Below are 257,387 nucleotides of genomic sequence, written 5' to 3'. Positions count from 1 at the left end.
TTTAAAAAAATTAAAACAGTTTATTTTTCATTATTTTCCAAAAAGGTACAATTGATATTAACACTATGTCTTCACTATGTTTAACACTATTGGAGTTTACATTCCGAATGTTTATCAAAAATTAATTTTCAGATGGAATGAATAGGTCTTTGTACGATTAGTATTTCTTTTATTCTGGTGTTTCCACTTGAGAGTGGAAAACATTTTTATGAGAGAAAATTCTAGGAAGTTTCGAGGTAATGTGTATGTTCTGTTTCTGAATGTATACATAGAGAGGTGCATGAGTGGGGCCATGGTTGATGAGAGACATCAGGTCCAGCGTCCAGGGTGTTGTATCCCTTTAGTCTTTTAGTTAGTTCCTCTACGGAAACGAAGCAGAGTGGTTGTAGCGTATGAAATAAAAGAATAAAACGGAATTCGCACGTTTGATCACTTAACAATTATGCCATTTCCAATAAACAAAGTATTTAATATATACACTTAATACATTCTGAAGGGGGTATTCTCATGTAATCACTTCAAACAAGCGATTTTTTAAAAATATTTTGACAGTAAAACCTATTGAAAACATGCTGTGAAAAATTCAGACCGAAATTCATAGTATTTGATAAGTTACAGCTCATAGGCGCCGACGTGTCGTAAGCGACGGTCTACCAGGCTTTAAACTTTAAACGCATTTTTCTCGAATCATCATTTTCTGAAACTGTCATGGTTCTTAAAAAAAAGTATTCAACCGATTGCTTTAAAATTTACATATGTTCTTCTATTCATTTATAGTTATCGTCCCTACCAGAATGGTTTATTTTCGAAAATATTTTCATCTTTTTTTAAACGATTTTTAACGAAAAAAAAACACGTTTTTCGTGATTTTTTTTTGAAGTTCGACATTTCTTTTTGTCAATGAAATTGATTATATTTGGTAGGGACGATAGCCACAGATCTACTGAAAAATAATCCATTCGATTTTTTTATCTCAGACAACATGAACAGCCGCTATCACCATGACTAGTGAACTACTTTTTTTCGTTGGGGACTATTTTGATAAAAAAAAAAATATATTAAAAATGTAAAAAGCGGAAAAAAAATTTTTGTTTGTACATTTCAAAATACAAATCAAAATATTTTAAAAAATTAAAATGATTGAATTTTGTTGTCGCATAAAAAAAATTTTCCTAAAAAGTGGTAAAATGTATGCGTTCACATGAGAGTACCCCCTTAAGTCCTTCTGACTCTGATCACTCAAAATCAAAACGTCTAAGTCTTAATCGTCAAACCACGCGTCTATCGTGTATCGTTGCTCAAATCCACCTCTAACCCTGTAGTCTGAACCCTGACTGCTCTCCCCTCCCTGGAGTGGGCTCTAGCGGCGTCACGTGGTCCTAGCATCCCTGAACCTCGCTGGCTGGGAAGTATTTTCGCCTGTCAGATCTGTGGGTCTCTCATAAACCCACAAAATGTGACTTTCTAAGGTACTTTTATCGTACATACTTGCATCCCTGTACCTATCCATGTCTATTTGCGGGGTTCCCCCACAAATAGCATTTACGCTACGATTACAATATAATCTTAGCTATACTTGGGAGAACTTTATTCCACGACTTTTAATCCTACTCTAAAATAAAACGATTAAGCTCTAAGAATCTATTTCCCCCAAAACGATTAGTTATATAAAAATTCCCGATACTAGAATCCTGTAGTGAAGTGGTAAACTAGGATAAGTGCATTTTTTTTGAAAATGAGTTTGTTGTTTAAATTGAAGCATAACATTGTTCCGGAGGTCCTCACAAAAGGATTTAGCTGAAGATTAATTTTTGGTGCCAGTATTGAACAAAAATGAGGGGGATAAGTGAAATTATGACAGCGCAAATGAAGATAAGTTGACATATCCTCGGAGGTTGAGTTGCTGGGAAAGGATAAGTTGACTTATCTTAGTATTTTTACACGACTTGCTTCATTGTTAGAAATCAACTTAAAGCGATCCTTGGCGTAGTTCGTTGCGTGCTTGCCTCTGAAAACAAGCCGCTCGAAACAGACTTGGTTCAAATCCAGCACTTGACAATTTATTCAAACAAATCAACAATAATTCGTTGAGGATTCCGGGACAGTAGTTAGAAATCACATACTGAGTTTCCCGGCTTATGAGTTGCACTATTCTCGCAGCAGAACCTCCAAGAAATTTCTACCTTCTCACTTGACCCGGACCCAGATGTTTAAACTGTATGAGGAAGCATGTCAAGCCGTTTCGAGATGGTCATATGAACAAGAGATCAAGGCACTGGGCTTATCATTCAAGGAACCGAAAACTGACACGTGCAGAACCTGCGATCAATTGCAGATTCAACTGAAATTAGCTACGAAACTGGTGGGGAGTGGATCCAGTGCCAGATGTGTGAGAAAGCTCATAGCGTCCGTGCAAAAGTTGATGCTGATGGACTTGTGCTATTCCACTATTATCACTGTGACCCACAAATAGAAACACTGTAAATTGTTATTCATCATCATTTCTATAATTTATCATTGCTATTAATACTATATTATTATCATTTTCATTTGCTATTGCCTATCTATCAACAAAAGCCACCGATCGGGATAAGATTCGCAGAAAAACCCTCGCGCTTCGCGCTCGGGTTTTTTAAACTGCGAACCTTATCCCTCTCGTTGCTACGCAACGAAACTCTCGGGAAATATCCGATAATTTTGAAGGTCTTGGGGTATTACTACTGATAATTTTTGTTTTATCTGGGAGGGGAGAGCAACCTCCCTGCGGAGCTCCATCCCGGACCCCATCAGCGGTTCTGCGCCCCCAGGACCACCGGTCTGCAGTTGGTCAGCTACAGAACCCCTCTGCGTTAGTACATAAGAAAAGGGGGAGGGGGTTTGGCTGGTCCGAAGAGAGAAGGGCAACGGGGATGATGGAGGATTCTCAATGAATAAATTTTGAACACAGATTTATTCTTAAAATAAACTGATATTGTAACCGAGAAACACTAGTTATTCAAAAACCAAGTCGACAGAGAATTTTGGAACTCGGAGAGACTACCTTATTAGGTGACAAATTAGCACTGACTTTAAATTAAAGGAGTCCTTAGTTTTATGTGTCTGAGGATCTACGGAAAAAAAGGAGAGGAAGGTGCTGAGACATGTGTCGTAGGGTATAAAATGTTTGGGAATTCTCCAGCGGATTAGGCTTCATTGGAGGCAATTTCATTTAACGTACGTCCGCTAAGGATTATTCCACTGGAGAATTTTCAGGAGGATTAGGAAAATACAGGAAATGTGAATTGAAATATTGAGGTATACAACAATAATATCCGTGATCGGGGGGATATTTTTGAGGGGTTATTTTTTCCGGGGATATTTTTTCCGCCACCCGCGATAACCGCCCAATTGGAAAATTCATATCTCCCCAACTAATTCAAATAAAGAAATAAAATTAACGCCATTGGATTTCTCATTAAATTACGAGTGAATCACAGTCGTTTCTTTACTCAATCTGTATTAGAAGCGGAAGAATTATTTTTTTAAACACAGTTATAGATGTGAACCCTCAATTGGAAAATTCACTTCGTCCCCTCTGAGAGAAATATCCAAAGGCTCACGACGGTTTCCTGCGAGAGTCTCAAACTTCACGTATGTCACTAGAGGCTCGGTCAAGTGTCACGAGGCGCACTAGGGGGTAGCTAAAGCATCACAAGGGACACTATATGGAAAAAATTTCAATGCCGACGCCGGAAATTTAATGTTTCAACATTAATTTTTCCCGAACTTCTGTGAAAAATCACCAGAAAACCCCAGAAATTTCAAGTTAACAATATCAAATTTATTCATACTCGAGGGATTGTCATATTTTCCAATACATGTACTAGTATTTTTATAGGAAATTCCTATGTATGTGGTGATGTATGTGATGTTCAATTCTCTTCCAAGTTACCCTGGTGACGTTTAACCAACCCTCGACTGCCTCTTGTAATGTTTGAGCTGTCTACAACTGCCCCTGGTGACCCTCTTACGGTTTCCCTCGCCCCTAAATAACCCTCTTAACACTTGTAATGCTCAACCCACCCCTTAGTAACTCTCAGGAGGCTTGACCGATATCCTGATACCCCGTGTGAAAATTGACTTCCCACTACGTCACCCTCCTGAAGCTTTAAACATCTCCCTTGTGGAGGGAGAACTGAATTTTCCAGTCAAGGGTTCACCTCTGTTACTGCATCAAAAAAAAACATTCCTCCGGTCCTAATTCGGATTTTGAAATAAAACTACCGTGATTCGTTAGACATTTGCTGACCAATCGAGTGGAGTTGGTTTCACTCCTTAATCTCTATTAGAGGGAGAGAAATGAATTTGCGAATCGGGGGATTCCCGCGTGACCTCACTTGACGCCCCGTAACTGGGTGGCGTCGGGCTGCATTTTTAAAAAGTAAGAGGGAACTTGCATGATTTAAAAAAATTTTTTGTTTTACGTAGTTAATGGTCCTAATAATAGATTTTTTATGAAAAAACTGTGGTGCGAGCCACAATAAAGTAATTTCGAATATTCCAAAGCCGGAATTCGAGACAAACATCACTTGTCCTGGTCCCTCACGGAACGTTAGGACAATTTTCGAACCTTCGATAAACGAAGGTTTATAAACTGGCACACTACCCGGCGAACAGTTAGTGTAATATTTTTCCTCGATGTAAACACATCTAGATAATAAATAATTCTAAATACGACATCGAGTTATAATACAGTTCAAGCACCCGAATCTCCCACAAAAAACATTTAAAAAATTGTTTAACAATTAATTATCGATTTTTCAAAAAATTTAATTTTCAAATGCTCCAAAAGCTCTCATGACGTCATCAGGCGGCTCCTATACTTCCTCATGTGGCGCCATCTACCGGATCATAGACTCCTACCATCGGTATATCAAATTGAACGTATAATTACATTTTTAGTATCTTTAGCAATGAGTTATTTAATCCTCGAAACGTACCTGCTGGCTTTGACACCTCTGTTTTCCGCACTCTGACAGAAATTTGATCTTTAAAAAACTGGGAGTATTTCAACATCCACTTTTGGTAGATTCTGAGAAGACGCTTTTTCAATATTCCCTTCCATTGTCGGTCTCATTTTTCACAGCACCAAAGAAATTCACTTCACGTAAAAACTGCTATTTATTTATATTTAACAAGATAACCTCTGCTGTATGTTGACGCCGGCTGCATTTAGAAAAACATCAGTGCTGTCATCTAGCGACTGCAATAAGAACCCGGAGTCACCGCCTGATGACGTCACGAGCGTTAAAACATGGTTCAAAATTATGCAATTTTCGATTGATTGTTAAAAAAAAACTGCAATGAGTTAGAATGCATTTTTCATTGGAGAGTATTCCATGGGCGTTAAACTATTTATTAATACATTTATTTCTCAAATCTGGGCCGCATGCAAGTTCCCCATTGTGATGAAGAAATAAAATCCTAGTCATTTGCCAAGAATTTGACGCTTAATCGAGCGGCATCGGTTTCATTTCTTCGTTTTTATTAGAGGGGGAGAAATGAATTTTCCAATCGTGGGGGGTTATTGCAGAGTGTCACGTGACGCCGCATAACTAGTGGGCATTCAGTTACTTTTTTGAAAATTCATTCCTCCCCTCCCCCACTTAACATTACCTAATTTCATGAAATTTGATAACATTGGGATGAACAGAAAGAAGGATATGAGGATACTTCCTTCAAAATTAAGGAGATTAGGAAGGCATTATTCCTAACCCAACTACCGGGTTTGGTTCTACAATTTTTTTTTATTAATTGCAAATGATTGTTAATCCCTACTTATTACATAAAGTCCTCATTTTCAGAGTTTCTTTGAAACTGCGAATCAAGAAATCATTCAATTTTTCTGTCAAAAAGTTTCAAAAAATGGTCGAACCAAACGCGGTAGTTGGGTTTGGAATGACGACTTCCCAATCCCCTTAATTTTAAATGAAGCATCCTCGTATCCTCCTTTCTGCTCATCTTAATGTTACCTAATTTCAAGGGAAAAAAAACATGACAAGCAGACACCCCAGCATTGCGTATGGTGCCCTGCCTCTCCTGGGATGAGGTACTACGATGTCGCTGGTGTCACTCAACCCCCAGAATTGAGCCTCTACTTCAGTCAATCCTCTTTGGATGGACATGTGCACTTCCACTATTATCAGTGTGACCCATAAATAGAAATATTGTAAATTGTTATCCATCATCTCCATAATTTATCATTATCATTAAAACTGCATTATTATTACTTTCATTAGCCATTGTTGATATTACCTGAAAAAAAATTCGTCCCCATTGACGAGTTGCTCCTGTCCCTCCAGTTCCTGTCTCCTCCTACCATTCGTGAATACCCGTTACAAATCATAATTAAAAAAAAAAAATATATACATATGTAATATATAATATACATGGGTAAATAAATTCCTTGGTCCATTCTGCCCCTTTCTCCCCTATTAAGTACAATACTATTAGTAATTATGTAGGTATTTGATGCTTGCCATTATTCGATGATATGAAGTGGTAAAAACAATATTGAAAACAACTACTGGTAGTAATAGCAAATGATAATTACTAACTAATAGCATCCAATAATTGTTCATAATTTATTGAAAAATTAATTATTTGAAAATAAATTGTATTTTCGCAGAAGGGCAATTATTACGAATGACAACAATTATATTTGAGAATTTTATGAACTGACGTAATTATGCAATGCAACAATGGCGTAATTATTATTATTACAACGATTGCATTTATCAGAGGTTTATCAGGGGTCTTTTTGCTGGGGATAACAATTAATGGGAGTGAGTGCCATCATATTAATATATGTCTGACTTACTAGTGTTGCGTTCCAAGCGGGTTCGCTGGCTTCCAGGTGACAGGTCCGATGCCCGTGGAGTGCTAAACCACTCTGCTTCACAAGTGCGGGAATTTTAAATTAAATAATCAAACACAGACACAAATTTAGTCAGATTAGATTGTCAAGCTTTTATTAATAGGTTGTAGCCTTAACTTAATCTTTTGGCGTCTGAAATCGAACTGCCTTACAATTATTCTTAAATTTTAGCTTAGGAGTCAGGACGAAGGGCCTGTTCTACAAATAGGAGTAGGGGACCAATCGTGGCCTTGAGCTCAGTTAGGGGGTTGGCTCTACACCCCCACGATCCTCTGGGCTTACTCAGCTTTGTCTCCGGGGATACATGATCTTAACAAAAGGCTCTCACATGTGGCTTTTGAAGAAAGAGAGAAAATACTTGAGTTTCTCTCGGAGAAATTAGACTGTCTCCGGGAAAAGGTTTTACGACTTGTACGGTTTGATGTGGGACTCGAATTACATTTCGAAACTATTACAAAAAATTATACAAAGAATGTTTTATTTTAGAGGCTTGAGTTACGTCAATAAATTTTAAGATTTATTACTTGTTTCCGCTCACAAGTTTCTGAAACTAACCATTTCAAGAGGCTGTTCTTTTATCTTCAAAAGTATTTAAAATAGTACAAAGGTTTCCTCAAAAGTTTACATTATCGGTTTTCTCAAAAGTTTAAATTATTGAGTACAATATTTGAACGCAAAAGCAAGGCCTAGTAATAAAATGGAAGTCATAGGGACCCTATATGATAAGTAGCGATCTACGCGACACTAGAGAAGAATACCGACGTTCGCATATGCGCCCTGTTTTATCGGTAAATGCGTCCTCGCATTTAGTTCATACGCCACCGCTACGAAACACCATATGCGTTGCTACAGTCGATCTTCTCCATAATCTCCGGACATATTTGCTTCGTGGACAAATAGTACAACTCGGCGTGTCACGTAAATAAAGACGTGTCAACATCATCTTGATATAAAAAAATAAATTTGCAAGTAACCTCAGTGAATAACAATCAGCAAGGTAATACATGCCTATATAATAGTGTCATTAGATTGATTGCGTGAGTAACCTCGAAAGGTAAATAATTACATTTTCACTCTGCAGATGATTACTGACGTCCAACTTGCAATATTTTCCAATATTCTTGGAGTGGCTCTCTTCTTCCTGGTCTTCCTGTTCCACTACATCAATGCGAATTCCGGGAAATAAGCGGAGAGTGCGGAGGAAATTCCACAATTCCACGATGGAAAAAAATCATGAGTTGAGGGGATTCGTTGTATGGACAAGATATGAAGACGTTGAATGTTTGTCATGGGTTGGACTTTAGGCGAGAATTATCAATTAATATGATTCTTAAGCTGTTGTAATAAATTCTCATTTCTATGAACCATCATTCTTATCATTTTATTTATTGAAATATTTCAAACATTCTGTCGGTGAAAGGTTAAGAGTCAATCGGTTGTTATTAAAAATATTAAATATTCAAGTGGATATTAATATGGATATTGTCTTAATATAATCATGTGGCTAATTAATTATTTGCTTCCGAACAGGTGTTTGTTTTCCGAAAGGGTTTAATTGATGCATAATTTTAATTGATCTATAATTCCAATATCTACAGTGAGAAACAAACAGACGACTAACACTATTCGAGAGAAGTGTTGTCACCGATGATTGACGTGTTGTTATTTTTTCCTTCATTTCTGCGAATTCGATTGGTAGTATGCTCGCAATGGATACGCACCAATTCCATTTTAGAAATGAACAGGTCGATTTTCGTCATGTGAGTTAACTATCCGGCGTGACTATTGGCACCAAAGAGGATAGACCAAAGTAGAGGCTCAGTTCTGGGGGTTTGACTGACGCCAGTTTTTCCACGTTACCGACATGCTTTCACCCCCGAGGAGACGGGGCGCCACGAGTCCTACTGGGGTATCTGCATATCGGCCAAACGGGGGGGCTCAGTTCGTACTTGTTCAACTGTACAAATGATCAACTGTACACAGAATTTTCAGACGGCGAGAGCATCATTTAAAAATTCTAAAATTCTAAAAAGCTAGGCTGTACATGTGGCGCTGGGTGCACATGTACAGCCTAGCTTTTTCTCTCGACAGTTGAATCCCTTCACAGTAGTGCTCTCACCGTCTGAAAATTTTGTGTACAGTTGATCATTTGTACAGTTGAACAAGTACGAACGCAGCCCCCCGGCTTGGCCGATATGCAGATACCCCAGTAGGACTCGTGGCGCCCCGTCTCCTCGGGGGTGAAATCGTGTCGGTAACGTGGAGAAACTGGCGTCAGTCAAACCCCCAGAACTGAGCCTCTACTTTGGTCTATCCTCTTTGCTCCATGCTACGTGACTCGAACAAAAGGGCCTCATATATGGCTTTTGAAAGAACATAGAAAATACTGGAGTTTCTCTCTGAGAAAAGTAAACTTTCTCTAGAAAACGTTTATGATACAAACGGTTTAATGCGAAGATCAAATCCCACTTGAAACTTGATACGAAAAAACTTTACAAAGAAATTTTGTTTTAGATAACATTCAAACATTCCACAATTTATTATCTTTAAATTGTGAGAATATTTCTACTGGGTCAACGAAGCTAGTATTTAAATACATTAGGAGAAATGAAAGATAGAAAAATTAAATCGAGATAGAATGATCTGGTGATAAATACGTTGTGATGTCCTGACATCTCGAGCGATCAGGGAGGCGCGTGTGTTGCTTAAGGGGTTATTCTCATGTGAACGCCTATATTTTACCACTTTTTCGGCATTTTTTTTTTATGCGACAACAAACTTCAATCATGTTGATTTTTCAATATATTTTTATTTGTATTTTGAAATATACGAAAAAAATTTTTTTTTTCGTTTTTTACATTTTTAACATATATTTTTTTAAAGTCAAAGTAGTCCCCAACAAAAAAAGGTAGTTCACTGGTCAAGGTGATAACGGCTGTTCATGTTGTCTGACATAAAAAAATCGAATAGATTATTATTCAGAAGATCTGTGGCTATCGTCCCTACCAAATATAATCAATTTCATTAAAAACAAAAAAAAATATCGAACTTCAAAAAAAAAATCACGAAAATCTCCTTCTTTTTCGTTACAAATCGTTTAAAAAAAATATGAAGATATTGTCGAAAATAAACAATTGTGGTAGGGACGATAACTATAAATGAGTAGAAGAACATATGTAAATTTTAAAGTAATCGGTTGAATACTTTTTCTTGTAGGACCTTGACCGTTTCAGAAAATGATGATTCGAGAAAAACGCGTTTAAAGGTGAAAGCCTGGTAGACAATCGCTTACGACACGTCGGCGACTATGAGCTGTAACTTATCAAATACTATGAATTTCGGTCTGAATTTTTCACAGCATGTTTTCAATAGGTTTTACTGTCAAAATATTAAAAAAAAAAAACGATTTTTTGAAGTGCTCACATGAGAATACCCCCTTAAATCACCGCGAGATTCAAATTGTGTAATTAAATTGGATTTATTGGAAAAGAGTTTTCCACCACACAATGGACAAAGGGAACAAAAGCCTTTCTCGAGTGGGAAGAAAATAATTCAATCTAGAATGTCAAGTTGAAATTCACGTCAAATAAACACATTTATTATAGGAAAATTTAGAGGGTCGAGTTTATTTTAAAGTCACGGTCTCAGGTCGTAAAATATTACTTTCTGTTTATCTTAAACGTTTTCCACTGCATGTGTACAGCACGTGTGGAGACACATTGTTCATTGTATTCGCCAGGCTGACTTAGGGTTCTAACATAGAGGATACATGACACGTCGCATGTTCCTTCCCCCCCCCCCTTTTTTGTTCCCTTTTTCTCTTGTGGGTTACACTTGTCCCTTTCGGAGGGCCTAGTTTTGCGTGCGCAACTTTAGTGAGTGGGGGTTGATGGGCCCAACCCCACGAAATTAAGTTAAGTCAGTGCAGTTCATCTTCTACAAGCCCTCTGCTTGCAGCTTTTCTCTTCGAGTAGATAAATTAAGTTTATAACAAGTATAAAGTGTAATTAAGTGCTGAACTTAACCAAATACAAATAAAGAGTGTTAATGTGCTCTCGTAAGCACTTGTGTGTAATTAATTTATTACTTATATAACCTTCAACCCGTCATCTACTATGTTCAATGGAGTCCTCATTAGAGGTTTAGCGGCTAACGAACCCACATTCGAAGATTACCCCCAGGTACTTAGCCGACACGGGTCACTAATAGCGAAAACGACATTATATACTCGATTGTACATCGTTGTTACATGATTGTACTAGCAAAAGTTTTGTTTATACATTCACCCATTAATTAATATTAATTAATTAAATTTTGCCATGATGCTGGCCGGAACGGAATCCAAAATTGCTTGATTAGAGTTCATAACCAGTGAAATCGATAGAAAATCGTTTGTACATCACGAATTGTTTTCCCTTTCGTTTGTACATTCATTTTTGAATTAATTAAATGGAGATAAAAAATTTAGATCGACCCACCCAAAGAGGATAGACCAAAGTAGAGGCTCAGTTCTGGGGGTTTGACTGACGCCAGTTTTTCCACGTTACCGACATGCTTTCACCCCCGAGGAGACGGGGCGCCACGAGTCCTACTGGGGTATCTGCATATCGGCCAAACGGGGGGGCTCAGTTCGTACTTGTTCAACTGTACAAATGATCAACTGTACACAGAATTTTCAGACGGCGAGAGCATCATTTAAAAATTCTAAAATTCTAAAAAGCTAGGCTGTACATGTGGCGCTGGGTGCACATGTACAGCCTAGCTTTTTCTCTCGACAGTTGAATCCCTTCACAGTAGTGCTCTCACCGTCTGAAAATTTTGTGTACAGTTGATCATTTGTACAGTTGAACAAGTACGAACGCAGCCCCCCGGCTTGGCCGATATGCAGATACCCCAGTAGGACTCGTGGCGCCCCGTCTCCTCGGGGGTGAAATCGTGTCGGTAACGTGGAGAAACTGGCGTCAGTCAAACCCCCAGAACTGAGCCTCTACTTTGGTCTATCCTCTTTGGACCCACCGATCAGCCGCTTGCGTCGATTCCTCTGTTATCGACAATAATGTGTAGTGACGTGACAAAAAGACGCGGGGGGCTCCGTTTCTACTTTCTCAACTGTACAAATGATGAACTGTAGAGAGAATTTTCAAACGGTGAGAGCACCGGTGTGCAGGGATTCAACTGTCGAGACAAAAATGTGGCTGTACATGTGGACCCAGCGCCACATGTACAGCTTACCTTTTTGCCTCGACAGTTGAATCCCTGCACAGTGGTGCTCTCACCGTTTGAAAATTCTCTGCACAGTTGATCATTGGTACAGTTGAGAAAGTACAAACGGAGCCCCCCCGCTCTCGCCGTTTGAAAATTTTCTGTACAGTTGATCATCTGTACAGTTGAGAAAGTACAAACGGAGCCCCCCCTCCTCTTTGGGTATATATGAGCTGTTTCTTTCTTCCGCGAGGGAAACAACTTCCTGTTTTAGCAACAGTTACATTAAAAGAATACAAGTTTGACGCTAGCGTTTAAAAAGGCGCTGCATTTAAAGTTTGAAGTTGATCAATTTCTACAAAATTACAGAAAACCTCGAAATTTTAGGGAATTAGGAAAATTATCACTATGCTCATTTCAGCTAAGAATTAAAAATTATCGGAAAGCCGGAAAAGGAGGAAAACCTGAAAAATCGAAAATATACTCGTTTTATTAGAGAATTTTACTAGTAACGTGAATCGGCGGTCGGAAAATTGCTAAAAATTATGGGAAAGCCGGAAAAGTAGGAAAACCCGAAAGATCGAAAATATACTCAATTTAGTAGAGAATTTCACTACGGACGTGAATCGACGATCGGAAATTCGGATGGTCGGGAAAAATTGTATGCTACGAGTATAGCTTCAAAAAAATCTACATTTTTATTTTTGATTACAGATTTGTCTTGAAAATGGATGCGGTTTTATATGAAGAATTTGATTTAACGATGTCCAATGATCGCAATCTTAGCACAAAAAAATACAAAACTACTAGTGGTGCAGTATTCACAAGAGATATAAAAATATTTAAATCAAAATTGTTCATTTCACACTTTAGTTGCCATAGACCCATTGTTTCAGTTATAGAATTTGATGAAAATGCAGATAATGATGATGTAAGAGTTGTTGAAATTATGGATGAGAATTGATAAATTTTGTATTTATTATTCACTAATATTTACTCATTTAAATAAAACCACTTCCTTCGAATATAGTTTCTATATTATTATACTTCATGTTCATTCAAAAAGTGCCCACATTGCTTTGATAAACTTGATTTTTTACGTACAATTTCTCATGTCGCGAGCGCACCTAAAAAGGCTCACCCAAAAACGTGCCCAACGCGCCATAAGTTCAAGTTTTCACTTCTGCCTGCACTCCCGGAGTGCAAGTTTTTTTTCATATGTTACTAAGTGGATTTCGAGTTTTGCTTAAAAAATCTATTGTCAGTCAGGAAATTTCATCGAAATGACCATCAAACGTGGCAACGTCGAGAGGAGGTTGGAGCGATCCGCGGCGTGGTGGACGGGGTGGTACGGTGGCGGGACATTCAAATATTCGGGGCTTCCATCAGAATTCACTGGATAGGACAATATAAATTTCATTCGCTATTGCCAATTTGTTTTATCATTTTTATTATTCAGAAACGTTAAATAATCCGTAACACTAACACAACAAGGATAGACTCAGTAAATGTGCGCATCATAAAAACAAAACAACAATTATATTACTATTTATGGCCCTTCTTCAAATAATCTGCAATCCCCTGATAAATTTCGTGGAGGTTGAAATTACGAGGCTTATATTTAATCTTCATATCCAGCAATGTGACAATTCCTATTATTCCAGCTTCATTAAAGGCGCTTTGCAATTCAGCAAAACTTATATTAGCTTCACCCATTTTTTTTTTCAAAGTTTTTGGTATTATAGTTTCGGGAAATACTGAAAGCGTCTCAATAATGTTCCTCACATGATTATTGCGCTGATACTTTGTAACAGCATCAGTCATTGGAATAAGCTCTGAGACAATATCTTCTAGTGAAAAAACATTACAAACAAAACGTCTCAATAGATATACATCATATGAAGCGTTATGAATACTTTTTGTATCCACATGTTTCACATGAGCACGAGCTAGATTTTCGAGTTTTAAATTACCCTCCTTCCTCTTCTGAATGTTCATTTTATGTTTGTATGCTTTCAAAGAGCAAGCCAAGCCAGCAACAACTGAGTGAAATTCATTTAGAAGTGAGGCTTTCTCAATGGATCTCAAGAGTCGAGGTCCATCAAAACTGAGATTATGTGCCACTAATATGCATTTCTTGTTGAATTTCTGGAGATAGGAGAGGAGTTCAGTCAACGCACAACGAATACTCACAGCTTCTACGAGAATTCCATTCATATAAAGGTCTCCTGAGACATTAGCTAAATGATTTTTCTCTGTAGCTTTACGATCAATCGGCTTGGAGGGCTTTATATAGATTTCAAATGATGTTGATCCAGTACCTGCTGCGATCTGCAGAATATCACAGTTTGCACTGAATCCTGAAGTTTCTAGATCAAAAAACACGACTTGGAATTCGTCATTTGCAAGGTCTGCAACTGTCTCATTATTTGGCATTGGTTGCTCATTGATGACTGGAGTAGAAATCAGTCCCATTTGAGATTGATACGTAAGTCCTTCAGATCCTTCATTACGATGTCGTAGTGCAGCCCTGTTCTTCTTCAATTCAAGACGATTTCCTTTGAATTCCACTGTGCTAGCCCTATCAGCAATTTGGGATGCTCTCCCTTCCACTCGTTGAACATGCTGACGCAGATTTTCGTCAATGGTTAAGTCCATCTTTTCGAAAACTTGAAGCAAATAGCTCTCTCCCTCATTTTTCTCTGCAACAGCCGCTCCTACTCGAAAATCCATTGATCTAGTCAAAGAATAGGTCAGATTCTTCGGGGCTTTACGAGTTATCGAAGCATTTAAACTCTCGTTCGCCTGGCTTGATACAGCATGAGCATACTTCCCAGCATTTTTGGCGAGTCCCTCAAAAATCTCATCAATTGCTGCAAACAGAACCGGACTGTGAATTCCCTCGCCAATTGTAGGGTGCGAATATTCTTCAGGGTTGTTCTTATATCCACACCAATCTGAGCATTGACTGTGATTATTAAACGCATGTAACGGAATAGCCCTCAGCGCACTTGCAAGGCCTTTCTCATCTCCTGCATTTTGAGCCATTGCATACGAGAAACCCCTTTCTAAATAATCGATAACGTGTTTATTAATTTCCCCATCAGGATCTCTAGCTTTTGGAATGGAGTACAGAAGATTTCTGACACCCTCGCGTAAATGATTCCTATCTGATAATTTTACAACATAATGAGATTTAGCCAATGCACCTCTCACCCCGGCTATTGCTGTAGAATCCTCATCACTACAAAAAATACCCAACTGTACGTCGTTATTCTTCAGGATTTTGCTTTCCGTTGCCAATTTTAAAGCTAGATGTGCCTCAATTGCCTTTGCACTTCCTGAGAAATGTTGATGGCATTCATGGTCGTCCTTGGGATGTCCCTGTTGACACTTCCTACAGACCCTATTGGCCGTAGCATAATCGACAATGAGACCACTCTGTGTGCCGATTAAGGCAGCATAACTATTGAGACTGTCAGAGTCCTTCCCGTTTCCCCTCTTCGACCATGCACAGTCAAAGGAGAGCATCAATCGAACTGTAAAATTTCTCATTGCTGACGCCACAGGCAGTAATGACCCTTTCGACCTAGCAGAGAGTTTTTTGGGTTGTCTTGAAGATATATTGTCAACTCTAGGGGAAGATTCATCCGATCGAAATTCAGTAAAAGCTTGTGATGCACCTACGTCCTCCCCTACTGAATGATAAATTATATGAAGGACTTTAACAACTAAAAAAACAATCATCGCAATTTACCTTTCTTTTTTTCATTACCTGTGGCCTCTTGACTTGTATTAGTCTCTTTACCTAGCTCTTTATCTGATAGCAATCTTCTGTCTGGAATTATGAAATTTTCTCGATGTCCTAGAGGCCTATAAAATTCATATACATACAAACAATTCTCATCAACATTTTCAATCCACAAAGACTCCCCCAATAAATTTTATTGACTTTTCATTTTGCATCTAACTTTATTCTTTATTGATTGTGTTTTCATAATTGATCTTATATTGTAACTGTTGGAATTTACGTTTCAAATATTTAACAAAAATTAATTTTTTGAATGGAATGAATGGGTCTTTGTATAAGTAATATTTCCTTTATTCTAGTGTTTCCACTTGAGAGTGGAAAACATTTTTATGTTTAATAGTAGAGAAATATTTTATTGGTTTATTGTTGTCAGAGCCTTTTAGTTGGGGACTTTTTATTACTGCACTTTACCAAAGGGATTTCCCCAAAAATCATGTGGTGACCAGACCTGGTCAAAGTGGAATCTCTTAATGGAGATTCAGGGGGTGCAGAGTTTATTGCTCTCTACAAGTAGAGGTGAATCGGGGCCTGACGAACAATTTAGTTTTTAGTCTCTTCTTAGAGTTCATAGAGTGTATAGTGTCCTTCTGACAATTAGAGTCCAAATAGGTCTTACACCTTTTTTTGTATTTGCCACTTCGTTTTTGGAAAAGAAGCAGAACGGTTGTGCCTTTGCAGCGTTATAATAAAAGATACCAAATAGAACGTATAATTTTGCTTTTTCATTTCATTATTTACCCTTATACCATTTCCAATAGTAACCAAAATAATAGAAAATAAACTGTCAATGATTTGAAATAGAATACCTCAATAAAAAAATTGATTAATCAACTCAATAGAGTATGTAAGTAAGTAAGTATAATCAGAGATGAGATTAAAAATAGATTATTAAAATCAAATCCAAAAAAATTGAGACATCTAGGTACATTTATACATTGGGCAGATTTCAACGAAATCAGAGAGTAAGCCAGTTAATTCATAAGGCCAATAAGCCATAGAATACAATTATAGAAGTCTATCAATAAAAAAGTCAAGGATAGAAAAGGAAATTAGTCCACGAAAATGAAAAATCAATAAATTTCAATTACGGAGAAGAGAAACGATATTATGACACGAAATCGTAGAGCAGAGGCTTACACCATCTTCTCTATGTCTTCCACATTTTTAATCGTGAGTTCCCGTTCAATTTTCACTGCTTTGTCACAGCTCTCCTTAGCAATCATTTCCACCACAGGTCCAACTCTGTTTTCATAGTCTTTGTAGGTATTATAATGCATCGTAGGTATACCTGCACTTGCTAATAGTTTATTCAATCCTTGATTTTCAATTCCCGCGTGGATACACCCTATGGAAATCATTATGATGGTTATCCCATTGATATTTTCATATTGACGATGAAACGTAATAATCTACAGTAGAAATATTGAAGATGTACCTGTGGCAATTCGATAATTAATCTCGAACGTATCTTGTTTTCCACCTTCTGAATGTTTCACGAGTCTACTCGTATGTATCGTTTTGACATAGAGACAATGTTTACATCTCACTGACAGTATTGAGCCCAGTCCACGGATTGTTTCTTTGACAATGTCATTCAACGATAAAATCGTTTCACATGAGGTACACTGAAGTTCTTCACCCAAAATACTGAGATTCACAATTCGATTATCAGCATTAAAGATTGTAGATTTGTCCGGAGTATCATCGATCTCAATCTCGGGCTGGGAAACTCTCCTCCCCTTATTCGCTTCACCCAGATTTTGTGCCATAATTCTATTCTTGTATGTAGTTTCTTTAATTATTTTTCCTTTATATCACAATCTTGATAAACTATCACGTTTCTCCATTATGTATCACATTGATTTTTTTTAAATTAAAAACTCAACAAATATAACCTCTGCAACAAAACAATACCACTCCCGCCGCTGTGATACAGGCTATCTTGACTGACAAGCGTACCATCTCCATCGGCCGAACATACGGTGTTGTCAAATGTATTCAGAAAATTTTAATAGACGAATAAATTCATGTAAATAATTTAGAATGTCTAAAAACGTTTTGCATTAATTCATTCATCACCAATAACTGAAAGGAAACTAATCAGACTGATTTCTATGCATACATTCACTCTTTTATATTTGATGTATGTTTTTTCGCAAGTTGTCGCGAGCTGTCGGAACCTTTGATCTTTACCCCCACTCTATGTTCCCCCACCTATACTGCGGAAGTCCCTTAAATGCTAGACTTGAAAAAAATAAAAAGTGGGGGAGAAGGGGCTGGACAACATCGTGACGCAGTCACCTGTTGCCAGCCACCTCCATCCACGTTCTAGAATTTGGGACGCACGCGTGATCTGCAGAAAATGACGTTCTTGGCTTTAATACAAAGGATACAAAGGAGGAGCGGTTGGGATTAGTCATGGACCTTTCTCAAGAAATTTACGTGTGAACTTATGGGTTTATGGCGACGCCAGTAAATCAACAGGCGTTCAATATTTGTATTAACTCCCTTTCTACGTTCGGTATTTACAACCGTTTATTTCCAACTGTTTATCCTATTTCTCTCATGAATAAGCACTCTGTAATCGAAATTCTAAAAGAGACGTCATTGTCCTCCAGAGCACACGTGTCCACCTACGCAGTATCAATAAGAATAAAATAATTAAATTATCAATGGAATTAAGTGGAACATATTGGAATTTAAATTGACCCCCGGGTGCGCAACTCCACCTAGTTACGAACGGCCAACGATATAACATACGCGACAGGTACCAATAGTCACGTCGTTAATTGTGGTACTGACATTCACTAGAGGGTTTAAAAAGATTAGGATAGAGTTTTGTTTCCAGTGTATGGTTTTATACCTTTTACAGACAAAAAATTTTTCCTTAGATAATATACTTTGTACTCACTAATACAAAGAACCTCATTTCTATGATTCACGTATACGAAATCTACTTTATAAAATCTTTAAAAGAAAACCACTAAAAAAAAACGAGTAACAGTTCTGCCTTGGTTTCCTGGTTCTCCTCTAATTCGTTGCCTGGGCCGTCTCTGCTTCTTCGGTTTTAGCTGTCTTGCGAAATGCCTTCAGGTAGTTGCATAGAGCTAGGTTCGGGCTGCCTCTCAGCACCCCCATGAGCCGCTGGTCCAGGGGTAGGTATCGTGAACGTTGGATCCTCCATTTGGACCGTTCTCTTGCTATTACAGTTTTGAATTGCTGTTTGTGCTTGCAGACACAGTAAGACGTGCTCTAATGTTTCTGCGAGGGTTTAAAAATACATATTTAACCTATCATTAACCTGAACTTCAACAAAATAATAAAATTTGTAACAGCCACTCATGTTTTTAGAACCTAAAAGCTATAATCATAGCAAGTTGTAACTTGTTCTTCCAATTCTTTACCAAATTGTTGAGTATGGAGTACTGACAATAGTGTAAAAATGGAAAAATTGGGATATTCCCCAAATTTTGTACTAAACATTATATCTATTGTCAGAGCTTTGTATGGTGCCCATTGAGACGAGTATTTTGAAAACAAAATTAAAATTCCTCGAGTGGTTCATGAGATCTACAAGGGATTACGTTCACGCAGAAAGTGTAAGATCTCAGTATCCGCCTGGCCCATTAGGCCCATCCAAAATAGTAGGCTTTTTGGTTGTGAGAGCTAGAAGGGTATAAAATTTGAATTCGATATGTCTATTTTTCACAACTTTTGTTTACAACGTTTATGATGATAAAACCCAAAAAACGCGATAGCTTGAAATTTTACCCTCAAAAATGGATTTTTAAATTAGATATTAATATAGATAGGACCCATTGAGACTAGTATTTTGAAGAAAAAAAATTGAAATATTTGCAGTATGTGAAATGAAATTTACAAAAGTTGCTAGATCTCTAGAACTACTGGACCAATCGAGCTAAGACGGCGCATCTTAGTAACGGTTAATGATAACTGTCATGAATTGAAAATTCAAATTTTTAGCTACAAATCTTACTATATTTATGTAGACCTTTCTCAAAATTAATTTGCAAAATAGCGAATTATCGAGCACATATACAGAGATATACAGGGTGTCCCAGAATTGCACGTCCAAACTTTAAACTTAAGTTGGCGGTGAAATTCTGGATCGAAAAGTCCTGAGCGACTTTTTGATCAGATGCACCCTCTTCAAGTTATTGAGGGTTGAAGTTGGACGAATCAGGGGCGTGGAATACCCAGTCGCACGTCGGTGAGAAAAACATGCGAGTGTAGTGGTGTCCCCACCATACCGTACTACTCCCCTGCAGCGGCAGAAAGAGATGATTGATGGCGGAGGGCAAGAGGAAGGGGAGGGGAAATAAAAAAAATGAACACCCGCCCGCTACATAATAGTAGATTATGACATGAGGACGATAGGTGGAGGATTGTGAGAAGTGTGAAGTTTGCAGCACGAGGCGTGACAAGTCGCAGTCGAGGCGAGCCGGAGGCTTCGCCCCCCCCCAGGGAAAAACAGAAATAGACTTAATTAAAAAAAAATTATTCTTTAGAAAAATACATAAACAATATCAACTAAAGAAAACGAATCTTAACGTTTTGCTTAGGTTCTATTGTCCATGGTTGTGTTCATCGAAAGAAGAAATCATACGATTGCAAAATTTATTCACCAAAAAACATTTTATAATTTGTATCAATTTAATTTTATAAAATTTTATAATATTAAAGCACTTATTAATCTTTTGGTATTTCGATTAACATGAAAAGTGAAAAACAGAAATAGGCTTAATTTAAAAAAAATTATTCTTTGGAAAAATACATAAACAAGATAAATTAAAGAAAACGAACCTTAATCGAAATACTAAAAGATTAATAATGCTTTAATATTATAAAATTTTATAAAATTAAATTGATACAAATTATAAAATGTTTTTTGGTGAATAAATTTTGCAATCGTATGATTTCTTCTTTCGATGAACACAACCATGGACAATAGAACCTAAGCAAAACGTTAAGATTCGTTTTCTTTAGTTGATATTGTTTATGTATTTTTCTAAAGAATAATTTTTTTTTAATTAAGTCTATTTCTGTTTTTCCCTGGGGGGGGGGGGCGAAGCCTCCGGCTCGCCTCGACTGCGACTTGTCACGCCTCGTGCTGCAAACTTCACACTTCTCACAATCCTCCACCTATCGTCCTCATGTCATAATCTACTATTATGTAGCGGGCGGGTGTTCATTTTTTTTATTTCCCCTCCCCTTCCTCTTGCCATCCGCCATCAGTCATCTCTTTCTGCCGCTGCAGGGGAGTAGTACGGTATGGTGGGGACACCACTACACTCGCATGTTTTTCTCACCGACGTGCGACTGGGTATTCCACGCCCCTGATTCGTCCAACTTCAGCCCTCAATACCTTGAAGAGGGTGCATCTGATCAAAAAGTCGCTCAGGACTTTTCGATCCAGAATTTCACCCCCAACTTAAGTTTAAAGTTTGGACGTGCAATTCTGGGACACCCTGTATAATATGAAGAACATTGTTTTTTCGCATTTAATAGAACTCGAGATAAGTCGCAATGAAAATTGAAGAATCAGTTAAATAGAGGGCTTCTACGTCGTCGCGAAAACGTTTCTATCCTTAACTAAAAATCTTTTCATCATAAACTTGGATTGATTGAAATCGATTTTATTATAAAAACATTTACTAAAAGCTAGAACTTTTTTCAGTGTACGTTGGCCAACTTCTTTGGAAATCGTCGAAATTCGTAAATGTTGCTGGATAACACGGGAAAATGCATGAACTTAGTAAAAATAAAGAGCATTGAAAAACATAAAACTATTTTTTAACTGTTTTGACAATTTTTTGTGATTTTTTATTTTTTTAATCTTTTTCATCTTTTTACGATTCTATTCTATTCTATTCGATTCTATTTTTAGGTTTTTATTATCTTTGCGGTTATCGAATTTACCGCTCGTATTCTAGAATTGTAACGATTCGGAGTAATCTGAAATGTGCAGAGGGTTTAATATTTTCAAAATGGCTTTGAATTTTTTTCTATGTCCTTAAGAGTTAAACGAAAATAATTCAGAATCGTTAGAAATCTAAGGAGTTGGTACTACTAAAACAAGTTTTTTTAAATGAATTGCATTTACAATTTTATTAGGTGTGTGAATAAGTCTTTCCCGTTTTTTGTAAGAGATGCCGCCACCAATACTGTGCAAGTATTCAATGGTTACATATGTCATAATCAAAGCTTATTCATCTGTCAACAATTCCACACTAACACATTAGTTGAAATTTTTTCGCATCATAAATTTTTGATATCGTGAAAATGTCGAAATTTGAGCCGAGTCGACGTCCTTTGCGGGAAGTTTCACTTTATTGGTTCAATTTGAAGAAATCTGCTGCCGAGGCGCATCGATTGCTTCAGGAAGCTTATGGAGAAGGTTGTGTCGATGATTCAAGTGTTCGCGGATGGTTTCGACGCTTCGAAAGTGGTGATTTCGACGTGGAAGACAAGAAGCGTTCCGGGCGGCCGCAAATCTTTGAAGATCAAGAATTGGCGACTTTGCTTGATGAAGATTCGTGTCAAACGCAAGAAGACGATGGCCAATACTTTCAATAATTCATTTGTAACCATTTTTTCAAAATAAAGGCTCAAAATTTGAAAAAAAACGGGAACGACTTATTCACACTCCTAATACCAATCAAGAATTTTGGGTCAGTGAGGTTTCGTAAATTACGGGAAAAAAACCGTAAATAACGAAGTTGTATTTTACGTCTCAAAACGCGTAATTCACTTTTCTTCACATTAAAATTGCCGGAATAGTAATTCACAATTTGCGGATTCAAAATGGTATCTTCCCGTTTAAAAATCGAAAATTACATTTCATGAATTATAATTCTGTAGCGAAGTGGTAACCTAGGATAAGTGCATTTTTTTTGAAAATGGGTTTTTTGTTTAAATTGAAGCATAACATTGTTCCGGAGGTCCTCACAAAAGGATTTAGCTGAAAATTAATTTTTGGTGCCAGTATCGAACAAAAATGAGGAGGATAAGTGAAATTATGACAGCGCAAATGAAGATAAGTTGATATATCCTTCGAGTTTGAGTTGCTGGGAAAGGATAAGTTGACTTATCTTACTATTTTTACACGACTTGCTTCATTGTTTGAAATCAACTTAAAGCGATTCTTGGCGTAGTTCGTTGCGTGCTTGCCTCTGAAAACAAGCCGCTCGAAACAGACCTGGTTCAAATCCAGCACTTGACAATTTACTCAAACAAATCAACAATAATTCGTTAGGAATTCCGGGACAGTAGTTCAATCGGTTTATCTCCCACTCAATGAGATCTACTAATCTGGTTGATGGTAATAAAATATTATCATCAATCACGAATTATAACCCGCCATAAAAAACGGGCAATGTTTGCAAAATAAATAGAGTCAGCGCCAAAAAGGAGGAGAGGGAATATCCGCTCTATCGAGGTTTTTCTGTTCTCTACTAGGAATATTACGTGGGGATAAAACAATCGACACTCAATAATTTACGTGAAAAATTGCAAATCCCCTATAACTATGACAAAATTCTACTACCCCTGTCCGTTGCGTACAAGACCACCCACACCCGAGGACCAATAACATTATGTGTTACGAATGATTTCATTCCTATATAATATCCCTCCTCACGGCGGGAGGTCAGTTGTATGTACATATATTGCCCGAGTGCAAACGTCGTTGCGGTGAAAATGCATAAGAAAATGAAGACAAAGGAACCTAAAGTCAAAACTTTGAGAGGTAAGTTATTTTAATTTACTTCAATGATTCCATTTTTTATTTGCAGATTATTCACTCAATTATAAAATTGATTATTTCTGAATGTTATGATTTTAAATATTTGATTTGTTGTAAAAATGAAAAATCAATCCTGAGAGTAAAGGAATTTATTTGAAATTGAGAAATTTTGTTTGCCAATGGAGGGCTTAATACCTTGATAGTTGGTTAAATTTATGCGTCGATTCCAAAGAAATTCAGATTACTTGTAATTTTTTAATCGCAACTGACAGATGATATCGGTGACAGTGACAGCGAGACCGAGTTCCGTAAGGAGAAATATTGTAACAAATTATCAGCACCGCCTAGCAAAACACGTGCAAAAGAACGTAGAGGTATTCCTCATTCAGTTGGTAATGGCCATGAAAAATGATTTTTTTTCAGAGACAATCTACGTCAATAAATTTTGTTCTCTTTTAGCTAAAATTAAGCGACAAGGGACTGCCACGGAAGAATCAAAAGATGACTGTATAACAAAGAGTGTGAGAAAGCAGATTTGTAACTCCACAAATGCCAAAGACTTGCCGAAAAATGTCGATGACGAAACAAATAAACCCGTTATTTATTTTTTTCTTTGTTAAATAAACAAATAATATCTCTCTGAAATATTCAGGCTCTGTCAAGGGTGAAACAGTCCCAATTTGTAAAACTTGTTTTCAAAACATTTTTGATATTTCAAACACATTCATTGCTACGGTTGTAGCAAAGAAACCGCAAATTTCAAATGGGATTCCTCCAGAAGATAAAAGAGGGCATCATCCATCAACCCGGAAATTATCTATTTCAAAGCGTGGCACCAAAGAGGATAGACCAAAGTAGAGGCTCAGATCTGGGGGTTTGAGTGACGGGGGGGGCTCCGTTCGTACTTTTGCAAATGTACAAATGATGAACAGTAGAGAAAATTTTCAAACGTTGAGAGCCCCGGTGTGCAGGGATCCAACTGTCGAGACAAAAATGTGGCTGTACATGTGGACAAAAAGGTAAGCTGTACATGTGGCGCTGGGTCCACATGTACTGTTGTGTTGCGCCTTTTGGCTAGTCGATTTTTATTCCGAAAGGGGGCAGGTAAGTTGCCCGTGGAGTGCTAAACCACTCTGCTCGCAGGAAGCGGGAAAAGGAAAAATAATCGGAGAAACTAGACTCGATTAATATTTTAAACTTTACTTGATATTTGTAGTTATAATTTTGTCGTGTGCTCTTTCGAGGATCGGAGACAAGTGAACGAGCTGTCTTACAATAATTTTTCTCTAATGCTAATATCCAAAATTCGCTTAAGACTAGGTTACACCCCTAAACTAAAGCGGAGAGCCAATCAGATAATAATGCGTGGGTGGAGGGGGTCGCACGCCCTCAACTGTTCCTCTTCAGGCCCAACCCCTACGACCCCTACCCAGTCTACGTCATCGGAGACGCTGGGCCTAGGTGAGAGAAGTGGAAGAGAAGTAATTAGGAAGGGGAAGAAGTGAATCTTAAGGAGAATGAGAGGGGTCGAAAGGTTCGAGCACTTAGCGAAAATAAATAAGGGGAAGGGGGTTTTCCCAAGGGATTTAGACTTGTTTTATGGAAACAGTTTTGGAGGGTCTTGGGTTGACCGCCTACGTGTTTAAACAATTAAAGAAATGAACGCGAGGCACCTTTACATTTAGGGCACAAATATTATAAAAGTAAAACTGTTGTTTTATGATAGGGTTTGGGATTTCAAAATGTCTGGAAGAGATGGAGGTAAACGAAATGGGTTTATGATGGAATTGGAATATTTCGGAGTGTCTGGGAAAATTTAAGATAAACGAATCGATTTATTATGGGAGTAAAATATTGTTGAGGGATTTTTTCGGGAATGTGCGCTTGGTCATTGTGAGTATTTGCCAGGGTTTCTCCCGCTTAATAGTTATGTTAATGCTACAGGTTTTTATAATATTATTATTTATAATATTACTAAGTTTGTTAATTTGTACTAGTTTCTAACGGCAGTTCTCAATCTCACTGTGGGACCAGAGCGCCACTAGGGAGTTACTAGGAAGTTACTAGAGAGACGAGGGTTGTACACAACACCTCCCCCCTTATTTAAAAAGTGTTTCCAATGGAAACATCTTTTATCAATCCTTTATTAATATTAATCTATAGATATATACAGCTAGAGAAGAAATTTTAAATCTAAATTTTTGTTTGTGGAAAGTTTGATATTGATTTATGGCCTGATCCTTTACGTCCCACGTTAGTTACATTCTTATTTTACTTACATACTATGAGTTACATTAAACGGTTTCAATCTTGAGTGAGCCCTATGTGATAATGTCACTACAAAGAAATTTGTTTTTATCGCTAATCTTAATCATCTAATCTAATACAGGCAGGTTTAAGCTTGTTGGTGTGAACTATTTTAGTTTTTCTATTGTCTAAGGCAATTTCGGCATTGCAATCAGCATGCAATCTGATAATTTTATAGGGGCCCATCCAATGAGGATCGAATTTCTCGTTTCGGGGTTCTTTCATTACATACACGAGGTCATCTATTTGGAAGTCGCGCGGATTGGCTCTCTTATCATAATATTCTTTACTTTTCTCTTTTGCGGTTTTCAAATTTTCAACGGCAGTAGCTTGAGTGGTAATAATTTTTTGGAGCAAATTGTCAAGATGGTCCACGAAAGTGCGTTCCACCCGTTGCTGTGCGAATTCAGAAGGAATCACTGCTTTGACACCGAAAACGAGTTCATGGGGGGTGAATTTAGTGCTTGCATGGACCGAAGTATTGTAGGAGAACATTCCAAATCTGATCCAATCGTCCCAGTCGTTTTTAGTGCAATATTGCTTGAGATACTCTACAAAAACCCGATGAGCTCGTTCGATAGAACCTTGAGATTGTGGACGATACGCAGTGGAGGATATTTTTTGGATTTTGAAGATTTTACAAAACGTTTTCATTATGTTGCTCATAAAATTCGATCCTTGATCGGTTTGAATAGTTCGCGGACACCCGAATTGGCAGATAAAATGCTCGGCAAAGGCAACGGCTACAACAGGTGCCCCTGTACTAGGTAAGGGAATGGCAACAGAATACTTTGTCAAATTATCTTGTATCGTCAATAAGTATTTGTTGCCTTTTGGGGTCTCTGGGAGCGGTCCTACTATGTCCATTTGAACTTTTTCGAAAGCGGTCTTGGGGGTATCGGTTATTTTCATGGGTTGATGTGTTTTGGTGGAGCGGATTTTAAATCTTTGGCAGGTAGGGCAGCTGCGAATAAAATCAGCAATGTGTTCTCGCATTTTAGGCCAATAAAAATCTTCGCGCAAACGGTTATATAATTTGTGGACGCCTTGATGGCCTCCAACAACAGATTCGTGATATTCCTCAATTATCGCGTTTCGTTCGGTATTTGGAGGGGTTTTGACTTCACTGGTGCAAATGATTATAGTATATCTTGGGTCAGAGAAGACCTCTTTTAGAAGGTTTTCTACAGTTGACCAATCGATAGGGGTTAAATCAGTGTTAGTTTTAGGGATGCAAACAGTTTTAATTTTCAGGTTTTCCATGAGGTGTTTTAGTGATTCTAAAGCAGATTTCAAGTGGGGGATGCTAGTTTCATCATCGGAAGTACATTTCACGATAAGATGGAAAGTATATTGAGGGTCATTGGGGAAGGTCACAGCGTTTCCGAGATTGAATTGACACGTCTTGAGTTGTTCAATTGAAAATTTTCTTCGTGTCAAGAGCCCAAGGCCAACGTCTGATTTAATATTACAATCAAGGGGAATGAAATGTGCAAGATGCTCTTTACGGAGGTACAAATGGTCTTTAGTGTATTGGATGGCGGGAACAGGAGGCAGAACGTCTACCGTTAATATTTTCATTGATTTTGCTTGGCTATTTCCATTTTTACAGTTGTCATCGTCAGAATCTATCATTGTAGAGGTCATACCTATGGGGGGTCGCACACATTTTTTTGTTTCGTCATTCTCTATTAATCTTTTTCTTTCACCAGGGTACCGGCTGCAGGCACTTTCCTGGTCCGCGGGTGCCTTGGTTCTCGGCATACTCCCACTAACGACTAGGGTAGACACTACACCGGTGACGCCTTTTACCAAGTTGAACAACCCTTGGGACCATGACCGCCACCCCGTGGCTGTTTCAAGCTTATCACGGGGGTCACTCGGTATGTGTCCGCGAAGGGTGTGTGTGTTTCCTTTCTCTATGGATTTGTACGATCCCCCTTCCTCGTATCCGGGAGACAGGTCTCCTTCGGAACCCGAGGGTGCTACACTTCCCTGGCGTTTTTTAGTCTCATGGGTACTACACGCTTGGGGATGTGGTTCCTTCGGTCCTGAGTTCAGACTCGTGGGACTCAAAGGCGTCTCGTCTGTAATTTCTATTGATCTAATTGTCGTATTCGAGTCATTCTCGTTAGATTTAAGTTCTCTGTCTATGACCTCATTAACTCTATCATGTACTGCTTTCCCGCGCGCCAGGAAAACAGTACCGATCATCATTTCGTTTGAATAGTCATTAAATCGGGCTTTTTTATCCTTGTCTATTTGTGAATTTAGAACTGGTGTTTTGTCAACGTAGACGGGCACCCTTTTTAAATTCCTTAGACATAAGATTTTTTTTAGATTAGATTCGTTTATTAATTGAGTGGTGGAAATCATAGCAGGGGGTAGGTCAGGATCTACGGGGTTCCGAGAAAGAGCATCTGCGTTAGAATTTATTTTTCCTGGTTTGTACACAATAGAGTAATCATACTCGTTTAATCTAATTCGCCACCTCATCAATTTAGAAGTGGGGTCCTTAGCATTGTGTAACCAAACGAGGGGGCGGTGATCTGTGATAAGAGTGAAGCGATTGCCATAGAGATAAGGACGGAAGTGTTCTACTGCGAATAGAATGGCTAATAACTCCTTCTCAGTAGTAGAATAATTAAATTCTGTATCACTGAGGGTTCTAGACGCGTACGCGATTGGAAGATCTTTTCCAATAATGCCCTGGCTGAGTACAGCCCCAATGGCGTAATTGGAGGCATCTGTAGTAACAAGGAAAGGTTGTGAAAAGTTGGGGTACTGTAGGAGGGGTTGTGAACATATGATATCTCTGAGGGTTTCGAAAGAGGATTGAGCTGGTGTAGTCCAGAAGAATGGGGTGGTCAGTTTGGTCAAGTGGGTTAGTGGTTTTGCAATTTTTGCGAAATCAGGGATGAATCTACGATAGTAACCAATCAACCCGAGAAACTGTTTTATTTGTTTTTTGGTCTTGGGTACTGGGAATTCTCTCACGGCTTTAGTTTTTATAGGATCGGGTTTAACACCGTCCTTTGTGATTACGTGCCCGAGATATGCCACTTCATGGTCAAGAAAATGACATTTGTCCGGTTGAAGAGTCAGACCTGCGCTCTGTAACCGTCCCAACAACGTTCTCAGCTTTTTCGAGTGTTCTTCGAGAGAGCTGGCGTATATGACTATATCATCCATATACACGAACAGTTCAATCCCTTGTAACCCCGAAAGGACTTGGTCCATGAGCCTTTGAAACGTCGCGGGGGCGTTTTTCAGACCGAAGGGCATTTTCCGGAACTCATAATGACCATGAGGTGTGGAAAAAGCTGTTTTTGCCTGGGCTTCTGGAGCCATGGGGACCTGGTGAAATCCCGAAGCCAGGTCGAGTGTCGAGAAATACTTTGCCCCCCCCAATTGGTCTAAAATGTCAGTGATGTTAGGAAGCGGATATGAGTCGCTAACCGTTTTCTCATTGAGCCCGCGATAATCTATAACCATTCGCCATCGCGCTTGCCCGGAGGAATCGGCCTTTTTTGGCACAATCCAAACAGGGGAGTTGTAAGGGGAATTGGAGGGTTTAATTATGTTTTTTTCCAAAAGGTCGTTTACTTGTTTTTGGATTTCTTGTTTATGGACCTGAGGGAATCGATACTGTTTTGTGTTTATAGGTATTTCGTCTGTCGTGATTATTTTATGTTGAGCCGCGTTTGTGGACCCCAATTTATCTCCCGGCAAGGTAAACTGATAAGGGAACAATTGAATATCGGCCAGAATGCTTGTTTTTTCCGCATCGTTTAAATTATGTAATTTGAGACTCTCCGTTAACTTGACGAATCTAGCAGCGTTAGCTTTAGGTTTTTCTGATTCAGGATTCGCGGTTCGGGCTGAGCGAGGAGCCGGTGGAATTACCTGAAAATCTTCTAGCTCAATGGGAGGAAGAGTGACGCTTACAGGGGTAATATTACTGTTTATCATAAACAATTTAGCAGTACCGTCTTTAACTGAAACTAAAGATTCTCCTAAAAATATTCCGGGGCCAGCGTCAATACTTGCGATATATCCCATTTCTTTCTCTTTGTTTTTAATTGGTATCGTGATAAGGGTTTTTGAACGGGGAGGCAAGCGGAATGTTGCGTGTGGACAAAAGGCAACGGAGTTATTTCCTAATTGTAAATGTCCGGGGATTTCATCGCCGAATTTTAGGTTAGCTTTATGTTTATTGAGAAATGAAATTCCGAGAATACCGGCTTGATCAATAGGGAAATCATCAGAAACGACTTGAAATTGGGTATGCAAATTGTTAATTATCAAAGTGATTTCGCCGAGTGTATTAATCATCCCTGAACCAATCCCGGTAAGACCGTAAACAATGGAACAATTGATATTTAATAAAGTCCCTAAAGCGCTCCTTTTTATTAAATTTAACTGAGAGCCTGTATCAATTAGAAGATAAGCGCGACCGTCACTGAAATACACACTTTCGAGGCTAACAACGGGTAATTCGGAGGGATCTCTTATTCGGGATGTGTAGCAGAAACGGTGGTATTGGCGTGGGCAATAAGGGGTTTTACCTGGCTCGTGCCTGGGCGCAGGCCCCCTTTGGAGTTTAAAGGAGCGGTCTGCTCTGGTCTACTATAGGGGTTATAGTGAGGATTGAAACGCGGTCTTCCCCCCAATTTAGACCTACATACGCTTTCATCGTGACCCAACTTCTGGCACCACTCGCACTTGGCCTTCGCTCGCTGGGGACATCTAATCGCGATATGGCCTTGTTGTTGGCAATTGTAACAAACGCGATAATCGTTGAATCCTTGGGAGTCGCGGGTGTTTGGAAATGCCGGTGTGCTGTGAGGTTTGGGGAATGCCTGAGGACGACGAGGATTAGAGAATGTGTGCGTATTTTGTGAATAGGGGCCCTGATACGAGTTTTCGTCATTATGAATAGTAAATGTCCGTGCTTCGCGAATAGATGATTTGATAGGTGCACCTCGGTCACTTCCCATTTCGCGTTCAAGATGGGCAGCGCTGTCAATAGCGTCATCGAGGGATTCTGGGTTTCGATCCGTAATTACTGTCCCATGAAAAACGTTGCGCAATCCGCGTATGAACCCTCTAATTGCAGCCCTATTTAACATTGAATCTACCCCAACAACTTGATGTTCATCAAATTTTTCCTTAGCGGCCTCTTTTCCCCGATTCAATATTTCGCTAACACGCGCTCCAAAGAATTCAGCGTCTTCATTATCTCCCTGACGTACATTTTTTAATTCATCTTGGACACGATCAACATTGAAATTACGCGCAAATGCACCCTTCAACGTTTTAATTAAGCCTTCGAGATTAGTCGGTTTACCCCGATTGGTAATGAGTTGCTCCGCGTGACCCTCGATTTTGTTTTTTATAAGGGATAATAGATTTCCCCGATCAGCAGGACGGACACTATTATTCGCGAGTTCACATTGCCGAACAAATTTTGTGAGAGTACACGATTTTCCATCGAATTTGGGGACTAAATCGGCGGCAAGTTTCAACGACAAATATGAAGGGGCGTCAGTAACTGCGGTCAAAGTTCGTTCTTGTACTATCAGGGGAATCATAGAATCCGCGGCAGAATGCAAAGAAGAATTATCGTTAATTGAGTGTTCGCGAAAAGGAGTAATTTGAGTTGAAGAATTTGCAACTACGTTCGAGTTTATTTCTTGCGTTTGAGTTCCAAACGATATTCCTGTTAATGCAGGAGAAGGATCGCGAACAAGGGGGGCATTACTACCACTCGTGCTATTTGATTTTGTGCTACTTGGCCTACCTCTCCTACCACGTCTAGTTATAGGCGGCATTCTTATTTCTTAAATTACTATTATTAAAATTAATAAATAAAAAGAAAGAGGAAAAAAAAATATTTTAACTTAAAGGTATTTACGAATTTTGGATATGTGTTTCGCTATGATGTACTCGTGGCTTCGGTCAGCTTTCTGGTCCTGGAGTTCCCTTGGAATTGGCCGCTGCTTGTCTCGGTTGTCTCTGCGTTGGAGTCCTTCTCTCTCTCCAAGCCTTTCGGGAGTTTCCCAACAGCTCTTCTTGTCTCGTTCAGTTTCTTTTTCTGGTCCTCGTATTCTATTTCTTGTTCACTTTGACCCCTGGCGCTGGTGATTTGATGGCATTTGCTTTACACGGACATCAAAATCACCCTTCCCTGGTATTTACCCAACGCATCCGCGGGAAAACCGTGTTCAAACAACCGGGATGAGAGAAGAGCGCGTTTAACAAAATTATGATTTATAAAGATAATGTCTTTAATGTTTGCTAACACTAGAATCAGGGGTCACACATACGATGCAATCACTTTCACTTCGATTGTCCCATTAATAAGAAATGATTAATTTTATTGATTCACTGCACTGTTCTGTTCTTGCTTATTCTTAAATGTTTTTTGAATGTCACCAGTCCGAAACTACACTTCCCGATCAAAGCTAACTCTGCGAGCCGGCGAAAAAATTGTTGATGTAATTAATTTGTTTTGAATAATCCCACCGCTGTCACCACTGTTGTGTTGCGCCTTTTGGCTAGTCGATTTTTATTCCGAAAGGGGGCAGGTAAGTTGCCCGTGGAGTGCTAAACCACTCTGCTCGCAGGAAGCGGGAAAAGGAAAAATAATCGGAGAAACTAGACTCGATTAATATTTTAAACTTTACTTGATATTTGTAGTTATAATTTTGTCGTGTGCTCTTTCGAGGATCGGAGACAAGTGAACGAGCTGTCTTACAATAATTTTTCTCTAATGCTAATATCCAAAATTCGCTTAAGACTAGGTTACACCCCTAAACTAAAGCGGAGAGCCAATCAGGTAATAATGCGTGGGTGGAGGGGGTCGCACGCCCTCAACTGTTCCTCTTCAGGCCCAACCCCTACGACCCCTACCCAGTCTACGTCATCGGAGACGCTGGGCCTAGGTGAGAGAAGTGGAAGAGAAGTAATTAGGAAGGGGAAGAAGTGAATCTTAAGGAGAATGAGAGGGGTCGAAAGGTTCGAGCACTTAGCGAAAATAAATAAGGGGAAGGGGGTTTTCCCAAGGGATTTAGACTTGTTTTATGGAAACAGTTTTGGAGGGTCTTGGGTTGACCGCCTACGTGTTTAAACAATTAAAGAAATGAACGCGAGGCACCTTTACATTTAGGGCACAAATATTATAAAAGTAAAACTGTTGTTTTATGATAGGGTTTGGGATTTCAAAATGTCTGGAAGAGATGGAGGTAAACGAAATGGGTTTATGATGGAATTGGAATATTTCGGAGTGTCTGGGAAAATTTAAGATAAACGAATCGATTTATTATGGGAGTAAAATATTGTTGAGGGATTTTTTCGGGAATGTGCGCTTGGTCATTGTGAGTATTTGCCAGGGTTTCTCCCGCTTAATAGTTATGTTAATGCTACAGGTTTTTATAATATTATTATTTATAATATTACTAAGTTTGTTAATTTGTACTAGTTTCTAACGGCAGTTCTCAATCTCACTGTGGGACCAGAGCGCCACTAGGGAGTTACTAGGAAGTTACTAGAGAGACGAGGGTTGTACACAACAGTACAGCCACATTTTTGTCTCGACAGTTGGATCCCTGCACACCGGGGCTCTCAACGTTTGAACATTTTCTCTACTGTTCATCATTTGTACATTTGCAAAAGTACGAACGGAGCCCCCCCGAGTGACGCCAGTTTCTCCACGTTACCGACACGATTTCACCCCCGAAGAGGCGGGGCGCCACGAGTCCTACTGAGGTATCTGCATATCGGCCAAACCGATAATGCCTCAGTACCGCATGTGCCGTTTTTTCGCATGTTAGGGCCTTACTGTCATTCAGGGGACCCTAAAGCACGAGAAACAACCTGCCCCAGAGGCGTAATGGGGAACTTGCATGATTTTTTTTAATTTTTTTTTTACATAGTTAATGGTCCTAATAATAGATTTTTCATGAAAAAACATTTAAAAAATCTATTAACAATTAATTATCGATTGTTCAAAAAGTGAAATTTTCAAATGCTCCAAAAGTTGTCATGACGTCATCAGGCGGGTCCTATACTTCCGCATGTGGCGCCATCTACCGGATCATAGATTCCTACCGTCGGTATATCAAATTTACCTAACCCTAACTGATTAAACCTATTTAAACTGATTTAACCTTAACTGATTAAAACACTCACAAATACTCCAAAATGTCAAATGACAGTCCAAAAGTTAAAAAACAACCATACAAATATTGTTTTGTACCATCGTGTGCGAACTCAACTGTGTCAACACCGAATAAAGTGTTTATAACAGTTCCTGCGTGCAAAAATATTCGAAAATTGTGGTGTGAAGCCGCAGGTTATTCTCGCCCATTACTGGGCAGAAGTGATATTTAACAATATAACCTCTACTGTTTGTTGACACCGGCTGACGTTGAGAAAAATATCAGTGCTGTCATCTAGCGGCTGCAATAAGAACCCGGAGTCCCCGCCTGATGACGTCACGAGCGTTAAAAAGTGGTTCAAAATTATGCAATTTTCGATTGATTGTTAAAAAAAAACTGCAATGAGTTAGAATGCATTTTTCATTGGAGAGTATTCCATAGGCGTTAAACTATTTATTATACAGTTATTTCTCAAATCTGGGCCGCATGCAAGTTCCCCATTCAAGAATTTAGCGCCAGTTTTGAGTGTGGGAACGTTGACCGCCAAAGCTCTGATGAGCACTCCATCGAGATTAAATTTAATAATTGAGGATTATTTATGTGGCATAGAATAAATGAAATAACGTAGACACTGATGATTTAGGGAGCACTGAACACACTTTATTTTATTAAATTCAAGATTGCAAATGATCTAAAAATAAACTCAATAAAATACTTGTGAACTAATCAAATTGGAGAGAGAAACAGCAAGCAGAAGGCTTGACCAGGAACTGACTTATCCTAAACTTAAGCTTCCAAGGGTTGGGTCTAACAACCCCCACTAATCTAAAAGTTGCGCACGCAAACTAGACCCTGAGAAAAGGGAAAAGAAAAAACAGAGATGTGAAAAGGAGAAAAGGGGAGTATTTTGCGTCGCTGGTTTTTGTCCTGGAGGGACTCCAGGGCATCAACCAGGCGAACACAATGAACAAAGGGCACCACACGTGTTGCGCACATGAGGCTGTAAAACTGCTGATACAAACAGAACTTGAGATCGTGTCGAGTGAGGAACGTAACTTGTCAAATAAATCCGACCCCCAAATTTGACACCTAGAAAAAATGTTTACTCCACAAGAATTTGGAAATCCATAAAATATTCTAACAAATCGCAGACCCAAACACTCAAGTTTAAAATCCCATCAACAGCTTATTCTCACTAAGAATTTGTTCTTTTCCCTTGTGCATTGTACTTTTCTCCCTCAATTCTCCACTCTGAATTACGTCTTATAATTTTAATTATTTAGACCTGATTGAAATTTCGCGGATTTAATCGGACGATCTATAGCGCCATCTCTAGAGTTAATGTCGGGATATCACAATCACATACTGAGTTTCCCGGGTTATAAGTCGCACGATTCTCGCAGCAGGACCTATAAGAAATTTCTACCTTCTCACTTGCCCCGGACTCAGATGTTTAAACAGTATGAATAAGTATATCCTGATCAAGCCGTTTCGAGATAGTCATATGAACAAGAGATCAAGGCGCTTGGCTTATCATTCAAGGAACCGAAAACTAACACGTGCAGAACCTGCGATCAATGGGGAACTTGCATGATTTTTTTTTATTTTTTTTTTACATAGTTAATGGTCCTAATAATAGATTTTTCATGAAAAAACATTTAAAAAATCGTTTAACAATTAATTATCGATTGTTCAAAAAGTGAAATTTTCAAATGCTCCAAAAGTTGTCATGACGTCATCAGGCGGGTCCTATACTTCCGCATGTGGCGTCATCTACCGGATCATAGATTCCTACCGTCGGTATATCAAATTTACCTAACCCTACCTGATTAAACCTATTTAAACTGATTTAACCTTAACTGATTAAAACACTCACAAATACTCCAAAAATGTCAAATGACAGTCAAAAAGTTGAAAAACAACCATACAAATATTGTTTTGTACCATCGTATGCGAACTCAACTGTGTCAACACCGAATAAAGTGTTTATAACAGTTCCTGCGTGCAAAAATATTCGAAAATTGTGGTGTGAAGCCGCAGGTTATTTTCGCCCATTACTGGGCAGAAGTGACATTTAACAATGTAACCTCTACTGTTTGTTGACACCGGCTGACGTTTAGAAAAATATTAGTGCTGTCATCTAGCGGCTGCAATAAGAAACCGGCGTCACCGCCTGATGACGTCACGAGCGTTAAAAAGTGGTTCAAAATTATGCAATTTTCGATTGATTGTTAAAAAAAAACTGCAATGAGTTAGAATGCATTTTTCATTGGAGAGTATTCCATAGGCGTTAAACTATTTATTAATACATTTATTTCTCAAATCTGGGCCGCATGCAAGTTCCCCATTGCAGATTCAACTAAAATTAGCTACTACCGAGTTAGAAAATACTTATGCCAAGGAACAACTGGAATCTCATTTAAATATGGCCAATGCACCATACAACATGAAAGCCACTGACAAGCAAATCGCCAAAAGCAGTGACGGTAGAATAATTGTCACGACGTTTAACCTGGAGCAGTGTCTTCCAACCCCGAACTTACCGACTGGACAAATATCCTATTCCAGACAATTGTGGACATTAAATTTAACATGCCACCGTTACACTGATGGTAAAAGCTTTAATTACATGTGGCATGAAGGAATTGCTTCGAGAGGTGCGAATCAGATTGCATCGGCAGTTTTCGATTTCCTAGTAACACTCCCTGACACTGTAGAACATGTAATATGCTACTCAGATTCTTGTGCTGGCCAAAACAAGAATTCAATTGTGGCTACAATGTTTTTGTGTGCTCTTCAAAAAAAACGCACACTCAAAATTGTCGATCACAAGTTTTTATATCCAGGGCACACTCGAAACGAGTGTGATTCTGATCACTCTGCCATTGAACGGGCGAAGCGGAGGACGCAGTACATTGATATACCAAGAGATTACTATAACATGGTGCGAAACATGGGAAGACGCTATCAAGTTATTGTAATGAATTTGGAGAAGCAATTCAATTTCAGTGAGCTTCTAGCTACGGGTACAGTTCGAAAGCTAAATTGCAACGTCAAGGGAGAAAAATTATTATGGAGGAATATTCAGTGGCTCAGATATAATGCATCTACACTTGGCTTAATCCAATATAAGCATGGCCTCAGTGAAAATGACAACTTTCACTTCATGGATATGAGAAGAAAAATTTTTTTACCCGAATTGAAGTTTCGCTGTCTTCGTACTTCACCAAATCCGATTCATAAGGACAAAAACGCGGATTTGATGAAACTCCTACCGCTGATCGATGAGGACAGCCGAGGTTTTTACAGGGATCTTATTGTTGACACCGACGATAACCCCCTAACGGATCGAGACATTATCTCATCAAGTGAAGACAATGATTAAAAAGGGGTAGATATGATCAGTGTAATACAATTGAAATTGCAGTCTAATAAATACATAAATCAAATTTCTAGTACACAATCCGACGAAATTTAGTAATTGATTATTGCCCTGACAACAACTAGAGGATAAGTCAACATATCTCTTTCCATATTTATTGCCGAGGAAGATAAGTTGAGTTAACTTTTGTTGGCAATCATGACAGTGAGGATAAGTGCGTGAATTAGGCGTCATATCTAGTACAAAGTCTTGGTGCCATCGTTATTAACAAATAATGGAGCAGTAAATGAATATCCATCATTGGATGCATGAAAATTCTCCTTATAATGCTGCAAATCGTTTTTCAGCTCTCCTGAAAAATTCGGATTTCTGCACTTATCCGAGTTTACCACTTCACTACAGAATTATCGTTTCTAAACTCTTCAAAAACGTAATTTATGTACTTAAAAATCCCGTAAATTACCTTTTTAATTGCATGTTGTATGATTAGTTTTTTGTGTAAGTAATCACCTCGGAAATGACAAATGAAGATTTCATGCGATCTCAACGTTTTATGATTTCTAAAAACCTGTGAGGTCTTTGCAGAGAGGTGTTATGTCCTACCTGAGTTACCAGGAGGATCAAAGGGGATAGACTGGAGTAGATGCTCAGTTGTGGGGGTTTGAGTGACGCCATGCACGCCACTTGATCGACGTAGTTGGACCCTACGGGCAACGGGGCGCCACGAGCACTACTGAGGTGTCTGCATGTCGGCCACGCCGGTAACGCCTCCGTAGCAGTCCCGCTGCCACAGGGACAAGTCAAGGGTGGAGATGTAGTTTTTTGCGCCTTTGAAATGTTTTTGAAGTGAAACTTCTTTGCGCTCGTTGGGCTGTTATTCCAATATCGTATGTAACGAAAAAGCGACAGAAAAAGGGAGGGGATGGCGCGCGTGGTGGGGCAGTTGGACGGAAAAAGACATGGGAGAGAAACGAAAACGCCATAGATTCGGAGTAAAAAATGACTCATTTTGTTAATATGATGAACGATACTAATAAACCCTTTTTATTAATATCGGAATACTTCACTGGGAATTACTAATCCAGTGGCATCAAATGCTTTTTACACATTTGAAAATCATGAAATCTCCGGTCTAACTTATCCTTCAGTAAAATTCACGACTTTTAAGCGGTACGTAAATGAGAATTTCGTAATTTATTTAACTATATACTCTAATATGAATATTGGAGATCAATTTCCTTTATTTTTCAATGAAATCGTAAATTTTCTGATTTTTTGTTCTAAATGGGCTTCGGTGTCACTGTTCCCCGCAATCAAAAATGCATTGACAGCAAGTTCCTTGTTTTCTGTTCATTTTCAGGGAAATATGGAACAGAAATCGGCTATTCTATTTGGTTTCTCCACGAGATTTCAAATTTTCAATGACAAAATGTTCTGAAATCTTCCTGTGTGGCTCAATAAAAATTTCCGAAAATTATCAGTAGTGTTGTATACGTCAAAATTCCAGCATTAGAACCATATTTTTCCTCTTCTTAAATCCTTATAATTAAAACCTTAAGCCGTTAAAAGCAAAATCCTAATCCAAAACCACTCCAACTTTCTCCCCAATAAACAACCCTCATTTGGAAGATTTTCCTGTGAAGAGTCCCACTCAAGACCCTTCCTGATCCTCAGGTCCACATGTCCACTCTCTACCCCTACTCCAATCCTCTAATAGTTATCACATGGTCATCCCTCAAACTCTCCCAAGTATATTTTGTAGACCTCACTTTTCGATCACCTTTGGAAACGACTGCTTGTCTCAACAAATTGTACTCCCAGACAAGCAAATAAAGTTCTTTTATTTTTGTGGATTATCAAAAACGAGTACGTTTACTCTGGTATCCAACAGTAGTAATACCCCAAGACATTCAAAATTATCGGATGTTTCCCGAGAGTTTCGATGCGTAGCAACGAGAGGGATGTTATGCAGGTTAATAATCCCGAGGTCGAAGGGCGAGGGTTTTTCTGCGAAACTTATCCCGATCCCTTGTCTTTCGCGCTCGGCATTTTTAACCTGCAAAACTTATGCCGATCGGTGCTACGCAGGCAAACTGGAGGGAAATATCCGATTAATTTTGAAGGTCGAGGGGTATTTGGCTGGATTATTTTTTTCATTCCAATTTCAAACAATTAAATGTGTGGCATTTCACGTCATATAGTATGGTTTTTCACTCGTAGTTGTGGCTTCTCCAGCGTATATTTTCTGTCTGCACAAACTGTAAAGAATTGTTTCCAAATTGTGGCTTTTGTCTTCACTGTATTATTAGAAACATTATTCTTAATTTTTTGATCGATAATCTCCAAGGATTCTCCTCCAACTCTGCTCCCCAGCTAGCCAGCGCTGTCGTTGGGTGATTATGAGGGAGAATTAAAAAAAAGTATCGTTGTCAAAGGGTCCATCCTTAGGCCCCTCATAAGCCTTTTACTACTATTGCTTTATGACCTTTTGCTCTGAAAACCTTCCAGTAGATGACGTAGGGTCAATTTTTCGAATCTCCACGTTCTGGTCGCCGGCGGTCGATACACCAGAGCGTTAGTTGCAGGCGGGCTGCTTGAGTAAACGGATGGACGCAGGGGTATTGGCGATTTTCCCAATGATTCCTCATCCATTGTTCTTCCCTCGTCATACTGTTTTTCTTTTTCTATTCATCTAACTCATTTAGCAGTCCTTCTTCATAACTTTTGTAAGAATTTTGCTAAATGAAAAACGGACCCCGATTTTTTCCCCACCATCCCCCAACCTACTGCCATCTACTGGTCCATCGAAATTCACGGTAGTGTCGTCTACCGTGGATCTCTCAAAAAAGGGCCTACCACCCCTTCTGAGTCATCGAGCCTGGCTCGTAAGAGAGGTCTAATGGGGTCCCATAAAAAAACGACCCTCGAAATTAATCCGCTTACTACTGTCGATGTACTGTCGATCTTTCTATTTTGCCACTGTCGACAGTGCCAGGACAGTGGGTCAGCAATTTTTGTCGATAGTGACAAGGCAGCAAGTCGGATTTTGGCTAGCTGGGTCATGTCGAGGTAAAGTCTTTTAACTTGATTTATTGTAATGACAGTTTTGGGGTTTGAGACGCGTACAAATTGTTTATCGTATATTTTCATTGCTTAGCAACAAACAGGGAAATATCCGAAAAATATCCGAAGTAAAACCCGCTTACTTGTACCACGTGACGGGAAATGCCACCATTTGATTGGTTGAAATTGGGATAAAAAAAATAATCACAAAAAATTCAGACAAAATTTTTTAACAATCTATGGTTAAGAAGTTTGACTTGTGTCGTGCATAAATTCTATACACATATTTTGTTTTCATGATTTTTCAGCCACCATATGCCTTTTTAGGTTTAGAAAAGTGAATTGAAAAGATCTATTCTTTCCGGTAAGGAGAGAAATATTTTCACCTGCCCAATTAGTTAAGCATGTACGAAGAGCTAGATAAAATATTTAAATTGATATGGTGGCGCGTTAGGCACAATACTCTCCCCCCCAGTATCAACTCCAACACGGAATACGTAGGAGTAGAAATCTTCATTAACAATAAGTCCATTCATTTATATTCTATTTACAACCCTCCTGATACAACACTAGACGCCGAACTATTAAAATCCCTACTCAAACCAGGCTGTTCAACTATAGCAGCGGGAGACTTCAATGCTAAAGATAATGCTTGGACTTCCGTTGTTCCTAGTACTTCCGGCAAAATCCTTTTAAATCTGTCTTCATCCTCAAACTTATTTCTTTTTGCTCCAAATGAGCCAACTCACTATCCTGCTAATTCAAAATCCCCATCTCCTATGGATTTTCTCCTAACAAACAACCACCAATTAATTTCAAATTTTCAAGTTCTCCACGAATCTCCATCAGACCACATGCCCCTATTTTTCTCAATTTATGGAAAAACCGCTGTCGTGAATCCTATGAAAAGATACAATTTCAAGAAAACTAACTGAAGAAACTTCAGAGAACATCTAGACAACACATTAACTAGTGCAAACCCTTCCTGCGTATCGACAGAACTTACTGATCAAAACATCAATGTATTTACCAAAAAAATCATCGAGGCATACAAATCAAACACCCCAACCTTGTCTACCCTCGTAAAACCCACTCCGTTACCAGAATACTTAAAGAAATTAATTAAACAGAAAAACAAGCTCAGAAATTACTGGCACAAAATAAAGACAACTCCTTGCTGAAATCCTGGTTCAACCAATTAGCTAAGGAAGTCCACATTAAAATTCTAGAATGGAAGCAAAATGAATGGGACAACTAACTTAAAAACATATCTCCTAAAGATCACTATATCTGGAGAATTGCAAAAAACTTTAATAATACCCCGAAACAAAAAATACCTAACTTCATTATAAATAACAAAATAATCAGTGACAATGCCGAAAAGGCCGGTACACTTTGCTCCCATTATGCAAACATTTACCAAATCGCCACGCAAAGAAGAAATCTTTCCTTTGAGCAACAAATAAATGCTACCATAAATAAAAATCTCTATGCTAACAAAATTGATACCCCTATCGGATCCCTGTCTAAGCCCAAGGAAGTATACAATATAATAAGGAAATTAAAAATCAAATCAGCCTCTGGCATCGACGAAATACCTAACATACTTATCAAAAATATCTCTAAAAAAGCTGTAGTTTTCCTCACTAAAATCATAAATTCCTGCATTCTCCTACAATATTTCCCTGAAAATTGGAAAAAAGCTGTGGTCATTCCCATATTTAAACCGGGTAAAACGGGCATCCAACCAATGAATTATCGACCTGTCAGCATCCTTCCTCCAAATCTTGGAAAAATCCTGGAAAAAATAATCCTATTAAGGCTAAGCAAATCTATTCACCAACTAAAAATCATACCAAAAGAGCAGTTTGGTTTTAGAGCTTTCCACTCCATCACTCATCAACTCGCAAGACTTACCAAGTTTATCAAAAAGGTAAGTGAATCTAAGGAATCCTCGGTGGCCCTATTTCTAGACAGCGAAAAAGCTTTCGATTCGGTCCGGCCATGTGGACTGGTCCATAACCTTATTACCCTAAAGGTACCAAAATTCCTCGGTAAGGCGATACACTCCTTCTTACAAGATAGATACATCCAGGTAAGGGTGGACTCAACCTTGTCCTTACCCATGAAAATCGTCGCTGGAGTTCCACAGGGCTCAATATTATCTCCCACTCTTTTCAACATTTATATTACATCTGTATTTGAAGTCTGCCCCAAAAACGTAAACATCGCAGGCTTTGCGGATGATCTAACTATATACACCTCCAGTATCTCGTTGAATAAGACAGTGCCTAAGTGCATAAGTGAATGTAATAAATGGAAAATTAATGTTAATGAAACTAAGACTGAAGCAATTATATTCTCACGTGGTAAACCTCAAAAAACCACGATAAAAATTAGGGGAAAAGAAATTATTCCAAAGAATCACGTTAAATACTTAGGTTTATGGATAGATTCCAAACTCTTATGGAATCAACATATCAACAAACTAAACGCCAACGCAAAAGACTGCTATCCAGAATATACTGGCTATTCAAATTTAACTCTGTCAGTCTCAAATTAAAATTAACTTTATGCAAAGCGCTCATCAGACCGGTGATTACCTATGGCTGCCCAATCTGGCATAATGCAGCACACACGCACTTAACACTACAAACTTAACTACAAACTACCCAAAACAAATTCCTAAGAATTATAGAACACTTCCATGACAGAACTCGTATTTACACTATTCATGAAACTCTAAACATAAATTCCATATATGATTACATAGCTTCATTAACCAAAAACTTTCAATTCAGTCTCATAAACCATCCAAACCCTGATCTTCATAATATAGACATCAACAAAAAATCATGGTGGTCAAGATAAGACAATATGCTTCCTCCCCTTCCCCTCCCTCGCACTCACCACCCGTCAAACACTCATCACTTATAGGGTTTTTCTACAACTATTTTTCCCCATCAAATATCTTCTCTTAAGCAAACAAACACATTATGTTAACACTTAATTAACTCAACCACTTATGTTAATTTAGGTATAAAGCCTTACGGTTGGTAGCCTAGTCTTGCCAATAGTTAAGTAAGATATAATATGTAGATACTGTACATATGTTGTAAAGATACTTAATAAACGTCTTATAAAAAAAAAAATTTTTTTTAATTAAAAAAAAAATGGTTGCGCGCAGCCAATGTACTCAATTCGTACGCTCTGGACTCGAGTTCGATCCCAGCCTCCATCTTTTTTTTTCTTTTTTATTCATATTTTATCAATTTTTTTTAATAAATGGTTAATCATTAATCGAAATACCTCATGAGAATCAGATCAAACGCTAATTCGATTCATGATTCACCATTTCTTTAAAAAAAAATTACGTCACCTCACGTGAATGACGGATAGTGAGTGAGAGACGGAGAATGGGAAAGATATTTCTCTCTCGCTCCTTTGCAATTTTAAGACAGTCCTTTCAGGGGGGGTGGGGCCGGGGGGGGGTGAATAAAAACCTAGTATTATTAAGATTAGAAGGATTTATTAGAATACAAGAATAATCTGATGAGATCAAAAATTTAAACAATAATCCTCGATTATTAAATTAACTAGATAATTTATGTAATTGCCTGATCAGACATTTAATGTTTGAAATTTTATTCCCCATAAAAAATTCTTGTTTGAGATAGAGACGAGTATGCGGTGCCGATTTGGGATCAGTGGGAAAAATTAAAAGTTGTGTCTTGTGTCAAGACAAAAGACACAAGAAACAAAGACTGTTGGGGGATGCACTGTTTAATTTATTATAAATAATTTGAGGCGTAACCTCGCGTCTTTGAGAGAATTTTACAGTTAAAGCTTGTTAATTTCAATTCACGCACTGCTGGTGATGTACTAAGACCTTTATAGAGTTTACATACGCGATTGAAAATTGAGGCTTTCTTTGAGATAGTTAATTGAGAGATAACTACAAACACTTGAACGTCTGTTATTCGTCAACGCTGTAGATGAACTAGGGTTCAGAAACATCCGTTGAGTAGACGAATTTAAACGTGTGGTAGTTTTTGATCCATCTATAGGATTTTGAGAGAAACTGTATAAATCTCAATAACTAAACATGATAGCTAGTTATCATCGCGATAGTCTCCAATTGGTGATGTACAATTTGATAATTATGGAGAACACTGTATTGTGATAAGTTGAGTCCGAATTCAATTCGCGAATATTCTATCGAGAACTACTTATTGCGTATTCACTGTTGATTGTTGAGTTATTCTAGACTGTTCGAGATTGAGAGAGACTGATTGAGAAACGATTGAGAACGAATTGAGAATGAATTATATCTGTTTTTGGATCTCTTTATATACCCAAGGGTTGTGTTGATGGGATTAGCAACCCAAGGATTTGGAAGGTTCGAGACGAATTCCTCAGTTTGAATGTTCTCGAATTCTTCGCTGGAGAATTGGCTAAATTTTCTCTCTCTTTTAAACAATTCTTTTTGACAAAATGTTGTAAACCTATTTGTTTACAAGATATTTGTCAAAAAGCATTTTTAACTAGGAAAATTCCGAAAACCACAGGCATCCCCCTTGGCATTCCGGAAATAATTGTTTAAATGTTAATTATCTCATGATGCACCAGGCTTACAGTATTTTGTCAAGAGACCTTTCTTGTTGTAAATTAAATTTACAATAAAAAAGATCTTCCTGTAAATTAAATTTACAACAATAAAAAAGATCTTCTTGTTGGTTAGCCGTCGTTCACTCCGGGTGATAAAATCCTTGTGACGAAGGAAACTAAATGAATGAGAAAGCGAATCTTTTCTAACTCGTAAAACGAGGCTGATCACGAATGAACCTTTATCGAACGTCGTCCACATGGACTCAATCGTTAGAAATAGGAGAGAAACCTGTCGATTGCACCCTCGAAGTCGTCATCAACTGAACGAATCACGAAAAATTTAGTGATATTCGTTGGAAGTGAACGAGACATTCTATATCAATCTTATATCAATTTTACAATGGGTGTATAAAGAGAATAATTTTCACGTTTCGAAATACTGAGAATCTTTTTTTATGGTTCTATTTTCAAATTATAACACTTTTAAATCATCATCATGTTTGTTAGGAGTGCCCCTTCAAGAAATTATTTTTATTAGATAAAATCAAGTCCTAATTTGGCCCACAACCTGAGTATCACTCGTCCATCCCCCTAGAGGGAATACGCGAGTGGTTTATCCTCAAGAGCGTCCAAAATATTCTGCGCAGCAATAATGGACATTTCTTCCCTCGCCTTGACAGTGGCAGATCCAAGATGCGGCACAATCTCAAAATTCGGTAGTCTCAGAAGTTCGTGGTGTTTTGGCAGTGGCTCAGGATCAATAACGTCCACCCCCGCCGCGAATATCGTCCCCTCCTTGAGTGCCTTCAGAAGAGAGCTCGTGTTAACAACAGCTCCAAACCCGACATTCACGAGAACAGCGGTTTTCTTCATTCTCTTGAAAGCCTCGTCGTCGAACAATCCCCGCGTGTAGATTGTCAACGGTAGATCAATGACGATGAAGTCACTATACATAAGAAGGTAGCCAAGGGAAACGAAGTTAGCTTCCAGTTCATCAGCATCTGGGTTCCGGCTGAACTCGCTGTACAAGAATCGTTCAACTGCAAAACCGTCTAGACGTTTCGACACCTCCTGGCCAATATTTTCTGGACCAACTATTCCAACCGTTGAACCACGAAGTTCGTGGCCAAGCAGCCACTGGGGACCACTTTCGGTCTTTCCCCTGGAAGAATTGACTTTTGCAAATTTAAGTAACGATTTTATCTCTCGTCATTCAAGCGAGAAAAATAAAAAGATGTTGATCTGATTCTTTCTATTAAATGTTATCATGCAGAAATGAACAAACAATAATAAATCAAAGGATTATAAAAATTTTATGACAAATGAGAATTTACTGGAATTTTGAAAAATAAAATGAATTATTTGAATTACTCTTCGAGAAGAGTGCGACCCTCGTGTGCCCGTCGGGCAGCATTCAGCAAGAGCATCACCGCAATCTCAGCAACTGCAGCGCTGAAACCCACGGGCGTATAACCAACTTGAATTCCCCTGAATTTGATGTCGCGGACATCGAGGTGATCGTACCCAGTTGACATTGTCGACACGACCTTCAGTTCACGACCTTCGCGACAAGATTTTTCATTATCATTGGAACGCTTGTGAAGTGCGAGATAATCGCAAGAGTACGTTTATCTTCACGGAGTTATATATTGCGTAAAAATTACGTATATTCTGTGATTCCCAAGTGACGTTTTATTGTCGAAAATTTGGCCAACCTGCCACGTAATTCTTTCAGAACATTCCGTAATTTTTAGGGAACCTTTTCTCTCGACGAATTGAAAAATGAAAAAAAAATCATACTAGCGTTATTAAGAAATTTGTAATCGACTTTGACGTGTTCGGTGACAAGTACACCATCGTGTCCAGGAATAGCCGCAAGTACTTCGTCTTGTGTTGGTGTGACATATGGTAAAATGGTAAGATCACATCTGGAAATACGTAATTATAAAAAAAGTGTAGGGAATGAAGAAAACCGCAGATTTTTTCCAGGAAAATGCTTAGGTCCAGGAAAAATAATCAGTAGTAATACCCCAAGACCTTCAAAATCATCGGATATTTCCCGAGAGTTTTGTTGCGTAGCAACGAGAGGGATAAGGTTCGCAGGTTTCGCAGGTTCGCAGGTTTTTCTGCGAATCTTATCCCGATCGGTGCTACGCAGGGAAACTGGAGGGAAATATCCGATTAATTTTGAAGATCGAGGGGTATTTGGCTGGATTATTTTTTTCATTCCAATTTCAAACAATTAAATGTGTGGCATTTCACGTCATATAGTATGGTTTTCCACTCGTAGTTGTGGCTTCTCCAGCGTATATTCTCTGTCTGCACAAAATGCCGAGAATTGTTTCCAAATTGTGGCTTTTGTCTTCACTGTATTATTAGGAACATTATTTTTAATTTTCTGATCAATAATCTCCAAGGATTCTCCTCCAAATCTGCTTATGTCCAGGTAAAGTCTTTGAACTTGATTTTTTGTAATGACAGTTTTGGGGTTTGAAACGTGTACAAATTGTTCATCGGATATTTTCATTGCTTAGCAACAAACAGGGAAATATCCGAAAAATATCCGAAGTAAAACTCTCTTACTTGTACCACGTGACGGGAAATGCCACCATTTGATTGGTTGAAATTGGGATTAAAAAAATAATCACATATAATACCACAAGTGGTTCAAAATTACCGAATATTTCCCGATAGATTCGTTGCAAACGAATCATCATTCATTCATTTGTATGCAGGGAACCTAGAGGGAAATATTCTATAATTTTGAAGCTCGAGTGGTATTCAGGGGATTATTTTTCCTATCCAAATTTCGGCCAAGAGAATTGTGCCATGACATGAAAAGAGGTTTATTTGGTTAAGTGTCGTTTGTTTACCAAAATATTCAAAAAATTATCGCATATAATACCACAAGAGCTCCGAAATTATCGGATATTTCCCGATAGGTTCGTTGCAAACAAATGAACGTGTCAAGTTTTCCAGTCTAAAAATCACGAGCGCGAAGCGCGAGTGATTTTTCTGGAAAACTTGACAAGCTTATTTATTTGTAGGGAACCTTGAGGGAAATATCAGATAATTTCGAAGTTCGAGTGGTATTCGGGGGATTATTTTTTGCATCCAAATCTTGGCCGATAGAATTGCACCATGAGACATAATTTTCAACGAATTGCCATTTAATCTGTCAGATACAATTGAGGGTTACTTCAACATTTGTTTTTTTTTATATATATCAACATGCAAAATTTCCAGTGTAATTTTCACATATAATACCACAAGTGGTTCAAAATTATCGAATATTTCCCGATAGATTCGTTGCAAACAAATGAAGGAGTCAAGTTTTTCAGGCTAAAAAATCACGAGTGCGAAGCACGAGTGATTTTTCCTGAAAAACTTGACGACTTCATTTGTATGCAGGGAACCTAGAGGGAAATATTCTATAATTTTGAAGCTCGAGTGGTATTCAGGGGATTATTTTTCCTATCCAAATTTCGGCCAAGAGAATTGTGCCATGACATGAAAAGAGGTTTATTTGGTTAGGTGTCGTTTGTTTATCAAAATATTCAAAAAATTATCGCTGATATTCGAGGTAGGCTATATAAAATATCAACAAATGGTGCAATTCTATTGGCTGAAATTTGGGTGGGAAAAATAATCACATATAATACCACAAGTGGTTCAAAATTATCGAATATTTCCCGATAGATTCGTTGCAAACAAATGAAGGAGTCAAGTTTTTCAGGCTAAAAAATCACGAGTGCGAAGCACGAGTGATTTTTCCTGAAAAACTTGACGACTTCATTTGTATGCAGGGAACCTAGAGGGAAATATTCTATAATTTTGAAGCTCGAGTGGTATTCAGGGGATTATTTTTCCTATCCAAATTTCGGCCAAGAGAATTGTGCCATGACATGAAAAGAGGTTTATTTGGTTAAGTGTCGTTTGTTTACCAAAATATTCAAAAAATTATCGCTGATATTCGAGGTAGGCTATACAAAATATCAACAAATGGTGCAATTCTATTGGCTGAAATTTGGGTGGGAAAAATAATCAAGAATATCCGCTGAAATACCGTGTTGACTATACAAAATAACGTCGAATGGTGCAATCCTATTGGCCAAGATTTGGATGGGGAAAATAATCGCTGATATTCGAGGTAGGCTATACAAAATATCAACAAATGGTGCAATTCTATTGGCTGAAATTTGGGTGGGAAAAATAATCAAGAAAATTCGTGTTAGCGCACTTTTCCGGGGTTCGTTTTGTCATGGAATTGCTCAGACACAAGAGCTCAATTCCTCTTCCGCGAAGCAATGAAACCACTTCCTCGAAATAATAACAAAGTCAATTGAAAATGCCGACATTACAGATCAAAGGGAAAACCTCGAGCCGGTGTTAACGAACATCTAATAATAATCAAGGAAATAGAGTCTTACTTCTCGCCCAGCAAGTCCAATCCCACTTGCGGTATATCGCAGCTGGTAACGAGAACCTTCGGCCTCGGCATGATTGATTCGAGCAGTGATTCGTCCATTGACAGACCACTCATTGTAAGCGATAAACTCCCCGATATAAACTCTGCTATCGCAAAAACAAACTAATGGTAAGGCTTCCGCTGGAGCCTTTTATACCGAATGTTAGAAATATGAGCGGGATCTTCGGCGCAGGCGCATTCATCGTAAAAAATCTGTGTATAAAGTTTATGCACGACCGAAATGAAACTTCTTGGCTATAGATTGTTCAAAAATTTTGTCTGAATTTTTTGTGATACTTTTCGGAAATTTTTATTGAGCCACGCAGGAAGATTTCAGAACATTTTGTCACTGAAAATTAGAAATCTCATGGAGAAATCAAACAGAATCGTCAATTTCTGTTTCATGGTTCCCTGAAACTGGACAGAAAACAAGGAAATTCCTGTTAATGCCTTTTTGAATTCGGGGAACAGTGACACCGAAGCCCATTGAGGACAAAAAATCCGGAAATTTACGATTTCATTGAAAAATCAAGAAAATTGATCTCCAATATCCATATTAAAGTATATATTTAAATAAATTACGAAATTCTCATTTTCGTACCGCTTAAAATTCGGGAATTTTACTGACGGATAAGTTAGACCGGAGATTTCATGATTTTTAAATGTGTTAAAAGCATTTGATGCCACTGGATTGGTAATTCCCAGTGAACTATCCCGATATTAATAAAAAGGTCTTATTAGTATTGTTCATCATATTAACAAAATGAGTTCTTCAAAATCGGCTTTTCTGAATAATTATCAATTTCCTCTAAATATTGCGCAGGAATATTCAGTTCTCGCTCTCTTTCGTCACAATTAATTATATAAATGCATATAACCCCTTGATTATTTGAAACTAATGCTTCTCCCCCATAAATCTTAGCTCCCAAATTTGATCTGGGTAAATACCCTTGTTTCACGTCTGTATTCAATAGTTTAATTCCGACCTTTTGCTTGCAACGAGCAGGAATTGTTATTCTAGTTTGCATCAGTGGAATGGCGATTCCCTTACTATTTATGCGCAACTTATCATCGGAGAAACACAACGTTGCTTTCTCATCTCGTAAAAATTGTGCACCTAATATACCATCATATTTGATTGTGAAATCTGCACGAACCATTTGAAAATTGCAGGGAATGGCATCAAACGTAACTCGAGCCTCTCCAATTGTCTCATCACACCCCGGGGCTGATTCCTCTCAATTCAAAACCCTTATCTGGATTTATATGGATACCCAATTTTAATACATCTTCCTTTAACAAATGGATGTCCGCTCCGGAGTCAACAAGTAGCCAACTTTTCATATTTTATAAATTATCACTCGTGATAGTGACACAGGGGAGTGTCATTTGCTTTGCCTGATTAACGTTAATCGATATTTTTGGAAGTTTATCATCTGAGCTCAACCGAGTATTCTGAGCGTTAACATTTCGGAAACTACCACGACGGCAATTACGAGTCGAATGCCCGGTTATTTTGCAATTTACACAATATCCCGGCTGGAATTTACTGTGGCATTGACTCAATATGTGGCCCATTTTTCCACATGCATAACATATTCTTCCGTTTCTCAATGAATTATCTGAGTCTTGCGAATGACTCCGTACAGCGTTGACTCTAGCAGGGATCTGTTCCTGAGATCGATTTTGCGAATGATATGGCCCGTAGCTTCTAAAACGACGGAAATTACGATCATGAGAATTACGCGGATTGTTTGTCGTAGCTTGCGGATTGTTAAAAATTTTAACCTGCTCATGTTTAAAAAGATCATTCCGTTGCTCAATCTCTTTTTATTTTTCGATTGCGATTTTAACGGTGGCTTCAAAATTTATGGGTTTTTCATTTGCAACGTGCGAACTCAATTCACCTCTCAATCCTCTAATGAAGCTGTCCCGAGCTCTTTCATGTGTGGTAGCGAGAACACCGGTTGCGATGTCAACAGGATATTTCTCCTGAATCAATTCCGTAATTCCTTGGATTAAAACGTTAATTCGCGCAACATAATCGATTATCTTCTCGTTGTTCTTTTGATAAACTGCTGCAAGTAGGCCTTGCCACTGAGATAAAGTTTGACGCGGTGCAAAAGCTTGTTTTAAATTAGCAAAAATATTTTCAAGAGTCAGAGTAGCTTGATTTGCAACATATTGGCTAGCTTTATCGGAAATCTTTGATTTTACGAATTGTGTAAAGTACATGGGATAGGATGGAGGTGCAAGCGCGATTGCCTGTTTGCACAAATCAATAAAGTTATTCACTGAAATATTTTCTCCATTAAAATGCGGAACCAAGTTAGATATGTCTTTGATTGATATTGAGGGCTGTAACGGTTGAGTGCTCGAATCCGCCCGACTCCCTGATCCCGATGCTAAATTTTGTATTATATTTGTACTGTTTGTGCTGATACTCGCATTACTATTATTCACTGAATTCAACGAATCTCTAGGATTTCCCGTCGATGCAGATTCCCCCTCAGTTCTCATATTTCTACTACTTTTCCTGGGGCGCGGCATTTCTACGCTTAAAATTCTATCAATTCAAATAATGGAATCTAAATAATTTCGTTAAATCAAATAAACGCTTCTCTCTTCTCTTAAACTAATTAAAACGAATCAAATGGTCAAAATCTCTGAATTATTTGTGCTCTCTCTGTTTATAAGGTATGGATAGGCTGCGGCCTTTCATCGGAGTATCTCGCTACTACCCAGTAAAACCGCAGAAAACCTCGGCAATGCCCTGACTTGTCACAATTTTGAGTTATTCCAAATATTGCGATGTTCACTACAATTTTACTTGCACTTCACTGATTGACCTTTTGGAATTTCACTCAACACTACACTAAATTCTGCTCGGTGGAACTGCGTTAACTTATCAGTAAGCTGCTTGGCTGGAACTGCGTTGTCTGATCAGTAGGCTGCTTGGCTGGAACACTGGAACTCCCTTCAGGTCAGCGCCGTTGTTGACAGAAGAATTTTGTGAATTTTCGAATTCAAATTGCAAATTCAATGGATGCGGCTATCCGACCGCTGTCACCAATTGTGATGTCCTCCCTAGGTACCTAGGAGAACGGTGGCGCCAGGTGAATAATTTTAGCGCCAATCTTCGAATGTGGGTTCGTTAGCCGCGAAACCTCTAATGAGGACTCCATTGAACATAGTAGATGACGGGTTGAAGGTTATACAAGTAATAAATTAATTACACACAAGTGCTTACGAGAGCACATTAACACTCTTTATTTGTATTTGGTTAAGTTCAGCACTTAATTACACTTTATACTTGTTATAAACTTAATTTATCTACTCGAAGAGAAAAGCTGCAAGCAGAGGGCTTGTAGAAGATGAACTGCACTGACGTAACTTAATTTCGTGGGGTTGGGCCCATCAACCCCCACTCACTAAAGTTGCGCACGCAAAACTAGGCCCTCCGAAAGGGACAAGTGTAACCCACAAGAGAAAAAGGGAACAAAAAGGGGGGGGGGAAGGACCATGCGACGTGTCATGTATCCTCTATGTTAGAACCCTAAGTCAGCCTGGCGAATACAATGAACAATGTGTCTCCACACGTGCTGTACACATGCAGCGGAAAACGTTTAAGATAAACAGAAAGAAATATTTTACGACCTGAGACCGTGACTTTAAAATAAACTCGACCCTCTAAATTTTCCTATAATAAATGTGTTTATTTGACGTGAATTTCAACTTGACCTTCTAGATTGAATTATTTTCTTCACACTCGAGAAATGTTTTTTGTTCCCTTTGTCCATTGTGTGGTGGAATAATTTTTTCCAATAAATCAAATTTAATTACGCAATTTGAATCACGCGGTGATTTAAGCAACACACGCGCCCCCCTGACCGCTCGAGATGTCAGGACATCACATTTTAGAAATCATAAAACGTTGAGATCCCATGAAATCTTCATTTGGCATTTCCGAGGTGATTACTTACAGAAAAAACTAATCATACAACATGAAATTCAAAAGGTAATTTCCACGATTTTTAAGTACATAAATTACGTTTTTGAAGAGTTGAAACGACAATTATAATTCATGAAATGTAATTTGCGATTTTTAAACGGGAAGATACCATTTTGAACCCGCAAATTGTAAATTACTATTCCTAAAATTTTAATGTAAAAAAAATGAAGTACCCATTTTAAGACGTAAAACACAACTTCGTTTTTTACGGCTTTTTTTCCGTAATTTACGAAACCTCTCTGCCCCAAAATTCTTGATTGGTAAAATTGTAAATGCAATTCATTTAAAAAAACTTGTTTTAGTAGTACCAACTCTTTAGATTTCTAACGATTTTGAATTATTTGCGTCTAACTCTCAGGGACATAAAAAAACATTCAAAGCCATTTTGAAAATGTTGAATTTTGGGGTTTTCCCAGATACAAAATTCACTAGTCCCAGAGTTTTTATATTTATTAGTTAATTATCGTCAAAGCCTTTTAGTTTGGAATTTTTATTGCTGCACTTTGCAAAAGGGGATTTTCCCAAAAACCACATGGTGACCAGACCTGGTCAGAGTGGAATCCCTTAATGGAGATTCAGGGGGTGCAAAGTTTATTGCCTTCTACAAGTAGAGGTGAATCGGGGCCTGATGCTTAGTTTAGTTTTCAGTCTCTTCTAAGAGTTCATACAGTGTACAGTGTCCTCTTGACAACTAGAGTCCAAACAATTTATATTAAAGTTCATTATTAACTTTAACTGTGCGTTCTTCCATTATTTTGTTCCCGATATTCCAACAGGTTATGGGCCCAGAATAACGCATTTTATTTCTGTGTATTAAATTATTAATATTTAAAAAAAAATTCATTATTGAGTGATTTAGTGATAATTATCAATATAGTGATTTAGTGATTAAGTGATAATTATTAATACAGTGAGTTCATTAAAAAAAAAATAAATAAATAAATAAATAAAAATAAAAAAATATATATATATATATAAACAAATAAAATGGAGAAAGCGAATAGATACATCAAACCGTTCAATGGGGAACGTTATAAGATGTGGAGAACGCGAATGGAGTATTTGTTGAAGGAACTGAAAATCAAGAATGTACTAGACACGCAGCCTCCAACAACTTTAACCGACGAGTGCGAGCAAGCAGAAAATACTGCAAAAAGTGTGATTGTGGCGCATTTGGCGGATTCTTTATTACATTTGGCGAAACCGGAAGAATCAGCCAAAGAAATGATGAGCAGACTTGATGCGATTTACGCACGAAAAAGTCTAGCATCGGAGATGGCTATCCGAAAGAGGATGCTCACGTTCAAATTAAGGGGTGATACTAGCCTCCTTAAACATTTTTCGTATTTAGACGAATTATTTGAAGACTTTCTGGCTGTTGGTGGCACCTTGAGTAAAAAAGACAAAGTGGCCCATATGTTATTGACTTTGCCTAACACGTACGATAATATTGTGACCGTAATTGAACAGTTATCGCTGGATCAATTGACTCTTGCGGACATTAAACCGAAATTATTAGATTTCGAAACTAAACGGCGTCAAGAACTTCAGGACACAAGTTCTAAAGTTTTGCAAGTCGAATTACAAAAGGACAGATCATACAATTCAAGGCCACAAAACCATCACCAAAACAAAATGAAAAATCCACGAAAATTCGTAAAATGTTATAATTGTGGAATACGAGGACATGTGATGACCAATTGCTTTTTCAAGAAAAATAATAAGCCGAAACCAACTGGACCGAAAGGATCAACCGCTCACGCAGCCGAAGCAGAGGAGCCCAGGGAAGCAAATGCAGTCTCAAGTTTCGCTTTTATGGCAGGAGATCATCTATTGGAAACCAAGATAAATAATATATCTTTTATCCTGGACTCTGGAGCAACTGATCACATCACCAATAGGGCGGACCTGGCAACTAATTTCCAACAATTAATGACACCAATAAAAATTGCGGTTGCTAAAAATAATCATTACATTATGGCAACGAAGCAAGGGAACTTGGAGGTGACCAGTGACCAGGGCATCACCGGAGTACTGGAGAACGTATTATACTGCCCTGAGATAACAAATAATTTGTTATCAGTCTCAAAGATGCAAGCAGCTGGATACACCATCATCTTCGATGAAAATGGTGTCAAAGTGTCAAAAGAGGGTAAGACGGTGATGTGTGGTGAGTCAAATAGAAATTTGATTATTGTAAGGTTTAAATTAAATTCGAGAACGGCCAATATCGCAAGTAAGAAAACAAATTATCAATTATGGCATGAACGATTGGGACATATCGGTAAGCAAAAGTTTTTAGAATTAAAATCAAAAAGAATGTTCCGCGACATCGCGATTTTAGATTCAATAATGCCTGACGAGAAACTTTGCGAGGCATGTATAAAAGGCAAACAGTCAAGATTACCGTTTAATAAAATAAAGGATAAGGGACATGTTAAAAGACCGCTATTTATAGTTCATACAGATGTTGCGGGTCCTGTCACTCCTTCTACGGTTGACGAGAAAAATTATTTTGTTTTATTTATTGACCAATACACTCATTATTGTGTCACTTATTTAATTAAATATAAATCAGATGTTTTTAATATGTTTAAAGACTTTGTTGCTAAAAGTGAAGCTAGATTTAATTCAAAATTAGTAAATTTATATTGTGACAACGGGCGTGAGTATTTATCGACTGAAATGAAGGACTTCTGTACTGCGCGAGGAATTAGTTATCACATGACGGTCCCTAGAACCCCACAATTAAATGGTATGGCTGAACGTATGGTGCGAACCATAACGGATAAAGCCAGGTCAATGGTGGTTGGGGCGAATTTAGAAAAGGAATTTTGGGGAGAAGCAGTTCTTACTGCTACTTACCTTATAAATATAACGCCAACGAAAGCATTAATGTGCAATAAAACCCCATTTGAAATGTGGCATAATAAAATGCCAGAGCTGAAATATTTGAGAGTATTCGGTTCGACTGTTTATGTCCATAACAAAATTGCTAAAGGAAAATTTGACGAAAGATCATGGAAAGCAATTCTAGTTGGATACGTACCGAATGGCTATAAAGTGTGGGATTATGAAAAAGGAAAATTTGCCGTTGTTAGGGACGTCAAAGTTGATGAAGTCGATTTTATAGAATCAAGACCCTCTATGAGAGATGATAAAGTTGAAAAGACCCATTCAATTGGGGAAGAACTTCATGGTTTTGAAAGTGGTGCAAACGGTGGAAACACTAATGGAGATCCACAGCCAAGTTGAGCTGATGGACGAACATGAAGGCGTTAGTACAGAGTGTCCTCTATCACCCGATGAAGAAACTCCCCCTACACAAGTAAATTGTAGAAGAAGTGACAGAATAAGAAATCTTGCGCCTATTTCATATGACGAACATAATATGCCAGAAGATTGAGTTTTATCAGCCCAATTGCTATTAAATAAAATTGCGAAAACGTTTCATGAAATTAAATTACGCGACGATAAACATGAGTGGGAAAAAGCAATTGAAAATGAATTAGATTCATTACTGAAAAATAAAACGTGGACACCGGTTTCAAGGCCAAACGACAAAAATATAGTTGATTGCAAGTGGGTTTTCGCGATCAAAACCGATGAACACGGAAATTTAGCAAAATACAAAGCTCGTTTAGTTGCGCGAGGATTTTCCCAACAGTATCTTGCTGATTACAATGAGACTTTTGCACCGGTAGCCTGAATTACAAGTTTTAGATTGATAATAGCTTTTGCTAATCACTTTAATTTATTAATCCATCATATGGATGTAAAAACGGCTTTCTTGAACGGAAATTTGCAAGAAGAGATTTATATGAAGGTACCGGAAGGGAGAAACTGTCATAAAGGTCAAGTTTGTAAATTAACTAAAGCTCTTTACGGTTTGAAACAGGCGGCTCGCTATTGGTATGAAGTTTTCGAGCACGCTCTTAAGAAAAGAGGTTTTTCGAATTCACCAGTAGATCCATGTATATATATTTTAAATAATGGTGATATTAGAAGTAATATTTATGTAGTATTACATGTTGATGATCTGGTAATTGTAACCGGACATTTAGACATTATGAATAATTTCAAAACCTATTTAATGGATCAATTTGATATGGTTGATTTGAAGGAAATCAAATTATATTTGGGAATCAGAATTAAAAGAGAAAATGATCAAATAACGTTAGATCAAAGCTCTTATATCAGAACAGTTTTGGAAAAATTTAACATGGCGGAGTGCAATGCCGTGGCTGCTCCTATGGAGAGTCGATTAGATTATGTGGCATTGAACTCGGATGCAAATAATGATTTGCCATGTAGAAGTTTGATTGGGTGCCTAATGTATCTGATGGTATGTACTAGGCCCGATTTGAGTGCATCGATCAATATTTTGAGTACATATACGAATAAAAATAATGATGAACTATGGAAATGCCTCAAAAGGGTGCTGAGGTATTTAAAAGGCACAGTGGATTTAAAATTGGTTTATAAGAGAAATGAGTTTATTAATGTGATGATTGGGTATGCTGATTCAGACTGGGCAAGTGATGAGAATGATAGAAAGAGCACGACAGGTTACATATTTAAATTATTTGAAAACTGTACAATTTGTTGGAATACAAAGAGACAGTTATCAGTAGCAGCTTCATCTACGGAAGCTGAGTACATGGCCCTATTTGAGGCAGTCAGAGAAGCTCTGTGGTTAAAATCACTAGCAGATAGTATTCAATTGAAAATTGATGAGCCCATAGTGATCTATGAGGATAATAATGGTTGTATCAACATAGCTAATAATCCAACCAATCATAAAAGAACGAAACATATAGATATTAAGTATCATTTCTCGAGAGAACAAATTTGTAATAATCAAATTAAATTGAAATACATTTCTACAGGCCAACAGTTGGCGGATATTTTCACAAAGCCGTTGCCTGGACCAAAATTTGTGGAGTTGAGGAATCAACTGAACATTGAATGAAATTATGTATACATATATATATGTATTATGAAATGGTCTGATTGGGTTTTTCTGGGTTTCCCCAATCCGTTGCAGCAAATGCTGGACCATATGTATTTGCTCCCAGAGATTAGTCAAGAGGCACTTAGATTATTTTAATTTTTGATATAGTTGAAATCTTTTTAGATTCTTTATATATAACGCTTTGATTGCGGAACGATTAATTTTTGAGGGGGTGTGTTGAATTTTGGGGTTTTCCCAGATACAAAATTCACTCGTCCCAGAGTTTTTATATTTATTAGTTAATTATCGTCAGAGCCTTTTAGTTTGGAATTTTTATTGCTGCACTTTGCAAAAGGGCATTTTCCCAAAAACCATATGGTGACCAGACCTGGTCAAAGTGGAATCCCTTAATGGAGATTCAGGGGGTGCAAAGTTTATTGCCTTCTACAAGTAGAGGTGAATCGGGGCCTGATGCTTAGTTTAGATTTCAGTCTCTTCTAAGAGTTCATACAGTGTACAGTGTCCTCTTGACAACTAGAGTCCAAACAATTTATATTAAAGTTCATTATTAAATTTAACTGCGCGTTCTTCCATTATTTTGTTCCCGATATTCCAACAGAAAATATTAAACCATCTGCACATTTCAGATTACTCCGAATCGTTACAATTATAGAATACTAGCGAGAAATTCCATAACAGCAAAGATAATAAAAACCTAAAAATATGAAACTTTGAAGTAGAAAATTGTACAAAATTTCCTAGAATCGTAAAAAGAAGAAAAAGAATAAAAAAATAAAAAGTCACAAAAAATAGTCAAAACAGTTAAAAAATAGTTTTATGTTTTTCAATGTTCTTTATTTTTACTAAGTTCCTGCATTTTCCCGTGTTATCCAGCAACTTTTACGAATTTCGAAGATTTCCAAAAACAAGTTGGCCAACGTACACTGAAAAAAGTTCTACCTTTTAGTAAATGTTTTCGTAATAAAATCGATTTCAATCAATCCAAGTTTATGATGAAAAGATTTTTAGTTAAGGATAGAAGCGTTTTCGCGACGGAGTGGAAGCCCTCTATTTAACTGATTCTTTAATTTTCATTGCAACTTATTTCGAGTTTTATTAAATGCGAAAAAACGATGTTCTTCATATTATATCTATATGTGCTCGATAATTCGCTATTTGGAAATTAATTTTGAGAAAGGTCTACATAAATATAGTAAGATTTGTAGCAAAAAATTTGAATTTTCAATTCATGCTAGTTATCATTAACCTTTACTAAGATGCGCCGACCTAGCTCGATTGGTCCAGTGGTTCTAGAGATCTAGCAACTTTTGTAAATTTCATTTCACATACTGCAAATATTTCAATTTTTTTTCTTCAAAATACTCGTCTCAATGGGTCCTATCTATATTAATATCTAATTAAAAAATCCATTTTTGAGGGTAAAATTTCAAGCTATCGCGGTTTTTGGGTTTTATCATCAAAAACGTTGTGAACAAAAGTTGTGAAAAATAAACATATCGAATTCAAATTTGATACCTTTCTAGCTCTCAGAACTGTTGCGTTCCCGTCTGGTTTGCTGGTTTCCAGGTGGCAGGTCCGATGCCCGTGGAGTGCAAAACCACTCTGCTCCACAAGTGCGGGATTTTTTAATTGATTAAATGACTATAAACACCAATGTATGGGATTATAATAATGAAACTTTTATTATTAGGTTGTAGACTTAGACTGAACGTTTCCACGTCTAAAATCGATCTGCCCTTACAATCTCCCTCCAATATTTATCCTAAGTATCAGGACGAAGGGCCCTGTTTCTCAATAAGGAATAGGGGACCAATCGTGGCCTTGAGCTCAGTTAGGGGGTTGGCTCTACACCCCCACGATCCTCTGGGCTTACTTAGCTTTGACTCCGGGGCATTATTCTAACAAAGGGGCCTCACATGTGGATTTTAAAGAGAGAGAGAAAATACTTGAATTTCTCTCGACGAAATTAGACTGTCTCCGAGAAAAGGTTTTATGACTTGAACGGTTCGATGTGGGACTCAAATTACACTTGGAAACTCTATAACAAAAAATTATACAAAGAATGTTTTATTTGGGAGGCTTGCGCTACGTCAATAAATTACAAGATTTATTACTTGTATCCGCTCACAAGTTTCTGAAACTGATAATTTCAAAAGGCGCTGTTTTTTCATCTTCAAAAGTGTTTAAAAATATTACAAACGGCCTGAACCTTTTCTCGAAGGTTTAAATTATTTAATACAATATTTGAACGCCAGACGCTAGATCTAGTAATAATATGGAGGTCATAGTGACCCTATATGGTAAGTAGCGGTCTACGCGACAGAACATAAACGGCTGCTATTTTGGATGGGTCTAATGGGCCAGGCGGATACTGAGATATTACACCTTCTGCGTGAATGTGTTTCCTTGCATATCTCATGAACCACTCGAGGGATTTTAATTTTGTTTTCAAAATACTCGTCTCAAGGGAATAAATAATTTAATCTAATAATTAAAGATTTTCTCATTATTTGTGAACATCAATTTATGTGATTGGGATTATTTATTCCCTTCACATAAACAAGAGCATCGCTGCTTGCGAATTACTTTTCGTGAGCAGCAGTGCAGGAGACAGTGTTGCCGCACCAAGGTGTATACCTGCGACTCACAACCGTAGGGAAGGATCAAACTGGAAGACTCTACAAATATTTGATTTGAATATTGTGTAATGACTTTGCACTCCTTCCTACAGGAGGAATTACGACATGCAAAACGTGAGCCTTCATTGAAAATTTGAAGATGCCGCAGAACTTCAAATCCGTGTGGATTTTCAAATTTAGAATGGTTTATTGGAAGTGAGCAATAACCGATTTTTGAAAAATTGTCGAATAATATTAGTTGCTGATCAAAATAATTAATTATGAAAAACTTTAAAGTCACTTATTTCAGCGTATGTTGATCACCCTCAAGATACAATAATACTAATAATTATTGCTTGAAAAAGTTTTTAATTAATAAAAAAATAAATATTGACTATCAAAGCGAATTGATCGAATATCAATGGTCTTCAACGGACCTTCAAAGGGCCCGAATGGAGAAACTGATCAATTTTTACCTATGTAGAATTAACTACTTGGGGCCCATCTTCATTTGATTATACACCTGGTGATGGAGATGACATTTTGCAAAGTCGAGTTGTTGTTCCTTACAGTTTGAAATCTGTTGAGGCTCTATTGTCCTTGTCGAAGGTATCAATACTCTCAGTCATTGATATGATAGGTCATGTATTTATTTACATATAAAACAAGATAAGTTGACTTATCGCTCAATGGATTTTGTGAGCAATATATTCGAACCTACGGGAGCTAGCGAAACTTTTGTAATAACATTTTTTATAGTACTCAATTCGCTCCACCAAAAATATTATGCTATTTTCCCTAGATTTAAAAATATCCATTAAATTCGTGCCAACAGTAAAGAGTGACTTATCTTGTTTTAGTAGCCAACTATTGAGTTTCCCATTTTTTTTTCGTGAAAAGCTTTTTCCATTGAATTTATGTTTGGAAAATCTGAAATTCATTGAAAAATTTTATTTCTTATAATATTTGTTTTAATTTCTGTTCTTAAATTGTTTGTCCAGACAACTACCTTAGAAGAGCTAACCGAAATGGTGAAGAAGTGTAAGCAGATAGTTCTCGAAATTGACTAGTGCATAGAAGAGAGAAAATGGTTAGTAAGAAAATTGATTGAACTAAGGTTGCGGGCTCAAGAGATCACTGCAGTGCAGCTATCTGGACAATGATCCAGTCGTGATACATGTGTAATGGTTATTATTGATCATTACGACAAATTATTCATTAAAAATGAATGGAGGATTTGTGATTCATGGGTTTCCTGTAAATTCAGACTGCGGGTACTGCTGCCATTGGAAGTGCATAATAGATGTTCGCCGAGTCTGTGCCAATGTCGTAGCAAGTGAGGCTGGAGGATACATCTTCACCAAAGAAATTTGTCCTGAAATGGGACTCTCCGCTCAATTGTACAGTTGTGCAGAGTGTCACATGAAAATAACATTCAGTATTTTTACGATTTTCTCCCTAAAAAATTTTTTTTTTCTTCACTTTTTTGTTCATATTCTGAACACATGGTTTCTCATTTCGTGATGAGAGTGGAATTTTCAATGATAAAATTTTTCCTGAAATTTCTCTCTAACATACGTAATTAATTGACTATTTTATTCCAAGCTTCCACAAAAGTTCGGTCATTGCCATGCTTTGGCAGTGCTTTCAGACATACAGGTATAAATATTACTAATGCTACTGAAGAACAGAAGACATAATAAATCTTAGTCAATTTCAATTGAATGATATCCTTTTTTTTCGTTCATTCCTTGTTATTATCATGTAGACTCGGGCTACGTTGAACCCAGGCTATGTGACAACACAGGGCTGTACTTCTGTCAAAGATGTCACTGGAACACCCTCGCCGTTGTTCCAGCGAGAGTCATCAGGAATTGGGATCTGGACCCAAGGAAAGTCAGTCGTTCTGCCTCTTAATTGCTTAGATTATTGAATGAACGACTAGTTCTACCAGTGGAGGAATTGAATCCGCAACTGTTTACTCTCGTACCGGATTTATCGGTGTTGAAGGTAATTTTGTGGAATTATTAATATTCATTACCAATACTAAATGGGGAACTTGCATGATTTTTTTTTATTTTTTTTTTTATAATTAATGGTCCTAATAACAGATTTTTCATGAAAAAACATTTAAAAAATCGTTTAACAATTAATTATCGATTGTTCAAAAAGTGAAATTTTCAAATGCTCCAAAAGTTGTCATGACGTCATCAGGCGGGTCCTATACTTCCGCATGTGGTGCCATCTACCGGATCATAGATTCCTACCGTCGGTATATCAAATTTACCTAATCCTAACTGATTAAACCTATTTAAACTGATCTAACCTTAACTGATTAAAACACTCACAAATACTCCAAAATGTCAAATGACAGTAAAAAAGTTAAAAAACAATCATACAAATATTGTTTTGTACCATCGTGTACGAACTCAACTGTGTCAACACCGAATAAAGTGTTTATAACAGTTCCTGCGTGCAAAAATATTCGAAAATTGTGGTGTGAAGCCGCAGGTTATTCTCGCTCATTACTGGGCAGAAGTGACATTTAACAATATAACCTCTACTGTTTGTTCACACCGGCTGACGTTTAGAAAAATATCAGTGCTGTCATCTAGCGGCTGCAATAAGAACCCGGAGTCACCGCCTGATGACGTCACGAGCGTTAAAAAGTGGTTCAAAATTATGCAATTTTCGATTGATTGTTAAAAAAAATTTGCAATGAGTTAGAATGCATTTTTCATTGGACAGTATTCCATAGGCGTTAAACTATTTATTAATACATTTATTTCTCAAATCTGGGCCGCATGCAAGTTCCCCATTGAGTGACAGAATGAATACATCCATAATCGCTCACGTATTAATGGACTATTATAATGGAATATATTCATTTCTATCCCGCGTATTCTGTTGATTGATTAATGTGTTGCCTAATATCGGCAATCATTATGAGAATTGATCAAGAGTTCAATGTATAATAAATCCAAGAAATTTCTCGAGTTTCATTTTTTTAAATAAAATATGTCCACTTATAAATTGATGAATTAATCAACCAACTCATCACTTCATGGATTAACCCATGAGTTTAAACAATTGAGGCACTAGAAATTCAGTTAAATAATGAATTACTTAATTTATTTATTAAATTGGAAATAAGACGATGGAAAATTTTTCAGAGAATGCGGGAGGAGCTTCAAATGATGAAAAAATACTTGGTCTTTTGTCCAGACGCGGATTTTCAGGGTCTCCCCTGGCGTGTGGGTCTTCGCACACACATGATCGAGAATTCTGCAAATTACTCCATGAAAGATCTGATCGATCTTCAGAGTGGAGTTCTCATGGAAGAAATAAGTGCAGCATACGACGCAATGCAAAATCACATAACTGAATCTTGCGAGTTGTGTCATGCAAGAGGACATTTGTGCGAAAAATGCGGTATAACGAGGTCATATTTCCGTGGGATGCCTCAGCTGTTTGCTGTCATCAGTGCAAGGCTGTGCACCATCGTGTTTGTTGGTCCAAACGGAATTACTGTTGCCCCAAATGCATGAGAATAAAAAACGAATTGCACGAGAGAGTGAAAATTGTGGCTTTGGGGAGGAAGAGTCAGTTTAAATATTAGGTGTGTGAATAAGTCGTTCCCGTTTTTTGTAAGAGATGCTGCCACCAATACTGTGCGAGTATTCAATGGTTACATATGTGATAATCAAAGCTTATTCATCTGTCAACAATTCCACACTAACACATTAGTTGAAATTTTTTCGCATCATAAATTTTTGATATCGTGAAAATGTCGAAATTTGAGCCGAGTCGACGTCATTTGCGGGAAGTTTCACTTTATTGGTTCAATTTGGAGAAATCTGCTGCCGAGGCGCATCGATTGCTTCAGGAAGCTTATGGAGAAGGTTGTGTCGATGATTCAAGTGTTCGCGGATGGTTTCGACGCTTCAAAAGTGGTGATTTCGACGTGGAAGACAAGGAGCGTTCCGGGCGGCCGCAAATCTTTGAAGATCAAGAATTGGCGACTTTGCTTGATGAAGATTCGTGTCAAACGCAAGAAGACGATCGCCAATACTTTCAATAATTCATTTGTAACCATTTTTTCACAATAAAGGCTCAAAATTTGAAAAAAACGGGAAAGACTTATTCACACTCCTAATACGATTGTGTTGTTTTCCGAGATGAACAAAATTTACGATTTTATAATTGTCGCAATAGAACCAATATTTACTATAAATTATTAATTCATCGTTTTCTTTTATAACTAACAATGGTAATATGAGTGATCATTGATGTTGATGAAGATAAATAAATTAAATTTTTACGCTTACTTGAAAAACTGATAGTCTTTATAATATTTTCTTTAGTGTTCTATTATGAACTAAAGTTATTTATTTGTAAAATAAGCAAGAACAGTATTGATAGAGATGGTGTTCACGGACTCAGTGAGTTTGCTTGTAGGGCACAAATACTAACACCCATCGACCGGATGACCGGCCGCAAGGTTGATTGCACATTCCATTTTTGAGGGAATGTCACTGCTCCTCATCAAAGTTTACAACTTCTGGAGCTCCTTCCTGAGTACTTTACCGGCTGCACTTTTCATTATTTTGTCAATGAATACAACCTCAGCAAGATGTTTGTACTTGACGACGCGTTTAGCAACGAAATTTTTGATCTCCTCATCGGTGACTTTAGCACCTTCTTTCAGCACAATAAATGCCTTTGGCACTTGTCCGAATTTAGGATGCGACACACCGACTACAGCCGCATCCGCAATGTATTTGTGATTGTGCAGGATATTTTCGAGTTCTATGGGAGATACTTGGAATCCCTGCACCTTGATCAGTTCCTTTATACGCCCAGTGATGAATAATTGGCCTGATTGAGGTAAATTAGACAGATTTTGTTATTATGTCCAAGTCGAAATTTCATTTTTTTTATAATTTGTTTGATTTTTTCAATCACTAGAACCTGATATCCACGTATCGTAATCTTTAGGCAAGAGAATCATATTATATACTTTCCATCCAAACGGATGGAAGTGTGAAGTAATCAACAGTTGGCTAAGGAATATTATTATATCAAATACGTGAGTTATAATTATATATTTATATAATTGACAATATTACCTACCTATCTCATCTATGTAGCCCAGATCTCCAGTTTTAAACCAATTGTTATCCATACACTCTTTTGTAGCCTTAACATTCTTGTAATAGCCCTTCATCACTTGCTCCCCACGTACGAGAATTTCTCCGATCTGTCCGACTCCAAGATTTTTTCCATAAATATTCTCTGGACTAATGATTCTCATTTCTGTATTAGGAATGAGAAAACCAACTGAATTCATGGACGCATGCTTTCCCGATGATAGAGTTGAAGATACCTCGGTCAATCCGTAACCCTGTATAAGCGCCATACTCCATCCCATTTTCTTTCGGAATTTTGTAATTAACTCGTTAGCGAGAGGTGCTGCTGCTGAGACTATAACTTTCAATGCATTAAGATGTTTTGCATTGAAGCTATCGTCATTAACTAATAATTGAATCACGGGCGGCACGGCAAATAATAATGTCGCTCGGTATTTTTCCAGTATATTCAGTAGATTTTTTGAAGTAAATTTCGGCATACAAATTATTTGTGCACCGTAGCTGTAAATACCCAATGTAAAATCACTTAGCGCATTTTTTTTCACAGCAAGTCAAATGAAAAATGAAAAATGTTTTTTTTCACGAGAAAGTATTTTTTAGGAATTTTTTTCCCAAAAAATCTAATTAAAAATTGAATAATTACTGAGTACTGCCATGATTACCTTAAACAACATAAGAACGAGATATTTAAACCATAAACATGGTATAGAGGAAGGAATGCGGGTACAATGTCCTGAAATCCATTGCGTGCCGGCTCTATGTAATTGCAATCTGGGTGTTCCAGTTGGCACAAATTGGTCACCAGATGTCTGAAAATGTTTTACTATGACATATCAGAACGATCAGAATGACCCTTTTTATTTTAAGTGCGCGAAATTTTATGTATTCAAAAGTATGATAATGTTATGCAACAATAAATTGAAATGAAAAGATCGAATGGCAAGACAAAAGGTCTTGCAGCGTTAAATGCACTGATGAGTGATAATCGATCGAAAGGAGAGAATCATTGAAACCTGTGAGTAAGCTCAACTCCTTTAGGCAGTCCTGTTGTTCCGCTCGAATACGGCAAAAGAAAAGTATCATTTTTTACGTCAATAGCGGTTTTCTCCCCAGTCTTTTCGAACTCCTCGACATCCTCAGAAATGAGATCACGGAAGTTGATGGTACCAGAGGGTGTATGTCCCTCATCAGTGACAACAATCAACGGCAATTGAATGGAGATATTGCCCATCTTAATCGCTTCCATAATAGTATGATAATTTTCATTGTTGGTGATAATAGTATTGGCATCTGAATTTTCAAGCTGTCTGCTTAATTCGAATGCTGTGTAGGCAGGATTTGCCAGCGTTAGCTAAAAGGTCACGCGATTACATGCTATACTGGTGAATTTATTCACTCAGTGATAAGGTAATGAATTGCATGAAGATAATCTATCAGTGAAAACACTGGATTGATGATTATGGTGTGAGGTAAATGCATTGAAATAAAAATACCCGAATCCCGGCTTCACTGGCCCCTAAAATGACTATACCATATTCAGGAATGTTTGGAAGGATAACTGCTAGAGTTGTATCAGACAGTGTTTGTCTCCTTCGCAGAGATGTTGCAAACCTTCCTGATAATTCTCTCAGGTCTTTGTATGTGTATGCTCGCCCAGTCTGTGCACATACCTGGAATAGAAATATTACAGGTGATATTTGTAGAAATATTTACAGCTAGTTACAAAGATGAAAATATGCCGGTAACTAACCGGATACAAATTTTTCTCACTATGTTGGGTGAAAAACAGAAAGAGAAATACCAATGAAAAAACAAAGCATGTATATATACAGGGTGTCCCAGAATTGAACGTCCAGACTTTAAACTTAAGTTGGGGGTGAAATTCCGGATCGAAAAGTCCTGAGCGATTTTTTGATCAGACGCACCCTCTTCAACTTATTCAGGGTTGAAATTGGACGAATGAGGGGCGTGGGATAACTGGTCGCACGACGGTGAGGAAAACGTGCGAGTGTGGTGGTGTCCCCACCATACGGTACTACTCCCCTGCGGCGACAGAAAAAGATGACTGGCAGCGGTCGGTAAGAGGAAGGGGAGGGAAATGAAAAAAATGAACACCCGCCCGTTACATAAAAATTATTTACTCCTCCCCTAATTAATGCCAAGGGATGAAACCAAGGGCATTCGATGGAGGAATAAATTCCCCATTGATTGAGGCCCATTCCATCCCTTAATCCAATCGAAAAGGAGGAAAAACAGCATTGAAAATTACAGCGCTGGAAAAAAAAACCCGGCGATTTAATTTTCTAAAGCTCCATTGGCCCTGTATGAGATTTTCATTTTTTCTTTCAGCGAAGGAGAAAAAGAATGATCAATCGTTGATGATTTTTTTTTTTTGGGTGTTCATTTTTTTCATTTTCCTCCCCTGCCTCTTACCCACCGCCGGCCGTCATCTCTTCCTGCCGCCGCAGGGAAGTAGTACCGCATGGTGGGGACACCACCACACTCGCACGTTTTCCTCACCGTCGTGCGACCGGTTATCCCACGCCCCTCATTCGTCCAACTTCAACTCTGAATAAGTTGAAGAGGGTGCGTCTGATCAAAAAGTCGCTCAGGACTTTTCGATTTTCAGAATTTCACCCCCAACTTAAGTTTAAAGTTTGGACGTTCAGTTTTGGGACACCCCGTATACAGATATATAGATATATATTTGAAAAACATATTTACAAGGGCATTTTTATCCCACCAGTTGTGCACGTTTTTCCACACATATCGATGAACGTAATCCGGGAATATTTCCACGTCCTCATAGCGACTCCTGAAGATGTTATTCTCATCAACTGTAGATCGATACGAAAGGGATGTTACAGATGTATTTAATTTCGACGTCGTCTGGATAAATTTATTGTCCAAATATTTCATCAGTTCGCCAACATTTTTCATGTGTAACCATCGCTGAACTCTCAAAAATCGACTATTAGTTAATTTTGTAAAATAAAGGAGAGCACATTGGTGGTCTTAGTATCATCGCTCCGTTGGTAATAAACAACAAACTGGGCTCGGTGTATCGCCACGATGGGTTATAAATGTAATGCGCTGTCAAGTATTTTCGCAATGATTGGAAGGAATGGAAAATCCACAGTTCGCCAACTATAAGCACATAATCAATTATCGGCAGAGAGTACTATTTAATTTTAATTGTTGCCAGAATACTTGCTTTTGCATTGCGTTGTTTTTACTGCAGGTACTTTCTGCTGTATTTTCGACGATGAAACAATAGGTAGAAATTAGATATCTAAATTTTCTATGAATATTTCATGCCAAAGGGGATTTTTTATCGAGACTGATATTATTTTATTAGCGAAGTGGTAAAACTTTTGACGATTGATCAGTTTGTCATGAGTATCTCAGCATCTAGAGAATATAAGATAACACAGTTTTTATTGTAAACATTTTTATGGAATGAATTGAATAGTACAATAAATATAGTTGCAAAAATTGTCCTGTCTCTCTTCAGAGATATTTGTCAAAAACTCGACGCGGAGATAAGTCAATTTATCGTGGTTAACCACTTCGCTACTCATGTTGCAGTTCATTTTCATTACGTTAAATCGAAATTTGTTCATGAACATCAACTTCAAAAATGTATCAGTTCAGAAAAATCCTCACTGTAGTCCATGCCCTAGATCCTTTTTCTATACGAATTCAACTATTTCCATATTTTCAGTGGTTACAGGCAAACAAGAGTTATTAATAATTCAATTGTTAAACGCCAGGGTTGGTCGAAAATGCTTGGAAACAAAAATCGATATAAATCATTGAATAATCGAAAAATAGTTGTATTTTAGACTAAACACATTTGGAGTATTCACTGTCAACTCCTTCCCTTCTTCGAAACTGATTTTGATTTCCCCTAGAATTGAAGTGTTAGGAAAATTTATCTTTAATTTTTAGCAGATATTTTCGACTGCTCAGTCAGGAGATAGGATTTTTTGTTAATGATTGATTCAATCATTTTTCCATTTATTATTTATGACGCGTCAAAATATACTATTCGCTAATTTCTATGTGAATATGTTGAGTAATTTTTCTCAATTATTTGATAATACAGAGAGTCCCTAGAGTTTCAATTAAATAATTTTTCTGAAATTCTATTTTTGTCATGACAGCCGAAAGTTCAGTGTTTATGACACCAATTAAAATCGGATCATACACCTCTTGAAACACTATTTATAAATTGAAAATTCTTGGACGTTCAATAATTTTTTGCAGCTGCCAGTTATGTCTTATTCTATTCCGCCATATTCGTCAATCTGTGACTAAAAATTACAGAATGTCTCAGAACAATTCATAGGAACTGTGTGACAATACATACAATTTCAGTTGCGATTGATAATTTCCTGAAATTTTCCACGCGATCTGATCACGTCTCGCCCTTCTCTCGAAGTAATTTCGATATTTTTTCAGTTATTACTTATTAAATTATTTATCTCCGTATAACTTGAAAAGTAATAATACATGTTGGAAGTCAAAAAAACATGTAGTCTATTAGTGTCGAAGAATGTCGATTAAGATATGTGGAATGCACCCAAGGTCAATGAATGGTTCAACACCAATTATTCGACGTCTTGCATTAGAATATTTCAAAGTGTTGTTCCACTCCTGTCATGTCATAATGACACAACTGGAGACGAATTTTAAGAAAGTAATCGTATGAGAAGGAATTTCCATTGAAAAATGCTGAAGTTACAAAACAGTGGCGTATTTCGCTGAGTTGGGTAAATGAAGCTGCGTGAATACTGCTGTGATTCAGTGCCTTCTCCTGTCGTTTTTGAATTTTAATGAACTTTCGCCATTTCCATATGAGTCAAAATTGGATGATATTACTGCTATGAAATGACCAACGACTAATAGTCTTCTCAGACTGCTTGAATTAGAAAATGACCTCATAAATGACGACTGATCTGGTGAAATGTCAGCAAAGAATTTATCAAAGTACTGAGCTGTGCTCAGACCTGATTGTTCTCTCAGAAAAATGAATTTATAGAACGGAAAAACAGATTGACAAATTGAAAGAGAATGATACGTTAAGTACTTACTTTGTTTGCGCGGCACGTTACCGACTGCTTTAAGATCCTCCATCGACTCAGCGTCCTGCAAATGACAGAAAAAAGCGTAGAGAAAATCCCAACTGGTAGATTCTCAACAAATGAGGTAACTTCCCATTAACTTAAACAATGGTGGAAAGTAACTAATGGGATGATATTCCCGGCATTTGATAAACTTGAAATTTATTCGTTGGAAGTCGTTGGTGATTATCTCACTGTCATCACTCAATGAGGTCACTCCAAAGACAAACCGTGATTTTTTTTTCAAATTCCTCGAACATTGGATATTGACAATTAAGATAAACTTTGCAAGAGCAACTGGAGTCACTTACTCTCATTCGATCTGGCTCGTCGTAATCAAGACCCCTTTGACGATCTCCGAGTGTGCCATCTCGTCTTAATGATGAGTCTCTGGATGGTCCGAGTTCCTCTTTAAGTGAATCAAAACCAGGCTGATCAAGTCTGACCCTTGCTACCTCCTTCTCAACGTCGTCAGTTACCAGTTCAACGTTGAATATACATTTTTTCACGATGTCCTCACGGCCAATTTTATTTAGGGCCTTCTCCAGTGTGTTCCCTGTTGAGCACAACCAGTCAACAGAAATATTAATATACGATTCATCAATAAATTTTCGCGTAAATTGGTCAAACGATTCAAATCACAAATGATTGTCTTTACGACCATACGAATGTCTTGAAGATAAGTGGGTTTACGAATAGCTGTCAGAAGACTGTTTTTTAGCAACAAAAATTGGCCGTAGTAGTTCTTCCGTGCTAGGATCAAGTCACTAGTGAAGCGTAGTTTGACTGTTCGCTTATTTTCCGTGAATACCTTGAAATCGAATAAAAATATCGAAATTGTTGTTAGTCATATTTTTATAACTCTCAATTATTCTTGTAAATGAAGAGGAGTTCGAGCCGATCGCACCCGAGGTAAGTCATCGCTACATTTTAGTCATCAATCTGGTCCCTTTTTCTAATTTCTCTTACATCTATAGCAATTCCCTACCCCTGTGACAGACCACACTAACCATGTGCTATCGGGTTTCTATAGAAAAATATTCAAAGTGATGATGAGAACTATTTACTCAAGAGCTTAAATATCACCAAAATATTTCCTGAAATTTTTTGTTAATAAATAGATCGAAATAAATAATTTCGTTAATGCCCTGATTAAAGACAAATCATTCGATTTATTAAAAACAAACGAGTTATTCAATTTATTTTTCAATGAGGGCATACACGATAATTAAGAACAATGCCCTGAATTCAATAACTAATGACTCACAGAATTCGTTTTCCTTTTATTCGAACTGATATTTTATAAAATGTCAAATCGTGTCTCATACAAATACAATCAAAGCTTGAAATTGTTGTTTTAAATCCACAAAATTAAAGTTGTAAAATAATTACGTTGATAAAATTAGTTAATTTGATTTTTAAGATCTTTGAAATTTCAAAATTTGCGTTAGTTTCCCCGAAAGTAGAAGTGGAAGTAAATTCATTTTTCTATCAATGTTCCATCGAAAGAATAAGAGGAGAGGTAGAATCGTAAAAAGACATTAATTGCATGAAAGAAAATGTATAATAATGGGAATAACATAAAAATAATATTCGATCAAGTTAAAAATTGGAAAAGTAATTGCAAATTACTGTTATTGGAATTAATAAAATAACAGAAATAATTAAACATAGTAGCAGGACATGATATGAATGACTTCGAGAAATGAAAGAAGATCAAAATTGAAATGAGTTGTTACAGTTCTGAAACTATCGAACTCATCCGATTAACCATTGCCTTGAAGCTGAGTCCAATATTAGCAACAATGAACCAAAATTACTGATTTTATCGACAAATTTTATCATATTCATGTCCATTTTTTTCCGATTTCATCACCATAATCGCAAGGTATCGTTCATATAAACCTAAAAACTTAATTTCTTCACATTTAATAACATCTAAATGAGATACTAGGGAAATTGCTCAAAGACACGGAAGGGAAATAGTGATTACGACAATGTCAACATTTCTCTTAAATTCATCAACAGTTTTCGAAAAGTCAGTTAAAGGTAGAGTGCACTTCAAGTCTTTTATCATTTTCCTATTTAATTGTGATTAATAACGAAAAAGCCTGGACCACGTTTTAGCAATTCAATAAAAACTATAAAATGGGTTTTTAAACTTTCTTATAACTGAGTAAATCCCCGCATCTGATTACTACTAATGTCTTCAACGAACCTTCATTTGGAACAAGACGCACTCGTGTAGTTATAGATATAGTTCTATTGAACAACAAGTGCAGTTCACTGGTATATCCATTGACCGATGGATTTTCGTATGCCTGGTACAGCGATATGAACATCGTCAATACGATTTCCTCAGCTTATCACAATTCAATAGAACTTCCTTAAAATAACTTTAAGAATAAATACTTCTGGAGAAAAGCACCTTCACTTCAAACCAACTACGCAGATACTCACGAACCCCAAGTGTTTCTCATTTCCCAATTCCTAAATTAAATGTTATTGACGCGGCCCGCGATTGTGGCAATGTGATTAGCATGGAAGACTCACGACAACGAGTGGTATGGGGAAGGGGACTGGGGAAATAACTGTTGAAGTGATGAGGGAATAAGGTAGGGAGACAATTCCCTACATGTTTACACCGTAGGCATAATTATATTTCGTCCTCGCTCTCCTACATTACAACCTGTAGTATCCCTTCGATCCACTAGCTGCCACACGCGCCTTTAGAGCTAGAAAAGAAAAAGGGCCAGTGGGACTATCCCTACCTCTGCACTTACCGCACCGAAACTTCACTTTTTCTTGGCGCGCGCGCGGTGACACACGTGTTTTCAGGATATTTTGTTTTGTGTTTTTTCGACAAGTGCTTAAATACCAGTGTGATAATGGGCAAAAAATCAAAGAGACGAGATATTAGAACAGCTATTGTGTAAGGTCCAGAGGTTCGAAGAGAGGCTGGGCAGATCTGACGCAACCCAGCCAACATCCGAGAATGTTAATGACAAGGAAAATGTGCCGTCAAACGACCAGGAAGATGTGGAGACAAATGCTTGCGACATCAGATCGGAGATTGTTGAAGCAATTGAGGAGAATGAGAAGGCTGAGAACACTACGAACAAAGAACCAGATGAAGAATGGATCAGATTCGTAAGTTTTTGCATTTTTTAGAATGTTAAATCAGAGGGATGTAGTGATCCAAGTCAGGCAGGAGCCTGCATCGTGTGAGGAGATTAATTCCTCTCACAACACGTCTGTGCTTAACCCCAGAGTAAGACAATGACGCAAACCAATATCTGTGCTTGATAAATGGCAAGACAAGAGATTATGCATTAAAAAATTTTTTCTATAAAAAGAGTATATGACAGGCTGGTTGAGAACTCGGTCTTATGACGAGGCCAAGACCTGTCGAACACGTCTATGCTTAGCTGTGTGGCAAGATAGAGACGCAATAACGCACAACGCTTGCTTTATGGCAAGACAGAGATGCGAGTGCAGCTCTAACTCCATCGAATTCCACACGTGACTGATAACGGCGAATTCTCCAAATATATACACATTTTGTTTGTGTATAGAGGGTCAAGTATATAGTCCTATTTCCCGTTTCTGTTTTTTTTTGTTTTCTTCATAGTTGGGTGATGATCCAACCTCCAGCCCAGTAGTTAAACTGCAGGTTAATAAAGACCTCTTGAGAAGATGGGAATTCTTTTGCAAGGAGGGCATGAAGAAAGTGGACCTGGACTCTCTTTTGGGAAATTATGAATGTGTTACGGAACTGGAAGCTCCAAAATTAACCCACAGACCGCGGTTACCATGAAGGACTTTGCGGCCGCGAGAGACAACCACATGGTTGAAACGCAAAAATTGGCAGGAACAGCCCTGTCAATTCTTGAGTCTGTAGTCTCAGACATTTATGAAGAGAAAGAGGACTTTGACCTTGAGAAGCTCCTGACACGTATACGTGATTCAGCAAAGCTGGTTGCTGTTATCGTATACAAGCAGACAACTTCAAGAAAGGCCTTCATTGAGCCGGGGTTATCAAAAGGGAGCTGGCCGTTCTAAAAGAGACGAAACCAAAAGAGTTTCTCTATGGTAAAGATCTATCGGAAAAAAATAAAAATGCGAAAGCATTAAATAAGATGAGCGAGACTCTCAAGCCTCCTCAGGTGCGAAGGAAAACGCCTGGATATTATCAACCGTCGAACTCCAGGATTCCGTTTGCACGACGTCCGATGGGGGGACAAACGGGATCTACGTCTTTCGTCGGAAGTCTGCGACAAAGGGTGTTTATGTTCTTTTTTCTTGTCAGTGAGTTCTAACCGATAATCTATTGAATTAATTATAAACCCCAAATATTTGCAACGCTGATTAGGTACCAACGAACTCTTTTGATAATTAATTATAAACCCCAATCGTTCAATCAAGTCCCGAGCTATTTTCACTTGATTCGAACATTCGGAATACGAATTTGCGATAATTATAAGATCGTCAATATAAATCACTGTACGAATACCCTGAATTCTTAATTTATACATGACAGGTTTAAAGATCTTTGTGTAAACATACGGACTGGAACATAAACCAAAAGGTAGGCATGTAAATTGGAAGAGCTTCCCATTAAATTGGAATCGTAAATATTTACGATGATCCCTATGTACAGGCATTAAACAATATGCGTCTTTTAAGTCTAAAGATGCCATCCAATCCCCTTGATTCAGAAGGATCTCAACTGATCTTATATCTTCCATTTTGAAATGCTTTTGTACAACAAATCGATTTAATCTCTTCAAATTGAAAATAAACCTGTTGGAGCCATCAGGCTTAGGAATAAGAAAATATGACGAAATAAATTGTCCTTCCTCCTCTGAACATTCCTCACTTGCGCCTTTGATTAATAATTTCTCAATCTCTGCGCTAATGGTGGTCCAATTTTTTGCTAACCGAGACGGAGCATTTGGAGGTTTAAATTGATGTGGAATTTTTCTGAACGGGATTTTATATCCCTGAAGACACTGGATTATGAATTTATCTGTTGTAATTTCTCTCCAAACGTCAGTAAATAACCTCAAACGACCGGCAGGGATGATTACCTCATCTATTTCTTTGTTATCGTCGTTCGATTCGACGTTGATGACGTCTTGGAGCTCGCAGGGCGGGATGTCTGCGTGAATGTTCTTGGTTTGAAGTTCAGTGTCTGTCGTTTCTGATAGCCACCCACCTGCTTGTATCTCGCAGGTGGGTGTCTGACGTTTCCCTGTCCCTTGTTGGCTGTGATTGAGGGTTTCTCCGGAGCCTTGATATTGGCGCAGGCCTTCTCCACTGTTTTTGCCTCCTTGATCTACTCGGCGAATTTTTCGTCATAGAGCCACTCGTCAGGTTTAGTGGCTTCCACTGTCGGTTTCACTGATTTATTCAGTAACGGCGTGATGAATGATCTTCTAGCTACTGAGAATTGATGAAAAACATCACACATCAACTTTGATGCATCCCAGAGGTATGATACCAACAGTTCTTGGTCAATGCCATCCTCTGGATTGTCAACGACCATTGACATTGCTGCTCCCAGAGCTGACAGTGCTGATCCTGCTGAATTTTGTGAATTCACAAAATGAACATCACGCTTCTTGGCAATTTCGGATAGGGCTGCTCTGATCTCCACATTGTGTTTTGGAGTTTCCAGGCGTAATTATCCTTTTTTAGGATATTTCTCGAGGATACTCTTCTTAACATCCTCTTGGAGTCCTTCTTGAAGCCATTTCTCCATCCTAACCTTGATTGCTGCATTGAATGTAATGGGGACTTCTTTGGGTTTACTTGGGTCTTCCCCAAGGATATCCAGTAGCTCAGGGGGTAATAACTCCTCCGCTCTGTCAAGCTCTGACGATTCTACATTGACCATCAGCGTTGACTTTTCTCTATCTGAAAATTGGTGGAGGAGGTTGGTCAACTTTCCCTTGTTTGGGAAAAACCGTTTTCACTTGTTGTGAATCGTCAGGATCGTGTGGATCTGACATCCATACCATGCTCGTGTGGAGCTATGGTAGACAATGGCATAAATAAATTTTTTATCTTCCTCTTTGGAAGATTTTTTCTGCCATTTTTTCCCATTCAACTCGTGTGGAGAGGAATGGAAATAATTATACGTACCTTTGATTTCGATGATTTCGGGAGTTTCTGAACTTTGGGAAGGAGGGGGGGGGTATCAGCGCTTGTTGCGCTTGCATGAACGCCAACATTTGCATCGAGAGGTTATCTAGCTGTTTTTGCATCTTTTGCATTTTTTCCCCTGATTGGTCTTTACTGCGTTCACGTTCCCTGGAATGCGACCTTGAGTGCTTCCTTTTCTTATCCTTCCCCATTGTTCACTTCCGATTTTTTGATTAATACGTAAAATCAAAAAAAAAATTGTTTAACTCGTGCTGTGAAGTTGGACACAACGAAACAATAATAAAAAAGAATGGCGGTGGGCGCCAGGATACCTCAGAGTACCAATGGCGCAATTTTTTCAAAAAACCGCCTTTTGCTCTAAAAAGTTGTGAAGTAAGCCATGACAAGCATGACTACAATTATTCATCATCGAGAACGAGACGCTGAATATAATAACATTTTAAACTGGAAGATATGAGGACAGCAATTCAGCTAATCTTTCCAGATTATGTTTTAGCGACAATCGATTTAAAAGACGCTTATTATTTAGTTCCAATACATGAAGATAGTAGAAAATTTCTGCGCTTCAGATTTGAAAATGTGTTAAATGAATTTATGGTTTTACCTTTTGGCTTATCCACAGCCCCTTTTGTGTTTACCAAAATTATGAAAGTAGTGGTCAAAAATCTAAGAAGCAGGGGTTTTTCATCAGTAATCTACTTGGACGATATACTATGTATTGAGAAAAACGTCGAAGAATGCGGAAAGAATGTTCAGGAGACCTTAGATCTTCTAGGATGGTTAGGGTTCCTAATCAATCAGAAAAAATCTAACATCGTGCCATCTAAACGATGTAGGTGTTTAGGCTTCATTATTGATTCTGAAAGGTACGCAATCGAGCTCCCTGGGGGAAAAAGAGATCATATTTTTCGCTTGCTTGAATCCTTTTTAAAATTGAATAGATGTTCTATTAGAGAGTATGCATAGCTAATTGGAAAATTAATAGCTTGGTGTCCAGCGGTAGAATACGGCTGACTATACACCAAGACATTAGAAAGAGAACAGATATTTCATCCTATTTTTAATGATGATTGCTATGATAGAATAATGCCCAGAAGAGATGCTATAAAAGTAGAATTACAATGATGGAAGACTAATATTAAAAAGCGCATTCACCACATTAGAGACGAGTCTTTTGTGATGCAGATCTTCACAGTTCTAAGTCCGGTTGGGGGGCCTGCAATGAGATTAGAAAGATTCACGGTTTTTGGTCGGAAAGGGAACAGAGGATGCACATTAACTTTTTAGAACTGTTGACAATTAAGATTGCATTAAGAGAATTAACTTCAGAATTAAGTAATTGCAAGATTCTAATCCGGGTCGACAACACTACTGCTATATCTTATTTGAATAAGATGGGCAGCACTAAAGTTCAAAAATATAATCAGTTAGCTCGCGAGATTTGGCAATGGGCTGAATATAAAAAATTAATTTTAATTGCCTCTTACATTCCTTCCAAAAAGAATAAGGTTGCCGATAGACTGTCTAGAATTAAAAACATAGACACGGAATGGGAGTTGAACGAGGTATCCTTCCAACAGATCCTTAGGACCTTTGGGAAGCCGAAAATCGATTTATTTGCATCCCAGAAAAACGCCAAATGTGAGAGATATATTTCATGGAAACCCGAAAGTAAAGCCCTCTATATTGAAACGTTTACCATTCAATGGTCTAATGTCTTTTTCGACGCTTTTCCGCCCTTCCCCTTGATCTTAAAGACGTTGGCGAAAATAAGGCGCGAAGAAGTGTATGGAATCTTGGTTGTTCCACTTTGGAAAAACTAACCTTGGTTTCCACTCTTTGAAAAATTAGCTATAGGTAGACCGTTGATTTTTTAAGCTAATCTCACATTACTTTTGTCCCCATGCAGGAAACTATCGCATCCGAGAGCGAAACACCTCACTTTAATAGCGAGCACAGTATCAGGGAAGTTCTCTTGTTGAGAAAAATTTCCAGAGAGGCCATAGAAATTGTCTTAGCTTCATTAAGCAATTCAACATTTAAGCAATACTCTACTGCTCTATAACATTGGGCTGAATTCTGCACCAAAAAAGATGAAGACTGTTCTGACATTAATATTAATCTAGTTTTAAAGTTTTTGACTGATAAATTTAACTCCGGGGCGTCTTATGGGACCCTTAATTCTTATAGAAGTGCAATCTCCTTACTTTCTGAAAATAAGATTGGAGAAGATCCAGGCATTTGTCGATTTATGAAGGGTGTATATAGACTCAGGCCTATTCAACCAAAATACTCCTCTACATGGGACGTAGCAGTAATACTTCTGTATCAACTATTTTAATAGAAGACACTTCTGAGCTAATAACTAAATTCACTCAGGAAACTCACGACTTGATTTTAATTGTTCGTTTTTATTTTATAGATTAACAAGATACATATGGTTGCCTCCTTTTATATTTTATTAAATGGAATTGAAATTAATTGAAATATATTTTAAAGATATCTATGTTTTGAAATTCGAGAAGATCTTAAATGTCTCAAGACGCACGATGCGATTGCTTAAACTGCCCGGAGAACTGAACTGACTGAAGAAAAATGCAAGACTTATTTTTGTGTCGGAACAATTGGGCGTTCCCAATTTTGGTATTCAAACTTATAGGTGGGAAAACTATGTGTCGTCTGATTGATGGGAAAGGAAAGGTGAGTATTATGACTGGTCAGTTGGAACTTTTCCGACCTGAAAATTTGGGATTGTATGGAGTCCGCGTGGAGTTGATTTATTGCGTGTGTTTTTGGAGACCACCCTAAGTTCGAGTAGGAAGGCCTGGGTGGCATGGAATTGAAGGCTCATCTGGAATGAATTAAGAAAGTGGGTGTTGGTTTATCGGCTAGAAAAGAATCAACACTGTTCGAGTTTTGTTTAAATTAAGTTATTATTTTAGAATATTACTATTAATTTTATACACTCAAGAGGCAGTACATACTATGAATGTTCACTATAAACTGAACTAACCAACTGACCCTCGTAAGGCCCGGAGTTCAGACTCAGAGGGCAATAGAGCTCCCTCTCCCTGCACCCATCCTGGTCACCAGACGTAAATGGGGAAAACTATACTGGATAATCCTCATGGGATTCCCCTTTAATTATTATAGGAGGAGAGCTCCATAAACATATACTAAAGAATATTTTTATAGGGCGAATGTCGTTATAGCAGATTGAATTTTGCAGTGGAGAAAACTCCAAAATCCAACAATGGGAATTTCCCATTTTTTCTGTAATAAGTTTTCCGGAAGACTTGAGGAGAAAATACGCGTGTCGTGATGAAACGGATTATATTGTAAATTTTAGGAATTTGGGGAAACACGTGGCTTGTGCCGGACGTGTAATAAAAATTAGACAAAGGTTAGTGTTGTTGGGACTGGGGAATTTAGTTGAGATTCAATGGGTAAAAGAAAGTATTATCTGTGGATGAGACATTTAAGATCGAATGGTAAATGGAAATTTCTCCTAATAGGATTTTTGATACGAAACACACTCCCCCCGTTGAGAGTTCTACGATCAAGATTAAAAGGAGTCGTTATCATGCTTATGTATATGTTTATGTGTCATTGGTGGGGGATGACACCGGCAAGGGTGAAACTCTCTTGATGTTGCGTTTCAATACTCCTGTAGCTGTTTTGACGTCGACGACTCTGATGATTCCATCTTCTCCCGGATACGTTTTAACTACACGACCGAGTTTCCACTGCATAGGAGGGAGATTATCGTCTCTAAGTAATACGACTGAATCTTCTTTAATGTCATGTGATCCTGTGGTCCATTTCTTCCTGATATTTAGTTCGTTCAAATATTCCTTGTGCCATCGTGTCCAAAAATCTTGTTTCAGTTTTTGGACCAATTCCCATCGAGTAAGCCGATTGATTCTCTCGTCCATGAGGTTTAGTTCTGGTCTGTTGGTGAAAGTGTCGCCAATGAGGAAGTGTGCAGGGATTAATGCTTGGAGATCGTTGGGGTCAGCAGAAATTGGAGTGAGAGGACGAGAGGTTAAAATATCTTCGATTTGAATCACCAAAGTGTTAAACTCTTCGAATGTGAAGAGAACTAGACCCATGAATCGGACTGCATGATGTTTAAAGGATTTTACAGCTGCTTCCCAGATGCCACCGAAATGAGGCGACAGTGGGGGTGTGAATTTCCACTGTATTCCTTGATTGATGAGGATTCGACTAATTTTATCATTCTCATCTGGCTGCTGCAAAACTGCTAAGATCCTTTTCAGCTCATTATTTGCACCAGTGAAATTGGTTCCGTTGTCTGATTCGATGAGTGTTGGTTTGCCTCTCCTGGAGATGAATCGATCAAGTGCTGCACAGAAGCCAGATGATGTTAAGTCGCTGACTACCTCTAGATGTACTGCCTTGACTGCGAGACAAATAAAAACGGCGACGTAAACCTTGACCTGATTTCGATTGCGAAACTTCCTGTCTTTCATGTAGAAGGGACCACAGTAATCTACGCCCACGTGTACAAAGGGCCTGATAGTTCTGGAGACTCTGGCAGCTAGCAGATGTCCCATCAGATAATTAGTAGGTGGTGGATGTGCTCGAACACACGTAACGCATTTGCGGATAACTCGTCGAATTTGATTCCGGCCATCTAGAACCCAGTATGTCTGTCTTGTATTATACAAGGTGCCTTGAACCCCTGCGTGTAAGTTGTTGAGGTGCTCTTCTAGGATGATGAGGTCTGTGATGATGTGGTTTTTCGGTAAAATGATTGGGTGCCTTTGGAGATCTGATAATTGTGCTTTGTTCAATCTCCCTCCTACGCGTAGGAGACCTATGTCGTCGATGTGTGGATTGAGCTAACTCAATTTGTGGTGGTGAGGTGTCCTGTTTTCGTTTGTTTGTTTGATGTGTTGAAGTTCTGTGGAGAAGACAGAGGATTGGACCAGTCTGAGCACACGGGCCCGTGTTTCTTGTAGTTCAGTAGCTGAGAGTTCTCCTTGCCGGCGCTGCCTCCCCTTGATGATATCTGCTAATCTAAAACAATGTGCAAATGTTCGTATCAGTTTAGTGAAGCTGTTGAAGTTCTTGAATAATGACTCGTCGAGCATAGTGTGTAAGCATGTAATTCGTTTTGTCTCACTGTCATCAGTGGGGGTTTGAATGATTAGCTGTTGTGGCCAATGCTCGGATGTTTGTTTCAGCCAATAAGGGCCATGTTGCCAGAGGTTGTTTTGTGTGAATTCGGATGTCAGTTGCCCTCTAGACAATGCATCAGCAGGATTGTCACCTGATGGTACATGCCTCCATTCACAACTTCCATTCGAATCCATCGTTTTTTGCTGTATGTCTGCGACTCGATTTTGGACCAAGGTTTTCAAGGTATGAGGAGGTGTGTGGATCCAATGAAGGGTTATGGTAGAGTCGGTCCAGAGGATGGACAGGCTCCGTAGCCTGTGTCACTGGCATCGCAGAATCCATGTAGTTGTATTTGTTGTGCGTTTTTTATTATGACTTTTCTGTCGAGTTGTAAGTCGTTGATTAAGGGCAACGCAGTACACAAATCGATCCAGAGTGTTTGAATACGGAGTGGAATAGATTCATCCCAGTCCACCTTGGCGGACCGTAGTTGTTGAATGATATTTTTTGCCTTGAGGATAACTGGACCGAGCAGTCCCAATGGATCAAAGATAGATGCAACTATTGACGAAATTTTTCGCTTTGTGATTGTATTGTTCAGAGTAATTGGTTTTGTCTGGTATTTAATGGAGTCGGTATCCGAATTCCATGAAATGCCCAGTGTCTTGATTGTTTTGTCATTGTCTAGTTGTAGATGGTGATTAATATGTTCAGAGGGTATTTCTCGTAATACTGCTTTGTCATTTGAAGCCCATTGACGCATGTTCAGTCCTCCTGTTGACAATAGCTGTGTGATCTCTGCTTGGGCATGTTGAGCGTCTTCGATTGAGCTGAAGCCAGTCAGCAGGTCATCGACATATATATCTTCTTGCAGGATATATGAAGCGATGGGGAAGCGTTCAGATTCATCTCGTGCCAGTTGTTGGAGACATCGAATTGCTAAAAAGGGTGCAGTTGATAACCCAAACGTGACTGTATTGAGTTCGTAGGTAGAGACTTCGTCATCTTCGTCTCGCTAGAGGATTCTCTGATATTTTCTGTCATTGGGATGGACCAGAAACTGCCGATACATTTTTTCTATGTCACCAGTTAACACATACTGGTGGGTCCTGAATCGTAGAATCAGTGAAAACAAATCATCTTGTATAGTAGGCCCGATCATGAGAGTTTCGTTAAGTGAAATTCCATTCGAAGTCTTGGAGGAGCCATCAAAGACCACTGTTACCTTTGTTGTCATGCTACTCTCCTTGATAACTGCATGGTGTGGTAGGTAGAATCCAGAGGAGGCGATATTTGTTACCTTGGACATGTGCTGACGTGAGAGATATTCGTCGATCACCGTACGATATTGTTGCTTGAGATCGATGTTCCTGTTAAGTCTCCTTTCCAATGCCTCAAAACGTTTCAGAGCCATTTCTCTAGACTTTCCCAATGTTGGTGGGGTGGATTTGCATGGCAGGGCGACTGAATAACGGCCAGTGCTTGTTCTCTTGTAGTTTTGTTGAAAGTGCTCTTCAGCTGCTTGTTCTTCTGGTGATAGTAGTTTTCTCATGGATCCTTCTTCGGTTTCAAAGAATCTTTTGAGATCTACCGCAACTTGGGTGTTGAATGTTTGATTTTTCTTGTGAGGGAGGATTGAGGACAAACTATCTCCTATCACCCAGCCCAGTCGTGTTTTTTGTAAAATGGTGTTGCACCGATTTTTCCCTGGAATGTGGTACTGTCCAGTTGTGAATAAGTCTAGACTGGGGGCTGAGCCGAGCAGCATGTCGATAGGTCTGGGTTTGTAGAAATCTGGATCAGCGAGTTGGATGTTTGATGGAAGAGTGAAGACATCTCGTGGAATGGGCTGAGTTGGTATGAGGTGAGAGATGACCGGAATGGTTAAGCATTGAACATTCGTTTCGCATTTTCCATTTGTCGATTGGATGGTTGCAGTTATCAAATGCTTGGTACAGGTGGCTAAATCGTTGAGAGCGCCGACAGGCACCGAATATTTGATCTTGGGAACTTTTAATCGTTGGGCTAGGCTTTCAGTGATAAAATTAGCGGTAGAGGCTGTATCTAATAAAACTCTGAATTTCATTGGCTGTTTGTTCTGATCCAGAATATTGACCATAGCACTGAGGACTATTTGATCGCTGGGAGGATGAGTGATCAGAGTGGTTTGTCTAACAGGCAAAGGTTGGTTTTGCAGATGATTCTCACTGAATTGTAACTGGTTGGACATACCTTTTGTGAGTTGTGGAGGTTGCTCAGCGAGGAGTGCGTGATGAAGCGATGTATTGTGTCTTTCTTCACAGAGACGACAGTTCCTCAGTGAATAGCAATCTGCTACCTGGTGATTGTTCCGGAGACAATTAATGCAGTAGACTTGTTCTCGTACTACTTTCAAACGTTTGTTAGCTGGTAGATTCTTAAATTCTGCACACAGAAACAGCGGCACAAACCCACTTCCTGTTTCATTATGATGCTCGTGAGATTGAAAAGTCAAGGCGTACGGGTTCGAAATAAATAAAACATGTCAGAATGGTATAGTTACTCGTGCTAATAAATTATGAATGTGTTTTGGTACGATTATGTTGCCCATAATTTTTTACTACCATGTGAAATTCGTTGTGTATCTAATTTTATTTAAACAAAATATATTTTTAATTTAATCAGGTTTTTAAAATTTTAGCGTAGTTTACTGTCAGTAAAATACAAACTGGGAAACATACTATTTCTTGCAAAAGGATATTACCCGAAGATCTTCAGCACTTATCCATTAGGATAAGGGAGGCCCCTTCCCAGGGTGCCAGGGTGGGCACCACGGCCTCCAGCCAGTTCTTTGACCGACCATCCGTACATGCCACCCACAGCACACCATCTTCGTACCGGTGGCCCTCAAAGCTCGGGAGCTGACCGTTTAGGCCAGTCCCGAACAGTGCTGCCACCAGCGCCTCCTGAGTCTGGTCGGCCTCCTCCTTCGTCAGGGACAGCTCTGGGTAGCCAGTTGGCACTACGGCCACCCTGCCTCCACCCTTCGCCACCACCCTGAAGGACGCTGCCCCCAGCCCTTCCATCGCCCGCACCCTCTTCGCGGGCATGGTCACATCTGGGGGAGTGGAACCAGAGGACCTGGGTCTTTTAGGCCCTGTCCCCTACTCCTCCTTCCCTTCCGACACGGTCGCTTCCTGCGGGGATTGCAGATCCCGCGAGGCGTCGGCTTTCAGCCTAGCCTGGCGGGCCCTGCGTTTCTCCACGCCCGTCCGCCCCTTCTTTCTTTGACCCTCGGTGAGGTCAGCGACAGCGGGCCCACCAATGGTAGGCCCTTCTGAGGCTGGCTCCCCCTCTACCTCCATCCGCGCTTGTTCCCCTTCTGGGGCCCTAGCGCCGATCGTCTTCTCTTCTGACCTGGAAGCCTCTGCCGTTCCCTCAGGGAGGGCACCGTCATCGGCGTTAAATTTTTTATTAAATTTTGAATTCATATGAATCCCACGAGTACCCAGGAAAATAGAGCCCATCCCCGCAGAGCCTGGATACGGGGGTAGGGCATGAATACAATGGGGTGCTGCCTGGTTCCCCAAGGGTATCGTTCGAGACACTGTTCCCCAGTGCCGTTCAGCCCTCGGCACGATTACTTCCACCTTGGCTTGGGGAGTCTGGTCCGCGGCGTTGCCTTGGGTCTTCCTGACGGCTCTTTACTCCCGTAGGTCGACGTTATAGCTGTCGCTAGCCGGGCTCCGAAGTGGGCCTCAGGATCCTGGATTCAGGTGCTGTTACCCAGCTTCCTGTCTCCGTTCCCGAGGTGCCACCCATTCTCCGGCCTTCCCCCTATCCGCCACCTGGGGACGCGCTCGAAAACGAGAGAAAATTGTATTTTCGGGCTTCTTTAGCTATAATAAATGGATATAATATAAAATTCCAAAAGTTAAATGTGAGTTTTTGTGGGTAACTGACTTTTTGTGAAATATCTCCAAGTTTAAGGAAGATAATAAAATGTTTGTAGAAATCTTTGTGCAGAACAAATTAAAGATTATGAAAATATTCCGTTAAAAAGTAAGTTCGGAAAGTACTTAATCTTTAGATATTAGTGGTCACAATGAAAAAAAAAACAGATAGTAGTGCAATGTGAATCTCCATAATCGACTGAGTAAATCGGCCAGATAATTACCGAGTTTGGCGGTAACCATAGTTGTTCCGTGGCGGAATATTTTTTCTGTAACTTTATTCTTTATTCTTAATTTTCTCAATTTTATGCAAATACTGTAATAATGTCCAGATGTAGCTATAATAAACCATATTATCGCTAATTCTGAAATTTTTAGTTTATTAGCCGAAATGGGGAATTCCGAAATTTATTGAACACTTTTAGTATTTATTGCTTGAATTCCCGCCATTTACTTGAGTCGTTCATGTATTTAGGAGGGTCACTCATGTAGCGCAGACCCTACGGCCCAAATAAGGCCCGACCATCCACCCTCATTTTATGGCCATACATCTCCCACTCTATTCACGATTTTATGTGCAAATGCACATTTAATAGTTCAGTTCAATTTTAGTCTCCAACGTTACAACAACGCGGAACGAATCGGCCGCTATTTCAGTCTCAATCGAAGCACTGTAAATAGTCCGGTTATGAATTCAAATTCCTCGCATTTAAGTTAACCATCATTGTAAATCTATAAGATTGTGAAAGTGTTTTTTTCGTGTGTTTTTATAAATAAATTATCATATAATAAATACGACTCGTGCTTATTTAACGACAACATAATCCAACCGTTTGATTCTTCATCTAAGAACAAACAACAGTATTTCCATTAAATTCAATATTTGTTATTTTTCAGTATAGTCTCTATTAATTGAAGACCATTATATCTTCTCAATTATTAAGAGATCATTTTGGAAATTGACAGACATTTGCCAATTTAATTTGACCTGTTCATTCGTGGGGTACCTGAATATTTTAGATAATTAGCTAACACAGCAAAAGTACTTTAACAATATTTTGTCATTTCCCCGTTTAATCTATTCAAATCATTTCAACACCTCACGGTCTTAACTGAAAAAATATTGTTATTGGGATGTTTTTCTCTTGTTAAGAATAAACAAAATCATTTTTTGTAGCTTACTGTGGCCTCCATTTAAGAAATCTTCTACTTTCATGAATCAATTAAAAATTCATGCCTAGCTAATGATTGCATTGATGAATAGATTCATCAATGTTGCTTTCTCAAATGAAGTCGATTTTGAAATTGAGGTCGCCGTTAGTCACATTGGCCGAAATTTATGGCACCTAAATTTGTGTACAATTACTGTAATTCATGATTCTATTATGATAAATTAATGTGTTTACATTTCGATGAAGAAAAATATTTTTCAACTTGATGCTATTTTAATATAATCTCATTTATTTCCGTTCAACCATAATTTGTTCTTAACAAGTTATGATCACGTCGTTTCTTATAACAATGTATTTCATCATAAAAATAATCGAGATTTTTTGGTAAATCGATGAATTCCTGGAATCAATAAACTTAGATGGAAATAAATGAAATAGTCATTATTGCGGAAACTGAAAGCAACTACAATTTTAACAAAATTCTGCTTCTCCTACTCAAATTTACCTCATGCAGAAATAATTAATATTGACAACCGGAGTATGAACATTTCATAAAGGGTGAAATGATCATTGGTTCAAATAAAACGCTCTTGATAGAGGTCATTTTCTCTTTAACTCAGTTTTGGAACACTTGATCGGTGCATAGTAGTAGTAAGTGGGCACGATTGGCGAATTTACTCCGAGAATTCCCCACCCCCTATTTTTTTCCAGACATGTCCGAACAGGTTTTGCCTTTGTCAGCATGTCCTTTGAAGAGGACGTCGTCGCTCTGGGGGGCCCCCTGGGGTGACGGTCCCCAAAAAAATGTTTTTTGTTCGACAGGAAGTGGGTGGTGGGTGGGTGGTAATGGTCACGTCGTTCAAAAATGGAGCAAAAGTGGGCGGGGGTTGAAAGTGGGTGGCGTGGGAAATGTGAGTACTTGTGTGGAAAATTAAATAATTATATAATACATAATTTATTGACGTATATGAATCATTTATTCAGAAATTATTCTTGTATGGGGGTGGTACATAATATTATGGATTAGATTAGATTCGATTAGATTTATTTTTCCAACTATATGGCTTTGACGCCTTTTACAGTTTTACATTCCGATTTTTGAGCATACGTTGTATTTTTAATACGGTTAACCACGATATTTGATTGGTCGCGTTTGCTGCTGAACGATAAACTAATATATGATTGACGATAGAATTAATTTCAAACAGAACAAAAATAGTGCAAATATTAGAAAACGATGCTGTGTGTACAGCCTCCAGGTGCCATCCTGTTCCTAGTATTGCACTGAGTCATTCCATCGACTCAGTTGGTCCTTGTCTCTTTGGTTTTGGCCCTCTTTTCGAATTCCTGTACGTACATACAGAGATCTTTGTTGGGTGGACCTTTCAGTGCTTCCAGGACCCAGAAGTCGATGGACATCGTTGCTGGTCTCTGTTCCAACCAGTGCAGGAGTCTACTGGTGAGCATTTGGTTGTATACCCCAGTATTTTAATCTTTTCCATAGAATAATTTCATTATACTTTCTTCCTATATATATTTTACTATGTTTTTTGTAGGTACGCTATTCAAATATTGTCCGTAGTTTAATAACCTCCGAACCGTCCATCGTGGGTCTCACCCCAATAAACCCATTCCAGCAGTTCCTAATGTATTTCTCCATATTAAGAGGATCCTAGAAAACCTTCCCTAATTAAAAGAACCCTAGCGTACATCCCGTAATAAGATAATCCCAGGGTAAAACCCCCAAATTGAGAATCGTCCTAGCGAACCTTTTCCTCCACAACCAAATACTGTCTCCCCTCCACTTTTCCTAATTTCCTCAGGTGAATAAAACTGAGGAGTTCCTTTAATTTTAGTTAGTTCTAATTTTCGGACTGTAGCCGAATACTTCGGAAACGACGTTACATTCAGAGTAACACGTACCATTAGCTCCGGGAATAAATATCAGTTTTTACCCTTAAAATCTGTGTACGTAATTTATTCTACGGGAATCCAACAATTTCTGGCATCTCATCCCTGGCCTGTTCACATTTAAGTATGTGTCCCAGACTCTCTTGCTCGTCACAGAATCTACATTGTGGATTCGTGTAGCCCTTTTGGGTACTTTTTCCCACGTTCCCACACCTCAGGCGAGCCCACTGCTCTTTGATGCTTCCACTGAGTTCCTTGAGTCCCCAGTATTTTTCAGCCTCTATATCCAATCCCAAATACTGATAATACGGGCAGTATCTGGAGTTATCAACACGATGCCAATCCAGCTGCACTTCCTGGTCAGCCTTAGTCTGGAGGTTGATGTCGAGCTGTGCCGATATCTCCAATCTGTTCTGTCCAGCCCAGAGTGCAGCTAGAGTGGTACCGTCCCCTACCGACTGTAGCGTTCCCCTGATTTTTATTCCTAATTTTGTGGGGTAGTTGTTGAGGACACACCTCACTTCCTCTCTGAGAGCCTTGCTAGGCCATCTTGCTTTGTCCATGGACAGAATGTCGATGAGGTACCTTTGAGCCCTCATTAGGCCCTCTATCATGATACTGCGCCGGCCAGCTTCCATCCTCCAGATGTAAGCGGGGGTGTTGGGTGCCAGCCCCATAGCCATCTTGACGTATCTATTCTGCATCCTCAGCATCTCCTCGTTGTGGGCCCAACCCCATAGCTCAATCCCGTACAGACATCCTGACTTTCCTATTACGTCCAAGACGTAAAGTCTCCTGTGCAGTGAGTTGATCCTTGCACGTTTCATTATTCCCCACGCGCAGTTGGTTGCCAGTTTAGCTTTCTTGGCCAGCTTCTTCGTGTGCAGTCCAAAGGTTCCGCGCATAATATTATGGATTTAAAAAACAGTGATAATCAAAATTATTATTATTTTTATCACATTAACGGAAACGCAATATATTTTTTAAAGAACGTTGCTTACAATGCAAACTACCTTTACTAGACAAGTTTTGAAAAGGTTGATTTAAATTTCTACGATTACAATTGTGTTTTTGAATAATTTTTTTGAACATTTTCATATTTTGAACCATATGACCCTTACCACCCACTTCCTGTCAAACAAAAAACATTTTTTGGGGGGCCCTCACCCCAGGGGGCCGCCAGAGCGGCAACGTCCTCTTCAAAGGACAAAGGGAAAACCTATTCGGACACGTCGGGAAAAAGGGGGGAAGGGGGGCAATTCCTGGAATAAATTCGCCAATCGTGCCCACTTACTACTTATGGGGTACATTCAATAAATCCACCAAGTTATACTTTTCAGAACTTTAAGCGTATTAAAAACTTACTGAAATGCTGAAAAATATTGTGCTGTGAGTTATTAAATGAAAAATTGAAGGGCAATTCAATTTTTCATGTAATACCCTTAATACCCATTTAAACAACCTAGTATTTTTAATCACTTCTCCAAAATATCTACTCTTTGTAGATAATCGGAAATTCATTTCATTTGGTTTTTCTAGAGTGAAAAATGTTTTTTTAAGGAAAATTTTAGATTTTTTCAATTTCCTCTTGGCAATGAATCTATATGGGAAACTTTTGTGACTTAAAAACTTTATAGAATTTCAGTAGTTTCTTAGAATATGCAATAGAGTTATATGTTTAGTGATTTTAATGTTTTATCTATTATTAAAAGTGCACAATAAATAAGCTGATCAATCATTTGCCTCAAGTTTCATCGTAGAAGTAAAAAATATTTTTGGACATGTCGTCCTTGTGCAACTTCTCGTCAACTGCATTATCATTTGTTTAACTGCATTCCATATTACCCAGGTAATTAGTTTAGAAAGCTATCAAAAATATTTATCGATTTCGCAGAGCAATTTGGAAAGAATTAGGCGATCTATATCACGAACCAATCGTAGCACTCTTCACTGAGCGATCATCACAAATAAAATGCATATTCACATCGAGGCGAAAACAAGGCGTCCATCTGAGGCGAGTCATCCTCCATTTTATCATCCATCTGATGCATCCCGGCAATTACTACCCACCCCCTATCCCCTAAAATTGATCCTAAGACAAATTGCCCGTGAAAAGGGAATAAAGCAATATCTCGAATTCATGTTTATCATTATTTGGTGGCTCTCTGAGTTAATGCCACAGGTATATCAGAATTCATGTCACTGTCATTGATAATGTCATTGGAAAACCATGGAAAGCAAAAAACCATTAAAATAATAATAGAGCTTGCTGCAGCCGTACGCATTGTTGAACGTCAGTATGAAAGCCTCCAGGGGCTGCATAACCATTATACTGCGATAACCGTTTTTTTCAGTTGCTAAGTACTTGATAAGAAATCATTGGAATATGTTAGGTTCAACGCGGAAAGAATTGCCATTGTGCTTTGGTATTCTTCTTCTATTAGGGCACAATGCAAGGGGAGCTGAGGACCAGTGTGATCCAGACATTGTTGAAGGAAAGGAAGTGAAGACCTATCGAAGTGGTTTCGAGCGACTGATTCAAGGATTGGGGGGCATTTTTAGCAGAGACCATGGGGGAGATCGGCAGGGCCAGTCCTGGGAGATCAACCACGAAATGTCCTAGCGGTAGCCCCGGAACTAATTTTGCAGCCGGTTTTGTTGGTAAGGTACCGAACGTTACGACTGCAAAATCGGAGCAGAGGGAAAAGTCGGTAACGCGGATAGCGTGGAGTGGGGGAATACAAGGAAATAGGGGAAATTAAACAGCTGGGCAGGCGTTCTGAATATCCGAACGGCGTTGGGGGAAGCTTTTCCCTCATTAGGGGGGGAGGATTAATTTTCAGAAATGCAGCTTAACGCGCATCAGTTCTCGGCGACGGCAAGCGAGAATACCCAATAAACCCCCACGATCCAAAAATTCATTTCTCCCCTTCTACTTGAGATGAAGAAATGAAACCAACGTCATTCAATTGTTCATTAAATTGTTCATTAATGACGGTGGTTTCGTTTCTTAATCCGAATGAGGAGGGGAGGGATTAATTTGAAAAAATGAAGCTTGACGCACGTCAAGCGAGAATATCAAATAACCCCCCACGATTCAAAAATTCATTTCTCCCCTCCTAATTGAGATGACGAAATAAAACCAATGTCATTCGATGGTTCATTAAATCTCTGATGAATGACGATGGTTTCGTTTCTCAATCCGAATTAGGGGGGAAAGGATTAATTTTGAAACATGCAGGTTGACGTGTATCAGTTCTAGGCGGCGCCAAGCGAGAATATCTAATAACCGCCCCACAATTCAAAAATTCATTTCCCCCCCCCTTAAAATGACGAAATCAAACCAATCCCACTCGATTATTCGTTACATTTCCAATGAATTACAGTGATTCCATTCCTTCATCTACATTAGGAGCATACATACATTTTTTTGATGACCAAAAATAGCTATTCATTTTTCCAAATGTTGAAGTTCAGAAATATTTTTATTCCAATATTTTACATTGACTGTGATAGACCACGCTGGATAGATTTTGCAAAATCGTTATGTCGCATAATAATACACTTTTTTTCATTCTTCAACCTCCGTCTCCGTCGCTCGCTCTTTTGCTCCGTTAGCAGTCCACGCTGTAGGGGCAAGGGGAAACATAATTTGCTTGGCATTAAACGTTTCAATTTTGTTTCTGAAAAAATTTTCGAATCGCTTTGTTCCAAGGGACTGCTAAACAGGTAAACAAATCCTCTATGGGTTTACTACCGATTAGTTCAGTGTTGTTCTTGATGAGAACAACATCGTTGTCTATTCGACGGTTTTTCCATTGACGAAATATATTTTTATTCACTCATCCGATTTTTTTTTTCAATAAAAATGGCGAAGAAATTGTCACCTTATGAAAAGTGCGCGTACAAGGATTGTGAAATGACATCGTGGGACAGTGAAATTGGACATCTGTTCAGGTTCCCTGCTGATGATCAACGAAGACGTCTGTGGATTAAGAATTGTGGTAACGTATTTATTTATACAATTTAGAGAAATGAAGCAGTATAGGTGAACTGTATATCAGCTAGCACGTGAGAGTGAACAGGTGTTCCAGTGAAATTTTTTTCTTTTTTTTGGAATAAAAGCATTGCATTTCACCGATTTCCCGATTCTCTTCTCTCAATTCCAAGTGAGCTAGAATGTCATGAAACGTGAAAAAATCATATTTTTAGTTCGCAAATTTATTTTTAGAACATTCCTGACAATGTGTTGTATGCCCCGAAATTCCAGCATTAGAACCACATCTTCCCTCTCCTTAAAATCTCATTGCCGTTAAAAGCAATATCCTAATCCAACACCATTACAACTTGATACCCAATAAAAAAACCTCATTTAGAAGATTTTCCTGCGAAGAGTCCCACTCAAGACCCTTCCTGATTTTCAGACCCACATGTCCACTCTCTACCCCTACTCCGATCCGCTAATAGTTATCACGTGGTCATCCCTCAAATTCTCCCAAGAATATTTTGTAGAACTGACTTTTCGAATCACCTTTGGAGACGACTGGTTGTTTCAATAAATTTTACTCCCAGATAAGGAAACAAAGTTCTTCTATTTTTGTGGATTATTAAAAACGAGTACGTTTACTCTGGTATCCAACAAATGCGGTGAAATTTGTTACTATAAATCGGGATTTTAATTAATGAGAGCTGTGATCAACATTCACTTTGACGTGCGGTATACTGAACCGGCATGTTCAGAGAGTGAGTCTGACCAGAAAAGTCGTTTTCCACTTTTCGATCAGACGCACCCTTGCTGGGATATGGGGGTAAAAAGAACGGGCAATAGGGCGCGAGCGTTGCTCGGCTCGACGTCCGTGTGCCGTGGGTAAGCCGTGTGCGTGCTTCCCCTTCCCATATGTGGGCGTTCCATTCAGCTGGTGAGTGAGAGAGAGACGGAAAGATATTTCTCTCTCGCTCATTGGTAATTTCAAGACAATCCTTTCAGGGTGGCAGGGGGAGGGTCAATAAAAACTTATTTTTATTAGAATTAGGATTATCTTTGAAAATACAAGAATTCTTCTGCAAAATTATGATTATTTATTGCAATAATTTGATCAGATCAAAAATTTTAACAATAATCCTCGATTATTAAATAAACTAATTAATTTACGCGATTTATTCATCTGACATTTAATGTTTAAAATTGGATTCCTCACAAAAAAGTGTTTTGACAAAATGTTGTAAACCCATTTGTTTACAAGATATTTGGAAAAGAGCATTTTTTAGGAAAAAAAATCCCGAAAATCACGGGCTCGCGATTTTCGGGAAATCGGGAGCCATAAACGCATTTCTTTGATTATTTAGTAAACAAATGGGTGTACGTCCTTTTGTCACTAGACATTTTTTGCAGAGAATCGATTTTTCTAAAATAAATGTCTGATGATGTAATAAGGTAAACCCATTAGTCAGCCGCAAGTGTAAATCACGTTTTTTGTTTCAAACTTTCACTGTTTCATAAGACAATATCAAATGATTTGCGTTTCGTGAGAGTAACTACAAACAATTTTTGTTTGTATCGCTACAGGTAATGTGAGGCTTGCAGGATTAGCCAAGAAAACGATACTGCATTATGGACTCTGCAAACGACATTTTTGTAAGAGTTCATATTCAAATATCGACCAGCAACGCTTGTGTTAGTTCCATGTGTTAGCGAGCCAGAGTCTCCGATGGGAATTGAAGTAATCAGTAATGATCTCTTCAATCCAAACGAGACCAGCCAAGTGCTAACAAATCGGATTCGGCCTGAGGTTCAAGCTGCTGTATTAATCGAGCCACCTATACCTCCGATGAACTCTGATCAACCGAACGAATCGCTTGCATCAATTTCTTCATTTCAGGGATTGGTGCGTGAAAATAAGGAATTGAAGAGAGAAATTGAGCGATTGAGGACTGCAAATAAGAGATTGCGAGCAGAAAACGACGCGTTTTTTAAAAAATCCGACGAACAGGCTTTAAAAATAAAAAATCTTCAATACCATGTTAGGCAATCTTCGAAAATCACTGCACAAGCAGTTGCCGCGTTGACAATTAATGATTTTTTGAATTCTCGCGTCCCACCCCTACATCCTACTGCTGAAACCATGGTAAGGTTGCAGTTTCTCAAGCCGAACAGCCCGTATAGCCTGGAAGAGCAAGATTTAGCAAAACAATTTTATTATCATTCGGCTTCGGCGATCAAGGTTCAAACATTATGTCTCTTTATGACACAATTCTTCACGTCCCCTATGGGGAAGCAACGGTGACCATAGGAGGCAAAGCTTATTTCGCAGCCTTTGATTTTCCTCACTTAATCAAGCGTGTTGTTACTGCATTAAGGACGCACGGCGCCATTTGGCAGGATGGTCGAGTGATTGTCTCATGGCATGATTTCGCGTCAGCGTATGCGTTCGACAAAAATTTAGCCACTTCGAATCTTTTGTCCCAGATTTCTGACATCCATATCGTTCCGAATTCCTTTCAGGCTATGAATGTGAAGCAAGCGTTCCAAATCTTCGGACATCGTTACGCACAAGCCATTAAACCTTGGGGTACTTGTTAGGGAAATTCTTCTGGATCCAATGTGGCTTCGTCTACTTGGAGAGACAGCGCCGAATATACTTCAAAACTGAATGATATCATTGATGCATGTAACTCGGCAGGCGTCTTTGATGCAAATCCCAATAGGAGACCTTTATCTTCAGAGAATCCTCAAATAGAGAAGCTCATCCTGGACTTGATTCAATGGAGTAATACATGGAGAATTCCTCAAAAGTCAGGATATACTGTTCTACCTTGTTTTCGAGGACTACAGCTGACTGGAAATGCTCTCATTAATGTGTACAAAATATTGAGTCGGGAACATTCCGATTTCAAATTTGTTACTTCCCGTGGAAATCAAGATCGATCAGAACACTGGTTTGGTCTTCTCCGATCCCGCAATGGAAACTGCCGAAATCCCACGGCAAGAATGGTTCGACATTCTACAAGGCATGCTCTTTCAATGGGTTATATTAGCATTAGCGATAAAGGGAATGTCTCATGCGATGATCATAAGTTTCTTGTAGCATCAAAGCCCTCACGCGTTTCAACAGCGTTTAATGATCCATCGATATCAACGAGCTTTCCGAGTGAAATGAATGTCGAAGAAAACAGTGATAAGAGAGAGATCTCTGAAGCTGTAGACATCTTTCACGATCTCGAGCAAAAGGCAACCAACAGCGCAGCTCCTACTCATGAAGGAAACTTCTCACTATATGAAGCAAATGCTATCGCTTTCTTCGCATGCTATGTAAAATTTAAAAGCATCAAAAAGTGTGAAGGTTGCGAAACTGATATGTGTAAGTCGCCTATGGATGCTCATTCTGTGAATGAGTTGTACATAGAATTCCGCGAATATGAGAATGTTGATATCGATGCGCCAACCATTACGAAGCTAACCCGCCCAACTGATAGGTACGCAGAATTGGTTCGGTTGCAGATAGTCGTTTTTGATAGAGTTTGGAAGAAGCACTGGAGTTCTTCATCTATACTCCAGGATATCACTATTGATATAAGGAGAGCTGTCGACTCGTCTGCTCCTGATTGGTTTTGTCAGAGTCATAGTTGCTACAATCATCGGGTAGCCGCTTTGGAATTTTTAGTAAGGGTCAAGCTCTTTGCTAGGACAAGATACAACAACCGGGAAGCGTGGAAGAATAACATTCAATGTTATAGTTGAAATAGGAAGCTGCGAAAAGTCACTCATCAGTGAATCAAGCATGTGAATCTATCTCTCACTCACACTCACCTGTCTACATGATAGCGTTAGGTTTCGATTTCACCGCCTAAAGTTGCGTAAGACATTCTCATATTTCGCCAATCACCACTTTTCCCGTTCACTCAAACATTCCATAGATTAAATGCAATTGCTTCCAAAGGCTTCTTCTACGTTTTTAAAGCGTTTCGTTGCAACAATCGTTATGCCGTGGTACCTTACACTCTCTCTATTATCTCTCACATATCCTCGAAAGCGCATTCAGGGATTGGGGCCTTCTGAATAAGAAGTTCATCGTGATGTCGGTATGTACATCTTAAAAAAAAATCGCGAGCACCAGATATTTTTTTGATTGACTAATATTGAATCTTCAGGTCGTTTTCTAGGAACGCAATTTTACAGTACAGGGGATCGTGCCTGAGCTACTCGGAGAATTCAGCACAATTGTAAGTAAACGTTACTATAATATATAATATTATTTCAATTTAATGATGAATTAAATGACGTTGGATTCATCCCGTCATATTTAAGGCGGTATTCTGGTCTAGAAATTCCAAAAAAATCGATTTTTTTGCATATTTTCACAGTTTAGACCCTTAAGAATATGCCCTTAAAGGGATTTTTCAAAACTCGAATTATTTTCGGACATACAGAAGATTTCTTGACGCATCATCGCAACGAAGCTCGAATTGATCGCTCTGAATTGCGAGCTTCTGCTGCTTCAAAAGAAGGCAGAACAGCTCAGCTAGCAAAAAGAAATTCTGCAAACATCCCATATAAAGTAGAGGAAGACCTAATGTATGGATCTGGGATCGCCGATTAGTGTAAAGTAAGTATTAAATATTATTATCCGAGTTATTTTACTGGAATTGTTTCTCAAACTTCAAACGCGTTTTTCTCAAAACTACTTTTTTCGAAGTGGTTGTCATGATATCTCAAGTCCTACCCGACCGATTTGGTCGTAATTTGGTGTAAATCTTCTTTATATACCTATCTATCGAGTGAGCCCTGGATTTTGAAAAATTTCAATTTTGAGTATTTTAAAAAAATTCGAAAAGGTCAAAAAAAGGGTAAAAAAAAATTGTTTTTTTTTCTACGGCTAAGGTCTACTCGGTAGCGGCATTTTTACTGATTGACAATTTCTCAAAATTCTTAGTTTCAGATCACTGAAAGGGGTGGAATGATGTCAACCAGGGTGCACCGTTTTTTTGAAGCCCCCACTTCACCGGCCTGTAATTTCGCGAATTTTGGATGTTTTTTTTAATATTTTTTTTTTATATTGTTTAAATCCCAATAAATAATATATAAAAAAATGGATACTGAAAATGTTTTTCTTTCCTTTCTAGTCTTAGTTTGAAAAATGGCTAAAATTTAGGGTTCTCGACCAGAATACCGCCTTAAGAGAGAGGGGCGGTAGGAGAATCGGTTTTTGGATCGTGGGGGGGTTATCAGATATTCTCGCTCTACGCCGCCGAAAACTGATGCACGTTTCGATCTATAATCTCAATCACATAAATTGATGTTCACAAATAATTAGAAAATCTTTAATTATTAGATTAGATTATTTATTCCCTTCACATAAACAAGAACATCGCTGCTTGCGAATTACTTTTGGGGAGTAGTAGTGCAGGAGACAGTGTTGCCGCACCAAGGTGTATACCTGCGACTTGCGACCGTAGGGAAGGATCAAACTGGAAGACTCTATTTTTCCTTCCAGTTGATCATCACGGTTACTACTCCGCACACAACTAGAGGGGAGAAATTAATTTTTGAATCCTGGGGGGTTATTGGGTATTCTCGCTTGACGTCGCCGAGAACTGATGTGCGGCAAGCTGCATTTTTGAAAATTAATGCCTTTCCCCGTAATTCGGATTAAGAACCGAAACCACCATCATTAATGAAGAATTTAATGAGCAATCGAATGGCGTTGGTTTTATTTCTTCATCTCAATTAGAGAGGGAGAAATTAATTTTTGAATCGTGGGGAGTTATTTGATATTCTCGCTTGACGCCGCCGAAAACTGATGTCCGTCAAGCTACATTTTTCAAAATTATTCCCTCCCTTCTTAACTCGGATTAAGAAACGAAACTACCGTCATTAATGAACAATTTAATGAACAATTGAATGACGTTGGTTTCATTTCTTCATCTCAAGTAGAAGGGGAGCAATGAATTTTTGAATCGTGGGGGTTTATTGGGAATTCTCGCTTGCCGTCGCCGAGAACTGATGCGCGTTAAGCTGCATTTCTGAAAAGTAATCCCCCTCCCCTAATGAGGGAAAAGCATCCCTCAACGCCGTTCGGATATCCAGAACGCCTGCCGAGCCGTTTAATTTCCCCTATTTCCTTGTATTACCTGACTCCACGCTATCCGCGTTACCGACTTTTCCCTCTGCTCCGATTTTGCAGCCGTAACGTTCGGTACCTTACCAACAAATCCGCTAGGACATTTCGTGGTTGATCTCCCAGGACTGGCCCTGCTGATCTCCCCTATGGTCTCTGTTTTTAGAGATGGATCGGATGACGATAAAAGTTCCGGCCACATTGTTGAGGCCCCAGGTAGTTAATTCCACATAGGTAAAAATTGATCCGTTTCTCTATTCGGACCCTTTGAAGGATCATTGAAGACCATTGTTATTCGATCAATTCGCTTTGATAGTCAATATTTATTTTTTTATTAATTAAAAACTTTTTCAAGGAAAAGTTAGCACCCCATTTTTATTTTTCCATTGAAGGTCAAAAGTAACCTCGCCATCGATTGAAAACTGTTTGTAGGTCATATATAGTCCATTGTCCTTAGTCTATCAATCATCATTTATGGGATTTTAATTAATTCAATAATATTATTCTGGCGGACGAGTGCGCATGCGCATGAGCACATACACTACGCGTGCCGCGTTATTCATACTCCGTTAATTTTCATCTATTGCCAATCATTTTTATCTTCAATCATTATTTGAATTCGTTTGCCAAAAGAAGTTCTATGCTACTCGTGAATTTTCAATTTAAGGAGTGTCATCCCGAATTTTTCATAAAAACATCTGTTCAGTTAAAAAAGGTGATATCGAGTAAATAGCGGACAGACAGGTCATTAATGGTTCAATATTCATATATTAGTTCGAACTATGTCCTTTATTTTGTCCTTAAAAATAAGAAGGGTTCAACATTCTCTGTGATTCTATCATAATCGAGACATTCATAAATAATCGTAAGATTTCTTCATTCAAAGATAATCGTAACATTCCTCATGATTCATCACGAACTTTTTGGTGGTTTATCATAACAGATCTCTTAAAATTTAAAGCTCAAATATCCATTATTTGCATTCAACGAATGTACTGGACAACTTTATGCTTAATCATACATTACAGTTACTTTGCAGGCTGCGATTCCCTGACAACGTAGATAAAACCTTTTGGTTGAATCTTCGCAGACCCAGATACAGTCTGAACCGCAGGAGAGTGGCCATCATATAATAGCCAATTTGCTAGTGTCCAACAATATCCAACGTATGTCTTCAGTGTAAGCAATTATTCCCGCTAATCTGTTGACATTTTATTTATAAAAAAAAAGTTAATTAATCATTCAATAAACACCACGAATTATTATTAGTAGTATTGTATATTGAGGGTGATCAACATATGCTGAAATAAATGACTTTAAAGTTTTTCATAATTAATCATTTCGATCAGCAACTAATATTATTCGAAAATTTTTTTTAAATCGATTATTTCTCACTTCGTCCGCAATAGGAGTATTGCAACTTACCGATAATCGGATTCTCGTTGGATAGATTTGGAAATGGCATCAATAGAAGATTGTGAAGATCCTATTCTTCAGGAATAAGCACTCTGTTATTGAATTTATAAGAGACGTCATTGTCCAGCAGAGCACACGTGTCCAGCTACGCAGTATTAATAAGAATAAAATAATTTAATTGTTAATGAAATTAAACGGGACACACTGAAATTTAAATCGACCGCCAGGTGCGCAACGCCATCTAGTTACGAACGACGTAACATGTTGATGTTTTCGCGTAGACCATCACTTACCATATAGGGTCCCTATGACTTCCATATTATTACTAGATTTAGCCTCAGGCGTTAAAATATTGTAGTGAATAATTTAAACTTTTGAGAAAAGGTTCAAGCTATTTGCAATATTTTTAAACACTTTCGAAGATGAAAAAACACAGCCTTTTGAAATAGTCAGTTTCAGAAACTTGTGAGCGAATACAAGTAATAAATCTTGTAATTTATTGACGTAGCTCAAGCCTTCCAAATAAAACATTCTTTGTATAATTTTTTCTAATCGAGTTTCCAAGTGTAATTTGCGTCCCACATCAACCCGTTCAAGTGATAAAACCTTTTCTCGGAGACAGTCTAATTTCCCCAAGAGAAACTTAAGGATTTTCTCTCTCTCTTTTAAATCCACATGTGAGGCCCCTTTCTTAAAATCATGTAGCCCCGGAGTTAAGGCTGAGTAAGCCCACAAGATCATGGGGGTGTAGAACCAACCCCCTAATTGAGCTCAAGGCGACGATTGGTCCTCTACGCCTTATCGTGGAACAGGCCCTTCGTCCTTACACTAAGGCTAAAATTGGAGGAAGATTGTAAGGCAGATCGATTTTAGACGCGGAAAAGTTAAGTTTAAGTCTACAACTTATGAATAAAAGTTTCCATATTATAATCCCATTACATTGGTATTCATTTTATTGGTTTTCATTGGTATTGGTATTCATTGGTATTGGTATTTGTGTTGAATTATTCAATTTAAAAACCCCGCACTTGTGAAGCAGAGTGGTTTTGCACTCCACGGGCATCGGAGCTGCCATCTGGAAACCAGCGAACCAGACGGGAACGTAACAATGTCCCCGTAAGGGGATATCGACGGCTACATACTCGCGACCTACTTTGATTACCGGTATACCCTCCGGTTTTAGTTCCTGCGACACCAACATTTTTCACTTGATCAAAATAACCTGGAGATTTTCCCCTTTATCTCTGATATCTCTCCATCACTGTCTTTATTTTCACTTTCTCAAGATTAAAAAATAAATTGTCAGCCATTATCAATCCCTAATCGTCGACCTTTTCGGGTATTTTTCTGTGTTGAAAATAATAGCGTGATTTTACGATGGACTAACGTAGAGGGGCAGAATAGACTACCCAATCAATAATGACGTACGAGGCACTGTGGTCAGTCCTGTGATGATGAATGAAGTCTCGATAATGTGTTCGCTAGGCATTCGGACGGTGATTCAGTGCACCTCTATTTCCAGGAGTTTATTGTCATTAGGAAATTTTTCACGTAAACAATTTCGTAAGTTATAACCTACTGCAAGGTGTATCGAGTTTTATGTCGTATTAGTTATGTTTCGTGTAACAGACATATAAAAATAGACTGTCATTCTCGGGGTGTTTTCGGGTAATTCATCTATCAAATTAAATTTCACTCCGGTAATGATGTAAGTTTAGAACTTTTTGTGAGATGACAGGAAATTTAGCCTAGTGTTTAAGCGTGAGGTTAACCTCACACTTTTTTGACGGTTTCTGAAACTAATTAGTTTTATTTAATTTCAATCATTTTTTTTGTCGCTGACAGTCGTGACGCTATTGCAATGACATGGTGTTTATGAAAACTGTGACACATGATAGTGAATCAATTAGTCCAATTCTGATGGCCAAGGGAAAATATCGTGGGTCTAGTGGAAACAATAAGGTATTTATGGAGAAACTTTTTATGGATTTATTTTAAGACTTTGTAAATCCTAAAAATATTTGTTCTCTAGGCGCTTCTGTCTACAAATGGCTCATTCAAAAGCTCGGAGATTTTCACAACTGAGTTTGACATCAATGAGACGCCACCCAGTGCCAGGACACTCCTTACGAAAGGATATATACAGGATGAAATTAATAATTTCTCAGGTATGGAGGGAGAGCATTGATTTTATACCTCTTGTTTTGTTCAGCATGATTATGAATTCAATGGGGTGAATTTATGAGGCAGCTGATGTTCATTGTCCTGTGGATATTGTTTTTATGGTGAAAAAGTATTTTTTCATTTTGTAAACATTTTTTTCAATGGCACGTCAGGAGCAAATGTTCAAACTTTGAATTTTATCAAATAAAAAGCTCCGTCAATTACGTTCGAGTGCAACTGACGACTTTTTCTGTACTTGAATGGACAGTTATGCTTTCAGTTATGGAAAATTAACGTAAAAGTTTACCCATGTCGACACAGTTATGATTTTTAAGGCTTTTTCGTTTGCTTCTATCTAATGCAAATGTCGAATTTTCCGGTACAAAATTTGTTGTTAGGATATATACAATGTTTTTGTTTAAGAAGATCTATAACTATGGTATCATGAAAGGAAATTAGAAGTCATCTGTGGAAATGATGAAAATGCTTTTGCAATTTATATGCTTATAATATGGAAATTTAAGCAATAAATAATTTTAACACTTGATATCTTCCAACTAAAAGGCAATGCATTAGTAAACAATTATACAACTGACTTTTACTTCGTCAGTCAAGCGAGGTCATTGTTGTTGTTTAGCATAATGAACAATATGGTAGAGCCATTTCATGAAGATATCACCCAAAATTTTCAGTAATAAATTCTAAATTTGCGAATTTGTACACAAGTTTTTTCTAAAGAAAAAATAATGATGAAATAGTCAGTCGCGACTTCATGAATACTTTTCAGCACAAACGTCACAGGTGAAGTGACGATACTCTCGGGTTAGGATCTCCTCATCCGACTTATGATGACTCCGATACGAATATTCGGAGATTAAAAATTAAAATAAATCACCGAAGTGTTCAAATAAATCTCGATCAAAGTTTTTTTGGTTTAATTATATTATTTTTCGGGGAGACATTCAACGCCCAACACATTTCTTGTTCAAATGCCCATATTGTTTACATAAAAATTATAACAAAAAACGCCACATTGAGTTCTCATTTCATTTTAATGTTTTTCCTGATTTCTAATGAATAATTTGAAATTTCTTCTGGGAATATCCTCGATTACATATTTTCTGATACGAAAATATAGTCTATGTTTTGACTTGAATTTTTATTATGAAATATTTGAATCATCATGAGAAGTTTACATACGTTTTGAATAGTAACTTTTCTTCTGCAAATGGGAGTAGAAATTTTTACGGCGTAGCTTCCCTTTTACACTTTAAAAGTGAACAACAATTTGAACACGCGGAAGAAAAATGAAAAAATTGTCACGATAAGATTTTGGAAAATTATAATTGTGACTTTTTTACAATGCATTTACAGGGCAGGACTACAGCTTTAATATATCCTGAGAGTTATCCTGCTAAGTTCACCCTTCAATCTGTATTTCTATTTAAACTGATTAAAAGTTGATATTTTTGAATCCCTGGATTCTTCAACACGATATCTCCTGTAAAGGGTCTTGTCCTGCTAACTTCATACTCATGAAAATTAAATTTCGCAACTGAAAATTTAAAACTTTTGAAGGAATTAATAGCGATTGTAAATTTCAGTTCAATAATTTCATCAAAATTAAGTGAAATCGGAAAAGGTCAGAGGGAGAATATACACGAAAAAATATTGTCGAATTTACGGTACTGAATATTTGTATTTTCAAAATGCCTTGTAATATTTTCCAAAACTATTCGTCACACGGAAATCAACCTTTACTGAATAGGAAGGTTTATACAAGGTTACTAATGTTGTAACGTCAAAGAACACTATTACTATAATAATTAAATGACAATGAAAAATTAATTTATCCAGATACGCGATAAGGTATCGGCGAAGTCGACATGGAGGGAGGTACAAGAGAGATAAACAATGTTATTACGTATGTTATTCACCCTCAACAACTTACCCTCCCAATGCCCATGCAACTTGCTGATTTTTTGATAAACAAACCTTTTGCAAAAAGGAAAATCATCCTCGCGTTTACAGCGTGACGCCAGTTAAATCGTGTCTATAGTTAAAGCAGTGCACCTGAATAACTTATAAAACAAACAGAGGTTGTGGGCATATGGAAATAGTGAGCAGGTGATAGTGGGGATGTCATTGATTCTTTACATCTTTCATTACCATCGATAAATGGCTGGTCGATTTCCGAACCACTAGAACAAATATGTGTATAAAATTTATGCACGACAGAAGTGAAACTTCTTAGCCATAGATTGTTAAAAAAGTTTGTCTGAATTTTTTGTGATTATTTTTCCTATCCAAATTTCAGCCAATAGGATTGCACCATTCGAAGTTATTTTGTATAGCCAACACGGTATTTCAGCAGAAATTCTAGGAAATTTCACTGGAAATTTTGCATGTTGCCTATATAAAAAAAAACAAATGATGAAGTAACCCTCAATTGTATCTGACAGATTAAATGGCAATTCGTTGAAAATTTCGTCTCATGGTGCAATTCTATCGGCCAACATTTGGATGGAAAAAATAATCCCCCGAATACCACTCGAACTTGGAAATTATCTGATATTTCCCTCAAGGTTCCCTACAAACAAATAAGCTCGTCAAGTTTTCCAGAAAAATCACGAGCGGGAAGCGCGAGTTCATTTGTTTGCAACGAACCTATCGGGAAATATCCGATAATTTCGGAGCTCTTGTGGTATTATATGCGATAATTTTTTGATAATTCTGCGGGTAGGTTATATATATATGTAACGAAACAAACGTTAACTTAACCAAATAAACCCCTAACAGATTGAAAACAAACGTTAACTTAACCAAATAAACCCCTGACAGATTGAAAACAAACGTTAACTTAACCAAATAAACCCCTGACAGATTGAATTTTCTTGTGGTGATTTTACGCAATTGTATCAAAAATGAATCGATTCGGACGTAGTTCTCTGGCAAATATTGATAAGGCAATACAAGGAACTGTCCCCGTTAATACGACCAAGACGAAAGCATCAGCATGGATGCAATTTTCGAGTTTTTGCGATGAGAGGAAATACACTTTGAGTGCGGATTGAGTGCTCTTTTCATTTCATGGCACAATTCTTTTGGCCGAAATTTGGGTAGGAAAAATAATCCCCTGAATACCACTCGAGCTTCAAAATTATAAAATATTTCCCTCTAGGTTCCCCGCATACAAACGAAGTCAAGTTTTTCAGGAAAAATTACTCGTGCTTTCGCACTCGTGATTTTTTAACCCGAAAAAGTTGACTCCATCATTTGTTTGCAACGAATCTATCGGGAAATATTCGATAATTCTGAAGCTCTTGTGGTATTATATGTGATTATTTTTCCCACCCAAATTTCAGCCAATAGAATTGCACCATTTGTTGATATTTTGTATAGCCTACCTCGAATATCAGCGATAATTTTTTGAATATTTTGGTAAACAAACGACACTTAACCAAATAAACCTCTTTTCATGTCATGGCACAATTCTCTTGGCCGAAATTTGGACAGGAAAAATAATCCCCTGAATACCACTCGAGCTTCAAAATTATAGAATATTTCCCTCTAGGTTCCCTGCATACAAATGAAGTCGTCAAATTTTTCAGGAAAAATCACTCGTGCTTCGCACTCGTGATTTTTTAGCCTGAAAAACTTGACTCCTTCATTTGCTTACAACGAATCTATCGGGAAATATTCGATAATTTTGAACCACTTGTGGTATTATATGTGATAATTTTCGGAAATTTTTATTGAGCCACACAGGAAGATTTCATTGTCATCAGAACATTTGTCATTGAAAATTCGAAATCTCACGGAGAAACCGAATAGAATCGTCAATTTCTGTTCCATATTTCCCTGAAAATGAACAGAAAACAAGGAAATTGCTGTCAATGCATTTTTTAATTCAGGGAACAGTGACACAAAGCCCATTTAGGACAAAAAATCAGAAAATTTACGATTTCATTGAAAAATCACAAATTGGTCGAGAATTTCATTGGCTGACAAAGGTTCATCCCTTTGGTTAGGTCCCACCCTCTCGGTATTGGAAAGGGGATAATGGTTAAGGGGTTATTCTCATGTGAATGCCTATATTTTACCACTTTTTCGGAATTTTTTTTTATGCGACAACAAACTTCAATCATGTTGATTTTTCAATATATTTTTATTTGTATTTTGAAATATACGAAAAAAATTTTTTTTTTCATTTTTTACATTTTTAAGATATATTTTTTTTAAGTCAAAGTAGTCCCCAACAAAAAAATGTAGTTCACTGGTCAAGGTGATAGCGGCTGTTCATGTTGTCTGACATAAAAAAATCGAATGGATTATTATTCAGTAGATCTGTGGCTATCGTCCCTACCAAATATAATCAATTTCATTAAAAACAAAAAAAAATATCGAACTTCAAAAAAAAAATCACGAAAATCTCCTTCTTTTTCGTTACAAATCGTTTAAGAAAAATATGAAGATATTGTCGAAAATAAACAATTGTGGTAGGGACGATAACTATAAATGAGTAGAAGAACATATGTAAATTTTAAAGCAATCGGTTGAATACTTTTTCTTGTAGGACCTTGACCGTTTCAGAAAATGATGATTCGAGAAAAACGCGTTTAAAGTTGAAAGCCTGGTAGACAATCGCTTACGACACGTCGGCGACTATGAGCTGTAACTTATCAAATACTATGAATTTCGGTCTGAATTTTTCACAGCATGTTTTCAATAGGTTTTACTGTCAAAATATAAAAAAAAAAAAATCGATTTTTTTAAGTGCTCACATGAGAATAACCCCTTAAATGATCAGACGGGTGAATCCCGTTTTAATTCTTTTATTTTATACGCTGAAAAGGCACAACCGTTCTGCTTCGTTTCCTTAAGATAACTAACTAATAGACTAAAGGGATACAACACACTGGACTTGATGTCTCTCATCAACAATGGTCCCACTCATCCATCTCTCTATACATTCAGAAAACAGAGCATACACATTAGGATGGCCCACAAGTGAAGGAAATCGAATTTCACCCTGCCTATTCGTGGTACACATAGCTAAAAATATCAGGATCATATGTGAATTTTTTCGGATTTTTAAAAACATTTTTAGAGGTTGCGCCAACTGGTTTAATTTCTTACGGACTTTTACACGAGACGGACAGACCAAATGCAATAATAATTTTTTTTAAATACAATGACTCGACCTTTCGTTATGAACTCTCGTACACTTTCCGGCGGAAAGGCTAAGAGTAAGATAAGATTTTTCTCCCAACAAAAAAACGATTTGTTATTAAAATAAAAATCGTAATTTCTGTTCAATTTAGGGATTTTCGGTGGTGCCTACGACGCTTCGGGAGTTTTCGATATTCTTCTCGATTCGGTTAGATGATCATTGAACTATCTGACTATCATTTAGAGGAAAGAAATTTTTTTTTTTGCAAATGCAATGTGGTGAAAAACAGGAAAGAAAATTGTCAAATTTTCGTGTAGAGACAGGTGTCTGACTCATCCGGTGCTTTTATGACGGTCGTATACAGTGAAATGGAACCCAGGCAAAAAAATTTGGCCTGCCGGACTGACCTTTCCTAAAAAGGAACTGAACCCTTAGTACGTTAAGCTGGTTATGGCATATAATTTCATTTCGAATATGAAGATCTCCCAATTATTTATATTTTTATTACAAAATAGACATTGTTAATTTAATTAATTTGCAGAAATTTCAACAAAATTTGAATCGTAAAAATAGCTTAATTCTAAATTGATTTTTGATGTTTCGTAAATGTCGGAAGAACGCCCCTTAGGTACTACCTGGACGACACCCGAAGCACCACCCGCGGTCATTCCTACTACCTGACACGGGACCATCATTGAGGGTATTTAACTTCTACTTAATTTTTATAACCCTTAACTGCCAGTAGGTCAGACATTTTACTTGAACTTAAAACGCTTCGCGCAACCACTACAATTTGTTTAAATTTTTTTTGGAAAATTTTCTTGGGTAGTCTATTAATGGAAGAATCATTTTCCGGGATAGGCTCTCAAACATTAGGGGATTCGAAAAAATGGGCCATCCTAATACACATCATCCCCAAACTTCCTCAAATTTTCTCTCATAAAAATGTTTTCTACTCTCAAGTGGAAACACTCGAACAAAGGAAATACTAATCGTACAAAGACCTATTCGTTCCATCTGAAAATTAATTTTTGACAAACATTCGAAATGTAAACTCCAGTATTCGGAAATGGGAATTTTACAATGGGAATTGCGCATTTTCTAATTTAGAATTATGGCCCCTTGGGTCCAAAACCCTTTTTTTGGGTCATGTGCTTGACAACAAATTGACTTGAGCGCGTGCAGAGAGTCCTCGGAGATGACCCTTGTTTTCGTCATCATATGTCCCTTCTTGAATTGACAAACTGACCTATAAACTAATTTCGGGAATACCCTTCAAATCTTGGCTGAGGCTCGAGAATTTTCAACCCCTTCTGGACACCCAAAGGCTGACAATTCCAAGATTTATGTGAGGGCGATTTTCCCCCAAAAATGTCCAGTAAAGGGTTAAAATATTTATTTTATTGCTTCAACGTGCGCTTTCTTTACTTTCCCAGATTGAACGTTCTTCGATAGTAATTTGTGAGGGAAGATTCCTCCTTCCTCTGCCTTTCGTCCTTCTCTTTTCTGTTGCTCTAATGATTATGAAAATACCAAAAAATTAAAATTCATTTTCAAATTCCCCTTCTTTGCGTTGACGAAGACCATGAAACAAATATCATGGTCTGAATTAAAATCTTTGGGATGTCTTTAAAAAAAGAAATTATCACTCAGTAGCTAGAGATTAATTTTAAATTATAAGGAAATAGAATTGTTTTAAAACCACTGAGACACTGCTCATTGCTCGATGGTGGTTCCAATTGACGTTCATTTTTATTTTTGGTACATTTATGTTGTTTCAATATAGAACAATGGTATTCTTATTTTTGGTGGGAGTTTCGGGAAAATATTGGATGGGAATATTTGCAAATATGGAAATTATTTTTGTTGGTTTAAGGAAAGGTCCAATTCTTCGTCGCGATTCTCTCTTCTCAGGTCGGAGGAATCCTTGATACAACATTAATTTATAAAATGGATGATCCGCTTTCTCAGGAAATTCTCTGAAGATTTGAGGTTAAACCACTTTGTTGGAAGGTTTGTAGAGTAATAAAACATTTGTGAAGCAGATTTTAAGAGGCTAGAATCATTTAGTCACCTTTTAATATTAAATAAATTCGTTTATCCTTTTTCTTCAAGACATTTTTTTCTTTAAAAAAGCCCTCGATAAATCCAGGGAAAATCTTTTGTGTCAACAGGACCGTTTCCGTCTATCCTTCACTCTCACTACTTTTCTAAACAGTAAAAAAATGAGTATTTTCATGTAATTTCGTTGAAGACGAAGCAGATACAAAATTAAATATCTTCTAAACTAATCTGATAAAAAGAGACTTTGAAAAAAATATTCTTGAATTTATTATCCGATTCAACTCATTTCTTCACTCCCACACATTTCATCGCCGAGAGGAAACTTTACACTGAATAGCCAGTCGATGCATCGATGTTTTGAAACGACATTGTGTTACCTACGAACATTTCCAAATATTATTTTTTCCTAAAGGGCAACAGAATTTCAGTAAACTGCTAAACTATGGAAAATAAATGCATCTTTTGGCTTTGAAAGTAAAATGTCGTTTGGCGAGGCACATAAAGAACAATGAATGTCAGGGAATTTTTGAGAAAAAAGAGTTAATCTCAGAAGCCTCAAGAAAATCACATAAAAAAGAGAATTTTTGACAGCAGATATTTTTTTCTTATAGAGTCCAAGTCTTTCGCAAGAGAAATTCCCTATTTTTTCCCTTTTTCCGGTCGCTGCATTGCTGGATACCGTAGGTGTTCTCCACATGTGGAATATTCACCTGACGTCCTCTTTCCCCATTTTTTATAGTCATATTTTCCTTTATCCTTTTCTTGATCAATGCCATTTCCGAAAACCCTTTCCACCATTCCCAATCTAGGTAGAGCAGCCCATTACTAATCTTTACTGGGTCAGTCTACTATGAACAATTTACTTCGCGATACTAATTCACTTTTCAATCGATCTAGCCAAGTCCTGTCGTTCATAAGGTCTTCATATTCAGTTTCCGTATTAGAATTCTAGTAGAAGTCCAAGCCTTTGTAAGACTAGTGCAATTAAAAGTGTGTTCAATTAATCTGTTTCTGCAGTTATACAGACAGTTATTGAGTGACTCATTGAATTATCATTATTTATTTTAAACCCAAATCAAATAACTGACCAACTGAAATTACCGTCACTGGAAGGCCTCAATTCTTCTGAAATCGAGTAGAAATTCTAGTGTGAGAGGAGACACATAGTGCTAATAAATTTTTATTACAAAAAAAAATTAAAAATTCGAAATATTTAATTTTTTAAAATTAAGTCTATTTCTGTTTTTCAGTGGGGGGGGGGGGGGGCAACCCTCCCCCCACTGAAACTTTTTACGATTTGTTCCGTAAAAATTCGTCACTTGCGCGCTGACTCATGGTGGGAGCAATTGTTAAGTGCCAGGCACGTAATTTTTCTGTGCGGTCCATGAATTTTTCCGAGCCGTTTTTTAGGACTTGACTGAAAAAGACCCAAACAAATCTGAAACAATTTTTTTTAATTTTTGGCATTTGAAGGACATCTACATAATACATAATACATAAAAAGAACATACAAAAAAAGTAATTTACTTTAATTTTAAAGAATATAACATACATCATACATCGAACAATGGAGAATATAATATCATTTCCTACTATACTTTGACTATATATTTTCCTTTCACATATTTTACGATTTTGGTCATAAATGACTCCTTAACATTTTCCGATTTCTTCTATTTCATTGCCATAAAAATTAACTTAAAACTACTCTCGCTGGGAGATTACATGACTTGTTCCGTTATTTTTTTGGAACTTTTCTCTCCGTGGAAGTATATATATTTATTGTTGTATATTCGTTAGAATACCACATTCAATTTTGAATTTCCTAGAATTGTGAATTCTACGAATCTGTCCTCCACAGAATGATATTTCAAATGTGTATTACTCGTCGAGGCTTTCTTTATGTAGTTCGTTTCAATGTCCTTTTCAGGATAATGGGAATTCACTGAAATTATACACAACACCTTTAATACAAAATTTCACATATATTTTATAAAGAAAGGGTGAACTACAACACACAGATATCGTAAGGAAGGGAAAGTGTTATGCCCCGAAATTCCATAACATTTCAGTTTTGTAATCCGGAGAATACGAGGACACGAAAGTGGCACATAATATTCGGAATTAAAGACACTATGATGAAAGAAAAATTAAACACGATGAATATATGTGGATAAATCCACGTATAGTCAACTTATGTAGATAACTGGGGCGCAGCGTCAGCGCTTTACACCCCGAAACTGGCCTTCAGCGCGTCACCGTGCACGTTGCATGTACGGTGGGGTCGAATGACCAGGTGTAATACGAATCCACGAGACAATAAATACTCGTAAATTCGTATTCTCTGGGCCAGTGATTCGAATGCTTTTCTTTAAGTGTTACCTCTTTTGTATTTATGCTCGCCTGATACCTTCTGTCTCAGAGCGAGTCTTTAATTATTAATAATCCTGGGGAATAATAAGTAAAAGTAGTTAATCAATTGAGCTTATTTGTTTCTCCCCTTTATCCGCGTGTGATAATCCCGAAACTCGAACCCAACCGCGCGGGTCCATTGCATTTTTGGTGGCAGCGTATTTTTTGGGAAGACGAAGGCCTGATCAACCACTGTCTTATCACATAGTGATAGGAGAGGAAATAAATATTGGGAGTTTGGACTACCTAGGGGTAGACGGGCCAACAGCTGCAACAAAAGTTCACATCGAAGGAGGGAGGAGATTGTCTTTAAGGTGAATCAGACGAAGATTTTCGTGAACCTGTCATCAGGAATCATAATCGTTACCATTGGGGTTCACCAGAGAAACCTACCTTAGTACTTCAGCGTACCAAAAAGGCTAGTACAACCAGAAAAACCTACCTTAGTACTTCATCGTACCTATAAGGTTAGTAGAATCAGAGAACTACCCTGTCAAGAGGGGCTAGTATCATCATAAGTAGCTACTCAAGTGAGATTATTTGATTTTTGGCCAAGAAATAAATAATCAATTATGTCAACTACTGGAGCAAATGGTAGTCGACGATCAGAATCAGATTTCGAGTCCTCCTCCATTTCGGGGCAAGGGGTAAGAAGGCATCTGTTCAATTCTAATGTGAATATTAACGAGAATGTTGATGTGCAACGGAGATATGACCGATCTTTGCATCAGAGCTTATTAGCTGGTGGTAATGCACGACCGGTTAAGGTTGTCGTCCATCGGGAAGAGGACGATCTGTCGGAGGAACTACCTGAGAAGCAGCTGGCTAATAGCACGCGAGGGGTTGGAGGAGGAAATCAACGATCTCCTTTTCAAAATCAAGATTTTGATGAAATTCAGGTAGACGAGGCAAGGGATGTGACGCCCAGACATGAGTATTTCACACCCAGTAATGTGTTCTATCGTACGGGAACATTAGCGGCGGGAGGTTTTGTTCCTGGAGGCGAACGTCATGGGGCAAACCAACTTCTCCAGCGGGTACGACCACTTCGGCAAACCGACGAGCTGTGGGACTCAATAGCAAGGTTGCGCGAAAGAGTGGCAGATCTAGAAGTGGAAAAGCAAGTAAAACAGGGAGAAAAGCAACGCCTCCTGGATTCTGAGCGGCAGCGGCGGGAGGGGGCTGAAAATGAGAGAAATAAAGTTAGGGATCTTTTGGCGGAGGCCTGGGCAGATCAAAATATTCAGAACAACCGGGTACCGAAGAGAGCATACCTTGATCTGGAGGGGGCACTTCAAATGGTACGTAATTTTGCTGGACAAGATGCAGATAAATTAGATGCTTTTGTCAAATCAGTTGAAGCCGCTAGGAAATTAATATATCCAGAATTTCAAGATGCCCTTCTAGTAGGTATTCTGGGAACTAAACTTGAAGGTGTTGTTATGAAGCAATTGAAGTACCGAACTATCACCTCATTTCAACAATTGGAAAATGAATTGCAATCACTTTTTGGGAAACCAAAAAGTCTCATCGGGCTTCAAGCAGAATTTAGCAAGATACAGCAGAAGAAGCATGAGAATGTATCTAAATATGTCGCACGCACGGAGAAAGTCACTTTCGATTTATTGAATGGCTTACTTAGTCTGCACGCTGATTTCACGGAGGGAGAAAAGGTAGCTTCTAAAAAGCTTCTAATGACTTTGTTTAAACTTATGTTCGAGCAGGGATTGCGAGGGCAGTTGCAGAGTTTGGTGCGAGCCCATAATTTTAAGACGCTCCACGAGTCTTGTGCAGCGGCCATAGAATTGGAGAAAACCATCTCTGGACCTCAGAAAGGGAGAAATTTTGAGATACCTCAGAGGAACTTCAGTGGCGGGAATAGAGCTTCTATGGGTTGGCAATCCACTGGAAATTGTTTCAACTGCGGATGATCAGGTGATGTTGTAAAAGACTGTCGTAATTCGCAGTCAGGTCAACGCAAATCGTTGCCGGTTGCGTCAGAGCGACGCAGCGTCGACGCATTCGGCACTGTTTGTAAATATTGCCGATATGTAGGTCATGAGGTCGCTGATTGCCGTAAACTGAAAAAAAGAATGAGAATATCTGACTCACAGAAAATTCCTGCATAGATCGTGAAGTCCCATTTTGCAGGTAAGCAAAATAATAATTCAGGTAGCGACAATAATAACCTGAATTGAAAGAGGAGAGTTGATAAATCTGACGACGAGAAAATTATGCCTGTTGGAGCCTATCAGGTTATGATGGTAAAGCCTGCACAGTGAGGGAAAAGTTTTCAAAGGAACAATACAACAATGATAAAACCAGCACTAAAGGGGGAAATAAAATCGGAGATTTTACTCACTGCGGGAGAGCTGGAGTTACCGACTATGTTCTTAGCAGATTCCGGAGCGAAGATCTCCGTAGTGAGGGTGGACAAACTGATGAAAGGAGTTGAAATTACCCCGACGAGCCGAATCTTGAGAGGGATTCCGAATCATGACGTCGCCACCTTGGGTGAGGTTATTCTTCGTTTGGAACTAGGCAATAGATGTCTGGGACATACGTTTCAAGTCATTCCTGAAAATTTTCCTTGCATTGGGGGAATTTTAGGCAAAGATTTTTTGTCTTCACCTACTTTGAAGGTGGAAACAGTCCATGGGAAAGCATTGGTCATCAATGGGCATCCGTTCAAGCTGTTCCAGGATCAAACACCGATAAAAATCAGAGCTAGAAGTGAGGTATTACTGACAGTACCCAAACGAAGCGGGGAAACTGGTATCGTCCGGAAAAACCAACTAAATTCGCTCGGGACATTAATCGACAATCTATCGAAAGTTATTATCCCTTTAGTGAACTTCATCGATTAAACAGTCCTATACAGTCCACTATTTATTTTATACAAGTTTTTAATTGTACAGTGAACATATACGTGTGTTTTATAAATAAACCGCGATCCTCATCGAAACCACGTGCGTACATAAAATCATTGTCCCTCATCGAACTTCACCACTTCCCGTTCCATTGACCCATTCCATCAAATCCGGACACTCAAATTATTAATAGAGATATTTTCATTATCTTTCAACTCGGATGAGGATCATGAAAATCGCTGTCTTCCAGGAGCTTTCCAGAGGAACTGAGCTTTTCTTTTCTGTTTGGTAAAATTTTTGGAAAAGCAGAGACTCCTAGGAGGTGCCCCTTGTTTTTGTCACCATATGTCCGTCCCCAAATTGGCAAACTGAGTAATAAACTGATTTCGAGAATTTTTGAACCCTTTCGGACACCCAAAGGCTGAGACATCCACGCTTTATGTGCCGGCAATTTTTCTCCAAAAATGCTCAGTAAAAGTTTGAAACATTTATTTTATTGCTTCAACGTGCTGTTTCTTCAATTTCCCAGATTGAACGTTCTTCGATAGTAATTTCTGATGAAAGATTCCTACTCTTTCTGCCTTTCGTCCTTCTTTTTTCTGTTCCTCTAATGATTATAACGATACCCAAAAAATAAAAATTCCTCTTCAAAGTCTCCTTCTTTGTGTTGAAGATGAAACAATCACCTTGGTACCCAACGTTAAGGCTCCATGGCTGTTGACAGGTTTCATGAAATTCGTGGTTTTTGAAGCTTTTGATAGTTCGGGATTTTTTTCAGAAAGATATTTGTATTGTAATTTATAGAATTAGAGTCACATTTAAATAGCGATAAAAATTGAGTGCTGCCACTCGATGGCGTTGGGATGTTTAGTCTTTGGTGAACAGGTTGGTCATGTGGGCTATGGGTTCATGGATCGAGATTGATGAAAGATAAAGTGTTGTATCGGAGAACTCTTAATAAACTGTTTATATTAATTCGATTGATCTCTGAGTAATTAATTTAACAATTTTAACGATTTTATATGAAATAGTGAGCCTGAAGGCGCAGTGATGAGAATCTGATTGCACAATTTACATTGTGCTCTGTACATGTATCTGGAATCTTCCCGAGCTACCACTTAAACCTTTCATGTCAGAGCCAGTCCCTCCGAAATCTCTGATCTATTTTTGTTCTGTTAATTGTTTCAAAATTAAAAGGAGGGTTTTAATGACTTGTAAATTCAATTTAACTTGAGACGACATGACTTACGGCTTTAATTAATTAAGAATGGCTGAACGCATGATTATCTACCTGAAAATCGTCAAGAATAATTAAATTATGAGGAGTTATGTAATTTATCTGTGAATAATGACGATTTATTAGAGTTTCGGGGAACTAAAAATTATGGGTAGCTCAGATTGGACAATGCACAGAAATCGCCTAGCATGATAAAATAATTATACAGAAATACAACCATAGAGAATGCCTATCATTGGTTGAAACCTAAAAGTACACAAACTAATTCTTCCTGACAACAATCTCTTTGCGACCTACACTATCAACCGTTCGAGAATATTGTCGAGGTTTTTCATCCATGTTTAGTCGGATGAACTCCTTAATATGTGAATATTCAGAAAAATCGACGAAAAACAACATTGAGTTGGATTTCCAAATTATGGTATAATTTCGATACCATAATCCCTTTGTAAGGTATATGGTATGAGGAGTATGAGGACAATTATGACAGTGATACCGTAATTATGATGTACCTGATAAAATTGAACCCAAACTGATCCCCAAGCGGAAAGTGTCTCCTCAAGAAAACAAAATGAAATTCACTTTTCATTCACCCACTCTCAAGATATTGCGGAGGTGATTGAAAAATGTCCATTAATTATTAAAACGTTTAATTAATTATCAACACTTGATTTTATATATTATACACTTGTTTAGATGATGATGTTGAAATGTTAAAATTTAAAAAGGACGGCAAATAATAAGAAAAAATGGATCACCAATGTAACCGAAAGGCGGGTAATTTTGAATTGACAAGATAAACAAAATTCTTTACGCGAGGCACAGAGGCACTGAGATTCTTAATAAAAAAAAAGTGTATAAAATTTATGCACGACAGCAGTGAAACTTCTTAGCCATAGATTGCTAAAAAATTTTGTCTGAATTTTTTGCGATAATTTTCGGAAAATGTTATTGAGCCACACAGGAAGATCTTAGAACATTTTGTCATTGAAAATTCGAAATCTCGTGGAGAAACCAAATAGAATAGTCAATTTCTGTTCCATATTTCCCTGAAAATGAACAGAAAACAAGGAAATTGCTGTCAATGCATTTTTGAATTGGGGGAACACTGACACCGAAGCCCATTTACGACAAAAAATCAGGAAATTTACGATTTCATTGAAAAATCAAGGAAATTGATCTCCAATATTCATATTAGAGTATATATTTAAATACATTACGAAATTTTCATTTTCGTGCCGCTTAAAATTCGGGAATTTTACTGAAGGATAAGTTAAACCGGAGATTTCATGATTTTCAAATGTGTAAAAAGCATTTGATGCCACTGGATTGGTAATTCTCAGTGAACTATCCCGATATTAATAAAAAGGTCTTATTAGTATTATTCATCATATTAACAAAATGAGTCATTTTCTTACTCCGAATCTATCGCGTTTTCGTTTCTCTCCCATGTCTCTTTCCGTCCGACTGCCCCACCACGTGCGCCATCCCCTTCCTTTCCCTTTTCGTTACATACGATATTGGAATTACAGCCCAACGAGCGCAAAGAAGTTTCACTTCAAAAAAAGCCACAAAGTGAAAAATGTTGAAGTTGAATAAGAGAATGCGGACCACGGAGAGATTTTTACAATCCTTCGGATTGGTGTAGCAGTTTATGTGTTGAGGTTTATGGACCAACTAAAATGGGACAACTATTTTGAGTGTCAGGATTAAAATTTGGGAAAAGTCCGACCGTAATAAAATATTTGGAGAGAAAAATATTTTTACGGTAATAAAATCGCATTTGGGAAACGATTTTCAATGGCAACGATTCCTTCGTTCATAAAAAAAGAATAAGAAATTACTGCAATTCAGCCAAATCCGTAATATAACCATTTGTTCATGAAAATTAAAATTCTGGGAAAATTTTCAAATATTAGGATCTCGGAATTGTGAATTTAATATATTTTTTAAATAAAATAAATTTAGTGAGAGACTAATTTTGCGACAGAACATCACTGTTACTTTTCTTACGCGAGATGTTATCAACTTGAAGGACCACATCAAATCACTACTATTCATTTGTATTCAAGTCAAAGCGTGGTTCAGTCCGAGCAAAGAAGGGTCAAAAAGTTTACTCGATGAGAAATTTCTTGCTGGTCAACACAGTACGGATTCCAGCAGCTGTACAGTTGGTGTGTATCCAGCAGCCAATATTCCGTCGATGTGGATGAAGCCGACTGCGATTGTTCCGAATGGAGACATTTTTTATGTTCAACGGAGAAACAAGTTTAAATTTTCTTAAATTTATTAATTATCATTACTTCGGGAAGTAATAATAATTAATATTAATATTAATATTACTTCGGGTTTTACTTCGGGAAGTATTTGAATATTTCTGCCTCTTCAAACTTTATTATCGTTATATGTATAGTTGTCTCCTATTGTGGTCTACAAATTTCTCCACATCTGTGCAAACTCATTTACCAACGGGACACATTAAAATTATCATCTCTTTCAGCCTAATCCCTGTCCTTTTTTTCATTGATCAGTTTTGTTTAATCACATAAATACACAAATTTCAGTCTTCGAAACAACTGTTTATTACTATCGTTGTCGTCGTAGAAAACCCCGACCCCCATAGCCCAATTTCCAAGGTCAAACATTTTAAATGCACTCAGCCTTACCCTCCTACTCTAGCACTCGAGTCCCAAAACGGACCATCTCCTCATACACAATCTCCATCCTCGTTTCACCTCAGTTTCCTAATCTACCAATGAAAATTAGTGTTATATTTTGTAATCCAAGCATTGACTAAATTCGCCATTCCAAATTTCCACCTTCGACTTCTAAAAATTCGACCAAAAACGGAGTTATCTTCCAAATTTAGAACTGTCAAGATCACTCTTGAAATACCCATCGGGTAAAGATCGTTCCTAAAAAACAAATTAAAATCTTCCGTCTAAAATTATTAAAAGTTTATAAAGTGTAAAAGTTCATTAAAAAATATGTGTGTGTGTGAATAAAATCAAGATTCTACTTAAACATCAGGTTATCCGTTATTTAAAGAATAAACATTGAACCTTGCAAAACCTTGTTAATTATTAACTGACAAAAAAAAATGTGTTGTGTCACCAGAAGGCACAAGAGCGATATTAGCCGATACATCTGGTGATACACAACCAGGGGAACACTGGATCACCATGTACGTCGATCGCGATGGTAGAGAATGGTATTTCGACGACTTCGGGTTACCTCCCAGTATGCCATATTGTAGGATTCGGGGTAGACTTAGTTTAAGGGAACATCCGAATCTAACCACAGACGAATAATAACTAAATAATATATTTATTCGCCGAGGCGTTAGTCAGGGTTACAGAGTTAAATATTGGAGCACAGTAATTAGATAGATGTTATCAGGTGAGACACTGATAGCCAACTGGCTTGTGTCCACTGGGTATTGTTCAATAGTGCTGGGCAAATTCCTCTGGGTGCGTGTGTGTGTGTGTGTGTTCACTGTGCTCCTGCGGGTGACTTCAGGTGGTCAGTCCTCAGACGGTATGTAGCCGCTACAATATGACTTTGCAAAACTCTGCGAGACCTGTGAACTCTTCGGGTGCAGCATTTGACAGCTCCACCATTATGAATCGAGTTAACGTCGAAATTACTGCGTACTTTTTGGCATCACATGCCAATGTTTGCTACTTCTGAAACGTTCGATTCGTTATTCACCAATCAATTTATATCTAATGACCATCTAGTATATGAATCTCATGATGTATTTCTGCAGAAAAAATGTTCGATGCGGGACCCGAGGGGGCGAGTATTTTTTAGGGATGGCCGAAATAAAAACTGATTACGGGAGGATGGGCCGAAAGTCGAGAAATCACTGCACGGGGCGATGGTCAATCAAAGTCACTTTTTTATTAAAAATAAATATTCAATTGTACAATGCACAGAGCGCGACTAATGTCGCGAGAAAAAAGAGCCAATCAACAACTACTTGAGTGCGGCACAATTTTAATTAGTTGTTACGTCGTTGGCCGTTCGTAACTGGGTGGCGTTGTGCATTTGGCGGTCAAGTTAAATTCCAGTATATCCCGTTTAATTCCATTAATAATTTAATTATTTTATTCTTATTAATACTGCGTAGCTGAACACGTGTGCTCTGGTGGACAATGACATGCCTTTTAAAATTCAATAACAGAGTGCTTATTAGGATGGCCCATAAGTGAAGGAAATCGAATTTCACCCTGCCTATTCGTGGTACACATAGCTAAAAATATCAGGATCATATGTAAATTTTTTTGGATTTTTAAACACATTTTTAGAGGTTGCGCCAACTGGTTTAATTTCTTATGGACTTTTACACGTGACGGACAGACGAAATGCAATAATAATTTTTTTTAAATACAATGACTCGACCTTTCGTTATGAACTATCGTACACTTTCCGGCAGAAAGGCTAAGAGTAAGATAAGATTTTTCTCCCAACAAAAAAACGATTTATTATTAAAATAAAAATCGTAATTTCTGTTCAATTTAGAGATTTTCGGTGGTGTCTACGACGCTTCGGGAGTTTTCGATTTTCTTCTCGATTCGGTTAGATGATCATTGAACTATCTGACTATGATTTAGGGGGAAGAAATTTTTTTTTTGCAAATGCAATGTGGTGAAAAACAGGAAAGAAAATTGTCAAATTTTTCGTGTAGAGACAGGTGTCTGACTCATCCGGTGCTTTTATGACGGTCCTATACAGTGAAATGGAAACCAGGCAAAAAAATTTGGCCTGCCGGACTGACCTTTCCTGAAAAGGAACTGAACCCTTAGTACGTTAAGCTGGTTATGGCATATAATTTCATTTCGAATGTGAAGATCTCTCAATTATTTATATTTTTATTACAAAATAAACATTGTTAATTTAATCAATTTACAGAAATTTCAACAAAATTTGAATCGTAAAAATAGCTTAATTCTAAATTGATTTTTGATGTTTCGTAAATGTCGGAAGAAAGCCCCTTAGGTACTACCTGGACGACACCCGAAGCACCACCCGCGGTCATTCCTACTACCTGACACGGGACCGTCGTTGAGGGTATTTAACTTCTGCCTAATTTTTATAACCCTTAACTACCAGTAGGTCAGACATTTTACTTGAACTTAAAACGCTTCGCGCAACCACTACAATTTGTTTAATTTTTTTTTGGATAATTTTCTTGGGTAGTCTATTAATGGAAGAATCATTTTCCGGGATAGGCTCTTAAACATTAGGGGATCCGAAAAAATGGGCCATCCTAGTGCTTATTCATGAAGAATAGGATACACAATTGGAAATAACCAGTTGAAAATAACAAACGTAAAAAGGGGTGGGTCACGGGCCAAGAGGGTCAATTGTGGGAATATATAATTTTTTTTCGTCACAAACGAAAAATAGAATTAATATTACGCAATCATTTTTAAAAAAGATCAGGATATCATTAACAAAACTTTACTGAGTTTTCCACGTTAATCATTTGGGGGTCCTAAAAAGGGCCGTTTGGTTCTGAAAAAATAGATTAATTGAATGGTTTTTCATGTTGTACAGAGTCCTCGAGAGAACGTGAGTTTAATGAGCAGATGATGATTATAATAGTTTGAAAGAGTTGACTTTTGAATAGGCGAAAATAGTTCAAATTATCCTTTCACACACAGTGAGAGAATGAAGACGGTGTGAGATACCAAATTAACGCGATGAAACTAAAAATACTTTTCTAACTTTAGGAATATTGTTTGGGATACAAATTATTTGAATTATGAAAATCGAGATGATCCTGATGCACATGAACAGTAGTGCAATCGACTTTGTGACACTGATTACAGGACCATATCTGACAAATCGACTTGAGGCAATCAGTACCAAGCTTATTGCGTTTCCTGTGGTTGACATCTGTCACAATCGAGAAAATACGCTCTGCTTCAGCATTAGAATGGGGTAGACAGAGAATAATTTTTGTGAATTTTGTCAGATTCGGGAACATGACAGAATCAGTAAAATCTTTTAACTCTGATACTTCATTCCAAAACTGATCAACAGGTAATGCACACACACGTTTTTTCTCGTCTGAATGAATAAAGGCATCAGGCAATGGGTGCCATTCAAAAGCTAAATCAGTTTCATCAAAATGACCAAAATGAGAAGCGACATTTTGAATAACTGTCGATTTAATGCGTTTGATATTATCGTCTAGTGCCGATTCAGGATCAAAAAATTTCAAATATTGAATAATGGGATGCGCGTGCGGTAAACGCGATTTCATTTCGGAAGTCGCGATTATGTAAAAATCTTAACATTTAAGCCGAAATTGCTGAGCGACAGGTCGTGGGAACTTCTGAACAAGCTGGTTGCATGCCGGTCCGAGGCTAATCTCCTCCAAGGGAAGAAAGTGATCCGGATGATTAACATTGATATGTTTCACGAAAAGTTGATCGATGACATCTTTCTTCAAAAAATTCCGCGCGATTTTACGAATGAGTCCCTCACTGCATTCAGCCAATTTATGAAGCATAAACTGACGTGACTGAAAGAGGGCATTGAAAGAATTGAAAAAATTCAATGAATATTGCAAAAAACGAAAATAGCCCTTCACACATTCATCATCCAGCAATTTATGCAAATTATGAGCAGAAGATGATTGCTCTTCCAGTATAGCTGATAAGAAGAATAATTTTAAGGGTTCCCAATTATGGATAATTCGCGTGACACACTGATGTAAACACAACCATCGTGTGTTTGACACGCTTGTAATGCACCCGAGCGGTTGGGTTCGAGTTTCGGGATTAACACACGCGGGTAGAGGATAGGAACAGATATCTTCAATTGATTAACTACCTTTATTGGTTATTCCCCAAATTTATTAACAATTAAAGACTCGCTCTGAGACAGAAAGTATCAGGCGAGTATAAGTACAAAAGAAGTAACTCTTTACAAACGGTATTCGGATAACTGGCCCAGAGAATACGAGTCCTCGAGTATTTATTGTCTTGTGGATTCGTATTACATCGCACGGTGATGCGCTAGAGGCCAGTTCGAGGCGTAAAGCGCTGACACTGCGCCCCAGTTATCTACATAAGTTGAATATACGTGGATTTATCCACATATATTCATTACCTTTTATTTTCCTTTCTTCATATGTTTTGCATTCCGAATAATACGTGCCACTTTCGTGTCCTCGTATTCTCCGGATTACGAAACTGAAATGTTATGGCATTTTGGGGCATAACACGCTCAATATTTTCAATTTTTGTTCTCCGAAGAATTCCTGATATTCTTCTAAAACCGCGCATCGTTTCGGACTATTCGAGAGATACATCGATGCACCTCTAATCAATTCTTCCGGCTCATTGGGCAACTTACTACAAGCTTTCGACGCTACGATCCCGGATGAATGGCAAATGCAATTCATCAAAATCAAATTCGGAACCTCTAATTTCAATCGCTGTGCGAAGGAATTTCTAACACCGACCATAACACTCGCATTATCACAGGCCAAGCCCACGATATTCTGCAAAGGAATTTGTTTTTCGCGTCAAGATAATTGAAGCGAATTATAAATTTTTTCTGCTGAACCATCCGTTGGATCCAGTTCGAGAAGATCTAATAATTCCGTGTGAACATTACCGCTGTCAGGAGAAACATATCGCGCGAGAACACGAAAAACTTTCTTTTTCGAAATATCTGTTGTTTCGTCTGCAAGAATTGAAAACTTATTTATCCTTAAAATTTTCACGAGATTATCGTTCGCGACTTTACCCAAAATATTGGCAATGATGCAAATATTTTGGGGAAAGTCGCGAAGTGTACCACACTTTGTACGTTTCATAGAACAATCTTGCGCTATTATACTATCCGGAAATGATCGTTTCATTACAGGAAAAACATTACGCTCTGCAATGCAATTAGCCAATAGGATTTCCGCGGTTTTAACTGCTTTTTGATGGGCCAATGCAACACTACTGGAATCTTCCTCGGGAGCATTCCCTTTATCAATTAATTTTGGACCCCCGGGGATGAAATTGGGCTTCAACATATTATCTCTATGCCTATCAGTCTCGGCACGCTTCCGAAGCTCAGATTTCCCAGCGGCAATCTGCTTATTACATGCACAACAAAACACATGATTTGGATACTTATCAACTCTTTTCACCCATCCAGAAAACTCAGGTTCATGTTTCCAAGATTCTTGAAATATTTTCCTTTTTTTCCATACTCGAGTACTGGAAACTGGACTTCCTGTCACCTTCGTCTGGTCCACTTCCAGCTTCTAACTATCCAAAACACTCGAAAATCACAGACAAAAACGAAATGGCACGTTGAGGTTCGATCGCTGTTTGTCTTAGACTGAGTGAGCCTCTTCAGCTCGAATTTAGTTTTAGAAGTCATTGTTTTGATATATACGAGTGTGTATGTGTGAATGTCAACACATGTCAAAAATTTGTTCCCCAACAATGGAGTTCGTCACACTCCATAGTGTCAATTCCTAGAACGAAAATACCTAGAAGGAATGAAAAGAGCATTGAAAAGCGGAAGAATGCAAGTATATAAATCTATGTTCCCCTCGTAAGCCTCAAAAAAGACAAATATCAAGTACTGAAGTACTGTATTTGTTTTTGTTAAAATCAATTAATGTGGTACCTAAAATAGATTAGATTCTTATTGTATTATGCTTATAGAAATTATTAGAAATATAGAATAGAAATGATTAAATCCGCCACCTTTGATTTGAGCCTGTGGTCGCGCGCATGCCCAGTAGCAGTAGTTGCGCGAGGGAGCTGCGCATGAAAGTCCCATGCATGGGATTTGGCATACCCCGTAGCAGTAGGTGCGCGAGGGAGTTGCGCATGAAACTCCCACGCGTGGGATTTTTGCCCCCCTCTGGCATCACTGACTGATACCGGTCACAGGCCCAGATACTGCAAAAGCCCGAATTCCGGGGCACTCCATCTCCCTGGAACCTTTCAGAAGGATCGTTGGCCAGGACGTGGCGCCTCAGGTGTCCGATTATTCAACCCACTCATCTGAGGTGCAGGAGTACGCCGGTTGCCGATAACCGGGAAGCGGTAAGAATGAGCGCGCGCGAGAAGAATTCGGTGCGAAACCGAACAGGACGATCTGCTCAGAGGTCGTTCTTACGGATCGGTAACAAATAAACCACTTCAGATTCTCCTTCATCAGTTGAAAGACAAAACTACGATGAGCGCTGCTGAAATGCGCGACTTTATTTACACAGTTACCTATCTTAAGCAATCATTTAATTCCTCATGAAGATGAAATCTGGCAGTTACTGCTATCTTTGTGTAAAATAATCAATGTTGTAACAAGCCCAAACATCTCACAAAATGAACACCTGGTTTTGAGTATCCTGATTACAGAATATCTCGAATTATTAACAGCATATTTTCTCCTACTTCTGAAACCAAAACACCGTCATTTGATATATTATGCGCGGGTGTTGCGTCTTTGTGGGCCACACGGAAAAATTTCCATTTTTAGATCTGAGGGTAAACATCGATAAGAAAAAATAACGTCCTGTGTTGTGATTAGTCATGTCGATGTCTGCTGGACGATACCTAATAAAAATGAGCTTCATTTAAATCATAGATTTCTGATGAACGATACTGCAAAAAATGATGGTACCTTTGATTCTGAACCGATTGTAATTACATCGGTAACATTTTTAGGATATAGCCAATTTTCTGAATCGGCACTTGCCCTTGGCAATAATGTTGCCAAAGTATCAATATTATTAAGAGTGTAGAGTTCAAAGGTAAAACCTTCAAATGCAGGGGTAAAATTCAGCTCTAATTGATCAACTAATTCGAGGGTTACAACTATTCTATCTGCTTAATCTTGGAACTCCGTTTTAGAAAATACTCACTGATGGAGCCGGAGGGTTGGAGGAACTCGAAGGGGAAAGGCTCAAGGCCTTTGATTGGTCAAAATTAACGAGGGAATGTCCTTTGAGGGCTGAACTTGGGAGGTAGGGAGAAATGAGGGAGGACCTGTACTGAGGTATTTGGGAAAGTCTTTTGGGGAACTTTAAGAAGGATTTGGGCGGAAGAGTGCAATTACATAGGGAACGTGAGGGATTGGAAAATGTGGGGATTATAACAATAAACTAATGGGACGGAAATTTGGGGTGGAGCATCTGGTTAACAGAACTAAGGTTTTTTTGGGAAACTACTAGGGATTATGGCGGGTATGCAAAATGGGGTTAACCAATTTTCTATTGATTGACTCGACACTATCGCATCCTGAGATTGACGAACACTAACTGAGTCATTTGAGCTTCCGGGGTCAGCTCCTTGATCTACTGATACGCGATGTCGCTTGGGAATTTTGGACATTAGCCGCCTGTCATTCTTTACCGACTGCCGTTATTAATTCACGATTCCAACAGCTATTATACGTTATTAAATGTGCGGTCCCAAATTGGGTCCTGATCTTGGGCATAGTAGACTCAGAGGTACCCTCTGGTTTCCTCCTGGTCGTACTCTGACTGTCCTGGACTCTTTAAAAACTGACCAGGCTCAAATTCGCTGACCTAAGTTATCTTACGATGTCCTGTACTACCATTGTCCTGTCTCGTCATTGACACAACATTCGCGCAGTCCACCATTTCTTTGTTTTTAACTGGACGTGCTGAAAAGCCATGAAACTGCGTAATATAATATTTGAGCAACATCGCGAAAGTGCTGACAATGATCCAAATATCCGTTGGATTGTCTAACACAATTGTCGAAACAGAGTGATGGGTGTGCTGACCAATGTCTCAACATCAGAAACTGCCTCCCACGATGTCTCGAGACACCGTGGGACCTCTGATCAATGTTTCTAACGGATGTCTCAATGTAGTGGAAGATTCCAATACGTCACACTAGTATTTAATTCGCTTATTGTGAATCAGGATTGCCGATTGGTCTCTTCAAATTCAAATTGACCATTAGTTTGATGTTAGATAAGGTTTGAAAATCCCAACTGAGCGTAATTTTTGCCCAACTTTCTTTCTGATTTATTTATCAGTTTTGGCTATTTGTGACGATGACAATCCAATTTTTCCAGTTTTCATCTTTTATATTAATATAATACTGAATATAAATTTGTTACTACTATTGACTGATGATTGATTGGTATATTTGGCATTATTATCATGAACAAAAATTCAATTTTGCCCATTAACCATCAACATGACAATGAAGCATCAATAATGAAAATAATTTTCCTATCGATCCCGTATGTCTCTGATGACTGTAAAATGCTCTCCAGGTGCAACGGTATCAACACGTGGTAGATTCATGACAGAAGCTGACAAGGTCCATTCTCCAACCGAGCGCCCCCTATACCTCTACATTCAAGGCCACAACAAACGGAACATTGACTTGGCGATTCAAAAGATTCACGAGATAATAAAGACCGAACACCAGGGCTCGTTGAACCGTCCGAGTAGATTTACTAATGCTCCACCACCCTTGATGAGCTTGCATTCAGGCACTCCTTCAATCGAGAAAATATGCGTCGGCATTGAGAATGCTCCTCAGGGTTTCGACCTAAGAGGAAGACTTGTTGGGGCTGGAGGTGCTAATTTATTGTATATACGAGGAGAAACTGGTGCTAATGTGTCACTGAGAGGTAGAGGATCGCAGTTCATAGATCCAGTGCTGAATGGTGAATCCCCTGAGCCCCTTCACTTATACATAGAGCACCTGAAGCCCGAGGCACTGCAGAATGCCAAGCAATTGGTGATTAATTTGATCCAGACGATGCAGTCGGAGTTACAGGCATACATTCAACAACAGCCACCACCTGTTCAGTCACAGCAGGTGATAGAGACATCACAACTGCAGCAGATTCAGCAGGCACACTTTCAGACGATGAATATTGGAGCTTTGGGACAATCTAACGTTGTTACTATTCAGCATCAGGATATCATTCAACATCCACAGAGCAGTGTTGTTACATTACCAGCTACGATTCTTACTGCTACTATGGCCGGAGCTCCAGGGGCGGGGGTTCCACCTCCTGGGGTGCATATTCCTGCTCATGCAGGACCTTTGGCTCCTTCCACTCCAGCACAGGTAGGCACTTTTGATAATTAGGAGAGCAAAAAGGGGATTTATCGTTATTCTTATAATTATCACTTAGTAACGATCTGATACGACGTTTTGCTATTCAGTTGTTAATTTATATAATTTATTCTGTTCATATTATCAAAAGGCAAGGGTAAACATCAATCTGTATGGATGTTTTATTGTTATTTAAGGAAATAAAGCCCCTTTTTCATTTCTCACACATATTCATTTTTGTAATATTCTTTTCTACCTATGCTATGTAACAATTCGCCTTATTTCATTCTCTTCAAAGGAGTCTATAAAATATCAACAGATTAACATCCGACTTACATTTAAAAAAAGGGAAATGTTTAGTTTTCACTCATAGACAGGAAGAAGTACAAATTAAACTTTCCCAATAAGTATTCTCATAAACAAACTATTTCGGCTTTCGAAACGGTGAATAAGGACTGTATGACTCCACTCGCGATTAGATACAGTATAGTTGTGCACGTAATTATTGTTTTGTTTGAACACGTGCACTTTTCGAGCTATTGAAATTAACGTCACTCGAAAGAATATGAAGACTAAGTTAGGAATTTGATTTTTAATTGTTTATTCTCTTACAAGAAGAAATAACACAGAAGTTTAATATTCACTGTTTTTTATATTTTACGATATTGAACCAATAGACTTTACAGAGATTTAATTTATGTTAAAAACTTCACACACTTATGATAATTGTAGGTTTTTTGGTGAATGATAACAGACAATAAAAATAAGCATATAAAAGGCAAAGTATTCAAATCGCGAAATGCGGAATTGAAAACCCCGGATATGTCTGTACGGAATCGGTGTTTATGTTTCGAACACGTATTTTTGACTGACTTCAGCACTCTTTCAGTATGCCCCTTCTCGTCTCCTGAGGGTGTTTTTTCCTCTGTGAGGATCTTAAAGGGAGTAGGAAAGGCTGAATTTTAATTGGCGAAAATTTGACTTCAGGGGAGGTACTTCTAAGGATCAAGGGAGACACCTTTCCATTCGGATAACCTTTTTTTTGAGAGGGATTTTGACCGCTGAGGGACTGGCGGGAGGAGAGAGGTATTCTGAGACAGCTGCAAAAGATTAAGTTGTAAACAACTGCAATATTCGAGAGTTTAGTGTGGGAATTTGACGTGAAAGTTGGACTTTATGAAGGGGCAATTCTGTAGAGATGGTATACAAAAAAGAGACCCGGACCTTAAACGTTTCTTTTTTGCATTTGGTTTTGGGAAGATCATAGAGACAAAGAGAACGGGGATTTGCCATGCCCGAGGAGCAACATTTTAGTTATAATTTTTCCGTAATCACGACATACCCGAGACTTCCTAAGATTGATAGCTACCTTCCTTTTCTTCTCAAATTTGGAGATGAAACAATAGTCGTTCTTTCAAACAATGCAATTAGCCTAATTGAAACCTCACCCTGCTGAGGAGTGTTCATTATTTACAAAATATATTTTTTCCAAGAGAACTCCATGAATTTATAGAATAAAAAGAATATATTGACTAGGATTGGTAATTTTTCTTGAAAAAAAAAACTCGTGTATCTGTACGTGACACAACTCCTCTTACCTTTGCCTCCGAAAGTTCTTTAATTAACTGTACCCGATGGATAGGATTCGAAAGAAACATAATTCCAAGTCAATCAGCTATGTCAGACATGGACAAAATAGGCGGATAACAACTATTGGAAATGGAATAGTTATAATGATTCTAAACGTGTGAATCTTATTTATTTTTTCTATTTTATACGCTCGAAAGGTCTAACCGCTCTGATTCGTTTCCTTAGAGGAACTAATTGAAAAGACTAAAGGGCAACGACATTCTGGACCTGATGCCTCACATTAACAAGAATCCCACTCATGCACCTCTATTTAAACCCAAGAAAACAGAGCATATACACCATACCCCAAATTTCTTAGAACTTTCACCCATAAAAATGTTTTTCAATCCCTAGTGGAAAGACGGGAATAAAAGAAATACAAATCATACAAAGACCTATTCAGTCCGACTGTAAATTAATTTTTGATCAATAATTTGAAATGTAAACACTAATAACAACGTTATCCATTTCCTTTTTACACGTGATGATCTTGAAACAGAATTCAGCCAGATTATTGGAGTTTGCAAGCTGTCAGCTTTTTTCAACCTGTTTTAGTTCGTAATGTAAATGCCTCTCCACGATATATACAACTCAACACTAGTTCCTTGATGATATCGAACCTACAATATTTCAGTAGAAACTTTTTTTCCACCAGTAAATTAATTAAACGCGTTGAAAAATCTCTCGAAGAAAACATAATTTTTTCTGCCGAACTCTTCGCCTCAGGATGTTCAAAAAAACAGAAAATTGCTCAGCGTATCTCTAAGAATACCCGACATTGACAACATGATTTTTTATTTTCATCTCAGGACCTCCAGACCCTCATCCCCCCCTCGCCAGTGGGTCAGGTTCAGCTGATTGCTCCCCCGCCAACAGTGAGTCAGGTGCAGTACCAAATCCACTCAGGTCAACCTCTGCACATTCAAGTACCACCATCGTCGCATTCTTCCACTCAACCAGTAGCACAAATGTACGTAATGAGTCAACCCCCACCAGCAAGTCCAGGTCACTCTGGCTTTATATCAAGCAGCAGTGGACCAGTGAGTGGTGCTGTGTCCTACGTGTATACGCAGCCAAACATGCCAAGACCATTGACCCCTGGCCAAACTGGAATTGAGAGTGTGAATGTCAATCTGCAACAGCCACCGCCATCAACACCGTTGAACATAACACATCAGCCGCCCCCACCCCTTCTCCACCTGCACTTCCCCCCGCCAAATTTTCCTCCTAATCATCCTCCCCCACCAATTCCCCAGACATATCAAATACAGTACCAACAAGTGCAAACAAGTGGACAACAGTTTGTCCTTCAACCAGAACAAATAGTTCCTCCAGTTCAGCAAAATCCAGACCAACATTTAACTCAGCCACAGTTTGAAGAACGGCCAGATCATTATCACATACAAATGCCACCGCCAACAGCCCAAACCTTTCTTGTGCCGAATTCTCAATCTCCTCATCTGCCGGCTGGTCCTCCAGTGCCCATTCACGAGGGACCACAACATCACGAGGGTGGACTTGAACAAGGACCACAACCCGTTCCCCCACCTCAAATGGTACCACCCCCCAATCAACTTGGTAGTTTTATGAATGTGTTAACTAGTGTACCACCACCCAATCAACAAGGAGGGAGTCAGAATGCGCCTTGGTTGTACGCTGATCAACAGCCTCAGGGCCAAATGCAGGTAATTCAAGTTAAACATTGAGTTTTATTGATTGAAAGCTTTTCATAATGTGAATGTAAGTTGACTTGGCCTCATTGAATTTCGGAGGGACCGAGTAATCCGGCTGTAGCCAATGTTTGAGCAGAGAGCAATCTCACGCTAGGATCTAGCACTAATGGCACTGCGATGGTCGCCAACGTACACTTTCTTACTGTACTTCCTGGCTAAACTGTTACTGTATAAATTACGATATTTATTGATATACTTTCGAGTTGCGAACAAGGATAAACAGATCATTGGTGTGAGAGGGTATATCGGAAGACTCTTTGAGAAACTACTTGTAGGCCGCGAAGACTAAAATCTCTCGGAGTACGGAGATTAAATAGTTTGCGAGTAGCCAGATGATTGTAGATGACCGATTCAATAATAATGACATTGTTCGGACCGGGATCTGGTTCGGGGAATATTTTTAAGAGATGGGCGAGAGGAAAGTGGATTAGATTCAGGAGCATTTTGAAAGGGTCAAGAAAATTGTATGATCGATCGAACTTAACTGTAAGTGATGGTCGATCGAAATTATATGAGCTGGCTCGTCCGAAGAGATCAAATAGGTAGTAGCGCCTCTACTATGTGGTCCCACAGAATATCCCAAAAATTCAAAAATGTTTTACATGCTGCCCCCTATCTTGTGCTTACTCTACTCCTTGCCCCTAAACGCCATTATCTTTTTAAAGCTTATTAAATCGCGACTGTGGACCTTATGACCTTATTAAACCTTGGTCCACTGAGTGGGTAATTTTTCATAAGGGGGACGGGAGTTTGATCTCTTCGGACGAGCCAGCTCATATAATTTCGATCGACCATCACTTACAGGTAAGTTCGATCTATCATACAATTATATTTCGCTGTCTCGTCCTCGAGATCAAATAGGTAGATGTTTAAAGCGAGTTGCGATTTAATTCACATCTTTATTCTTGACACTAAACCCCAAAAGATGGAATAGGAATACGTTGCGAACATGCTTTCAATGGTTTATCCATTATTCTTGAAGAATTATCAGTTTGACACGACCACTGCTGCATATCTCATATCATTATTGACAGGAAGATTATAATGTCTAGCAAATACCCTTGACACTCTGTGTCCAGCCCGCGTCTTTTAGGATTGATTCTATATCTACACCTTTGTTGCAAGCAGACAACGTGGCGGCATGCCGAGTACTGTGTGCTGAAAACTTCGTTGTGTCAATTCCACTCTTCTTCAAAATATTTTTTATCCACTTACATATGGTTTGAGTTGTGGCTGGCTTGTGAGGCTGCTTCAATGTAATTAAAAGTGTATCACTGGAATACTCTCGCAAATTTTCGGTTTTCCGTAAATAACAATTAGGTATCAATGCCGCCCACAGCGCCGGCTGTTCTTTAAAGAATGGAAGAATGAATGTTATCTTGACTTACTTTTGCCCTTGGTCGTGTTGGTAGGATTTGTGATAGGAATACGGATTTTTTCCTCCAACACTTGAATATTTGACAATTGTATCAGAGATAGAGTTTGCACCCTCTGAGCCGTACATAAAGCAAGAATCGTTATTAGTTTCTTCGTTAATATCTTCAGATCAAGTTCTTCGTTTGGATATAAACCACTCAAGTATAACAAAACTTGTTGGGGATCCCATATTTCTGAATATTTTCGGCTCTGCGGGTGGAGTGAGCTTGCACCCCTGAAGAAACGACTCACCTGAGAATGTAAATTGACCTCTTTGCCTAATAGCCAGGATAACGCTGCTGTACAAGTGTTCAAGGTAGAAAAAAGACTTAATTTCTTTTCTCCGTTTGCACTAAAATTTTAGTACTACCCGAATTGATGATTGAAAAATGGGTAAATCGTTAGTCTGACAAAAAATTCCACCACCGCTTCAACACTGAGTCATATTGGCGCATGGTTGCTGGAGTTACTGCTGCCAATTTGTACTGAGAACGATTCTTCCGGTATTTGTTGTCTTCTCATTCCTCCGCAGATAGTCTTCCTGCCACCAGGGTAAGACTCCCCAAAGTGGGTGAGAACCGCTGAAAGGACAGATTAGAAGATCTTTAGCTGGAGCAAACATTATTGGCCCTTCGATCAACAAAGTCTTGAAGCGAGGGTACCAGCACTGGGTTGGCCAATACGGCACAATCAGTATACCTTCCGCCCCATCAGTGATCATTTTTTGCAACACACGTAGGATTACGGAAGAAATCCACAACAGAACTATTTGTTTCATTTCACTGTAAATGCGTCAATGGTGAGGGCACCTGAGTCTGTTGGCCATGATACATATCGTTGGCATTTATAATTGATACTCGATGCAAACAAATCTATATCAAAAGGTCCATAAATTTCTTCTAACTTCGCAAAGGCTGTGGTAGACAATTCCCACTCAATTTCCCCTGGTAATTTTCTCGATTCCTTGTCGGCCTCTACATTGTCCTTTGACATAATATAGGAAGCAAAAACGACTATTTTTCTAGCCTCGCACCATTGCTATAATCTCTTGCTCCTATCACTTAACTTGAGAAATTGGATACTCCCTCTCTTTTTTATACAGGCTATACCAGTTGTATTATCAACACGTAATAGAATTTCGCAATTTTTGTAATCTTTGGCAAACCATTTCAAACCCCTAAATGCTGCTTCCATTTCTAGCTCATTAATGTGACAAGATCTTTCATTTCTATCTCAGTGTCCACTTGCTCTTTCTCCATTACAGAAAACGCCCCCAACCAGTAAGGGAGGCGTCTGTGAAAATCTCCAATTGATGATTTTGTTGTCTAATTAATCTTCTCGCTGATGGTACATTTCGTATCCACCATTCTAAGTCTTCATGCATAACTTTCGGTAATCTCATTCTACATGAATAGTCCCCTGAGACACGATCCAGGGCTAAAAATTTTTCTTTTTCCAAACTTTTAACATGAACGTTACCATACTCCACTGCAGGACAAGCTGCCACTAGTGTACCGACAAATCTCGCTAATTCGCGAATTCTACATGTTTGTAAAGTTAAAAAATTTTGTGTCAGCCTCAAAATATGTTCTTTTTTACTTGATGGCAAATCTATGCCCAACTCCAAGCTGTTCAATTGGAAACCTAGGAATCTTACTGTATTACTCGGTGAAAACTCACTTTTTTCTTTGATTTTATTTTATTTTATTTATTTATTTATTTATTTATTTATTTATTTTTTTTGTGAAACTCATTTCATTTTATTTTGTGTTGATATACCCCATTTTGTAAATTAAATGTGCAACACTTCAAAACAAACCCCAAATTTTCTAATAACTGACGAGTATCATTGACATTTTTAAGGCCCTCCTCTCTAGTATTTCCAATTAACAAACAAAATCATCAATATAGACAATTGACACATGTCCCCTGGATCTGAGGTTATGAACTACTGGTCTGATTAATTTGGTGAACACTTGAGGACCCGCTGTGAGGCCAAATGGTAAATAATTCAATTCATATATATAACTCCCTGAAAACAAAGAAATACAGGTATTTTCTGTGTGTTTGATCAATTGGAACCAAGAAATATGAGTTTCTCAGATCAGTTCTTGCCATAAAAACAATTTCTATTCATCAATCTTTGAACCATTTTCATATCTTTCATTTTAAAATGCGGAGAATCTATGAATTTATTAAGTTTCTTTAGATTGAGTATGAACCGTTTACCACCATTGGCTTTATCCAGTAAAAAGTATGATGACAAAAATTGATTTTTTCTTGGTTGACATCTGCCGAGGACTTCCTCAATGCAAAAATTTTTCTATGGTTGTATGCATCATATTTGTATCCTCAACCGAACCAATTTGGCTCGAGTGGGGGTGTTGGTTGATAGGGACGATGGATAAACGATGGTTTATATCCTTTTCCCCTGATATGACGAAAGGATCTGATGTCAGGGCTTTCCATTTAGGTAGGGGAAAAAAAAACTAATCGTCCTGCAACATAGCCTGAACTTACATCTAACGACGTCGGAAACGATTTTTCGTACGTGGTCCCCATGAGTGAGAGCTCTGGGGTTATGTAACGTACCTTGTGTTCCAAAAAGTCGACCATCCACTTTTTTATTTTTTCCCAATAGCCCTTCTAACAAGAGGACTCATCAATGGCAGTATCATGGCACGTCTTGAAATAGAAATTTGATGCTGTAATACAGCAATAATCCAACTGGAATCGTTTAGTGCTGAAATCAATTGTGTATAATTGACATCGATGACTGGCTTCTCATTAGCTCCCTTAGCCTTGATGGCCCACATGAGCCCCGTGCCCAGCGCTGCCGTAGCTGTACTCAGTTGAGTTTGAATGTTACTCTGAAAAGGAATCTTTATTACCGACCAATGTAGTCTTGGCTGACTTTCTCTCTGGATTTATGTCAGGAGCTCTCAACACCCGATAATTTTATGCGTGTGTATGTCTGGTCCCCATGCGTGTTCGTTGCTCGGAACTTGTCCCAATAGATCGAGAATCTCGTCCGACAAAAAAACGAAATCCTGAGATTCATTGATCTCTTCTCAGAAATATTTACCTGTGATTCGTGTGTCTTACTGGTCTCCGGACGAGCAGCCTCTTCGTTGGGGTTGGTTGGTCCGTGGAGATCCTCGCGGGCGAGTCTGAGGAGTGCCATCTCTCTTGGAGAATGATCACCGCTGTATCAACTCGATTTGCCGCTTGTACTGAGTCTGAGGCGTGCGATCTCTCTTGGAGAATGATCACCGCTGTATCAACTCAATTCGTACTTGATCTCAAGTATCTGAGACGTGTTGTACCTCTCGGGTAACACTCACCGCCGTATCGATACCTGGATCTGTGATGCTTGGAATGGCCTGATGCGTCTGATGAATATGACGAGGAGTAGGAACTGTTCCGCCGATGACGACGATGTCGTTTGCCTTTACCCTCTCTTTCCAATCGTTGCACCTTCGCCATTACATCATCGACAAACTCATCCTTTCGTTTGTGATATCGCCGTTTATGATGTCCACGTTACTCCATCCTCTTCTTCACGTTCAATTTATGTGTATTTGACTTCAATTCTTATTTTTTGGGAAGCAAATATCGTGCGGGACTTCGCGGGACGGCACAGAAAAACGTAATGGCGTTTAGGGGCAAGGAGTAGAGTAAGCACAAGATAGGGGGCAGCATGTAAAAAATTTTTGAATTTTTGGGATATTCTGTGGGACCACATAGTAGAGGCGCTACTACCTATTTGATCTCGAGGACGAGACAGCGAAATATAATTCACAATCGCGTGGCGTTGGTCAAATCTCGTCAGGTTCTTTTAGCAAAAACTTATCGCGAGTCACTTGACGTACAAAAAAATAATAATGACCTTAGTGTTCATCACCGAACGATTGCTAATGCGCGAAACTAGAGAAAGTGATATCAATTCACTGGTAAGAGCAGAACAAAGTGAAGTGCTAAGTCGCATAGGCGCGAGAGATTAGGTGTTATCACATGAGAATCTACAAGACGACAGAGAGCGGGTTAAGAGACGGCAGGTGCCCCAATTCCGGGGTCACCAGGCCCATCTAGAGCAATTTGGAAGGATTGTTGCCCTATCCAGTACGTGGCGCCTTCCGTGTCATGGGTGAAAAGGCCACGACTCAAGTGAGTTGGTCAAGATGCGTGAGATAGGTAAAGCTGAGAGCAGAACGACTGTGTGTATGTGTGGAGAGGGTATGAGTGAGCGAAAACTTCCGTAAAAAACCGAACAGACATGAAAAATATTTTTTCTTTGACGAAAATAGTGAATCCGGTCACTAGTTCTACTGAGTATGAGTTGCGAGTAGTTACCGGACGGATATCTATCAATGGAATAAGCTCAAATGTTTGTCTCCGCCGGTCTTTTTACTGTCCTAAAACAATGTTTTCTATAACTACCCGTTTATTTAATAATATAATGAACCGGGAACGTATTTGAAGAAAATTAGCTCTGTCAGAAATCTGATTCTGCGCAGATTCAATCATCCGCCATTTTTGCTTGCCTTTTCCGCTTTTGACGACGATTGTTCATTTTACTCTTGCTCATTTCATCATTTCCTATTTCTTCGTTTTCCGTCGGTCCATTTTTCATTTGATTAACAACTCTTAATCACCTGAATGTCGCTGTAATAGGGCCCTGTAATTTATCATGATCAGAAGCTAGGCTCACACTCTTGGGAAGCATGCGTACAGTAGTATTCGAAACTTGACAATTCGGTCATGAAGATTATTATACGACCGTCTCAATTATTTTTAAATGCTCAAAAATTTGAATCACAATCGAATCTCATTCTATCAGAAGAATGCCACGTATGCATTGTTAACAATGAGACTTCATATTTGGATAAAAAAATAGAACACACGTATCATGGAGTCGTGAAGAATCTATAGTAGCCGGAAAATTGAGCAGCTCATGGTACAATGTTGTGTCCGTAATCACGAGTTGATTAGGACACGTTCGAGCTAATAAATTAATTTCACTCGAAAGAATAAAGGACTAAATTCACTTTACCTTTCTTTGCAATACCCAATAAATGTAATTAGTATCTATAAAATTTCACTGATGGGATTTGTTATATCATTTTATTGACGCGATAGTCGAGTTTTATTTAAATTTGCAAATGACCCTTCCCTGAGGTTGTACGGCTCAGGTAAACACTGTGGTACGTCAATGTTTTTTACGATATTTTTGGCTTACGGCGAGTAACCCGAAAGCGATACGGTTATAAGGGGTTTAAATGAATAACAGAACTTGATTAATTATAATTCTGTAGCGAAGTGGTAATCTAGGATAAGTGCATTTTTTTTGAAAACGGGTTTTTTGTTTAAATTGAAGCATAACATTGTTCCGGAGGTCCTCACAAAAGAATTTAGCTGAAAATTAATTTTTGGTGCCAGTATCGAACGAAAATGAGGAGGATAAGTGAAATTATGACAGCGCAAATGAAGATAATTTGACATGTCCTCGGAGGTTGAGTTGCTGGGAAAGGATAAGTTGACTTATCTTAGTATTTTTACACGACTTGCTTCATTATTTGAAATCGTGAATGCGTGCTTGCCTCTGAAAACAAGCCCCTCGTAACAGACCTGGTTCAAATCCAGCAATTAATTTTCAGCTAAATTCTTTTGTGAGGACCTCCGGAACGATGTTATGCTTCAATTTAAACTAAAAACCCATTTTCAAAAAAATGCACCTATCCTAGTTTACCACTTCGCTACAGAAATGTGTCCTGTGACTAAAATTTTATGAAAAACAATTTTTTTTTTGTATGAAGTTGTTAACAAGGGTTTACTGACAATAAAGTGGGAAAATTTACAAGTTGTATGTGCAAACCAAGAATTTTCCGGGATTAAACTATATTTCTAGAAATGGGAAGGTTACGCGTTTTCTGAAAAAATACAAAGATCTTTAACGGTCCTCTGGATATTAATTCCATATGCGACCGAACAGGATTAATTTCTGCACCCACAATATATAGAAATCACTGGTATTTTATTACTTTTCAAAGGTGACTGTCTGGTCTACAGAAAATTGGATTTAGTTTTACACAAGTATAAGTGACTCGAGAACTTAGAAACTATCGCCAATGTTGTCGGGAGGATGCTGATGTTCTAACTGACTCTCTTTCGTCGACCTGCACGTCTTCTATAACGTGACATTTTCTATGGGGGTCGGAAAATGCCCATCACTTTCGCCCTACTTCCCCTTTATCTAATTAGACTCAAAAATTTAAATCAATGGGCGCCAGATACTTTTTAAGCCGGAAGTATCAAACCGGAATTTTGGCTGAATCTCAATCATTGAATCCCAAAATACGCAAAAACGAAAACGTAACTAAAACATATATCAAAAAAAAGAAGACAATTAGATTTCGGGAGAAAGGTAATGGTCCTCGGGTCGCTGAGTATGCTAGGTTGTGGAGAGAGGGGTGGATTTCAGGTGGAACTAGAGGTATTGGCTACAAAATAAGGGATTTAGGAGGGAAAAATAAAAAAAAGAAGTCACAAGAATAATTAAATTATGTATATTCTTCCAAATTTTCCGTCCTCCCAATTATCCACAAATGATATTCAAAACTTTCCTAACTTTATGTTTCTTCAATATTCCCCTTAATTAATTTCCTTTAGTCTTGACTAGGATTAATAATCCTGAATAATCTTTAATAAATCCCTAATTATTATCAAAGCTTCGGAATAGGTTCCCAAATACTTTGCCGAATTCTCTAAATATATGTCTCCTAAAACTGTCACTTCAAACAATGTAAAAATAGCCAATAAATGTTAAAGATCTTACAGCATAGCTAATCTAAGGCGTGCGAGAGAGAGAGGGAAAGAGAGAGAGACGGATGCGAAACCCACCACGCGTAGGGGAGATTCTTTGGAGGCCGGAAGATACGCTTCCGTTGATTCGCGAAAACGCCTAGTCCGTAGAGGCGAAAATCAAAAGCTTTAGCCCATTAAATCGCGATACTCTAGTAGGTGCTTCCGGTAAACATTCAACAATTTCGAATCATTTCTAACCGTACAGGATCACCGTAATCCTGTCGGAAACGCGAACGCACTTTATGCGTGAGACAATGGGCCCACCCATGGTATTACACCAAGGGGGGAATTAACCAGTGAAGGGATTTTTGAACAGGTAAAACCTGGAGGGTAGCCGTTATTACTTGGCGGGTAAGTCATTACAATATTGGGAAAAACCCTACTATTTCTTACTACTAGCCACCCGGAAGTGGAAAAAGGCGCTTTGGGGTTAACCCAGAGCGAATAATTTAAACAATTACCTTACTATACAATCCAGGCGTCTACGCCTGCCCTTTCCCGTCATTTTCAACTTAACAAAGACTATATTTTAACTGACCATTTAACTGTAACTCCTTATCTCTTCGATCCGCAGAATACGACTGATCGATCACGTCGATGTGATCTGATCGGCAAGAACCGGGAGGCTCCGCCCTATTTCCCGAGGTTCTCCCGAAATTTTCCGAGGGGCACCGGCTAGTGTCACCCTCTCTAGCCTAATTAGTCTAACCTTGATTCTGGCTCTCCCCTTTACCGATCGGGTTCTCATTAGGTGATTACTCACAGATAATTCTAGTGTTTTGGCGCTTCCCACGGGTTGATTCTTCGGGATCCAGGGGGGTTAAATAAACTTAAACAAAACCAAAAACTAATTCTTCAAATCCAAAACAGCCTGGCAATTCGTCGAAGAAAGGGGCTGTACCTGCTTCGAACGACCTTCGAATGACTTATTCAAATGCCCGTAAGTGTTCCGTCGTGGAATCTTTTTTCGTATCTTATTCCTTATTATTAATTTTTCTCAATATGCAAACACTGTAATAATGTCCAGATGCAGCGATAATAAACCACACTATCGTTAATTCTGACATTTTTAGTTTATTAGCCGAAATGGGGAATCCCCAAATCTATTAAACGCTTTTAGTTTTTATTGCTCTAATTCCCACCATTTATTGGGGTCGTTCATGTATTTAGGAGGGTCAATCATGTAGCGCAGACCCTACGGCCCAAATAAGACCCGACCATCCACCTTAATTTTATGGCCATACTTCTCCCACTCTATTCTCGAATTTATGTGCAAAGCACATTTAATAGTTTAGTTCAATTTTAGTCTCCAACATTACAACAACGGAACGAATCGGTCATTTTCAGTCTTAATCGAAGCACTGTAAAGAGTCCGGTTATTCAATTCAAATTCCTTGCCTTTAAGTCAACCATCATTGTAAGACGATAAGGTTGTGAAAGTGTCCTTTGTGTTTTTCCTTATAAATGAATAAAATTATCACATAATAAATACGACTTGTGCTTATTTAACAATAACATAATCCAACCGTTTGATTCTTCATCCAAGAACAAACAGTAAGATTAACAAAGGGTGAATCCTACAAAAACTACCGGATGACTCGTATTTTGGCTCTTCTTCACGATAATTTGGGTGGGCCCACAAAACTCATACCGGGATCAGTAAAAGGACGAGCGACTCCTTAATTAACCACCTGAGCGTGGAGGGGGGATGTCTTCTACGGCCTATTTGTCGGGTTTAGCCACCCCGGGGTGGAAAATTATTTAATTAATAAGTTTATTCTCTCTATTTATATTCTCGCACTCACGCTTTCCTCTATTTGATCGTCTCGGGCTTGGGTGGTCTTCCTTCCGTCTTTGGATGGTCTTAACAGACATCCCCATGTCTATTACACTTCATAGTAGAAGAAAGGCAGCTGCAGGGGATTATCTCGTAGAATGACTAGAGGGGGATTGAAGAGAAATATTTCATTGCCAACTGAATTTGTCTCAATAGTTTTTATGATTGGTTTTGGGGTGAGAAGGTTGTTTGATCAACGTAAATTTCAATTGGAAATTATTCAAGATGACACCACTTAAAATTTTGGGAAAAATCTACACATCTGGTTCTGGGGAAAATCTCAAGGGTGATGGTTAGATTGCGGATGTTTCAGCATTGGTCTTGGGGAATGCTTCATGGCACCAGACTCGGAAATGTTGGGGAAATCTTTTTTATTCACTATTGAATTTTTATAAGAGGATAGGGAGTTAGCTATGCTCTTTCTAAGTTCTAGAATATGGAATGGCGACAACATTGAAATAATTGTTTTTTTTTTAAATATTACTTTTCGTCTATCAAGGGAAGGAATGAAACATCCAAGTTGGAGGAAGTTGAAGAAGTTTTCGTAATGATATTTTTAAAGCCTCAATTCTTTCTATAAATAAGCAATTACCACTTTGTGAGACTGATCAGGCCGATAAACAGATTGATACAACTAAAATTTTTCCTAAAAGATCAATAATCGCTACAACACCCAAACAGTGTTTAGTAAATACCCACAATGGATTCTATGGTGTAGTTAAAAAAATTATGAGTTATAGCACAATAATTATTTCCAATAAAAGCAATGAAGAAGTGAGTGATAAAATCATTGTAAAGGATGGAATACCGTCTGCCCGTCTACTCGATGGACGATTCTATTGAATGGCCAAGTTCGGTTGAAATTACTTTTTAAAAAAATACTTCAGCTGACTAAAATTCAACTGAAAGCCTTGTAAGCATCGTTTAAACGAATTTTGTCAAAAATATCGGTTATTAAATTCTTTTATTTGAACTCTATAGGGTATTAACATCAACTTTCTGGTCAAAAAAATTGAAAACCGTTTTGGTTTTTATTTTACGAGAATAAATGGTGATTGACGTCTTCCGTGGAAGACAGATAATATAATCGTCCACATGAACATTCCTTATTTCATGGGTAGTTTGTAAAGTTGAATTTGACCAGTTGACGGGATTCTGAATTGTGCTTTTATTAGATAGTCTCTTTATCATGCTGTGCAAAAAGTATGATTTTTGCAAAAAAATATATAAGGTGTGTGAATAAGTCTTTCCCGTTTTTTGTAAGAGATGCTGCCACCAATACTGTGCGAGTATTCAATGGTTGCATATGTCATAATCAAAGCTTATTCATCTGTCAACAATTCTACACTAACACATTAGTTGAAATTTTTTCGCATCATAAATTTTTGATATCGTGAAAATGTCGAAATTTGAGCCGAGTCGACGTCATTTGCGGGAAGTTTCACTTTATTGGTTCAATTTGAAGAAACCTGCTGCCGAGGCGCATCGATTGCTTCAGGAAGCTTATGGAGAAGGTTGTGTCGATGATTCAAGTGTTCGCGGATGGTTTCGACGCTTCAAAAGCGGTGATTTCGACGTGGAAGCTCATGCTCTGTATATGGTGGGACCAGCTAGGTGTGGTTTACTATGAGCTTCTGAAACCGAATGAAAGGATCACAGGCGAGGCCTATCGACGATAATTGATGCGTTTGAGCCGCGCACTGCGAGAAAAACGGCCACAATACTCCGACAGGCACGACAAAGTTATTTTGCAACATGACAATGCTTGCCCACATGTTGCACAGCCGGTGAAAACATACTTAGAAACGCTCAAATGGGAAGTCCTACCACACCCGCCGTATAGTCCAGATATTGCTCCGTCTGATTACCATCTCTTCAAATCGATGACGCATGGCCTGGCTGACCAGCACTTCCATTCCTACGAGGAAGCCAAAAAATGGGTGGATGACTGGATAGAGGCCAAACCGGTCGAATTTTTTCGCAACGGGATTCGTATGTTGCCAGAAAGATGGGAAAAAGTTGTAGCTAGCGATGGCCAATACTTTCAATAATTCATTTGTAACCATTTTTTCACAATAAAGGCTCAAAATTTGAAAAAAACGGGAAAGACTTATTCACACACCTTATATATCACGTTCTGATTTAATGTATATGATAATTGAGAATATGTTTGTTTTTGGATGAAGAATCAAATGGTTGGATCACGTGGTTTCTAAAATAAATACTCGATCATATTTATTTTTATTTCTAAATACAAAACAACACTTTCACAGTTGTTATAAATTTATAATTAGGATTGAAAAAAATCGGAAGAACTTCACTGTTGAATGCAATGATGGGACTATTTGCGGCGCTTCGATCAAGGCTGAAATAGACACCGATTAGTTCCGCGCTGTTACAAAGTTGGAGACTAAACTTGAACTAATTGGAAATCAAATGTGTATTCGCACATAAAATGATGAATGGAGTGGGGGAAGCATGACCATAGTAAATGAGGGTGGATAATCGGATCTCACTTGGGCCGTAAGGTATGCATTCCATGAGCGACCCTACTAAATACATAAATTACTCGAATAAACGGCGGGATTTCGGGTAAACAATACATTCAAAGTGTTTAATTAACTTGGGGAATTCCCGCGAATAACGGTCAAAGGACATGGATAATTGAGGACATAAACTGAACATTTCAGAATTGGCGATAATACGGTGTATTATCGCTACATCTGAATCTTATTACAATATTTGTGGAATACGGGGAAAGAAATAATAATAGAGAAAAAATTCTCGCGAAAAAATCTTTCGCGACGCAACAGAATATTGTATTTATTTAAAATTATATGAATTGGGTACACAGTCATAAAGAGTTAACGATATTGTGATATGAAGATTCAAAAGAAATAACACGTGCCGTTGCTTGTTTTTCCACTTAAATTCCATCGTAAACATGTTTTGAAGGCTCGACAACACAAATATTATAATTACGTGCAGTTGGCATCGACTTTTCCTTACGTGCACGATCATTACAATAATCTTTAATGGACTTAATTAAATGGAAAAAAAACGAAGAAAGAGAGCGATCACATTGCCGCTGCATCCGAGGTATCACAGCCAAGTTTTAAATTCTATTAAGTTGGCTGAATTTTAACACATTTTGGATGTGGGGGGTATTTTTTCTGATCTTTCTTCTCCACCTACTGTGTTTTGTCAGGCCCCACTGTTGAGCTCTAAAAAAACTGACATACATAATATTAGGGGGACCGGAAAGTAATGTCGTTTTCTTACGCTAAATACAAACACATACATTTTTAACGAGTCTTTATTTTTAATCAATGATGTATTCCCCATCATTGTCAATAACCTTTTGCCATCTAGTGAGTAAATTTTCAATCCCTGATCGATAAAAATTAATTGGTTTTTCGGCAAAATATCTAGAGATGGCATTTTGGATATCATCCAAATTTGCAAATGTTTTGCCACTTAAAAAGTGTTGCAGCGCTCGGATATAAGTGGAAATCCGATGGTGCAACATCGGGCGAATATGGTGGATGAGGCGGCACCTCCCACCCCAATTCATTAATTTTTTCTAGAGTTCGCCTTGCGCAGTGCGGTCTTGCATTGTCATGTTGGAGAATGACGCCTTTTCGGTTGACAATCGCTGGCCACTTTTCAATTAAAGATTGATTGACTCGCTGCAATTGTTCGCTGTAGAGGTCTGCAGTAACAGTTTGTCCAGGTTTCAGTAATTCAAAATGAACAATGCCGCGAATACTCCACCAAACACACAAAAGCGCTTTTTTGGGGTGTAAACCTGGCTTAGCAGTACTCCGAGGGATTTCATTTGGAGAGAGCCACTGCCTTTTGCGTTTTGGGTTATCATACAGGACCCATTTCTCATCTCCTGTGATCAAGCGATCAAAAAACGCTTCTGTGTTGTGTCGTTGAAGCAATAAGTTGCATGTGATTGATCGGTTAGCCTTATTCTGTTCGGACAGATTATGCGGGACCCAAACACCTGCTCTGCTTACTTTCCCAATCTGCTTCAAATGTTCTTGGATGGTCGACCAAGGTTTGTTGAGACTGTTTGACAATTCCTCGATCGTCTGACACGGATTTGCTTCCACTTCCGCCCTTAACACGTCGTTGTCTAACGCTGATGGTCTTCCTGATCGATACGAGTCGGAAAGATCAAAATTACCCGATTTGAACTTGGAAAATCACCTTTGGCATTTACGAATGTACAGTGCATTTGGATAAACATCGCAAATGTTTTTGGTAGCAACTGTTGCGTTATTTCCCTTGCGAAACTCAAAGAGCATGCAATGCCGGATGTGTACCTCTTCTGGTATTTGGCTGGCCATTTTACCCAAAATTACAAAAAAAAATTGTAATTCAATTGTCTATAAGTAAAGAAATCACTATAACCTCACAATGTCTTTGGTACGCCTCTGAACAAAACAATGAGCTGACAAATGACAATCAAGTATTGGCATGCGCAGAAACGACATTACTTTCCGGTCCCCCTAATAGATAATAAAGAAGAGGCGTTTCGGTAATTGATTCATTAGTTCAGCACAGGGATACGCGTAGTCAAGTCGATTCTCAGAAAAATGGACTATAAAATAATATTAGTACATTTATAAGGTATTTTATAGGAACGGTATAACTTTGGTACTTCTAGAACACTTAGACTGTATAATTTAAAGGAATGAAGAACAAAAATTATTATTTTAATATTCTATAAGATTTCACTTCGAGTAGCTTTGCGGCGCTCAGCACATGCTCCTTCACGATCACGCCAAAGTGCCAAAAACGAGCTAGTTGCTGATTGGATGTTAGACCCCATGTGCTTCCGAACATTCGCCTGCATGCCCAGTATGTCATAGTGACCTTGTTGATCTGCATGGCGATATGCTTTTTCCAGCTGAGCTTCTTGTCGAGCCAAATACCTAGGTGACTGACTTCTCCCGAGAATCTCAGCACTGTGTTATAGATGGAGGGAGCTTTAATGGAACCCCTCCTTCTGCTTGTAAAGTGCACCATCTCCGTTTTGCGTGGGTTTACCCTTAGGCCCTTCGATGTGCACCAGTGCTGAACATAGTCCAGCGCCTTCTCCATTTTGCTATGTAGCATGCTTGCCTCCCTGCTAGTTACCAGCAGTGCCACATCATCTGCATACGCGACTGTCCTTACCCCCAGCTCCTCGAGTGCAGTGAGGAGGCCGTCGACAACGAGGAGCCATAGCAGAGGGGAGATAACCGCCCCCTGCGGGCAGCCCCGCCCTACCGCAGCCCTTACCGCACTGTCCCCAAGGGTGGAGTGGACAACTCTAGTTCGGAGCATGGCGGCTATCCATTTGGTGACCGTCTCCTCAATCCCAAAAGATGCCGCCGCTTTCTCCATCGTATCAAAGGAGGTGTTGTCGAAGGCCCCTTCGATGTCTATAAAGACACCAAGGGTGTCATCCCCTCTTTCCTTTGCATTTTCTATTGTGCCTACCAAGTGGTGCAGCGCAGTCTCAGTAGATCTGCCAGCTTGGTAAGCATGTTGTGAGGAGCAAATCTGGTTAGACCCCAGTGCCCCCTCCTTAATGTGCCTCTCGACCAGCCTTTCCAGCGTCTTCAACAAGAAGGAGCTTAGACTGATTGGTCTGTAGGCTTTCGCATTGTCATAACTCCATTTACCCGGTTTGGGGATAAAGACAACCCTGACTTCCCGCCACCTGCCGGGCACATAGCCCAATGCTAGGCAGGCCCTAAATACGGGTATCAGTCTGCGTAGGAGCAATGGACCCCCTCTTCGCAAGAGGGCCGGATGTATCCCATCCGGACCCGGACTCTTGTACATTTCGAAGGAGTCCACCGCCCATTGCAGCCTGTCCAGCGTTACTATTTTTGCGGCTAGCTCCCAGTCGCGTACGCCGCTTCCTATTCGCGTCCAGTCCACCTCAGGGCACTCTCCAGGATGCTCTATAGTAGACTCCGGAAAGTGCGCGCGAACTAGATGCTCCAGGACCTCTCGCGGTTCTGCGATGGTCTCTCTGCTTGTCAGCGTGATTCCACCCAGCCTTTGTGCAGGGCCCCCTGCGACTCAGCAGGGCAGTCGCAGCCTTGCAGTGCTGCAAGTTAATCTGGGAGCAGTGGACTGGCAGTGAGCCTAAACCGTCTCTCTGCATCTTGTCCTCTGCTCCTTCTCCCCTCGCACGCCTGGCCATTGGTGGGCCGTTTGGCAGGGTCGCCTGGTGGCGCCCTAACCTGCCCTGAGTGGGATGAGCTCGGCAGGGCCCAGTTGAGGGTCCCTTGAGACCCTCTCCTAGTTCCCGCCGCGCCCCCTCTTACCAGAGGCGGCCTTCCTCTTCGGCCCTTGGTGCGTCCGCTCAGCGGTGGCCTTGCAGGGGCAAGGGGGTCCCTCTGTAAGAGAGAGCCTTCCTCGCACTCCTTTCCTCCTCCCTCGCGAGCGCCTTCCCCGGCAGTTACTGGGGCACTCTCCTGTCCACCCGGACTCTTTGGCGCTCCCTCCTGCCCTCTCCCCTGCCCTGCGGTCACTGACCCCCCTTGGTCGGCGATCACTTTCCCTGGGCCCGGCTGCGTCTGGGGCGCCTTTCCCCCCGCCGCTCACCGCTGGGTCTCGTAGAAACGAGCCCGGCCGAGGCAGTAGAATGGGGCCATCCCCAAACCCTTCAGGGCCTCTAGGGACTTGGGGTCTACTCCCAACACCATGTTGAGGCCCTCCTCCCCGCTACGGCAGTCCCACACCCTCCACTTACCTGTGGTGAGGGCCCGGTTCTGCATCCTCAGCCTCTCAAGAGCCATAGCCACTCCCACGGGTTTTCCCGGGAGAAAGGCCGTAACCCTGATCAGCTTCTGGAGCGCTTCCTTATCCACCAGGATAAGGGAGGCCCCTTCCCAAGGTGCCAGGGTGGGCACCACGGTAGTCAACCACTCTCTCGATCGACTGTCCGCGCATGCCACCCACAGCACGCCATCGTCATACCAGTGGCCGTCGAAACTCGGGAGCTGACCATCTTGGTCAGTCCCGAACAGCGTCGCCACTAGCGCCTCCTGGATTAGGTCGGCCTGTTCCCTTGTCAGCGACCGCTCCGAATGGCCAGTTGGCACTACGGCTACCCTGCCTCCACCCTTCGCCGCCTCTCTGAAAGAGGTTGCCCCCAGTCCTTCCATCGCCCGTGCCTTCTTCTTGGGCATGGCCACTTCGGGGGGAGTGGATCCTGAGGACCTGGGCCTCTTGGGCCCTGTCCCCTGTTCCTCCTTTTCCTCCGTCGCGGTCACTTTCTGCGGAGATTGCTGATCCCGCGAGGCCTCGGCTTTCAGCCTAGCCTGGCGGGCCCGGCGCTTCTCCGCACCCGTCCTACCCTTCCTCCTCTTCCCCTGGGTAGGGTCAGCGACAGCGGGCCCACCACTGGTAGGCCCCTCTGAGGCTGGCTCCCCCTCCACTTCCATTTGTATCTGCGCTTGTTCCCCTTCCGGAGCCCTAGCGCAGATCGTGCTCTCCTCCGACCTGCAAGCCTCTGCCGTTCCCTCAGAGAGGGCACCGTCAGCGGCGTTAAAATTTTTATTATTTATTGGGTCCATGTTATTCCCACGAGTAACCAGGAAAAGAAGGTCCACCCCCGCAGAGCCTGGATGCGGAGGTAAGGCATGCATACAATGGGGTGCTGCCTGGTTCCCCAAGGGTATCGTTTGCGACACTGTTCCCCAGTGTCATTCAGCCCTCGGCACGATAACTTCCACCTTAGCTTGGGGAGTCTGGTCCGCGGCGATGCCTTGGGTCTTCCTGACGGGTTTTTACTTCCGTAGGTCGACGTTATAGTCAGCGCAGACCGATATCTGAAGTGTACCCCGGAAATCCAGATTCAGGTGCTCTTTCCAGCCGTCTGTCTCCGGTCCCAAGGTGCCACTCATACTCCGGTCCCCTCCTATCCGCCACCTGGAGACGCGCTCAGTAGGTGACTCAAACCCTCCCCTTCGTCTCGTTTATAGAGAGGTCCGGGGCTGAGAATAAATCCACAATAAATCAAAAAGAATAAAATCACGGATGCTCGGAATCAATTATTATTTAGATAGTTATTTCACCAGCCGAGTCTCTAAAAAAATGCGACTTGTTTTCACGAACAAAAACGGTCATTCTGTATTTTCACTACAACTTGATTTCATCAAGCTGCACAAAATGTGCATTAAAACACATGACTGTTTATTATTATTATTATTATTATTATTATTATTATTTAGTACATTACCGGGAGAAGTCAAAATCTCCACATGAAATTTCTCCCATGTCATTTTTGGATTAGTATGAGATCTCAGAAATTTTTCCAAGTTTTCATACTCGTTCTCCGGAGGGAAATAGCACACGCCTCGTTTGGCATTTTTATCTTCTTTATACATCCACTTCACAGCCACAATTTCAAGCACTTTTTGCCCTTTCTCATTGCGTTCACCACAGAATTCAACGATTCGATAGGAATCTACCTCCGTCGATTCGTCAATCATGCTAAACGAATAATTAACATTTTTATTCAGAACGTTTTAGGTTAGGCAGAAAAAAATATATACTACAAAGAGAACACTAATGGGAAGAGAAACAGTTGTATGTTCACTTATAAAAAAATACTTGCTTTAAACGTATTTTTTTTAAATTTCAACTTTAAACGGTTTTAAATAAATTAACCTCGAGTCCAGTACGCCCTGGTGAAAATCGACGGTTATAACTGAACACCGCGTGCACGTGCGTTTGCCTAAAACGGGGGGATCGTCAAAAGGTGTTCTTTCGTCACTATCAAAAATAAAAAATTGGGGAATCCCACGACTGGCGGCATGGGATTCCCCCTCTCACATGTTGCGTAACAGTGCTCAACTCCCCCACTCAAAATGCTGACCACTGCACCATATGATCGACTGATTTAAATGATTTTTTAAATTTATGGATTTATAAAAATTATAAAAATTTATTTTATTTTTTATAGAGAGGTAAAAAATTAGTCGAGAAGTGTAAGAAATTGTTAATCCTATAGAAATAAATATTAAAGAAAAAATTATTCAATTAAATTGATTTATTGTGAAAGTTTCACTAATTAAATCTTTTGAATAAAATCCAGTTATAAAATGTACTTCACATAGAGATAATGATGCAATATTAAACATTAAATTAATGTAAGGTGTATTTATTTGTGTAAATGATATTATACGAATATCTTGAATGTTAAAATAATTGTGAATTATAATTCCTGAGCATAAAAATAGTAATGGTTTAAATATTGCATGGGTGATTAAGTGAAAAAATGATATCCAAGCTTGTATTTTCATTGCACTACCTAGCTTGGTTGAGCCATGATAATTTCATAGGATCAAGGTTGGTCCAAACTAGAAATTCCAAGGCTTGGAATTACCTAGGCATCAGCTATCGGGCCAAGCTTGACTGAAAGCGGGGAGTTCAAGCCTGGAATACCAAGCTTGGGCCATGATTGATACTACCTTGGTATTCAAGCTTGTATTGGCCTTGTACCACTAAGCTTGGTTGAACTCTGATAATTACATAGGATCAAGGCTGGTCCAAACTAGGAATTCCAAGGCTTGGTATCCTAGGTTGGTCCAAGCTAGCGCCTATCGTTCTTTGCTTGAAATTGTGGCTGTGAAGTGGATGTATAAAGAGGATAAAAATGCAAAACACCCCGTTCAAGAGTCGGTCGAACGTTCGAGATAACTCGGAATGTCATTGTTGATCGGTACAAAGAAAACCCGTATAGTTTGAAAGAGTTTCGGAAAAGACTGAGCGGACGATTAACCAGTACGTTGGAACGGTCCCGAATGGCAATGTTACGTGACCTTCGTAGGGCGATTATCCTATGCAGGATAATAGCGAGCTGTCCAAGAGATCTCGCCCCGAAACAAAAGATATGACGATGACGATTTTTTTTTTAGAGGAAGCTATCAACCAAATTATATCTTGAGCTCATCCGACGTGAGATAAATTAAAATTCCGTAGAAAACAAGTTTTTAATAGCGAATTCCATAATCTACAGAGAATATCCTTCATTCCAAAAATCTTTTTAACAAATGAACGACTAAATTTGGTACGGATGCTTATTTTGTTCATTTCGTTTTTTTTTGGTATTTTTTTATTTTTCAGAAATATCCATTCGATTTTAAAAAATCATAGATATAGGAGTGAGTTACAATAAGTTCGTAATTTTTGACCCACTCTAAATAGAGTGTTCCCCCAAACCCATCAGGACTATTGGAAGAATATTCACGAAAGTGAAAAGTTTGACGAGTGATGACAATTTCGTCAATAGTATCCTCGAGATTATCTTGATGAAGAGTAGTTCAAACGAGAAATAGCAAAAGATTTTTTTAGTGGGAACTTCAGTATTTCATCATAGAACAGAAGTCTTGAGAGCATTACCTAATTTTGAAGTCACAATTTTCTTACGATACTCTTCCACTTATTTCTTTTTTTCGGCAATTCTGACTTTAGAAGAATTGATTTCTAAAGAGAACAGAAAGAACGATCACTGTATGACGAAATTAATATTCGAAATGTATATCACTAACGGTGTAATAACCATGTACATAGTGAAAATGAGCATAATTACGTGGGCGAGGGGGGGGGGTGACTAAATTGCTGCGACAAGCTCGATGAAGCGGGTGTGAATGATCCTGGTGCATTATCACTGTCTCTAGAGGTTCCTGGCTGACGTCAGACGTCGTCTGTATAGGAAAACAATGATTTGTTGTAGAAATGAATGCTCAAAAAGTGTGGGATAGGCAACTGAAAATTTAGAACCGAGATGATTACCCGAAAAAGAGGTTGTGTCCCTCATTCTGTGAATCAAACGTCGTGAAGTTGATGTCAATCCAGGCTGTAGAGTATCACGATCCCCTAATTTCCTTTCCTGAGATTGGAAATCCTGCTCGTTCCTATCAATTTCCTTGAAAGGATTTCCTCTGTTCTGGGACACATTTGACCTCATTCGTTGTAAGGGAGGTGTCAGCTGTGGGACTCTATTCAAGTTAGGAGAAATGTTATATCCCTTCTCAGGTCCCTTTCGACTTTGTCCATTGAATCCATCATTGTTTTTTGAAGACGCACGTAACCTCTTCAATTCTAAATAATGAGCCACGACGTGTTAAACAATTCAAATCAAATAGTCAAATTCACAAAAAAAACAAGTGAATTTCACAGTATATTTACTCGACACTGGACTTTCAGGAGGCAGGTCAAATTCTGAAATAACAGGCTCTGTAGACTCATCGACACTCAGACTGGAGCTACCAGATCCATTCATGTGTTTTCTGCGATCATTATTATTATTTAACGGCATTCATTGCAAGTTCTTCCAAGAACTTGCAGCTGGCCATCACCCGAGGGCCTTCAACCAAGTATTTACAAATATTTACATTTTATTGTATAGCAATTGTTGTAACTATTGGATATACAAAGTATAATCCGCGCATGCGTTGTAATCGGAATAAATCACGTGAGGTGTACGAAAAGTTAGATAGACCCGTAATGGTTTCCAGAGGGTGTCAATGTAGAATTGTCGCTCCAGATTGTATTTATCATTGTTAGGGTACATTAAATAGTGATCATATTAATTATACAGTGCAGAAGTGTCCAAGCATTTATTTACCCTTTTCTAACAGGTTATGGGCCCAGATAACGCTCTGGAAGAATTTAGAAAGGTTTAAAGTTACGTTGTATGATAACAACGGTTGAAAGAAATGTTCATACGGGGAGACCGGTGTATCACGTTGAGAGTGAGCGAGACGGTTGGCTATCGAGGGAAATTGGGTATAAAGTTAGATAGAGACAGGCTGATGAAAGTTTTTCGTTCACTTAATAGAGTGCGAATAACTGAATACGATGGCGGGAAATGGTGGATCAAATATCTCAATTGAGCCGTTAAATAAGGACAATTTTGACACGTGGAAAATTCAAATGGAAGCGGTCTTGGTAAAACACGATTTGTGGGAATTTGTGGATGGGTCGTGTATAAAACCCGAGACTGGTGTTGCCGAGGTAGCCAGTTGGGAAAGAAAGGACAAAAAGGCGAAGGCCGATATTGTTTTGGCTGTGAGTCGTTCGGAGATTAAGCATTTAAAAGGTGCGGGTACGACTCGTGAAGTTTGGTTACAGTTGTCAAAAATTTTTCAGTCATGTGGTCCGCTAGGTAAAGCCACTCTATTACAGAAAATTACACAGTCTAGAATGAAAGAAGGTGATAGTGCATTTGATCATTTTGGTAATCTGATGGATGCCGTAAATAAATTTGAGGAAATTGGGGTCGAAATTAACAAAGAATTGTTAGTAATATTATTGCTGAACAGTTTACCACTATCTTACGCCGGTTTTAGGACGGCTATTGAGTCAAGGTATGAGCTACCTTCGCCACAGGCATTGAAAGAAAAAGTGTTGGCAGAAGAGGAGTCACGGAAAAATCAAAATAGTGAGGACAGTGGAACTTCCAATGTCGTGAACAGTGATGCAATGTTTATCAAACAGAAAGGTGTGGGTAACGGCAATTATAACGGGATTTCTTTGATGCGGGGAGGAAGTGATCCGTCAAAACATTCATCAAACCGTTCATTCGTCAAAACGTTCATTCAGACGTTGGACAAGCAGGACATGGGTATTATAGTGGTGTGAGTGGTCATGGTAACCGAGGAGCTTAAATGAGGTTTGGTGAGCAATATACACAAGGTGGTAGTGATTTCAAAAGAGACAAGATTCAGTGTAAGAGGTGCCATCGGTTCGGACACGTTGCGAGAGGTTGCCGTGCTGTTGTTGGAGATCATACGGCAAAACAAACTGAAGAGCAGTTAGCAAGAAACGAATTTGTCAATAAAGCTTATGAGGAGCATGCGTTTTTTAATAATCAAAATCTGGAACGGAAAAATATGTGGTGCCTCGATAGCGGGGGCACTTCACACATGAGTGCTGATCAGAACTTATTCCAAAATTTAGTTACAGTGGATAAGTCAGTGAATTTAGCAAATAATGATCAGACAAAAATTAATGGTGTGGGTCATGTAAAATTTCGTATCAACAATGGTGATAGTAAGAAATTAATCAGATGAGAGAAGGTTCTGCATGTATCAGATCTAAGAACCAATTTATTGTCGGTTTCGAAAATTGTCGATCATGGTTTTCAGGTAGTTTTTCGTGAGGATGAAGGTTTGTTTGTTGACAAACACGGGAGAATTTGTATTTTTTTGGTACCGGGTCTGGAATTGAGGAGGAGAGGATGGGCATAGTCTAGGATCGGGCGGCATATGGCTTTGTATATTTTAACTATGTGGTGTGTGTTGAGCCCCTTGTCTTTGTAGGTGAGGCCTCGGAATTTTATTCCTCTAGCTATGCACTTTTTTTTGATGATGTTGGCGTGGGCTCTGAAGTTGAGGTTGTAGTCAACCTCAACCCCGAGGTATCTTGTGTGGGGACAGGGAGAGATGGGGGTAGTCTGTAGGGTAATGGTGGACGAAGATTTTTGAGGGTTGAGGAGAAATTGCATGTATTGGAATTTGGAAGGGTTGAGTTAGAGGCGCCATTGGCTGAACCATCTCTGCACATCATCCGCGAGGTCTTGGAGGTTTTTCGTTGCCGATTCCCAGTTTTCGCCGTGCCCAACGAGAGCAGTGTCATCAGCGAATGGTACAAGATATTTCTCGGGGTTGTTTATCGAGAAGGGGTTATCGAGGATGTCGTGGCAGAATAGGTTGTATAGGAGAGGGGACAGGGGGGAACCTTGAGGGATACCTTGCTGGGGTGAGCACTCGTGGGAGAAGCTATTTTTTTTTTTAATGGAGAGGCGACGGTTCAGTAGGAATTGTTGGATAATGTTTATGAGGTATTTGGGACAGTTGAGTTTGTTAAGTTTGTAGAGCAATCCTTTGTGCCAGACACTATCAAAGGCCTTCTGTACGTCCAGAAATAAGGTGTTAGTTTTCAGGTTGTTGTGTTTAGCGGTTTGCACGTTGGATGTGAGAATGGTAAGGGGATGTAGGGTGGATTTGTGTTCCCTGAATCCGAATTGAAAAACAGGAATATCATCATGGGTCGCTGTGTACAGCCTCTCCTTTATAATTTTTTCAAACATTTTTTCCAAAGAGGGAAGGGGGGTGATTGGTCTGTAACTGTCAATGCGGTGGACATTTTTATTCTTTTTAGAAATATCAATGATAATTCCCTTTTCTGCGATAATTATTTTCCAGATCACTTCCATCACTGTCGGTGACTCGAAAACGTTTTACTTTCTTTCTTTTCCTTTCTGATTTCTTCTTCCTTTTACCCTTATACATCACTCGATCATCCTCATTGCTGCTATAGTCTCAACATTTGTCATTGTTTTTGTTATTATTATTATAAATCAAATCCTTGGCTTGATGTCTGGAGATTATGGTGATGTGACTGCGTTCATCATCACCTTCAGATTCAGTGGCAATGTTTGTGGCTCGAACGTAGGCTTTTTCCAGCCGACGCAACCCAGTCTCGTAATTGTTTATGGAATTAAAACATTAAAAAGTTTCAGAATGTCGGAAGTCACGTAGAATATTTTTAGTTCCGATCATTTCAATGAATGCTCTAAGGTACTTGATGAAGAAGAAGAATAACGAATACGGGAATGGGGGAATATTCTGGGAGTTATATCGAACTTTTTAATGGCAAAGGCTATCATGAATTTATTGAAAAATTGAAGACGATTTGAGACGTGTTAACGAATTCGAAAATTGAGAAATTTCATTGGATTTGGAATTGAATGTCTCAGTGAGTTTCTGGATGATAGACTTGTTTAATGAGAAAACAAAAAAAAAATTGAACAATTTTCTGTCAAAACTAAAAACTCCACCAAGAACAAAATTCAAATTTAGCAATTAAAAAGTTTCATTGGTTTCCTATTGACGTGGGTTCCGCTGAAAGATTTGCAAGAAAATTCTACTCTTCATATGATCTATTGAAAAATGAGTGGGATTTCAATGAGTGGGTGATCACCAGGGTTTTTCACATGAATTTTCTAAGAGTATTGGGTTAAAATTTGTTCTTCTGTGGCGTATTGAGAAAAATGAAGTAAAATTTTTTGAAATTCGTTTCCTGCAGCTTTCATAAGGCATATCTCGATAACGAGTTCCCAAAATCGATGGAAAAACAAAAAGTATAAGATTGAGTTAACTTTACCAACATCGTATTGCATTTCGATTCCATCAAGAAATTTGATAATTTGAGTCCTTTTCTTATCATGAAAAGAGTCCAACTGAGGACTTTTTACGAGAAAAAAATTCGTGAATTGTCGCCTTCCATAAATACTTCTACATGAATATTTCAAGTTTCTCCAATTTCATTTCTACCCTTCTCCTCATTTTTATTCTTTCCCTAATAAATTCAAAAAATGATTATTCAAGATGAAAAAAAAACACTCGAAAACGAAGAAAAAAATTATGGAACGAAGTGTTGCTTCAACTTGCAGAAAGACAATATTCACATACTTGCCCAGCCAAGAACAATGAGCCCGTCGCCTTTCAACCAATCCTCTTTCGCAACTTCTTCTTCTTTCACTAGGTCGTCAACCATTCTTCCCTTGGTATCGTTCGGCCACCGGCATAGCCTAGTACCATATTTTTGGCTCAGCCACAGACTGGGCAACAATTCAACTACTTTTTTACCGTCGTCCGTTTTCTCTTTAGCAAAATCGCAAACTTTTGCCTGTTCTCGGAATCACTCATCTTTCCAAAATGATTCAACTTTAAATGATCGCTCTGGTCTCCCTAAATTTTCGAATATCAACTGTTTCCGAACAATTGAAAAACGTTCGTCATGAGGGGATTCCCAAACCGACCCTCTAAAAATGAAATTCCGCCGTTTCGAGATAACACCGGACAGCTATGCAATTTTAAAATAATTCCACTTATCCACCTCAATCAATCCCTCTCAGGACTCAACCCTACAACACCCAACAAATTTCACCGTGCAAACCACTTCCCAAACCAGCCAACAACGGAGAAATAATAATGCCAAAAATTAACGAACTGCATCCGAAGTGCGTATCGCCTCGCTCTGCCACGAACTGTATGTGATGCAACGAACATCCCCCTCTACTCTACGATTCCCCGCGTCCGTCCCCTCTATCGACTTTCCGGTGGACACAAAATAAAAAATTGTTTTTTTTCTAACCTCGAAGATCTGTCATTTTTTAATCCTAACTCACAGCTCCTTTTTTCTACACAATCTCACTGAACAAAACCATTTTAATATCCCGTTCAGATACTTTGGTGAATTCCGCACACTCCATCAATAAATTTCATTGTACACACCAACACATTCACAGATAACTACACACTAGTTAGCAATTACCATAGAGTAAGCATACGGCATAAAACGTATTCTCGAACTGCATGAAGACACATTTATTGCTAATCTCCGTAAGCTTGGATAATTTCTTCGAGGGAGACATTGGTATTTTGTAAATTTCCACTTCAGATGGAAGCACAGGGGATTGTAAAAACATTGAACCAATTCTCATCGAAATAACCCTCAAGAAAGACGTCTTCTGGCCTGCTGATTTTGTCTTTATGTTCTTTACCCACGAATATTTGTGTAATCCTCATAAACCTTCCGTTACTCAACTAAACAACATTATCGCGAGCTTGGTCTGCAATCAGCAGGTCGTGGTATTTTAGAGAACGGAGTTTCAAGTATTTGTGTCAATTCCGTTCACAGAGTCAATTTTTTTTTCTTTACATCGCAATTTCTCAAGATTTCCTTCCTTTTCAATTTCATTATAATGTCTGAATTTTCGCGAGCATTAAGTCGATTGACGATTTGTGGCACAGGATTCGCTTTACCTCTCTTCAGGCCTTTGAGTTTACCAATAAAATTTTCTCCAAAGAAAGCAGATAGATTGCTGAGGGATGTCTGGAAATATCTCCTGTCATCAGGAATGTGGATAAGGTTGTGGACATGGCCAACTTGCGAGTGTTCCCCGTAATACGTTGGCATACATTGTACAAAAATTCTCAAATACCTCTCAGCTCGATCGCAACCATTTTCCACCAGCCTCCTGCTGCATAGAATTCGGCAGGCAACCTGCACGTGCAAAAAATTATAGTACTCATCTCTAGGTAGAACAAAATGGAGTACAATTGCTCCAGCGTGAAGGAGCATGAACGCTCCTAGTGTTGCCTTCCAGTGAGTCCAATCGTCAATCACAAATTCATTACGCTGGAATTCAGCTGGTACCCACTTACCCATATTCTGCATAATGCTTTTGAAGACATTCAATTTTCTTCTCCTAAGACTGCTTACCCAGTAATTGAGAAGACTTTTAATTAGATTTATGTAAAATAAATGCATTATTTCCAAGGGAAAATCTCTCACAGGATGCAATTCGGGTATTCCTAACAAGGGAGCAAGAGTCTTTGACGGTTGATGTACTTTATCAATACGAGCAATGACAGTTTCTTTGGACTGCTTTGAACAGTTGAGTTCTGGGTAAACCCTCTTATTATCTTTCGTAACTTCTGGAACTGTACAACGTTCGCAAGAGTTAAACCCTGCCGGACCTTTCGTCTCTTTTATGTAGGCTCTGGCTGGACCATCTCCAACACCTCCTGTAATTTTGAAGGCGTATTTCTTGGCATTTATCACCAATCCGCCTTTAGTCAATTCCTTCGATTCCTTGACAAAGTCATTGAGAAAGTCACCCAAGAACGTTGCTTTGCCATTTCCATAATATAAACGATGGCATTCATAATTTTTGTGGACAATCTTCATTACTATTGGCCATAATTCCTCTCGAATGTCATTATAAAGTTTTACACCGTCAATGTGCACAGGCACACTTACTACATCTTCAGTGTACACTCCTGAGTTTAACCTCTTAGCCAGACCATTTTTATCCCTGAATACACATACTTTCCCAATTTATCTTTGTTTGACATGACCGGACGACTTTTGATGGAGTGCGCGAAGCCCAACAATTGCGCTCCAGTTTTTGGGAACTCGGAATGACCATGTCTTCTCAATATCTCCAACAACACAGCAACTATCTTGATATCCATGTTGCTGATGTTATTTATCGTCCAATCTTGAATAGTCTCTCGTAGAGTTGCTGGGCCACTCTGAACACACACTTCATTGTCTATCTCACTCATAGAAGCATTGGAGCTTCCACTAACCTCTTCAAGATTTTGAGAACTGCCTTCACTACAAGCGCTTGAACTATGTCCAGAGCTATTCAACGTCCCATTATTCAAATCACACTTCACACGTTCACGTTCGGAATGATTGGATGCGGTGGGGACAAATCCATCCTCTGATTGTCCAGTGTCATTTGTGCTGAGCTCCTCGTCGACATCGAAACCTCCATAAGAGCATTCATCATCTGAGGCATAGTTTTGTTTTGACGTAATTCTTTGATTTCGTCCACAGGTGTAAGAAGAACTTCTCGGCCTCGACATGGTGCTCTGATTAATTATAAAGGCTAATAAAGCATTCGACAACAGTACACTTAACCAAAATGATATTGTGAGGTTAGAATCACTGCCGTGATAGACAACAAGGCATACTGAATACTGACACCGCTACACGCACACATAGTGTTGTTTGACACATGTTGGCCCAATATTTGTAATAGTGGACAGCTGCAAAATATGTGAAACAATTGTAAAGTCACTTTGAAGGAATTTTGGGTTCATGACTGCTGCCATTTCCAAAGATAATTGACGGTAATGATACCAATGAGATGGAATTTCTTTATTAGCAAAATTTACCATCGGAATTCGAGAGGGAACAAATAAGTACATTATTTTATTTTATTCTCCAGTCAAAATATTTCATAAATGTAACCATTCAACTCAAAAGGTGAGAATGTATACAAAACAGACATTCCCTGTTTGTGCTAGTCGCAGTACACGAAATTTTCAAATATGATAGTCGGCAGCTCTATGGCGAAGAGCGTACCTAGTGCTCTAACAAAATGTGGGTTCGCTTGAATCATCTTATTTTTTCCTCAAATTTTCATTTAATGTATTTTCTCGGCAAGTTTGTCGGTGGGTGGTTTGCTGAAGTATTTTATAGGCCTCCTAGAGCAAAAGGGACGCGAATTCTGGATCACCCCTTTTTTCGCCAATATCTCGGAAATAATATAGCTAGCGCAATTGGGCCAACGGCATTCAACTCGTGGGAGGATTAGCAATTTGTTTAGAACACCGAAAATATTCTAAAATCATTTTTGACGGTTTCTGCATTTTCTCTGCTCCTGGGCCTCCTACAGACAAAAGGCTCCCAGCCCAGATAGTCACGTACTTCGTGATAATGCCTTACCAACAGGCGCGTTCACCATCGTAGCTAATACGCCACTGCTACAAAATTTTGGCGTTGACGCCGCTCCGAAGCGATATCAATCTCTCCTATAATCTTTGGTAGGAGACCGAGGACGAAGGATAATTCAGTAATTGGTTGTTATCAATGTATTGAATTGAAAAGCACTTTCTACTTTGCTTACTCTTAAAGTGCTGATCATCCGTAAGAAATTGATGATTCATTAATTATTTAGAGAAAATACGTATAGTTTTCAAAAAGAGGATTGTTTTACCATTGCATCACCTGTGTTCAAATTAACGTTCTTAATCTTCAGATTGAAGACCGTTTTTATAATATTTCAATATGGAAAGCCTATGGTCGGCAGTGCGAAGTTTAGGTTGTAAAATCTTTGGAAAATGTTTGAATACTCTGATATTCGGCTATAGAACTACCCGAGTGGAAATTTAACTCAGGTCCGGATCAAGTCCTAATCAGGTCAGACCTTATGTGTAACCAGGTACTGATCCGAGGACTGGATCAGAACTTGATCAGGGATGTAACGCCTTCACTCGGTCCGGACCTGATCAAGCCGATCTGATCCGAACTTGATCAATATGACCTAATCTGAATTTGATCAGGCCCAACTGATCAGAATTTGATGCGGCTAGATAGCTGGAACTTGACCAGAAATTAGTCCGGTAAAACAGATCCGGATTTGATCAGGTCAAACGAATCAGCTCCTAATGAATTGAGATCCTATCCTATCCGGTCTCAATTTGATTATTTAATCAAATCAGATAGGGTATTTAGTTAGGTGGTAAACAGTCTAAATTCAATAAATACAGACGTATACGTGTGAAAAATAAATGATGTAATCGTTTTTAAATTTTAAATCACAAAGTATATAGATATTGAGACAAGGCCTTTCTTTTTAGATAAATGTCGATAAATATTAATTAATAAATGCTCACGAATTGTTAATAATTGGCTGAAGGCCTACACCTGGCGCGGCCTGGGTCAGGGGCTGCCAGGGCTTAAGGATTCGATAGCTAAAACGTCGAATCAATAATTGAATCGATTAAACCATTTATTTGGGCGCCAGTTGGTTTAACGGAAACCAACAACGATCGACAATACTCAGAGCGTGGAAGTTGGAAGACCCTTAGAATTAAAGAAAATAGACAGAGAGAGAGAAAGGAAAATCAAAGGCAACAATATTAATAATCATTTTACTCACTAAATATGTTGACAGTATCCTGTCCGCTTAATTAACAAAGTCCTCGGGGATCGACTCTTTCCACACAAATACAAAATATAACGAATAACGTAAATTAGGTTACAATCACAAAATTATGATGCGAATATTATCGCTGCTGGGCGAAGAGTGCCCGGTGGGCCTCAAGCAACTTGTTGCCCCCCTTCGCATGCGCTGGGCTAGCCAAAATGTGTCCCTTGACGCATGCGCACCAAACATCGACCGCATTGTCGCTATAATCCATTAAATTACAATATTCCACGTTTTAGAATTTTAATAAGATTCCCGAGAACAGGGAAAAGTTTACAGACGCGAAGGGAAAACAATATCTCCTGTCTCAATATGAAATTTACTCGGTTACAATGGAATTCCAATTTCATCTCTAACGTCCTTTGGTCTCTTCTTCGAAGATTTATAATTATTGACTGCCGTGCTCAATGCGTCGTTCAGTTCCCCTTCTTTCAATTCCGGCAAACGTTTGATGATGGTCTCTGCTGTTAGTTGCTCTACACCTGGAAGAATAAATTTATGAACTAAAGCAATGGTATATTGAACAAAAAATGTTCTCTTCGAAAATGCACGTTTTGCAATAAGATAAAACTTACCTTTAATGCATTTCCATAATTCCCATTCGACGATGAGTCGTTTGTCTCCGCTCCTCTTAAGAGGAGTATGTTTGTGAAAAATATCTATCTAATAGGATTTTGCCAATACTGATTTGCAACTTTGCTTTTACATCAATTTGACGACTTATGCCATTACACTATAAAAAAAAATTATGATGCATAAAAACGATTATTTTCTTTAGTGAACATATGTAAAAAAAATAATAAAAATAGTTCTATATAAGACTTACGATACACGCTCGGAAATGAGGATCCCTCGCCAACTTGTTCTCAAATTCTTCAAATTCGGCTAACGTCGTGCAGTGATGATCCTCAAGATCTACTAGCGTATTACCTGCTGCAGCAATTATATTTTGTGTTTCTTGATTTAACCTCTCTTTAATGTTGTCGACAGCTTGTAATAGTTTAAGCACTTGTGACTATATTGGTCCAATAGCTAACTTTATGTCTCGAAATTCTTTCCTCACATCATTGTGAAAAACATTTTCACTGCCTAATTTTTGCTTCGATGGTGTAGTGGTCACCAAGGAAAATGTTCGAAATTTTTTTTGAATTTTATCAGTAGGCTCTTGAGTATCTTTTTCCAGGTTTAATGAACGTTGTCCAATTTTTCCTCGACTTAAATAACCTTGCTGACTTGGAGAGTGAGACTCCGATTCACTATCTACGACTTGAGGAGGATTTCCGTGTTTAGAAACCACTTTGAGGGGCGAAGAATCTCCGATCCTTTGAATGTCTTTGGTTGAGTCTGCGAGTAGAGAAAATTGATTAATAAAATATCTTCGCTGCGGAAAAAAATGTTTTGACAAGTACATACATCTTGACTTGCATCAAGAAATGTATGAGTCACAAATTAGTACGAAGAAAATATCGGATATAGGGGGAAAACAATTCGCTGTGGCCATTTGTAATGATCTGAATGACGATGATAAGAGATTTATGAAAAAAAAATCATTTTTTAAGCTAAACCTAGATTAGTTTTTTATATTTTTTCATACCCATTGTGTTTTTTTGCAATCGGTTCTTCTGACCAAAAGGCGAGAGAGATCTGGAGCGACGTGAATTGCACATGATTCTTCTTGGAGCTCGACGTTTTCGTTTCTCAATTTCTGGTGAACCTACAAACAAAACAATGTCATTCAAATAGCACTTCCTAATGTGGAACAATAATTAATTAAATTTGTATTCAATTCAAAGATCTTACTTCTCTCATGTTCACTATCAGTCAGTGATCCAGTACTCTGGCAGGCCTCTTCAAATAACTCAGCAACTTTATCATCTGAAATGACTTTCTTCGTAATCAATCGTTTCCTTAAGGCTTCAATCTGAGTGTCTCTGTACACGTCATCTTCCGAGGTAAATTCATAGGGATGGTGTCTCAATTCCTTCAAACGAGTCTCAGCTTCTTCATATGAATCTTCAAAAATAATTCAAAAAATTAGGGGTTGGATTAAAGGCAGATACAAAATAGATTCATGTCTGAAGTTGTTCTTACTTGCTCCTCCTCTAATCGTCACAGGATATTTTTTCCAGGTTTTAGGCGCAGGATCACGATTTTTTAATAATGAGATTGCGAGCTTTCTCTCGTTGTAGGTACAACCAGAATGAAATTGACAATAAAATTTTTTTTCTTATTGTCGAATGAAAGCCACTGATCCAGGCAAATTTCAAAAACTCCATCCTAGTCGTCCTCGTGAAAGTGGATAAGGTAGAACAAATAGTCCTTTTCGTGAAAATTCGCCATCTACCTTATCAGTAATAAAATAATAAAAATAAGAAAAAATTGAAAACAAACTTGATTGAATAATTCCAATTTTATGCGTGGAGGAAATGAAAAATCTTGAGGTCTCAAAAAAATTAACACGGTTTTTTTTAGCAAATTATAATCATACGGTGGTATGTCTTTTTGCTTTACATTTATCATTAAAAAACACTGATTTCACGACAAGATAACAACATAATGTTTAATGGAAAGGTCTATTATCTACGGTAGAGCCTGCAAAATACGAGTTTACCTCCCACGACAGGCAAATATTCGTTATTATGATCGTTTCATTTAGGGAATAAACATAAATGACAACTGAACTTACCGTTTTGGATTAGGATTAGGCACTGGATTAGGCTTTTCCTTAAATGATTTATGCCAAAAATTCACTAATAAACTGTTACAATACGAAATCACCCTTAAACCGGCACCCACGATGCTTGCACCACGAAGAGTGATGGGTCAGACTTTGCTGTATGGTGGGGCGGGAAGGGGGCAGACCCAAGTATTTCAGCTATGCGTCATCTTTCTTCGTGCACATAGAAACATTCTTATTGTAAACGTCACCCGGGAATACGGAAGCACTTGAGCCGTTTATGGCCCAAACAACCCAACACGTGGACAACCCAAAGGACAAAAGGGCCTTGTCTTTGGGTCAGACCTTTCATCCGGGACGAGCGGAGGGCAGGGACGTGCTCGAAAGTCTTGAGGAAAACACATGGGATTTCAACCCAGTAGTCTTTTGATGAGTTTTTTTCTAAATATGTATATACGCTAAATTGGAATGAAGATTGCGACATTCAATTCCATATTGAAAGTACTTTATTTCATATACTCTGCTATTATTATTTAAAATCTATATTCTATTCGAAAAACGTCACACATTTATAAATAACTATTGAATTATGGACAGGCATTTTCTAAGTAGAATTATATTCAACTGCGGAATAATGTTATATAGAGCCAAGCTGAAAAAGGCAGGATATAAATAAAGGTATATGACATATGACACAGCACATATTATACATAATATATATCTATGCTACTATTAAAAATATTCATTATTAAAAAAATATGATCGAATTGGATTTATTGAATTAGGAATCAAGTAATGCCATGACATAAATTTCTTCTTCTTGAGTATTTATATCTAGGATGATCATTTCATGAAGAATGTCCTCCACACTATAATTAATTTCTCGTCTTCTTTTTCGCGATACACAAAATTTATTCAGGGAACTTTAATTGCACGGATACTTGAATAGTGGTTTCGTGATCTGCAGAGATTGTCCAACTAGCCGAAGATGTCCTTCATTAGATGGAAGGTACATTTTCTCAATTTCGATTATTTCACCAGTTTTTGATAAAAACCAGTTGTCTGGACTTTTCGTAGTCAGAATAATGTGTTGAAATAATTTTTTTTTGACGGTTATATTGCCTAACAAATCCGGATGCAGTTGACGAAGGATTTTAAGGACAGGTGATAGCTCTGGTTTCGCAATATTGGCGAAAAACTGCTCCTGTGTTCGCCTGCGAACCTGGGCCAGTGGACGATATCCACTCCTCATCATATTTTTTATTTTCCCCAAGGCACTCTCAAAAGCGAAAGCATCTATTTCAGTGAGAGGAGACCCCATATGCAGTGCGTCCTCAGCCACATGAAGCAGACCGTGATCGTTCAGCACCAAAGTTGATTTTCCATACAATTGCTCGCATAGTTGTACAAAAATTTTCAAACAAATCTTGGCCTTTGAGTTACGGGAAATGGCCAATTTCCTGCAATTTAAGATTCTACAGGCTACATGAAATAATAAAAAATGTTTGTATTATTGTTCACTTAAACATTTCTTTAAAAGTACAGGTCCAGCATATAACGCAAAAAAAACGAAATTGAGTCGCCTTCCACTTCCCAACTTCTGTCAATGACGCAGTCGATCGTTGAAACTCATGCGGTATTTGACTTTTAATCATTATCAAATAGGAGGACAACATATCTTTTTGAGTAGAACCAAACCTCGGTGCCGTTCCTGCTTTGAGCCAAATGTCAACTAAAAATTTTTTTATGAGTCCTAGCCAAAGTAGATGCATTACATCTATCACAAAATCCTTGACGATGTCAACTGGTGGCTCGATTGCAGTGATAGGCGAAAAGCCATCATGGTGGAGAGGATCTTCTTGATTCCGAAAGCTTTCATCGGTTCTTGCTAGAACTTCTATTGACAGATATACTGTTCGATGTTCCACCCTCATTCCATCAACAGCGCACCATTCACATGCACATTTCGCACCATGATTTTTTACGCACTTGATTACAGAGAGAGCTGGCCTGTCACGAATAAATGTTTTAATGTCAACTTTGAACGGGTGGTCGTCGATTACAATACCATTCCTTCGCAAGATATTGATTTCTCTTACAAATGGCGCTACAAAAGTATGATTATTGTTAGGCTTTCCGATACCACAGTACAACGCGAAGGGAAAAACTTTATATAAATCAGGTCTATAGAAGACTTTTTCCAATATAGGCCAGAATTGTTTATTACTAGATTTATATGGAGATGATCCATCAATATGAATCAATAATGCGATTTCACTGTTAGGATGAAGCTGCACGTTCAGTATTCTTTTTAAATGTTCGCTGATTCCAAAATACACGTACTCATTTTCATCAGTATCATCAATTTTCATAATACTATATTTTGAGCATGTTCGTAAAAACGTTTTAGAACTTTGGCAAATTTGGTAACTTTTTCCGCAAAATTTTTAAAAGACTATCAAGCTGGGTGTGGGCTAGTTTTGACTGCAGTGCCCATTGTCTAAGCTCTTCAATAATATCCATCTTGTTTTCTTCAATAAGTCACTCGGTATCGGTTAATTCTTCATCATCCTCATTAGCACAATGGCTTTCTTCTTCTTCACTCAACGTCGTTTCATCAAAATCACTATTATTACGGTTAACATCGCACGATTGAAAGTTGGGGTCATCCCAACCTAGCCTCATCGATTCTTCTAATTCATAGAATTCATCAGATATATTTAAATTATCATTCCTTTCGGCTAATTGTCCAGATAGTGAACAAGTCTCAACTTCACTAACACTATTTATCTTTACTGATTCTTTTTCGTGCACTTCAGTATTGTGAGATTGATATCCATCGTTTTTTTCCTCTTCTTTCCGATATCGATATCTTTCTACTCGTACTCTCGTCAGTTCCCGAATGCGAACGTCTTTTTGGGGATCTTGGCTCATTTTCACAGATCAATTTATTGTAATTGAGATGACACAATATTCAGACACAATATCAATGATAACTAAAGGCTGGACGTTTAGGATATTTTAACGAGACAGTGTGTTCCGGCGAGAGCGCAAAAAACCGGTGCAGAGGGGGATGCGGGTTAACGGGCGAGGATAATTAAATGCGACACGAGAAGCACCAGTTTGTCACTGCAAAAACTATTTATTTCGCGTCACTTATTATTAAAAACATACAAGATATACAAATATGTGCGTTACACATGACCCGCGAACAACACTTCGTTATAGAACGCGGTAGAGAGATAAATCTGGTGACAGAGAAATGTCGATGGTTACCGGTCACCACGAGAGCACGTTAACAAGTGTCCCTCGGAACGTCCGAGAGAAAAACCTCCGGAAACATCGAATGTTCCAGATCCGAATCGAACGTTCCCGTAGAGTCATCGGAAACGGTGATAAGGACAGCGCGCCAGGAGCGTAGCTACGCACCTAAATGCCAGCGCGGCCGGTCAAGCAGACCTCGCCCAGGAGGTGCTGCCGCCCTTAGCCATATGAGGCTGTCGCCTCAACACAGTGTAACCGACTCACTCCTTCCACAATTGTTCCATCAATCACATCTGGTCCCCGTCAGATGTAACAATGATGGAAACATTGGAGTGGGGGTCAGTCGAGTCTCTATTCTTATTGGCTAGGCGTTTAAATTTCAGGTCAGAATGACCTCATCAGAATTTGATCAGCATTACTTGAAACAGACGGACCTCAGTGAACGATCAGACCAACGTCATCAGAACTTGATCAGAATTCTTGCAGGTGGACAACCCAATTTGATGCCAGGTTGACCTGAACAGAATCTGATCCGAATTATTGCAGGAGGACGGACCTCAGTATAAAATCAGGCCCATCTCATCCGAACTTGATCAAGGCGATTGTAGCTGAACGGACCTCAGGTTCAGATCAAGCTCATCATATCAGAACCCGATCAGAGTAATTCCGATCAGATACAACAAATAAAAAAATCATCAGTTCTTGATCAAGTCTCGTCGGATCAGTTTAACCTCGTCACCACCAGATCAAGTTCTGATCAAACCTCAGGCGCGCCTGACATAATTTCCACTCGGGTAGAAAAGCATTTTTGCAGAGCAAAAGGCAGTATATCTCAATATTAGCCTTCAGTGGAGCTGCCAACTTGTATTTGGCTAGTTAGGACCCAGTGAAATGTAAGCTAACGGATATCACTCCCGCGAAAATTTCCTTTCTCACACGTGTAAGGTAATCTATACGTGAACAATAAACTTCTCTTGCAGCGTAATATAATACCGTTAAATGGATTGAGATGTGGGGGTTAGCAGGTAGTGAACTAATAACGCCAGAATGTGAGAGATATATTTATTATATTTACCTACACTTCGGGAAAGTTCGCCTTAAGTATGGCTTCTCCTCTTGATGCTCTTTCCGATCCGGAAGGGTGTTGTGTATCCAAGTGAAGGCTGTTGAGCGAGTGTGTCGAGTTTTGCGAATGTGCGAAATTTATAGGAGAGAGTAGGAGTGTGATTGGTTGGAATTTGGTAGAGGGGATGCTTAGGAATCCCTGGTCTGGGATTGGCACGGCACCGTATTCTGGCAAGCAGGATTTATCGTTCGGACGGTTCTGGGTCTTTCTCCAGATTTTTATGATCGGTTTCTGGGTTTAGTTCTCTGATTTTTATGATAGGTGTTCCGTACCGAAATTTTTGGTATTCGTAGTATGTTTTATTCTAATTTGGTTAACAAATATTAAGTGATTAAAAATTTTAGTTTATTTCTTCTTTTTCTTTTTTTTTATTTTTATTAGTGTCTTTAATTTTATTTGAATCCGAAACGAGAAATAATATCTCAGCAATAGTTGAATTTTAACTTAACCATCCATAACCCCAACTTGACATTTTGATATTTTTACTCATTGTTTTAGCCGGCCAGAATGTAACGGTTGAATAAGACGTGAAAGACCCATAAACCATCCACAATAGCCTCACTGTTCCAAATTTTAGCTGCAGTCATTGTTTCCTCAATTATTTCATTCCAAAATCTCAAATTCACAAGAAAGAAATAAAACAAAACGGGTCAACCATAACCATCCAGACGAAAAGACATGGCCCTTATTGTGCCTGTTTTCCCAAATATTAGAAACAAGCGTCTTACCCATTCTTTTGCTTCGAACTCGGACACATCTCACTTAACTCCCATTTCAATTTGATGCACCAATGGGATCCACAATTCATAAGACCAACCCATATACTTAGAGACACAAATTCAAAGGAAAAGGGCACTCAAGTTAGTCCACGCGTAACCTTCAAGGACATAAGTCCTCCACCTCTTAATCAACCGAATCAACAGATGTAGAAGAGTTTGAATAAAATATTAAGCCTTGTTTAATTAACAAATCGTGAGTGAACCTTGACAAAAAAACCCAATCATTAAATTGAATCACTCAGGTGAATAGGTAGCCTGGGAAGCCACGTGGCAACAATAGGGATGGCGCCGGTCGGGTAGGTGGTTAGCCTAAGAGGGTTTGGATTAGGAGTTGACATTTTTGGGGGATTTCCCATGGGAGTGATAGGGTGTAGTGGTGACACGGTCACCACAGAGACAATTATTTCCATATAATTATTTGAAAGCTTGGAAATTATAAGTGGATTTCTCAATAGTATATACTTCAATGGACCAAAATTAACGAATTTCTAGGTTCAAATGCCACCACCACAGGGTGTACACAATGTCTCCCCTGCACAAATACATTACACCCAGCAATTGCAGTATCAGAATGGACCGATGCCGGAGCAACTTCATTATACGGTCCAGCCACCTCAACAACCATTTGAAATTCATCCTCCAGGCTCTCCAGAGCAGCAAAAAGGTCACGGTGTAAAGAGAAGATTCAATGACGTTGACGGTCCGCAGGTATTTATTAATTTTACATCAATAATCTAATAGAATGAACCCTCACTCCAGAATGTCAGTTTTCTTTTTGTTAATACTCTAGGAGCCTCCACCGTATCACAATGGACCACTGCCAATTCATCGACACGGAAATGGGTAAGTCTCGAATCAAACAGAAAGCTACAGAGATGGAAATATTCATTACATAACTGATAAAAGTACAATTATAATACAGAGCACCTAATTAATGGAGGAAACGTTCTTGGAGAAGAGTAATGTAAAGATGACGCTGCAAAGGAGAGGATTAACTATTCCGCTCTATTTATGAAAATAAGCACAATTAACTTGACGTTATCTCAATTTTTTTTACCATTATTTTATCACTTAAATTTGTGTTTTTTTCCATTAAGGCAGATTTCTCAAATTTTCATTTACAGATAAAATACCATTTCTTTTATTTATTTGCATTTTCACATGGTGGAGATAAGGGCCATGTATTATTTCACTGTAATTGTTGATAATTTCTTGCAGAATTGATTGAAATTATTCATGAATCATCAAATTGTGTAAAGAATTGTCTAGGGGACTTCTGAGTGTTACAAATTAATCATTACATTTTTTTCAATATCTTGATTAATTGTACAGGATAGGGGCTCACTCAGTATGAAACAGCCATGTGCTTATTTATTTATTTTTTCGAATGAATAGAAATTGATGGGGTAGTAGTAACAATCTGACATCCATCATTTATATCACAAAATTTGATTCATCGAATACATTGAATCAGTGGTTTATGAAATACACTGTTAAATGGATTGAAATTTTATAAAACGTTGGTGATTAATTATCAAGAAAGCCACATTGCATTCACTTTAGAAAAAGTAATTTGGGAAATCCCACATTCAGCTGAAAATTCAATGGAAGGCTTAATTTGTCGGACAGGAATTTAACAATTTAACCTTGAGAGATAATATCTAATGTACAGTACAATCTCGGTGATCCGAGATAATGTGGGAAGGGGTACCTCGGATTGACATAACTTAATATTTGGTATACAATGTATTACTAAATGAAATATCACCTGTTACTAATGCGGCTTAAGAAAGTCTCAATGCACCATAAGGTGAATGAACCATAGGAATAAGTCTTGTCAATTTTATCATATTCTGCGGATTCCATCGCTTTATGACTTGATCCCGCATCGCCGGATTTTATCGCGAATTGTTCGAAATTAGATCGATTTCGTCGCCAATCGCCTACGGTCGTTTCTCCAATCTCCTTATTACTTCTAATTTCTTTTCAAAACTCACTAAGATTTTTTCCCTTTTTTGTGACATGGCGATGTCCTTTCATGGATTGTCGAACAAGAACTGTTGTATTTTCGCTCAAAACAAAAGAGGAGTATTCCGTATTATACGAGCCAGGCCAGCGCCTCGGATAATGCAGAGACTCAGATAATCAAGATTGTACTGTATTAGCATACTGAAGGGAAGAATTGACTGTAAGACCCGGATATGAGAAGGGGGGTAATTCAGACAAGATAATGCACAAATTCTGAATTTCAGAGATGCGCGAGACCTGGTACGTCAATTGACAGAAGTCCCATCTAGCAAATGGAGTTCCCGTTCACACCACGAACAAATACACGTGCATGATCGTAGTAATCCTCATTCTAAACATTCTAATTTCGAATTCGAATGTGATGAAGTCTTCAATAAAGATAGGAGATGAAAAATTAAAATCAACAAACCATCCCCGATAGTTATGTTGGATTCCACGATTGAAATAATTCAATTTCTAAAAACTTATTTTATTTTCATAAAAGTATTACAATTTTCAAAAGTGATCGACGGTCACTGAGTACTATGTTCTGGAGAAGTATCTTCTAGAGTAGTCAGGATGGGACTGATGATCTCTGAATGCTACAGACATATCTATATTATTCGCCGAAAATACTCATCTTCTACGGAATGTTCTGCCCTGCACTAGGTTAGGGCAGCTGCATGCAATTAGTCAGGATAACTGCATTTATGAAGTGTATTTAGGAAATTGTAGATGGGATAATTCGAATGAGGATATTTATTAGGGAAATTATATTTAGAGAGTAAGAGCACTTAAGTGTCCCCTTTTTGACTATAGGTAAGAACTGAGGTACTTAGTTTGCTAGATAATAAAAGTTATTTGTTAAGGATCGGTATGTCTTCATATTTAGTTGCAATACCGTTGATTACTTGTATAAATCGTTGAGGCTGTATCCAACAGTTACATCTCGTCTGGGCCTGCTCCCTCCAGCAAAATTTAGAAAATATTCAGCTATTCAAATTTCGTCAAAGAAAGATCTCCAATTTGCATACCTACAGATTGCGATCTAATTATTGATAATCTTGCAATTAGGAGGGTATGATTGATAATGAACGTGAATGCTGGATAGTGAATGAATAATAATTTTAATATTTTACCACAAATCCGTTGCATGATCGTCACGTAGATTGAATGGTGTCTTATATTTCCGGCTGGCTTAAGACTTCAGGGGTGGGTAAGGCTTGACAAAAAATTATGTAATAATACGGGGTCGCTCGAAAAGAAAGGCTCGCTTTCCACGAATGAGCGCAAATAAAAAGCCGTTTGGCCTAGAAAAGTTGAGCAAAAATAGGGGCCCGGGGAGGGGGGTGCTGGCTCACCGATAAGGGGTGGTATTTCATTAATAAGCGATGGGAGCGAAGAAATGCGAGGTACTCACTCGAGTTCTGCAGTGTCCGTGTGTTTCAAATATTGCGAGTACATGTAGGGGGAGTTTTGCGCGATAATTTGCTTCTTTTCTGGTAAGGGGGTCATGCAAAATTTCGTCAAATCATGTGGCATCGTCAGTGTATATATTTTCCGTCTTCGCTTTTGGTAGTATGACCCACTATATCCAACGCTACGTGGTCAAAAGCATCGATTGAAGTATCTCTGACAATCATAGGTGGTTTTGTCCTCATGCACAGTAATTTCTTCTTTTGACAACTAGAACAGGTGCTGATGAAATTTCGAACTTCCGTCTTCATCCCATCCCACTTACATTTTCATTTCAAACCAGCGCGTATTTCAGTTACGCCATTTTTGATGGGTCGGCCCCGGCGTTAATTTCTGGCCTGTCAGCCTCGCAAGGTATATTTATAATATTCAGAGGAACAATCGATAGAATATTGAAGCCCTTGAAAGTCTCGATTATTTGGTCCTTGAAAATGTCCCACGAAGTAGTATAAACACTGGTGGAGGACTTGGAGAAATCGAGACGGTTGCTTTGATTTTTCAGTTAGAGATCCGTCAGTTTCAACAATCTCTTTCAAGGGCGTTACCCCATCCTCAATGACCTTGTAGTATGTAGTCCCTTTCTCGCGTTGTATGATTAATTCTCCAGATTTTGACGAGTCCCCGAGTGGAAATTCCGTTAATTTTGTGACTGGCAACTGATCGTGAAAACCTGACTTCGAATCAGTTCCTGACTAGGGAAACTGGATCAGGGACTGATGTTTTCGGTGACGGTGTTTTCTATCCTGGTAGGATCAGGCGAAAAACATCGTATTGCTACCAGGTGACTACGTCCGAGCCTGATCCAAATCAACTTATCATAGCTTGACCCGGCGTTCAGTATTATGAACTGATGATATTCAGTTCATATTGGGGGCCACTATCCGGATCAGTGTCAGCCCAGTCGCTCGGGACCCCGTTCAGATAAATCGTTCAACACTTGTTGATTTATTATTTTTGGAGTCTACCAGCATTTTTATTTATTGAAAGAATACCTTTACATGTTTTTAAGTCATATTTTTTAGTGTCCATTCAGTCGTCTGCATTTTGTGCACCATCTTCCACAACATTTCCTCCAGCTGCCTCCTCATCTCTGCCATTATTGTCATTGTGGTCCTCGTTGTTATTCTTCCAGGAACGACTATTATTGATGGTACCACCCAAGCCTTGCAACAGTTCTGCATCTTTATACTCTGGAATCTTCTTTTTGCTGGCTTCTTTCTTTAATTCCTCTGGAAATGAATTGAATAAATGATGATCAATCATTATATAAATTAGGGAACAAAGTGGAAATTGTGATTGGAACGGAAAATTACCTTTTATGCAAGACCATATTGGTAAAGTTGTGAATAACAACTTGTCTCCCGTCTTTTGTTGGGCAGTATAGTGCTGGAGAAGTTCTTTTTGTCTTTTGACTGGTCGATGATTTAGACCTTGCAATTTCCATTTCTTTATCAATTTCAGTGTTGCCTTGGTCTAGAAAAGTGAGAAATATAATTTAATGTTTTATCGATACGATTATCAGTATATTAACAGTTTTCTCATTATACCCGTCTTTGTTTTCTCAATTCTTCGACGTTTAGACGATGGTTCAGGTGAAGAGTCTGTGAAAACTGTCTTTTTCTTACTGATCTTCTTACGTTTGACAAATTCTTCGGGTGAAGAATCGGAGACAACTTTCCTTCGTTCCTCACGAAGTTTCGATGACTTTTCAATCTCCATTTCGTTTTCCATTTCCGGTGAGGAATCGGCGACAATTTGCTTGCGTTTTCTTTCTCCGTCAGAACGTTTATTTCTCTGCTTTTTCATGTTTTCTTTATCTCCTGTATCCGAAGACTCATCTATAAATATTATAAATTCATTCGATTCAAACCTCAGCATGGATAAGGACATTACACTCGGAATGAGTAAATTGTTATAAATTTTTTAATTCTGTGAACTGGCCGACTTTCATCGAAATCCTATCATCATCCTTATCATCTAGAGGTCCACCTGCCTGAGAAAAGAGGTCTTTGATCTCATAATGATTGTGATTCGTCTTTCTTAATCTAATCATTTTTTTCAATCCTTCAATTTTTTGTTGACTGTACTCGTGATCTGAGAAGCCGTATGGAAGGTCTTTCAAGTTCTGTAGTCGTTCCAATGCAATATCATATGTGTCTGAAAATGGATAATGGAAAATTACTGAGGAGAAGAAAATCTATATATTTTGGGCAAATATTCGAAATCCAGTATTAACCTGCACCCGCTCTCAGGTCGACCGGATAATATTTCCATCTTTTGGGAGGAGCATTATAGGTTCTCAATAATGATTCTGTCAGCTCGGATTCATCACCAGCGTGAAACAAACTCAAGAATTGTTTTTTCTTCTCGTCATATTTGACCCAGGGATTAGCCGCAATGTCGAAAGTAGCTCCTTCCTCAATAAAATGGACGAGTAGATACTTATAATTTTTGAAAGTAGGATTCGACATTCTGTAATGAACTATTAAAATTATTCGAAATTTCCCTGGAATCGTTCTATTATAATGTTCGATTATAAGTCGATACATGATAGACACGTGTACCGGCCGGTTGCTCGAACGATGCCCAAGCCACACACACTCACTCGAGACGAACCACACTACTGTGATATGATCTAATAAATTTCAATTCGGCAATTTGTGAATCAAAGACAAGAAAATAACTGAAATATTTCCCCAAATAATAAATGAAATATACAAAAATAAATTTATATTAATTGTGATGCAATCAATCTCAAAGTTAAATACGTTTTTCAGAAACGCCACAGAGAGATTTCTCTAACCTCATTGCATGTATGAAGTACTTCTATATTTTACCCTATAATAACTCAATTATATTATATTTTATATCTCACCTGGCACACTGAGTTCACTGAAACCGTCTTGTCATCAAATACGTGTCAATAGGAGAAAAAAAATCAAAGAAAGTGGCGACTGTAATGCGTTCTCGGAACTCACACCACCTCACGCAATGCCTCAGTCGATTCACTTGTTTGTTGTATGGCGACTTTGCAACAAAGTCACTCTCAATTAATTTAGAAAATTATGTGTGTCGAGCTTTGATTATTCGTAGAAACTTTAGGGCTTATTTGCCTACCGAAACGGACGCACAAAACGTACAGACGGCCTAGCTCGAGAGCTATGACTGACTCGACTCGTGTACCGGGCGGCTCAACGCACACACACTGATACAGCACTGAATTTTTTTTATTGTATTGCTACACTTCAATGAAACCACAATCAGGTTATTTCTAGGAATTTTAGGGTTTGTTTGGCCACCGACAGAGACGCAAAAAACGTACAGACTGCCGAGCTCGAGAGCTATGACTAACTCGAGCCGCGTACCGGGCGTCTCACACACACTGATACAGAACTTGATGATTCTATTAAATTGCGACTTTTCACAGAAACCACCATCAATTCATTTAGAAAATAAATAGTGTTTATCATGTTGTGTTTCCAACACTTTATCCTGAGGAAGATCAGTTTTTTTTTCAATTATTTTGCGTATTCTAAGGAATGAATATTGAACAAACAGAAGGTTATCATTAATATTGGATTATATGGCTTATTATTGAGAAGAAATTTCTACTCAATATTATTGGTACAAAAAAGAATCGACGTGGAAAGCCGGAGAGTTAATATATACATAAACAGTTACTCCATAGGGAGAAAGAACTGAGACTTTTTTGTCGACAGATGACGATATTCTTTTAGAGTACAGACGTCACTTCCTCATGCCATATTAATGATAAAAGAAAGTAAAGTTCAATTCACCAAATTTTTTTTGATAATTATTTCTTGACCTATTTCCATTAATTAATAATAATGAAATTATCTTCGGGAAAATTTCATTTCAAATTAGAAAAAAAATCAAACTTAATGACCTCGCGCAGCTCGAAGTAAGAAAGTCGCACCCATCCCAACCAGGAACGCATTCCAACATTCTGCTCAGTAGCTGAGTGGGGTTGTTGGATCAAAATAGGATCATAAATGGCTGCCCAGTGTAGGAGAAGAAATTATCTGACTGAGCACAGAATACGGGAAGGCGGAGTTTATCCTGATCAAAAACACGTCTGTATGCTCTGCTCAGTAACTGATTGCTACACTTGGATCAAGCTCCTATGAAAAATGGCATTCAAGTTCCCGATAGGGAGAAGTCTAGTGAAAACTGATCAGAAATAATTCAGCCTCACCTGTTCAGTTACTGATCATGATAAATGGATCCAAACCTTATCAACATTGACATACATGTTTCTGACGGGAAGAAACCTAGCTTGCTCTGATCAGGAATGGTTCCAAATTATCTGATTATTTACTGACCAGGGTGAATGGATCAGAATACCATCCTAATTGCGTAAGGCATCCATATTAAGGTCGAGTTCAATTTGACCTGATCAATTTAAGATCAGCACGTAGTAAGGCCCACGTTACTAGGAAGTGCCTTATCATTTTTTGATCAGTCCCTTAACGGTATTGCACTAATAGGGCCATCCGTACTCGTAGCGGATCCTAGCCTGATAGTTGATCAGGGTTGCCCTACTGAATTTCCACTCGGGTCGGTGTTGGAAATGAGTTATTAGAAATAACAATTTTGTAAGTAATTTAAACTATTTGCTTTCTTCATTATTTGACTCAAATAATTGTGCTCGGAAGACACATCCGCCTGTACCGATTCTTTAGAGGAACAGACCACATCTACAAAGGAAAACAACACCCTGGACCTTTTAGGCAAATGCTCTCAGAGAGTCCTATTCATTCCATTTTATCTACATACTCAAGATCAAACCTAAACATAAAAGCTCACACTTCTCAGAATTGAAACCCATAAAAAAAGTTTTTCAATTTAAATATGAACACTCAGAAGAGAATAAGATTGATTTTTGTTCTCTATTTTTATTTATTTTCACATGTATACCCTCTCGGGTTGTTACATTTTGTTCCCTTCCCCTGCAGTGCCATGGGACCGACTTTTTTCCCCAAATGTACTGCATTTGCACAGGAGTAGAGGGAAACCATGGAAAACCTCTACCGTACAGTCGGCCGATAGTGCAGGGTCCCAGTGTACCCTTCCGTCACACTGACTAGAAGGGTACACTGGGTCTCCACACCCGTGCCTTCCGTGCAGTAATTTTTGAGCGAGCAAACGGTGTTCCTAAGCGGTCACCCATCCAAGTAGTATCCCAGTGAAACGCTGCTTAGCCTGGATGATCGCCGGAGCAACACCGCACTCGCCCAACCATTACAGTCGGTGATTTTTGTTCTCTATTTATTTCATAAAAAATCCAACAGTCGGGTACGAAATTCTTCAATTTTCTGTCCTTCCGTAGTCATCGTGCTCCTGTATCGCTGGGTTCTCCAATGAGAAGAAAAAAGCAGAAAACTGATCCTGATCGAAAAATTATGCGTTATCACTCAGTTCAGTTGTCGGCAGTCTCGAAGACTCCTCGCGGGAATAGAAGAATCCGTGTAATTCAGATTCGGGTAATTGACACTGGAAAAAATGGTGAGGCAGATGTCTCAGCGGTGCGATGACAAAAAATTTGGGTGCAGAAGATTTTTGCCTCTCAGACGAGGCGTCAAATGAGGGGTTCGAATAGAACTATGTAAACTTCCAATGTACCATTTAGCCTTTGGCGACGGGTTGGCCGCTCGTGGACTTCGGGGGTCAAAACACTTGATGCCACATTCCTTGTCACTTGTTTGGATCACCGTGATAAAGCGAGATAAAGATCATCCCCTTTCTAAATAATGATGGGAAATCTCTGTAGTCTGTCGCCAGGTGGTCAAACGATCCCCATCGCAGGATCTACAGTTGAAGACACTGATCTGAAAGCCCTGGGAATAAATTTAATGCAACCCAAGTTTAAAAAGGTTAAATACCACTCAGAACTGATAAAAACTTGGTCGAAGAGGACCAAGGAAGGGCTACCTGAGAGAAATAAGAAAGAGATTCTTGAGCTGTATGATCGGTCAGGTGAATTTCTCGTGGAGGCCCCGAAAATTACTTTAGAGGTTATTCTAATGCTTTCAGACATTCCAAGAAAGAGGTATCAGCATTTTGAGAATACCCAAAACTGTGTGCGTACAGCACTAGTGTGGTGACTATGTCGCCACTACACCCTGGCCCCAATCCTGTCTAGACTTCCTAGACAAAATTCCAAAAAAAACACTTAGCCTAATTACCTACCCGACCGACGCCATCCCTACCATATAAATCCGGGGAACACCCCAGAACTGTCCCAGCAAAAAAACCCAACCTTCCTGTGCACTTAGCCGGCATCACGACGTCACGTGTCGAGAATACGATGCCGAGCCAATCACAGTCGAGATCCCTAGCATCCCCTCTCCTGTTTCCCAACATTCGCACACCCACACTTTCCGCACACTTTTCCACACTCCACAGTCGTTTCCCAACCTACCTCGGATACACTTACTCCCCTATCTACCTTGGACACATTCAACTCTCTGTATCCTGTAGGAGTTAAATAAAATATTAGACCATCATCCCGGCGTGCATCTTCTTCAATCATCTGCTCAACCCCACACTAGCTTCCTTGGGAGCTGCGGTATCATTTATGGTAGACCCTCCAGAGGAGAGCCTCGACGAAGGTCGTTTCACTGATTTAATTAGTCACACAGGAGATATCTTCACAGAGAAATGTTGAAACTACAGTAGAAGGAATGCCTTCAAAAGAGTGGTTATATGGAGATAACCTCAAAAAGAAAGTAAAAGACACAAGAGAACTTGAAAAAGCAAGCGCAGAAATAAAGGACAAATTACAGCAGAACAATTAGATCTATCAATGAACATATGGACTAAGCGCCAGCCCAACGAGGCACATGTGCTCTTCTGACCAGGGGAGGCAAATCCATCCACCCCCGTCGTAATTTTATTCTTTTTATTGTGGCTCAATCTTCATTACATTGATCTTTGCATTCCGTATCTGATGACGCCCTATTTGTTCTTTACCTAAGTCTTTTCCGTCAGCCCCCGAATTTCGACCGCTTCTCCAATCGCAGACGTGGATCGAAATACATCACATTACAACTTTCAACTCTTTTACGGAGCAGCCAGTCCCACAGGGCCTGGGCCAGTGTCCAGCCATTCTCGGTCGACCAATCCTCGACCTGAACGTCTCTAGGGTTCGTCGAAGTCGTGCGAAGCCCTCCGATCCAAAAAGGATTGACTAAAGTAGAGGCTCAGTTCTGGCAGTCTAACCCTTTTAATTGCCGGACTAAATAGAGCCGCCTATGCGAGAAAAACCAGCTGAATTTTACAGTTTTATAAGGATTCGGGAAAATGTTTTTTGAGATAGAGTTCTCCCACAATGCAAAATACTAAAGCGCCACAAAGGGCGGGCCACTATATCAGCTCTGGGACTTCTCGCCAGTGCAACAAGAGCCGATATAGCGGCCTACGACACTCAAAGGGTTAAGTGACCCCAGCGGCATTGTAGTACCTCACCCCAGAAAAGGCAGGGCGCCACACGCAATGCTGGGCTGTCTGCCCGTCAGCCGACTCAACAATTCCTCAGTAGTAGGCCAGCTGTCAAAGGGACTATTGGATGATCAAACTATCTTACCTGTAAGTGACGTTCGATTCTAATTATATAAAGTCCTCCCCCGAGTACATTACAACTGTAGTATACCTTCGATCGGCAAGGCAGCACACGCGACTTTAGAGTTGAACAGAAAGAGAACACGAGAGGTCACCTCCACCTCTCCCAATCCTCGCGCGGAGACTCCAATTTTAGGGCTTCAGCATACACAATTTATAGGGGAGGGAAAAGTAAAAAATCTTTTTGTCCTCTGGGTGGGGCTAATGTACTCGAGCGAGGACTTCATATAATTAGGATCGAACGTCACTTAGAGGTAAGTTAGTTTGATCATCCAATTATATTTCGTCCTCGCTCTCCTATAATACAACTGTAGTTGTTTAGAGATTTGAAAATAATAAATTCACTCTTTGGTTCGTTCGTTTTTTTTTTATTCCAGTACCGATAAAGAAAAGTTTGAAGTATCTGGATTAATAAGCCTTTGGTAAAAACGGGCAACCGTTTGAGAGCCTACAGACCAACCTGCAGTTCTGCCAATGGTATCAAAATCCACACCCTTTTCGGCAGCTCTTGACGTAGAAGAATGCTGTGTGGAATGAGCAGGAAAAGTTGTGGCATCGATTCCACTTAAAAACAAGCATTTCTTCACCCATCTACTAATAGTATGAGCAGTTACTGCCTCAAGGCTTTTTATATGAGATGAATCATAGTTGTTTAATTAATGATATTCCGTTGGATGGTTGGGCGGGATGGGATGGTGGGTTTGGAAGTTTGGGGAGATAAATTATTGTGCACGTGGTTTAGGTAATTGGCCGGGTTTATTTTTACAACACAAATACACAATAATGCATTCCGAATGTTAAAAACACTTTGTTGTTAATTTATTTAGCGGACTGTATATTGTTCGGATAATTATCCCGATTTTAATTAGTGTTGAAGTTCCGATTAAATTCCGGTTGAATTTCCGTAAGTTGAGTGACGCGTCTGAACCTGTTGATCTGCGATGGTGTACTGACCACCGTAGCGATCCCGAAAACGATCGTTACTTCTCGTTACGGTGGTCAAAGGTGATTGGTTGTGGTCATTCATAATTTGACCGCGAGATTTTGAACATAGTTTTTCCTCTCTTCGTAAAGGACTTGTCTTTTCTAAATATAATCTAATTACTGAATTCACACATAACGATGGTTTTTCGTTAAACTTTGGTAATCGAAAACATGGCTGATTACGTCCTGGGCCTGAAGTTTCTTAAAAAATCAGGGATCCTTATCTCAATACCGTCAGGTGATTCTCTTATGAGATCGATTCTGATTTTTGAGATAGCTTGCGCTCTTTGAGCGGTACTTAAGGCTAAAAGCATTACTGTCTTATATGTCAGATTTCGTAAAGTACATATATCTAATGATTCTAAGAAACGGGGCACAATTGCCACCTCCCATGTAGGAACATTGGGTCTGTATGGTCTCATCTTGTATACCCCCTTTAAAAAACGGCAAAGGATTGCGTTTGCACCAATATTCTTCTGTGACAATAACGAAATTGCACTTCGGCAAGAATTGAGCGTACCATAAGACGCCCCCGCTTTGTATCTCTCATACAAGAATTCTAGGACTACCTTAACAATTATATCTAAACAGTTTCTGTTCTTTCTTCTACAAAACTCATCCCATTGCTTTAGAGCACTACCATATTGTTTTAGTGTAGATTTACTTAATGAAGCTGAGACAAGGCCTTTTTTAGTTAAATAAATGTCGATAAATATTAATTACTGAGTGCTCAATAATTATTATAAATTGGCTGAAGGCCTACACCTGGCGCGGCCTGGGTCAGGGGCTGCCAGGGCTCAAGGATTCGACAACTAAATCGTCGAATTAATAATCGAATCAATTAAACAGTTTATTTGGGCGCCAGTTGGTTTAACGAAAACCAACAACGATCAACAATACTCGGAGCGTGGAAGTTGGAAGACCCTTAGAACCACGGAAAATAGACAGAGAGAAAAAGGAAAACTCAAGGCAAAAATATTAATAATCATTTTACTCACAAAATATGTCGACAGTACCCTGTCCGTTTAATTAACGAAGTCCTCGGAGATCGACTCTTTCCACACATACAGAATATGATGAATAACGCACATTAGAATACAATAACAAAATTATGATGCGAATATTATCGCTGTCGGGCGAAGAGTGCTCGGTGGGCCTCAAGCAACTTGTTGCCGCCCCTCGCATGCGCTGGGCTAGCCAAAATGTGTCCCTTGACGCATGCGCATTAAATGTCGACCACATTGTCGTTATAGTTTAATAAATTATGATATTTTACGTTTTATAATATCGATGAGATCCCCGAGAACAGGGAAAAGTTAACAGACGCGATGGGAGAATAATATCTCCTGTCTCAAACTCCCCCCTTTGACCTTTACGTCGGTGAACAATTCCCTTTTTAATATTCTTGCCTTTTTGAACTAGAATGGTATATTATGCCTTCCTTTGTTAGGACTGAAAAAATGTAATATATGATTTTATTATTCTCTTCTCTCTCTAAAATATGACGAAATGGATGAAATCAGTGACATCTTATTAATTATCCTCTTTATATTTTTCACGGTCAGGATAATTGCCGACAGTTCATCTTACATAAGAGAAATGAAAAATTTATTTTTAATTTTAGAAGAACAAAATACAATTACACGAAACAGTATTAGATGGAATCAACAAAAAATGAAATTGACCTTGAAACAAGTATTATAGTGGTCAATTAGTTTTTTAACAGAATGAAAAGAAAATGAAGAACGATCGACATGAAATTGTCGAGACTTGACTCGTTGAGGTCGTTGACGATTCAGTCGTTCGTTGGTGTTTTGGTATTGGTCTTCTTATACTTAGCTGGGATCAGCACCGTATATCCCTCCCCGTCCTTCAGTTCGGGACGTTCCTTCATGATGTCGTCAAGATGGTGTAGAGCTACAGGAGCTTGGAGCGCCTGTACAGCTAGCCTGCGTCTCTCCTCAGACAAGTCGATGGGCTTGGGCAAGTTTGGGTTAGCCAACGTTGGTGCGCCTACCAGAGCATTTTCCCTGATGAGGAAACGTCGAAGTTTATTCGGGGCATCATGAGGGTTGTTGAATTTATATTTCATTTTTCGTTTCAACATCGACTCAATCTCTGTCGACTCCTCTCCAACCATGACTCGATGCTCAGATGGGATAAGCCATGTCTGCCAGATGGCATAATTTAGTCTCACCCAGTCGACCGTACCTTCCCAACGTATATTGCAGTCCGGGCAATTTGGATCATACGTGCTCTGGTCTTTGGAGCAGCCCCAGCATCGACCCAGAGCGTACTCGTGTTCTGCCCCATGTTTTTTTTTTTTTTTTTTTTTTTTTTTTTTTTTTTTTTTTTTTTTTTTTTTTTTTTTTTTAGGTTGTCGGGAAATCTTCGGAAGATTCTGGCCAAGTTGTTCATGGCCAGATCTGAGATTCTTACTCAGTAAAACCCTAACTCCTCTACTCTCCTCGTCCCCGGGTCCCCGCGGGACCGCCGTCAGGCATTACTTCGCGGGGGGGGGACATCAGCGACGTACCTCGTCGCACCTTCTGCTCCTCCGGATATCAGTCACCCTCGGCGCACCCCCGGTGGCTCCTGCTCCTCCTCCTCTACATTCTCGAGCTCCCTCCTCAGTCGCTCCTCCCTCCTTAGCTCCGTCATGACCCCCGCCGCGAAGTCACTCGCTGCCTCCCAGGCAGCCTTCGAAGCCATCATGGCTTTGACGAAGCCCTCGGGTTCGGTCCGGCCACCTGCCACTCCTTCCCACAGCACACGATCCGTTGCAAATCGCGGGCAGACAAAGAAGACGTGCTCAGCGTCTTCCACTACGCCCGGGCAGGCAGGGCAGTCAGGTGAATCCTCATAGCCAAATCTATGCAGATATCCCCTGAAGCAGCCATGCCCCGACAACAGCTGGGTGAGGTAGTAGTTCACCTCTCCATGCTGTCGACGGACCCAGGCGTAGACCTCAGGGATCAGGCGATACGTCCATCTCCCTTTCGTCGAGGTGGACCATTTCTCCTGCCACTCCTCGAAGCTCTTGTAGGACACCTCCTCCAAATCTGGCGCCTCCTCGCGACCCGACTCGGAAGCTCCCCACGTCAGCTGCACTTCCCTTGCTCCCCTCGACCGGTATAGCGCCACGCGCTGCTGCGCCAATATTTCTATCGGCATCATACCGGCTATGACCACGATGGCGCGCTCCGACACGGTCCGGAAGGCACTGGCCACCCTGAGTGCGCTCAGCCTCTGCCCAGACACCATCCTGCGTCTGACCTCCTTCACCTTCAGGGCCGCGGCCCAGATGGGGATGGCATACGTCAGGACTGACGTGACCACCGATGCCAGCAGCGCTCTCCGCCTCTGCTTCGGGCCCCCAACATTTGGCATGAGTCGTGCCAGTGCCGTCCGCACCTCCGAGGCTTTGGACGCTGCGTACTCCACATGATGCCTGAAGCTGAGTCTTGCATCAATCATCACCCCCAAGTACTTGATGTATGGTTTGGAGGTGATGTGAGCATCCCCAGCTCTCAGCGTGATTCCTTCCAGAACCCTACGCCCGGAGATCAGCACCGCCTCCGTCTTATGCTCCGCCAAGCACAAACCGACTGAGTCCATCGAGATGCTGATCCTTTCAAATGCCCTCTCAAAGGTCAAGCCAATGTCCTCCAGGTGCTTGCCCACGATGACCACCGCAACGTCATCAGCGAAGGCTACCAGTCTCACTCCTGGGGGCAGGTGCCCCATGGGGGTAGGGGCAATCCTCTGCATCATACCCTTTGGCACCACAGACGTGGCAGAATCCTGGATGTAAGGGCAGCTGACATTTGATGTAATGGTGTCCAGCACCACAGTTGAGGCAACGCACCGTGTGTTGCTTGCCTGATTGGTTCACGTAGGGTTTGAGTCCCTCTGTCGACTTTCTTTGCGTCCATCTTGGCCACAAGCGTTTTAGCGCGGCCGATTATGAGCTGCTTCAATTGGTCGTCATTGAGCAGGTACTGTGGCCGGCCATTCTCTGCAGCTGTGATCGATGTGATATTGTGTTCTTCGAGAAACTCGGAGAAGGGTGTCGATTTTGGTACCGGAGCTGGGTGTACCGTTACTGATTGGGCGAGAAGGACTTGAGGGTCGTCCGTTGATTTGATTGCTGGCAGTAGATGGAGACTTTACCTTGGACAGAAATGCACCTGGTGTACGTCGACGCATGGCGTTCTCGTTGTCGATCTCCTGCTGAGAATATATTTTCCATTTAGCGGAGTATTTTGGTGGTTCCCTGCCGCTGATCTCATGTAGTAACACCCATGCTTCTGGTGAGAAGGAATCCTCTGAGACTTTCGAGACTTTTGGAATGGCTCCCTGTTGTAATGGGGTGAGTTTGAGGTCTTCGATATTGTGGTTTTCGATCTGAATCCCACTTATTATTGTGTCTCCCAGTGTGGTGGTTGAGGTTATTGACTGTAGGGTTGTCGACAAAGTTTTGACGTTAAGTCTTGACTGGTTTAGAGTCAGGCTCTGCAAGGCTGTATCGATACTATTGTTATCGGTCGTTTCAGTTTTTGGTAAGTTGATAGGCTGTTCGATCTCGTCGACGTTGAATACTTCTTTTGATGGAGAGTGGTCTTTGTCTCCCATGTGGAGGTGATGTTCGTTGTCGTTCAACCTGTGGTTACAATTTTATGTTCGTCTTAGACTACGACGCGGTATTTTCAAGTCGGTCACATAGTATTTACCGATCTTTTTGCCAGCCTTATCGACCAATTCCACAGTCATTGGACCTAACAATTTCCTAACAACAGCAGGGCCTAGATAGCGATGAGCTAGTTTGGCCTTGTAGTTCTCTACTTTATTACTGTGCTTTTTGTTTGGATAAAAAACTTCAGAACCTACTCTAACTTCTACCTGATTTGATTTATTCTAATTTTCTTTTTCAAGTCGTTTATCATTTTTGTTTTTCAAAAATATCTCTATGTTATGTCGAAGCTCATCAATTTTTGATATTCTCTCTACCCAATCTTTCTGAATTTCGTCAGGGGATAATTGATCATCGACAATTCTTCGTTCGCGTTTTACTATGGCCTCCCTTGCATGATTTAAATAAAATGGTGAAATTCGCGTTCTGGCGTGTGGTCCAGTGTTGTAGGCCAATTGAAATTTCGACAGATTAGTATCCCACTCGTTTTGATGGTCTTTAATAAACGCAGCTATCATTGGTTGTATTGTACGATTTACGCGTTCTACTGGGTTTGCTTGGGGATGATTTAATGGAGTTGTATGGTGTTTAACCCCCCTTGCTTTTAAGAGACTCGATACTTCTTTATTACAATACTCTGTCCCGTTGTCCGAGATCAGACTTTGTGGTGTACCCCAACGATCAAATGTCCATTCTACATATTAAGTAAACATATTAAGTAAATATGTTTTCTTTCCACAAACCTAACTCCTGCTTAATTGGTTCTTTAATAACCATTCTTTTCTCAAAACAATAGTCATTAAATATAAGCTGGAAAATGTTTTCCCTCTCCAAGACCTCAGTGTATAACCAACCATATTCGACCGCTGGGCAACATGCAATAAGGCTTCCACTCAATTGAGCAAATTCTCTGATTAAACATTTATCTAGATTCAAAAAGACTTCTAGTAAGTCGTAAACCTTCTTTCTCTGTTCAACCGGCGGTTCAATCCTGTACTTCTCGATATCAATAACAAAAGCTAAGAATTTGCATCATTTGGAAGGGATGAGGTTCGTTTTTTTATAATTAACCAAAAAACCCAACCACTCGAGAAAGCTTAGTGTTTGCTTCAACCTTGGTATTGTTCGAGAGTTTCTTCAATACATAAGATATCATCTAAATAAATTACTGATGATAAGCCTCTATCTCTCAGTTTTCTCATAACTACTTTCATAACCTTCGTAAATACGGATGGAGAGATGTGCACAAACCAAAGAGTAAATAAATAAATTCGAATAACTCATTTTCAAACTTGAAACGCAAGTATTTTCTGCTTTCTTTATGTTGTGACGTATTGTTCACCCTTTGCGGCGAAGTGAAACAATACAAAGCCCTCAGCGACCACCAAAACCCACGGAGTTGAGCGCCAGTACGTTTTCTCTGGAAAACGCACAAAAACAACTCATCCACAAAATAACCAAAAGTCAGAACAGTACCGGGTAGCTCAGTATGACAACCGCGGAGGCGGCTGGGTCCAAAGTACTGTCCTTCTATTTTAACGAAATGACTGGGTTAAATATTTGAAATAAATAATTCGTTATATCGGGGAAAACTTTCTTTACTTAATAATCTAACCCCTTTCTCTCAGTGTTCCATAATACAACATTCTCGATAATAAATAATTAACAAAATACACAAATTAACAAACTCGGCACAAAACAAAATTCATACTGTAATCTACTAATGACTAGTTAACAGAAGTGTTAGTCAATAAAAAAAATTAATTAAAGTCAAATGATTTGTCCAATATCAGAGAATTATAATAAAGTCAGAATTTAAATAATCGCAAAGTCAAAGTCGCTCTAGCGACGTCAAAATACAATAAATACCAACTTCAGAAATTATTCAAAACAAATAAATGTTTTATTTGAAAATCGAGAATCTTAAATCAAAATAATACTGACTAAAATTTTAAGAACAAGAGATGAATTCTAAATTTTTGGACGAAAAGTGAAATTGTCTCGAGAGACAATACCAAGCCGTCACCTTCACAAGGGTCCGACATAAACACAGACGAATTACGCATGAACTCGAGCGTCGATAAACGCTACAATTTCACTTTCCGTTATAACCGAAATCTATTTATTCAAAATAATTATTTCTGAGTCCGGCAAATTCCATTTTAGTCGCCGGTATTTTAATAGTTCCCAAATGTCTTAAAACGCAAAATCAGAGAGATGAACACACGTCCGATATTCGACGTTTCCAAAACCAGTAAAACAAAAATTACACTTCAACTCATCTGACTTTTGAACGATTAAAATGAATTAGAAACGATTTGCGAAGCAAGAGTTATCATTCCGTTAGAGTCACTGATTTTCATCGAATAATTTACGACATTCAATTCAAACCATCCAAACTCTATTCTGAACGACATTAAATTCTTTTATCTCTCCACCGAGCAAGGGAGAAGCCCGAAAGCAAGTAAAATTCGAATAATCTAATGGCGTTACAACGCCTGGCGCCAAACGTCTCAAAAATCGGGACTCGACAAAATTTAGCATTATTATTATGATATGATAACGACAATTTTCTAGCTCACCGGCTCCGTAGTGTCCCACAAATCCAGGATTCGGAAGGGAGTCTCGAAAGTCCAAAATCCCCAATTTTTCTTTCCGAATTTAACCACTCTCAAAACCAGAATTCTTCCAAACAAAAATTTTTGCCGCTATTCACCGTGTCGTCCAAACGAGAAGTGTAGCGTCACCGCGTGCTCTCGTCGATCATGATCCTTCCCAAATCGGCTCTGGCCTCCCATTCGTCAATATTTGCATCGACATGCAAATCGACGATTTAATTGGTTCAATCAAGTCAGACATCTTGACTTGATTAACAATTGATTCAAGTGCATCGCCAAATAAATTAAAATGACGCCCAAATGTCATTATGACGGCCACAATTTAAATTCCGTAAAATTACAAATAATTTTAATGGAATTTCCAAGAAACTTCTGGACGTCTAAAGTTAGTCCAAGGTTTTGCATAAAAGTTGATTTGATCCTTGTCCTTTTCAAGAACCCCCACTACCACGGTACAGTCCCGAAATCTCCACCCGTCAGTTAGCGACATCACCCTTACGGCTGTTACGTCACGGTTGCGCGGCAAATTCGGTGCCTGTTCAAAACTGCGTCCAATGTCTAATATGTCAGATCTGATCCGCAGCCTTCTGACGATCTTTCCGTCCATCAGTCCTCCTCCAAATGGTGAACGGTGATGAGATGACTCATAATAATAATAACAAAACCAAAATAAATAAATAAAACGACACAAACCTGAGAAACTCTCGCTTCGCTATGGTGACTTCTCGTCTAGACGATTAAATTTCACCGTCGAACGGTCGAAATAAAATAACCCGTTACAATGTATTGGCAATAAATAATACGCGTCCTGTAGATCGATCGCTCCTAAAAAATAGTCTGGAAAAATCAACTCAATTGCTGTTCTTAAATCTTCAAGTTCAAATTGTTTCGTGATGAATTTATTAAGTGCTTTTGGATTTAAAATAAACCTGTTTCAACCATCAGGCTTCTTGACCAAAAAGTAAGATGATAAAAACTGACCTTCTCTGTCCGAAGACTTCCTAATGGCTTTCTTAATTAATAATTCTTTAATACAATATTTTGTGGCTTCTTAGTCTGATCCCGAGTATTCACATTTCCTATAGTTTTCTGTAATTAGATCTTTTTCGACAGGAATGTTCTATCTAGAAATACAGGTTCTATACAAACCTATCATTAGTAATCTGTGTCCAATTATTATAAAAACGGGATAATCTTCTTGCTCTTACGTTATTTAATTGGTTTTCTCGATCTTGTTCGGAAATCTCGAGGGTTGTTGCACCTGAGCTCTGTGGTTGACAAACTGTTGTTTCTTTTTAGAAAATACCCCTTATTTCAGACGTCCTTTCAAAGAAGTAGATCCCGCCTGACCCATCGGACGTCTTGCAAACGGGATCCTGGAGTTTGATGAGTGGCTTGGAGTCATGATTCTTTTTGCCCCTTGGGGGGCCTTCAGACTGTCGCTCATCTTATTGAGAGCCTTGGCTTCTTTTATTTTGTCAGCCAAATCCTTGCCATACAAAAATTCGTCGGGTTTGATTTCCTTCTACACAGCCTTTGTTTCTCTGGATGACCGGGTTCAATGAACGCCTTTCTGGTATCTTACCTCTCGGTAGCTTATGTATGATAGCAGTCAGAATTTTCCCTGAGTCACGAATACGTATCAGTAACTTCTCCAAGTCAAAGTCATCACTCTCCTCATAAATGCTGGTGACCACAGAGCCAAAGATTCAGAGAGCTGTTCCCGCCATCTTCTGAACTTCCAGCATATCCTTGTCTCTTGTGATAACCACGTCCTTCATTGTTGCCGCGATTTGTGGATTTAATTTAGGGGCTTCAAGATCCGATACACAGGCATATTTATTCAGGAGAGATTCCAGATCTTCCTTTTTAAAGCCTTCTTTGCAGAAGAAAACCCATCTCTTCAATAGCTCTACATTAATCTGCAGTTTCTCTGCTTGATTCGGAGTCGGATCATCGCCCAGCTAGAGAAACAGAGAAAATAATTTTTTTCCCCTCTGTCAGCATGAAGGTGTGCATTGATTATGGTCGAAACGCCCCTAAGAGCTGAGACCACCGGCGTTTGTTTTGAAAACTCATTCAAACACAACGCCATAACCCATATCCTCGTCTTACCGTCTAGCAAGCACGGACAGGCTCTATGCGTCATATCGTACCACACAGCAAGCATGGAGGTGGTGTGGTATGTCTGTTTTGTCACACACACAAGCACAGGTCGCTTCATATATGCATGTTTTCTTTGTGATTTGGTTTTTTAACTGGACTCCTCGATTAATTTAGTGTTTATATCATGAAAGAAAGACTTACAAATTTCATCCAGTCTTCGTCAGGCTCGTCTTCCTTGTTTCCCTCAGCTATTTTATCCACCAATTCTTCTATGACACTTGTATGCAATCTCAATATCTTCTCCCAAATTCTGCTGGTTGTTCGGCGCTTCATTGTCCGAATTGTCTGGTAGAATTTCCAGTTTCTCTTCGATCTTTTGCACTTTATTTAACAACCTTTCTAACAATTCATTTCTTTCACGAGATCTCTTGGATTTCTTTCCCATCTTGACCACTCACAAAATGTCACAACAATTCTTAACACGTATGTTACCAAGCCCGCGTGACAGAAAAAGTAAAGTCTCCGCGCGAGGATTGGGAGAGGTGGGGGTCACCTCTCGTGTTCTCTTTCTGTTTAACTCTAAAGTCGCGTGTGCTGCCTTGCCGACCGAAGGCATACTACAGTTGTAATGTAGGAGAGCGAGGACGAAATATAATTTTTAAAAAATATAGCCTAATGGAAAAATGAAGTATTACGAATTTCTTACAGAAAATGGTAACTTCATTTAATAAACATTTATTTACATGTGATATAAAAGTTCGATATTAATATCAAGTGGCCACAATTTAAAAATTTTCATTCATGATTTCAGTAATAGTTATATTTGATGTTTCTTCTGCCGGTATTACTGTGACGATTGGTCGATGATAACTAAAGTCCGTTACAAAAATATTGGACGGAACATCATCAAGATATCTCACAAATACAGCATCTATTGTTGTTCCATATTAAAAAATATAAACACACATTTATATTTAAAAAAATATAAATATGTTAATAAAATCTAAGATAAAAATTAAAATAGTCTGGTACTATTCGATTGATAAAGTCTTACACAAGATTGATAGTATGCCTTGTGTTTGAATGATCAGGGTGGCGTCCAGTTTCAATAAGAATATGTTGTGATCCCTGCGATGATTGTTGGGCACTGAAATATTTTAAAAAATATGATATTAAAATACACAAAAAAAAAAAATTTTTTTAAGTGTGGCTTCAATATACTCATGAACTCAAATCTTAGTTAATTATTGCAATATATGACTAAAGATTTACAAATATAAATTTTATTAATAAATTTTTCTATATTAATTCCTTCATGAATAATAAAAGAATACTTAATTAAAGATAATATTAATATAATTTATATAAATTATTAATATGATTAATATGAATATAATTGATTAAATATAAAAATATAATAATTACATTTATGGAGACTTGAAAAATACGATCTACTTACTGATGACTTGGTAGTATACCATAGTGTAGTTTCACTTTCTTTGCACAAGGTTGATCACTTTGATCTTCTGAGTTATCACTGTAACACATATTTTATTGTCAAAAATTAAAATGAAAAATTAAATAAAACGCAGGTTATGTGTACCGTCGTAAACAACAACGTCGAACTGAGTGAGAAGCCACACCGTACACTCTACTACACAGAATATAGATAGGCATACCTTAGTATAGCGTGGCGATTGCTCGCCACGGCAAGTATCGCCACGCCAACGATTCGGTTTAGGAGTGCGCCTATAGATGTTTCACATCAATAAAGCTGTAGTCCTCTGCGTTACCGAAATGTTTTTTTCCCTTTGCAATGGGGAACTTGCATGCGGCCCAGATTTGAGAAATAAATGTATTAATAAATATTTTAACGCCTATGGAATACTCTCCAGTGAAAAATCCATTCTAACTTATTGCAGTTTTTTTTTAACAATCAATCGAAAATTGCATAATTTTGAACCACGTTTTAACGGTCATGACGTCATCAGACGGTGACTCCGGGTTCATATTGTAGCCGCGAGATGACAGCACTGATATTTTTCTTGTGGCGGATCTGCCTCGACCAGAGTCCAGCCTTACCGACAGAGGCACGCGCCAGCGCCAACGGCGCAAACAGTTACTAGTGCCGAGGCTGGATCTAGGGGATTTGACGAGCCAGCCATTTTAGTTACTAAGTTAGTTAGTCTTTATACTTCTTCCGGTTCGGACACCCACGCCACGTGGCCCCGCGCTTTTCTGTACCATTAAATATAGTTTATTCGCGTGCAATTAATAAAGATAATATTCTCTATTTGTGTGTGTCTATTCTTATGTGAGACCCATTATATCTCCATAATTGGTGACCCCGACGTGATCTGAAAAGATCACCATCACGCACATAACCTCACTTTCATACAAGCCTCTACTTCGACGCCGAACCTCCGATGCCGCTTGAATATTCGCCCACACGGCCCTGCACCGACCAGGAGCCCCAACATAGCCAGGCACATCGGGCACAAACAGAGCCATCGAGATCCCCAACGCTCCCCACAATGGGGCAAAATCAAAACGTGGTGTACCCGGGGATCGACACTGCTCTCGGCGACTTTGCACCCGGCAGTACTCGAGCTAGCCCCGGTACCCACTCATTACCATTTGGGGTAAATTTAATGAACCAGCGAGCCATCGAGGAGCTACAGATTATGGCCCTGTCGAGCTTCAGGCTGACCCCTTTCATCAGCGAAGACCCTGTCGCGTGGTTCACCCAGATCGAAGCAGAGTTCCGTAATAGGCGAATTACGAGCGACAGCAGCAAGTACGACGCCGTTTTGGAGGCCCTCCAGAGTCAGCATCTTCGAGAGATCTCCGACATCATCAAGGCACCCCCAGCCAGAGATAAGTATCCTTACCTTAAATTACAAATTATCAAAAGGTTCTCTGAGTCGGTGGATCGACGCCTGCACAAACTGCTGACGGAGCTCGAGCTTGGCAATCAGAAACCCAGCCAACTTCTGAGGAGAATGAGAGACCTCGCCGACGGGAAGGTCTCGGACGAGCTCCTCCGCAGTAGGTGGCTAGTCCTGCTGCCGGATGTCGTCTGCAAGATCTTGAAGGTCGTGCAGGCCACTTCAACACTGGACCAATTGGCCGAAGCTGCTGATACGGTGATGGAGAACAGCTCTGGCAACTACGTCATGGCAACGTCCCAGCATCAGGCGTTCCCCAACTCGCCGAGCCCGCACACCGTCGGGCAGGGCCCATCAATGACTTCGGATTTTAACCTCACCAGGTCCATCACCCTCATCGAGCAGAGGGTGAGTTCTGTGGAGAAGGCGATTGAGACCCTGTGCCACGTCCTCCAACAGCTCTCTACCAAAGTGGGGCAGATTCACGCGAGGAGACCGCGATCGCACTCCCGTAATCGCCGTCTCACACCTGCAGTACGAGGGCAGAGCGACCTCTGCTACTACCACGAGCGTTTTGGGGACAGGGCACGCCAATGCCAATCTCCATGCGCCCGGTTCAACAGCCCCAACCAGTCCGCTTTGAACTAGCGACGCTGCCGTCCGTCCAGGCGGCCTACGGCAGCTCAGACACCAACAACAACACCAACGCCGCCACTAAAGAATATCGCCTTTTCGTTAGGGATAAGGCCAAGGGTCAGCGTTTCCTGGTTGACTCAGGGTCCGTGATCTCAATCATCCCTCATGCTTGGAAGCCAGGCTCGACGCAGTCCTCGGACCTGAAGCTTTTTGCGGCCAACAACACCGTCATCGACACATTTGGCCAACAGCTCCTCAAATTACACATTGGGCTGCGACGAGACTACGAGTGGAACTTCACAGTCACAAACGTGAAGGTTCCCATCATTGGAGCAGACCTCCTCACTCACTACGGTCTGCTCATCGACCTCAAGCGTAAACGTCTCATCGATCCAGTCACGAACCTCACAACCCCCGGAGAGGTTCTTGAGACCACCATCTTCAGCATCTCCACCGTTACCAACGACAGTTCAGCCCCTGCGCCAAGGATACGGCAGCTGCTGGAAAAGTATGTGGAAGTTACAAAGCCACCTGCTGCTCTGAGAACTCAGCTCGATAGCCCGGTAGCGCACCACATCGTTACCAGTGGCCCACCTATTGCTGAGCGACCTAGACGACTTGCAGGGGACAAGTTACAAGCTGCTCGGGACGACATCCAGGCCCTCCTGCGCTGTGGGGTCGGCAGACCTTCTTGTAGCCAGTGGGCAAGTCCGATCCATATGGTGGCTAAGAGACAGGGAGGCTGGCGCTCAACTGGAGACTATCGTGGTCTCAACCAACGTACAGTGCCAGACCGATACCCTCTCCCTATCATCGAGGATGTCCTGCAGCGCTGCCATGGGTGTAAGGTCTTCACAACCCTCGACGTCGTACGGGCCTACCACCAGATCCCTGTAGCCCAGGAGAACATAGCCAAGACGGCTGTAACAACACCCTTTGGCCTTTTCGAGTTTCTTGGCATGCCCCCAGGGCTACGCAACGCTGCCCAAACGTTCCAGCGCCATATGGATAATCTCCTCAGAGATTACGACTTCGCAGCCTGCTACATCGATGATCTCATCGTGTACTCCAGGACCCCTGAAGAGCATCTCCAACACCTCGAGACCATCTTGGGGATTTTTCAGAACAATCACCTCAGCATCAACACCACCAAATGCCAATTTGGCCAGGCTGAAGTGACCTACCTGGGGTACAAGCTGGATCATCAGGGATTCTCTCCTCCTGTGAGCAAGGTGCAGGCAATAGCTGAGTTTCCGAATCCTGATACCATCAACGAGCTTCGCAGGTTCCTCGGTATGCTCAACTATTACCGGCGATGCCTCCCTCATGCAGCTCACGACCAAACGTGGCTCAACGGCTTCATCAAGGACTACAGGAAGAACGACAAGCGGAAGATACCCTGGACCCCGGAGGCCGAAACAGCATTCCTGCAATGCAAGCAGAAAATCGCTGCAGCAGCTCGAGTCAGCTTCCTCTCTCCCACAGCACCAATCACGCTCTCGACTGATGCATCGGATACGGCCATCGGAGCGGCGTTGGAACAGTGGGAGGACAACATCTGGAAGCCTCTCGGATTCTTCTCGCGCAAATCGAGCCCGACAGAGTCCCGATACAGTGCATACGACTGCGAGCTTCTGGCAATATTCTGCGCGGTGAAGTTCTTCAGACACATTCTGGAAGGTCGTCCCTTCGTCATTAAGACGGATCACCGGCCTCTAGTCTACGCCTTTTCCCAACGGCTAGAAAAGGCCTCCCCTAGACAGGTGAACCAACTGGGCTACATCTCCCAGTTCACCACCGAGATCGTCCATGTCAGGGGAGAGGACAACGTCGTCGCTGATGCGCTCTCACGTGTCAATACCATAGACATGCCCAGGATCCTGAGCCCAGAAGCCATCCAGCTTGCCCAGGACTCTGATGAGGAGCTCCAGAGTTTGCTGGACAGGGAGGACTCATCCTGTAAACTCCAACGGTTGGTGACTGAAGACCACCCAATCTACTGCGACACGTCAACAGGCTGGATTCGCCCATACATCCCAAGGAGCCTCCGCAAACAAGCGTTTGACGTCGTCCACGCCTCAGCACACCCCAGTAGTCGAGTCACCATCCGTCAGCTGAAGGAAAAATTCGTTTGGCCTGGCATGAAGAGTGATGCGGCACGTTGGTGCAGGGAGTGCATACCGTGCCAGCAATTCAAGATCCAGCGTCACAACCGCATGGAGCCTGCCCATATAGGTGTCCCGGACAACCGGTTCGAGCATATCCACCTGGATATCATTGAGCTACCTGTTGTGAAAGGCCTGCGATACTGTCTCACAATGATAGACAGGTTCTCCAGGTGGCCTGTGGCTGTTCCGTTGGCCAACATCGAAGTAGAGACCATTGCGACTGCCTTCTGGAGCCACTGGATTGCCCAGTTCGGAACCCCACTGCGCATCACCACGGACCAAGGCTCACAATTCGAGTCCAAGCTTTTCACCGCCTTGGCTAGAATGGTGGGAGCCAAGAGGATCCACACCACGCCGTTTCATCCGCAATCTAACGGGTTGATGGAACGCTGGCACCGCACGATGAAGGACGCGCTCATGTGCAACGCCCCAACACCCTGGCCAGACCTTCTTCCATCGGTCATGCTTGGACTGCGGACAGCCTACAAGGAGGATCTGAGAGCCTCACCAGCGCAGCTGCTATATGGCACAGAACTCCGAATTCCGGGTGAATTTTTCACCCTACCAGCAGACCCGAATTTCTTCCTCGAGAAATTTCGAGATCACATGCAACGGGTGAGGCCCACCACCACTGCCCATCACACCAAAGCACGATGTTTTATCCTCAAGGATTTATATCGCTGCAGTCATGTTTTCGTGCGTGTCGATTCAGTTAAAAAACCGCTCGACCCGCCCTACACCGGACCACCTGAGGTTGTCAACCGAGTGGACGACAGGGTTTTTGTAATAAAAATTAATGGCACCGCCAAAGCAATCTCTGTTGACAGACTCAAGCCTGCATTTATTGCCAAGACGGACTCAGACCAGGCAGCCCAGCAGCAGGAACAACCCATTCCAGAGCCGAGTCCACCCATCGTTGTACCTGAGGAACATCGCTCGACAACCATGGATCTACCTCTAAGAACCTACGCCAAAGCAGCTAGACCACCTAAAAAAGTTTCGTTCCCTTCTCTACCCAGTCAGGTTACTGGGGGGAGAGTGGTTGTGGCGGATCTGCCTCGACCAGAGTCCAGCCTTACCGACGGAGGCACGCGCCAGCGCCAACGGCGCAAACAGTTACTAGTGCCGAGGCTGGATCTAGGGGATTCGACGAGCCAGCCATTTTAGTTACTAAGTTAGTTAGTCTTTATACTTCTTCCGGTTCGGACACCCACGCCACGTGGCCCCGCGCTTTTCTGTACCGTTAAATATAGTTTATTCGCGTGCAATTCATAAAGATAATATTCTCTATTTGTGTGTGTCTATTCTTATGTGAGACCCATTATATCTCCATATTCTAAACGTCAGCCGGTGTCAACAAACAGTAGAGGTTATATTGTTAAGTATAAATAAATAGCAGTTTTTCCGTGAAGTTAATTTCTTTGGTGCTGTGAAAAATGAGACCGACAATGGAAGCGAATTTTGATCAAGCGTCTTCTCAGAATCTACCAAAAGTGGATGTGGAAATGCTCGCAGTTTATTTTAAATCAAATTTGTGTCAGAGTGCGGAAAACAGAGGTGTCAAAGCCGGCAGGTACGTTTCGAAGATTAAATAACTAATTGCTAAAAATACTAAAAATGCAATTATACGTTCAAATAATCAATTCATTTTTATTTCAATTTACTTCAGAGCAACTCGCCCCACCTATGGAGATGAGGCAGTTGAAAACTGCAGAAAAACCTCCGGAAACATCGAATGTTCCAGATTCGATTCGAACGTTCCAGAAGAGTCACCGGAAACGGCGATAAGGACAGCGCGTCAGGTGCGTAGCTCGCCCAGGAGGTGCTGCCCCCCTTAGCCACATGAGGCCGTCGCTTCAACACACGAGTATGCCCGGAACACAAAATTCGCGATAAAGGACATTCTGTCAGTGTGGTGATTGATGAGGAGAACGAGAGGATTGAAGAATCACATTGATTGTTTATAATTTTTGAACAATATTCCTCTCCTTTCCCTGAAAATTCGGTTCATTGAAACCTTTGAAGTTATTTAGTAATCATTTTTGTAATCATCTTTGACCCTCTGACTATTCAAATGACCAATAATTTTCATAGTTGTCCGAAGAATTTCATTGCTTTTCGTTTATCAAAAAGATTTCCCCTTTTTCAGCTTAAGCCTTTACTTTTAAAAAACTTCTTCTGAATTTTTTCGAACGGCCTAGTAAACTTTATGTTTTTTAAACTAGTCAATAACTGAGATTTTGTTTCGACAAATTATGAAATCCCATTATTTCAGGTGGATGCAAGCACGTAGTTGCTTTTGTGGGTTGGTTACATCGGAGGTCGGAAGAGCCATCCCCCACTGAAATCATGTGTTATTGGAAGAAGTCAAGATTGTCTTCCGTAGGATCTAAAATAAAATGTATGGCCATCGGGGAGATAGTCAAAAAAGCAAAAGGAATAAATCCAGACAAACACATTTCGGCACCTGCGTCAACTACGAGGAGCACTCCAATAAATTTTTACAGAGGATAATAGAACGAGGAATTCAGGAAGAAAAGCAAAATCATCTTGTTGAATTTTTCAAACCTAGGGCCAGTTGGGAAAAAATCTCACTCCATCATTTAGCTTTGAGTTCTTCTGGAAATCGTCTTGACATCGATGAATTTTTGAACTATTGTCAGAACAGTTATACATATGAAGACTGTGCGGCAGTGGCTAATTGCACGAAAGATCAGAGTGAATCCCCGATTTGGTATGAGATGAGATATGGCCGAATCACAGCCTCAATTCTCTACGAGACCTGTCGTTGTCGTACAACAGAAGGAGCGCTCTTCAGAAAAATCATGGGAGGAAAAATGATAGAGACTGATGCGATGGCGAGGGGAAGAGAGTTGGAAGCAGATGTCATAAAGATTGTAGAAGAGTTAATCGGAGAGAAAATATCAAAATCTGGCTTATTATTATCGCCTATGTACCCATGGTTTGGAACATCACCCGATGGTGTAACAAAAACTGCTGTCATTGAAGTCAAGTGCCCGATGAAAGTCGAAACTGTCTCCAATTATTATGCCAACAACACCGTGAATCCTAAATTCCGAGCATAAATGCAGTTACAAATGTTTATTTGCAGGGAAACAGAAAGCGAAATTTTGCATCGCTGATCCACGTTTTCCCATAATAAAACGTGTAACTGTCATTGAGGAAGAGTTCGACCCTCATTTGACCAACGCGTTAATACAGCAGGCCTCAGCATTTTGGGAATCAGCCATTTTGCCAGCTTTGATGGACTCAACATAACCGGGAAGAATAAAAAAATGTATGGGAATGAAATCAATAATGGTTGAAAATTGAAAATATATTGCATTAATTTATTAAAAATACATTGGTTTACAGATCTCAATAAGTCTAAATTTTTATAATCAACATGTTGTTATTTTGCTTTGTAGGTTTACGAATGCAGCGGTCACCTGTACTATATCGTCCATCAAATCGATTAAGTTATGATCGACCGTGACATGTGGTTGCAATATTTTAAAGTCTCTCAGGCGTCTGATCACTCTCTCTACGTGTATTCTTACACTTGCAATTTCTGCCGTTTTTAAGACTTCCTCTTTGGTAGGTTTCACCGCTGTTTGGACCGTAGGAGGTCGCAGAAGTTTACAGTTTCGTTGGTGTAACACGGATTCAATTTGTTTAAATCCTCTATCGGCGAGAATAAATGACCCAGAAGGGAGAGCAGACAAATATCCAGAATTTTTTACAATTTCTATGTCACTGGAGCGACCGCCATATCCGCAGGCGATGAAATTAATCAATCCATCAGGAGTTATGGATATCAGATACTTACAAGTATTATACTACTTGACCTAATTAATTGTGACCTTGGCCGGGGAATTAAATATATTAATTCCCGGTGACGACACGATGTTGAGGGGATAAATGGGTAATTTACGAATTCAATAATTTTATTCAAGAATTTACTGGGGGAGGGACCTGAAACGATAATGGGGGGAGGTGAATAATTACTCGGGTAGGATATGATAGAGAAATACCGTATATTCTAATAAATTGTTGGACGCTTAAATGTAACAATTCTCACAGTATAATTCCAGGCCTTTTCTTATCAATTAATCAAGGGTGGGGGGTAAGGCCAGCCAGCTTGCGACACACCGGTAAATAATAATAATCAGGAAAAGAATATAAAGAAAAAGAACAAAAGAAAGGGGGAAAGTTAAATAATTGAAAAGAGGGCAGAAGTTAGGGGAACGATTGAAAGATCACTGAACACTAGGGGGATTATTATTGCACTAGCAATATTCCTGCACACAGGAACTAATAATTATTAAATTTAGAGGCTCACCGTTGGGGGGAAATATTATTACAGGGGTTCCGTGGATATTTGTTGGGGCGGGAAAGGTACTGAAGGGTACTCACGGGGATGGCGCCTACTCTAATCCTTCCAAGAAGACACGGGAAACTCCTCCGACAATGACTCCACCAGAACCGTTCCTCCCTGATCGTCTCTCCCGGCTTTTCTTCCACAACTAAGCTCTCCAAACTCCAAAAATCACTCCAACAATCTCCTCAAATTATCACCTCAGAATATTCTCCGAATATTTTCCAATACAATCTCTTACGCACGGGGCAGCTGTATAGCGAGTGTTGGCTTCCTCATCCTCGTTATTCTTCTTCCCCGATTATCACCGATAATCGGGGTCAATCGGGGACACTCGTTATCGGATGTCTTCGTCCTAATTATTCGTCGTTCCGGGATTTCTTTCTCTTCCGGGATCACGTGGTGAGTGACGTCTTAATGGGGGGTTTTCTTCTTCTCTGCAGCGATGGTGTTTCTGCAGGCGTGAGGGTGTAGGGAGGGGGGGGAGCAAAGGGAAGGAAGGTTTCGAGAGTGGGAACCAACGATGACAGGTTTTATAACCTCGTTTATTCCTTTTGCTTATTTTACTTAAACCTAACAAAAAGTTATTATTAGGGGACAGGGGAGAGCCAACAAAAAGGGCCTCGTTACAACTTCTTATAGTCTGACCATGTTGCAGCCTGGTGTACTGCATGAGTTAAATGCTTTATTTGGATTTCGACACAATCAATTATCGATTGAACTTGTCCATATTTTAATTGAAATTGAATTGGAAGATTTAGGACTATTTCTTCTTTTGATGGCCAGACTACCAACTCTTTGAGTATCTCTGCCATTTTTGTCACAGTATTTTTAAAAATTCTCGATATTTGCGATTCGCTTAATCGAAAATCATATGCAAGGATTGCATAAGGAACTTTCTGACGAATTTTTTTCATCGTACTATATATATATATATATTTACGAGGAATATTTGTTACCAAAATTAATTCATCAATTACATACATCGAACTTTCCGGTATCCCGATCATTAACAGGGGATCATCCTCAATAATTAATTTCGTGACATTCTCATAAATATGCATTTTTAAATGATGCTGTTTTAGGCTGCGATTACTAGTAGAGGGTGTGCTACTAGTATTGAGAATATCACTGCCAATTACATCGAGTGTTGAATTTATGGAATCGCTGCTCTCAATTTTTCTCTCTGAGGAATTTAAAAAGGACTTTTGGGGGCACGAATTATTTCCACTGCAACTTGCCAGAACTCCATCCAGTAAGGCCTCGGATACACTGGGTGGCAGTGGGTTTCCAACGAAAGAAGTACTGGGAACGCTGGGAATATCTAGAAATCGACAAGTTGTACCGTTATGCTTACATGTTGGCTTGACCTGGATGTTTTTATTGGAAGTGACTATTGATGTTTGTATACTGTGATCTAGCTTGAGTATACGGTGACTCGGGTTTGCACTGGTGGTTCTATGGATGTTGCCAGCAGAACTTTCTTGTTTTGCTGGAGAATTGATGGAATCATCAGGGTTATTCCGCTGCTTTGAATCTGGGCACTTCAATTTCTTTTCCTCCGCACATTTCATTTCAGAGCCGATGGACTGCACTGATGAGCATTGTGTGGATGTAGTCGAGTGTGGTTGGGATGTTGATTGACTCTCAGCAACCGTTTGAGATGGAAAGAATCTAGGATAGGCGCCTGCTTTGAATTTTTTTGGACAATTTGTCATCTTCCACCGCATATAATTTTCCAAATCCTCTTCTAACTAAAAGACAAAAAGGCTATATATTAATTGAAAAGAATTAGAGACGATGGATGACAGATACATCTCCAATTTTCGGCTATCTCAACAATTAAAGGAACGGTTCAATCGATTGTTCCCAGCGGTTATTTCAAAAGTAAACTATGTAATTTAAAATAAGGCAACGTGAATTATATGTAAAACCACTACTTACTTGGAAATGATTTTCGCAAATTTCACTTCTGCCCAGTAATGGGCGAGAATAACCTGCGGCTTCAGACCACAATTATCGAATATTTTTGCACGCAGGAGCTGTTATAAACACTTTATTCGGTGTTGTCACAGTTGAGTTCGCACACGATGGTACAAAACAATATTTGTATGGTTGTTTTTTCACTTTTTTACTGTCATTCGACATTTTGGAGTATTTGTGAGTGCTTTAATCAGTTACGGTTAAATCAGTTTAAATAGGTTTAATCAGTTAAGGTTAGGTAAATTTGATATACCGACGGTAGGAATCTATGATCCGGTAGAGGGCGCCACATGCGAAAGTATAGGACCCGCCTGATGACGTCATGACAACTTTTGGAGCATTTGAAAATTTCACTTTTTGAACAATCGATAATTAATTGGTAAACGATTTTTTGAATGATTTTTCATGAAAAATCTATTATTAGGACCATTAACTATGTAAAAAGAAATGAAAAAAATCATGCAAGTTCCCCATTAGGTAATACTAAGATGGGTAGAAAGGTGAATATGAGGATGCTTCATTTGAAATTCAGGAGATTGGGAATACGAAATTCGGAACCCAACTGCCGGGTTCGGTTCTACCATTTTTTCAAAACTTTTTGACAGAAAAATTGAATGGTTTCTTGATTGGCAGTTTCAAAGAAACTCTGAAAATGAGGATTTTGTGTAGTAAGATAGGGATTAATAATTATTTGTAATTAAAAACGGGCAGACACCCCAGTATTGCGTGTGGTGTCCTGCCTCTTCTGTGGTGAGGTATTGCAATGCCGCCGGCGTCACTCAAGACCCCCAGAATTGGACCTCTACTTCAGTCAATGCTCTTTGCTCCGAGCCATCCAAACGTGTCTGCGCGCGAGGATTTGACTACATAAAAAAGTCTGCAAACATAAAATTATTCATTATTACCTTTCTTTTGTCATTGGAGACGACTTGTCGCCTAGTGACCTTCCCTATCGTGTGACCGACGGAGGAACTGTAATATGCCTCAAAATTCCACGTTACAATAAATAATAAATACCTTCTTTGTTAAAAATAAATCCGGAAAATTGGAGACGCGAAATGGCGCTCCGCGTGTAATTACACACACGTGCCTCCGAAGTTTGTAATTTGTGCATTAAAAATGATTTAATCATATTCCTCGCGTGGTGGAAAACTAAATGATGAGGTTAGAAAAACTGAAGAATAGCATTTAGCATGCCGCTTTTCTGTTATATTTCGATACCTTGGAAGAAACATCTACTAAAATTTAACTGAGAGAATAGCCCTGCGAGATAATATTGAACAAATACTTTGACAAATTCATTGAATCTGTAATCAATTGAACATTCACAACTGCATTTGGTCGGAATTTTCCACATTTCTTTTTTTGCATTTTACAGGTTCATTGACGAAAGTTCTTGAAATACATCAATAGCAATAAAATATGAATTTACTGTATAGTTACCTAATAGTTGAGCAGATTTTAAACAAACGCCTGGAATTCTCAATCAATTGGAGATTTACCAACTTTGCCTTTTTTACCTAAATTCTTCTCATTTTTATTGATATTCGCAATATTCGTAAAACTGTTAAAATGAAAATAACAATTTCTCTCGATTTTTTTGTTAAATTTTCAATTCCTAAGGACAAAATTCCTTGAAATTTCAGCGAAATGACAATGTGACTGGAATATCAAAAGAATGTACCAAAAATTTCATCCAAAAATTTAACCGTGTAGTTCATACGGAAAGATTCCGGAATATGCTATTATAATAGAGATAAACACTACACAATTGATTTGTTAGACAATGCAAAAATCATGAGAATTATTTAATAATGGTTTTATTAATGTTACTAATCATTCTGCAATATATATGGAAATAAAAATATTGTTTGACGTTTCAGAATCCAGAGATCAATGCTACAACCCAAATGATCAAATTTAATTGTTGATATCGCTTCACTTTCACTGTTACTTTGTTTTTTCTTTAATAATCCATTTGACTGAATTGTTTAAGCAGTGATGGTGAAAGGCTGCTGCCACACGGACATGGTCCACCACCGGGAGGTGTTGGTCCACTCTATGGCGAAAGAAATAAGACGCCTATGCCACCTACACATCCAGGTCTGTAGCTAAGAGTATTTGAATTTGGAAAAATGGGAGGTATTCGAATTATTTCAGTTAGCTTTTTAGAATGTTCTTCAGCATCATTGGATATGGGATTCCATGATTTTTTCGGATGTTCAAATACGTTTTACAGCTTTGTATGGCATTTTTTATGACGATGATGACAATCATCATCAATTTCCTTGGTTAATTTTGAAAAAAAAAACAGATAAACTAAAGACAATCAGACTCGTGCAAATATTATGGTACAAAATAACTTGTATTAGAAATTGTTCACGACTAAGAACTGGATATTTGTTGAACTTTCGTGATTTCGTGACATCGTATGTTTGTTCTTTATAGACGACTTATGGAAGGGTGAGATTTAATGAGGGACCTGAATCGGTGGGAATGTGGGTGGGTGGGAAGGCGCGCAGATCCAGAAAAAATAACGCACTCAGCACGTATCATCACAACTCAGGTTTATTTCACACAAAATTCGTCACTGCACAATATCGGTTATAAAAATCTCAATGAGCGGTTCCGAGAATAAGTCAACAGTTGAGCGGTCGAAAACAAGTAACTGCCCCTCGATGAGCACTACCGGGAAAACCGCCATAGAGTCGAACGTTCGAGATAGGTCGAATTAGGAAGAGTTGAACGGCACAAGAAAACCCGTGTGGTATCAAAGACTCCTGCAAAACGAATGAGCGGGCGATTAGCCCGCACGTTGGAATTTCCCCTGATTCTGATGTCACGTGACCTTGGTAGGGCTATTATTCTGTATATGATAAGATGATAAATAAATAAATAAATCAGCAGATACATAAGTTGAACCTGAAATATGTTATATCTTATATTCGGTAAAAGTAATTTCATTCACTTTGACTGGAAGATAATGATGTTGAAAAAAAAAAAACGCACTATAATAGAAACCCAATCAATAATTAAATATCCTCGTTAAAGTCAATCGGCATTGTGTCATATGAGTAAATATCATTCGGTTTGACCGAAAGACAATGTTGGGGGAACCAAGAATGTAAGAGGAAACCGATCCAGTTTGACTGGATTACTTTTGATTCCCCAAAAAATATTTCAGAGTAATTTAATAATAATAATAGTCAAAATTCTGGGCGGGTGTTATATTGATTATTTTTCCCATCCAAATCTTGGCCAATAGGATTGCACCATTCGACGTTATTTTGTATAGTCAACACGGTATTTCAGCGGATATTCTTGGAAATTTCACTGGAAATTTTGCATGTTGATATATATAAAAAAAAACAAATGTTGAAGTAACCCTCAATTGTATCTGACAGATTAAATGGCAATTCGTTGAAAATTATGTCTCATGGTGCAATTCTATCGGCCAAGATTTGGATGCAAAAAATAATCCCCCGAATACCACTCGAACTTCGAAATTATCTGATATTTCCCTCAAGGTTCCCTGCAAACAAATAAGCTCGTCAAGTTTTCCAGAAAAATTTTTAAACTGGAAAACTTGACACGTTCATTTGTTTGCAACGAACCTATCGGGAAATATCCGATAATTTCGGAGCTCTTGTGGTATTACATGCGAAAATTCTCCATTTGGCTAAGAAGTTTCCCCCTTTGGGTTTTTTTTCTTAGCTCTGGGGTTTTTTTCCCGGGTGACCTGGCGTCCTACGCCCCTTTTTTTTGGTGGTCCTACTCGACTGACGCACCACAGACAGTTCGCCTAGGTGTTGTAAAATCCTTTATCCGCTCGGTTCTTGGGTCTTGCCTCAGGACATGAAACAGATAAGGCCCTGTCGGTGTTGAATACTTTATGTCCCTTTGATGCGAGGAGAATTACCCAAGTCCCCTCGTGCAGATACGGAGTTTGACTCCGAAGCTTAAAGGCTGTATAAATATAAATATTAAAAAAAAAAAAAAAAAGAAAAGGACAAATTTAGAGAGGTCTTGTTTTTTCCATTTGAGAAAATCATAATGCGCAAGACAGTGACTCTGACGAGGAGAATTACTCCTGGTTTCATTCAGCTGGAAGTAATGATACACCGACGGGTACTCCACCTAGACGTAATAGCGTTCGCGGACGTTCAAATTCTCCTGATATAATCGAGAGTAGTAATGAGGAAATGGAAAACGATCTCCCAAGGAAGCAGGTTTCCAAAGAGATTGAAAATACAGAAATGAGGGGGGAGATGAGAAAGAAAATCAGGTGAAACAAGGATCTGAATCTTCATCAGAAGATAAAGAGAAAATAATCGAGGATCTTGATACAGAAATTCTACAAGCGCTGGGTAACCGATTAATTACCGAGCGAGTTTTGGGTCAGCCTATACCCAACAGCATTACGCTACGATTGAGTGATATTTTGAAAAAAGGGTTGCCAAAGGGAGAAAGAGAAAATTTACTTAAAGATAATGCTCCACCAAAGAATTGCGTCATCATAGACCCACCTAAACTTAATGAAGAAATTAAAAAATTGCTAAGCGAAGCTTCGATGAAGAGCGACGAAAGAATAGTCGAAAAACAGAGAAAGATTACAGTTAGTTTGGCTCTCTTATTGAGTGCTATCACCGAGATAATTAAGCAGAACAGGAAGTTATCTTCCGCACAACTTGCGTTGGTTAAGAAACTCAGCGAATCCGCACGTTTAATGGTTGACGTACAGAGAGATGAAATCCTCACTCGTAAGAGAGTGATCATGGCCATCATAGATCAGTCTCATAAGACTGTTCTGGAATCCACACCCGCGGACGAATGGTTATTTGGGGACAAATTAAGCGAGAGACTGAAAGCGGATAAGATTCTTGGGAAATCCGGACAAGAGTTGAAAAACAAAAAAATTGAAGAATTCTGAAAAACCAAAAAACTTCAGAGACCCGCCTCGGCATCAACCCTTCAGGCCGGTAGTATCAGGCGGGTATCGAAAATTTCACAGTCAGAATCAAGCGGCCAAGAGAAACTGGAATTATCACCAGGGGGGAGATCGTCAGAATCCCCGCAACCATCCAGGCAATCAGCAAAAGAAAAGTTTTTTTTCGAAAACTGGAAGTTGTTAACTTCCGACTCCAGTATTTGGGGATGGATTAGAGGCTATAAAATTCCTCTTTCCAAAACAGTAGTCCTTAACATAAGTCCTAAAGAACCTTCTTGGTCATACAAAGAAAAACCTTTGATTAGAGAACATATCGAAAAATTAATACTAAAAGGCGCAGTTACCACCTGTCGTCCCCAAGACGATCAGTTCATTTCAAATATTTTTTTAATTCCAAGGGCAGACGGAACAAGCAGATTAATCCTTAATCTTAAGAATTTGAATAAATTCGTTGAGCCCAAACATTTCAAACTAGAAGATTATAAAACAGCATGTAAACTAATGACACCCAATTGTTTCATGGGTAAGCCGGATCTTAAAGACGCCTATTACTTGGTTTCTATCGAAAAAAGCGATCGGAAATACTTAAGATTCTATTTTAATAATATACTCTATGAATTTAAATGTTTATCATTTGGTCTGAATACAGCTCCATACGTCTTTACTAAGATCATGAAACCAGTGGTAGCTCAGTTGCGAAGTTTAGGACATTTATCAGTTATATATTTAGACGATCTTCGAGTTTTTGGAGACAGCAGAAGAGAATGCAAAAATAATATCAATACCTCAGTAAAGCTACTAGAATCCTTGGGTTTCATCATTAATGAAGAAAAGAGCTGTAAGTTTCCTTCGAAACAAGGCGGGTTCTTCGGATTTACCTTAAATTCTGAAAAAATGACTTTAGAGGTACCGTCAGAAAAACGAACAAAAATAGACCACCACATACGTCGATTCGAAAGTTTAACTCAATGCAAAATCAGGGGATTCGCGAAGTTTATTGGTTTATTAATCTCTTGCTGCCCAGCTATTAAATATAGTTGGGCGCATGTGAAAGATTTCGAAAGAGAGAAATTTTTAGCCTTAGAAAGATTCAATGGAGATTATGAAACGGTAATGAAAGTGAAAGAAAAACTTGGAGAAGAGTTCCAATAGTGGAAACTAAATATAATAAAAGGGGTGGCGAGCGTAGAGATTCGAGAGTATCAATTAACTATTTTTTCAGACGCTTCAAGAGGTGGTTGAGGAATATCATGCAATAACAATAGAACTTATGGCCATTGGAACGAAATGGAAAAATTGTAACACATTAATTATCTAGAACTACTCGCTGCCTTTTTTGGTCTAAAATGCTTCGCGAACGATTCGAAAAATTGTAACACCTTATTGAGAATTGATAATATCACCGCGATTGCATACATAAATCGCATGGGGGGAGTGAGATTTGAAAAACTCAGTAAACTTGCGAAATCTATCTGGCAATGGTGTGAAGAGCGCGGAATATTTATATTTGCTTCATATATCGCGTAAAAAGAGAATTCGGAAGCTTATTTCGAATCTCGCCGGTTACAAGACGAGACAGAATTTTCCCTTTCAGATAAAGCCTTTCTAAAAATAATCGAAAAGTTTGGAAGACCGGAAATTGATTTGTTTGCTACACGTTTGAATACCAAATGTAAGAAGTATGAGTCGTGGATTCGAGATCCTGATTCGTCAGCTGTAGATGCGTTTACTATAAGATGGGCTGATTATTTCTTTTACGCTTTCCCACCATTTGCAGTGGTTACAAGAGTGTTACAAAAAATCATTGCTGGAGGTTCTTCAGGAATAGTTGTAGTGCCGCTTTGGCCGGCACAACCCTGGTGCCCTCTATTCCTCTCCTTACTGGAATCGGAACCCTTGATATTGAAACCAAATCGTAATCTCTTGATATCCCCTACCAGGAAACCTCATGCACTGTGGAGCAAGATGACCCTGGTGGTCGGGAGATTATCAGGCAAGCCTTCATAATAAAAGGCATCCCAGAGGAAGCAATAGAAATTAGCATATCATCCTTAACCGATTCTTCTCTAAAACAATATCAGTGTTCTCTGAACAAATGGTGGCTCTTCTGCAAAACAGACGAGGTATGTTTTTACAATCCAGAAGTTTCAAATGTCATGAGGTTTTTAACTGCAGAATTTAATAAAGGCGCATCTTATGGTTGTCTGAATACCATGCGCTCAGCTATATCCCTAATCGTCGGCCCGGAAATTGGTCAAAATGACAATATTAGACGGTTTGTTTAGGGGTTTGGCGAAACTAAAGCCACCTCAACCAAAGTACGAATCCACTTGGGATCCAAAGATCGTGTTAGATGATATTAAAGAATTTAAAAATGCAGATGTATCCTTAGAAATATTAAGTAAGAAGTTGGCGGTTTTTTTAGCCTTAGTGACAGGCCAAAGATTACAGACCTTGTCATTAATAGATATAAGAAACATTGAATTCAAGGATGAGTCAATAGAAATAAAAATACCAGATAGGATTAAGACATCGCAAGTAGGAAAACGACAACCAAGTTTGGTGCTACCATTTTTAATCTAAATGAGAGAATTTGTCCAGCTAAGACGCTGCAATGTTATCTCACAAAAACTAGAAATATCAGAAAGAATATCAATACATTGTTCATTTTCTTTAAAAGTCCATTTCAAAGGGTTTCAACTCAAACTCTAAGTAGATGGATTAAAAATATCTTACACGAATGTGGTATTAATATGGACATCTTTAGTGCTCATAGCACGAGACACGCATCCACGTCTGCGGCCAAACGAAGGGGAATTAATATCGATCTAATTCGAAAATCAGCAGGCTGGACAGAAAAATCTGCTACCTTCGCTCGTTTTTATGATAGACCACTCGTGCAAGAACACAGCCAATTTGCCTAAACTATTTTAGATATATAGGGTCGAGAAGATTATATACAATTCTTCTTTGCTTTATCTCGAAGGCATTATATTTGTTCATATGTTGTAATTCAGATCAGATTATCTTATTTTTTCTTACGATAAAATACCTGTACTTTTTTAAATAATCCAGTTCATGTGATCTACAACCGTAGCCCGCTTTAAACATCTACGTTTCTTATCTTGAAGGAAATAGCGCGAATACAATTAAATGATTAAACGAACTTACCTGTAAGTGAAGTTCTATCATAATTGTATAAAGCGCTATTTCCGAAAGATAGTCCCACCCAGTCCCAAAAATCCTATCGGATCCCGAAGATAGTAACTGGCTACGATTGGGCTTCATTTAATTGCTGGTCAAAATGGTCAGGGTTTCACCGAGCGGACATGAGAGTCTCGAATCTTCTTCATAAACGTATACACCGAGCCGCAAATAGCCGACAAGATCAGGAACCTCTGTCCACACGATTTACAATATGTTTAAAAGATAGAGAAAATTCACCCGGTCTTTAAGCGAAGTATTCGAGAACATTTGAGTCAAGGACGTCTTCTAGAGAATGTTCCCAAATCTTGGGTTGCTAAGCAAATCCGAACAGCCCTTGGGTATATAAAGGGACTCGAAAATATATGTACGGTTACTTTAAGAAGATAAAAACAGTTTATTTCTAGGAAAAAGGTACAAATGATTTCAACACTATATTCGCTATTTTTTAACACACTTCATACAATTCACAATCTTGAAGCAGTCTTAATCACACTCTTAAATGGACAACACAAAAACGTCTAAATCCACGTCTATTTGTTCAACACACGTCTAACGTCTAAAAGACGTCTATCGTCTAACGCTGCTTACCAACGACCTCTTCTCAACCCTGGACTGGGCCGTAATCGCGTCACGTGGTCCTAGCATCTCTGGACCACGCTGGCTGTAACGATCTCCGCCTGTCACATCTGTGGGCCTCATAAACTCACAAAATATGACCCTTTAAGTACGTCCATGGTACAGGCTTGCATTCCTGTACCAATCCATGTTTATTTGCGGGGTTTCCCTACATAATTATTCCCGATACTACATAGATAAATCCTCACTTCTTTTCAATCAAGTTCAGGCTCTACAAGTCAACTCAGTTTTTTCACAGTCCAGGCACCAAGTTATGCTCAATTGTATATAGTTCTTCTCTATTCAGAACCGGGCTCAACCGGTCAATAACTAGTGCTCTCTTTAATTATCAAACAGTACATCAGCACTGAGAGCTTCTCACGAACATAGTTAATTAGCATTTTCAGTAACTCAATTCAAATAGTGTACGCTCAACGCCCAATAGAGGGGTGAAAAGCATCACGTGCTAAGACACGTCCAATCAAGGACTTTTTTTTACCAAGATTCCGAACGCTCGTACCGAAAGCACACGTGCGCCCTAGCAATCTCAAGTTTTGAAGTGAATCCTCAATTCTCTATCGCATAACAAAAACCCCCTTTCTTTTAGTACATCAGCATTGTGTAACAGACATGGGGATGTCTGTTAGGAACACCCAAAGACCGGGAGGAATACCACCCAATCCCGAAACGACAAAAAGAGGAAAGCGTGAGTGAAAGTAGAGAGAGAATATTTTGTTAACCGCGTACTTTTCCACCACGGTGTGGCTAAACCCGTTTCGCGCAATTCTCCACCCCGGGGTGGCTCAACCCGGAAGATAGGCCTTAGCCTACCTCCCCCCTCCACCCTCAGGTGGTTAAGTAATGCGTTACTCGTCCTCTGCCGATCCCAGTATGAGTTTTGTGGGCCCACTCAAATTATCGTGAAGAAGGGCCTAAACACGAGCCATCCGGTAATTTTTGTGGGACGCACCCTTTGCTAATCGTACGGGAATTTGAATAGGTCCGGCTGAAATACCGGCGCTCCGAAATACGGATTTTAGGGGGGATTGATTCGTTACGTTTTTGGTTTTCGGTGCAAGGTCGTTCGAAACAGGTACAGCCCCTGTCTTCGACGAATTACCAGGCTGTTTAGGATCCATATCATGATTTCTGATTTTTAAAGTTATTCAACCCCCCCCCCCCCCAGATCCCGGAGAATCACCCCGTAGGAAGCGCCAAAACCCTAGCATTACCCGTGAGCAAGCACCTAATTAGGACCCGGTCGGTAAAGGAGAGAGCCAGGATCAGGGTTAGATTAATTAGGCTAGAGAGGGTGACACTACCCAGTGCCCCTCGGAAAATTTCGGGAGGACCTCGGAAAAAGGGGCGGAGCCTCCCGGTCCTTCCCGATCACATCGACGTGATCGATCAGTCGCGATCTGTGAATCGCCGGGTGAAGTCATAATCAGTAAAAGTATAGTGTTGGTCAAAGAAAAAAATGAAAAGGAAAGGTAGACGTAGACGCCTGGATTGCACGGTGAGTCCATTTGTTTAAACTATTCGCTCTGGGTTAAACCCAAAGCGTCTTTTCTCCACTTCCGGGTGGCTAATGATCCAAAAATAGTGATGGTTTTTCCCAATTTTGGGGTATTTCACCCGTCAACGGATCAAGGGTGTTCTCCAGGTTTTACCTGGCTAAAAATTACCTCACCGGGCCCTTGGATGTGTTTGATCGATATTTTTTTCTCTTTTGTGTGTAACCGGCAATAATAAAATAATAAACGGAAGAGTGAAATCGTCGTTACTGTGCTGCGAATTACGATGGAGGGTAGAGCGTGGTGGGTTTCGCATCCATCTCTCTCTCTCTCTCTCTCTCACTCGCGTGGGTCAACTAGTTGCGTTACGCTATTTTTTTTTGTTATATATTTATTTCCTTGGGTATGTTGTTCCTTATTCGAAGTGGAATATGTTGGCGATAAATATTCAGGGAATTACGCAGAGTTATTTGGGAACCGATCGCAAGATCGTGGTAATAATTGGAAGTTGTTACAAGTTATCTGGGGATTATTACTCTTGGGGAGAAATAAGAAAAATTCAGAAGGAATATTTGGAAAGTATGGTCGTTGTAAAATCTCATAATGTAATTATAGATAATCGGGAGGATGGGATGTTTGAAAAAATATAGAGAGTTTAATTATTATTGTATGACCTTTTTTTTGTAATTTCTCCCTCCTGACTCCCTCACTTTCGTGGCCAATACCTCTAATCCCACCTGAAACCCACCCCTCTCTCCCTAACCTAGCATACTGAGCGAACCGAGGACCGTTACCTTTCCCCAAAATCTAATTGGCTCCTTTTTTTGTTTTGTTTGTTATTTTTTTTTCTTGTGTAGGGATTTTAGTTTCGTTTCAGTTCAGAGTTTTTCTTTTTTTTGGGACTTGTTTGAGAGATCCCATAGGAATTCCGGTTTGATACTTCCGGTCTAAAAGGTATCTGGCGCCTATCGATTTAAGGTTTTTGAGTCCAATTGGATAAAAGGGAAGTAGGGCGAAGGTAATGGGCACTGTCCAACCCCCATGGAAAATGTCACGTTACAATTGTTACGCTAAGTTGATTTCAGGAAATCCCTATCATACTACGGTGAACTAACTCAAAGACGCAAGGTGACGCGTCAACAGCTTTTAATCAAAAAACAGTGCATCCCCAATTAGACTCTCGTGTCTCGTGTTCTTTAATTTTTATACCTATTCCAAATCGGCGCCACAATCTCGTCTCTATCTCGAACACAATATTTTTTCACAAACTCACTCGAGGATTCCTCCGCCTGGTCCACCTTCGAAATCCTATGTTCAAATACCAGATGTACCTCAACACTATATTGGCTCAATGGCGTCGTTCTCGAACCCTTAGAAAATTTCAGGAACCCGCGGAACGTGTGTTGTGTCCGTAATCATGAATTGATCAGGGACACCCTGATCACTGATTGATTCGATAAGAAATACCTTATTGTATACTTTCTGGGGACTCTGACATCATCCACGCGGATCCATTCCTGTACGCTTCCTTCCTTCAAGAAGATTAAACTCAGTAACTCAGTACCTAGAGGCAAATATCGTGTGCAATGCAGTAACAGTTAAATATAGATTTTGAAAAGAGTTTCGACGAAATAAAAATGATGAAAATACCTTGTTGTCAGTGCTGCTGCGTTCAGGTCGTATGGAAGAGTGCCTTTTCATTTACTTGTGAAGCAAAAGATTTTTCGTTTACTAGTCAATGAAAAATGACATAGTTCGCCACTCCCCGAACGTAACATCACTAACAAAAAATATAGTTCGGACACATCTGCGACGGGGTCTTCCAACTCGTCGCACTTGTATCGAAATATATTATTTCAATTATCGATTTCAATAATTACAAACTGCAGTTGTTGGGTAAACCAATGTTAGGCGCAAAAATGGTAGATTATGGCATGAGAACCATAGATGGAGGATTGTGAGGAGTGTGAAGTTTGCAGAACGAGGTGAGACGTAGAGTTGCCACGCCGAGCGCCGCAAACTTTACACGGTTCACAATCCGACCCCATCGTCCCCGTGCCATAATCTATGTTTCGTTACGGAGACCTATGGTGGGTGGGCGAAACGGCGCACGAAGAGGGGTGGGGGAATCTTGTCATGTCACTCTGAAGTTTCGACAGTCTCCGTTAGAGGCATAGCAGATCGTGTTTAGCGGAGGGTAGGTAAGCACCTATACTCCTAGGAGCTGTAATGTATTGTGACGTAATTTCGGGAGGTTCACGGAAACCTCCGTCCGTTCACCCGCCCTCTGGCACCTTAATCCCTTAAAATAAAACAAATACAACCACTATATGTTGGGCGCCAGATCATTATACGGAATGACCATCGTGATCTAACTCCTCCTCCCTTCTGCAGCCTCGAATTCCCCGGCGCTCAATGCGGAGAGTTTAAATCCACCGAAGCTGGACAAGGGGGTGCAACTGGGGGTGTACTTTGGCGGGGAGCTCAATATTTAATAACGATGCACCAGTAGTCTCGATGTAAAATAAAAATCATTGTTCAGTTGTAAATAAAATGCCCTTAAATTAAATCCAGGGAATTAACGACCCACCGGAACAAGCTTCAAGTCCTGTCGTCGGAGTACAATTATAGTCAATAAATTCGGAAGTCGACAATAGCAGATAATTGATGAAGCAAAATTGAAACAAAATAAATTAAAAAATCACGACTGAAAGTCAACGCAGTCGCGACACGGATAAACACCCTTGAGTCTCGCGACTCGAGTTAAGATCGTTAAATAGACAGAAAATATAAATCGGAACAAGTAGGCTAGCAAACCCACTTGCCGTTAGTCGGAACGTTAAATAAACAATTCGTCGGAACGCTAACTAAACAATTTGTTGTAACGGCCGTAGCCCAAAAATTTGTCAAATACTTGATAACTCGAAACAATACCATTCGGTGAGTCTTAAAACTCCCAAGGCAAAGGAATGTGCCACCAAAACACAAGACGACCCAAACAAGGGCGAGGTCGCGCGACCTACACATTCCTAAACCGACCCTCAATGGCTCCAGATAAGATAAATTCTAACTTTCCGGTTGAGAATTCGCCTCAACCAAATATCTAACTTTTCATTTTCTCAACAAGCTCAATTGTTAATTACATTCCAATCTCAATTTTAACTATGATCCCGGAGAGAGAGACAGTCAGTTTCACACTGATCGGAATGGCCAGAGATTCGGTGAGGGAATGCCAAAACGACAGTCCTTCAGGACTCAGACGTCCGGGACGTCCCAAAACAAATTAATTCCCTGAGAATCTCTGCCCACGAGAGAGATAATACGTAATAAAAATCTTTAAACAATAAATGCCTTGTGCAAATGGATGCCACCAGGCTCACCCGATGTCCTGGGATTCCAGCACTTTCTCCGTAGCACTTGGGGTAAATTACGCACGTGCCCACTCGCAGGCCCACCAAACGGGAAGTGCTCGTACAGCACACGTGCTGTACGCAACAGGTCCCTCACGCCGCTACTGATGGGTGGGAAGGGGGTGGTGGCGTCATCATCCACCAATTATAAATTTCCAGGGATGCGCGACAGGTGCCCTGCGTTGCCTCGCATGGACCCTTGACGCGTAACGCATGCGCCCTTAGCCCTGGACGCATGCGCCCTTAGCGCTGGACGCATGCACCCTGCCCTGTTAGCGCAGGCGCCTGAAATCCTGGCGACGACTCATTGGGCTGGTTCCGGGTGGTTCTTCCAGAATCTTCTGCCCGCATCCGGTGTCCTCCCCTCGGGAATTCCTTCCTCTCCGCCCTTTGAGCTCCCGTCTCCACTGGCTGGACGCTCCCCACCATCGGTCCTGGCCATTCATCCCGAAGAGCCTGAGGACATCTCTCGGGTAGCCCTCGGATTTACTGGCGATGCTCTCGGGGTCAAGCGGATCCCTCGCGGGAGAGTAGTGGCGCGGACATTCGTTGCTCGCCAGTCACCCAAAAAACAAAAAAACATCTCCCCATAAACTCTCCCTCTTCTCTCTTCCCGAACTCGCCACTGGAGGTGACTTCCCGTCTGGTGGAAGTCTCCGAGAAACCCGCGAAACGGTCGAAGATCCGTGACGGTTGAAATACCACGTCACAGTATCTCGGTGGACTCCCGTCTTATAATATTTAACCTATCGTCCTCAAATCAGTCGGGTAGGAAGCGCTTTCCGCGCCTTGGTAACGAAAAAGCAGTTTTTATAAAAAAATAATAGTAATCGTTTTCGGTTAATATTTAGATTCTCAGAAATTTATCAAATGGTTAGTAGCTTGGCAGCCATTCATGAAAACATTATGATTCTCATAAGCAGCAAGTGCTTCATTATTCTATTGCACACATTTATGACATGCGAATGAAATGTAAATCACCAAAGTTAATAAATTCAGTTATTAAATGGCACTTGACATTTCCTCATGAATGTCGAAAAACGATTTACTGCAAAATAATAAGTTTATCTGGATATTCTGAACACCAGTGAAATACCAGTGATGCTGATGATATTGAATATCTGCCATTTTTTCCCGATACTCTTAGACTGTAATCTAAGGAATATTATGGCTGATGTTATTCTCGTTAGTTTAGACCTTTGCCAGAATGCCGACGACAATTTTAATTATGCTAATTCTTTGATATAGTTGTGCGCATGGGGTTGTAAATTATTACAGATTCTGATCTAAACTCAGTGGAAGTGGTGTGTTCTACTTGCAGCAGTTATTGTTACCCTATTTGTATAATATTACGTAATTATTTTGCGGATTATTTCAGATCTGGAGTGGAGTTGCTCGTTTACATAGCTCTGCTGTTATTTCTCCGCCGGAACAACTTTATTTAATGAATGTAAAAGAACATAACCTTATTTCAGATGATATCAGAACGGTCTGAGGCTCTACAAAAAGGCTAAATCAACTAATTTTTCTTTTTTCTGCATTATATTATATTCTAGATGGCGCTACTCAGTTTCCCTGTTCTCTGATGTACTTTTTTTCTCGTATTTTGTAGAAGGTTTTCTATGATTAGAAAACTGATGTGGAGAGTGATAAAATGGTTTAATTAATCTAGTCTGCATTCATCATACAGGTGAGAAACTTAAGATGGTGCCGAAGGCCAGTGGAGCTATGTCTGGTATGTGAAAATATTTCTTAGTTATTTTAATAATATGTATTTAATTTTATGGTCACTAGATTCTAATATATATTTTAATTGCGCTGTGTGCCAAAAGGTCGTAAAAATATTTTTGCGGGCTCAAACGAAAATATTAGGTAAAAGACCATAGAAATATATTCTAATGGACTATTAAATCTTCACGTTTCAGATGATTTTGAGTCATCTTAAAAGTTTATACTTCCCAGACAAAATGTTTGGTTTTCGCTTTTGAATAATATTATAATATCATTTTGAAATGGTATTGTCATCAAATGGATTTGCAAAAAATTGCAAATCGTATCAAAAGGTTGTAGAATCACTGTGTTGGCAAATCTGGAATGTTCACGCTTCGGGTAGATTAGTGTTTAACGAGATGAAAATGTCTTTACGATCCTTTGGCACATAACTTTTCGAAAATATAAATAGAAAGGAATTGAACTAGAGTTGGTTTGATATAATACATCAATTCAAAAACCCTCTAAAGCCGGAAAATATTTAATTGGGAGTACATTACTTATTGAAGGTTCAGACAGCTATAACATTTTTTCATAGAAGAAATTTATACTTACAAATGAAGCATTCCATGGTAACTCAACATGACCAAAACCTTCACCACTACCGACCATATTGTTGATTTCTCCTATGATGGTATTGAATATAACATATTTTTCCAAATTTGTTCGGCATTTTTGCTTTTGGATGCGAGTTTTGTAATCGTCCCATTTTTAGATTTTCTAATTTTACTTAGAATTGATGTAGCATGGTCTGAAGCGGGAAAATGCAAAATTTAAGTAACATTGGTGAATATGTACTCGTGTTCAACTTCACCCGCTTCACCAACCAGAATTGTGAATTTAAAAACTCTGTATTGTGTTTTTTTTCTCGCATTTTAAGATACTACATAATTCTATAAAAATTTTAATTTAGTCTTAATAATCTTTCGAGTGAAGTTAATTTCAATAGCTCGAAAAGTGCATGTGATTATACATAAAAATAATAATAGCGTGCCAAAAAATTCCAAAGGGTCAATTCCAACGAATTGAGTCAAAAAATGTCGGAATATCTTACTCAATGTGCCCCCATTTTACAACCTTGAAGTTGACTTTCAAAGAAATGACTGAGAAATTGTAATTCAGGGAACGATTGTACTCCGTCCAATAACAGTTAGGGAGATAGGAAACGTCATACGGTTTCTTCTACCTATTAAAAATGGGCTTTATATAACCTATGTGAAAGCATTGAACCCCTCTCGTAGCACAGATCAGCAGTATTTTTTCTGGTGCAAAAAGTTTATTTGAAGGTCTGGAGCCTTCAATCCTTTCTTCGATTACGTGGGATAGTATTGAATTAATGGTGACGTGTATATTTTCAGGAGGATAATTTCATCTTGCACTACTATTTGCGCTAAGTGAAAAGAGCTTTCATTTTGCATTTATCATTCTCCCCATATGCATGAAATAACATACACGGAGGGAAAAATTCTATAAATATTACGAGAAAAGTCCCGTAAAAATTACGTTTCAACACGTAACCTCCCAACGAAGTTGAATCCCATATTAAGGGGTTACTTTCATGTGAACGCCTATATTTTACCACTTTTTAGGAAATTTTTTTTTATGCGACAACAAACTTTAGTCATGTTGATTTTTTAATATATTTTTATCTGTATTTTGAAATGTACGAAAAAAATTTTTTTTTTCGTCTTTTACATTTTTAACATATATTTTTTTTAAGTCAAAGCAGTCCCCAACAAATAAAGGTAGTTCATTGGTCAAGGTGATAACGGCTGTTCATGTTGTCTGAGATAAAAAAATCGAATGAATTATTATTCAGTAGATCTGCGGCTATCGTCCCTACCAAATATAATAAATTTCATTGAAAAAAAAAAAAAATATCGAACTTCAAAAAAAAATCACGAAAATCTTGTTCTTTTTCGTTATGTTGAATTTTTGGGGATTTCCCCAAATACAAAATTCACTCTTTCTCCTCTGCTAAATATTGTCTAGAATTTTATGGTGGGCCCAAATGTAGAAAAAGAGGGAAAAGTTTTTATTACCCGTTTTACTTAGTAACATTTGGCGACCAGAAGTGGCCATGGGGCCATAAAATAAAAACCTTTTCGGGGGTGGAAATATTTCGGTCCATGAGGCCCAAAATATTATTTCGGAGTTCACTCTTTCGTTAGGATCTTTAGAGGAACATACCTCCTGGCATAAGTTTGAGCTAACCATATAAATAAAATATAAAGTGTGAAGAATAAAAGTGTAGCTTATCTCAATCCCATATTCCAATACGTTAAAAATCGTTTAAAAAAAATGTGAAAATATTTACGAAAATAAACAAGTCTGGTAGGGACGATAACTATAAAGGAGTAGAAGAACATATGGAAATTTTGAAGCACTCGGCTGAATACTTTTTCTTGTAGGATCTTGACCGTTTCAGAAAATAATGATTCGAGAAAAACGCGTGTAAAGTTTAAAGCCTGGTAGACAATCGCTTACGACACGTCGGCGACTATGAGCTGTAACTTATCAAATACTATGAATTTCGGTCTGAATTTTTCACAGCATGTTTTCAATAGGTTTTACTGTCAAAATATAAAAAAAAATCGATTTATCGAAGTGATCACATGAGAGTAACCCCTTAAGTGTGAGTCACAACAGAAACTTTACGGTTTGTTGCGTAAAAATTTATCACTCGCGCGCTGACTCACGGCGAGGGCGATTTTTAAGAGCAAGGCACGTAATTTTTCTGGGCGGACTCTGAATTTTTCCTGGCTAATTTTTTTTCGGACTTGACTGAAATAGACTTAAACTAGGCTGAAATAATTTTTTTATATTTTTGGCATTGAAATGACATATACATAATACATAATAAATAAAAAGAACATACATGAAAAGTAATTTAATTTAATTTTAAAGAACATAACATCATATATAGAAGAATGTAGAATATAATATCATTTACTACTATACTTTGACTATATATTCTCCTTTCACATATTTTATGATTTTGAGATGTCGAATTCCTTCTCTCGCTGCTCATTTTCCTTACCATCATTTTTGGAACTGAAAACAAATTTGAAAGAAACAAAACCAATGATAAACAAGCGGGATATGTTGTCAGAATTCATATATGCTTTTTTTGGTCTAAAGAATACGTAGCATGCCCCCAAATGCAAACTCTGGCCGTAAATTATTGACATATCAATTAATGATTGTTTGCATGAATATGTTAGATGAAATATATTGGAGGTTATAATGCAACGATGCGAACAATTTAAGACAGCCGGACATGGAGTCATGTCGTACATGATTTTCATCAACTAGGGAATAACTAGATGTCAAAATTTTACTTACAACGAATTACTCCTGATCCGGTGTTATTTTTGGACGAATAAAATAATTTTAGCATGCAGCTGGAATTTATAAATAAATAAAATGAACTCATAAACAGGTTACAAGATATATTGAATTATTTTAGAGATTGAAACTACATGAGGGATCAAGGTTGAAACTTCCTCGTCGCTACCACGGCCAATTATTTACTAACTAACCCCTGATGCCGCTCGGACATCCCTCCGGACCACCCGCGTACTCCCACTCCAAAATATCAACCTTTTGGGGAAGCTTTTACACCGAACCTCTCAAGATTACAAATGTAGCCGCGCGAATACGAATTTGGGGATTCCCTCAAATGTGGGCGCCAGGCCCGCTACCTAAGGCAACCCAAATAAGTCCTAGAGGGGTAAATCGTTTTATTACCCGTATTTCCTTTAAAATATTTCTTAAGCTCTAAATGGTTTATTTTCCATCTTAAAAGTAATGGGACAGTTTTCGTGTCCCTACACTCGGCCCTCCTGCATGGATATCTGCCCTCAGACATCTGAGGGCAGATATCCATCTGTCTGCCCTCAGACATCTGAGGGCAGATATCCATCTGTCACGTCATCCCCAAAATCAAACTCCTCATGAGTCACCCACGGTTTTATGTGATCGGATGCGGTTGAAGTTCGCTGCGGACCTTCATGTTCACCAACCTTTTCGTGACGCAACACTTTAATAATTTGGTATGGCCTCAGAAACTTGGAAGAGAATTTCAATCCAGGTTCAGCTTTGGTCCTCTGAATTGCGATCAGATCACCATCCTGATAACGATTAGCCTCCTTGCGTTTGTAGTTGAAGGTGCGCCGATTCGCAGCTTGGATTTTGGTGATGTTCGCCTTGGCTAACTCACGCACGTCATCCCGTTCTTGCTCAAACATCTCCACGGCTTCATTTTCGATGAGCCCACGAATGTGTGAACCATCCTTTACTCTCATATGTGTTCCAAACAGTAATTGGAAATGTGTCTTCCCAGTACTTCTGCTCATGGCCGCATTAAGAAACTGCTGGGCCGTCTGTACATGAATGTACCATTCATCGGGTTTTGGTGACGCTAGCTTTGTCAAGAGTGGAATTATCGTCCGGTCAACTGGCTTTACCTGACCATTGCCCCATGGTATACCGGTTACTATGAGGCTGTCTTGGATACCCTGCTCTCCACAATAATCCCCGAAATCATGTGAAGTGCAGGCAGATCTTCTATCCGACACTATACGTCTGAGATTACCAAAGATCCCTGATTGTTTCTGTAACCACACTATCACTTCCGCAGTATCAGTTGACTTTGTAGCATACAACCACACAAACTTCGTAAAAGCATCCACTACTACAAATAAATGACGATAAATCTTTTTCGTTGACGGGATAGGTTCTAAATGATCGATGTGATATGTATCGAGAGGTACATCACCTTTATCAATGGCATGCAATAACCCTTCCTTTTTGCCTTGGTTCTTTTCAGCCAAAATGCAACTCACACAACTACGTATAATTTTTTCAATTTTGGGTCGCATTCCCTTAAACCCTAAATAGACTCTGTTTTATCCACGGCAAAATGACCCTACTCGTGTGCCTGTCTTATTACTTGAGCCTGCATGTTTCAAGGAACTAGTACTAATAAATCGTCGTCTATATCTCATACAATAAATCATTCTTTACAATGTATCCATCCTCATGACCACGTGCGATACGTTCCATAATCCTTTTCAATTCTTCATCACCTGTTTGCGCTTTATTCTTAAAAACACACTGTCTCTCTTTTCGTCAATCAAAAATACAGTTGGTAACGGGTTGCGGCTAAGCGCATCAACATGACCCATACTTTTCCCTGGCCTGTGCTCGATTACATAATCAAAGCTCTCGAGAAAAAGAGCCCACCAAGCTTTACGCATACATAGATCTTTTTTATTCATGCTCATTGTAGATGCTTGACAATCAGTAACGATTTTAAATGATATACCTTATAAATAGACTCTAAATTTTTTTAGTGCTCTGACGATTGCTAAAACCTCTAGCTCGTAGCTTGTGTACTTTTCTTCAGCCGGACTCGTCTTTCCACTTGTGACGTACGCAGGGTGAAGGGCATGATCTTCACTGTTACGCTGTAATAACATCGCACCATACCCGAAATGAGACGCATCGGCGTGCAGTTCTGTTTCTACCGATTGTCGATATAATCTTAATACTGGCTTACTAACCAATGCAAACATTAACGACTCGAAAGCATCCATTTCGGCTTTTCCAAAGGAAAATTTCGGATTTTTCTTTATCAACTGTGTCAAAGGTCTCGCTATAATCGAGTAACACGCTATGAACTTTCGGAAGTAACCTGTGAGACCTACGAAACTCTGAACTCCACGAACATTCTTAGGGACTGGGAGTTTTATGACTGCTTTCGTCTTATGATCTGAAGGGCGTATGCAACCGTCCTCTACGATATGCCCCAAATATTCGCCGCGCTTCTGCAAAAACATGCATTTTGCCCAATTAATGATCAGCCCGTATTCAATCCGCTTCAATCCTTCTTTTTGGTCTTGTGAAGGGATTATTAAGTCGTCCATTTATGTTAAGATAATTCCCTCGGCAATTTCCTTCTTAAAAACTGCGTTGAAATACCGACGGCGAATTACACAATCCAAACGGTACTTTCAAAAATTCGTATTGACCATCGGGCACAACAAAAGATGTGTATTTTCCACTTCCTTCATCAATAGGAACGTGGAAGAAACCGTTCTTCAGATCTAGAGTGCTGAAAATCTTAGCGCCTTGTAGTTTATCTAATTGATTCTCAATTAGAGGCAAAGGATATCTATCTTTAATAATTTTTGATGTGAAACATCTATAGGCGCACTCCTAAACCGAATCGTTGGCGTGGCGATACTTGCCGTGGCAAGCAATCGCCACACTATACTAAGGTATGCCTATCTATATTCTGTGTAGTAGAGTGTACGGTGTGGCTTCTCACTCAGTTCGACGTTGTTGTTTACTACGGTACACATAACCTGCGTTTTATTTAATTTTTAATTTTAATTTTTGACAATAAAATATGTGTGACAGTGATAACTCAGAAGATCAAAGTGATCAACCTTGTGCAAAGAAAGTGAAACTACACTATAGTATACTACCAAGTCATCAGTAAGTAGATCGTATTTTTCAAGTCTCCATAAATGTAATTATTATATTTTTATATTTAATTAATTATATTCATATTAATCATATTAATAATTTATATAAATTATATTAATATTATCTTCAATTAAGTATTCTTTTATTATTCATGAAGGAATTAATATAGAAAAATTTATTAATAAAATTTATATTTGCAAATCTTTAGTCATATATTGCAATAATTAACTAAGATTTGAGTTCATGAGTATATTGAAGCCACACTTAAATTTTTTTTTTTTGTGTATTTTAATATCATATTGTTTTTAAATATTTCAGTTCCCAACAATCATCGCAGGGATCACAACATTCTCTTATTGAAACTGGACGCCACCCTGATCATTCAAACACAAGGCATACTATCAATCTTGTGTAAGACTTTATTAATCGAATAGTACCAGACTATTTTAATTTTTATCTTAGATTTTATTAACATATTTATATTTTTTTAAATATAAATGTGTGTTTATATTTTTTAATATGGAACAACAATAGATGCTGTATTTGTGAGATATCTTGATGATGTTTCGTCCAATACTTTTGTAACGTACTTTAGTTATCATCGACCAATCGTCACAGTAATACCGGCAGAGGAAACATCAAATATAACTATTACTGAAATCACGAATGAAAATATTTAAATTGTGGCCACTTGATATTAATATCGAACTTTTATATCACATGTAAATAAATGTTTATTAAATAAAGTTACTATTTTAGGTAAGAAATCCGTAATACTTCATTTTTCCATTAGGCTATATTTAATTCCTGTAATAATATCATCTTCTATGCATATTACTTGTACACACATGATGTTTCACATTTGCCAGGCGTCCCATGACGGCTTATTTCTCATTTATTTATTTGCCACTGTATGGCCTTTGAAGCCTTTTACAGACAAGATACAATTCCAGTTGCAAGTATACGTTGTATAATAAAAATACATAAGACCTTAGTTTTTGGTTCACGTAGACTATAGAACAATTAACAATTTTTATAATCTCAAAGAAAAGAAATAATGTGCTAGTATAAATCGTGAATGTATTTCACAGCAGCGCGGGGTGAATTCCTTATTCCCATGTTCCATTGGTTCTATTTTCTTTATGTTTCTCTGATTCTCGATGCCTTATGGAATGCCTGAAGGTAGTTGCAGAGAACCAGGACTGGCCTACCCCTCAACACCGTGAGAAGCCAACGCTCCATAGCGACGTAGACTGGGCGCTGTCTCTTCCAGTCATTCATGTCTTTGGTTATTTCCTCTGGTAGTACTTCCTGAGTTCGCTCACATAGCAGTATGTGTTCTAACGTTTCTGGGTTGCCACAGAACAAGCAGCTGGCCTCCGTGTATCCCTTCCATTGGCTTTTGCCAACATTTCCGCACCTGATCCGCGCCCAATGCTCTTTCGTGTTTCCACCCAGGTGCTTATCGTTCCAGTAGTCTTGCCCTTCGAACTTGACTGATAGGTGTTTATATTGGGGCCAGTATTTTGAGTTATCAATTCGGTGCCAGTCAACTTGTATCTCCTGATCAATCTTCGTCCTTAAGTTGTACTCTAACTGCATTGTGATGTCCCCGTGATCTCCATGGTTCCAGATGTTCTCCAGTAAGGTTCCATCCCCCAATTCTTCAAATGCTTGTTTAATTAGTTTGCCTAGCTTGGAGGGGTAGCAGTTAAGAATTCCCCTGACCTCCTCCCTCAGAGCTTTTGCTGGCCATCTTCCGTCTTTCATCCTCAGGGTATCCAAAAGGAACCTAAATAAACCTAAATAAGGAACCTAAACCCATGACGGCTTATTTTTTTTGTTAAGGAGGCGATAATCAATACAAATTCTCCATGAATCGTTTATCTTTTTCACTCAAACCACTGGACTTGCATAATCAGAGGGAAAGGGTCGGATTATGCCCAGCCCTAGCCATGTTTTAATCTGCTAATATACTCCCGGTTTCTCCCGGTGAGCCAACCGTCGCGCTCGTTGATAAACCGGAATGTCATCTTTGAAAACTAAATTCATGTTACAGCCTGCGGAATACACATTTGAACGAGACGCCTAGTTTTTTCGCGATGTGGGAGATTGACGATATAGTGAAACTCGCAATCCTGAAGATCCGACGTATCAATATCAAAAACCTCGGGAACCTCTGAGCCGCTTACTACATTTGCATTCATTTTCGCAATCGGAATTTTCCCATTAGACATCCTTAATTCTGTCAAATCCAAGAAATCATTTCCAATAATCATCTCATATTTTAATAAATTTGCTGGCACAACATGAAGTGTCACCGAATACGTCTCATTATCGACTTCAAGTTTTGTGTCAAATGATTCTGTTGAGAATCCTACAAAATTCCGGGCCCTCCCTTCCCCTCCCTTCAAGTTTTGTGTCAAATGGTCATGTTGGAAATCCTACCAAATTCCGGGCCCTCCCTTCCCCCGCGTCGACAGCCTTTGACCGCTCGACCCCTGGATAACAACAAATCGCTGTTGCCAGGGGAATCTTTGCAATATTGCCCAAATTGGTGAGCCACGTCTTGGACACCTCAACCCCGGAAAAACGCCCTCAAGCCAAAAAGGCCACCTTCAAGTTTGCCCATGTCTTCAACCCTTTTTCGGACCTCACAAATAATTTTGCAGACCCCTGGAGTAGTTTGTCGGCGTAGGCAACTTTGTGCATGTCAGACCACGCACAGAGCACTGCCATTCCTTCAAAATCAGCCAACCACGCCCTTATGGTCAACCTCCCTTCTCTGGTGCAGCTTTCCATTGAGTCCTCGACATCTTTAAACGTTAACGGTTTCCGTGAAGGCCGACGTCTTGCCCTTGGGATTTGGTCTTCTTCCTCGGAGTGTTCTGGCGATTCTTCCGGATCTTCATCCGGATCAATGAGGGAAATATCCGATAATTTCGGAGCTCTTGTGGTATTATATGCGATAATTTTTTGATAATTTTGATAAACAAACGACAACTTAACCAAATAAACCTCTTTTCATTTCATGGCACAATTCTCTTGGCCGAAATTTGGATAGGAAAAATAATCTCCTGAATACCACTCGAGCTTCACAATTATAGAGTATTTCCCTCTAGGTTCCCTGCATACAAACGAAGTCGTCAAGTTTTTATTTCCCTCTAGGGAAGTTTTTATTTCCCTCTAGGTTCCCTGCATACAAACGAAGTCGTCAAGTTTTTCAGGAAAAATCACTCGTGCTTCGCACTCGTGATTTTTTACCCTGAAAAACTTGACTCCTTCATTTGTTTGCAACGAATCTATCAGGAAATACTCGATAATTTTGAAGCACTTGTGGTATTATATGTGATATGATTTCGGAAATTTTTATTGAGCCACACAGGAAGATTTCAGAACATTTTGTCATTGAAAATTCGAAATCTCGTGGAGAAACCAAATAGAATTGTCAATTTCTGTTCCATATTTCCCTGAAAATGAACAGAAAACAAGGAAATTGCTGTCAATGCATTTTTTAATTCAGGGAACAGTGACACCAAAGCCCATTTAGGACAAAAAATCAGGAAATTTACGATTTCATTGAAAAATCACGGAAATTGATCTCCAATATTGATATTAGAGTATATATTTAAATAAATTACGAAATTCTCATTTTCATACCGCTTAAAATTCGGGAATTTTACTGAAGGATAAGTTAGACCGGAGATTCTATGATTTTCAAATGTGTGAAAAACATTAGATGCCACTGGATTGTTAATTCCCAGTGAACTATCCCGATATTAATAAAAAGGTTTTATTAGTATTGTTCATCATATTAACAAAATGACCCATATTCCTACTCCGAATCTATCGCGTTTTTGTTTCTCTCCCATGTCTTTTTCTGCCTGACTGCCCCACCACGCGCGCCATCCCCTCCCTTTTCCAGACGCTTTTTCGTTACATACGATATATTGGAATTACAGCCCAACGAGCGCAAAAAGTTTCACTTCAAAAACCTGTTGGGTCTTTGATGCCCTTGAGATACGCTCTGGCTGGGCTATCAGCTATAATGGCTCGTATTTTAAATGAATAATTCTTCTCATTGACCTGCAGCCCACCATTTGTTAGCTCAGAGGATTAATTGTCAAATTCTAATAAATAATCATTTACATCTCTCGGTTTTGCTTCCCCGTAATAGAGAGCCATAACAAAAGGGTAACATTCGTACTCTGGATGATAAATTTTCTTAAGTATAGGCCACAGTTGTTTTTTCGTGTCTTTGTAGACACTCATTCCATCGATATGTACCAGGACGCGAACGTCAGTGTCATCGTACACTCCAGCGGATAACCGTGGCTCCAGACCATTCCTTATTCTGAGGTACACACATTAGCCAATCGTATTTGTTTTTGACATCATCGATTCACTATTTATTGAATGTTTATACCCTAATAACGTGTCTGCAGTTGATGCAAGATCGTAGTAACCTTCTTCTTTTAATAATTTGAAAAGCTCCGTCACCGCTTTCAAATTCATATTTGTTATGTTTTCGATATCCCAGTTTTTCAATTTGGTTCTAAAGGACAGACTGATATTGTCTTCAGACTGCCGAGTTCCCACACATGCCGAAAAGCCCTTAGAACTCTGGGTCTCATCGTCTTCGGGAGCATTATTGTCATAATCAAAATCGCAATTCCCCGCTGTGTTTTGCTGTGAAGAATCATCTCGATCAGTCAATTCAAAATATCTCGGTGCTATACCTCAATGTATCATCATTTGTTGTAAAATCCTCTTTTCCACTTTCGTTCCTAACCCCATTTTCCACGCAAGTATCATCACATCCATCGGCCATTTCATCTCTGTAATTTCTCAGGTTCTGCTGTAAATCACGAAACTTCCGAGCTCTATAAGCTGATGATTTCTTCTCTATTTGAGAAGACCGATAACAATTAACACAAGAAAATGTGTGAGTATTCGCAATATGAAAGTTGATTGACGACTCGACGTTCACGCAACCCTGAAAACCGTGTCACACAGATAGCACGGATCTTGTGCAGTAGTATGGCTCAATGGGTGGACCTTCGCCAAAGCCTTGGAATACCCTGTCCCCATCGTCAATTCCCACCTGGGCTAGTATAAGCAAGTCTTAACTTCAGGTCACTGAATCGAGCCTCTACTGAATCTACATGCAAGCTTAGTCTCCGTAGGCTCACTATGGTGAGGCTTTTCTTAGGCTGAGATCAGCGTAGTAAGTCTCATCGTTATGAAGCTAATACAAGTTCGAGTCTTGAATTGAGCGGCCTGAAAACAGTCACGATCTACTAAGGGTATTCCAAGGGCTCCAAATTTAGTCTAAATTGATCGAGCCTCGAGGAAGGCTAAGTATAAGCCTGGTTTGTTGGGACTGACTAACCTTGGGCTCACCTGAGCCTCCATTAAACCTGATATATCTGAGCCTCAACAAACGAACGGTCGTCCAGGCCTCTATCGATCCTCATATTGCCGAGCCTCGAGGAAACAGAGTTTCCCCAAGCTCCGCCCCATCGTCGAGCCTTTGAACTTTTACCTGGGTGAGAGAAAACATGGTGCTTTACAGGATGACCAAAAGAATGAAAGATTTGAAACAATATTTCCTGTCATCTTAGATTCTAAAACAATGGACAATGTGATCGGTAATGCTGAGCATTTTGGTCGCGTTGAGTACATATGGAATCCCTCTTTATAATATATAAAAAAACGTGTTAGTTCGGAACAATTTCGGTCACAGTGTGACATTTACATAATATTAGCAATATATAATTTTAAAGATGTATTATAAAGTATTTTTCATGGAATTCCTTCAACAAGGATGAAATTGTTGGGTAATTTCATCCTAAAGGTTTCGATATTAAACAGAAACTGTTACAAGCACATCTCTCGCAAAACAAAACCGTAATCCCAATATAACTTTCAGGCAGTGATTCAAATTTTGATGGAGAATGCGCTCAATCACCATCATCAGTGCAAGGGCCACCACATCCCGCCCCATGGCAAGGTTATGACAGTCGAATGTCTTGGATTCGACCACCACCGCCTCCGCCACCCACAAACATGCCACCACCTCAAATAAGGCCATCACGAGGTAATGAAAACAAATCTTTCCCCCCTCGCTTTTCTCCTTCAATCTAGGCGTTAAATTTAAAAAATTGTTACAGGTCAATCAGATGGCGATCAAAATCGTTCGTCCATTCAATCATCTATGGATCACCACGTCAATATCGAGTATAATCAAATTCCTCCATACCCTGGAAAGCCACCCCCTTACAACTCATTTCCATTGATGCACTCAATATGTAATCCACCTCCACCCCCTCCACCGCCACTTGCACATCATTATCAACAAAGACCTCAGTACCCTCAACAGTACCAAGTCTCTGTTTCACAAAATTATCAGCCGCCTGTTTCATGCTCACCATGGATGAACTTGTAACTAGTAACAGCATCCTGAATTACTGATCAATATTCAGTAAGTTTTGTTGAATATGGTCCTCTTAATTGAATGGCTCACTTGGTTTTGTATTAGAATTCCATGATATAAAGATTCGGTTATCTTTGCCGTTGGGTTAAACATGTTCTTACTGAAAAATAATCATATAGACATAATCGTGGATGACTGTTTTTCATGAGAAAAACTAAAAATTACATAGAGACAACTTTGGATGTTACCTCTAAGCCCTTAACGCAACGTAACATTTGTTCATTTGCTGGAGTAGATATCCAGGATTCATTGTGTACAGAATGAAAATAAAATTGTTGGTATTTATAAGAAAAATGTACACGTGTTGGGAGTTTTATTTTATGATTCATTCTTTTGCAAGGCTTCAAAATCCTTAATAATATCTGCCTCGTTCTGTAGCGTAGTTATGCTGGAATTTATCGGGTTGGTAAGGCCCGATAGGACTTTGGATAGCCTCACAATAAGAACACGAGAACTGCCCAGCGACCATATTATCACTTGACTAATTTGGGTGTTTTGGTGATAAAGATGCATGCAAGTTTTCCTTTGAAAGAATAATGCGTTGAGCCGCTTTAACCGCTATTTAATAACACAAGCACTTATTCTAATATACACTAGTCTTACAAAATATCCTTAATCTTTAATATGGATATTTGGTTGACTTGACACCTTGGCTAGGACTTGCTAATGTTTCGCGATGTGAGAAGGCAGCTTTCCTTCTTCTTTCAGGAAAATAGGAGAGGAGGAAAAGGCAAGTCCCCAATTATCATCTGCTAGGCAGAGTACCGGAGGTAAGTGCCTATGGATAAAAACGGGGAAAACGCCTAGATACGCGTGAAGGGCGAGTGGCGCACGCGCGTTTATCCCATGCTCGGGCTGAAACGATGTATCCGGGGAAAAGAGTAAAAAAATGAGCAATTTCTCCAGTCAAGAATTTCTCTTTCAAAAAAAAAAGATCTTTGTCAAAATTCCCCCGAACGTACCTATCTCATCTGTGCCTAGCCACAGGTTTTAATCACGACGAAATGGTTAAAAGATGCCACGCACATTTGAACGAATATGTTGCAATGCATTAATATCTAATGTAATTGAATTTATCAGCTGGAACTGTAAAGTAATGCCAACTTACTGTAGGACTTATATAAACAAAATTTAAACGAATTGGCATCGGTGGCTATGACTCCGGGAAACGCCAAATTGGAATATCATAAATGTAGATATTGATAAAAATATGCGAAAGATAACCAAGAAACAGAATTCTTTACTTACAAATTCAAGGGAAAGATTTTGAGTATCCGCGCTCCCCCCCCCCGAAAGAATGTAGTTCGTGAATGAAGGGAGGTTCATTAGAAAATGGGGGTTGTTTGAGGGGATATAATTCCCTATCGATCAGCGTCGGTATCATCATATAATATTTATTAGGGTCTGAAAAAATTGACTGAAATACATAAACGCAACATGAGATAAAAAATCAGGTTATTCCTTGAGACTTGTTCCGAACTTAAAGGGAATGTAATTCATGGTGTACGGTGAGAGATCTGGGTTGTGTAAAGGGAGTGGGTGAGGAGAGCTGGTGGAGGTGAGGGGTGATGAGAGAGGAAATGTGGGGGGCCGGCACAAAAATCACGACACAAATTCACACCCGTTTTGAGTAGATCAAGTCACTTTTATTATAAAATAGATAGTTTTTATCCGAGATACAATGATGAGCCGTCACTGAATTTAACAGTTGAGTTATCAAATGAATCTAATAGTGAGCAACCGAGAATTATACTTTACGGTGAGAATTCTAAGATTGAGAAGCACTAGAGCGCACCGATACACGCGTTACCACTGTGATGTCCGGAAGACGAGAGAGCGAGTCACGGCCGAGAACAATCCAGATCGATGGCACGGGACCCCTTCCGATTGGTCAAAGGGTGTGTTTCTGGGGTTGATGTCTCCGGAAAGTGGCGCCCCAATTAGCCAAAAATGCCAAAAGGTCCTCTGGCAAAAGCGGGTTGTTTTGGGCCAGGGATCGAGCGGTCATCGGTTGTCGAGCGCGGGGGAAGGGTAGGCTGGGATTTAGCCGGATTCCCAACACATAGTTATTGAGTGGTATGTGGGGTAGAACGAAAAAAATTCATTTACATTGTGAGCGTTTCAAATAATTAATTATTATTAATCGTTGGGGGAGGTCAAAACTAAAGGAGACAGAGGGAATTAAACTCATAATACTTATTTTTTTCCTTTTGAAATATTTGTTTAGTTCTAATGTCGTTCATTGGAAATTACCTAGCCTTTCCTTACATGAGGGGTATTGCGACGGAAGTCGGAATATCCCTCTCTGTTTCCACGAACGGAGACTCGGCCCTCTCCGCTCCGGCCGGGCGCACACGTTTGTCTCCGGCGCGTGCGCGGCGACTATTTGGGACTCAAATAGTTCGTTGCGCGTGCGCTTTCGCGCTTCGGGTGTTCTCGGTCTTGGGGATGGTTGGGTCTTCATCCGGATTTACGTTTTTGCTCTCTCTCTCTTCTCGAGAAAGTGTAAAGTGAAAGTCGTGCTTTTTCGCGAATCGCTTTACTCAATAATTATCCTTTGATATTTGTGCAATCTAACCTCCTAGGTAACCCCCAGGATATCATCACGTGAGAGTTCTCACAATTATCAAGTGGTACCACATATCGAAGTTGGATATCAAATTTAAGATTTGATCCAACGAAACCGATCTGTTTTATCATAGTTATATTTTTTAAGTTAAAAGTGTGTATGTGCCAAGTTTGTGTGGGCCGCAGCCAAATTAATATCTAAACAATTAGTGCTAAGTTGATTGCTCCCGGTTATTGTATTAACTATTTAAATATATCTTGGGTTTTTTGTGCCGTAACGGCTTTTTCCCAAACCGAAAACTGTGTTCATTGATCATTTTTAAACAAATCTTCAAGACAACCTAACCTTAAAAAATCCTATTGCAACTGTCATACCACCTAGGGTATGACAGTATAGTTCAAAACATTTCAATATTTGCTTACCTTTTTAAAAAAATAATAAATGGGGGCTCTTCAATAATTTAAATAATACCCAGGGGTATGGGTTGAAACAGGTCATTTGGCGGGCCGATTTATAGAAAAAGATAGGGGTGGGTGGTACCATTAATAAAAGGGGAGATTGTAGGGGAAATATCTTGCACAAATAATATATTGCATATATCTATTGAATTTAGGGGGTAGAAACATGAGGGAGGACGGGTAGAACTTGGGAAAGAATACTGCTGAGAATCAGGGACAATAAAAGGGCACTCACTCGATGGCAGCTCTGACACTCCTTCTCAGGTTATTTCCCTTCAGAATACCTCGTTCTTTCTTTGGGACACCAAACCAGAGCACGATGGGCCTTCGGGGTTTTCCTCGTTTGAAGTACAGGTACTGGGATCGCCTTTTTTCTGAATCGAGTTTTCGGATCACTTCTTCGCTTCTTATTCGGGTTCTCACTCACTGACTTCTTAGATTAGGGAATGATGGTTGAACTGTATCATTTATTCCCTTCGGGACCGCTGAGGTGCGAGTGCTTGACCAGTAAGCTGTTTGGGTCTTCCTCTATCTATTCGGGATCCTCGGTCATCCATCGTTGATCATCGGGTAAGGTAGTTTCTACTGATTGGCGACGTCTTCGGTGGGCGCAGGGACATCGGTGACGGTGGATTATTAGTTTCTGCAATCTAGTCAGTGTTCTGGAAGCAGAGGTTTCCAACAATGAGCTGGTTAATGCGTATTTGATTGTGATGACACAGGGGGGGGGGGATACGAGATTATGAGTGTCGTACTGCTAATTTATAATTCATTTTAAAATGCATTGCTTACAATTAGCGTATTGTCGAATAAAATAAGTTGGATAACTTTACTAGAAAAACAGCCGGTTAGAGAATCAATAAAATGAGTTTGAATGAGTAGGACATTGTTGAATTAGAGAGTACCTGATTTACTTTACCAGGAAACGAAAAGTTTTCACTTTTAAAATATTCTATACTATTATTTGCAATTTTTACATCAGTAGGGATTTACGTTTCATGACTTCTAAAATGAAAAATAGCACTCGATGGGAATATATGTGTGCAGGGTGTTGTTCAATATTTGACTGGATTGCAATCGTCGCATGAAAGCTTACTTCATATTCTTTATGAATGTCCGTGAAATTCCGGAAGACCGACACACTCCCATAACGATCGCCTGGTAGCACGAAATGGTAAAATGGCCGTTACTTAAGGGCGTTAAAAGTTTATTTTTCGAAATGTGATCAACTACTTTTATTACTATTGGTTTTTAATTGTAATGGACTAGAGAATTTGTTTTTAAATGCGATAGTAATCCACGAGGATGAATGCTCAATGTATATGTATAAATGATTCTGGATTTGTTAGGCATTTTGTGATGACCAAATGTCAGTATGACTGTCGTGTATTATGTGATAGAATACCGTTCTGTCTCAGCGTTGGTGTTATTATTGGGTTAATTACCATTCATGCCATTAGCGCGGGCGGGGTTATCCGGCAAATATTACGACCAACGAGCGTTGGTCCCATTCATACTTTCACTCCTCATCGTAGTTGCTATTTCTGCTCGGTCTTAAATATTTTAGAATTTTGGAACCGACCGCTAAAAATCATAAATTTCACAATCTCGAATTTTTACGTTAGGCCTGGCACGTAGATTTGGAAAAAATAAACAGAGAAATACTGAAATTAATGAAAGAAGCCTTTGTGCAAGATAAAAAATTAGTTACAACATTTCATATGAAATAGAATTTGAGAATTCTTTCTTCACTTGTTTTTATGTCCTGAAGAAAGGCCTAGAGTCTGATGTATAGACCCCCCATTATTTGTCATATCCTCCCAATAGTTTTTCTACAAACACATGTTCATCCCCACTCTTTTTGATGTGAAAACTTGAATTTAAAAACTCTAGTTTTAGTTCAGTTCAAAAACGGAAACTGAAGAGATTAGTCGATACAGCCTTTAGTCTTGATCTCGATCTTTCAATATAATAATTAGAATCCTTTGTTAGATACATCAAGTATAACAATTTTTTGATTAAAGATTTCTAATTGTTTGTGAACATTAATTTATCTAATTGTGATGATTTATTCCCTTCACATAAATAAGGGCATCGCTGCTCTCGAATTATCTTTCGTCAGTAGCAGTGCAGGAGACAGTGTCGCCGCACCAACGGGTATACCTGCGACTTACAACCACAGGGAAGGATCAAACTGGAAGACTATTTTCTTTTCTTTGAGTTCGTCATCACGGTAACTACCTCGCACAATCTCCGATGGTCTTATAAATACTTACACAATCCAGACCCATGCATTCCCAAGAATTTGTGCTACCTGAGCCCATTGAAGATTTTTACATTACTAGTTGATTGGCGTAGATGGACGCCTGCACTCTTGCTATATCCCTTGCGTTGATTATTTGGCCTCTAATATGGCCCAGGAGTGTAAGACACCCTCTCTTATGACTGGGTGCAGCCTCGTACTCCTTGCCATCATGATGCTCGTAGTCGTAGGGCAATGTTTCGAAGAATTCTTAATGTATATTGTTGAGTTCTGCCCACTCAGACTCAACAATATCCCACTGGCTTTCTAACTCTTCCACTGTATACGGAACCTGGGTCGCTTGAATGCGAGGTAGCTCCTGATGTACATCTCCGACCACTTCAGCCTTGTATCTCAGCATTCCGAGTTTCCTGCGTTGGGGCACGGTTTTGATTTCCTGTCTGATTGCTCCAATTTCCGAATGCCTCGTCTTGATTTTTCGTGTAGTGATAGACATTTCTGGACTAGTAACTTCTGTGGTGAGGGACTGTTTTGGAAATGCTCCTGTTGATTTGAGCTCTTCTGTGACATCTGCCAACGAGAAGGACTCCTCTTAAGCTTCTTCGTGTTGAGTGTCCTTGGGTGTGATTTCCGAGCTGACACTGGGTTCGTTGAGGTCGCTCATGTTGATATTATTCGGACATCTTCTGGTCATCGGTCGGGCCGTAGTTCACTCGCGGAAACCCAACGCAGTCAGTAGTATATTTGCTCAGCCTTTGAAAGCAGCAGGTTATTAAGAATTGTCGATCCGTCTCTGAATATTCAGCTACATCATGTATCAGTGGGTAGATTAGATACTCAGCTTAACGTAGTGTAGCGTCAGTTTATAGCGTTTGCTTATTCTTTTGCCAGTTACAGTTAATTTTAGTTATTCAACAGTAAATTTTCAGCTACACAACTCTCACGGTTATTAATTCAGTCAACAGGTCTCCAACGTGCACAGACTCAGTGTCTAATTGACTCATGCGGTTGGATTCCACTTAATGAATATGGTGTTTTAATTTACCGAGTGTTAAATCATTTCAAACCCCATCCATCGCCTTACTTCTCCCAATCCACCCTAAAATTCAGTATTCTCGCCAAACAAGGTTATCGACCCGTTGTTGAGGATCGGTGATTTACTGACTTTTGAGGGGCTGATGTCGGTTGGTTGTTGACAATGTCGCTGTGCTCACCACGTGTTGCCCGAAGTATTCGGCCCAAGTGTTGGGTCTCTGCGAAGGTGCACGATCACTTCCCAACTTCACTGACTCACCAATGTAAACAAATTACCCGGACAATGTTCTTTGTTGATTGCCCTGTTAAATTGCTGCCCTTGAAACCACCACTGTGAATGTCGAATGTTCGACATCCACGAGGCTTCTAATTTCAGACACAGGGCACTTCACTTGATTTTTCACCCACTATTCGGCTCGAAGGACCAATATTTGAGGGGTTACTGTTGAGAATGAGACTTGAGTGGGGTTACATGTGTACTCTTCTTTATGGGTGCGCATGAGAGATGACGTGGACTACAGGGAAGTTAGTTGTACGGGTCTATCCTCTCTGAGTAGAGTAGTAATAGTGATAGCGTTATATGTGAATAATCTTGCTTACAATAAACATTTATACATAAATCGGTCCTGGACTAGCTTTCGTTATTTAACATGGTAGCAGAACGTGGTTGAGTTCTAAGTAAAGTGTAACAAAAAAAAATAAGAAGAAAAAAAAAACAATAACGTTGAGACGCTGTTCCTGCACAGGAGGTAACAATGGACGCCACAAGCAGAGTATCGTACGTGAGAAATGACGACATGTTAATACCAATTTTTAATGGAAGGGAATAAGAAAATTGGAAGGCTCGAACTTTTAAATTCATGGAAATGAAGAAGTGTCTGGAAGTGGTGAAACGTGAAGCAACAATAACAGATACAGCAGACACATGGTTGGAAAATCAGTTGAAAGCAACCAACTACAGTGCCGTGGCAAACAAACAGTTCGAACGCATCAAAGGGCTGGAGACACCATTCCAGATGATAAAGAAATTCGATGAAGAGTACCTTAAAAAATCTACAGCACTACAGATAGTTGCAAGGAACAATCTTGAGAGGATTAAACTGACACTTTACACACAGCCGGGAACATTTTTCAATTAATTTGAGACAGTAGCAAACGAAGTCAAAGCAGCAGGAGGCACGGTTAGTGAAGCAGAGATGCTAAGTTACATGATCAAGGCTCTCTCCACGTCATTAAGTTATTTTGGAGACCTAAAAGATGTCTTACCAGAGGAAGAAAAGACAGTAGAATTCCTTAAAAGCAAAATAAGGACAACAATGATGGAACGAGAGAAAGAAACAAGACAATCAGAAACCAATTCTCAGAATTCCAACGCATTTAACACTGAGGCAAATAAAGACACGCGAACGTGCTTTAAGTGCGGCAAACCAGGTCACATACATCGTGATTGCAGACAACAAACAGACAACGGTAGATGGCAGAACACAGGCAGATCACGAGGTAGAGGCAGACCAGACTATTCACGGGGTAGAAGTAACTACAGAGGAAACAACAGAGGCTACCAGAGGGGAAACTACAGAGGCAATGCAAACTCAACATCGAGGTATCGAGGAGAATCTGACCAGTATGAATACCATAGCTATTCTAATACATTTATGACTGATTTAACTAAGACACAGGTTAGTGATAAACATAAAAAAACGAATAATGAAATAGATTGGATATTGGATAGTGGGTGTACGGACCACCCACCATATTGTAAACCACCATATTGTAAATGATGACAGATTATTTGAAACTAGTGTAACGATGGCAAAGCCAGTTGATGTAAAATTGGGAGACGGTAGATGCACGAAGGCGACAAAATTTGGTAGAATTAAAATATTTTTCCGAGTTGAAGATAAAGAAATTCCAGTTAATCTGATTAATGTATTTTATGTAAGAGAAATGAAACAAAATTTGATGAGTTTTGCTAAAGTGACAAACGCAAACACGATAGTATCTTATGGAAATGTATCAGAGATTTATAATCCACTAGAACAATTAATTTCAATTGCGTGGAAGCAAAATTATATTTATAGGATGACAAGCTAGATCAAAAATTTTGAACACGAAAAAAGGTAAATAATAGTAAAATACAAAAAATGGCACCGTAAGTTGGGTCATGTAAATTTTAAGTATTTGGATACCATATGTAAGAATTAATTATTGATTGGAATACCAAAAGAGTTAGAGAAAGAAAATATGAAATGTGGAACTTGTATATAATCGAAAATGCACAATTTACCTTTTGAGAATAACAGAAAAAGAGCGACTGAAATTCTAGAGACAATACACACAGATGTAAATGGGCCACATCAGACCACCGGAGATCGTGGCGAAAAATATGTTCTATCCTTTATTAATGACTATAGTAAGCTAGCAAAAGTATATTGTATTCAATCAAAGTCTGAAGTTTATAACTGCTTTGAAAATTATGTCAATCTGATGGAAAACATGACAAGTAAAACAGTAAAGAATGTAATATATGATAATGGTAAAGAGTATATGAATAATCAGGTATCTGAATTTGCAAGTAAAAAAGGAATTCAAATAAAGCCCTGTCCACCGTATGTACATGAGTTAAATGGTGTTGCTGAGCTATTCAATAGAACAATCATGGATTCAGCTGGATGTTTGGCTAAAGAAGCGAGGGTCAATAATAGATATTGGCCAGAGTTCATTAAGACTGCTACATATTTAAAGAATAGGACACTGGCAAACACAGTCGAGACAAAAACTCCCAATGAGATATTTTTTGATGAAAAACCGAACGTTAAACATTTGAAATTATATGGAAGTCGAGTATTTATTAGAGTACATGAGTCACAGAGAAGAACAAAGTGGGACGACAAGGCGAAACTAGGAATATTACTAGGGTATTCTGAAGTAGGTTACAGAGTGTTGATTAATAACCGAGTAATTGAGGTAAGACATGTTGATATTGTTGAAAATGACGTGAATTATATTGGATTCAGAGGCGACAATGATCAAGAAGTTAAAAATGATGACAAAAAGAGTGAATCAGATTATGAATCGGTTGAATCAGGGGAAGAACAAGTAAATGAAGAAATTGAAGAGCCTCCGAAGTGGTCAAGCAGAGTAACAATGCCAAATAAAAAATATTATAATGATGATTTTGTAGCACATACAGTATATATAAACTGTTGCAATGTTACTAATCCTAATACATTTGAAGAGGCGATGAATTGTAATGATGCGAAACAATGGGGAAGAGCCCTGGATAAAAAAATCGAGTGTATAGATAAAAATGAGACTTGGAATCTAGTTAACAAACCCAAACATAAAAAATGTATTGATGTGAAATGGTTATATAAGAAGAAAGCAAATAATGTGTACAAAGCGAGACTAGTTGTAAGAGGATTTCAGCAGAATGAACAAGTTGATGACACGTACTCTCCAGTGGCAAAAATGGAGACTTTGAAAATTCTTTCATCATATTGCTGCCAAAATAAGTTACAGATTGAACAAATGGATGTAGAAACAGCATTTTTGAATGGTAAAATAACATCAGAAGTATATGTAAATCAGCCCCTAGGGTACGAAGATGGACCTGATAAAGTTTATAAATTGCACAAGTCACTGTATGGTTTAAGAGAAAGTCCAAGGTCATGGTATGACTGTTTCCACAAATTCATGAAAGTTAAAATTTCAACCAAAGTGGATAGACCAGAGTAGAGGCTCAGTTCTGGGGGTTTGAGTGACGCCAGGCACTCCACGTTACCGACGTGATTTCACCCCAGCGGGGGGGGGGGGGGCTCCGTTCGTACTTGTTCAACTGTACAGAGAATTTTCAAACGGTGAGAGCACCACTGTGCAGGGATTCACCTGTCGAGAGAAAAAACTATCAATCTCTACCTTGTCGACGCTGTTTAACCCACTCTGCGCCGCCTGTACAGATGTGGCTATGCCTAGTTTTTTCTCTTGACAGTTGATTTCCTGCACAGTGGTGCTCTCACCGTTTGAAAATTCTCTGTACAGTTGAACAAGTACGAACGGAGCCGCCCCCAGCGCAAACGGGGCGCAACGAGTACTACTGGGGTATCGGCATATCGGCCAAACCGGTAACGCCTCAGTAGCAGTCCCACAGAGCTCTGGGTAATTGGCTACTCATTAATGAAAATTAATTATTTAATTTAGCCAGGTCGTTTGACAGTCGTTAGCCGGTGATTGACAGACTACTTTTATCGTTTGCCGGATTAAATTAATTCTTTAATGGATTTTTTAAATATTGGGAGCCAAAAACACGGATGTTTGCTCCCAAAACAAAAATTCGACGAAGCTCAATAGCTCAATTGATAGGAAATCGTTTGCCGGTGATTGACAGGTGATTGCCAGACTCCAACAAACGAATCCTATACCCAAAATTTGAAAAAAAACTATTTAGAAATATGAAAATGGCGCTGAGTTGGAATTTCCCGGGAGTGGGGGCAACCGTTACCTATAAATAGGCTTATCACCAACTGGTTATTGTGTTTTGCAGCTGAATGAGTAAATTTTGAAATAAATGTTGTTGAATAAATAATTTCACATTCAGTGATTATTTCATGTTGTAGGTCCTGTCGTTGATCAAGCAAAAATTAATAGAATTGAGATTGTAATTTAGACAATAGAAATTTATTGCTCTGAGATAATCAAGTAATCGAATAGTTGCATTGGAAATTATCTAAATATTGAATAATTTGTCGCTTCACGAATGTTATACGATATTATCCTTGTACCAATTTATCCCTCATTGATAAATCTTTTATACCTACAATAGTGCATATTTAAGAAAAAATGTTATTTCGGAGCGACAATATTTATCTTCCAAAATCGATTAAATTTAATTATTTTCTCTTCAATAGTGTACAAGCATATTGTTCCGGCGAGAGCGTAAAAAACCGATGGAGAGAGGGATGCGGGTTAACGGGGGAGAATCATGTGACACGAGAGACGCGCTGTTTAGTCACGAAGAAAAACTATTTATTTCACGTCACTTTCGATTAACAATTATAAAATTTTACAACTATACAATTGTGCGTTGCACATAAGCCGCGAACGAACACGTGAGTATTGAACGCGGTAGAGGAAAATCTGGTGATAGAGAATTGCCGAGGAATAGCGGTTACCACGAGATCACAGTACGAAGTGGCTCATGGAATGTGCGAGAGAAGAATCCTCCGGATGTATCGAACGTTCCAGAACCAAATCGAACGCTCCCGTAAGATCACCGGAAACGGGGAGAAGGACAGCGCCTCAGGTGCGTGGAGGCCAACGCGGCCGGTAAAGGGGATGGCGCCCAGGAGGTGCTGCCCCCCTGAGCCACATGCGGCCGTCGCCTCAACACACGAGTATGTCCGGAACACAAAATTCGCGGTAAAGGATATTCTGTCGGTGTGGTGATTGATGAGGAGAACGAGAGGATTGAAGAATCACATTGATTGTTTATAATTTTTGAAGAATATTCCTCTCCTTTCCCTGATAATTCGGTTCATTGAAACCTTTGAAGTTATTTAGTAATCATTTTTGTAATCATCTTTGACCCTCTGACTATTCAAATGACCAATAATTTTCATAGTTGTCCGAAGAATTTCATTGCTTTTCGTTTATCAAAAAGATTTCCCCTTTTTCAGCTTAAGCCTTTACTTTTGCAAAACTTCTTCTGAACTTTTTCGAACGGTCTAGTATACTTTGTTTTTTAAACTAGTCAATAACTGAGATTTTGTTTCGACAAATTATGAAGTCCCATTTTTTCAGGTGGATGCAAGCACGTAGTTGCTTTTGTGGCTTGGTTACATCGGAGGTCGGAAGAGCCATCCCCCACTGAAATCATGTGTTATTGGAAGAAGTCAAGATTGTCTTCCGTAGGATCTAAAATAAAATGTAGGACCATCGGGGAGATAGTCAAAGAAGCAAAAGGAATACATCCAGACAAACACATTCCGGCACCTGCGCCATCTACGAGGAGCAACTCCGATAAATTTTTACAGAGGTTAATAGAACGAGGAATTCAGGAAGATAAGCAAAATCATCTTGTTGAATTTTTCAAACCTAGGGCCAGTTGGGAAAAAATCTCACTCCATCATTTAGCTTTGAGTTATTCTGGAAATCGTCTTGACATCGATGAATTTTTGAACTATTGTCCGAACAGTTATACATATGAAGACTGTGCGGCAGTGGCTAATTGCACGAAAGATCAGAGTGAATCCCCGATTTGGTATGAGATGAGATATGGCCGAATTACAGCCTTAATTCTCTACGAGACCTGTCGTTGTCGTACAACAGAAGGAGCGCTCTTCAGAAAAATCATGGGAGGAAAAATGATAGAGACTGATGCGATGGCGAGGGGAAGAGAGTTGGAAGCAGATGTCATAAAGATTGTAGAAGAGTTAATCGGAGAGAAAATATCAAAATCTGGCTTATTATTATCGCCTATGTACCCATGGTTTGGAGCATCACCCGATGGTGTAACAAAAACTGCTGTCATTGAAGTCAAGTGCCCGATGAAAGTCGAAACTGTCTCCAATTATTATGCCAACAACACCGTGAATTCTAAATTCCGAGCATAAATCCAGTTACAAATGTTTTTTTGCAGGGAAACAGAAAGCGAAATTTTGCATCGCTGATCCACGTTTTCCCATAATAAAACGTGTAACTGTCATTGAGGAAGAGTTCGACCCTCATTTGACCAACGCGTTAATACAGCAGGCCTCAGCATTTTGAGAATCAGCCATTTTGGCAGCTTTGATGGACTCAACATAACCGGGAAGAATAAAAAAATGTATGGGAATGAAATCAATAATGGTTGAAGATTGAAAATATATTGCGTTAATTTATTAAAAATACATTGGTTTACAGATCTCAATAAGTCTAAATTTTTATAATCAACATGTTGTTATTTTGCTTTGTAGGTTTACGAATGCAGCGGTCACCTGTACTATATCGTCCATCAGATCGATTAAGTTATGATCGACCGTGACATGTGGTTGCAATATTTTAAAGTCTCTCAGGCGTCTGATCACTCTCTCTACGTGTATTCTTCCACTTGCAATTTCTGCCGTTTTTAAGACTTCCTCTTTGGTAGGTTTCACCGCTGTTTGGACCGAAGGAGGTCGCAGAAGTTTACAGTTTCTTTGGTGTAACATGGATTCAATTTGTTTAAATCCTCTATCGGCGAGAATAAATGACCCAGAAGGGAGAACAGACAAATATCCAGAATTTTTTACAATTTCTATGTCACTGAAGCGACCGCCATATCCGCAGGCGATGAAATTAATCAATCCATCAGGAGTTATGGATATCAGATACTTACAAGTATTATACTACTTGACCTAATTAATTGTGACCTTGGCCGGGGAATTAAATATATTAATTCCCGGTGAAGACACGATGTTGAGGGGATAAATGGGTAATTTACGAATTCAATAATTTTATTCAAGAATTTACTGGGGGAGGGACCTGAAATGATAATGGGGGGGAGGTGAATAATTACTCGGGTAGGATATGATAGAGAAATACCGTATATTCTAATAAATAGTTGGACGTTTAAATGTAACAATTCTCACAGTATAATTCCAGGCCTTTTCTTATCAATTAATCAAGGGTGGGGGGTAAGGCCAGCCAGCTTGCGACACACCGGTAAATAATAATAATCAGGAAAAGAATATAAAGAAAAAGAACAAAAGAAAGAGGGAAAGTTAAATAATTGAAAAGAGGGGAGAAGTTAGGGGAACGATTGAAAGATCACTGAACACTAGGGGGATTATTATTGCACTAGCAATATTCCTGCACACAGGAACTAATAATTATTAAATTTAGAGGCTCACCGTTGGGGGGAAATATTATTACAGGGGTTCCGTGGATATTTGTTGGGGCGGGAAAGGTACTGAAGGGTACTCACGGGGATGGCGCCTACTCTAATCCTTCCAAGAAGACACGGGGAACTCCTCCGACAATGACTCCACCAGAACCGTTCCTCCCTGATCGTTTCTCCCGGCTTTTCTTCCACAACTAAGCTCTCCAAACTCCAAAAATCACTCCAACAATCTCCTCAAATTATCACCTCAGAATATTCTCCGGATATTTTCCAATACAATCTCTTACGCACGGGGCAGCTGTATAGCGAGTGTTGGCTTCCTCATCCTCGTTATTCTTCTTCCCCGATTATCACCGATAATCGGGGTCAATCGGGGACACTCGTTATCGGATGTCTTCGTCCTAATTATTCGTCGTTCCGGGATTTCTTTCTCTTCCGGGATCACGTGGTGAGTGACGTCTTAATGGGGGGTTTTCTTCTTCTCTGCAGCGATGGTGTTTCTGCAGGCGTGATGGTGTAGGGAGGGGGGGGGAGCAAAGGGAAGGAAGGTTTCGAGAGTGGGAACCAACGATGACAGGTTTTATAACCTCGTTTATTCCTTTTGCTTATTTTACTTAAACCTAACAAAAAGTTATTATTAGGGGACAGGGGAGAGCCAACAAAAAGGGCCTCGTTACAACTTCTTATAGTCTGACCATGTTGCAGCCTGGTGTACTGCATGAGTTAAATGCTCTATTTGGATTTCGACACAATCAATTATCGATTGAACTTGTCCATATTTTAATTGAAATTGAATTGGAAGATTTAGGACTATTTCTTCTTTTGATGGCCAGACTACCAACTCTTTGAGTATCTCTGCCATTTTTGTCACAGTATTTTTAAAAATTCTCGATATTTGCGATTCGCTTAATCGAAAATCATATGCAAGGATTGCATAAGGAACTTTCTGACGAATTTTTTTCATCGTACTATATATATATATATATATTTACGAGGAATATTTGTTACCAAAATTAATTCATCAATTACATACATCGAACTTTCCGGTATCCCGATCATTAACAGGGGATCATCCTCAATAATTAATTTCGTGACATTCTCCTAAATATGCATTTTTAAATGATGCAGTTTTAGGCTGCGATTACTAGTAGAGGGTGCGCTACTAGTATTGAGAATATCACTGCCAATTACATCGAGTGCTGAATTTATGGAAACGCTGCTCTCAATTTTACTCTCTGAGGAATTTAAAACGGACTTTTGGGGGCTCGAATTATTTCCACTACAACTTGTCAGAACTCCATCCAGTAAGGCCTCGGATACACTGGGTGGCAGTGGGTTTCCAACGAAAGAAGTACTGGGAACGCTGGGAATATCTAGAAATCGACAAGTTGTACCTTTATGCTTACATGTTGGCTTGACCTAGATGTTTTTATTGGAAGTGACTATTGATGTTTGTATACCGCGATCTAGCTTGAGTATACGGTGACTCGGGTTTGCACTGGTGGTTCCATGGATGTTGCCAGCAGTACTTTCTTGTTTTGCTGGAGAATTGATGGAATCATCAGGGTTGTTCCGCTACTTTGAATCTGGGCACTTCAATTTCTTTTCCTCCGCACATTTCATTTCAGAGCCGATGGACTGTACTGATGAGCATTGTGTGGATGTAGTTGAGTGTGGTTGGGATGTTGATTGACTCTCAGCAACCGTTTGAGATGGAAAGAATCTAGGATAGGCGCCTGCTTTTAATTTTTTTGGACAATTTGTCATCTTCCACCGCATATAATTTTCCAAATCGTCTTCTAACTAAAAGACAAAAAGGCTATATATTAATTGAAAAGAATTAGAGACGATGGATGACAGATACATCTCCAATTTTCGGCTATCTCAACAATTAAAGGAACGGTTCAATCGATTGTTCCCAGCGGTTATTTCAAAAGTAAACTAGGTAATTTAAAATAAGGCAACGTGAATTATATGTAAAACCACTACTTACTTTGAGATGATCTTCGCAAATGTCACTTTTGCCCAGTAATGGGCGAGAATAACCTGCGGCTTCACACCACAATTTTCGAATATTTTTGCACGCAGGAACTGTTATAAACACTTTATTCGGTATTGTCACAGTTGAGTTCGCACACGATGGTACAAAACAATATTTGTATAGTTGTTTTTTCACTTTTTTACTGTCATTTGACATTTTGGAGCATTTGTGAGTGCTTTAATCAGTTACGGTTAAATCAGTTTAAATAGGTTTAATCAGTTAAGGTTAGGTAAATTTGATATACCGGCGGTAGGAATCTATGATCCGGTAGAGGGCGCCACATGCGGAAGTATAGGACCCGCCTGATGACGGCATAACAACTTTTGGAGCATTTGAAAATTTCACTTTTTGAACAATCAATAATTAATTGGTAAACGATTTTTTTAATGTTTTTTCATGAAAAATCTATTATTAGGACCATTAACTATGTAAAAAAAACAATTAAAAAAAATCATGCAAGTTCCCCATAGGGACGTTATGTGTATTCTTAATGAACGCCGCGTAATTAGCGTCATTCGTTGCGATACAGAACAATGCATTTAGAATACAATCAAAACTGGAGGTTTGGAGAACGTGGATAATTCGATCATCCCCCATCTCGATTCCAGCTACCAATTCCCCTGCTTGAAACATGGAAATTTCTCGATGCCACGTACTTGCAGGTTATTTTGTCGTAGCTCGTTCGCTTTTTCCACTGACCTGCATTAGAATACTGACATTAATGAAACTACATGTATTAATTATGCGAAATATAGAGAATAACCTTGTGGCATACTCATTTCCAGGCACAACATTTAAACTTTAGATCACAGAACATTCCACTGGCAGGAGAACGCCGTCAGTAACAATTCAATCCACAGAATGGTTTTGTATCCATGCAAATTTCACATACGTTAATGAATTAATTCCGGCAAATGCTTTGGTAGTGCTCGAAAAAGTAAATCCACCTGGCTGCACCCCACAAGAAATAAGATGGTAGTTATCATGATGCGATTTCCCCCCACTCCGGGGTAATCCGGACTCAACGCCATTTTTATGTCCCCAAATAGTTTTTTTCAATTTTTGGGTGTAGGATTCGTTTGTTGGAGTCTGGCAATCACCTGTCAATCACCGGCAAACGATTTCCTATCGATTGAGCTATTGTCGAACTTAAATCGTTGAATTTTTTTTTTGTGAGCCAACTTCCGTGTTTTTGTCTCCCAATATTAAAAAAATCCATTAAAGAATTAATTTAATCCGGCAAACGACAAAAGTAGTCTGTCAATCACAGGCTAACGACTGCTAAATTAAATAATTAATTTTCATTAATGAGTAGCCAACTACCCGGAGCTGTCCCACAGTGGGACTGCCCAGTGGGAGTACTCAGTAGTACTCGTGGCGCCCCGTTTCCGTTGGTGTGCCAGCAATCGAGAAAATGATTGTGACACTTTCGAGTTAATAAATTAATTTCACTCGAAAGAATTAATGACTAAACTTTTATTTTTCTGAATTCCTTTTGTTTGCGTTTTTTGGTATTTATTTGTTTATTTTTGATTTTATCTGTAACGAGATTTTCTCGTTACGGGTTGAAATCCCCTTAAAGAGATACCTCAATGAATAATCATATGAGAAGAGACATCTAACAGTGGTTGAATAAACCCGAGACGAAAGAATAGAGAACCACGAACCAATGAAAGACATAGAGGCGTACGGTTGGGTGAAACCGTGCACTCGATAGTCTGGAGGACGTTAATAGACTTTCGCCGTAGTAGAGCTCGCCCAGCTGTGTTTAGGGGAAAATGGCCCGACGTACTGGGATTCCAGATGGGCGACTCTATAGGCTATGTCGGGGTAGCCTAGGGTAAAATGTAGTACCAGTGTTTAAAGTCTGGTCCCTCCGTGATCCCGTCGAGTTGATTGGTGGGATAGGGTAACGGAATGACCTATCGCCGCTGAGATATTCAGACTAGGAGGCAACCGCCCTAGGAGATCTCGAGGCAGTCGAGAACGGACGCTCGAAGTGAGAGGTTCGGAAAGACTTCTCCCGAGTATGATGTGGCACAATGGCTTGTAAAGGCCTCGGAAAGGGGGCGAGAGTCCCACGTCGTCAGGTGAAGAACCGCTGATGGCGAGCGAAGGGGAATGCCCTGCATTCCCCCCATAAGAAATAAGAGTTTCTCGGAACTCTAAGTGACGACTTTGTTGTTTCCGGGGTTATCCGGCTCGGCGAAACAAATGTCGAGCATGTGGACCCGTGGGTCTGGAGTAGAAGTAATCCTCCTGTCGACCCGGCCATATGCCGATGTTCGAGTACCCGGAGACGGTGACTCGCGATGACTGAAGCGGTAACTGGTGGTTGAAAGTGTGGGTGATCAGGAGTAGGGGACAGTGTTCTGCTCTGGTTTAGATCAGCCTTTCGACGTCCCAGGCTCTGAGGAGTCCCGGCTGATTCGCAGTGAATTCTTGAATCCTCCAGGACTGAAAAGTCCTGGGGAAGAAGGCTGGAGGAGCTGAGAGGCTTCTCCAGGAAAAGAGGAATTTTCATTCCTAACGGACTGCCGCTGTAAAGTGTGTGACGCCGCCTGAAATACCGGCGGTTGTTAAGTGAAGAGAATACTCCAGGTGGACCTCGCCCACTCTACCGTATCACGCTGACGTTAGCTGGGCAAATCATTGTCCGGCCACAAAAGTCCTCTGGGTAGACGATATTTCCCCAGAGGCCGGTTTTCGTTGAACCTCCCGTGAAGGTTTGGCTGGCGCCCAATAAAAGAGCGATAGAGACGGCTCTAGAACGTTTGGAATTTTCGCTGGGCGAAAGCCCCAGCAAAATCTCCTTACATATCTTACTGACAGTTGTCACGGGTGTTTGAACAAAGAATAAAAATGCACTTATGGTTTGATTTCACTTTTCATTTAATCACAAGTTTGAATTTCTTCACATTTGTACTGTTATTATGGGTTTATAAAGAGAACTAGGTTTTTCTAATGGGACCAACTCTGATCATCGAGGCTAATCTCAAAATGAAGTCTTGGGAAGAACTTGGACACTCGCGATGTGGTTCGATTGTTTGCCTATTTGGTACTGTCTTCTTTTTCCCTACACTCCCTCTTCAATTACTTCCCGAGAGGGGTAACTAGTTTCCTAAATTTTAAGAAGGGATGAAAATTGTAGTTCTGATTGGTGGGAGGTTTCTGTAGGAGGGTCTGCATGCAAGGAGAAGAATTTTTGCTCTTCGACCTTTGGGTTTTTAATAAGGGGAATTCCCAGGTCCCGTTGCGGTCCCGAGGCTTGTGAGGAGATTGCTGACCGGTTGTAAAGGATCAAGCTGTAAAATAAGCGGAACGAGGGAAATTTTGGTAGAAACCCTTTTTTTTGATAGGGAACGATTTATCTTGATTTAGAAGTGCCTGAAGGATTTTTGAAAATGAATTTTACCCTGTTTATGACATAATTGGTGGGACTGGTTCCGAGATGATGTAAAAGGTTTTGAGTGTTCAGCAGATGTTTTTCTTGGGGAATTCCCTCGAGGTGGTGATTTAGAACTAACGTTTCAACAAACAATTTCCCATATTTTCATCGCGAAGTGTCCATTTTTCCCATGCAACGTTGACATCAATAAATCTAATTATTTTCTTGTGGTAATATTATTAATGAACGATTGGTATGCAACAGTTGGGGTGAAATCACGTCGGTAACGTGGAGTGCCTGACGTCACTCAAACCCCCAGAACTGAGCCTCTACTTTAGTCTATCCTCTTTGATCGTAACGACCATATAGTTAACAGGCAAATCATTTCCTTTTCAAATAAGTTACTTTGAAAAATAAATGATAAATAGGTTACTTTGAAAAATAAATGATTTGCCTGTGTCAAAGTATCTGTGGGAGAAATATGGTAGACTTTTTTTCCGAACTTTTGCATAAATTTACTTTATATACCAATAATCACTCAATTCTGATGTATAACCGACGATAAATAAATTTTGAATTTCAATTCCCGCCTCTTTTTCTGATTTTCTCCAAACCCGATTTATTCAACTTTCATTCTTCCAAAGAATTCCATTTTTTTCGACAAATCAAAATTCCATTTTATACCGTTTCTAGATAATTTATTTAACTTTAAGAAACCCTAAATTCTTTCGAAATCGGTCGAAAATTCGCAAAGTTACAGTAACTTTCGTGAAGAAGATCAAAATCGAATTTTTTCCACTTTTTTTTTCGTTCAAGTTAAATTCTGTATGATTTTTTAAATAAATTCCGCAATTCCCCTTACACAGCCGTATTTGTTATTAAAAAACGAAGAAAGTGATGTATAACAACATTTTGCAATTTTAATTTTTACCTGCGAAAATTGCGGTCTAATGCGTGGGGTACGTTTGTACCCCAGTGCAACGTTCCAGGGTGAGAAAAGTAAGTGCAACGTTCCAGGGTGAGAAAAGTAAGCGCAACGTTCCAGGGTGAGAAAAGTAAGTGCAACGTTCTAGGGTTAAATCTAACCATTATTTGTGTAACAGTTTACCGCTCTAACCAGGATTATCCTGAAATAAATGAGTTATTACATTACCTTCCCACAAGTGAAATATTTCCTACATACCTTATTTGAAAAATAAATGATCCGCGTATACTAACTAAGGATAATAATTGAGTGGTGAAAACACGTGTTGCTATGTTGAATACCCAAAAGGACTGACCGGGTGATTAGCGCGATCGATGGTGAATTATTTTGACTACACTGTCATACCCTAGGTGGTATGACAGTTGCAATAATTTTTTAAGGTTATGCTGTATGAAAGGTTCTTATAATAACCATAAATCAACACAGTTTTTTGGTTGGGAAGAAGCCGTTACGGCATAAAAAACCCAATGTATATTCAAGTAATTGATACACCAGCTGAGAATAACCAGCTTATAAATACTTGTTTATCACTAGTTTGGCTGCAGCCCACATAAGCTGACACGCACACTTTTAACTTTAAATTACGGTTAGCGTAATTATAGTTAGGGTTTGTTGGATCCAAATCTTTAATTTGGAATCTAACGTTGATAGTTATATCAATAGATATTCGTGAGGTTAAGACCCACGATGTGGTGTCCAGGGGATTACCCCGGTGGTTAGGTTAACTTGATATTTGGTTGATTGGATAAATGTATTTATGATAAAATATAAGTAAAATCGGGAAGACGAAAGATCAATCTCTGTTTATATCAACTGATCCGTGAATTTCGGGTTGCGATTGCAATGATATCCATAGATCCTTTTTGGATTCGGAAATCAACAAGGAAACTTGGTACTCACTTTTTGATGCACTATAGGTACTGCCCCGACATAGACTCAGCCCGGTCCCCAAGACCGACCACACCCGAAGCGCCACAGTGTACGCGCAACGAACCATTCGAGTGCCAAATGGTCGCCGCGCGCGCGCCGGAGGCAATCGCGTGCGCCCGGCCGAAGCGGAGAGGGCCGAATCCCCGTTCGTTCGGATAGAGAGGGATGTTCCGACTTCCGTCGCAAAAGTATGCCAGTTAGACCCATGGCAACCAAAGAGGAAGTATCCTCTTTGGAGTCAACCATCGTAACGACCATATAGTTAACAGGCAAATCATTTATTTTTTCAAAGTAACTTATTTGAAAAATAAGTGATTTGCCTGTTTCAAATTAACTTATTTGAAAAATAAATGATTTGCCTGTTTCAAAGTACCTGTTAATAATTTGAGGTTCCGAAGGATGATTTGGGCTGGATGGGATGGTGGGTGCGGAAGTTCGGGGGATTTTAATAATTGTGCACGTGATGTTGGTCGATTCACCGAGTTTATTTAAAACTTTAATTACACAATGACGCGATCCGAGTATTATCACTAATTTGGTTTATTGAATGGAATGTATTTTTATGGATAATTCTCCCGATTCTAACCCGTGGGTTATACCGTTACTTTCCGTTAATTCCCCGTTGAGATTCCCTAATTTACGTGACGCGTCTTATCCGGTTGATCTTCGATGGTGTACTGACCACCGTAGCGATCCCGAGATCGATCGTGACCTCTCGTTACGGTGGTCAAAGGTGCTTGGTCGTGGTCATTTTGCGGTTTGACCGCGAGATTTTGAACAGCACCTCCATCGAATGCCCTTGATTTCATCCCTTGGCATTAATTAAGGGAGGAGTAAATAATATTTATGTATCGGGCGGATGTTCATTTTTTTCATTTCCCTCCCCTTCCTCTTACCCACCGCCGCCAGTCATTTCTTTCTGCCGCCGCAGGGAAGTAGTACCGCATGGTGGGGACACCACCACACTCGCACGTATTCCTCACCGTCGTGCGACCGGTTATCCCACGCCCCTGATTCGTCCATCTTCAACCCTGGATAAGTTGAAGAGGGTGCGTCTGATCAAAAAGTCGTTCAGGACTTTTCGATCCAGAATTTCAGACCCAACTTAAGTTTAAAGTTTGGACGTTCAGTTTTGGGACACGCTGTATATTTCATTACACTTGTCGTCATAAATTGTATTAAGGTTAAGTGAAAACCCTAAAATGTAATTACACATTATTAGGTAACTGGTTATTGGTTATGGACAAGAACAAACATTTAAATTCTAAAGCTACAAACTTACACAAATAAAATATTTACACCAGTATCATCGCCATGTGGACTGGTCCAAAAGCTAAATCGCAGATTCAGACAATTCCATGATGTTATTTTCTATCTCAGCAGGTTTATTAGTAATGGTACTAGTTGAATTAGTGAAGGAAACGGGTGAACAGGTTCTTGGTGTAATATTCACTTCACTTGACCTTGCGTTTTTATTTTTAAGTCGCAAAAACGCATGGTGATGCTTATTTTTTAGATGTGTAGATAAATTCGTCGTATTGCCACTGATTTTATATGATTTTCCACACACATTACATGAAACGTTTTGTCTGTCTATTTTTTGGAAAAGTTCCATACAACATTACACATGACTGGAATGCTCGAATTATTTTGTTTACATACGTGAATGATTATTGATTGCATTACTTAGTTACATTGTTTGACAACTACAATCAGAAAAAACAGAAATACGCTCGCGCTCGCGTTGCTTGAAATTGCCAATGAGCGAGAGAGAAATATCTTTCCCCCCCTCTCTCTCACTCACTAACCGTTATTCTCATGAGGTATCTCGATTAATGATTCACCATTTATAAAAAAAATTCATATAATATAAAAAACAAAACGATGGAGGCTGAGATCGAACTCGAGTCCACAGCGTGCAAGTTGAATACGCTATGAGCCAGCGTATCAACTTGAAATTCAATATTTCACTGGTAGTAGATACTCATTGGCTACCAATTAACCCCTTAATGAGGGGTTAATGAGGGTAGTCACTTCCTGGCTAATCAAATTAATTTTTTAAATCTCAATTCGCTTTACAATAAACCCCCTTTGGAAACGAGACAACGCATAACTAATCTAAAAGTAGAATGGGTGGGGGAGTAATTTTAGGCAACTTTGTTTGTTGCCCCACTATTTTCTAGCCCGATGGAATTTTTTTAATTGTTAAACGGGGATGATGCAAAAAACTGCGGAAATGGAACGCGATTGTAGCTAGTTGAAAAAAACATAAGAAAATAGGTATAGGCAATTTATAGGAAATAAAGAAAAAATCGGGGCTGGGATCGAACCAGCGTCCACAGCGAATTGAGTACGCTGGCTGCGCGCCAAGGTACTTTTTTTACTTTATAAAACGTTTATTGAGTATTTTTACAATATATGTACAGTATCTACATATTACATCTTACTTAACGATTAACAAGACTAGGCCACCAGCCGTGAGGCTT

The 257,387-nt window shown here is 39.3% G+C and overlaps 20 protein-coding genes, 2 long non-coding RNA genes and 2 pseudogenes across 36 annotated transcripts; 10 read left to right on the top strand and 14 right to left on the bottom strand.

Moving 5' to 3' along the window:
- Positions 1-7,997: 7,997 nt before the first annotated feature.
- On the top strand, positions 7,998-8,280 carry LOC135169523 (uncharacterized protein). The gene has a single exon (XM_064134590.1). It carries the CDS (start codon positions 7,998-8,000, stop codon positions 8,100-8,102), a length of 105 nt encoding a protein of 34 aa, XP_063990660.1. The 3' UTR covers positions 8,103-8,280.
- A 5,271-nt stretch (positions 8,281-13,551) lies between these two features.
- On the bottom strand, positions 13,552-18,683 carry LOC135169826 (uncharacterized). 5 transcript variants are annotated; one of them, XM_064135164.1, is made up of 5 exons: positions 17,365-18,679; positions 17,067-17,274; positions 15,876-15,991; positions 15,328-15,816; positions 13,552-14,991 (listed from the first exon to the last, which is right to left on the bottom strand). In XM_064135164.1, the coding sequence occupies exons 1-5, from the start codon at positions 17,696-17,698 to the stop codon at positions 13,664-13,666; spliced, it is 2,475 nt and encodes an 824-aa protein (XP_063991234.1). In that variant the 5' UTR covers positions 17,699-18,679; the 3' UTR covers positions 13,552-13,663. The 5 variants fall into 5 exon arrangements, with proteins under 5 accessions (XP_063991234.1, XP_063991229.1, XP_063991230.1 ...); XM_064135159.1 differs by having other exon boundaries at positions 13,552-15,816; positions 17,365-18,683; XM_064135160.1 differs by having other exon boundaries at positions 13,552-15,813; positions 17,365-18,682.
- Positions 18,684-23,345: 4,662 nt separating this feature from the next.
- LOC135169827 (uncharacterized) lies at positions 23,346-24,370 on the top strand. Of its 2 annotated transcripts, none has more exons than XM_064135165.1 (3): positions 23,346-23,697; positions 23,967-24,086; positions 24,154-24,370. In XM_064135165.1, the coding sequence occupies exons 1-3, from the start codon at positions 23,607-23,609 to the stop codon at positions 24,312-24,314; spliced, it is 372 nt and encodes a 123-aa protein (XP_063991235.1). In that variant the 5' UTR covers positions 23,346-23,606; the 3' UTR covers positions 24,315-24,370. The 2 variants fall into 2 exon arrangements, with proteins under 2 accessions (XP_063991235.1, XP_063991236.1); XM_064135166.1 differs by having other exon boundaries at positions 23,422-23,697; positions 23,967-24,068; positions 24,154-24,361.
- Positions 24,371-45,653: 21,283 nt separating this feature from the next.
- On the bottom strand, positions 45,654-49,813 carry LOC135169825 (glyoxylate reductase/hydroxypyruvate reductase-like). The gene is made up of 4 exons (XM_064135158.1): positions 49,647-49,813; positions 47,017-47,144; positions 46,588-46,777; positions 45,654-46,378 (listed from the first exon to the last, which is right to left on the bottom strand). Exons 1-4 carry the CDS (start codon positions 49,757-49,759, stop codon positions 45,808-45,810), a joined length of 1,002 nt encoding a protein of 333 aa, XP_063991228.1. The 5' UTR covers positions 49,760-49,813; the 3' UTR covers positions 45,654-45,807.
- An 11,636-nt stretch (positions 49,814-61,449) lies between these two features.
- On the top strand, positions 61,450-65,649 carry LOC135169805 (differentially expressed in FDCP 8 homolog). Its single transcript, XM_064135105.1, is given in 9 exon segments — positions 61,450-61,505; positions 61,760-61,898; positions 62,291-62,417; positions 62,420-62,476; positions 62,557-62,727; positions 62,895-62,948; positions 63,058-63,299; positions 64,463-64,721; positions 64,724-65,649. Coding segments are annotated over 9 exon segments (1,290 nt in total). The 3' UTR covers positions 64,909-65,649.
- Positions 65,650-65,839: 190 nt separating this feature from the next.
- On the bottom strand, positions 65,840-74,111 carry LOC135169824 (uncharacterized). Of its 3 annotated transcripts, none has more exons than XM_064135155.1 (9): positions 73,784-74,106; positions 71,877-72,121; positions 71,536-71,590; positions 69,164-69,276; positions 67,933-68,109; positions 67,453-67,790; positions 67,102-67,248; positions 66,423-66,940; positions 65,840-66,167 (listed from the first exon to the last, which is right to left on the bottom strand). In XM_064135155.1, the coding sequence occupies exons 1-9, from the start codon at positions 73,905-73,907 to the stop codon at positions 65,842-65,844; spliced, it is 2,043 nt and encodes a 680-aa protein (XP_063991225.1). In that variant the 5' UTR covers positions 73,908-74,106; the 3' UTR covers positions 65,840-65,841. The 3 variants fall into 3 exon arrangements, with proteins under 3 accessions (XP_063991225.1, XP_063991227.1, XP_063991226.1); XM_064135156.1 differs by having other exon boundaries at positions 65,879-66,167; positions 66,419-66,940; positions 73,784-74,111; XM_064135157.1 differs by lacking the exons at positions 71,877-72,121; positions 73,784-74,106 and adding an exon at positions 71,661-71,866 and having other exon boundaries at positions 71,536-71,591.
- A 1,584-nt stretch (positions 74,112-75,695) lies between these two features.
- LOC135169804 (uncharacterized) lies at positions 75,696-77,464 on the bottom strand. Its single transcript, XM_064135104.1, has 3 exons — positions 77,284-77,464; positions 76,908-77,208; positions 75,696-76,833 (listed from the first exon to the last, which is right to left on the bottom strand). The coding sequence occupies exons 1-3, from the start codon at positions 77,462-77,464 to the stop codon at positions 75,696-75,698; spliced, it is 1,620 nt and encodes a 539-aa protein (XP_063991174.1).
- A 558-nt stretch (positions 77,465-78,022) lies between these two features.
- On the top strand, positions 78,023-80,296 carry LOC135169803 (uncharacterized). The gene is made up of 8 exons (XM_064135103.1): positions 78,023-78,050; positions 78,230-78,280; positions 78,356-78,689; positions 78,816-78,843; positions 78,897-79,532; positions 79,643-79,760; positions 79,860-80,058; positions 80,233-80,296. Exons 1-8 carry the CDS (start codon positions 78,023-78,025, stop codon positions 80,294-80,296), a joined length of 1,458 nt encoding a protein of 485 aa, XP_063991173.1.
- Positions 80,297-81,332: 1,036 nt separating this feature from the next.
- Positions 81,333-83,072, bottom strand: LOC135169802 (uncharacterized). Its single transcript, XM_064135101.1, has 2 exons — positions 82,604-83,072; positions 81,333-82,558 (listed from the first exon to the last, which is right to left on the bottom strand). Exons 1-2 carry the CDS (start codon positions 83,070-83,072, stop codon positions 81,333-81,335), a joined length of 1,695 nt encoding a protein of 564 aa, XP_063991171.1.
- Positions 83,073-83,152: 80 nt separating this feature from the next.
- On the bottom strand, positions 83,153-85,967 carry LOC135169801 (uncharacterized). Its single transcript, XM_064135100.1, has 4 exons — positions 85,718-85,967; positions 85,482-85,502; positions 83,965-85,302; positions 83,153-83,817 (listed from the first exon to the last, which is right to left on the bottom strand). Exons 1-4 carry the CDS (start codon positions 85,965-85,967, stop codon positions 83,153-83,155), a joined length of 2,274 nt encoding a protein of 757 aa, XP_063991170.1.
- Positions 85,968-97,065: 11,098 nt separating this feature from the next.
- LOC135169592 (uncharacterized) lies at positions 97,066-99,044 on the top strand. Its single transcript, XR_010300226.1, has 3 exons — positions 97,066-98,113; positions 98,321-98,496; positions 98,824-99,044. It is a non-coding gene; the product is annotated as an uncharacterized LOC135169592 (long non-coding RNA).
- A 3,587-nt stretch (positions 99,045-102,631) lies between these two features.
- LOC135169529 (uncharacterized) lies at positions 102,632-233,675 on the top strand. Of its 5 annotated transcripts, none has more exons than XM_064134599.1 (11): positions 102,632-103,092; positions 103,270-103,386; positions 103,457-103,592; positions 128,624-129,432; positions 131,859-132,734; positions 171,834-172,049; positions 172,132-172,184; positions 206,916-207,022; positions 220,304-220,348; positions 232,811-232,978; positions 233,052-233,675. In XM_064134599.1, exons 2-11 carry the CDS (start codon positions 103,291-103,293, stop codon positions 233,324-233,326), a joined length of 2,781 nt encoding a protein of 926 aa, XP_063990669.1. In that variant the 5' UTR covers positions 102,632-103,092; positions 103,270-103,290; the 3' UTR covers positions 233,327-233,675. The 5 variants fall into 5 exon arrangements, with proteins under 5 accessions (XP_063990669.1, XP_063990671.1, XP_063990667.1 ...); XM_064134597.1 differs by having other exon boundaries at positions 102,633-102,987; positions 233,052-233,674; XM_064134600.1 differs by having other exon boundaries at positions 102,634-102,987; positions 206,919-207,022; positions 233,052-233,674.
- Positions 124,732-126,148, bottom strand: LOC135169780 (uncharacterized). The gene is made up of 3 exons (XM_064135076.1): positions 126,073-126,148; positions 125,949-125,992; positions 124,732-125,621 (listed from the first exon to the last, which is right to left on the bottom strand). Exons 1-3 carry the CDS (start codon positions 126,146-126,148, stop codon positions 124,887-124,889), a joined length of 855 nt encoding a protein of 284 aa, XP_063991146.1. The 3' UTR covers positions 124,732-124,886.
- On the bottom strand, positions 144,748-147,110 carry LOC135169779 (histone-lysine N-methyltransferase SETMAR-like; the record flags this gene model as incomplete). Its single annotated transcript, XM_064135075.1, has 1 exon — positions 144,748-147,110. A coding segment is annotated over one exon (762 nt), but the record flags the coding sequence as incomplete, so codon positions are not given.
- Positions 162,482-166,524, bottom strand: LOC135169778 (uncharacterized). Its single transcript, XM_064135074.1, has 9 exons — positions 166,424-166,524; positions 166,182-166,253; positions 166,080-166,087; positions 165,587-165,721; positions 165,296-165,508; positions 165,090-165,209; positions 164,322-164,839; positions 164,071-164,228; positions 162,482-163,977 (listed from the first exon to the last, which is right to left on the bottom strand). The coding sequence occupies exons 1-7, from the start codon at positions 166,522-166,524 to the stop codon at positions 164,511-164,513; spliced, it is 978 nt and encodes a 325-aa protein (XP_063991144.1). The 3' UTR covers positions 162,482-163,977; positions 164,071-164,228; positions 164,322-164,510.
- On the bottom strand, positions 165,942-171,381 carry LOC135169534 (uncharacterized; annotated as a pseudogene).
- LOC135169541 (uncharacterized) lies at positions 175,942-176,613 on the bottom strand. Its single transcript, XM_064134616.1, has 3 exons — positions 176,372-176,613; positions 176,138-176,297; positions 175,942-176,053 (listed from the first exon to the last, which is right to left on the bottom strand). Exons 1-3 carry the CDS (start codon positions 176,553-176,555, stop codon positions 176,008-176,010), a joined length of 390 nt encoding a protein of 129 aa, XP_063990686.1. The 5' UTR covers positions 176,556-176,613; the 3' UTR covers positions 175,942-176,007.
- Positions 176,718-177,953, bottom strand: LOC135169540 (uncharacterized). 2 transcript variants are annotated; one of them, XM_064134615.1, is made up of 3 exons: positions 177,700-177,953; positions 177,061-177,306; positions 176,718-176,981 (listed from the first exon to the last, which is right to left on the bottom strand). In XM_064134615.1, exons 2-3 carry the CDS (start codon positions 177,293-177,295, stop codon positions 176,737-176,739), a joined length of 480 nt encoding a protein of 159 aa, XP_063990685.1. In that variant the 5' UTR covers positions 177,296-177,306; positions 177,700-177,953; the 3' UTR covers positions 176,718-176,736. The 2 variants fall into 2 exon arrangements, with proteins under 2 accessions (XP_063990685.1, XP_063990684.1); XM_064134614.1 differs by having other exon boundaries at positions 177,061-177,711.
- On the top strand, positions 200,958-202,771 carry LOC135169536 (uncharacterized; annotated as a pseudogene).
- LOC135169537 (uncharacterized) lies at positions 202,779-204,534 on the bottom strand. The gene is made up of 2 exons (XM_064134609.1): positions 204,348-204,534; positions 202,779-204,260 (listed from the first exon to the last, which is right to left on the bottom strand). The coding sequence occupies exons 1-2, from the start codon at positions 204,508-204,510 to the stop codon at positions 203,563-203,565; spliced, it is 861 nt and encodes a 286-aa protein (XP_063990679.1). The 5' UTR covers positions 204,511-204,534; the 3' UTR covers positions 202,779-203,562.
- Positions 208,973-209,850, top strand: LOC135169777 (uncharacterized). The gene is made up of 2 exons (XM_064135073.1): positions 208,973-209,070; positions 209,174-209,850. The coding sequence occupies exons 1-2, from the start codon at positions 208,973-208,975 to the stop codon at positions 209,847-209,849; spliced, it is 774 nt and encodes a 257-aa protein (XP_063991143.1). The 3' UTR covers position 209,850.
- A 412-nt stretch (positions 233,676-234,087) lies between the features above and the next one.
- LOC135169524 (uncharacterized) lies at positions 234,088-247,100 on the top strand. 2 transcript variants are annotated; one of them, XM_064134592.1, is made up of 3 exons: positions 234,088-234,144; positions 244,607-245,117; positions 245,499-247,100. In XM_064134592.1, exon 3 carries the CDS (start codon positions 245,573-245,575, stop codon positions 246,308-246,310), a length of 738 nt encoding a protein of 245 aa, XP_063990662.1. In that variant the 5' UTR covers positions 234,088-234,144; positions 244,607-245,117; positions 245,499-245,572; the 3' UTR covers positions 246,311-247,100. The 2 variants fall into 2 exon arrangements, with proteins under 2 accessions (XP_063990662.1, XP_063990661.1); XM_064134591.1 differs by having other exon boundaries at positions 244,607-247,100.
- LOC135169800 (uncharacterized) lies at positions 240,896-241,807 on the top strand. Its single transcript, XM_064135099.1, has 4 exons — positions 240,896-241,323; positions 241,373-241,378; positions 241,487-241,637; positions 241,781-241,807. The coding sequence occupies exons 1-4, from the start codon at positions 240,896-240,898 to the stop codon at positions 241,805-241,807; spliced, it is 612 nt and encodes a 203-aa protein (XP_063991169.1).
- Positions 247,101-247,105: 5 nt separating the features above from the next.
- LOC135169527 (uncharacterized) lies at positions 247,106-250,923 on the bottom strand. Of its 2 annotated transcripts, XR_010300216.1 has the most exons (4): positions 250,362-250,923; positions 249,551-250,297; positions 249,018-249,360; positions 247,106-248,930 (listed from the first exon to the last, which is right to left on the bottom strand). It is a non-coding gene; the product is annotated as an uncharacterized LOC135169527 (long non-coding RNA). The 2 variants fall into 2 exon arrangements; XR_010300215.1 differs by having other exon boundaries at positions 247,106-249,360; positions 250,362-250,922.
- Between the last annotated feature and the right edge of the window lie 6,464 nt (positions 250,924-257,387).

Source organism: Diachasmimorpha longicaudata, chromosome 15 (genome assembly GCF_034640455.1).
Source record: "Diachasmimorpha longicaudata isolate KC_UGA_2023 chromosome 15, iyDiaLong2, whole genome shotgun sequence".
NCBI lineage: Eukaryota > Metazoa > Arthropoda > Insecta > Hymenoptera > Braconidae > Diachasmimorpha > Diachasmimorpha longicaudata.
Note: the sequence above shows the minus strand (reverse complement) of the source record. Positions and strands in the feature narration are given on the sequence as shown.

What these genes read in the sequence shown, in the direction of transcription:
- LOC135169804 (XM_064135104.1), bottom strand. Translation starts at nt 77,464, where the DNA reads ATGGTCAATGTAGAATCGTCAGAGCTTGACAGAGCGGAGGAGTTATTA. An exon ending in CCAAGAGGATGTTAAGAAGA is followed by an intron (nt 77,209 to 77,283) that starts GTATCCTCGAGA and finishes AGATCAGAGCAG; the next exon opens with CCCTATCCGAAATTGCCAAG. An exon ending in TATGACGAAAAATTCGCCGA is followed by an intron (nt 76,834 to 76,907) that starts GTAGATCAAGGA and finishes CCTCAATCACAG; the next exon opens with CCAACAAGGGACAGGGAAAC.
- LOC135169800 (XM_064135099.1), top strand. Translation starts at nt 240,896, where the DNA reads ATGCTAAGTTACATGATCAAGGCTCTCTCCACGTCATTAAGTTATTTT. An exon ending in ATCTGATTAATGTATTTTAT is followed by an intron (nt 241,638 to 241,780) that starts GTAAGAGAAATG and finishes TTATATTTATAG; the next exon opens with GATGACAAGCTAGATCAAAA.
- LOC135169537 (XM_064134609.1), bottom strand. Translation starts at nt 204,510, where the DNA reads ATGAAATGTGCGGAGGAAAAGAAATTGAAGTGCCCAGATTCAAAGCAG. An exon ending in TATACTCAAGCTAGATCACA is followed by an intron (nt 204,261 to 204,347) that starts GTATACAAACAT and finishes GTCGATTTCTAG; the next exon opens with ATATTCCCAGCGTTCCCAGT.
- LOC135169524 (XM_064134592.1), top strand. Translation starts at nt 245,573, where the DNA reads ATGTGTTATTGGAAGAAGTCAAGATTGTCTTCCGTAGGATCTAAAATA.
- LOC135169778 (XM_064135074.1), bottom strand. Translation starts at nt 166,524, where the DNA reads ATGAAAGGTCTGACCCAAAGACAAGGCCCTTTTGTCCTTTGGGTTGTC. An exon ending in AAGTGCTTCCGTATTCCCGG is followed by an intron (nt 166,254 to 166,423) that starts GTGACGTTTACA and finishes GTATTGTAACAG; the next exon opens with TTTATTAGTGAATTTTTGGC. An exon ending in ATTGCAAAAAAACACAATGG is followed by an intron (nt 164,840 to 165,089) that starts GTATGAAAAAAT and finishes CTCTACTCGCAG; the next exon opens with ACTCAACCAAAGACATTCAA.
- LOC135169826 (XM_064135159.1), bottom strand. Translation starts at nt 17,698, where the DNA reads ATGGCACAAAATCTGGGTGAAGCGAATAAGGGGAGGAGAGTTTCCCAG. An exon ending in TAATTATCGAATTGCCACAG is followed by an intron (nt 17,275 to 17,364) that starts GTACATCTTCAA and finishes TGATTTCCATAG; the next exon opens with GGTGTATCCACGCGGGAATT. An exon ending in GAAGACATAGAGAAGATGGT is followed by an intron (nt 15,992 to 17,066) that starts GTAAGCCTCTGC and finishes TGAATTTTATAG; the next exon opens with GCCTCTAGGACATCGAGAAA.
- LOC135169801 (XM_064135100.1), bottom strand. Translation starts at nt 85,967, where the DNA reads ATGCCCGCGAAGAGGGTGCGGGCGATGGAAGGGCTGGGGGCAGCGTCC. An exon ending in GTGGGTGGCATGTACGGATG is followed by an intron (nt 85,503 to 85,717) that starts GTCGGTCAAAGA and finishes AAATAAAATTAG; the next exon opens with ATACACAACGAATTTCACAT. An exon ending in CCACCAGTATGTGTTAACTG is followed by an intron (nt 83,818 to 83,964) that starts GTGACATAGAAA and finishes CACCCTTTTTAG; the next exon opens with CAATTCGATGTCTCCAACAA.
- LOC135169825 (XM_064135158.1), bottom strand. Translation starts at nt 49,759, where the DNA reads ATGAGTGGTCTGTCAATGGACGAATCACTGCTCGAATCAATCATGCCG. An exon ending in CAAATTTCTTAATAACGCTA is followed by an intron (nt 46,778 to 47,016) that starts GTATGATTTTTT and finishes CTTGTCGCGAAG; the next exon opens with GTCGTGAACTGAAGGTCGTG. An exon ending in GGTCGCACTCTTCTCGAAGA is followed by an intron (nt 46,379 to 46,587) that starts GTAATTCAAATA and finishes CAATTCTTCCAG; the next exon opens with GGGAAAGACCGAAAGTGGTC.
- LOC135169780 (XM_064135076.1), bottom strand. Translation starts at nt 126,148, where the DNA reads ATGGGACTTTCATGCGCAGCTCCCTCGCGCAACTACTGCTACTGGGCA. An exon ending in ACCACAGGCTCAAATCAAAG is followed by an intron (nt 125,993 to 126,072) that starts GTGGCGGATTTA and finishes AATCTATTTTAG; the next exon opens with GTACCACATTAATTGATTTT. An exon ending in AAAACAAATACAGTACTTCA is followed by an intron (nt 125,622 to 125,948) that starts GTACTTGATATT and finishes TTGGATAGTTAG; the next exon opens with AAGCTGGAAGTGGACCAGAC.
- LOC135169803 (XM_064135103.1), top strand. Translation starts at nt 78,023, where the DNA reads ATGGCGGTGGGCGCCAGGATACCTCAGA. An exon ending in AATAGATGTTCTATTAGAGA is followed by an intron (nt 78,690 to 78,815) that starts GTATGCATAGCT and finishes TTGCTATGATAG; the next exon opens with AATAATGCCCAGAAGAGATG. An exon ending in AATTGTCTTAGCTTCATTAA is followed by an intron (nt 79,761 to 79,859) that starts GCAATTCAACAT and finishes ATATTAATCTAG; the next exon opens with TTTTAAAGTTTTTGACTGAT.
- LOC135169529 (XM_064134599.1), top strand. Translation starts at nt 103,291, where the DNA reads ATGGTGTTTATGAAAACTGTGACACATGATAGTGAATCAATTAGTCCA. An exon ending in AGCCTCAGGGCCAAATGCAG is followed by an intron (nt 132,735 to 171,833) that starts GTAATTCAAGTT and finishes ACGAATTTCTAG; the next exon opens with GTTCAAATGCCACCACCACA. An exon ending in ATTCATCGACACGGAAATGG is followed by an intron (nt 172,185 to 206,915) that starts GTAAGTCTCGAA and finishes GAATTGTTTAAG; the next exon opens with CAGTGATGGTGAAAGGCTGC.
- LOC135169777 (XM_064135073.1), top strand. Translation starts at nt 208,973, where the DNA reads ATGCGCAAGACAGTGACTCTGACGAGGAGAATTACTCCTGGTTTCATT. An exon ending in CTCCACCTAGACGTAATAGC is followed by an intron (nt 209,071 to 209,173) that starts GTTCGCGGACGT and finishes TTGAAAATACAG; the next exon opens with AAATGAGGGGGGAGATGAGA.
- LOC135169541 (XM_064134616.1), bottom strand. Translation starts at nt 176,555, where the DNA reads ATGGAAAACGAAATGGAGATTGAAAAGTCATCGAAACTTCGTGAGGAA. An exon ending in AATTGAGAAAACAAAGACGG is followed by an intron (nt 176,298 to 176,371) that starts GTATAATGAGAA and finishes TCACTTTTCTAG; the next exon opens with ACCAAGGCAACACTGAAATT. An exon ending in AATATGGTCTTGCATAAAAG is followed by an intron (nt 176,054 to 176,137) that starts GTAATTTTCCGT and finishes ATTCATTTCCAG; the next exon opens with AGGAATTAAAGAAAGAAGCC.
- LOC135169824 (XM_064135155.1), bottom strand. Translation starts at nt 73,907, where the DNA reads ATGTTCATATCGCTGTACCAGGCATACGAAAATCCATCGGTCAATGGA. An exon ending in GCGTCTTGTTCCAAATGAAG is followed by an intron (nt 72,122 to 73,783) that starts GTTCGTTGAAGA and finishes TGTGCTCAACAG; the next exon opens with GGAACACACTGGAGAAGGCC. An exon ending in GGAGTTGAGCTTACTCACAG is followed by an intron (nt 67,249 to 67,452) that starts GTTTCAATGATT and finishes AAACATTTTCAG; the next exon opens with ACATCTGGTGACCAATTTGT.
- LOC135169827 (XM_064135165.1), top strand. Translation starts at nt 23,607, where the DNA reads ATGTACATATATTGCCCGAGTGCAAACGTCGTTGCGGTGAAAATGCAT. An exon ending in TAAAGTCAAAACTTTGAGAG is followed by an intron (nt 23,698 to 23,966) that starts GTAAGTTATTTT and finishes CGCAACTGACAG; the next exon opens with ATGATATCGGTGACAGTGAC. An exon ending in AGGTATTCCTCATTCAGTTG is followed by an intron (nt 24,087 to 24,153) that starts GTAATGGCCATG and finishes GTTCTCTTTTAG; the next exon opens with CTAAAATTAAGCGACAAGGG.
- LOC135169540 (XM_064134614.1), bottom strand. Translation starts at nt 177,373, where the DNA reads ATGTATCGACTTATAATCGAACATTATAATAGAACGATTCCAGGGAAA. An exon ending in CGACCTGAGAGCGGGTGCAG is followed by an intron (nt 176,982 to 177,060) that starts GTTAATACTGGA and finishes ATCCATTTTCAG; the next exon opens with ACACATATGATATTGCATTG.
- LOC135169802 (XM_064135101.1), bottom strand. Translation starts at nt 83,072, where the DNA reads ATGGATTCGAATGGAAGTTGTGAATGGAGGCATGTACCATCAGGTGAC. An exon ending in ACCTCACCACCACAAATTGA is followed by an intron (nt 82,559 to 82,603) that starts GTTAGCTCAATC and finishes TCCTACGCGTAG; the next exon opens with GAGGGAGATTGAACAAAGCA.
- LOC135169523 (XM_064134590.1), top strand. Translation starts at nt 7,998, where the DNA reads ATGATTACTGACGTCCAACTTGCAATATTTTCCAATATTCTTGGAGTG.